This window comes from Bos indicus, chromosome 13, assembly GCF_029378745.1.
Source record: "Bos indicus isolate NIAB-ARS_2022 breed Sahiwal x Tharparkar chromosome 13, NIAB-ARS_B.indTharparkar_mat_pri_1.0, whole genome shotgun sequence".
NCBI classification, from domain to species: Eukaryota; Metazoa; Chordata; class Mammalia; order Artiodactyla; family Bovidae; genus Bos; species Bos indicus.
In genome coordinates, this window is record NC_091772.1 from 78,497,547 (window position 1) to 78,767,135 (window position 269,589).

The following is a 269,589-nucleotide window of genomic DNA, read 5'->3' on the forward strand; positions in this document are numbered from 1 at the left end:
GTTCACAGCCGCGTCGCCCACCCTCATGACTTTTCTTGCTTTTTCTTTGAGAAACAGCTTTACTGAGATATACTTCGTACACCACAGAATCCTTTTAAAGTGTACAAACCAGTGGATTTTGGTATATTCAGAGAGTTGTACAAAAATCACTACTAATTTAGAACATGGTCCTTGCCCCCGGAAGAAACCCTGTCCGCCAGCAGACACTCCCTGTTCACCCCTCCCCAGACTCTGGCGTCAATAACCCACTTTCTGTCTCTATGAACATGCCTCTTCTGGATGTTTCGTATAAATGGAATCGTACGGTCTGTGGGGTTTGGTGCCTGGCTTCTTCCACCTGGCATGTCTCTGTGGTTTCCCCAGGATGCAGCCTGTGTCAGTACTGTGTCCCTCTTCAGGGCTGAACAATACTCCACTGAATGGGTACGGCACACTTCGTTTATCCATGCATCTGCTGACAGACTTCTCTTTCCACTTCTCTTGAGTATATATTTTACGCAGGAGAGGAATGACTGGTGAAACTCCATGTTTAACCTTTTGAGGAAGTGCTTTTCCAAACTGTTTTCCAAAATGTCTGCCTCATGCTAAACTCCGCCCAGCCATGTGTGAGGTTCCAGGTTCCGGATATCCTCCTCAGGCTCTTCTTACAAACTGACTTTGACTCCCCTCCCATTGAGTAGGGAGGTCTCGCCACCTCTCCTGTCCCTTTCCCTTGAATCTCGGATGACCTTTATGACTGCATCAACGGACAAAACACAAATGATCCCTGGTGACGTCTGAGCCCAGATCATTGAAACACCCTGCGCTTCCAGCGTGATCTCCTGGAACGCTTGCTCTGGGAGCCCCACCGCCATCCATGTTATATGGAAGCCCAACCAGCCCAAGTGAAGAGACTCCATGGAGAAGTCATACACAGGGTGTCCTCCCGCCAGCCCTGAAGAGGAACCAGCTGCCAACTGCACAAGTGAAGACTTCCCGTGATACCAGTGCTCTCTAGGCACCAAGTCACCCCCCGTCTTCAAGTCATCCCAGCTGAGACAGCCAACATCATAGAATGGAGAAATACATCTCTCTGTGTCTTGTCTGAATTCCTGACCCACAGGATCTAAGGGATATAAATCCAAAAGAATATAATGGCCGTCTTCTGCCACTAAGTTTGGGGGTGCTCATTACGCAGCAGTAGCAGCCAAACTCCCCAGCTAGCAAGGGGCAAGGTCAGAATTCAAATCCTAGTCTGTCTGGTGACAGTCATTCCATTATGACCCCATGAGTGCTGCTCCACCACACCTCCGGCCGTGACGAGGGGGATCGAGGCTCCGTCCCCGGTCCCATTTGACTCGGTACGTCAGCTGACATCCCTTTTCTCAGCCTGACCAGCAGCATCAACTATGGATGGAAAAGGCTTCCTTTCTGTCTGTCAGATTGTTGCCACTGCCACGGGTATTATCTAACACACAAGACTTCTTATTCTTTCTACACAAATTAGAATAAACAAATAAGGAAAAATAAAATCCACCTGTCATCCCCAGCATGCAGGGAGACTCTCCATGAAACCTTGACTCCAGGGTTGAGTCACATGATACAGGTATTTAAGTTCGCCATGAGCACAGGGCCAAAGTGGGGATAGGAGGGAGAGAGACATGACCTAAATAGCTCAGGTGAGCCCATTGGGCAGATCCTATCTTTTCTTCAGCACATCCTCAAATACAAGGCAAGTCCCTCCATCCAATGGCTATTTCGATTTACAGAGAGTTCATAGTACACTCGGAGAAGGCAATGGCACCCCACTCCAGTACTCTTGCCTGGAAAATCCCATGGATGGAGGAGCCTGGTAGGCTGCAGTCCATGGGGTCGCGAAGAGTCGGACACGACTGAGTGACTTCACTTTCACTTTCACTTTCATGCATTGGAGAAGGAAACGGCAACCCATTCCAGTGTTCTTGCCTGGAGAATCCCAGGGACGGGGGAGCCTGGTGGGCTGCCATCTATGGGGTCGCACAGAGTCGGACACGACTGAAGCGACTTAGCAGCAGCATAGTACACTGTGGCCGAGAGAAAATATAACTTATTTTCTAGAATCATTTTGGCTCCACATAAAAGGAAAACTCTTTCCCCCAGCAAAACAGGGATTGCTTTACACGTATTGTTTTGTCCCTGCCTTTTTCACGGAATGACATGCCTTGAACGGTTTCCCATGTAAGCTCCTTCCTCATGGCCTTTTTTTTGGAGGAGGGAAACTTTTGCGTGCTTCATGTGATATCTTGGTCTGGGCAGTAACACAGTAAAAGTCTACTGAAACACCATGAATCTTCCAGTCGTAATGCTGAGTGAAAGAAACCAGACAAGGAAGAGCCCATGCTGTGTGATTCCGTTTATATAAAGTCCAGAAGCAGTAAAATTAAGCTCTGGGGTTAGAACTCTGCACAGGGGTTCGTTAACCATGGGGGGATTTACTGGGAGGAGACACACAGGGGGCTTTGGGGATGTTCTGTTTCATTCTGGAACATTCATCTGGTTGCTGACTCGATGAGTTTGTCCCTTGGCGAGAAGCCTCTGTAGGATGTGCACACTTTTCTGTGCAAAAGATAACAAAAAACACCAATGTTTTCAGAACATGGGCTGTGCCATATGGAAATACATGCTTCATGTTCTTGCTACATGTAGATGTACACGACTCTTTAAAGGATTGGATGTGAAGCAGGAAACCTGGGCCTGAATCCTGGCTTGGCCACTGATACCTGTGTCTCCTTGGGCAGACTGGGCTTCCCTGGTGGCTCAGATGGTAAAGAATCTGCCTGCAATACAGGAGAGGCAGGTTCAATCCCTGGGTTGGAAAGATCCTGTGGAGAAAGGAATGGCTGCCCGCTCCAGTGTTCTTGCCTGGAGAATTCCATAAACAGGAGCCTGGGAGGCTGTAGTCCATGGGGTCGCAAAGAGTCAGACACAACCGAGTGACTAACACTTTCACTCTCACTTGGGCAAATAACCTTTCTGAGCCTCAGTTTCCTCATCCGGATTCCAAGTTCACAAGGCCCCCAGGATCAGCCCCTGCCACCCTGTCCAGGGTGGGCCTACCAGCCCTCTTTGGCTCTCTGTCTAAGCGCCAGCCATGCTGGCCACTGCTCTGTTTCTCCCGCAAGCAAAGCTTAGCATAGCCACAGGGCCTTTGAACTAGCTACTCCTGCTACTTTCCTCTCCCTGATTTTCCTGTGATCGGTGCTTTTCTCAGTTCAAGTATCACCTCCTGGAGGCCCCTTTGCTGACCACTACCCACACCACCCCACACCACCCATCATCAGTCCTATTCCCTGGTCTCATTCCCCTCCCGGCCCTTCCACCTGCAATGACCATACTTGCTTTTTGCATTGCTGTTGTTTGCTTGTTATTTGTTCAGCACTCCCTCTGGTCCCATGGGCTCCATGAAATCAGGGATATATTTTTTTTAATATTTATTTGTTTGGCTTTGCTGGGTCATAGTCGCAGCAGCGGGAACTTTCATCTTTGCTGCAGCATGCAAGATCTTTAGTTGCAATATATAAGATCTTAGTTCCCTGACCATTGAACCCAGTCCCCCTGCATTGGAAGCACAGAGTCTTGGCCACTGGACCATCAGGGGAAGATCTTGAAATCAGGGATCTTGCCAGTCTTGTTGATTGCTAACCTCACCACCTAAAACAGTAACTATTTGTTGTAGGAATGAATCAATCTACCCAGTGATCTGATCCTACTGTATAGAATATTCAAGAGGTTCAAGGAGATGATGTCTTGAAAGTGCATTTTAAGCATCCAGGTTTATAAAACACAAGAGAACTTTGAAAACCCTGGTCGAATATGGTCAGTTACTAGGAGGACTCTCTAGTTAGGCTTAGGTTTTCCCCTTAAGCTAGACCTTCAATAATCTGACCTGTGCTAAAAGTCACTTTACCTTTTACAGCCATTTGCCTGGAACAAAATCATTGATGTTCTTATTTAGCTTATTTATTTCTAGAATAATACTTTAACATGACATGAAGTCATTTGGAAGGTACCATGAGGATAATGAGAAACCTGTCTGCCCCTGACTCCTGACCCAGAAGCAGCTAACAGTTCCAGACACCAGGCAATGATTCTAGAAAATTTCTACACATCAACAGGCATGTAGGGAGATATACCCCCACCTTTTCTATTTACACAGAAAGGATCTGATTGATTATTCACAAACCAGCTTTGTATTTCTGCTTTTCCTTTTTTCCACTTTATAATCTATTTCCCTATCACTACATGGGAATTGGCTTTGCTCTTTTTAGAGACTGTAGAGCACATCATGACTTATCCATTCCCCAATCGATGGATGTGGGTGAATTCAGTCGTTTGCTACTGAAAACAGTGACTCTCCTCCAACGTACCTCTGCGGGCCCAGAGAGTCACGAGCGTCGTCTCCAGTCTGTTGGAGGAAGCCAAGCACTCTTCCCTCCCCGCCCTCCTCTCCAACCCCCTCCAAATGCCCTCCCTGGTGTTTGTGTTTTGGCCTTTTAAAGACTTTTTCAAAGTTGACTTTGGCTTCTTGGCCTGAACCCTGAAGTGTTTGAGCTGATAAGATAGTGGGCTTGGTGGAGGGGGCGGGAGCAAATAGTTACCTTGGAGGCCCTCGGCCGAGCAGAGGAGGGGGACTCCGTGCTGGGTCCCAGCCAGGCCAGGAAGCGGGGGGATGGGTTCGGGGGCGGCTGCACGCACGCTGCTCCTCACGACTCCTTGCGACCTTCGGATCAGCTCTGAGAGGGCCCCCACCAGGGTCGACCTGTTTACCGGGGCCTCTCGGAAACCAAACAAGACACCACGGGCAAGTGAGAGCAGAGTCCTGGCGAAGCTCCGGCCTCGGGCCCACCTCCAGCGGCCGTGCACCCTGAGGGGCCCGAGGGGCCACGGAGGGGCCCAGTCTCCCCGGCCGTGGCACGGTCCCGACACAGAATCTCCCCAGGCTGGCAGCTGTTACCTCATTCCAGGAGTCTTACCTGCCTGCACCCATCTAGGTGCCAGGCCACAGAAGTGAACGAATCCGTCCAGATCCCACCTTCCAGAACCTTCTTCCATCTAGAATAACAGGGAGGTGGCAAACTGTCCGGGAGCTCCCAGCGGGCCTCAGACGCCCTGTGGGGACCGAGCAGGGGCCCTGCCAGGCCAGGGCAGGGAAAGCCTCCCCAGTCACAACACGTCCCAGCTGGACGACTCTCTGGGGCTCCCCGGGACTCCCCAAGATTCCCAGGACCTACAGCCCCTGCACGATCTGGCCCCACCCGCCTCCCCAACCCCAGCCAGATTCGTTGTCAGCTTGTCAACACCCCACGCTGCTCCTACCTCAGAGCCTCATAAGTGCCGCTCCTCTGTCTGCAGCACTCTCACCTTCCACTTCCTCAGCCAAGAAAATACCTCCTCCTCCAGGAAGCCTTCCATGAGGCCCAGGGTGGGTCTGGAGCTCCCTCAGGGCTGTCACATGTTCCTATATATTCTCTGTCTCAGCTCTAACTCCTCTGGATTCAGGTCACCATTTGTGGGTGGCCATAGGGCTTCCCTGGTAGCTCAGATGGCAAAGAATGCAGGAAACCTGGGTTCAATCCCTGAATTAGGAAGATCCCCTGGAGGAGGGCATGGCAACCCACTCCAGTATTCTTGCCTGGAGAATCCCCATGGACAAAGGAGACTGGCAGGCTGCAGTCCATGGGGTTGCAGAGCCAAACACGACTGAGCAACTAAACATGAAGTACCCAGCACGGCCAGAGTCCAGGCTGTGCCTCTGACCCGCTGGCATTCATGTGCTGGCTCCGCCATTAGCTGTACAACCTTGGGCCTCAGTTTTCTCCTCTAGAAAGTGGGCATTATGATAGCACCACCTCACAGGATGGTTGCGAGGAAGAAGCGGTTTAATTGAAGGGCTAAGAGCAGTGTCTGGCACAGAATGTTGCTCAGCATTATTCCATCATTTCTCTCCTACAGACCATCAGATCAGATCAGATCAGTCGCTCAGTCGTGTCCGACTCTTTGCGACCCTATGAATCGCAGCACACCAGGCCTCCCTGTCCATCACCAACTCCTGGAGTTCACTCAGACTCATGTCCATCGAGTCAGTGATGCCATCCAGCCATCTCAGCCTCTATCGTCCACTTCTCCTCCTGCCCCCAATTCCTCCCAGCATCAGAGGCTTTTCCAATGAGTCAACTCTTCGCATGATGTGGCCAAAGTACTGGAGTTTCAGCTTGAGCATCATTCCTTCCAAAGAAATCCCAGGGCTGATCTCCTTCAGAATGGACTGGTTGGATCTCCTTGCAGTGCAAGGGACTCTCAAGAGTCTTCTCCAACACCACAGTTCAAAAGCATCAATTCTTTGGTGCTCAGCCTTCTTCACAGTCCAACTCTCACATCCATACATGACCACAGGAAAAACCATAGCCTTGACTAGACGAACCTTTGTTGCCAAAGTAATGTCTCTGCTTTTGAACATGCTATCTAGGTTGGTCATAACTTTTCTTCCAAGGAGTAAGCGTCTTTTAATTTCATGGCTGCAGTCACCATCTGCAGTGATTTTGGAGCCCAGAAAAATAAAGTCTGACACTGTTTCCACTGTTTCCCCATCTATTTGCGATGACGTGATGGGACCGGATGCCATGATCTTAGTTTTCTGAATGTTGAGCTTTAAGCCAACTTTTTCACTCTCCTCTTTCAGCTTCATCAAGAGGCTTTTTAGTTCCTCTTCACTTTCTGCCATAAGGGTGGTGTCATCTGCATATCTGAGGTTATTGATATTTCTCCCGGCAATCTGATTCCAGCTTGTGTTTCTTCCAGTCCAGCGTTTCTCATGATGTACTCTGCATATAAGTTAAATAAGCAGGGTGACAATATACAGCCTTGACGTACTCCTTTTCCTATTTGGAACCAGTCTGTTGTTCCATGTCCAGTTCTAACTGTTGCTTCCTGACCTACATACAGATTTCTCAAGAGGCAGGTCAGGTGGTCTGGTATTCCCATCTCTTGAAGAATTTTCCACAGTTTATTGTGATCCACACAGTCAAAGGCTTTGGTAGGTGCTCACTTAACATTTGCTGGATAAATTCATGCAGCCCTTCAAATGTGTTCGTGAAGATGAGCAGTGGGGGAAATGCTTGTGATATAATGGGAAAGCTTTCTAAAGCACAACACTAAATAGTTGAGCAGTATGATTTATAACCCTGCAAACACACAGACACACATGCGCGCGTGCACACACACACACGGACACGGACATACCTTAGGTTAGGAGAAAGAGGAAAAAGAAAAAAGAAAACTAGACTGTTTGGTGTGGTTGCATTAGAAGAATGGGACAAAGAATAATTTTTCTTCTTTCTTGTTTGATGTGTTTTTTTCTAATCTTCTTTAATAAGCATGGTTTCAATTTAAAAGGGAAAAAAATAACAACGAATCTAGCAAAGGGGGAGCCCGCAAGCCCTTTCTGTTCCATAGCGTTTTCCCACAAACTGGGGCAGGGTGGGGCGGGGCGGCGTGGTCAGAGAAAGAACTGCCCTTTAGAAGTGAAGCAAGAGTGGGAACCCCGGCGCACTCTGGGCCGGCGGAAGGTGTCAGCCGACCAGGGGGAAGTTGTGCGGCCAATGACCCAGCACGCCCTCTCCCAGCGTGGGGCCTGCCCCAGAGCCTCCGCAGACCCCAGCCTGGGCTGGCGACCCCGCCTCACACCGCAGCCCCACGTGTCCCTACGGCCTAACGGGGGTCGCCCCACCGTGTCCCTGCCCCTCTTCACATGCGTTACCTAGCTTAACCTGGTCTGGACAGCCTGCCTGTGAGCCAGCTGGGGGCAACTGTGTCAGCCTCACTTCACAGAGAAGGAAACCAAGGCTTGAAAGATGTGGTGATTTGCCCAAGGTTGCCGAGCTGGAAAATGGCGGCGTCTAAATTTATCACCACTTGGTTCCATCCTTGTCTATGAACGGCCTCCTTCTTCTCACTTCTACGAAACCAAATGATGAGTTTCTAGAAGAAAAGGATGGGTTCGCAGGCTTCACTGTGTCCCCAGGGCTTGGCCAGAGTCTAGCACATGAGGTCTAGGACAATAATGATGGTTGGATAAATGAATTAACCTATGGAGGACGAATAGATGGATGGATGGATGAATGGATGGGTGAGTAGGTGGGCGAAACGAATGAATAAAAGGATGGATGATGGATGCATGGATATCGATGGGTGAATGGGTGGGTGGAATGCATGCAGGAATGAATGTATGGCTGAATAGGTAAAAGAATTAATTAAATGATCATGAGAGGCCAAGGGCGCTAAGAGGATGCCTGTTTGTTCCTGGTCCTTGAATGCACCCTTCAGGAAGCTTGAAGACCGGCCGCTCTCAAGCCAAATCAGGCTTCAGACATGTTTTGTTTTGGCCATCTCAGGGTTTTTAATTTTTTAATTAATTGTCATTATTTTAAAATTCTAGTAAAGGGAAAGGCTACCCACTCCAGTATTCTGGCCTGGAGAACTCCATGGACTATAGTCCATGGGGTTGCAAAGAGTCAGCAACGACTGGGTGACTTTCACTTTCACTATTTTAAAATTAGGAAATTTCACATTAGAAATCTGGATCTCTGGTTTCCCTGACAGCTCAGCTGGTAAAGAATCTGCCTGCAATGCAGGAGACCCCTGTTCAATTCCTGGAATAGGAAGATCCCCTGGAGAAGGGACCGGCTACCTACTGCAGTATGCTCGGGCTTCCCTGGTGGCTCAGATGAACACTTGCCTGAGGTGCCGTAATAATGGCAAAGAATCTGCCTGCAAATACAGGAGACCTGGGTTCAATTCCTGAGTTGGGAAGATCCCTTGGAGGAGGGCATGGCAACACACTCCAGTATTCTTGCCTGGAGAATCCCGTGGATAGAGGAGCCTGGAGGGCTATAGTCCATGGAGTTGCCAAGAGTCGGACACACCTGAGCAAGGATACCATCCTTGCAAAATTGGGCCAGCTCATGTGCCAGGAAGCAACGTGCCAGGACTGACAGAGCTGAGCCACCTGGGACCGCAGTCTCCACTGCTCCCCAGCGCATCTCTGGTGTTGAGGGCGGGCGTCGGCTGCCATTTATTACGGCACTTCAGGCTGGTGTTCTTCTCATAGTATAATTGCAATGAAAATGAAAAATCTCGTGTACCCGAGTTGCCATCAAAAGTGGGGAAATGAAAACACATAGAAGGAAAACTGGGAGAGACGTTACTTGTTTGTGGAAGGAGAGAATGTCCCTATGGATCTGAGGCGTACACAGTGCGTGCTTTCCTGAGGGACCGCAGAATACAGTGCTTGAGGGCACAGGTGCTGGGGCCTGAGGACCGGGTCCCGGCCCCGGGGCTGCTGGCTGCGCGGCCTTGGGCAAGTCACCGAGCCTCTCTGTGCCTCAGTCTCCCCGTCTCTAAGGCAGAGATGGAGTCAGTTCCCACCTCCGGGTATTAATGAGTTCCCACATGTGAAACTCTCTGTGTGTGAGCCAGGACTGACTTTGGTTGTTTTGTGTGACCTGTACAACAGGGGTTCTAGACCCGGGCCATTCGGCAATGCCTAACGACTTAGGCTGCCACAGTGCGTCCCTTCCAGGCTGTGGCTAGTTAGACAAGGGTGTGTCCCTAGCGCCTCCCAGTGGCTTCATACCGAAACTGCACGAAGCTCTGCAGCCTGGAGTGGTAGTGGGGAATAGGGACTGACCCCAGGGCCGTCTTCATCCAGACTCAGTGGGAATGTGGAGATTTAAGGTCATGAAAGATGGTAGCAAAGGCTTAGGAGACAAAATGACATGGGTTTGGATCCCAGCTCTCCCACAGAGCAGCAGGGAGACCTTGAACAAATCCTTGACCCCTCTGGACCTCAGTTTCCTCAGCTGTAACATGGGTATGATGTTACGCCAGTGTTGTGGGTAGGATTATATTACGTAACATGCATAGACAGATGGCGCCTACTGGATGCTTCATAATCCTCCTCTCTGACACGGGTGTTCACCTACATCCAGAGCCATGGGGATGAGCTTCCAATGTACCAGAATGATTTTTAAATAATTCTCAAATAGTTTTGCTAGAGGGGTGGGATGTGATGCGGGGTGGGAGCTTCAAGAGGGAAGGGAGACATGTATACTTATGCCGATTCACACTGTCGTTAACAGAAATCAGCTCAACGTTATAAAGGAATTGTCTTCCAATTAAAAATAAATTTAAAAAATAATTTTGCTTCACAGGCACATTTACTATATGGAACGGGATCCACAACATATTGTCAAATAATCTCAGGCCTGAAAAACATGGTGCAGAAGGGGATTTCTGGTGACATACCTGGATTTCAGAATACATACATGTGTAACATCTGTGAGAAACAAAGACCTAATTTTCTTAGTATATAAAGAGCTCTTGCAGATGAAGAGACAATTATCCGATAGAAATATAGGCAAAGGATGGGAATGCTTTACTACCAGAAAAGAGACACAAATGGCCTTTAGATATGTGTTTTAATTCCCAACGTAAAGGAAGACTATGGGGATTACAACCACGGTGAACACACTTTTCCCCTATCGGCAAGGCCAAGATGGAGCGGTCAGATAATAGTTGGTGTTGGCTGGAGTGTGGGGAAACCAGGGCTCACGTCAGTCATTGCCCTGAATGTCAGTTGGTAGGCATGACCTCAGAAAGCATTTAGACAATAAGTGTTAAAATTTAAAAATGCACCTGCCCTATGACTGGGCAGTTCAGGGGCTAAGAATTCATCCCTACGGAAATAGATCCGCATACATGGAAAGACTCCTGTGAAAGGAATACTAATTGCAGCATTGTTTGCCGCAGTCAAACACTGGAATCAGCTACATGGTATCATCGGGGACTGGTTAGAAAAATTATGATATTCAGACAATGGAATGTGTGAAGAATGCTCTCCTAGTGCTGATTGGGAAAGATCTCCAAGGTACATTATTAAGTAAAAAACGAAACCAGTGCAGAGCAGGGTGTGCAGTATGCTTCTCTTTAGAGAAACAGCTACAGGAATCCATGTACATATTTGCTTATCTACACTCTGGATATCTGTGCAATGATCCCCAAGAAACGATAGCCAGGATGACTTCCTGACAGAGAAGCTTGGAGATTTGGAGCTGGAGAGCAGGGCTAAAGGATTGTTGCTGTTTAGTAGCTAAGTTGTGCTCCGACTCTGCGACCCCATGGACTCCACCCCGCCAGGCCCCTCTGTCCGTGGGATTTCCCAGGCAAGAATACTGGAGAGGGTTACCATTTCCTCCTCCAAGGAACTTTCCCAACCCAGGGATCATTGGCAGGTGGATTCTTTACCACTGGGCCACCAGGGAAGACAGGGGTTACAGATTAGACAGGGAATATCCACTGTAAATCTCGTGGTACCTTTTCAACTACTTTTCATGCAAATATGTTTTCTTATGAATATTTTTAAAGTTTTTCATCCTGTAAATTAGAGGGAGAAATACCTGCAAGGATATGCTCCAAAATGCCTGCAGCACTTACCCGTGGGTGACTGATGGGGATTTGGAGTGACTTTTATTATCTCATTTTTACTCAGATGGATTTTCTGATTTTTAAAAAATAATTATCAAAGGATATTTGGTATTAATAACTTCAAAGATTCTTTAAGAGTAGACTCTCCGTGTCCTTTTGGTAGCCAGGGGGAAACTAACCTCTACATTGAAAAGCAGCAACGGAATATGTGCCCGCCCCTAAATAGTCCAGTTATCTCCACTACCAAGAACATCATGGAGTTACATCCCATGAAAAGTGAGGATTAATAGAATCATCCTACTCGTGTGTGTGTGTCGCTCAGTCACGTCCAGCTGTTTGTGACCCCGTGGGCTGTAGCCCACCAGGCTCCTCTGTCCATGGGATTCTCCAGGCAAGAATACGGGAGGCAGTTGCCATTTCCTTCTCCAGGGGATCTTCCCGACCCAGGGATCAAACCCGGGTCTCCTGCATTGCAGGGGGATTCTGTACCATCAAAACTCTTAAGCTTCCAACTCATACTGGGGCTTGAATCAGCTTCAGATCTGTCACTTATTAGCTGTGCACCTCTCCTGGCCTCACTTTGCTCATCCGCAACGTGGGAACACCGCAGCTGCTCGCGGACTTGGCTGAGGTGATGCCGGTGGAGTTCCTCTCCTGGCTCAGGGTGGAAACAGTGAGACCTAGTTTTTATTTCAGAAACACAAAACAGGCAGGAATTATGCACACTCACAGGAAGGACAGGATAAGGGCCCTTTGCCTTCTTCAGGATTAGTTTGTAAATAGCTCTGCCCAGAGTCCCCAGTGCTTGGCCCATCTCTGCTGGGCAGTCTTCCTACAGCTTGGAAAGAGTGACACCAAGTGGCCAAGACTGAAACTACACCTTCGGGACTCAGGCTTATTGCGAACCTGGGAGTGTTTCCTCGTCCCCTCCACCAGTGGTCTTGAGCAAGGTGCTGAACCTCTCCGGATCTCATTTTTCTCAGCTGTAAAGTGGAGATAAATGTGCTTTTGTGGTAGTGCAGAACTGAGGTGTAAATAGGGTAATCCAGGGACATCATCTCCAGGCCGCTCTATTATACGGCAAACACCCGGGAGAACGCAGTTCTCATTATGATCACTCCCTCAAGCTTCTAGTCTCCTACGTCCTCCTCCAGAGTGATTCTAAACCAGAATCTCCCAAAGTATAGACCAAATACCAGTGATGCTTCATGGAAAGATTTTGGAACATACAGGGCTGCTCCATCCAATAACACTCCATTTTCTTTTGAATGTTCTTATTACATCTAGGTAACAGTTTGTTTTAGGTCATACCTGAATGGTCTAGTGGTTTTCCCTACTTTCTTCAATTTAAGTCTGAATTTGGCAATAAGGAGTTCATGATCTGAGCCACAGTCAGCTCCCGGTCTTGTTTTTGCTGACTGTATAGAGCTTCTCCATCTTTGGCTGCAAAGAATATAATCAATCTGATTTCGGTGTTGACCATCTGGTGATGTCCATGTGTAGAGTCTTCTCTTGTGTTGCTGGAAGAGGGCAATGCCAAAGAATGCTGAAACTACCGCACAATTGCACTCATCTCACACGCTAGTAAAGTAATGCTCAAAATTCTCCAAGCCAGGCTTCAGCAATACGCGAACCGTGAACTTTCAGATGTTCAAGCTGATTTTAGAAAAGGCAGAGGAACCAGAGATCAAATTGCCAACATCCACACCATTTCTATCCTTTATCGATGCCACCTTTGCATGAAATGTTCCTTTGGTATCTCTGATTTTCTTGAAGAGATCTCTAGTCTTTCCCATTCTGTTGTTTTCCTCTATTTCTTTGAGAATGCTCAAAATTCTCCAAGCCAGGCTTCAGCAATATGTGAACCATGAACTTCCTGAGGTTCAAGCTGGTTTTAGAAAAGGCAGAGGAACCAGAGATCAAATTGCCAACATCTGCTGGATCATGGAAAAAGCAAGAGAGTTCCAGAAAAACATCTATTTCTGCTTTCTTGACTATGCCTAAGCCATTGACTGTGTGGATCACAATAAACTGTGGAAAATTCTTCAAGAGATGGGAATACCAGAACACCTGATCTGCTTCTTGAGAAATTTGTATGCAGGTCAGGAAGCAACAGTTAGAAATGGCCATGAAACAACAGACTGGTTCTAAATAGGAAAAGGAGTTCGTCAAGGCTGTATGTTGTCACCCTGTTAATTTAACTTCTATGCAGAGTACATCATGAGAAACGCTGGACTGGAAGAAACACAAGCTGGAATCAAGATTGCTGGGAGAAATATCAATAACCTCAGATACGCAGATGATACCACCCTTATGGCAGAAAGTGAAGAGGAACTAGAAAGCCTCTTGATGAAAGTGAAAGAGGAGAGTGAAAAAGTTGGCTTAAAGCTCAACATTCAGAAAACGAAGATCATGGCATCTGGTCCCATCACTTCATGGCAAATAGATGGGGAAACAATGGAAACAGTGTCAGACTTTATTTTTCTGGGCTCCAAAATCACTGCAGATGGTGACTGCAGCCATGAAATTAAAAGAGGCTTACTCCTTGGAAGGAAAGTTATGACCAACCTAGATAGCATATTCAAAAGCAGAGACATTACTTTGCCAACAAAGGTTCGTCTAGTCAGATCAGATCAGATCCAGATCAGTCGCTCAGTCATGTCTGACTCTTTTCGACCCCATGAATCGCAGTACGCCAGGCCTCTCTGTCCATCACCAACTCCTGGAGTTCACTCAGACTCACGTCCATCGAGTCGGTGATGCCATCCAGCCATCTCATCCTCTGTCCTCCCCTTCTCCTCCTGCCCCCAATCCCTCCCAGCATCAGAGTCTTTGCCAATGAGTCAACTCTTGGCATGAGGTGGCCAAAGTACTAGAGTTTCAGCTTTAGTATCATTCCTTCCAAAGAAATCCCAGGGCTGATCTCCTTCAGAATGCACTGGTTGGATCTCCTTGCAGTCCAAGGGACTCTCAAGAGTCTTCTCCAACACCACAGTTCAAAAGCATCAATTCTTCGGCACTCAGCCTTCTTCACAGTCCAACTCTCACATCCATACATGACCACAGGAAAAACCATAGCCTTGACTAGACGAACCTTTGTTGCCAAAGTAATGTCTCTGCTTTTCAGCATGTTATCTAGGTTGGTCATAACTTTCCTTCCAAGGAGTAAGCATCTTTTAATATCATGGCTGCAGTCACCATCTATAGTGATTTTGGAGCCCAGAAAAATAAAGTCTGACACTGTTTCCATTGTTTCCCCATCTATTTGCCATGAAGTGGTGGGACCAGATGCCATGATCTTCGTTTTCTGAATGTTGAGCTTTAAGCCAACTTTTTCACTCTCCGCTTTCACTTTCATCAAGAGGCTTTTTAGTTCCTCTTCACTTTCTGCCATAAGGGTGGTGTCATCTGCATATCTGAGGTTATTGATATTTCTCCCGGCAATCTTGATTCCAGCTTGTGTTTCTTCCAGTCCAGCGTTTCTCATGATGGACTCTGCATAGAAGTTAAATAAACAGGGTGACAATATACAGCCTTCACGTACTCCTTTTCCTATTTGGAACCAGTCTATTGTTCCATGTCCAGTTCTAACTGTTGCTTCCTGACCTGCATACAGATTTCTCAAGAGGCAGATCAGGTGTTCTGGCATTCCCATCTCTTGAAGAATTTTCCACAGTTTATTGTGATCCACACAGTCAACGGCTTTGGCATAGTCAAGAAAGCAGAAATAGATGTTTTTCTGGAACTCTCTTGCTTTTTCCATGATCCAGCAGATGTTGGCAATTTGATCTCTGGTTCCTCTGCCTTTTCTAAAACCAGCTTGAACCTCAGGAAGTTCACGGTTCACATATTGCTGAAGCCTGGCTTGGAGAATTTTGAGCATTACTTTACTAGCGTGTGAGATGAGTGCAATTGTGTGGTAGTTGGAGCATTCTTTGGCATTGCCTTTCTTTGGCATTGGAATGAAAACTGACCTTTTCCAGTCCTGTGGCCACTGCTGAGTTTTCCAAATTTGCTGGCATATTGAGTGCAGCACTTTCACAGCATCATCTTTCAGGATTTGGAATAGCTCCACTGGAATTCCATCACCTCCACTAGCTTTGTTCGTAGTGATGCCCACTTGACTTCACATTCCAGGATGTCTGGCTCTAGGTTTTTCCTGTGGTCACTTATGGATGTGAGAGTTGGACTGTGAAGAAGGCTGAGCGCCGAAGAATTGATGCTTTTGAACTGTGGTGTTGGAGAAGACTCTTGAGAGTCCCTTGGACTGCAAGGAGATCCAACCAGTGCATTCTGAAGGAGATCAGCCCTGGGATTTCTTTGGAGGGAATGATGCTCAAGCTGAAACTCCAGTACTTTGGCCACCTCATGTGAAGAGTTGACTCATTGGCAAAGACTCTGATGCTGGGAGGGATTGGGGGCAGGAGGAGAAGGGGATGTCAGAGGATGAGATGGCTGGATGGCATCACCGACTCGATGGACGTGAGTCTGAGTGAACTCCAGGAGTTGGTGATGGACAGGGAGGCCTGGTGTGCTTCGATTCATTGGGTCCCAAAGAGTCAGACACAACTGGGCAACGGAACAACAACAACAGGTTGATACTGATATGTCTTCAATGCCTTTCTAACGCTCACCCATCTTCCTTTAGAACAAAAAGCAAGTGGGCCTTAGGCTTAGAGCCTTCAAAAGGCAAAGTTATTTGGCCACAATTTAATAAATTTAAATGTTTTCATGTTTACACTTTTGTGATCGCCTTTTGTTGAAGGCAAGTGGTGCTGGTTTTCCATTTACAGTAGATGTATCGGATCGTGTTATTTTCGATGTTCATCAGTCCTTCCCACTGGCAGTTCGCTGGTAACTCTCCCCACTGCTGTCAGTCTTGGCAGTGTGACTTCTTTGACCAATAGCATCTGAGTCAAGCTTCCAAGCAGGAGCTTTAAGAGCCAGCTGGTGGTCCTGCCACTTGCTCTTCTTTCTCTGCTGTGAGTCAGAGGCAGGGGGTGGGCTGCTGCTTCGACCTGCATTCCAGAGTAAAGAGGACACCTGGACCAGAGCTGCAGTCAACCTGCAAACAACATGAAATATGAATGAGAAACAAACCTTTGTAGTCGACAGCCCACTGAGAGTCTTGGGTTGTTCGTTATTGCAGCAGAATCTGGCCTGAGTTGACTGATACAGTAGAAATAACATACTGCCTTAGTAAAATAAATGTGTTTGTTTAAAGACACACACTGAGTAAGGAGGCAGGGACATGTTACAGGTCGACAGACTGTAGGCAGTAGGGGACAGACATAACCAAGGCAGTGGCTGGGTGACTGGAGCTGCGAACACTGGTGCCGAGTTTTAAATGTGGAGACTGTTGCTCTAGGTTGCACACAGCTCATCTCAGAGCCCCCCAAATACTTCTCAGTTCACATTTCCAGTTCTCCAATCTCTGTCCCCCCTCACGCAGCCAGAGTGGGTTTCCTAGCGCATACATTTGACCAGGTTCTCCCCTGCCCTAACCTCTCTGGGGGCCCCCCTGCACCCTCAGGACGAAGGCCGGGGTCTTCATCACGGCCACAGGCCTTCCCAGGCTGTCCCCTCATCCCGTCTCCTCTCCCCGCTGTGTTCTCGGTTCCAGCCACACTGACTTCTTTGTTGTTCTTTGAACAAGGCAAGCACGCTCTTGCTTCAGAGCTTTGCTTCAAATTTGAAATCCTCCCGTCATAACGCTGCTCCCAAAGGTAGGAACATGGCCGTTCCTCACTCCCTGAGGTCTCTGCTTAAATATTACTTTCTTGAAGAGCTCTCCTCAGACCACGCTGTATAAAACAGCAGCCCTCTATTCTCCTGCCCCTTTATCCTGGTTTTTCGTTCCCCATAACCTGTGACGCTCCGACCTCATTAAGTATCTGTTTATAATCTGAATCCTCCATTAGAATGTTAGCTCCCTGAAGGCAAAGTTTTTGTTTGCTCACTACGGTGGCCCCCGTGCTGACGACAGCACCTGGCACACAGTAGGTGCCCAGGAAGCGTTTGCTGAGTGAAGGGATGAGTACAAGATGGCAAAGGTAAACCCCAGAAGCTTTAGGCCCAGGACATAATCGTATCTTTTTCCCCCACTGTTTATTTATGTCTTCTATGTTACTTTTTAAAATTTTATTTATTTTTAATTGAAGGATAGTTGCTTGATGTTTTGGTTTCTGCCATTCATCAACATGAATCAGCCATAGGTATACATATGTCCCCTCCCTCTTGAACCTATTTATTTAATTTTAGATTTCATTTTATTTATTTTTTTATTGAACATCATACTATCTTTAAGTCCAGCTGATAAAGAACTTCTCATTCCCAATGGTTTGGATCACCTGGATCTCACTGGCTTCCTCAGATTACATGTCTCTCTCTGACCCAATCAGGCCGGGGAAATGGAACACTGGTCGGCCAGGCCGAGATCATACGCCCATAGCTAAGGACAGGAGCAGGCTCAGCTCTTGGTAGCTACATGCACTGAGTCAGACAGGGTGTTCTGCAACAAAACTGTGATGCTCTTATCAGAAAAAGAGGAAATAAATGTCAGGTAGGCAAACTCCCAAAAGTAGACTATTCACCTAGCTGAGTGCCTAGGAACTTAGCATGCACTCGATGAAACAGGAGCCTTATTTGGGATCAAGCTGAATAGAGGTGGGAGGTGAAGTAGGGGGAACTCTGCTAACACCAGAGATAGAGCTAGAATAAGGAGCAGGTGATTCAGGCAGAGCCTAGACCCCAATGTATCCATGGCATTAACAATGCTGGAAGAAATCAGAAGTTGGGAAGCAAAAGAAATCTTCAGTTTCTACACGCAACTTCTTACATAATCAGCAAAATATTAACCTCTCTTCTGATGCTGAGGATGACACCCTTGAGAAGAAATTTAAAAATAAATATTGTTGGCTCTAATCTATTACTGTTGATGAGTCTGAGGAGCCACATGTGCTTATTGCATGATACAACCATAAGGCAGCCCACAAATCCCAACGACCAGCCAAGTGGGGCCTCCTAAAATTGGCAGTCACGGTCAGCTGAAATTCTGAAACCATATGGTATGGTGCTGTTATTGGGAATGAGTAACCTATTTTGTTCCAGAATCTAAAGTCTATACTCTTCAGTGGTAAAGTCTGAAAGTTGTCCCCCAATATCAGTCTTCCCCTTCCTATAATGATAGAAGCTCCATAAAAGCTTATGGCTGGTTGGAACAAAGACTACATTTCCCAGAGTCCTTTGCAGTGGGGAGTGGCCATGTGACTGAGGGATGGACAAAGGGGTGTGAACAGGGGAAGCAAATGTGGTGGTCAGCCCCTTGGGTTTCGGGATGGGGACAACATGCTGCTAATGGGACCCGAGCCTCCGACAACTTCATGGTGGAGAGTCACCATCCCAACTCAGGCTTCCGTGCAAAAGGGAAATTTTATCATATTTCCATCTCTTATGTCTCTGAACCCCACAGATGAAGTTATATTCAAAATATTGTTGTTCAGTCATTCAGTCGTGTCTAACTCTTTGCGACCCCATGGACTGCAGCACGCCAGGCTTCTCTGTCCATCACCAACACCCAGAGCTTGCTCAAACGCATGTCCATCAACTCGGTGGTGCTGTCCAACCATCTTGTCCTCTGTCGTCCCCTTCGCCTCCTGCCTTCAATCTTTCCCAGCATCAGGGTCTTTTCCAATGAGTCAGTTCTTCGCATTAGGTGGCCAAAGTATTGGAGCTGCAGCTTCAACATCAGTCCCACATTTCTAAAGAAGTGGGTCTGACTTGGAAAATTGCGTACAGCGTATGCATGGAGTAAATCCTTAAAAAAAAAAAAAAAAAAAAAAACGAAAAGAAGTACACAGTTTTGATGCACTCTTATCAGTTTATTCCTGTTCTACAAATACTGAAGACTATGTCAAGGAAGACACCCTGCCCAGGGTGCCCTGATGTTTTAGCTGCTTTAACAAAACTGAGACAGGCTGGGACCTGGGACACTTTGCTGCAGTGCTGCAATCCTTGAACCTGGACACACCTCTCCTCCAGCAACAGAATTCAAAGAAACTGCATGGGCCTAAAAATAACTGCGTGCCTGCACAGCTGGGGCAAATTCTGGACCCCAAAGATACAAAGAGGCCAAAGAGCCCACCTGCCATTTTTGAGGATCCTGGAGCAAAAACAGAGTGTCAGGAGCAAAAGCAAACCCCTACACACACCACCACCTAGGGGTGGGCAAAACACCTAAGCCACCCCTCCAGCCTGACCCATGGACATGCCCTACCCCTCACCCCTGTAAGAAACAAGCTTGCTGCCCCCTCAGCCGAGGGAGCAAGCAAGGAAGCAAGGAAACCTGTTTGTTCTCACCTCCCCCCGCCCTGCTGCAGGGACCCCAGTAAAGCCTTGCCTGCATTTCTTGTCTGGCCTCGGATCAATTTCTATTGATGTAGGAGGCCAAAAACCCTGGTTGGTAACAAAATCGCTCTGGCACCTTTAACTGAAGTCCCCCAGACTCTGAGTTCCCAAACCTGGCTGACTCAGTAGCATATGTAGAGTCGTTCTAAAATACAGATTCCTGGGCCTTGGCCAGTTCATTCGAAGAAGTAGGAGATGAGGAATTTATAATTTAGACAGTAAATTATAGCTGGTAAGCTCGCCTTACCAGCTGCGTGACCTTGGGCAAGTTACTTCACTTCCCTGTGCTGCCGTTCCCTCTCCCAAATAATGAGGACAGTAATAGCAGGAGCCACGACAGGGCTGCTGCGAGGGTGAGCTGGTTCCACATGTATGTAACGCTAGCACGGTGCCTGGGGCACAGTGAGACCTGTGTTGGTTCTCATCACACCTGTTGGCGGGAGTATAATTTTGTTTTTCCTTTTGGCCACATCGAGCATCATGCAGATTTAGTTCCCCAACCAGGGATCAAACCCACACACCCCACAGTAGAAGCGTGGTTTTAACCACTGGACCACCAGGGAAGTCCTGGGAAGGGTCTGCTGCTGCTGCTGCTAAGTTGCTTCAGTCGTGTCCGACTCTGTGTGACCCCATAGATGGGAGCCCACTAGGCTCCCCCGGCCCTGGGATTCTCCAGGCAAGAACACTGGAGTGGGTTGCCATTTCCTTCTCTAATGCATGAAAGTGAAAAGTGAAAGTGAAGTCGCTCAGTTGTGCTCAACTCTTAGCGACCCCGTGGACTGCAGCCTGCCAGGCTCCTCCGTCCATGGGGTTCTCCAGGCAAGAGTACTAGAGTGTGTTGCCATTATAAATGAATGCAAACTCTCAGGAGAACAACTTGCACTATCCACCAAGATGATGGGTTTCCCTGGTACCTCAGTGGTAAAGAATCCACCTGCCCATGCAGGAGACACTGGTTCAGTCCCTGGGTTGGGAAGATCTCCCATAGAAAGAAATGACAACCCACTCCAGTATTCTTGCTTGGGAAATCCCATGGACAGAGGAGCCTGGCAGGCTACAGTTCACTGGGTTGCAAAGAGTCGGACACAGCTTAGTGACTGAGTGTGAGCACGCACCAAGATGTTCAGTATGTCCACCTTGACCCAGAAACATGGTGGCTGAAAAACTTTGCCTAAGATTGCCCTCATTCATCCAGCTACGTGTGCAATAATGTTCTTTGAAAGTGTTTACTAAGCACCTGGAGAAGGAAATGGCAACCCACTCCAGTACTCTTGCCTGGAGAATCCCATGGATGGAGGAGCCTGGTGGGCTACAGTCCATGGGGTGACAAAGAGTCAGACACGACTGAGCGACTAACACACACACACACACACACACTGAGCACCTACATTTTAGTCAGAATAAGACAGGCTATGCTGCATAACAACCTCCCAAGTGGCAGTGAGTTAAGACAGGAAAGGTTGGTTCCTTACTTTCACATTATGACCCAGAGGGAGAGCCCTTCTGCATCTTGTTGCTATGCCGTCTGGAATAGGTGGTCTTGGAGGTGGACTTGGCAGGCAAAGAGACAGCTAGAAGGTCGCATGGATTTTTTTTTAAGGACTAGGCTGGAAGTGGTTTCCATGATTTTTGCACATCCCATTGGGCAGAAATGAGCATAGTTACAACCTGATTGCAAAAGAAGGTGACGAAGGCAGAAGAGCAAATGGATACTGATTAAGCATTGTCCCTGTGAGATCTGCTATGTTCAAGTGACTGTTCTAGGACCTGGAGCCCTAGAGGTGAGCAAGACCAACAAGGTCTGGCCCTCAGAGCTTCCCTGATAATAAACTTCTACTTGAAACATGATCCCAGGTGTATGTCATTTTACGCCTGAGCAAGACCATCTGAAGGTTTCGTTTGCAGCAGTTAGGGCTGTTGCATCAAAGGGTATATGCATTCGTCACTGTGATAGATGTGGTCAAATTGCTCTCCGAAGGACTGTGCCGGTTTCCACTTCCACCAGCAGGGTACGAGAGTGTGTCTTTTCGTGCAGACTCGAGTGCTATCAGACTTTGGATTTTTGCCAATCTGATAGATGAGAAATGCTCTCTGTGTGGACTTTTAATTTGCTTTTTTTTTTTATTACAAAGAAGGGTGAACATCCTCTCATATATTTATGAGCTGTTTGTATTTCCTTTTCTGAGAACTGTGTGTTCATATCCCTCATCTATTTTTCTACTGACGTTTTTAAATGAAAAATGCAGGGGAAGAACAGGATGCATATTATATTCACTTTTGTAAATTAAAAGCAGAACAATATTTTGGTATATACATATAAATAGTCTTATGTATGTATAAAGGTTTTCTGAAAGCAACCACAAGAAACTGTTAATGGGGAGTAGACTCAGCGCCATTTTTTTGCCTGTGAGCTTTTTAAAAAATGTCCGTTTTTAAACCCCTGAATGTGGGGGTGGTTTATTACACCTGTGTACTACATTTCGAACCTTTCTGAAGGACTTCGCTTTTCTAACCACGTACAAGTATTACTTGTTGTTGTTTTTTTTTTTTTATGTCAGTAAAGGTCTTTTGGCCTTTTTGCTTTTATATTTTATATATTTTATAAACTCTGACATATGTTGTTTTAATTCAAAAATATTTTAGAAGCCCACTGTATCTGAACTGTATCTGAACGCATCACCATTAGGATCTGAGCCCAATCCCAGAATTCAGCTCAAGTCTCACACAGCTTATAAGCGCTCAAGGATTTGTTGGGTTGAAAGAAATGGAAGCGTCTCTTTAATCATCAAAAGACCCCAGATGCAGAATTACAATATTCTTTTTGTTTTCAAGATCAACAAGAGAGAGACCATAGTTGCCTTGTCAGGACTCCTTTTTTATTTATGTTTTCCTTTCATTTTTACGTGAGAAGGCTGGTCCCTCTGTCCCAGAGCCAAGGGCCTCGGAAAATCTGTACCGGGAATGCCCCACCCTCTCTCAGTAACACCTCTCCGGCGGGAAGTCGTATCTCATTGGTTGAGTTTAGGTCATGCGCCCATCTCAGCCAATCACCGTTGACAGGGGTGGGCCACAGATTGGTCACGCCCCACACCTGAAGCCAGTGGGTGGAGTCCACACTATTCAAATTCCTTGGCCCGGCAGCAATGGAGGTGTGGTTTTGTCAAAGGAAAATTGGAATGCAAATACTAGAAGGAAAAACAGATGCCAGAAGGCAGAAGCAACATCACATGTCCTCCACAAACACCTTCTATGTACAAGGCGCTGCGCACGCTGTCGGGTATATGATGGTGAAAAAGAGCTCTCCCAGCCCTCAAGGAACTGGCATAGTGGGAGAGACCAAAAAGAGCAAGCTAACAAACGCTTTTAGAACTACAAATTGCACTAAGTTCTATGAAAGATACAGACAATGGACTGAGATAGGAAATACTTTGAACAGGATAGTCAGAGAGGAGGCAACACTTAAACAGCGTCAACAGCTATTTTTTCCTGTGGTCATGTACGGATGTGAGAGTTGGACTGTGAAGAAAGCTGAGTGCCGAAGAATTGATGCTTTTGAACTGTGGTGTTGGAGAAGACTCTTGAGAGTCCCTTGGATTGCAAGGAGATCCAACCAGTCCATTCTGAAGGAGATCAGCCCTGGGTGTTCTTTGGAAGGACTGACGCTAAAGCTGAAACTCCAGTACTTTGGCCACCTCACACTAAGAGTTGACTCACTGGAAGAGACCCTGATGCTGGGAGGGATTGGGGGCAGGAGGAGAAGGGGACGACAGAGGATGAGATGGCTGGATGGCATCACTGACTCGATGGACGTGAGTCTGAGTGAACTCCGGGAGTTGGTGATGGACAGGGAGGCCTGGTGTGCTGTGATTCATGGGGTCGCAAAGAGGCGGACACGACTGAGCGACTGAACTGAACTGAACATGAGAAGAAACAATTCAGGTAGTCACTGGGAGGGGAAATCTAGTTGGACACCTCCTTCACACCTAAGCCAGGACAAATTCCAAAAAGATCATGGGTTTAAATGTATACAGTGAAATTGTAAATGTAGTAAAATATGATGGGTATAAATCTATTATAACTTCAGACTCTGAAAGACCTTTTGAATAATGAAGCAAAACTGAAATGTCCGAAGTGAAGTCTCTCAGTTGTGTCTGACTCTTTGTGACCCCATGGACTGGGGCTCGCCAGACTTCTGTCCATGGAATTGGATTCCCCAGGCAACAATACTGGAGTGGGTTGCCATTCCCTTCTCCAGGGGATCTTCCCGACCTAGGGATCGAACCCGGGTCTCCTGCGTGGTAAACCATCTAAGCCACCAGAGAAGCCTGAAATATGCTAAAATGAAACATAAATATGTTTGACAACATAAAGATGTTAAAAACACTCTTTATGGTTAAAAAGATTTACCACATTCAATGCCGAGAAGCAAACTGGGCTAATCACAAAAGGCTAACTCACCTGACATACAAAGTGTTTCAACAAATCAGAAGAAAAGTATCAACAATTCAGTGGGAAAACAGGCAAACAGAGGTAGTTCTAAGAGGAGGAAAAGCAAATGGCTTTTAAGTATGTAAAGAAATGATCAACATCATGCATAATAAGAGATATCATTTACCTCCCCATCAAATCAACAGAAATCCCAGTCTGACAATCTACTGAGTTGGTGAGTAGAAACTGATGACCAGAGAATTCCCCAGCAGTCCAGTGGTTAAGACTCCAGGCATTCACCGTACAGGATTCATCCCTGTTTGGAGAACTAAGATCCCACAAGCCCACGGTGTGGCCAATGAATAAATAATAGACAATTATTCTACAGGTTTATTCATACATATGCTAAATGGCATATACAGAGTTATTCATTATCACATTGTTTATAATAGCAAAAAAAAAAATGAAAACAGTATCTGCTGACAAAGGACCGGATGAATAAATGGCAGTCCATCCCTACAGCGGAATAAAATTCAGTGATACGAAACAAGGAGGCAGGGGCTTCCCCAGTGGCTCAGCAGTAAAGAATCCGCCTGCCGATGTAGGAGACATGGGTTCAGTTCCTGATCTGGGAAGATCCCACATGCTGCAGAGCAGCTAAGCCCGTGCACCACAATTATTGAGCCTATGCTCCACAGCCCGGGAGCCACAACTGCTGGAGCCCGTGTGCCCCAGTGCGCCACAGGGGTAGGCACTGCAATCAGAAGCCTGTGCGCTGTAACTGGAGAGCACCCCTGCCCACTGCAACTACAGAAAAACGCCCACACAGCGACAAAGACCCAGCACAGCCCCACGCAAATCAACAAAAATCATTTTTAAAAAGCAAGGAGGCAGGTTTGTGTGAATAGGTAAGTAAAGTTCACGCCAGGACTTCTTAAGCAAAACACACACACAAAAAATGTAACGAACCATGTGTACAGCATATACTCATTTGTGACATTTTCAGGGGGTGGAAAGGAAAAGAATATATTTTCATATTTGCTTATATGCAAAAGATATTTTAAAGGTTATACAAGGGACTAATAACACAATGGTGGAGGGAACAGCAAACTCAAAAGTCCCCAAGGTTAAAAAAAGAAGGGGGGGCGGAGGTGGTAAATCCCAAGGACTAGGAGAGTGCCTGGGAGAGATGACATGTGACAGGTGGTGGCCAGATGCTTGTAAACCGCCCTTTAGGAGTCTGGTCTTGAGTCCAAGTGCAGTGGGAAGACATTCAAAAGAAGAATATGATCTGATTCACATTTTAAGAGCATCTTGCTGCCATTTGGAGAAGCTGTTAGAGGAAAGCAAGATGGAAACAGGGAGGCCCATTAGGAGGCTGGGCAGCTATCTAAGAAAGAGATGAGGTGGTCAGACCCGGAGGAGGCAGTGGAGACAGGGAAGAGAAGATGGATTTGAAAGGGGAGTTTGAACTTGGAATCCACAGGCTGATGTGGCACCAGGAGGAGCAGGGATTCAAATGAAGAGAAGACTGGGGGCTGGCTTCTGGAGGCACTGTGGGGGCGGTGATGGTGTTGACTGAGCCGGGGGGACGGGGGAAAGCAGACTGGGGTTGGCTTGGGATGGGGTGCACTCCAGGGTCAGGCATGGTAAGGTCAAGAGGTCGGTAAAACGTCCAAGTGGCAGCATCAAGTAGACGGCTGGGTGCTCGAGCCTGCAGTGGAGGAGGCCAGTAAGCACTGAGACAGCACACACATAATAACAAGGACAGGTCTCGTGTGGATTCCAAATTAGAGCCCCAGGCCACCCTGGAGAGCTGGGTTCACATGTCCACCAAAAGTCACGTTCAAGAACGTTCATGGCGGCTTTATTCATTACTGGAAATGGCTCAAGTGTTCTTCAACAGCAGGTGGATAAATAAATTGTGATAAATTAGATGACAGACAGATAGATGGATAGAAGGTACAAGCTAAAGTAATGAAAAAGAATGAAGCATGGATACACCCAACAGCCTGAGTGAAGCTCACAGACATTGTCCTTGAATCAAAGACGCCAGACAGGGCCCCGGGCACCTCAGGTCCTCGTCCACCTGGGGGTGGACCCTGGCCTGAAACTGCTGGAGGCCGAGGCCCCCCAGGGGCGTGTCCACCCAGGGCCCCCTTTACCTGTCACCACTGCCGGAAGCCTGGATGGGCCGCAGAGCGAGGGCCTTGCTGGCCGCAGTCCTGGCCGGCTACCCCCGCCCTGAGGCTCCAGCTGAGGTTCCTGCGGAGACAGGAGTTGTCGGGATGCCGGCTGCATGAGGTGGGATGCAGCCCGGCCTCCCCGGAATCTCCACCGGGCCTGCCGTCTCCTGCTTCGGGATCTGGCCTGAGTCCGTGCCACCAGAGGCAGGGCCCGTGTGGCCAGCCTCCCACCTTCCGCACGGTGATTCCCACTGGAGCCTCTGCAGTTTCTGGACACGAGCTCGGTCGCCAGGACAGGAAAGGATGACTGGCTGGTGGCCATGAGGGGTGGCTGCCTGAAATCAGCGGCAATAAACCACTCAGGCCTTTCTCACCGCCAAAAAAACCCCGCAAAAAACCGAAGCCAGACAGCAAAGAATGCATGCTGTATAATTCCATTTATACAGGGTCCTTGATCGGCAGAACTAACCTATAGTGATAAAAGTCACACCAGACTTTATATCAGGTTGGGGAGTAGAAGTCCCAAATTTAAGTAAAATTAAACTTAATTTTATTAACTATTCAATCAGTCACACCTACCATTTTAAAAAATTTCATGGTGGTGCCAGATGCTCCTGAGGGTGAAGGAACAGGAGGGGATGAGCACAGGAACCTCGACTGGAGGCTGGTGGAAGGTTCTCGATCCCCTCTGCCCGCTGATGTAGCCAGGTGACTGCCCCGCCCCCTCGGCAGGGGTCTGGGAGTTACTTTCCGGAGACACTGAGACAGAGAGGCTGGGGATGAAACAAGGAGCCAAAATGGTCAGACCCAGCTCCCTTCCCTGCCTCGGCTTCCAGAACACAGGCAGCCTGACAGGCAGGATTCCTGGGCAGGACTCTGGGAGAGTCCTCCACAGAGAAGCAGAAGTGAACCTCCTTGGCAAAAACACTGATAATAACGATATTTGGGTCCCAGAATGAAAGAGCTGGCTCACTGCCCAGCCACACTGCAGAGAAACACATGGAGCTTCCAAAGAGTTGTTTGTGCCTCCCTCTCCCACATGAATGGAGGTAAAGAGCCCCCGACATCTTAGAAACATTTCTAACATGAAAGACAGAGACTGGAATCGACAAGCAGTAAGAGGCATCTGGGAACAGATGAAGACATTACAGGGAATAGATGGAAAGGCATCCAAGTAGGAGACTGGAGACTAGGCTTTGCTTCGCAATTCTGTCTGTGGCTGGGCTGCCACATACAGTTGTGTGGGTTGTGGACTGCCCAAATCTAGGAGGCACCCTTCATATTGAGGTCCATGTAGATGGTGTCCGGGGGCTGTACAGTGCATCACCGTATTTGGGACCCTGACCCACTATCTGCCCCTGGGAAGTAACAGCAAAAGAACCTCCCAGGGGGGGGACTTCTGGAGGGCAGACAACCATCTTGGTTGTTTTCATAGCCCCAAGTCTAATAAAGCCTATGAGTTGGCTCTCCATAAAGGCTTGTTGACTAAATAAATGAATTAATAAGTGAATGAACAGTGACTATGAATCCAGTGATTTGCAGTATCTGTGTACTTCCACACCCCCCATAAGATCTTGGTAAAGCAGGCAGCAGAATGTAGTGCTGGCTCTGGACACAGACTGCCTGCTTCAAATCCCAGTCACTTAATCCCTCAGAGTCTGTCTCCTTGTGAAATAGAAGTGATAATGATGATGCCTGCTTAAAAGTGCTATTGGGAGGATTAACTGAGGTGCATAGTAAAAGCACTGAACATGGGCCTGGCCAAGTCTTGTCAGTGAGAATTACATTTGGCTTTATAAAACAAAAAACCCAAGTAAGTGATTTAAGATAGAGCTCTTTTCCTTTTTCTCCCATCGCCAACTCCTCCTTTCCCTGTATGGACTTAAGAAATCAAAAGGTGTGACATCCAGGGTTAGAATGACGAATAGATAATCACAGGGGTCCTAGATTTCTATCATTTTGCTCCACCATCCTTGAGGTTGCCTCAAGGATCAAAACAGTTGCCAGAGTGCCAGCCATTGTGTCCACATTCTAGGCCCGAAGAAGGAGGGCATGAAGAGGGGTGAAAGGTGTGTACTTGATAACTATCAGCTCCACCCAGCAACTTCTGCTAGCTTCTCCCCTAGCTGCATGGGAGGCACATTGCTGCCCAGATCAGGGTCTGTTAATAAGGAATAGATATTGGGAGAGCAGCCAGTCATCTCTGCCACATGGGGACTCAATAAATATCAGCTGTTATTATTATTGTTGCTAACCCAGTTTTTGAGAGGGGAAAAAGGAAGCTCAGAGAAACTGGGCAATTTGCCTAAGATTTTGTATTCAGTTCATTGAACAAGTCTTAACTATCTACCTATATACCTACATACCTACCATGCTCTGGCCCCTTAGGATACAAATGCTGAATAAGACATGAGCTCTGCTCTCAAGGACATGAAATCAAGTAATTTCAAAGAGCACTAAGTCTAATGGTCCAAAGGATAGAACACTCAGCCTGGGGTGAGGGCATGAGGCTAGAGGCAGGGAGGGCTTCCTGGAAGAGGTGGAAAAGTCATCATAAGAATAATAGCTGTACCCGCTATACATGAGATATGCTATATATCTCACATATATGAGATATATGTGTCTCTCTATATATCTACTGTACATGAGATATGCTGTATATCTACTATAAAGGAGGTCTGCTAGTGACGAGCTTAGCACAGTGCCTGGCACACAGTGATGCTCAAATTAAAGCAGCTCTTATGCTACTATGATCGTTACATCATCATCATCTCGACCATTTTGCAGAAATTAAAATGGGCACTTCTCAACTTTATAATATTTTTCAACTGAATTCATCTTCAAAGGGTGTTGACCTCTGATACGTATTTAAAAAGCAGAACAACAGGAACCAAAAAATCCTCATTTTCTGTTGACTAGGCCAGAAACTGCCCTTAGGAATGATAAATTTGTACCTTTTCAGGAAGAACTGGATTTAAAGAGCTGGCATCTTAAATTTTAACATCAGGCACTTAACTGGCATTCTCTCTATGTGATAATAGGAAAGAAACAGCAAAAGATTAAGAGAAAAAATTTTAAACATTAAGAGAGTTTAGTTATGAGAAGGCTAGACGCACTGAGGCTGATTCACATTTTACTCCAGCGACCCCAAGAGAAACCAAATTTCCTGGAAGATCAAAAGGCAAGGCAGGTTCTGTTTAAAAGCAAACTCTGAGTGAAATCAGATTCTGGGGGTGGGTGGGGGGGACATGGTAGCCTTTAAAATGCAAATGAAAGTTGCTCAGTTGTATCTGACTCTTTGCGACCACATGGACTATACAGTCTACGGAATTCTCCGGGCCAGAATACTGCAGTGGGCAGCCGTTCCCTTTTCTAGGGGATCTTCCCAACCCAGGGATTGAATCCAGGTCTCCCACACTGCAGGCAGATTCTTTACCAGTTGAGCCACCAGGGAAGCCCAAGAACACTGGAGTGGGTAGCCTATCCGTTCTCCAGTGGATCTCCCCAACCCAGGAATCGAACCCGGGCTCCTGCATTGCAGGCAGATTCTTTACCAGCTGGGCTGCTGAACCTCAAAAATAGCATTTGTCCCCTGGATATTTTGGGAGTGTCCTTGGCAGAGCATGGCAGGAACCAGGGGCCTGTTTGGACATCTCCTCCGAGGACACACCTAAAGAATGCATCACCCGCCCTCCCCTTGACCCCAAGCCCCACCCAGGCCCCAGAGCTGTGTCAGCAGTCGTGTACATGGCACAGAGATAAAGGGAGATATTTAAACACCCAGAAATCATCTTCTAATTTAGGAACCAAGCTGCAAAATATCTTTCTCCCTTAACGGCTTGAGTTGGGAATCTGGATTTTGAACCTTTTCTCTTGCCAGGCTGCCAAAAAGTCTTCATGAACTGATAGAAGGCGAATGGAAGACTTCAGGGACAGAAGGGCCGTGGGTCTTAAACTGTCTGGAATCGGAAGGTTCAGACCATCAGAGCCCTTTCTGGACTTCTTCATTTACTGTCTGTTTCCGCTGGGGCTTCTGATCACCTCATCATTGCTGCTGCGGTGGCAGTAATGATTAAGCACTTTAATACTTGGACAAGGAGGGTGCAATCCTGCAATTACATTCCTCCCTGCCCCCTTGCTGGGGGAGAGTTGGAATTGTTGTCCCTGTTTTGCACAGAGGAAAATGAAGGCCTGGGTGAGGGAACCATCCAGGGTCAAAAACTAGCCAGCATAAGGGAGACGCAGGATGTGGGCGGGGACGGGGCAGGCAGCGGCTCTGTCCCAGTTTGAAAAGCTTGCAGGTCTAAGTTCAGGACGTGTGCTTTATTCTTAAAGAGGTGGCTGCGGAGTTCGTGTGTGCGGAATGTGTCGTGGGTGTCCTGTGAGTTGTGTGTTTGTGTGTCTGTGTGTACTCCAGTGTTGCTGCTTCCACGTGTGTATCTATCTATGTATCTGTCTGTCTGTCTAGGTGTGTAGAAGGAGGGACAGAGGTGAGACCGAGGGTGATCAGGAGACAGGAAGGAGAATCAGTAAAGTTTAGAATGGCAAAGCCAGCTGCCCCCTTAAGAAGCATCTGGTTCCGTCTAAGGTCTCATTGCTAACTTTGGTAGGTATGGTAACAGCGTGGTGACTTAATTTTTAAAGTGGTTATCAAGTATTCACTGGTGAAATGACACGAGGCCAACCAGTTGCTTTTAGAAGAACTCTGGCAAAGAAAGGGTAATTTGAAGGATGATGACCAAATGAGTTTGGCAAAATGTGGATAATTGTTGGAAGATGGTAAAGTAAAAGATAATACCCAAGTATTATCTATTTTTTCTATATGTTTAAAAATAAAAAGTTTTTCAATCTTGTCGGCTACTCACTGCAAACTAGCAACCTATGGGTCAAACACTATTCATAAAAATCTTTATAAAAAGCGAATAGTTGCCAATATTTAGAAATGGCAGATTGCAAATTAAAGGCTTGGTTTCTAGTTTTTCTTGAAAAATCAGAATCTCTCATAACTCCAGTCCCATGATCCTTTTTTTAATTCATAAATTTATGTGGCTGCGCCGAGTCCCAGTTGCTGCATGTGGGATCTTCTTAGATGCAGCATGCAGGATCTTTTCTTCTTCCTTCCTCCCTTCCTCCCTCTCTTTCTTCTTCTCTCTCTCTCTCTCTTTCATTCTAGTTGTGCCATACGAACTCATAGTTGCGGCATATGGGATCTAGCACCCTGATCAGAGATCAAGGCTGGGCCCCCTGCGTTGGGAGCAGGAAGCCTTAGCCACTGGAGCACCAGGGAAGGCCCACATAACCCTTTTGGGTCACAAAGGCTTACCTACCGGGAAGCAGCTGGAAATCACCCCCTCTATGGGGCCTTCGCTTGAAGTTTGCCACAGTCCCCACCGTTCTCTATCTCTCTTGACACTGACAATGTTCATCACTGCCCTGAGGTCTCTGTTTCTCTTTCAGTACAAATAAGAGGAAATTGAATGAGACCTCCTGGAGCAAGGACTGCTGTTTGGCATCCACATATCTAAGCTCTATTTCCCTCGTACTTACACCACTACACTGCTGGGGGTGGTGATATATTCAAAAATCACTTTTTCCAGCTTTTCTTGAATGTGAGAGTGCTCTAATGTTTCCCAATCTAGGAAGTTTCGTCCCCGGAGATGTTTCTGGTTGTCACAGCTACAGGCGGGGAGCACTACTGACATCTAGTGGGCAGAGGAGGCGATGCTGCTGAACATCCTGTGGGCACAGCGCCTGGGACAGATCCCACCACCAAGAATCCTTCAGTCCAAACCTCATTTGTGCTGAGTGGCCCGTGCGTTGCAAGTGAAAGCTGACGGTGGGGCTTCCAAGAATGCTTCTTGGTGCCTTGCCATTCTCCTGCGTTTTCCCTGCAATGCAACCGTGATGGCTGGAGCTTAAGTAGCCATGTTGTGACCTGAGAGAGGTTCTGTACTAAAGATGGAAGGAAACGGAATCTCTGTCCACACCACGGAGCAACCCCATTGGAATGCTGACTTCCAGACTGGCTTTAAGTAAAAGGAAGGAACCTCTAATTGGTTTAAACTGCTACGGTCAAGTATTGATAACAGTTACTGTCAGCCAAGTGTAATTTCTAAATGGCTTCTCTGTGTGCCTGGTTCTCTATGCTAGTGGGGAAGGAAAGATAGACAGGAGGGCCAGATCGTTACAGGAAAGCAAGAGAAAGCGTGTTTCTTTGGCAGTGACGCAGTCCACGACCCTTGTTTATGTCAGATTTCGGCTTCCACAGGCACTGGGACTCGTAACTCTTGGACTAGCCCACTCCTTCACCAAAAACATGAGGAACTGAGGCCCCCAACAAGTTAATGATGACTTGGAGGATAATCCACAACCCTGTCCTTCTTGCCTCATATTTCAAGAAGCTAAGTCCAGTGTAGTGATAAAGAATGCAGTTTCCAGAGCCAGACCGCCCTGGTTCAAACCCTGGTGCCCCCATTTACTAGCCCTGTGACTTTAGGCAGCTGACTTAACCACTCTGTCCCTCCGTTTCTCATCTGTGCCACAGGGATGATAATAAAGGCGTCTGTGGCCTTTGACTGTTAGGAGGATTCCTACCGGTCAGAGACCCAGCAGGAGGGCAGGGCTATGAATGGACTGTCTACCAGGCACTGGGCGGGGTGCAGCCCCCATGGACGCTACAACGCCCCCAGGCTAATAACAGAGAGGGTGTTACCACTAAGCAGTTGGAACGGGGTGGGGTGGGGGTGCATCCCAACCCCTAGGTAGTAACAGCGGAGGCGCAAAGGGCAAAGATGGAAGCGGTTGCCAGATCTGGAGAGAAGACCTCTGAAGAGGGTGTCTGAAGGACCTGTGACCTTCAGTCAAGGGACACGGTGGCCCAGGATCCCAACAGGAGAGCTGGGGGAATAACCAGACCCGTGCTGCTCCTCTCCTCCCGTCTCCTGCCAGTGTCTCTCATCGATCAAACCCAACCAGAAGCCAGAGGGCAAGAGAGCCCTTTGATGCTGCACACAGGGGTCACAGAGCAGAATGGGAAGGACTGGAGGGAAGGAGGAGGAGGCTGGAGACCAGGGCTCACGTCCCCAGCCCTGTGACGACAAGCTTCCGGATTGTGCCCTTGGAGGGAACAGAGGGCCCTCTTCCTCCCTTTCCCTCTTCCCACTGGCAGGAGGAAATATGGTAGGAGCTAAAACAGTCCTCCCAGACCAGGAAGTGGAAGTCACACATTAAGAGTGCCCAGCAACAAGGCAGAGTCTGAACCCCAGACGAGGTGGAGCCACCATGGCGAACTGGACGCTAACCGCTGGGCTATTCCATGAGAGAAGATTCAACTTTCATTTTGTAAGCCAATTATTTCACCTTTTATTTACTGCAGTGGGACTGATATTCTGACCAATACAAGATTTAAATCAGGTATTTGCTCAGATTTTTTGGATCTATTTTAGACTGAGCTTTTTAAAACAAGCAGAAGTGACTAGAAAGTGACAGATGCTGCTCAAAAATACTGGTAAGGAATCTGCTCTCCAGGGAGATTTAACATAATACAATAATGAGCAGTGTTTGGTGAAAAAAAAAATATTTTTTAGCATCTGAAATTCCTCTGGAATTGAGACGTTCAGTAAGCCGAGTTGTTTGTCAGCAACCCAACCACACTAAACTCCCAAGGGACTGCAAGACAGACCTGCTTCCTGGCTGCTACCAAACAAATCCTGAGATGAACTTTGATTGGACCAATCTGCACCACATGTCATGATGGTCCTTGTACTTCAGCTGCTCTGATTGGCTGGTGCTAAGTCACATGTTCTTTGTTGGGAGGAGTGTCACAGGAACCTCCTGGACAGAGAACTTGCATAAGGGGTGGTGCCAACCGAAACACAGAGTGCTTGGCATAGAAGAGGATGCAACTTGGTTTGACCTTCTCTGTTTCCTCCTTCTCTTGAGTTTCTGGGCCAGCCCTGGTGCCCATGGCCATCCTCGTCAGCCCACGCTGGAGGACTGCCTGCAGCGTGGTGGGCAGCTCTGCACATGCCCATGGCAGCTGCATCACCGCCCAGGGCCCGTGTGTTCAGCATGTTCACAGCAGGTCAACAGGGGAAGTGCCTGGGAGTTGACAGCCCCAGGCGGTACCGTCAACCATTGAGAGATGGGCCCCCAATGCAGCAGGGCCCTGAATTAGCAAACACCCTTTGTACTCACCACTATGAAAAGAAAGAAAATAGGGGGGAAAATTTTAAAAAAAATAACAAAGTGTCATGGGAGTGGGGGGACTAGTTGCTGTGGGATTTCCAATCAGCCACTCTGACATTTTTTTGTTTTAAACAAATGAAAGTATTGAGCCAGACTGTTTGCTGCCAACATTCAACATGTGTGCCTATCCCCAGAAAGTAACTAAATAAATAGGAACAGGAGACGCCCCCCCCCCCACTGGAGACCCAAGGGACGTTTCCAGGGCTACCAACAGAGCATCCTCTGTGTTTCAGACGACAAAGGAATCCGTGTGAAATACAGGGGGTGGCTATGTACCCAAGGGTCGGCTGTGAGGCTTGTTAAAGCCACGGGAAAGATGAGGTTCTTCCACTCAGTGAACAGGAGTCATCTGCTTCAGCTCCAGGTGGGATTACTAGAAGAATGCTGCTTCATGGGACAATAGCATGTTCCCTCCTATTCTTCAGAGATTTAAAGAGAAACTACAATTGATCTAACGGATATCTTAGTTTGGAAACCCCCCACAGTAGAGCTTGTATGGTCACTTGGGTTTCCCCAGAGGCAGACCCTGAGACAAAGATTCAAGGACAAGTAATTTAGTTGGAAGGCAAAAGACACACCAATAGGGAAAAGGAAAGTGAGGGAGGGAAGGAGGAACAACCAGGATTAAGCAAGTTATCAAGGCACTTACTACTCTGGGCAACTGGAGCTTAACCCCACGTCCCACCCCTAGGGCAGAACATGTGTCTCAGAGTTATTCTACCTGAAGGACCAGGGAGCTGGGGGCATTTATACACCGCTTCCTTCCACGCACAGGCTGATGGCTGCTGGGCAGAAGGGACAAAGCATTAATTCTTCAGCACTTCTAGCCTGCTTGACTCCTACAGCCAGGAAAAAAGACACCAAACAAACTCATGCAAAAAGATGAAGATGCTAACAGCTAGAAGATGGGCAGACGAAGCTGAGCAAATGATAAAATCTGAGGCCGACAGATAGCGACTGCTACTCCCTGATACAAGTAGTTTATCTGGGAAACAACCTCGGGAAGGATAATGAGGAAGTGGGAGGTGAGACAGGGAAGGGAGAATGGCAGGCGTGTCAATGAGCTGGTTACCTCTGTGGGCACATGGGGCTCAACCTCACGGAGGACCTCTGGGAGATGAGGTAGAGGACACTTCAGAACTGTCCCGGGAAGGAGTCAGGAAGCTGCGACATTTATCCACAACGCCCATCTCCCAGTGGTTGACGGTACCACCTGGGGCTGTCAACTGCCAGGCACTTCCCTTGTTGACCTGCTGTGAACATGACAATCGCACGGGCCCTGGGCAGTGATGGAGCTGTCCACCACGCTGCGGGCAGTCCTCCAGCGCGGGCTGGCGAGGGTGACCGTGGAAGCCAGTGCTGGCCCGGAAACCCAAGAGAAGGAGGAAACAGAGAAGAAGGTCAAAGCCAACATGTACAAAGTGCAGGGTGCTGCCATCCATGAGCACATCTAATCTCCTTTTTATAATTCCCATTTTACAGATGAGGGCATGTGACTTGTTTCTGGCAATGTGGCAGTTAAGTGGCAGTGCTAGAATTTCAGCTCAGATTGAGTCTATGAAGACAATGTCTCTCTCTCTCTCTCTGTCTCACTCATACATTTTTTTTTCCCGAATGATGTTTAGAGAGTCACCAAGACTGAAGTCCAGAGAAGCCTCCTGGCGTCCTCAAAATTTATTCTTCTATTTTTTAACTATTTATTTATTTACTTATTTATTTGGCTGTACTGGGTCTTAGTTGCAGCATGCAAACTCTTACCTGTGGCAGGTGGCATCTAGTTCCCTGATCAGGGATCCATCCCAGGCCCCCTGAATTGGGAGCCTAGAGTCTTAACTACTGGACCACCCGTATCCTCAAATTTTAAAAATGCTTTATGAAATATAGTTTTTGTTTGTACTTTTCATACATTCAACACATTTATTAAGCAACTGGTGAGAACAAGAGACAAAATCCTTGCCCCTTAGAGTTTATATTACAGGCGGGAAAGGAGACATTAAACAAATAAATACACAGATGAGAAGCAACAGAAATATGGATCCCAGAGCGGGGAAGTGAGACAAGGAAGGGAAGGCTGACAGTAAAGGGAAATTCCTTGAAATCACAGCTGTGATGCAGGCTGTCAACCTCAGCCTATTGATACCTTGGGCAGAATTGCTTCAATGTTGGGGATTGTCCTGTGCATTATAGGATGTTTCATCTTGTAGAACTTGACCCTAAATAGGGTAAATCTTACAGTAAATAATGTCTTAATTAAAAAAAAAAGTAAATTATTTAGAAGACTCTACAATAGGACTATCAGGACTTCCCTGGCAGTCCAGTGGTTAAGATGCCATGCTTCCAATGCAGGGGTGAGAGTTCACTCCCTGGTCAGGGAGTTAAGATCCCACATGTTGTGGGTGTGGCCAAAAAAAGCGTGCAGGACTATCAGTTGGATGTTTGGGGGGAAATCAAGCTTGGTGAGAACTCTGAAGCAAATCTTGACCCCAGTGGGGGACTGTGTGAGAGGAAGTAAGAACCCAGGATCATTGGAACCAATCTACATGTAAGAAACTGGGAGATCTTTATGGAAATGCAGACATTTGGTGTTAGATGTGGGGAATGACTGTTTTCCACACATTAAAAAATTTTTAAAAAGCTCATTGCAGCACTATGAACAATAGCCAGGACATGGAAGCAACCTAGATATCTGTTGACAGAGGAATGGATAAAGAGGTTGTGGTATATAAACACAATGGAATATTATGCAGCCAAAAAAAGGAATGGCCGTGAGTCAGTTCTAGTGAAGTGGATGAACCGAGAGCCTGTTATACAGAGTGAAGTTAGTCAGAAAGAGAAAAACAAATATTGTACTGAATCCAGAAAAATGGTACCGATGAACCTATTTGCAGGGCAGGAATAGAGACACAGAGATAGAGAACAGACTTATGGACACAGCAGCAGGAGAGGGTGGGACAAAGTGAGAGAGCAGCACTGAAACATATACATTACCATGTGTAACATAGGGTGTGAACGGGAAATTGCTGTATAGAGCAGGGAGCTCAGCCTGGGGCTCCGTGACAACCTAGAGGGGTGGGACGGGGGGGAGGTGGGAGGGGGCTTCAAGAGGGAGAGGACATGTGCATACTTGTGGCTGGTTTCATGTTGATGTATGGCTAAAACCAACACAACATTGTAAAGTAATTATCCTTCAATTAAAAATAAATTTTAAAAAAGATTGTTCCAAACAGATCAATGCAAAAGCAGTCTGGGGGAACACTACTGGATTTCATGCCATTCTATGTGAACTTAGCTCATGGATTGACCGACCTTGCTGCAAGATGAGGAAACTTCGCTAAGTAGAAAAGAATCTTCTTTGCACAAACTTTTGTCTATGTTCAGATTATAGATACATTCAGGCTCCATTTCAGAGACCCTGCAGAGCTTCTTTAAAGGTCATTAAAACCCAGTCTCAAAAGCAAAAGATTGACACAGTGGTTAAGATTTAAGCAACCTTCAAAATTACATCTGGTCCACCAAACCCCAAAGTGAATTGGGATTTTGTCTTCTCAAATGAGACACTTCAGTGCCAATAACAATAAAAGCCAATGAGTCAATGGCTCATGCAATTTCAAAACTGTGGTTTTCATCTTATGGCTGGTGGGGACTTCCACAGAAGTCACAATGTTAACTTAATACAGGAACAAACAATGAAAAAAAAAGATGGCAATATGACAAAGGCTTAAACCAACATCTGTATGTTTACCCAAGTCCAAATAATCCTATACCAGTGGGTTTTATAAATATAACCATAAATGGTGGGCCAGCTTGGGCTCTGCCATTTAATACTCTGTGGCCTGAGGAAGTCCCTTTGTCCCTCTGAGCACCAGCTTCCTCGTTTCTAAAATGCAGAGATGGTAACAGGACCTGCCTCATAGGCTGTTGTGGGAATTAAATAAGATACTGAGTGTTAAATGATTGATAAGGCGATGTACTGGTTTATGATAGCTGCTGTAACAAATGATCACAAGCTTAGTGGCTTAGTTACTATCTTATAGTTCTGAGGTCAGAAGTCCAAAACAATGGGTCTTATGGAGCTAAAACCAGGTGCTGGCAGAGCTGTGTTCCTTCTACAAACTCCAGGGGAGAGTCTGTTTCCCTGCCTTTTCCAGCTTCTAGACGGCTGCTGAATCCCTCGGCTTGCAGCACATCTTCCATCTTCAAAGCAAACAACTTTGCATATTCTGCTCACTCTCTCGGACCCTGATTCCTGACCCACATTATCTTCTCTGACTTCAACCCACCTGCCTCCCTTTTATCAAGACCCTTGTGGTTACACTGAGTCCATTGAAATAATCCAGGATAATCTTCCCATCTCAACATCCTCAACCTAATCACAGCCGCTGAGTCCCTTTTGCCACATAAAGCAACACATTTACAGGTTCAGGGGATTAGGGCATAGACATCTTTGGGGGTGTGTGTGTGTGCTCAGCTGACTCTTTACAACCACATGGACTGTAGCCCACCAGGCTCCTCTGTCCACAGAATTTTCCAGGCAAGAATACTGGAGTGAAAAAAAAAAAAAAAAAGAATACTGGAGTGGGTTGCCATTTCCTTCTCCAGCGGATCCTCCCGACCCAGGGATCAAATTCACGACTCCTGCATCTCCTGCACTGGGAAGGCGGATTCTTTACGACTGTGCCACCTGGAAAGCCCCTAGACATCTTTAAGGGGACCGTCATTCTATCTACTATGAGTGGCTGTTAATGGCATTATTAATATAGTTTGCTGGCTGCAAGAACTCTGTGGCAACGTAGAATATTGATGATGACATGTTGGTAAAGGGGAAAAAATACGCTCTCAAATTGCCCTATGAAGACCTTCCATAGGAAAGACGACTGGGAGAATGCACACTTAAATGCAAGTAGTGGTTCTGATTGGAGTTAAATCAGAATAACTAGGGGTGGTGTTTCTTTTCTCCATTTTTGGTAACACTTTTATAATAAAATATTTTAATGAAAATATTAGTAAATATTAAAATTGAAAACCTTAACTACATATATATTATTTTTATATATATTGTTCTCATGATCAATTGATGCATGACAAACCACCTCCAAATTTAGAGGCTTAAAAACAACGGTTTATTCTTCTCACTCACAGTTCTGTGGGTTGATGGGTTGACTGGGCTCGGCTGAGTGGTTCTCACTTGGACTCTCTCAGGCCGTTGCAAGCAGATGGCTACAGGGCTTGATGCATCTTGACTTGGGCTGGACGTCCAAGATGGCACCTCAGTGCCCTCCCACTGGACTAGCCTTGACTTCTTCCATGGTTGCTCAGGGCACCATGAGGCAGGAAGCCCAGAACTGGGCCAGGATCACTTTCACCATGGTCTACTGGTCAAAAGAGACACAAAGTCTAGGCCAGTTCAGATTCAAGGGAGTGGAAGGTTAGACCCCATACCTGAAGGGAAAGAATGAATGGCAGCCATCTCTGAAGTCCAGTTAACATGTACTCTTTCCCTCCCCGCTCCTCCCCAACATCATCCCAGGATGTTGCCTGCTTCCCCCACTTCCCTATTTCATTCTGGGATGTCTCCCTCTCCTTCTTTGAGGGGAATGTCACTTCTCTGGGGGGAGATCACAGTTTTGGGAGTTCTCAGTTAAGACCTAAAACTTGTCCCCTCCAGCAGTATCAAGAGCTTAAGCTTCTTAGAGAAGTTGAGGTGGGCTTTTTTTTGCTTTGTTCTGCTAGTTTAACATCCCTTCCCGCTTCCTGTACCAGGAGCTTCCTGTGGGGGAACTACTGGTCAACCACGGTGCCTTACACTCTATAAGCTTATGAGTCGGCAAGTGGTCCAGGCCAAGCCAAACAAAGCCTCCCTGAAACTCGAATCCCTAACACAGTGTCCCTAACAGAGTGACAAAGCCTGAAACAAAAGCTTGCAGTGGACACTGTAGGCGACTCCCCTCCAACCATTACACCCAGTGCAGAGAGGGCCTGACTAGTCTAAGCCAGGGATTTTCAACCTCTGCAGTGATGACGTTTCAGGACAGGTAATTCTCTGTAGTGTGTGAACGGGGGAGGCACCAGCCTGGCACTGAAGGGTACTTAGCTGCATCTCTGATTTCTACAGGCTTCCCTGTTGGCCCAGTGGTAAAAATTCGCCTGCCAATGTAGGAGATGTGGGTTTGGTTCCTGGGTCAGGAAGATCTCCTGGAGAAGGAAACAGCAATCCACGCCAGTATTCTTGCCTGGGAAATCCCATGGACAGAGGAGCCTGTCAGGTTACAGTCTGACGGGTTGCAAAAGACTGGGACATAACTTCGTGACTAAACTTCTGATTTCTACCCGTGAGATGCCACTAATACTTCCAGATGTCTACCAATGTTGCCAAAACATGTCCTCCAAATATGCCTCTTGCCGATGACTGGTTCAGGGGTGAACGGCCCCAACCCACCTTAGCCCACAAGACACCAGGATAGATGTCCTGAGGACTTCGGGCAGCAATGTTTCCTTACTCTTAAGAGAGAGTCCAAGAAAGCCACTCTTTCTTTTCTCCCCATTGGATGCTGACTATTTTTTAGCCTGATTACTACTGGCCACGACTTTGCAGCCACAGAGGGAACCAGCTATGAGCTGAAGCCAGCGTGTGGATGGCAGAGGGAAGAGAGAGCGAGCCTGGGTTCTCTGTTACATTCTTGAGCCCCCAAGTCAAGCGACTTGAGAGCTGCCCTGCCTCCCAGCTCCTGTACTGCTTAAGCCAGTGTGAAGCCCTGCTCTCTGTTGCTTGCGGCCAAAGCACCCTAAGAGACACGTGATCAGAGCTGACTTGCCCTCTTGTGTAACCAAGGCTCCCTCAGGCCATCCTGTTCTCAAGCCTTTTTCGAACTTGCTTCTGGCATTTTCTCCATTTCTATAAAGTGCCTACCTCCTTCTCACAAGTTCCTTTACCATGCCTGCTGGCCTGAACCAATTTCATGATTTGGCAGTAGAAGAATTCTATAACTGCAGTTGACTAATTTCGGCTCCATAGAAACCGACATCCGCAGCCACCGCAGCACGACCGTGAGGCTACCTGAGAACCTGTTTGCTGAGGATGACCGATTCATCCGGTATCTCACAAAGTGCCGCTTACGAGCCCCGCGAGAAACGTGGAGCCTCATGCGAACAGGTCAGTGAGAAAACCAAGACAGAAAACATTTCCGAAAGTCCTAAGGCAGGACCGCCCGGCTGCCGGGGAGCGGGAGGGGGTCAGGCCAAGGGGCAGCCAGGCAGGACCACCCCAGGGCATCCTGAGGGCTGCTAGATCTAGCAGGAGATGAGAAGGAGGTGAAACGGTGAAGAGAAGAACAGGATTCCCTGGTCAGAGAGGCCCCGGCTCCACCACCAACCCCCTCTGTGACCCCGAAGGAGTTGCTTCGTCCTCTGAGCCTCAGTTGCCTCATCTGTTAAACAAGCATGAGCCGTACTAACTTCTCAGGCTTGACGTGCGCTTTACCTGAGACACACACCTAACCGGTCTAGGGATATGTCTCAACTAGTTGAAGTGTTACTATGAAATCATTTTTATAATAATTACTACCAAATATCCTGTGTTGAAACCCCCGTGTTCCCTCTGGGTAATAATAAAAATCTAGAGTAAAGGTAGGATTCATGGCAGAGACAGGAATGGAGGCAGCAGCAGGCTTCCATGGAGCGCCCCTCACAGGCCAGGCCCTGCTCTACACACCTTGTGTGTGAGTCTTGTCCATGGAGTCCCCCAGGCAAGAATACTGGAGCTGGTAGCCATTCCCTTCTCCAGGGGATCTTCCCGATCCGGGGATGGAACCCCGGTCTCCTGCATTGTAGGCAGATTATTTTTTAACGTCTGAGCCACCAGGGAAGCCGCTGCACACCTTGCAGACATTAATTCAGTGAGTCCTCACAAGAACCTTGTGAAGTAGGAACTTATATTAGCCCCATGTTACAGAAATAGAGAAACAAGAAGTTTGATCACTTGCCCCAAGACATGTGGTGTCCTCAACCCACCTCTCTCCAATTCTATAATTTTGGGGACTCTTTTAGTTACCGAAACTATCTCCTTTCAGCTCTTAAAACTCGAAACTCCTCAAATTAAAATGTTGGTCTCAACCAGTGAGCCACAGCTAGACCCAGCACGGATGAATCTCATGGCCACGATGTCGATGGAAAGAAGGCAAGGCAGGCATGAAAGCGCACACTCGGAGTGAGTCCACTGACGCAAAGTTCAAAACAGGCAAAACCAACTCAGAGTGTTCGGTGTCAGGATGGCGGTCGTCCTTGAGGAAGGGATGTGACTGGAAGGGGTACCAGGTGGTTCTCGGGGGGCTGGTCGGGCTCTGTGTCTTGATCTGAATGCTGGCTACATGAGCGTGTTCAGCTGGGAGAAGTTCTTTAAACTGCGTACTTAAGACTGTGTACTTTAAACTGTGTACTTATTCTGTATATATGTTATATTTCTCTAAAAATTTGCTCGGGAAAAAACCTTCAATCTAGAATTTGATTTAAAAACAAAAATTAGCAAAGGGACTTCCCTTGCAGTGCAGTAGTTAGGACTCTGGGCTCCCAGTGCTGAGGGCCCAGGTTCAATCCCCGGTCAGGGAACAAATATCCCACAGGTCACATGGTGCAGTCAAAAGAAGAAAACAAAATTAGAATTCGATGCAAAGTTCTTCTACACCTTCCTCACTTCCATCACCCAGTTCAAGTGAGACTTCTGGCTCTTAGGGGCTTGGAAACGGAGGGGAGGGGAAGTAGGAGAGGAAGTCAGGTGCTTTCCCGCTGAAATGGCCTCACAGGGAGCCCAGAAGAGAAGCGACTGCCCCCACCTGCTAGATGAGCTCTGAATTTAGACTGAGTAACCCAGAGGGCCCCCTCATCATTTTATTGTATATATATGAAGTAGTGGCTGCAAAGTATATGTAATGGGGGGGGCCTAGATGAAACCCAATATATTTGATGTCTCGAGGACTAGCAGTGGGGATGCTCTGCTCTTTTGAAGATGCCAGGAAGCTGTGGATCACACCTGGTTGAAGACGATGCTTCTATTCATGGCCCTTTAGTTAGAAGGAAAGGCCCAAGTCTACCGTCCTGGGCAGAGTTCCTCCAGAAGCCAATGTGGAGGCAAAGCTCTGAATGCAACTGAGTGACCTGAGAGGAGATCTTAGGGAGGACTGGTCCGGGGTTAAGGGAACAAGAAGGGCACTCAGGAGCCAGTCACCAGTGTGGGCAAGGAGGACTTCGCCCCCGTGGGGACTCCCAAGAGTCCAGGAACAACCAGTCCCTGAGAGGCCCTGCTTTGAGGAGCAGGGAGTCAAGGTGTTTGCGCACCAGCTTCCCCTCATCCTTGGCTGAGGGCTCCTCCCAAAGGCACGCGCTCCTTGGCACTCGCGACCAGACCCTGAGGGCCACTGAGCCCACTCCAGTGACTGGAGGAAGCTTGCTGGTGTGAACACAGGGGGCCGAGGGGATGCGCAGGCCAGGAGCCTGACCGGGGGACACCTGTCCCCGGGTTTCTCATCCTGTGGGGAAACGAAGCTCTGACCTGCCTCAGCTGGGGTGTGACTTAGGGCCGAAGCATTCCCCACCGATGCAGGAAGAGCAAGGGAAGCTGGAGAGCAGGCTGAAGTAACCATTGAGAGCGAGAAGAGACAAGCGATAAGCTGAGTTCGAGGAAAAGGTACTCAGACTTCTCAGAAAGTGTTGCGGAGGCCAGGGCACTGAATTTCCTGCTGCCTTACGAGACGGGAATTAGATCAAGCTGAGTTGTTTATTAAGGAGGGCGGAGGACGACCCAGTCTGGAGGGTGAAGAACCTAGAAGTATTTAAACTTGAGAAGGAAAGAAAGCTACTTGGAAGAGAGAGTGAGTGAGTCAAGAGGGGCTGAGGGAAAGAGGGAGATGGAGACAGAGGGGAAGAAACAGGGACAAACCAAAGAAATGTGGAAATGCACATACCAAAACGTTCAGTCACCATCATAAGCGGTCAGACTACAACACTAAGTTTCCTCTCTTTCATATGTGCTTTCCAAGCTTTCTTCACTAAACGTGTATCACTGTTGTAACTAGAAGAGCTGAGGGGGCGGAGAAGGTCCCAAACTGACAACTCTTAGTGGAGAGCATGCCCACCGCGCATCATTTCTGTCTCTAGTTCGTCCATGTTTCTTGAAATGATTTAAATACAAATACAGTTTCCTTTCTTCTCTCTCTCATTCCTTCCTTTTTTTTTTTTTTTTTTTTTTGAGATGCTCTGGGTCAGAGTCAGCTCTGAGCTGAACCAGAGCTAAGGCTGACAGTGGGTGGATTAAAGGTAATTTAAGGAGAGAAGGATTAGAAGCTGCTTTGGAACTGAGAACTGAATTAACTTCTTCCTGTCCCTACCTCTGCAAGAACTGTCTTGTCCCAGAGTAGTGTAGGAGGGCAGTGGGGAGGGAAATTGGCTCTGTTTAGGGAGGTGATAAAATTGGGTTTAGATGATTCATTCTTTCATATAGTCATTCAACAAGCATTCAGGGAGCACCTCCTTTGCCCAGCCCTGAGCTACTCAAAGGTATACCAAGATGAACACTCCTCAGCCCATGCATGAGACAAGCTCCTGGTCAGCTGAGAGAGACACACATCCGGACGGATAAAGCCAATACAAGAGGACTGATCTGTGCCAAAAGAGAGGGTTGCACAAAGGTTGAAGTTCTGCTTTCACCCCACCCCACCCAGATACAGATCTTGGTTTGAAAAGAAGAAGTAAGACATGATGAGGGAGATTCTTATTTAGAAGAAAAGCGGTGACAAGTCGATGCAGGTGGTTTCCAGAAGAGCTTGACTTCCAAAGCAATGAGGGCTCTGCAGAAGGAAAAAGGTTACACTTGAGACCCACAGGGCTGGAGGAAGGTTGAGACAGAAGACAAAGACAGTGTATCAGTTAGCATGCTTCTGGCTGCAAGGAACAAAAAAGCAGCTTCAACAATAAAACAAAAAACCTTGTCATTACAAAGAAGTTCAGAGCCAGGTGGTTCCAGGGACAGCTCAGTAACTCACTGACTTTGTCAAGGACTCAGGGCTCTCTCTCTCTGTGCTCCTCCAGCCTTAGCCTGTCAAGGAAGAAGCATAATTCCTTCCACGTGTCTCTTACAAGAGGGAGAAACCTTTCCCAGGAGCTCCTGGGCGGACTTTGCCTGACATTGAATTAGCTGCATTTGAGTTATATGTCCATGCTCTAACTGCCAAGACGGCTTGGAAAAAGAACAGCTCACTTTTTTTTGCCTCTGTTATATTGGGTGGGCTCAGTCAGCCAAGAAGAAGGGTGGGGGAAGGAATGGTGGGGAGATAGGCAACCAAAAAGTATCTGCCTCAGAAGGGAATTAACATTCTCTGAGCATGGTTTCTAACCCCAGCTGTCCCCGAAATTTCCAGCTTCCCCTTTAATGTCTAACTAACGATCAGACCCCATGACATGAACAAGACTAAACTTTATCAGGTTCTTTCTGCGGATATTACTCAGAATCTCTGGGGGATGTTCACATGTCCCATGGACCATCCCTGTGGTTGCTTGGCAACCACAGTGAGCTGTCTCTCCCAGGACTTCTACAGCCCTTGTCTGCCTTCTCTTAACTGCCTGCCACAGGGTGCCACTCCTGTCCCCAACACCATCTGAATCTGGAGGCACTACCCAGCCCTCTTCCTTATCAGCCCCCTAAAACATGGCTGAGTTAACCAGAAAACAGACTCAATTACTGTAAATGAGACTCCCACAAACAGTGGCTTAAACAAAGCAGAAGTTTATTTTTAACAGTAAGAATGTCTGTAAGCAACCATGATGACTAGACCTGTATGTATCAGCTGAATATCAGCCTCCTTTATGTCTCTCTCATAGAACAATCCATGTATGACCAGTCTAGGGTGATGGGCCGGGCTCTATCTTTTTCTCTTCCACCCCTGTATGTTGCCTTTGTCTGCACAGTTCAAGTTGGAACTCGCTCCTACACTCCAGGCAGAGGGATGAAGTAAAAAAGCAAAAGAAAGAACTTACCTGTCCCCCTGCCCAGAACTGCTTAGGCCTTTGAGGGCACGATTTAGAAGTGGACCACATCACTAACACCCACATCCTATTGGCCAGTATGTAGTCACATGGCATAGTTACCTGCAAGGGAACATGGGAAATGTAGTCTTTAGTTGGGCAGCCATTGCCAAGGTACAATCCTGTTCCTATGAAAGAAAAAGAGAATTGATGTTGGTAACGATTAGCATCTAACCCCCAACATAAGATGAGCTTGTAGCAGTGAACAACATTTTAGTGAAGCCTTGAGTGTAACAGGTGGGAATTATGCGCAGAAAAGGAAAACATAAAATGAAATTGCAAGCACAGAGTTTCTAGAGGCCATGTACCTGCATCCTACTTTCGCTCATGCTGGTCTCCTTCCTCATTTCTCTCCAGCCTGTGACCGTGTTGTGGGAGGCAGTCTACTTGCCACGGAGGGGGCCTTCCTGCCTCTCCCTCTAGACTGTGGACCCTTACTCTCCCTTGCCTACGCCAGATGTGGGCAGTGGGGAGATCCTGGTTCTTCGAAGGAAAGCTCCACCCACTGTTCCCCATGGTTCAGGTGAGGATAGCAAAAGAGTTGTGAACCCATTTCCCCAAGCCTGGGTCCCTCTGCTCAGTCACTCCAAGTGTGGGACCTCTCCACAGGTCTCCCTCCAGCACAAGGAGAGAACGTTCAGGCCAGTCCCTCCCTGTCTGCACAGACAGTTCTCAAATGGAAGCTATTTCCATCTTCAAACACAAAAACTGCTGAAGCAAATACTTAATCAAAAAGACCTAAGCCTGGGGCCCTGTGCAGCTGCACAGATCACAGTGCGTGTGTGCTCAGTCACTCAGTCGTGTCTGACTCTTTGCAACCCTGTGGGCTGTAGCCCACCAGGCTCCTCTGTCCAAGGGATTTCCCAGACAAGAATACCGGAGTGGGTTGCCGTTTCCTCCTCCAGGGGATCTTCTGACCCAGGAGTCGAACCTGCATCTCTTGTGTTTCCTGCATTAGCAGGCAGGTTCTTTACCCCTGAGCCACCAGATGAGAGACACACCCACAAAGCCAGCCCTTCTCACCTCCAGCAGCGTGCCAAAAATTAGAAATGTAAAATAGGAGGTGGCAACATACACCATGAAAACATCTGGAAGCAGGTGGTAGCTTTTTTCACTCAGCAACCTACGCAGTCGCAATAATAACAGCAATATTTATGAAGTCCTGTCCTTGAACCAGAGACAAGGCTCAGACACCAACTCATCCAACCATCACATCCCTGTCTTAACATAAAAGACAGAAAACTGACCATCAGAGAGGGTAAGTAACCTGTCCAAGGGCACATAAGCCCAAGTCAGCCAGACTGCAGAATCTACGCCCAGAACCACTGTAGCGGGGTGGCCTCTGGAAACCTTCCTTTGCTGAAAGCATGGGGCCAGGTCTAGTTTCCATCCTTGAGTCAAACTTCCCTGCTCGAAGGTTCCCTGCTTCAATCACCGCCCCACACCCTCCTTTCTCAGAAGACACGTGATTCCCCTAGTTCCCCTGAGCGCCTGCCCCTCCAGTCCCTGGGAACTCACCCTTGCAAGAGAGGCAGCTCCAGATTAGATTTATGTATTTATTTTTGTTTTTATTTTTAACGGCTTGGAGTCAAGTCTGAAATATTTTGTGGGGGTGGTGGGGCGGGGTGGGAGGGAGGTGGGAGAGTCTTCACAAGGATGGGGAAGGTCCTGGGAGGAGGTGAGGGAGGAGCTTCTGGGCTGCTAACCTTCCTGTGAGTTCTGAAACAGTGCAGAACTCAAATGTAGTCATAGAATTTCAGAATTAGAAACAGCCTCTAGAGCTGAACTGGGTTCAAATCCCGACACCACCATTTCTTAGCCCTGTAACTACAAGCAAGCTGTGAAACTTTCTGTGCTTCAGTTCAAATGTGGGATAATAATAGTAGTAGCTACACCATGCTGTTGGGATAATTATTCTCACGATTATCATGTATCCATGGTTTATTATTAAGGCTTCCCTGATGGCTCAGATGGTAAAGAATCTTCCTGTAATGCAGGAGACCTGGGGTGAAGCCCTAGGTCAGGAAGATCCCCCGGAGAAGGGAATGGTTACGCACTCCATTATTCTTGACTGGAGAATCCCCTGGACGAAGGAGACTGGCGGGCTACAGCCCATGGGGTCAAACATGACTTAGCATGCACACGTGGTTATTATTTGTTAAGAGATCATGGGAGTTCTTGGAGAGACTGTGGCTGAGAGCACAGGTGCTGAAACCAGATTGCCTCTTATCTAAATTCTACTTCCATACTTATAGCTGTGTGACCTTGTAAGAAATTGACCTTTCTGGGCCTCAGTTTACTTATTTGCCAATATTTTCCTTAGACAAAATGATTGGCTTAGAGATGGCATATGAGACTCAAGTGGACCCATGAGATTCAAGGCCAAGACTGGAGCTGGGACCACAGGGGAAGAAAAGCACTATTTCTGCCGGGGTTGCTGAGTCGGCAAGAAGTGAGCCTGGAGCTGCCAGGGCCATCCCGGGTACCTGGCGAGGAGACCGGAGCTAACACGGAGGGAAGCACTGAGACAGCAGGAGTGGAAGAGCGTCACAGCGGCGAGGTTTGAGCCCCTGGATGCGGCTGCGCCTGAAGCCACTTTTGGACTTTCCAGCTTCATGCGCCAGTGAATTCCCCACTTTGTGAAAGCTTACTTTCAGTTGAGCTTTTCTCGCTGGAAAGCATCCAGGCTGCCACTAGAAGGTTAAGCAACTTGCCCAAAGCCTGAAAGGCAGCAAGCAGCAGACCTAGGGTTTAGAAGCTTCTAACCAACTGCAGTCAGACCAACATTCTATATTGGGGTATTCACTGATTTCACCTCTTTTTACTCGTTTTCTCATCACAAAATGGCATCACACCAGACTTTTAGGACTGTTGGAAAATACAAAATGCGAGATCAGGACCCCCCTGGCAGTCAGTGGTTAAGACTCCACACTTCCTCTGCAGGGGGTGCAGGCTCAAACGCTGGTCAGAGAACTAAGATGCTATGTGCCACACAGCCAAAAAAACAATTCTTTTTTTTTTTTTTAAGAAAAAGCCAAAATAAACTATTTTTAAAAAATAAAATGCAACATCACAGCTAGCATGTCTGTAACCCATGCTGAAGCTCTCTCTACACATCCAGTTTCCGTGCTGCGGGCCTGGGTTTTGTCCCGAGTCAGTTATCCCATCTCAGGGATGGAGATAACTCATCTCAGTTATCCCATCTCAGGGATGTGTTTGGCTGTCACCAAATCAGCCAACTGGTCCAGATGCCCAAACCTCTTCAGGAGAGCAGCTGTGAATCTCAGAGGGAAGGGCCGTGTCTCTTCTTGGCTGTGTATCCTCACTGGCAGACAGAAGGAGTTGGGGGCCCGCAAGGATTCTAGGGGTCCGAGTCTATGAGGTAGAAAAAAGCCCTGTTGTCTTGATTTCTGGAACCTTCCAAGGTCTGGTGGGCCCATCTGGGAATGACCTGTAGCTCAAGGAAGACAACACTAAATCAGATCGACTTTGTCTCTTTTCTTCATGCAGTTTACATGCAGTGGTAGACGAGAACACAGAAAAATGTATGAGATAACACCACGTGGTAACAGTAGGGAGAAAATATGTCCTCAAAGGCGGATTCGGGGCACTGTTTACTCAGGGGCATTAGAAGGGGCCTCTCTGAGAAAGCGACATCGCATCGAAACTACTTTGCTCTCCCCCTGAATCCCAAGCTCCTAACACTGGTCTACCTCCGAGAAAAAAAGACTGGGATGGATTTTTACCAGGAAACTTGCTGACACTGCTAAGTCAGGAGTCAATGATCTGCCCGAGGCTTGGTAAATACCCATCCTTCTCTACTGACAAGTCTTTAGGACATTTTTAAAAGTTTAATGGGTCATTGATTTCCTCCATTAGTTAAATCTGTGAAGGAAAGACCTAGGAAATCGCGTGAGACCATCCCTTAGGCAGGCCTGCCAGGAAAAGGTTTTAGCTATCATGACACATGGTTATTTGTTTATTTTCTAACCGGTCATCACTAAAAGATTCCCCAACATCACCATCACATCTCTAGGGGATATCAAGCCTTGGCTAGTTCTAGGCCAGGCTTTGGCAGGGAACTGGCAGAGTGTTATGGACAAGAGCCAAGCCTCAGAGAGCTGCAGAGGATTCCAGCAACTCAAGTCTCTCCTCCCAACCCAATATCAGGGGCTTGGGACACGGACCAAGAGGTCAAGGTCCCTACCCTCATGGAATGCTTTAGTGGGGGGTGGGGGGCAGGAAAAGCAAACAAGCCCATGAATACAGAGGGGGATTTAACACAGCGATGAACTCTGTGATGCAAAAAAAATGAAAAAATACAAGCTCACTGTTAGAGAGTGACTGGGGTCTATTTTAGAGATGGTGGTTAGAGACCTGTGTGCAGAGGACATTTTACCTGGGATTTAAAGGGTGAGAAGAACTGCAAGAAGATCCGGGCAGCAGGAAAAGCCGGTGCAAAGGTCCTGAGGTTGAAACTCATTCAGTGAATTAGAGAATTGGACTAGAGTACAAAAAAAGGAGAGAGCTTGGTGAAGTGCACACCAAGGTTAGGACTTATTTGGGTTTCATTCTAATAAGGATGGGTAACTACCAGAGGATTTTACATATAAGTTTTCATGATCTAAAAGTTAAGAGCACTTTCTGGCTGCTATGTGAAGAATGGATATCATAGTGACTAGCTGAAATCTGAAACGAGGGGTTTCATTCAGGATCAATATTGTGACAAAGTTTTACCCTCGGCCATTGTGGTAGGTTGAGTGGGGGGCCTCAAAAAGATATACCTGAGTCCTATCCCCTAGAACCTAGAATGCAACCTTATTCAGAAAAAGAGTCTTTGCAGATGTAATTAATTCACAGATCTCAACATGAGATCATCTTGGATCACCTGGCCATGCAAAGTCACCCTGCATTAGAGTAGGTCCTAGACCCAATGACCGGAGAAGGCAACGGCACCCCACTCCAGGACTCTTTCACTTTCACTTTCATGCACTGGAGAAGGAAATGGCAACCCACTCCAGTGTTCTTGCCTGGAGAATCCCAGGGACGGGGGAGCCTGGTGGGCTGCCGTCTATGGGGTCGCACAGAGTCGGACACAACTGAAGCAACTTAGCAGCAGCAGCAGCAGACCCAATGACAGATACCCTTCAAAGAGTAAGGCAGAGGGAGATTAGACAGCCAGAAGAGGAGACAGAGAAGAAAACTGAGTAAAGACAAGACAGAGACCGGATTTATGCTGCCACAAGCTGAGGAACAACTGAAGCCACCAGGAGCTGGAAGAAGCCAAGAAAGATTCTCCCCTAGAGATTTCAGAGGGAGTGTGGCCCTGTCAACACGTTGACTTCAGACGTCTGGCCTCCAGTACTGTTCAAAAAATTTATTTCTGTTGCTTTAAGCCAACACATTTCTGGTCATTTGCTAGGGTCACCCTAGGTAACTAATACGTCCACTAGGCACACACAGACCTGCTCCGCACCACACTCCTTCCCCAACACCCTGTGCATAGCACTGGCTCCACTCCAAAGCCGCGCCAGGCACTAGGTGGCACTCCCTGAAGGCAGGAGGGCCACTTGGGCTCCATATGGGCATTTGATTTATTTACTTACTTAGCTCAGCCCATGTGAGAGGAATGAACCAGCCTTGTTCTCTGTCCCCTTCAAGGAGCTCTTCTGTGAGTTCCAGACAAACAAGCACTTAAAGAAACAAGGGCAGGAAGAGTTCATGGACCTGGAGAGTCAAATAGCTAAGACTTAAATCAGGCAACTGCCAAGTGTGGGGTTCCCAAACTTTTCACTTGAAGGGACATCTTTTGTTAATTTCCCCCTCCATGAAAGAGTTTCTGAAGACACTGCCTAGCAAACCAACTGCATTTACCCAATAATAATTTATCTCCCATTTGCTATTATTTGATGGAATACAATAACAGGGGCTCGTATCTATTGATCCACCCACCAGACTAAAAGCACTGTGCTGTGTGTGTTCAGTTTCTTCAGCTGTGTCTGACTTTTCGCGACCCCATGGACCACAGCCTGCCAGGCTCCTGTGTCCATGGGATTCTCCAGGCAAGAATACTGGAGTGGGTTGCCATGCCCTCCTCCAGGGGATCCTCCCCACCCAGGGATCGAACTCCACTCTCCTGTGTCTCCTGCATTGCAGGCAGATTCTTTATCGCTGAGGCACCAGGGAAGACCCCAAAAGACTACACGTATTCTTTCAACCTTCACACCACCCTAGGAGGTGGGTACTTTTATTATCTTCATTTTACAAAGGAGGGAACAGAGGCAGAGAGGCGTTAGGTAATTTGCCCAAGGTTGCACAGCCAGTATTATATTTAATAGAGCTGCAATTTGGACTTAGGCAGCCTGGCTCCAAAGGGTGTTTTCTCCTGGAGACAGGTTAGAATCCTGGCTTCCATACCCATATGCAAAGGTACGTTGGCCAAGTGATTTTGCCTCCCAGCACCTCAGTTTCCTCATCTATAAAATGAGAATAATAAAAGTGCCTATATTGTAGGGTGGTTGTAGAGATTAAATGAGAAAATGTACTTGAAATGCCTGGCACAGTACCCACCGTAAGCACTCAAGGAATGAGCTGGAATTCAACATAACTCTTGGGGAGGCTTGAGATGGGAACAGTGAAGAGAGATGATTCCCTCCTGTAGGGTCTCTGACCCCACGAAGTTCACAAAATCCAAATAAGGTGCTAGAGCCAAAGGTGGATGGCTGAAAGCAGAACCTGCGGGAAGGCAGCTTGACCACCTCTTTTCACGTGCGCTTTAAGGACCACAGGTACAGAATTAGCTGGGTTGGCGGGTGAAAAATACACATTCCCGTTTCCGAATCTTTCGGAGGTCGGCCCGGAAACCTGCCATTATTCAACACTATTGCACCGTGGAATGTGTGCTACATTGAATCCAGTCTGACCAGGACTTCCTTGCTATTTTGGGAAATATTGAAAATCATTTCAAGATCCCAATCCATTCATTTCCGCAGCGCCCAGGAGACTCCAAAACGGAAAATACATTCAGAGAATAGCGGGGCCTTTCCCAACAGTCCCGTAAACCATGAAGCGCCAAGTTTCAAGAAACCAGGGCAGACATCGGGCCAAAGGGAGCCTGGTAGGAGCACGTAACGCTCCCTTGCTCCTCGCGCCTCCTCCAGCTTTGAGCCCTGAGACTTAGGCCCTGGCGCTGCAGGAAAGAAGCATCACTGCTTCAAGGTCACTTGAATCCAACGCACCGCGTCACGGCGGGCACTCAAGACGCGTGGGCGGGGTGGAGGGGAGGCTTGCAAACCCCTGCGCCGTGGGCGGGGCGCCAGGGGTCGCCTAGGCAACGGGCGCGCGCCACGCCCAAGCCTGGAGTCCGGGAAAGGAGGGGGGAACGCGCGCGGCAAGATGTCTGTCCCGGCCCCGCCCCCGGCCCCGCCCCGCGGAAGTGCTCGCCGACACCTACGAGAGCTGATTGGCTCTCCCGGCTGAAGGGCGGAGCTCGCGGCAGCGCGGTGCGTACTTCCGGTTGCCGGGTTGACATGAAGAAGCGGCGGCGGCGGCGGCGGCAGCGGCGGCTGAGGCGGCGGTAGCGACGGAGCCGAGGTTTGCGGCGGGACTCGGGGCGGCGAGCGCGACGCGGCCTAGAGCGGCAGACGGCGCAGCGGGGCCGAGGGAGAGGCGCGGCAGCCGCCCCTGCCCGTCATGGAGATGGAGAAGGAGTTCGAGCAGATCGACAGAGCTGGGAGCTGGGCGGCCATTTACCAGGTGCGGGAGCGCCCCGGAGCGCTGCAGGCCTTTCCTGAGGCCTCGAGAGCCTTCCCCTCACACACACCGCCCCCGGCCCCGGTCTCCTTGTGCGTCCCGCCCTCCGCCTCGGCTCCCGCTGCTTGAGAACCCGGTCGGACGGCGGCCGCGGCTGGCGCCCTGTGTCTTTGTCCCCCGGCGGGCCTGCGTCTCTCCCGGGCCTCGCAGCCCCCCGTTGACCCCCCACTTTCCTCAGGTCCTCCAGCCCCGGCTGACCGACCTCGCGAGCCTGGAAGCCGCCGGCCTCCGCTCTCGGCGTGAAGCCTCCCACCCCGACCCCGCCCCCCTGCCCGGCCACTCTTTGTCCCTTGGGGTGGTGGGCAGAACGCCGCCCGCCCCCCACTTCCCTTCCTAGACCGGACCACCGCGGACTGCCTTCCTTTGTCTCCCCGGGGGGAGAAGGGCTCTTTTATATTTCCTCTCCCCCTAGTCGCCGCCGTGCTGCGTCGAGTCCCAAGGATGACAGTCCTTTCCCCTTTCCTGTTCATTCATTTGATGGATTTGCATCCGCGTGCCTCTTACCGTGCTAGGCACCGCGGAGGCGCTGGAGGTACTGTCTGCTGAACGAGACCCGCGAGATCCTATCCACCCCGGTAGCTTAGAGTCGAACGGGGGCCGTCAAACACGTGAACAGATGATTTCAAATGGTGACAGGGGCTACGAAGAAAACAATATCAGCGGGTCGAGAGTGACTTCAGGGGAGAGGGGCTGTCTCAGAGAAGGGGATCAGGGAAGATCTGTCAGAGGAAGAGGCATTTGCTCCGTGCGCTCAGCCCTGAGAGTATCAAACTCAAGCGCTTTCCAGCCAGGAGGTCTGTAGCACCCACTCCACTGGGGCCAGAGGGTTACCCCGTGTCAGGCAGGCAGCGCGGGGGGAGGTTAGCGTTTTTACCCTCTCGAAAACAGCATCTTTTTCTCCGGCGAGCATCCGACCCTTTGGTCAGGGTAAAGATGATGATGTCTTCCCAGTCCTCATCTCCTTGTGGGCTATGGTGGTTCATGAATAAAAACTTAGGGAGGTGGGGTTTCTCCCATATGTCTGCATCATCAGATAGAAAAGATGAAGAGGTCTGCTTTCAGGAACAGCTAAATCCTGTGAGGAAAATATGTTGCTCCTGATTAAATGTCATTGCGGGGGTTGTGAGGATTAACCAAAACCACACTGGGTATTTTAAATAAGCGATGTACAGAATAGAGAGATGTTGTTACTTGTGTAAAGGGAGAAGGCTGTTTTCGGCTTATAGGCTCAAAAGGCAAATTGTGAGACCCATCAGCTGGTAGTATTAAAATCTATTTTGAGCTCCACTTAAAAAGGAAGAAAGCTTTAAGCAGTTCTTTGGTATGCTCGACTAACAGAAGCCTTTTTTTGGCAGGCTTGGTTTCATGTGGATTTGCATCAAGCTTATTTGACAGGATTCTTTTTACTTGCACTGTAATGTATATTAGCTTCTGATAGACTAATGTTTATAACCACTCTAATTTGTCTAAGTACGGTCGATCAATATATAAAATTGTATTGCATGTCTGGTCTCTGAGCTGAATGAATTCCACGAGTGACTCTGAGAATGTGTAGACAAGTTTTCTGCATCAAATTTAATACACTAAAGTGATTTTAAAAGACAAAACTCTGGGTCTGAAGTGTTGAAGTTGATTATGGCGTACCCCGTCTCAAGTAGGGGTGGCCTCCAGGAGTTTTGGAGGAAAATCTTTTATATGGAAACTGACTCAGTTGGCAACAACAAATTCATACTGTAAAAAGCCTTTGGTTGAATTTGATTTGTTTTAGGGCAGAGTGAGAGACCTGTCACGCAAACATTGTTAAAACTGTGCTAAGCAAGCCACTAGCATGGACATGGTCTTCAATTAAATTTCCCTCATTGTTTTAAGTTTGTCTACCACCTTGAAGTCCCATGAGTTACATGTTGAGATTTCTCTAGACTCATAATGGATTGCCACATTTCTGGAGGTGGTTTCTTTTATCTTAGAGAATTATCCACTCAGGCTTTCTCACCTTTGCAGTACAGATATTTCTCTTTTACAAAATCGAAATTAGAAGCTCTTTTCCTTCTTATCGTTAAAAGTGTTAACAGCCAACTGTGGCATTTTAAAACAATGTAGAATTCAAATGACCTTGAGTTTAAGGTGGCAGATTTTCCAAAGTATGTGTCAATGTACCGAAACCATTATTTTTCAGAAATTCAAAGAAATGTGTTTATGGTTGGTAGAAAATGGAAGTTAAAGATATTTTGTGGCATGTCACAATGAAGGCAACTTTCTACCAAGCCACTTTGAGCTTGCTTAGTCTATTGTGATTTTTAAAATAATACGTAATTTTTGTAAACAAAGCAGTGCAGTTATTTCTCACTATACTAACTTCTAACTAGAACAAAAAGATGTAGAAACTCGGAAACAATGGGAAAAGAACAAAGGATGAAGTAGACTTTTACATGCTGAGGAATGTGGCGGCTTAGGAAACAAATGTTTCAAGCAAAGATTCTGTTTGTCAGTTTGATAAAGTGAGTATAACTGGTTTTAGTCGTTAATGCTAATAAACAGCATAGACATTAATAAGCATTTAGGTCTCTAAAAAGTCAGCTCTGAAAGCATGTGCAGGTGGCTTTAAAAGTTGTTTTCTATCACTTAAACGGTCGTATGTCTGGGTTGAAAAGTGGAAGTAATACATAGCGGGCCCTGAGTGCTCAAGAGAGAAGAGACGGGAAAGGGATTGGTTTTGGAGCCAGAATGAGAAGAGTGGGCTTGAATGAATGAAAATCGGAAAAACTATGCACTTGTAATTTAAAGCTGGGGTCAGGTATTTTCACTATTTCTCTCATCTCTGATTCTTTGATTCTGTGACACTGTTCACAGCTTTTCAGTATGAATGATTTGATTGTCTCAGATAAAAGAGATTGCAACAATAGCTTGTGACTCGAAGGCAAGATTTATTCTGTGTTAGAGGCAGGCTTTGTAAAATGGGCCACTCTTCCAATTGACATTTGTTTTTATAGCTGCTTTCATTGTGAAATACGACTTAATGCCTGACTGTGTTAAAACCATGTTATAGCAGTAGTCCACTAAAATTCCTTACTGCTCTATACTTGTTGTGTCATTATAGTCTAAGGTGAATATTAAAATTTCCTAATAATTTTTTATGTAAATCTATGCTCTTCAGACAAAAACTGTGCTTTGTGCAGAGGAAGACATCTATGTACTATGACTCACTTCAGTTAAAAAAAAAAAAAGACAAACGGAAATAACATGGAGAGCTTGGGAAGCCCTCGTCATCTTGAGTGACCCATTAGATCTAAATGTTCTCTTGTAGCCCTGGTTTGAGTGCACTAAATTTAGGTGTCTGATCCCCACTTTGGAAACATGCAAAGGCGCTTGTAATTGTCTGGACTCCTCTTAGATTAACAGGGGGCACAAGTAGAAATAGTGAAAGGAAGAATGTTTTGCTGTCATTGTTTGTTTGACATCACTGATGTATTTATAGGAATACTTTGGTTCTTTTGGAAGTACATCATAAACCATACCAGATGGTTCTAAAAAGTCAGCTGGCGGATAATGTGTGTGTGCGCACACGCGCACGTATGTGCTTAGTCGTGTCCAACTCTGTGCGACCCCATGGACTGTATCCCGCCAGTAATGCAGGGATTTTCAGTTACCTACCATTGGGCTCCAAGGTCTCTCCAGTGCATTTTGCATTTTAGCACAAATAGCTCTCCCAAATCTATTTTTTTTAATTCTGGTATTAAGTAATGTAATTAATGTATATTGAATTTCATGATAAATCTTTAAATTTCCTGTAGGGTTTTTTCAGTCTCTAAACCGCAAAATAACTGCGTCTGCCCCGTGCCTCCCCCGCCCCGCCTTTTTCCTTTTTCTGAGCTGTCCGTTCTCTGATCCTTTGGATTGCGGAGTCCTTTTGGCAGTTTTCGTCCCATGCTGTGCTCTTAATGGCATGCGTTTTTCATCAGCTTACCTGATGGCGTGTGAGTTTTGCACAAGCTGGCGCCCCTCCCTACAGTGTTTCTGTTAATTCGTTCGTGGTAAGCAGCTGATACTGACTGCAGAGAGGCTGGGCGTGTTTCCTTGTGCTGGGAACAATGGGAAGTCCAGCTGGGTCTTTGTGTCCAAGACAGTGGAGTTTGGTACCAGTCATTGGGTGCACGTTTTGAATATCCAAGAGTGCTGGGAACTTTGCAGTGGTTCTTGATTCCTCTGCCACATCTCATTGACTGATCACCATGACATGCTTCCTACCATCCAGTGGTCTCAGTTCTCAGATTTTGCCTATGCTGCTACCATTTCTGGTTTCACATGACAGAAATTCTAGTGAAACCAGAAACATACTAATAAGGCCCCTCAACCATCTCTCCACATCTTCCCCCGCCCTACCGGATGTAGTCTTCACATTGTCTCTAGAGTAGTTGTGTTAAAAACAGACCTGAGCCTGTCCCTCCTCTGTTTACTTCTACGCTGTCGTTTATCTGTGAGGTCCAGACTCCTTGGCGTGGCAGCCAGGCTCCAGCCTTCCCCTCCCTCCCACACACCTTTTATTCTGGCCACCCTGGAAGGTGCAGTCTTCTCAGACACCCTTCTCTCTCATTAGGAACAGCTAAATCCTGTGAGGAAAATATGTTGACACCCTTCTCTCTGTCCCTTGGCTCAACACTCTGTTTAGGCTGCCAGTCCCACTCTTTCTGGCTCAGACACATGCCCCTCACACTAGATTTTGGCCTTCTCATTTGTCTGCATCCGTACACCTTCACACCCATCTCTTTCAAAGCCCCGTGCTCTCACTGGAGTGGTTTCTTCATATCTGGGCTCATCTCCTGTAGAGTCCAAGCTATGGAAGTCAGCTCTTCCATCTTTCTCATTCATCTTGGTGTGCTTTGCACCGGCCATAGAGTGCCTTAAGAAATGTTGGGGTTGAATGGATTGTCAGCAGTTTGCTCTGGGCCCTGACAATAGACGAGTCATGGTTCCCAACTCACATTCTCAGGGAGGAGGAATGGTAGACACACACATTAATAGATTAGCCTGTGTCGGTACTGATAGCAGAGGCCATGCAGAGAAAACCAGCACGGTGGGAGCCATGGCTTGATGAGGCAGTTTGGTCCTGCCTACTGTGCTGGCTTGGAAGAAAAGCTTGGGTTCTTACCCAGTAGGAGTTCACACCACCAGTGTGTTTCACAGGAACTTTCAGTTTAACAACAGATTTGTCCTTGGCCTGGGGTGAACTTAATAGGAAACTTGGAGGTAGTATATTTGTCTCTCTAAAAATTTTTGAATTACTCTCTTCTCATCACTCTTGACTTATTCTCACATGCCTTCTAGAAGGGCTTCACATGTACCTGGTTTGTAAAATATGTTTTGACTATGGTGGGATTAAAAATATGGTTCTCCGTAAAGTAACCCTTTTAAAATCTGTGATTTTTCTTTTTTTTCCCCAGAGTATTAAAGGCAAACATTTTTGGCCTTTGATCAGACCACACTTCTGGCCAAGAGAGTAGTTGAATCTTTTGGTTTTTCTCTAGTCAGTTCTAACACTTAACTAGGCAGACTGGGTCCCTTCCCTGCTTTGAGCTTCAGTCCCTTCCTTTGTAAAAATAATCCTCGACCTAACTGACCGCTAAGTTCTCATCAAGTAATAAAAGTCTTTAATGTACTCACAAAGAGAGTTTAGTGTTCTTGAAGTAATCTTGTAAACACTGCAGTGGTTACTCAGTTTTGTAAGGTGTGTGGGTGTCAGTGGATACAATTAGGCTCAAAAATGCATGAAAGTTTTGTGAGTATAGTTCAAGAGTCAAAAGAATCGAAGCTTTTTTCCCCAAGAGGTATTGAAACCTTTTTAATAAGTGGGCTTCCTTGGTTCAGTAATGTGGGAAAATGAGTGGCACTGACATGTGAGCTACGCTTGCAGTGTTTCTCGAAGTAGCAATTGGTGGTTTTTCCTGTAAAGATAGAGGAACTGATTCTTGAGAATTTACGAAAGACTCAGCCCCAGCTAGGCACACGAAGAGTCGCTGCCCTGTATGTTGTACTTTTAGAAAGAAACCTACATCTGGTCTAAATTCATTTGAAGAGTATGTTAGTATACACAGCTGCCATGTTTGGGAACAAAGTACCTGAGGCTCCAGCATTTGAGAAAGAATGCTTCACTTTGGGCTTCAGAGTTGCCTAACAGCCGCCCTCCCCTTTCTCAAGGCAGCTTGATGTAATCACAAGTGACTTACTGACAGTCTGTAAATTCTAAATGTCTGAAAGCTAGGAATAAGACCATTTCCCACGTAAGATCTTTTCTTTACCGAAATAAATAGCCAAAGGAAAATCAAGCGCACACACAGACACTCCCCCCGCCCCCATCAATCAGTCTTGAGACTGTGGTGCAAGTCACACTGCAGATAAAAATAACTACTGATACATGATTTTCAGTTTTCTTCTTTTTCAATTTGTGACCTGATTTAATTTGCAGTTCCAAATGCTCATGCTCCTACCGAGGCTGTATGTAAAGTTTTACGGGTGGTTGTTGTGGTTTACTGGCTAAGTCGTGTCTGACTCTTTGTGACTCTGGACCATAGCCCGCCAGGCTCCTCTGTCCATGGGATTCTCCAGGCAAGAGTACTGGAGTGGGTTGCCATTTCTTTCTCCAAAAGTTTTATGGATACCCCATGGTAATTAGATTTGATACTTAAGGAGTTCTGCAGCACAGAATCACACAGTCAGCATGGCTTATTAGCAAAGGGACCCTTAAGGATTGTATTTTTCTCAGAAAAATACACATATTCCCTACTACTCTTAATCTAGTACTGTGCCAGGAAATTGTGAGTCCTTATTGAAGAAGGTTAACCACTTGTTGAAGCAAACCTTTGGGCCCAAGTAACCTTGTGTCCTGGGCTCTTTTACTTGCAGAGCAGGCTTCCCAAAGACTGAGTGAGGCATGCTTGCTTTGACAGATGAAGAAGGAAGAGCCTCGGTTGTGTTTGCGGCTTTTGTGGGCCAGCAGCACGACTTGCAAAGATAAGATGAGCACGGCAAAACTAGGGCTCCAAGACTGCGCTTTTCTGGTTTATTAGTGATTGGAGAGGGAAGACTCTCCCTTATACGCTCTATTACTCTGTTATTAAATGTTCTCCCCCCTGACTTTTTTCTTCCCACCTAATGGCTTTGTTATTGGTACAACTCTTCCTTTTGAAGAATCACATTTAAAAATTGCCACACTGAGTCCCAGGAAACAGCTTAGCTAATTTTTATTCTGATGACTACTGATTACTCAGAAAATTATGCACTGCTGTGAATTGCTTACAGGAAGGTGAACATCAAGTAATCACTCCAAATAGTTGGAGTTCTCTGAAGAACAGGGGGTCACTTAAAAGTGTCTGCACATGAAATCACTTCTGAATATAACTTCACTCAGGAGAACAAATAGGCAAGCTGCATTTGTCATAATAGGGTAAATTAGCTTTAAATTCCCTTGGTGGTTAAACATTTGTCGCTGTTATATTTATCTCTCTTAGACCTTGTATTGCTTCACTGTTCAGAATCAGGCCTGAGTTTGCTTCTGCAGGGATAAAGGTGAAGTATGCTTCGGTGGCTAGTCAATATTTGTGTGGCCTTCGCACAGAGAGAAGAGGCCTCTCAGAAGATATTCAGAGGTGTATTGGAGGGAGTTTTCTGGTTTTTGTTGTTCTTGTTCTGCTTTATTTTTACCCTAATTTGAACTGTTTCTTGACAGCATCTTAGAGTTGAGTGTCGCCAGTGTTCTTCTCTGTCGTGTGGATGTGCTGTGTATGTGTAGTTGCTCAGTCGTGTCCGACTCTTCTCGACCCCATGGACTGTAGCCCACTAGGGTCCTCTGTCCATGGGGATTCTCCAGGCAAGAATACTGGAGTGGGTTGCCATGCCCTCCTCCAGGGGATCTTTCCAACCTAGGGATCAAACCCAGGTCTCCCACATTGCAGACAGCTCCTTCACTGTCTTAGCTACCAGGGAAGCCCAAGAATACTAGAGTGGGTAGACTGTCCCTTCTCCAGGGGAACTTCCCAGCCTGGATGCCACTTCTTGGATCTTCCCCTACTGCCTGGATGCCACTTCCTTATTGCCAGGGTCTTTCAGATCATCATCCTAAGAGGTGGGGTGAAGGGGTGAAGCAGAGTGGTGCAAGATCAGGAAGTTGCATTAAGCCCCATCGGGTTGACAGGCACAAAGCCTGTCTCTGGAGCAACCCTCAGTGCACGGGGTGAGGTGGCCGTGGTGTAGGGCCAGCCAGGCCACATGTCTCTTGACTGTTGGTTGAGAATCCACGTCCCCAGGATGTGTGCTGTGCTCTCAGGGGCCCTTCATGTGCCTGTCATGGTGCTGTTTCTAGGTGTATTTAAATACTCCTTCATGTCCTGCTGGCAGTTTTTCTTAATGCACCCTAGGAATATTTAGTGCCATTAGCAGAGTTTTATCGCATCTGTCCTCATCATAGTATCCAGGTCTGCTCCTGTGCCTTGTTTTCCTACTTACTGGTAAGAATGCTTTTCATAATTTTAGTAGTAGTTTTGAAGAATGCACAGTAGCAGTTGGTAAGTTTTATGCTCATCTTTTCTTAACCACTTGTTTCCATCCTTTTTGAGCTTGAACTTGCCTCAGAAAACTTACCAAAATGTAGTCATCACTCAGAATAACTGTAAAAAAAAATAGTTGAAGTTTAACAAACTGGTACCTCCTCCAGCCAGGAACCCATATTTGTCAACTAAGCTTCCTTTTGCAACATGTTCCACTACTTGTTATTGTTTCCCAACAGACTTTGTTCATTGGAGGACGATGTTCCTTTTGAACGTAAGAAATAAATGGCTGGAGGAGATGGAGGCAAGATTTGGTTTGCAGTAGGAGTCTGGCATGTCCATGGCTCTTTGTGTGAAGTGCAGCTGGAGATGGGTGTGGTCCGTCATCTAAAATTTCCTATCTTCAGTTTGAGGAGGTGGTTACCCTTCTAACCACTGAAGAGCTGCACAGTACATGCTATTTTATTTACAGGGAGAGACTTGGCTCTAGTGGTTTCCCCTGTACTTGCCTTCAAAGTAATACAGTGTCATTCTTTGGTAATGTTTCCATGTCAGGCCCACTTTAGAAGGAAGAAAGGATACAGCTGAAGTTAAAGGATTAAATTGGCATCACTCCTTTAGTTTTGTAAGTGCTTTTAATGTTTGATTTTTGTAGGTTGATCATAAGGAAGTGATAAGTGTGTTAGGTTATTTGTGGTTTGAGCTAATTTTAGTCTCCTGTTCACAGCTTGCTTTGTATCCTCTGACATTAAAACATGCTTTCTTAGAAAGACAAATTTTGAATGTAGGACTCAGTCTATATTCTGCACTTGGCTACATTTCAAAAGCATATTTTTCTCAGTACTTTGGTAGCTGGACACTTTGAAGCATAGCAGCTTTCTTTTAAAATCATCGATTCCTTTGCTGAGTAATGTCTGTCCTTTTCCAGCAGGTAAATTAGATTCTTTCCTCCAGGCGTGGAACTGCTGCTCCAGGACAGCAGCTAAGAGGGTATTTTTTAAAAAGAGTCTGTCTGATCCTGGGATGTAACTGTGCATAGGAAACCTTTCCCACCCTGTCCCCTTCATTAATGGAGCCTGTACTCCTAAAGACTGGGCTTTTGTCTCTTTCCAGTACTGGTTAGGTTCACACAGGAGTTTTGCTTCAAAGCATTAGTTCCAAGCTGCCTTGCTCCCCACCCTTAAGGAACCACCCTGAACCACCCTGATATACCCCCAGGGACTTGTGAGGTGATGGAGGGGAGATCACGGGGTTTGGGTTCTGGGTCTGCCTTCAACTATTGTGGGACCTCAAAGGAGTTAACATTCAGGATCAGAAAAAATGTAGTGATTAGACCAGATAACCTTACAGCATGACTGGAATCTAACAATCTGCACCTCCGTGGTCAGATGAAGAGCCAGGAGAGTGGGACAACTTTGCTGGGAAAAGCGGGGCTTTATGTCCTACGGCTGCTAGATTCAGGAGCCTTCTGTGTTCCGTGCTCCCCCCTTATCTAACAGTGAGACAGAACTTTAAATTTTCATATTAGCTCAAATCAAAACTTCAAAGACCTCATTATGTCTTTAAAAATAAAGAACGCACTCTATGTAGGCATAAATTGATTATTTTATAAAATGACCCACTGCCACGCTGACGAATGCAGTTTCTTCTGAAATTCTTCTCATGTCTAAAGAGGATTATTAGATTTTTGTAATTGGACTAATATCTCCCATTCAAGGGAGAAACACACGGTCTGATCCATGTTCTGTGCTCATTCATAATGAAACCCGGTATAGCTAACATTTACTAAAGTCTGTTGTATGCCCCAGGCACTGGGCAAAGCACTTTACATGCAGTGCCATTTATTACACACCATAAATTGGTCTTTAATAGCAGGAAATGCTTTAGGAGGACAATTAGGTGTCAAAGCTTCTATGTTCTTCCCTGCCTGAGGTCTCCCGTGTCCTAGATCAGCTTTACAACGGCCTGGTGGCCGTGCTCACACCGACTGCAGGCAGGGGATTGTGCTGTGCCTCCTGGGCGATCAGCACCTGGAAAGAGAAGGCCAAGACTGTGACCACTGTCCGCATTTCTGGCCTGTTCCTCGGCCACGAGGTGACCGCCCAGTTATATTGGACTTGGTCCACACAGTGTTTTAAAAACAAGAGGGGCTTGAACTTTTGTCATTGTTGGTAAATCAGGAGGAATCACATACAAATCTGGGTTTCTGACTTCTCTTGAAAATCATCTGCAGGTCATACGGTCTGAACCCAGCGTGATAGTGGTCTGGTGGGCCCAGGGGCACCACTCCCGCTAACTCCACACTAGTAATCTAACGCTAGTAAATGTGTATCCTTCATTTACCACAGCTCTCCAGTGGGTCAGCCTGTCCTCTCTTGTATGAACTACCCAGCCCTTGGACCCTTAGATTTGAGCGTCTACTCCAGGCTGGGTTTTTTCCTTAGAGTTTGCTATCAGCATTAGAATTAAGATGATTTTTAAGATGATGTTTCCACTTGTAAGTAGTACTGTCATTAGATGAAATCAGAGCAAGGGAATACGAGCCTGAGATGTGGTGGCTGGTGTCCCAGTGCCCGAGGGCAGGCCCTTGACACTGAAAGCCGGGATGAGACCCTTAAGCAGGGCTGCTTTCCTCCCTGCCCTTCCCCTCCCTCTCATCCTCTGTCCCCTTCTGCTATTCTGAGGAAGCTGGGAGCTGCCGCCATTTTTCCACCTCGAGCAACTGAGTGTGACTATATTTTTGTCCCATGTTCAATTATTTCCATGAACTATTTTTGATGATCAACTTGGAAATTAAATTGGATAGTCCATGTGGGACTTGATAAGAAGAATGACTTGCCCAAATGTATTGCACTGAGAAATCTAAGAAGTAAGGTTTTTAATGACTTGCTTTGTGACCTGGTTAGGAATGATACCATTTGTTGTGGGTCTCAAGTCATGAAGTTTCTTTCTCTACCTGTATACTCTAGCAAGAGATGAAAAAAATGATAGCCATGATAAGAAAATATATATATATATATATATAACAAAGACTAGATGTGAGAGGTCTCTATACCTGTTAGCAACAGAAGTTCATATTTATTGTAAGAGATGCTGTTTCTTTGATCTCTCTCGAACATCTGTTCTTCCATAGAGCTGTGTTCTATGTAATAAGTCAGAACAAGCAATAGAGGGGAATCCCTGGTGGCCCAGTGGTTAGGACTTGTGCTTTCACCCCCACTGACGTGGGTTCAGTCCCTGGTCAGGGAACTAAGATCTTGCAGGCTGCATGGCGCAGCCAAAAATAAATGCATTGTTTTAAGTACAAGCACTAGGTAGGGCAGATTCTTTACCATTATAAAACAATCCGGATCTTTGTTCTAGGGTTTATACCTTTTCCCTTCCTAAAGCTGAATCCCAGAAGGACAGAACTGACTCAGTGTTTCAGCAGCCCTGAATCTGTGACATGATGGCACTGCTCATTTCATACCCTTTTGTATACATGCAGTTAAAGTCAGTAACTGAAGATCCGTTTCTCCCTGAAGCTTTTAGCTACCCTTCATTTCCTCTTCTGTTCTCTAGTTGCACACTCCTCTCAGGCAGAGCCCATTCACTCATTCAAGTACATGAGCTGGGAGGCAGTGAGGATAAGTGGTGCGCGAGAAAGACACAGTCGGTCCTTGCTCTTAAGAAGCTTAGCAGTGCAGCTAGCATGGGCCGAAGAGAGACAATCCCAGTTCAGTACTGAGCGCGCTCTTGACAAAGGCCTGGGCCCTGGGGCATTCAGGAGAAGGAACAGCAGGCAGAGGCGCTCTCAGGAGAAACAGTTTATATGCGTCACATCTGGGCTTCCCTGGCGCCTCAGTGGCCAAGAATCCACCTGCCAGTGCTGGAGACACGGGTTCGATCCCTGATCCGGGAGGATCCCCCATCCCTGGGAGGATCCCCCATGCCCCGGAGCACCTAAGCCCGTACACCACAACCACTGAGCCTGCGCTGTGGAGCCGGGAACCGCACCTTCCGAAGCCTGAGCACGCTACAGCCTGTGCATCGCAGCAACAGCAGCCACCGCGGCAAGAAGCCCTGCAGATACTCTGCAGTCTGTACAGAAAACAGCGTTACATTTTAACATGTAAAATCGTTTTTAAAAGACTCTTTAAATATAAACTTGACTCACTAAGAGCAAATTGAAAATATGTGGCTATCCCCCTGATTTGCAGATGATACTTTAAGAATAAAGGTCTCATTTATTCATTGTGAACTTTAAAGAATATTTTTAATGGTGTTGGCCAGCTCATGCCACTATGTGGTCTGTGTTAGCGGTTCTCTATAAATAGATGGCTTTGTTTGAGTGATTCTTTCATGTCTAGTACCTTGTAAAATAAGTTTGCCGATAATTTATCCTAGATTCAAATGACTAAGCGATGGGCTTTAATTCTTAGGCATTTTAACATTTTGGATATGATTACAGATTCTGAGGCTTTATGATTACTTAAATTTAAACATACAAATTACCATCTTGAGCAATTCTGAATGAGTTGCTGAATGTTGTCTGTTTTCTATTCACATACTTACTAAACTCATTCCTTGCTGTGTAGGAACAGTCAGAATTAGATATCTGCAAACCATTAAGGTTGTGAAACATCTATTTTTCCCGTTTTCTAATTCTGGCTATGAAGATCATGTATCAAAGTAACACTGGATTTTATTTTTTAAAGAATAATTGTTGATTACTAGTTGTCAGAGATTTGAAAAGGGAAGAGTTTTTCTTACTAATGGGTGATGAAGTAGAGTAAAGGAGGCTTTGACCATTTTTCTTTTAATAGTGAAGGAGGATGTTTACGTGTGCTTTTGGTTTTGTTTGTCCTCCTTCCAGTTGTATTTTGGAGTCACCTACGTGTCACTGAATGGATATACTACAGAACATCCATAGCAGTAGATGTGTGGAGTAGAAAAACACTAGTTCACAGACCTTTCGCAGAATCACTAAGCACAGCAGTTAAACGGGCAGAATATCGCCAGGCGTGGGGTGATGGAGCAGCTATTTTAAGATGGAAGTGAATAGGAAAGCATCATAAAAATAGACCTTCAATAGAAGTCCAAACTCTGGACAAGACTCCAGTTCGTTGATTTTGCTGTGTCTTTAGATTTGCTGAAGACAGTGAGAACAGTTAGGGCTGGAAGGGAGGTGTAGGTGGAGGGTATATCTTAGAGAGGACCCCAGCAGGGATTCATCTCCTAGTCAGTAAATCACCTTTGAGGACTGGTTTAATTACTCGCCTGCATTGTGCTGCTTATGTTTTAAGTAGGCCCCTCTGCATCCCTCCGTCTCCCCTAATTTTCCTGGCTCCTAGCGTGTCCTCTGTCCCACGGCTGTGGTCCGTGCGGACCATGTCAGTATTCGCTAGGGCTGGCCTCCTGCCATCCTCACCTTGTACGGTTCGTGTCTCTGCTTTCGGTCCGACTCCCATAGGCGTGCTGTGGCCCTTAGGGTCATCTCTGTCTTTGCTGTCTTGTTAGACTCAGACCTCCCACTCTCCGGTCATAGCACCCTGTGCCTCCACACCCCCTCCCTCAGTTACTTCCCTCCTCTGGGTTTACTCCTTCAGCCAGATTTTCAGCTGCTTGTTTCCAGCCCAAGCCCCCTTCCCTCCTTAGGCAGTGGTCAGTCCCCTGGAATGCTGCCTCTCTAGTATTCCCACCTCTCCCTTTTGCCCGTCTTCTTGCCCTCAGCACACCTGACCAGCTCCACCGTGGACCAAGCCAGCCACCTGCTTGTCTTTCCCTGGGCCCCCGCTCCTAAGTGCTGCTGGAGAAAATCTTCCACTTGTGCAGATGGACCCCCTAGGAATCTGGTCAGTAACCTCAGATCTGTCTCCCCCAGCTCCTGGCTGTCAGGTCTGAAGTTTGCCAGCCATCCTTCAAACCTTATTTCTCTTGACGGGAAAAAGGAGCTTTGTTCCTAAGACAGCCCTTATATCTGTGCTCTCCATGCCTTCCCGTCCTACCTCTGCAAGGCATCTTGTTCTGACAGCTTTGTGACACTTAGGTGTGTGTCCTTAGCCCTCTGTCTATTTTGCCGTCTTTTTTGAACCACTTAAACATTTGCACACTTTCTCTGGCAGCAATTCCCCCACTATCAGCTCTTTCCAGTTGAAATGTTTGAAATAAATAGGTCACTGTGTCCATTGTTCACCTCCCGGTCACTCCCCGACCCAGGGAAGCTACGCTCCACCCTACCACACCGTGAAAATAATTGTTCACAAGGTCACTGTTCGCTTCCTTGTTGCTAAATCCAACGGATTCTTTGCATCCTTATCATAACAGCACTTAACACGGTTGACCCGTTTGCTTCTTGAATATTCTGTAACCGCGGTCTCCACCGCGCTCCTTTCCTCTCCCTTTCCTTGATGTCTCCTCCCTTTCCAGCTGGTTAGTCCCAGCCGCCCCCCTGCGCTCCTGGGCTCCTCTGCTGGGGGAGCCCCTGTGCATCCCCCACACTGCTGCTTTCATCTGCCTCTCTGTCCTTTGCTGTTTCAGGTGTTCACCCAGAAGTCGTAACAGCCCCTGAATTCAGAGTGGCTCCCAGACGGCCTTGGAGTCGGGCACAGCTTCCAGAATGAGCATCACTCCTGAAATGTCAGCTCGCTGTCCCCCACAGGGCCTTTGTGTCTGCTGTTTGCTCTGCCTGGAACATTCTCCCTCACCAAGTCTTGTTCTGCCTTCCAGTGCCAGCGTGGGCATCTCAGGAGGCTTTCTCAGACTTCCCCGACTCCCCCATCCCTGTACTTCCGCTTCCATAGCACTCTGTGTGGTGACACTGCAGTGACACCCATTGTCCTGTAATTGCCTGTTTGCGTACGTATCGCCAGCTAACCCGTCTTAGAAGTCTTCAAAAGGGCAGGACTGGCGGGATTGCTTTTGTTTGAGTCATTTCTGTCCCTTAGTACCCGGTATAGTGCCGGGCACATAAAAGAACCTAATACGTAGTTCCTGCCTGAGTCGATGAGCTGTGCTCTTTGGGTCCGTGAACTGGAGACTGGTTGATAGGGAGGCACTGACTTGGTAAGTGTTGTGCAGACCATGTGTTACTGACCCACCGTCAGTTTAGCACACACTTTGTTTTCTCTCTGACCTTTGAGAGTGTGTGTGGAGCCACCCCCTGCTCCACTGAGATGAGAAGCCCTTCTGAGCCGGATCCGCGTGGAATTCTTGGTGTCCTTCAGTGCGCTGCATGTAGGGGGGCTTCGTTCCAGTGGTCCTCATCTCAGGTAGATAGACACAGACACACGTAAATACACCCGCCGGAACTGTGTCTCGCCTGTAAACCGCCTTTGTCCTCCTTAGCTGGTCCTGCCTCTGGTGGTGCACAGCCCTCGCCGCTTGGGAGGGGCCTTTGCCCTGTGGCTTCTCAGTCCTCGTGTTCCGCGTGCTGGCCAAGTATGAGCGTTGTCAGCCGGGGGGAGTCTTCCCTCTTTGAAACGCCTTAGGTTTGATAGCTGCAACTGACCAGTGCTGACAGGAAATAGAGGCATTTGTTGAAAGCCAGAGTTGTCCTCTTGCAGGATGCAGAACTCCTGTTAGCATATGATTTTGTGGTTGGTTTGGTGCTCCTCTATAAAAGTAAAGAATTGGGCAAAAATGGGAGGAGCGTGCTTGGGTCTCTAAAGTTAGATCCTTTTTCCTAAGTAATTTGCCTTTAGAGTTTCATTTGTTTGGAATTTCCTGAGATTTTGATCTTGCCAGAATATTTCCAGCAAAACAAAATTCTGGGCAGGTGAAGAATTTGCATGTGAAACGAAATCATTTTTTTTTTTTTTAACTCTTTTCTTAACATATTATCCTTGGTTCAACCCTGAAGGTTATTCTGTTTTTTGTGACTTTCAACTTTTCCCTCATCTTCTGGTTCTTTCGAAAGGAGTGGTATTGTTTGAATGGAGGAGAGGAATAAAAATAAACGTAAAAGCCTTATTCTTGCCTAGGCAGGCTTGGCTTTACGGCTTGGAGCGGAATGACGTGTCGAATCTGGTGAAGAAGGGGTATTTTGGATTGGTTTGGCTTCTTGTTGGATTTGATTTTTTTTTTTTGAAGGTTTGTCTTTTAAACTGGAATTTTTATGTGAATGTAATCACACGTGTATAAACACCCTTAGTTTCACAGTTGGCGTCACACATTTCTGTTACCTGTATTAAACACAAGTCATTGTGGTGAATGGCGTGAGGCAGGGTTGTTTTTTCGAATGAACCGAGGCCTGGCGTGATTAAGTGGTCGTAAAGCAGACTTGTGACCAGAGAGTCCTTTTCTTCCTGGTCCAGCGCCTTTCCTCCAGATGCGCCTCTCCCGGAGCCCGGGGATGCCTTCTGTCGGAGTAGCGGAGTAGAGGGCTCCTGTTGGGGCTGCTGCACTTTCCTGCCTTCAACCTGCTAACCTTGAACCCTCATTGCTCCTTACAGAAGTTGTTTTTCAACATGAAAGTACCTTTAAACAAGTTTGAAGGCCAGAGGTAGACCAGTTGAGAACAAAGTTGAAATAGCATTAAAGCCAGAGCTGTTGGCAGAAGTCTTGTAAAATGTGTTGAAGATGGTTACGGGAAGCAGGAAGCATTTCTATCCCAGTAGGTTGGGTTCAGGCATACTAACACAGTCCTGGGTTGTGGTCTCCGTTACCGAGTCCCCACTCAGCATCACATTCTTTGTCTTGTTTCCCCCTTCCTTGCTTCCCCTCCTCACCACCCTCTTCCCCCAAGGCCACTGCAGCCACCGGTAGCAATTAGCCCCATGTTGGATCTCAAGGCTGCTTCCCTGAGGACACGGGGCCAGTGGCGTTGGCTGTGGGCGTCGGAACCAAGCTCTGCGGGTTCTCGCGCTGTGGCCTTGGGACATTTGACTGGCTGCAAACTAGCAACAAATGATACTTCCACCGTCTACTCTGTAGTTGTTTTCTGCCTCTGTGTTTAAGGCTGGTTGAAGAGGATGGATGATAGAAGCAAGCCTGTGTTAGGCTTGCCTAAGCAAGCCTGCAGCACTCTGGAGAAGGAAATGGCACCCCACTCCAGTGTTCTTGCCTGGAGAATCCCATGGACAGAGGAGCCTGGCGGGCTACAGTCCACGGGGTCACAAAGAGTCAGGCACCACCGAGCGGCTTCACTTTCACTTTCAGCAGATTGGGAGAGGTGTTCATGAACAGCCGGAAAGCTGGGTGCAGCAGCCTGTAACAGAACAGGCTCCGAGGGGCCAAGTTCGGTGTCCACAGGTTTTGTTTTTTGTCTGAGTTTTAATCTCCCTGTTTTGTCTTTTTTAAATTGACAGGCCTCAGATAAAAGGCTGTGGGCGGTCTCATGTGTCGTGGAGTACCTGGGTGTGAGGCTCCAAGTTTATGACTGTCCGGAGCGTCCCTTAAATCTTACTTGGGTCAGTTCACGGGAACAGTGTTCAGATGGACTTTTCCGGCTGGCAGATTCTAGAACGGTAACCAAGCATGAAAGTACAGACAGTCCCTAATACGTAAACGTGTCCAGTACAGAAGGTGGAAAGTTCGTTGTTCGTGACACAGAACGTTGTTTCTATGGAATCAATGCAGTGGTTAAGGTCCAGACTTACCCTGGTACCTATTTAATCTGCAGTATCCCTGAAGTGCGCATATTAATATGTGCTTTTCCCGGACAATTATTACCTATGATGATTACTATATATAATATTTAATATTATGCGTAATAGTGATTTTAATAGAAATCATCCCAGGCTCCATCTGGGAGGTAGCGTGTGCGTGTCTGGGGGAGCGTGGAACGGGTGTGTCAACGTGTCCTGTTCTCATGCGGCCTCGGCACTGGAAGTGGTTTTGTCCTCCCCTCCAGGTGAGGATGGACTCCCATGGAGTTCAGGGGAGAGGCTGGACTCAGGGATGCGGGCGGTAGACTGGAGCTGGAGGAATTGATGAGGCTGGTGCTTCTGGGGCTGGAGAACAGCGGCAGCTCCCGCAGCACTTCTCGGGCCAGCCAGCTCTTCATTGTCTTCTGGGGTCTCCAGACATTGGCCTTTTTTCCTTGGTTACCTTTTTTTTTGCTTGGACCAGGATTTTTGCTTCTGATCTGCACCTGAATTTCCTATCCGAGGCTCCTGTTTTTGAAATAAATATATAGTCTTTTTGAGGTTTTCACAATTAAATGCTGTAGCAGAGTTGTCACCTGTTAATTTTGCTGTGAGAAATTGTAGAGTCCCAGGTGACTAAACTTTATAAACTGTACCTGTATTTCAGTTTCATCTCCCCTGATGCGTATCACATTGCAGAAAATAAGAGCTTTTATAGTTAATACTGAAACATTTCCCTTGATTATATTTCTTTTTTAAGACTTGTTTTCAGGTAAGACCTTTTCATGACAGTACATGAAGCTGTACAATGCACTTCCTACTTAAACCTTTGGAAACTGTCCACAGAGTCCAAGATGAGTCCCGCAGGCACCTGGGTAAACCTCCAGGCAGGTGACCTCTGTGGCCTCCCCACCTGATGCACAGAGATCTTCACGGGCAAGGACGGGCAGCGCGAGCCAGGCCTAGCAGGCGGGGCCTAGAGAGCGTCTGAACGGCTCCACAGGCCTGGCCCTTGCTGCCTTGGAGAAACAGTTTGCCTCCGGGGCTGTCATCTCCCATAAATGTCACATTCCTCTCCCTGAACCCACAAATAGCCAGCTTGCACTTCATCTTCGTGCTCAACCAAGCAGTGCTGAGATGCGGGGGCCTTGGGCTGCAGGCTGACGGCGTAGTCGCCCTGGGTGTTTCCATTTAGCAGCTGGCTGCTTTTGAACTGGCTTGTGGAGAGCTGCAGGGCACAGGTTCCCTGCTAGCTCACGTCCAGCTTATTGTCCCTGACTGGACGGCTGCTGTTTCACTTCTCAGCAGAAAGGGACACTGGGCCTACCCACGCACTCGGAAAGGAAGGTGTGATGTACCACTCCTGAAAGATTGGGTCTACCGTCATCGTAAACAAGAGGGGGGTGGGGTCAGGCGGAGCTGAAGGTGGAATGTGGCTGCTCCCCAGAATTACGCATTGTTCTACAAGTGCGCTGTGGCGTAGTGTGATGGAAGCTTCTGGCATCTTATTCCTCTTAATAATCATAGCACAGAAGGGATGGGGGAGTGGGCTTGTCTGGCTGTGGAAGCTGTCATATTAAACAGCACTTTTTGCTTTTAACAAGTTTTATCCAAATGAGACTTTAGGCTTTCTCTCTCAAATTTACTGGCAGTTTTTCTGAAAACATCTAATTATTTTGCCAGAAAATCACTCAAGGACAGCCCTTTTTTTTAACCTATGCAAATATGTTGCATTCTTTTAAAATAGATCAGACAGAAATGGGTTACCTGTAAGATTTTATATATTTTCTAATGCATTCTTTTTATATTAGATACATTTCTGTAGACTTTCTTATGCTCTTATTTGAAGGATGTATTTTGTAACATAAAGCACTGCTTTATCTTGTCTTAATAAGCTTCATAAATTTTTTAACTACTAAACATTTTTTTGTATGTTGTGAAATCCCCTGAGTAATTATAAAATCAGCAGACATTTGTTTACACGTTAATATATGTATCTATTCCTCCTGCTGCTGCTGCTAAGTCACTCCAGTCGTGTTCCTAGTTGCACTAAAAACCTAAAGTAATCTTCAGTTCTTTAGTTTTCCCTTTCTTCCAGCTGATTGCCAAGTCTTCCGGCTTCCTTCTTGAAGTGTGCGTCTGACCCTCTTCTTTCCTCATCTTCTCCCCTTGCCTCCATTCAGGCCCCCTCCTCTCTGGCCGGTACGGTCCCCTTCAACTGGTTTGGGCCCTTCACTTCCAGCCTGTCTTTCATGGGACGAGAAGGGATATCCTTGTCCTACTTGAAGACTTCCAGTGGCTCCCTGTTGCTGGGTCTGGCGTCTCCAGATTCCTTGGCCTCACCTAACACAGGTGCTTAAAGCCGGTCTGCGGAGGGTGTGGCCTGCTCTGCTGGCTAGCCTCCCCCACCACCCCACCCTCTCAAACCCCTCTCACCCTGTTCCCTTTGCACTTCAGACCGAGTCATCGTGGGTGCTGGATCTCCTGTCTGCTGAGAGCCTCCTTTCAGCTCACAGGCCCCACCTCCGTGGAGCACATGCCTCCTGCTCCCAACGCCGAGCTGACTGTCCTGTTCAGTTCCCTTTTTTAAAAGAACTATGGCAAATATTATGAGTATGCTTTCTCTGTTACCTCTGTGAATGCAGTAATTTTCCCTTATCCACCCGAGGAATCCATCTCCCTGGAGGAAAGTTAGTATTGGGTCCCAGGAAGGAAGCCACTGAGAAAGCATGTATTCTGCCTCTAACATGCCAAATAGCACTTTTTTTTTTTTTTTTTTAACAGCATGTTGCTCCTTTTTAACAATTCCATTTTATGTGAATTAGTATTTTTCTTCTATTGCTTATATATTATTTTCTTCTTAGCTAGAACATGAACCCTCCAAGAATATGGGATCGTGCCTTTCAGACCTTTGTATCCTCAGGACCAAGTGTATCGTGGCGTCTGGCTTACTGTCACCTTGTGGACCTGTGTCGTGCACGCGTTAGTCACACTTAGTTAAACTGTACATAATGCCACAAGCAAAAAGAGAAATCCCTCTGAGTGCCACATTGTCCTGTCTGACCACGCCTGATCCTCTGCAAGGAAGGGGAGACTGCAGGTGAAAGAGAAACAAAAGAAGCTAAGATCTTTAAAATATCTCAGGCTTCAGTGTTGACAATTCAAGATCTTCTCCCCCAGTGTTTTCATCTCAGTTGCATGTAATTTTTGCCTCATCGCAAATTATAGAATTTAGTTGCCATGTAAGATGGATACCTCTGTACACCCTTCAGAAATGTTTATGAAATTAAAGAAACCACATTAAGGACTCAGCACCTAAGGGTAAGCTACCTAACAATTATTCACTAACAGAAGAGTTGTAATTTTCCCTACAGACCATTATGCTGGTCATCTATAAATTCATATAAATTATGTTGACACTTAATTCATTCCAGCTTGATCGGGTGCCCGTGGATACCAGGCAGGACGCTAGGCAGTGACACGTGCACAGGCGCGGGTGATTGGAAGCACGGCCTGTGGTCTCTGTAACAGTCACAGCAGAGCGATGACATGAACAGTCACGCAGACTACGACTTGCGGAGGAAAGTGCCATGAAAGAAAACTAAAAGGTGCAAGGAGAGTCTTGAAGAAAGGGCTTTAAGCTGGTGTGAAGAGGTCAGTGAGTGCCTCGGCGAGGCTTACAGGGTGGGGTGGGACAGCCTTTTGAACAGCAGGGGCTTAGCAGTTTTCAAGAAAGCAGGGAAGACACGCATGGTCTAAGCACTGGTCTCCAGAGTATGTCACCTCCTGAGAGAATGACTCCCGGAAGTTAATTGTTCACTTGCAGAAAGTAGGACCTCCTCTTTGTTTATAGACATTTTAAAATTACGGATTTGTCTTATACTAGAATCCCGTGATTTGTTGAAGAGTACTCACATTGAGATTTTATATAATATTTTGAGAATACTAAAGTATTGATCTTACCCTTTTAACCCTTATTAAGAATTCTTTATTTTTCTAATTTATACTATATTTCATTATACAGTGATATGTTTACTATGGAAAACAAAAAAGAATGAAAGTTTTCTTTATCCCTATCACTGCACAGTGTAGGTACTAGAACCATTTTGTCTATTTTCTGCCAATCATTTTTAATTGAAATTTTTATTGAGATAATTAGATTCATGTGAGAAATAATATATCCCTTGTACTCTTTGCCCAGTTTCCTCCACCTTGATGCTATTATGCAAAAGTGTAAGGCACTGTCGCAACCAGGATACTGACATTGATAGCAGTTCGTCATCTTATCAGGTTTCCTCGGCTTTACTTGTGCTCATTTGTGTGTGTGCTGTTTTCCATAGATTCTTGTATTAGTAATGCTATTTTGTGGTGTGATTTCCTTCCAGTTTTTTTCTTTTTTGCCCTCAAAAAGCATCTCCTCTCCTAATCATATATCCCTCTCATATCCTTATGTGCTTTGTCGCAACTTGTTTTAAAAAGCAACTGCCCATAAGGGAAATAAGTAGATTGAGAGCAGAATTGTCAGTCTGAATGTACTTTACCAGCTTACTGATGGTTTGTAGACAGTTCAGCCAGTTTACAGTGTCTGGCCCTGCTACTCAAAGATCCTCTGGGTGGTTTGTAACGAAGAGAGAACCATTTAGTGCCATTCAAAACAGACCAAAGTATGTCTGAAAAAAAGCCTGACAGGGATGTGTAAATGCCAAGTTGCCTGTAATTTAAGCAGAGCAGAGTAAGTAGAATAAACATATACAGGGAAAGTACAGGTAACAAAGGAGGCTTTGAGAATTTTGCTCTTATTTCTTGAGTGAATAGTCTTCTCATTAAGCCAATAACCACTTGCTTGCTGCATGTGTGGTCAGTTGATTTTTCATTAGTCATATGATTTTCATACGTGGTCTGGTTTTTGGTATTGTTTGAGTTTTCTCAATGGGAATATATTACCTTAATAATCAGAAAATACCCCCAAGTTTTCAATTTTGGAGTAAAAAGAAACAGTAGACATGTGAAAAGTAAGAAGGAAATTGGTTTAAAGTATCTGAGTTCAGGAAGCATGAATAGAGTGGGAGAGAAGCCAAGATGATTGATGCCAGTCATGAAGCTGCACAAGGTCGCTGAAAGCTCGGTGACCAGACAGACCGCTTGGAGAAATTTCGCAGGAGGAGGTAACTGCCAAGGGCATGCACATGGAAAGGACCCCAGAAGGAACACGAGGCGTGAGTGTCAGTTTAGAGTTTGGAGAGTGAGAGAAGAGAGCGCCTTCTTGTCCAGAATAGGATCTCAGTGGACGTTAGGCTCCCACTGATGAAAAAGAACTGTTTGGTTCTGGCTAACCTTGTTCAGCAACTCTTAATAATTAAGATTTAATAACGTAAGAATGTGTGGAAGGTACTTCAACAAGAGAATCTGTCTCTCAAACCTGGTAAAGTGGTGAAGTTTTTTTAACTAATTGTTGCGTCACTAAGTTGTGTCTGACTCTCTTCGAGCCCTGAACTGCAACACGCCAGGCTTCCCTGTCTTTCACTACTTCTGGAGTTTGCTCACAGTCATGTCCCTTGAGTCAGTGATGCCATCCAACCATCTCATCCTCTGTCATCCCCATCTCCTCCCACCTTCAATCTTTCCCAGCATCAGGGTCATTTCCAGTGGGTCAGCTCTTTGCATCAGGTGGCCAAAGTATTGGAGTTTCAGCTTCAGCATCAGTCCTTCCGGTGAATAATATTCAGGGTTGATTTCCTTTAGGATTGACTGGTTTGATCTGCCTGCTGTCCAAGGGACTCTCAAGAGTCTTCTCCAGCACCACAGTTCAAAAGTGGTAATTCTTTGGTGCTCCGCCTTCTTTACATTGGAGAAGGAAATGGCAACCCACTCCAGTGTTCTTGCCTGGAGAATCCCAGGGACGGGGGAGCCTGCTGGGCTGCCGTCTATGGGGTCGCACAGAGTCGGACACGACTGAAGTGACTTAGCAGCCGCCTTCTTTATGGTCCAGCTCTCACATCTGTGCATGGATGTGAGACTACTGAAAAAGCTACTGCTTTGACTAGACGGACCTTTGTCGGCAAAGCAGTATCTCTGCTCTTCAATACGTTGTCTAGGTTTGTCACAGCTTTTCTTCCAAGAAGCAAGCATCTTTTTGCAAGGTGATCTGATATTCCTATCTCTCTAAGAATTTTCCACAGTCTATTGTGATTCCCAAGTCAAAGGCTTTAGCCTAATCAGTGAAGCAGATATTCTTCTAGAATTCTCTTATTTTTTCTGTGAGCCAGTGGATGCTGACAGTTTGATTTCTTCTATTTGCAATGTGATTGATAAACCCAGAAAATGCAGTTTTAGAAAAATTACCTGAGTAAATGAAGGTAGGTTAGATGGCTGGATAAGGAGATTATATTATAGACTAATACATATATTGTGGGCCCGTCTATGTAAAAACAGGTAGTAACAATTCAAAAATAATGAGTTCATTATTTAAGAGTTCATTGTTTTGTGTGTTTGGAGGAGTAGATAGTGCTAGACTGTTAACACTGGTGAAGTTTTCCATTACCTTTATATTGTATACACTGGACATGTTTGTATAATTCCTGGGAGGGATTTTGTAAGTAAGTCTTTGAGTATTTAGGGATGTTTGCATTTTCTGATGACTCCTTCGACACTCATGTCACTGTTCTGTACCCTTGATGCCCTCAGAACTGTTCCTGCGATTCCCTTCTGTGAGCACTGTTGAAGTTATGTAGTAGTCAGCCGTTCTCGCCTTCCCTCTCCCCCAGCATCCGATGGGAAGTATTTCTGGTTGGCGTCTGAGAGACCCTCAGTTAGTATCCGCCGCTAATTGCCCTTCCTGTTCCGCCCTCCCGGCCCCTCTGGAGGTTGTCCCCGCGCTGTATGCACGCTGCCCGCCGCACAGCCGTCCTTTTGTCTTAGGCCTGCTCTGTTGTTGTTCAGTCACTAAGTCGTATCCGACTCTCCTCAGTGCTCACGGTCATTGCTCCTTAAACCTTTCTTGTCATTTCGGTTGCCTGATGCTCCTTCTCTACTAGGTTCCTTGGGAATGGTTTATAGAAATATTCTGTGAATTATCAATGCATATTCCTAACAGTTTGCAGCTTTACTATTTGAAGACCATTTTATCTATATAAAAATCTTTGGATCACATGTTATTTCCTTCAGTAATTTAAATGTTGCCCCACTGTATGTCTCATGGTGTAGAGCGCTGCTGTGGGCGTTTGACGGTCTGGTTTTTTTTTTTGCCTTTTAAGTGATTTGGTCCTTTTGCTAGATGCGCAGAGGAGTTTTTTCTTAACCTTTTGTATCAAAGTGTTATCATTTATTAAACTGTGTCTTGCTCTTGGTCATCTTGGGTCATTCTCCTCCCAAATCTGTGTTCTTTTAATATATAGTTTCAAATCTTCTTTCTTTTAATTTCAGGAGAGTCTTAAATTCAAAGTTGCAGTATTTTCTTTTGTTCCATTGTTTTGATTTCCTTCTCAGGGACTCAGCCTGTTGTGTGTTTGTTTGATTTTCTTGTTCTATCATCTGTTTCTTTCACTTCCTCAAAAAAATTTTAAATCTAATTAGCTTTTAAAGTAAAAAAAAATTGTTAAATATAATTGCATGTTTAAAAAATACAATTTCAAACTTACACAATTAAAACAGTACAAAGAACCTATTTCTCTTTGGTTATATTTTTTGGAAAAAATTTTTTTTTAACTCCACTATATCTGTTTCCTTGAAGGCATTAAACATGTATGTTTGCTCTTGGGTTCTCCTTGTTTTATCTTCATTTCTGAAAATACTTCCTTCTTTTCTTTTTACTTCGTCCCCGCTTTCTTGCACTAACCTTTCGAACCCTTCTGTTTTCCGGTCACTTTGTTTGTGAGTTCTCATCCTCATTCATACTGTTCTTCCTGAGCCTCTACCATGTTCTTAGGGTCTTCTCAACTTGGGTTAGTTTCATCTTTTGTGGGCCTCTTTCTGGCTTGCTCTTCTTTTCCGTAGGGGTATTTTTTTTCCCTTGTTCTCTCGTATAGTAATGTTATGTGGAACTTAGCTGTTCCTTGTCTGTTGGCCATCTTTAAGCACACAGTTTCCTAGCAGTTTTGAGGAGGAAGGGGTGGATCTCGTGGACGGCCTAGCTCAGGGCTCTCGGGCTCCCTCTTCAGCTGCCTTTGTGAAGTGACTTCTGTGTCTCCAGGATCTGCTTCCCCTGTTCCTCCTGTTGTTACCTATTATCTCAACCTTCTCTCTCCCCTGCCCCTTTTGTCCTTACCGTGCTCGATGTGGTCTACTCCCAGAAGCCTCTCGGTACAGGCTTTGTCTAGGAAGGTCTTAGTCGGGAGAGTCTGGAGGGCCTCCGGGTACCTGGGGGAGGGGGAGCCTGCTGATGCCTGTGAATCGGAGCCTGCAGGATCTGCTCCGGGTTTGGCTGCACACACGGTCGGACTGTCACACCTCCCCGTGAGGCCTGATGCTTCGGGGTTCTCCTGACCACAGCCATCAGAATCCCCCATGTCTGGATCCTCCCTCCTCCCATACAGTGCAGTGCCACATGGGTCTTAATCACTGGCTGTCTCCCACTTCCTTGCACTTTCAAAACCCTAAGGGGTTTGTTGGCGTTGTTGTCTGAGGGTTGTCTGTCGGTTTTGCCATCCTGTTTACTTTTATGGGGGAGTTCGGGGGGGAAACCTGTGCTGCTGCCACTGACTTCCCAGAACCGTAAAGCCAGAGTAGTCTCTCAGAAACATGCGTCCGATTGTAGTGTTCCTCCCTGCTTAAAAGAATTGAGTTGCGAGAGCCCTTCATGCAAACTTTCAAACATATAGAAACAGATTAGTGTAACGAACCCCTGTGTATTTGTCACCCAGTTTCAGTCATTATAAGCTCATGGCTCATCTTTTTTCCTCTGTAGTCCCTACCCATTAACCCCTCCCAGCTCTCATTTATTTTGAAGTATGTCCTAGCATCATAATAAATACTTAAAAAAGAAAAATTGAACACTCAGGGATCAGAGGAGCCAGAGCCACATCGCCTTTGGACTTGGGAAGGAAAGGGAAATGTCAGGGAAAGCTGACGTTAATGTCCAGGGTCTGGGCTGAGGCACCGTCAGCCCGGTCATACATGGACAGAAATTCGGAGTGCGGCCTCTAGGGAGCTGGACATCATGGCATGCTCTGCTAGGCAGGGAGCTGGGAAGACAGCACTTGCCCTTCCTGCCTGAATATTGTTTGCTGCAGAGGGCCCCGGGGGTGGGGGGGTGTGCTTTCTACCAGGCTGAGTTCTCAGCCCGGCTCCGGGCTCCAGAAAAGCCTTCTTGATACTCCAACTGCTGACCTGCTCCTCCGCTGGTCTGTAGGGGTGGGGTTCAGGTAGCCTGGATCCCATCTCAGATAGAGGGAAGCCTTCTTCAGGAAGGTAGCACATCAGAGAGCTGTACCGCCTGCAGGAAAAGTGGAGAGGAAGCGACGCATCCTTCCAAGAAATGCTGCTCTCACACCCAGCCGTTCCCTGGGCATCATGGCAGGAAGTTACTCATCACTGGAAAATCACCCCATCCTTTCTGTTGAGGAAGTCCGAGAGCAGAGTGCTCAGAGATAGTGGGGTCACTGGTGCTCGCTTCTTACAGCCACTGTTTGTTTTCCAGCGCCATCCTCACGTTTTCTCGGATTTCTTCACTCCACGTTCCTCCCTCCCGGCTTGGTTTGTCCTGTTTAGCCGACTCAACTCGGGATCCTTGATGAGGGCCATGCGTCTGCAGGAGTCGTGCTCTGCGGGGAAACACACGACCTGGCGTGTCTGCTCCTTGGAGCTGAGGAGGCTCAGATCGCAGTCTCTGGGGAAGCCTGTGGAGCCGAGGCAGGTTTAGGACATGGTAGCTGTGCCCGGTGTGCCTCTGGGGGTTACAGACCCGGGTTGCAGGCCTGGATGAGTTGCGGGCCCACTCTCTCCTCTTTGAAATGGGCCTGGAGAGGCCCAGGTGGCAGGCTGCTGGGGTTGCTCCAGTCAAGGATGGCCATCCTTTCTCCTCCCCAGCCCTCGTTGCTCTAGGCTTCCTTTGAATCAACAGTGTCAGAACAGACTAGGCGAAACAGCTTGGGTATCAGCTGTCTGACTTCTTTTCTGCGCTTAGCGCCAGCCAGCGTGGGCAAGGAGACGCAGCAGGTCAGCAGCGCCAGAAGAGCTCTGCTCTGCATCCATGTGGCTGCTCCCCAGGTGCTCCTGAGTTTGCTGTTCTCACTGTCACTGGCTCTTCTCGATGCCTCTCCCTTCTTCCTGTGAATAGATGTCCCCTCCGAGCAGGACTCCACTCAGTAGTGCTGTGTTTGGCCACAGCTGGTCTTCCCCACTGAGTGGGAACTCAATGAGGACAGGGATCATGACCACCTGCCCTACAACACTGGCGCAGCATGAAATGCAAGGCCAAAAATTGGCTGCAAGTACAATGATATATTGTGCTCTGGGTTCTGAAAGTGATTCTCAAAACTTGACTTTGGCATCATATGTAAGGCTTTGCTTTAAAAAATACACTTGGGTGTTAAGACCAATACTTTTAAGAATGTTACACCTCTGGCTTTTTAACTATCCTGTTCTCTAATGAACATACCTTATTGAAGTTATGCACCGTTTGCTCTGAGTAATCTTGTGAAGATTGCTTTTCAGTGCAGTAAGAAAGCAAACGTTCTAATGCTGAGCTTTTTTTCAAGTTTAGGCATTGCTTGTTCCATGAAAATGTCACTAGACTTAGTGTCTCTAAAGTTCTTTATTTATCCTGGTTTTTGCAAAATATTTGTTTTATTTGGTCCTAGGGATTTATTTTCCTGCTAAACCAGCATAAATGTCTTCATTTTGTGAGCCTTGGGAAGAAGAGTGTTTGGCTATTATTGTAATATCTTAAGGGATATTGCTTCTGCAGTAGCTTCAGTTATTTATGTAATAATAGTGACCCTAGTCTGTATCTAGCAATATGTATATGGATTTTTAGTTCCTATATAGTTTTAGTTATAGCTTTGAGATATTGAGCAAATCCTCTCGAGGAAAGATTTGGCATGCATCAGCTTTCAAAAGCTTCTAAAAATTGATCATATATTATTAGAAGAGGTTTACTGCCTCCTTCCATCCCATAGAAAATGTATTTTTTATGTATCCAGTTCTAAGAAGGCAGATGACCAAAAGATCATGTAGCTGTTGCCATGGCTTATGACTGGAGAAGACGAGGCACAGAGCCCTCTTAAAGCGGTTTGTGGTGGTGGTGGTGGTTTAGCCACTAAGTCGTATTTGACTCTCTGCGACCTCATGGACTGCAGGTCACCAGACCTGTCTGTCCATGGGATTTCCCATGCAACAATACGGGAGTGGGTTGCTATTTCCTTCTCCAGGGCATCTTCCCAACCCAGGGATTGAACCTGTGGCTACTGCATTGACAGGCATCTTCTTTAAAACAATTGCATCTGAATATGTTGAAGGAGGTGGAAAGATGTTCTGATTTAATTTGTTGAGGTACAGCTATTTTTGGAGAAGGAAATGGCAACCCACTGCAGTATTCTTGCCTGGAAAATTCCATGGACAGAGGAGCCTGGCGGGCTACAGTCCACAGGGTCGCAAAGAGTCGGACACGACTGAGCGACCGAGCAACAACAACCAGCTATTTTATGCTGGATCTTGTTTGAAGTAGTTACTCAGAAAGTTGCTTTTTAATTAAATATCCCAAAGAAAGGCAATGCCAAAGAATGCTCAAACTAGCACACAGTTGCACTCATCTCACACGCTGGTAAAGTAATGCTCAAAATTCTCCAAGCCAGGCTTCAGCAATACGTGAACCGTGAACTTGCAGATGTTCAAGCTGGTTTTAGAAAAGGCAGAGGAACCAGAGATCAAATTGCCAACATCCGCTGGATCATCGAAAAAGCAAGAGAGTACCAGAAAAACATCTATTTCTGCTTTCTTGACTATGCCAAAGCCTTTGACTGTGTGGATCGCAATAGACTGTGGGAAGTTCTTCAAGAGATGGGAATACCAGACCACCTGATCTGCCTCTTGAGAAATTTGTATGCAGGTCAGGAAGCAACAGTTAGAACTGGACATGGAACAACAGACTGGTTCCAAATAGGAAAAGGAGTACGTGAAGGCTGTATATTGTCACCCTGCTTATTTAACTTCTATGCAGAGTCCATCATGAGAAACGCTGGACTGGAAGAAACACAAGCTGGAATCAAGATTGCCGGGAGAAATATCAATAACCTCAGATATGCAGATGACACCACCCTTATGGCAGAAAATGAAGAGGAACTAAAAAGCCTCCTGATGAAAGTGAAAGAGGAGGGTGAAAAAGTTGGCTTAAAGCTCAACATTCAGAAAATGAAGCTCATGGCATCCGGTCCCATCACTTCATGGGAAATAGATGGGGAAACAGTGTCAGACTTAATTTTTCTGGGCTCCAAAATCACTGCAGATGGTGACTGCAGCCATGAAATTAAAAGATGCTTACTCCTTGGAAGGAAAGTTATGACCAACCTAGATAGCATATTCAAAAGCAGAGACATTACTTTGCCAACAAAGGTTCGTCTAGTCAAGGCTATGGTTTTTCCTGTGGTCGTGTACGGATGTGAGAGTTGGACTGTGAAGAAAGCTGAGCACCGAAGAATTGATGCTTTTGAACTGTGGTGTTGGAGAAGACTCTTGAGAGTCTCTTGGACTGCAAGGAGATCCAACCAGTCCATTCTGAAGGAGGTCAACCCTGGGATTTCTTTGGAAGGAATGATGCTAAAGCTGAAACTCCAGTACTTCGGCCACCTCATGCCAAGAGTTGACTCATTGGAAAAGACCCTGATGCTGGGAGGGATTGGGGGCAGGAGGAGAAGGGGACGACAGAGGATGAGATGGCTGGATGGCATCACCGACTCGATGGACATGAGTTTGAGTGAACTCCGGGAATTGGTCATGGAGGCCTGGTGTGCTGCAATTCATGGGGTTGCAAAGAGTCGGACACGACTGAGCGACTGAACTGACTGACTCAATAAAGTAAAATTTGCTTTGACAGAAGTTAAAAACTTAGACGTCAGGTAACATGGAGAAGTATGCTTTTTACAAAACAATCTGCTTATTGACATGGCGAACAGAAATAATTTAACGTTTTCATTTTTTCCATGTATTTCACTATAAGTTCAGACACATAATAATACACACCAGATAGACACGGGGGCAGAACTCTGGGCCAGAGCCGTGCTGCCTGCCCTCTCCTCACAGAAGAACAAAGGAGCAGTGTCGTCGTAAGTGCAGGAATATTATTATGGGTTTTTTAAATTTCCTACTATTTTAATCTCCTGTGTTCCTCTTGATCTTTGCTAAATAGTTGCAAAGAATGAGTCGAGCCTTCATTAATCTTTTTTTTTTTAATTCTACCTAGTTTTAATGGTTTTTCTTTCTCTGAAAAATAGTGATTTGTTCTTTCTGAAATCTGAATGATCAGATGCAGCTGCGTTTTTGTTGCTATTTGAGTTTAGGGAGAGGGAGGTCGAGCACTCTGAAGGGACACAGAGATTAGAGTAACTGTTAGGCTGACAGAAGGAGAAGAATCACCTATTCTTTGCCTAGTTTAAGATTTAGAGACAGTAGAGTGGGTATAGGTGAAAATTGTAGAAGGAAAATAAACCAGATGGATTAAGATTTTTTTTTTTTTATTAAAGTGTTACTACATACTGAAGAAGATGACGACGTTCTACCATTAGAAGCAATAAAGGAAATCGCAGAGGAAAAGGTCAATAGGCTTTGACTACTTAAAAATTTAGAACTACTTTAAAACTTTTTATTGCTTAGATAATGCATATGTGCTTAGAAAACCATCGGAAAACAATAGAAAATAAAAATTCCCTCAATCATTCTCCCAATTGGCAGCTCTATTGCTATAATGACATTTTACGATCATCCTCCCACACTTAAAAAAATTTTTATGTAAGGGAAATTAAATGTGCAAACAAATAAATTGGAAAAGTGGTTTCCAGCACAGACAAAGAATTGATGGCTTTAAAATATGTAAAGAGCTTAGGAAAAATGCTTACATTCTCAAGGCAAAGACAGGCATCCGTTCCATTGTACATCATTCAGCAGACGTTGAGTGCCTGCTGGTAAGTTAAAGGAGTGCTTACTGTGCACAAAAACAGCTGTTAGGAGGGACAGACATGGCGTTTTGTCATCTGTTTTATTCCAGCGTTTTGAGTCATAATCAAGATATAAGTGAAACTATATGGGAAACATTTTTCTTTACACTTTCAAAAATAATGTAGGTGAGTGTGTGTATAAACTTGAGATGGAAAACCGTTTCTTAAGCAAGACTCCCCACAAAACTAACTATAGAGGAAGAGATCCATAAATTGAGCTGTGTTGACATGAAGAACTCTTTTTGTCGAAAGACACCGTTAACGTTGGGTTGTCTGCAGAAGTGGCCTGCTCATAGATCAGCTTGTCCTTCATTAACCCGTAACGTGCGGTGCGTGTGCTTCTACGCGTGGTGCCTGGTGTCCCTCATTGTTCTCAGGCGCACTTCAGCGCTCGAGCCCAGGAGGAAGCGAAAGGAATGCATGTGCGGATGGAGGTCGGGGCTTCTGAACTGCTCGTTCTGCTCCTCCAGGAGGGATCAGATCCCTGGTGGTGGGAGGGGGTGTAGGTAGAGTATCCGCTTGCTCGGAGCTCTAATCCTTCTGTTTTACCATCAGTCCCTGATGAATAATCGTGGGCACGTTTGTGTGAGTTCTGTGTGGCAGCGCCTAGCTCAGAACCTCGTGTCTGTCTGTCTGGCCGTCTTCCCCACTGGAGCACAAGGTCCATGGTGGCAGGACTTTGCCTCCCTTGTTCACCCCCCTGTCCTTCTTGGTTTCCACATGGTCAGTGCTAAGTAAATATTTGGATGAATTGAAGAGATTCAAACATTGAATGTAAACCTTGCTTCCTTGATCCGCATGCGCTGAGTTCTTTGCAGAGCCAGGCAGAAGAGCTTGGTCACCGCTTCCTCTCTTCCCCGAATTGTCATTTTACTTTTGTGGCTTCACTAAAGAACTATCACTTTAGAATGCTTTTGAGCAATGGGCATATCTTCCTTCATCATCTCTAATCCCCAAATGGTGTGTAGAAAAGTACATTTATATTGAGAAGGTATTTAGAAAACTCACTTGTTTGGTAACAGTAATACAAAAGCCTTTTCTTTGGTTATGGTAAGAAATCTTGTACTACTCTTGGAGTGTTAAATGCTTAACCAAAGCTGATTTCATTTGACATTCTGTTTCCCTCCCATTCACACTCCCAGATTATCCACAGAATACCATCAGTTTCATAAATATGGTTTTCAGTTATTTCAAAGTAGGCATATTGTGTGGGTTCCTAAGGTCCCTGTAGGGAAATTAAATGTGGAGGGAGGAAGCTGGTGGTTGGCAGTCTGGTTCCTTGTAAAGCAAGCTGTGAACCTTCCGCTCTCAGATGCCTGCCAGCTGCTTGTGTCCTCAGTCAGCTGTGCCGCTGTCCTCGGCAAAGTGGCAGAACCCAGGGCCTGAACACGCCAACTGTCCTTATGGAAAGCAGAAGGTAAACAAAACAGAAGTGAAAGTGGATTCAGTTTTTAGACTGTTCTCTTACAGGAACGGTTTTGTGGTTCTCAGCATTCAAAAAAAAAACTTGTTCCAATATGCTTCACTGACATCAGTTACTGTAAGTCTGATTCATTTGCTGCCTATTGATTTCTGCCCAAGGTGAAATTTATGACATTTAACAGAAAACGTAAGTGATGTTAAAAAGCAACAAAAACAAAAACCAGATACTTCAAGGATTGTAAAAATAAGGTTTAAAGTCAGTGACCCTTGAAAACACAATTTTCATATTTCTTTGTTAACTATTTGACTGTGTAACCATAGAGTTGTTAAAAATAAATGATAATGTTAACGTTATATTAAGCGTCCAAAGGATAATACAATTTACTTTGCAGATTTTTTTTTACCCTAGTATCCTGCAGCTTCACTCTGACGCTAGCACGCGGGCACTGACTTTTGTCTTGGAGGCGCGCTGGGGCCGCTCTGTCCTGTCTCCTGTTGTCCACGCTGTGTCCCTCTGCACTCGCTTCCAAAGTGCCTGTCCTTTGTGTTCAGTGCAGAGTTTATCTTCATCTGTTAAGGTCTGTTGTTTAAATGTCAGTGGTTGTCAATTTCATTTCAAGATTTCTCATTTATTCTTTCCTATCTGCTTATTGTGGCTTCATTTATTCCTTCCTAGATGTATATGTAACATCTTTTTTATACACAATTTCTTTATTTATCCCTGATCTCAAATACATTTATCTTTAAAGCGCCTGACAAGCCAACAGTAAATTTCATGTGAAATAGTTATTTTTCTAGTTGATTATCTTTTTCAGAACGAGTCTTTGGTGGTGGTGTGTGTTTTTCTGTTTTTGGTATTGTGCTTACAGGTGATTTTGAGTGGGGGGCTGTTGTTTTCGTTTGTTCTTGTTTTGTGTCTGAGCCTAGCTGTGCCTTTGTGGTGATGGATGGGGAGGCCTGGCGTGCTGTGATTCATGGGGTCGCAGAGTCGGACACGACTGAGCGACTGAACTGACTGTGCCTTTGTGTTCTTCTCTATGTTTAATCGACCCTCACTTTGTGTTCAGAGCAGAGGGTGTAGTTCAGAGCTGAAATCAGCCCCACCACCTCTACCGGTTGGTTCCCCGGTTCCCCTTGCCCACTTTGTGGAGGGTACTCCACACTTCCCATGCCTGCCCTCATCCTCTGATTTGTGGGGAATTTGTAAAACAATTTGATTCTGCTTTTTTCCATGTCATTTTCCAAATGCACGTAATTGTTCTGGTAGTGATTTGTAACTCCATTATTTTTGAACCTCCCCCCGAACAGTGGACAGGATGACCCAGCGTCTCCATAGGCTCTGGCGAGGCTGATCACTGCAGGTCTGCTGTCTTTTGAACGCAGGCTGGTTGTGCTCATTTCTCCTTCCTCTCTCTCAGCTTACCACATTAGATTCTGAGGCTCTGGGTTTACTTTTCAGCATCTTTTTCTATTCAGTACATAATCATTTTAAACTTTAAACCAAAGCAGGCTTGCTACTCGTTAACTAAATTTTAAACTTTTTATTATCTAAGCATTGTAGATTATCTTACAGTTTAGCAGTATTGACTATGACTTCTGGCATATTGATTATATAAATGGATAAATATAATCGTTTCCTAAGGTTTATTGGAAGAGCTGAATGAAGCTCCAATACTTTGGCCACCTGATATGAAGAGCCAACTCCCTGGGAAAGACCCTTATACTGGGAAAGACTGAAGGCAAAAGGAGAAAGGGGTGGCAAAGGATGCGATGGTTAGGTAGCATCATTGACTCACTGGACATGAATTTGAGCAAACTCTGGGAGATAGTGAAGAACAGGGAAGCCTGGCGTGCTGCAGTCCATGGGGTGGCAAAGAATTGGACGTGACTTAGTGATGACTTAGCAACTAAACCACAACAAAGATCTTTGTAGTCAATTACATTGTTCCATTAACCAGTATAGACAGAGTACAGCATTGCTTTCACCGTGAAAGACGTTGAATTTCTGATTTTGAAAGTTGTGTATTTCTCAGTATGCTTTACTATACCGTAATTTTATATTGTCATTTATAATGAGATTTATGAGTAACAAAGTTGTTCAACACAAATGTCACTTTGAAGATTTGGTTCCTAAAATTCTAGTCTAGCCATCCCCGCCCCCCTCCCCACTTCTATATATATCTTCCTATTCAGTGGTGACTACTTGCAAGAGTTCCAGGAAATGTATGCCCTATATGTTCACTTCTTATTTTAAATTATTGCCTTTACTGTACTTCTGTATTTCCCTTTGATCTAGCTCTATTTCTGAGAGCCAGTAGTTTCCTTAAAGTACTAGGTAGCAGCTAGAACAGTCAAATTAGGCAGCCATTTGTAAAACGAGGTGTGGGGAGTAGAGAAGATGTGAAGATACTGAGGAGCTGCGGTTCTGGCAGATACAGGGTGCCGCTGGAGTGCTTTCTTCCTTCATTTGAAACAGATGGCTGTCTGAACCATCTGAAACAACCGTTTATGCTTTGAATTCGTGTTTCAGTAGCTCTTTTAGTACTATCTTGTTGAGAGGCTGTGTGACTCAATTGCAAAGCAAAATAGTAGTAATAATAATTATTGTTATTATTGGAAAGTAGGAGTGGACCAGACATTGGTTTAAACGCATTCTCTTTCAAGAACATTTCTATTGCATAATATGAATCAGACTGGTACACAGTTAAGGACTCCTTGAGCACCTTTAGAACCATTCCTTAATTCAGTCATTAGAATTAGGTTGAATGCCCACTCTGGGCCCAGGCTGGTGCTAGGAAGGTTGAGAGTCTAGGACCTTCCCAGTAGACTCCCAGCTTTAATGAGACACTGGCTCCACCTCATCACTCTTGGATAGTTTTAAGAGAAATAATGCATTTTACAGTGGAGCCAGAGACATTCGCCCTCTTGTGGGACTGAAGAGAGAAGGATGTTCAAACCAAAATTGCTAGGTTTAACTTAACAAAGTGCTATAAACATTAGAATATTTCTGCAAGCCTGGCTTTTATGCCTATGTGTTTTCAAAAATTAGAGCTCTCACGTAAAGCATTATCAGCTTTACCCCATGTTTGACTTTTGCCTAATTGGATTTGGGAGGTATTTAAATAATGGATAATGAGCTTTCCTGTAAGTAGACAGACTGACTGACTCTGGGCCCTGATTCCTTCTGTTCCCAGAGCCTTATGAGGAGCTCAGTGGGTGCTCGCTGGGAGGTCATCAGTCATCTTCTTAAGTGAGTGTGGAAGGATGGGGAGTCAGAACTAGCCTCAGAAATTTTTCAAGTAATGATGGTTTCTGCCCTACCTTGCCTCTTAAGATCGATTTTCAGTTCAGATGTTTTGTTTAAATTTTATCAGGCATCTTTATCCCAACTTTCTAGCCCAGATCAGTCATAATTTTAAAAGAACTTGTTTTTTTTTTCTCTCCCATGAAAATGATTCACTGTAGAAATGAGGCAGATCATTTTGGGTACCCAGTGCCTATATAAAATGACACGGTGTAATTTAAACCACTCACCAGTAAGCTGTGACTGAACGTGAGCTCTCCCTTGGCCGCACACCGTCAGATGTGTTCTCTAGGAGAGCGTGAACGTTTGATGGCTGTTACACGTGCTGCTTTCTCTGTCACATTTCTGAAGAAACCTGTACCAAGAATAGGAAGTAGACTCCAGAAAAGCCAGTGAAGCACCGTCCGAGGGAAGGAGACGGGCAGCTTATCTGTTTGTTGGTGTGGGCCATTTCACTGTTCCCAGTTCTCATTCAGTGTGATCTCATCCCTGAAAGGGTGAGGTGCACTTTGAATGGTCCTTGAAATGTTGAATGGGGTTTTTTTAGGGGATGCTTCTGAGAATATGTTTCATGGCAAGTTTACTATTTCCTTCTTGGCTTGGCTCCTAAATTTACCCAACAGTCATCTTCTCATCATCAGCTTTAAGACCTTTATCCTGTTTTATTTTCTCTGTGTGGATGTTTTGCACGCCTCAGTAGATTCTTTAATCTTTGGTCAAAGTAGTAAAAGATCTAAGGATGCCATGTGCTTGTGATGGCAGTCCCCTTAAACTTGATCATTAGTCAGTGTCTGCTTTCTTCAGCTGTTGGAAGGTCGGCTCACCTTTGATGCCCTTTTATTTATTTATTTTTATTTATTTATTTTTTTTATTTTATTATTTTTTTCTTCTAATTTTATTTTATTTTTAAACTTTACATAATTGTATTAGTTTTGCCAAATATCAAAATGAATCCAATGCAGAAATCTTGTTTTGCTGTAGTTCTGTCACATTTCGAGGGACAGTGGTTCATCTGCTATTTTTCTAAACCACTATTGGTAGTTAACTTTTAATTTTATAGGTGCTTTTATCACTCCTCAATATTAATACTATAATCCTGGCATTTTGTTTTACTGAGTGAAATGTAAATTCATATTTAGAGCCTGCATGTATTTCTCATGTGCAGTTCTGAAATAGAGAAACACTTAAACCAGGTTTGTTTTATTATTTGTAAATTATACCTCAAAATTGATTAGACAACAGGGACCTATTGTGTAGCGCATGGAACTCTGCTTAATGTTCTGTGGCAGCATGGATGGGAGAGGGGTTTGGGGGAGAATGGAGACAGGTCTGTGTGTGGCTGAGTCCCTTCTCCACTCACCCGAAACGGTCACAACATTGTTAATTGGCTATACCCCAGTACTGAATAAAAAGTATGACATTTGGGGAAAAAATAAATCAGGAAACAAAAAGAAATTGGTTAGAAAAACTGACTGAACTACGTATTTAAGATCTGTGCATTTGACTGTTTGAGGCTACCTTAATTTTAGACTCTTCTTTTAAAAGTATTGTGTGGATAGCTTCTATTTTCCCAATATTTTTATTAGCTGTTTTGGTGTGTTCTCTTCAACCAAAAAAGTACAGATTACTAGATCCTTCGGCTACATAGAATCAGTCGCACACTGTTGTTATTTTGGCCCTTATTTCCTCAGAATGAATATTTTTTCAGTGGTTTATTCATATCAACTGTTTCTTCCATCTTCTTTCAGTCACACCAGCTGGACTGATCAAGATTGTTTCATGTCATAAGGCAGATTTGTACCTGTTGGTGAACACTTCCAAATAACAACTAGAGTAAGAAATTTAAAAATGAGATTTTTTTTTCCCCCTTGAAGTCATTTTTCTGTGCTCTGTAGCATTTCCCCAAAAGCTTAATCTCATCCATAAAAGATGTGATGGATACATTACTACTAGACTAATTTGTTTAATCTCAAGTGAGTTTATATTATCATACTTTTCAGGTGCTATCTATCTTGCTCGTACGAGTCAAAAACCTTGCCGTTTTGTAGGTTTTTCTTTTAAATAGCAGAATGTGGACTTCCTCTTTAAATCCAAGTTGAATATATACATGGTTTAAGAAGTTTTATTGGCTGCCTACATCTCCCCATTCCCAGTCTTTCTCTTTATGAATGGCTTTTGAACTCTGAGCCTGCTTCGAGCTTGCATTTGTTCCCAGATTTTAAGGAAAATGTCTATCCTTTGATTCATGAGTTTAGCTCGTCAGGGAGATACAGGATGTGGCTTTCTTAAGCCCCCGCCTTCTGCTGTCCCTCCTGCTTCCCCGCCCGGTTCCCCCAGCCTGTGATACTTCTAGGTGAAAGCCGTGTTCACTGTTTACATTGTTGCCTCGCACACAGTCACAGGTAGTGCTGTACTGTCATGCTTTCCTTTTTAATAGATTTTCTTGTAGTTAATAATTGCCTTTTCTTCATTTGCATAGTTTCCTTACTGCCTGAGTCACCAGGGAAGCCCCTACCTGTTGTTAACTCTTCTCATACCTTCTGAGAACCTCTCACAGCAATTTTCCACCAGCTCAGTTAGCACCATCCAATAGAAATAAGTACCAGCCATGTATGTAATTCTGCTTTTTCTAGTAGCCGCAGTAAGAAAGGGGCTTCCCAGGTGGCGCTAGTGGTAAAGAACCCACCTGCCAGTGCAAGAGACATAGGAGACCTGGGTTCGATCCCTGGGTCAGGAAGATCCCCTGGAGGAGGGCATGGCAACCCACTCCAGTATTCTTGCCTGGAGAATCCCATGGGCAGAGGAGCCTGGCAGCTACAGTCCATGGGGTCGCAAAGGGTCAGACACGACTGAAATGACTTAGCATGCAGCAAGAAAGGTAAAAGGAAGCAGATGAAAGTAACAACATAGTTTGCTTAATCCAGCATGTTCAAAGTGTCATTTCAACCAATAGTCAATGTTTCAAGTATTTGAGATATTTTAATTTCTTTTCTTAGTACTCAGTTATCAAAACCCGATGTGTGTTTTTCACATTTGCACAGCATCTCTTTGCAGACTCACCACATCTCAGGTGGCCTATGGCTACTGTGTTAGATAGAGCAGCTTCAGGTGACTCAGCAGCCCTGGTCTTGGAGGAGGCATCCCTCCTGGACACCTCCGTCCCTCTGTCTGGGTCACTGGCTCTGAAGACTGCCACACGGCGTCCATCTTGAGACCTTTGCTTTGCTTCTCAGTTGGCATCCCTGTTTTCTGGACTGCAGGTATTCTCGTTTCCCTCTGGTGGTCTTGCTCAGTCACGGTGGGTATGCTGGACAGAGGCATGCTGTTGGCATGTCCATCTCTTGAGTCACTCTGGTCTGGTCTGGGTGCTCGCCTCCTGGGGCTGGTGCGTAGCTGTCATCCTGGGCCTCCCCCACCACAGCCTGCGTGGAAATTTCCTGTGCCTTTGCTCTTGTGGTGGATCCTTTTTTGTTTGTTTTTCCCCTGGGTACCTTACATCTTTCTCTTCCTTGGTTTTTTCCTTCACTCAGGTGGAAACGCCAGTGGATGCTGAGAAACGGAGCAGAGGTGGTGGGGTCTCTGAGGCCCTACAGATCTGAGCGGTTTCTCTCGTTCCTTCTTGCCTGACGATTATTGGGGCTGTGTATAGAATTCTAGGTTGGACATCATTTTTCTTCAGAATTTTGAAGGCATTGCTCTGTTGCCATTCAGCTTTCAGTGTTCTTGCAAAATCTGAAGCCATTCAGATCCCCTTACCTTTTGAAAGTGAACTATTTTTTCTTCCTGGAAACTTACAGAATCTTCTCTTTGTTGGCGAGACCCTCGACCTGCACGGTACTGTGCTCCAGTGTGGGTCTGTTTTTATCATTTTGCTGAGCACCTGATGTATCTGGTAGATTTCCTTGAACTAGTTTTTAATGTTTTCTTTCCTTGCATTTTATTCTGCTTAATTTTCCATTGTTAATTATTTTTGCCTTCTGGAAAAGCAGAATTTCTTCTACCTTTATCTTCTGACTCTTCTGTTAAGCTTATCATTTCTGCCATTTCTTGTTTTCAAGTTCCAAGAGACATTTTTATCCAACATCCTGTTCTTAATCCATGAATGTATGGTTCTTATCTTTCTGAGTATATTAATGATAAATATATTTTTAAGCTTTGGTTTCTCTGCACTCTTTGTTCCGAGGGGCTTGTTTTTCCCATTTTATTTTTCCTTTAGATCTCTTTCGTACTAGAGGCATTCCTTCCTCTGACGTCTCTTAATCAGTGGTCTGCACGTGATGAAGATGGGGGGCTTCTGGGGTCTACTGCAGGTTCCCAGCAGGTGCACGGGGCTGGTCAGCACACGTCTGCCTCGAGGCCTCTGGGTGCAGATGGGCTGTTGTTTGTATACCCTCATGATGGTACCTTTTGGTCTTTCCTCTTGTTTGCTCATATCACCTGGACGGCACTCTGCCCCCTGATTCACATTTTCCAAAAAGTAAACTCCAGATTTCAGCAGAGGTGTGAGGCAGCAGGCACCCAGCAGCGGGAAGGGGGAGGTAGGGGCGGAGATGCAGTTCCTCTGGTCCAGCCCTGCCCCCCTGCGGTGAATCCCACCCCTCGTTCCAGAAGCAGGCTTCCTGCCCTTCTGGAGGGTTCTGTGGTGGAAACCAGGCCGGTGCTCTGCTCTCCCAGCCACCGGCTTGTGACTGAGCCTGCTCCCACCTGCCAGCTGCTCATCAGTCTGATTGCCAGCTTCCAAAGCTGTGCTGCTGTTGTCTGCTCTCCTGTTCTCTCACTGCAGCCTTTCCCTTTTTTTAAAAAGTTCTGTTAAAACATACATAACAAAGATTGACCGTCATAACCATGTTTAGGTGTACAGTTCAGCGGCATTGAGTATATGCACATTGTTGGGCAAGCTTGTCTTTCATGACAGTACTAGTAAAATACAGACGTAAAGGAAGAGATCTCTAAGTGGCGTTATAGTGGTGTTGATGTAGAAGAGCAAAATGAGATGTGTGTGGTCTGTCTGGTAGGACACATGCTGCAGTCTCCTGTGAGCTCAGGCACTCGCTCTCCTTCTGACGGTTGGTTTAATGGGGTTTGTTTGCCATCCCCTGGGAAAGCATTGGGGCTCCCAGCTGGTGCTAGTGGTGGAGAGTCCACCTGTCAGTGCAGGAGACTTCAGAGGTGCAGGTTTGATCCCTGCGTTGGAAAGATCCACTGAAGTAGGAAATGGCAACCCACTCCAATATTTTTGCCTGGAAAGTTCCGTGGACAGAGGAGCCTGGCAGGCTATATAGTTCATGGGGCTACAAAAAGTTGGACATAACTGATGGCATTTGTGTGTGCACACGCGCACACACATGTATGGGAAAGTGTTTAGATAGTTGTTTGGCAGAAAGGGGCCTTTTATCTGCTCTTGATAAACTGTAGCTTTACAGGAGGTTGCAGATGGAATTCCCAGGCCTGACACAGAAGGCTCTCCAAGATCTGATCTCTACCCACCTGTGTACTCCAGCCCTGTCATTCCTCCACCAGCCCACTCAGCGTCCCCACACAAAGTGTGAACCCCAGCCCCTGTGCCTCTGCTGTGCTGGGTGTTCTGAGTACTGCGCCCCGTTCCCATCTCCTTGCCCGCTTCCTCGTCGTTCTAGCTCCCGGCCCCACACCGCCGCCGCCCGCCTGCGGCATGCGGGTATCCTTCTGTCTCCCTCCCGTGACCTTGGACGTGCCTCTTGAATTAGCACTTGCCTTTCCCGCACTCCCCGGCCCCCTTTGCTGTTTGTTTCTGTGCTGCGTCTTCCTCAGTGCTTGGCACATGGCCCGCACGCAGTCAGCTGGGTTCCTGGTGCCAGAGTTTCAAGAGAGAACTCTTTATCTCTTATTTTGTAGGATATCCGACATGAAGCCAGTGACTTCCCATGCAGAGTGGCCAAGCTTCCTAAGAACAAAAACCGAAACAGGTACAGAGACGTCAGTCCCTGTAAGTATTCACACACCACAGTTACCTGCTCCCATCCAGCCAGCCCCTCCGAGGCTGTGGGCCTCTCAGACTCCTTTAGCCCTGGGGTTTGGTAATAAATCAATAGCAGTTGAGGTTTATGACTTGATTGTTTCCTATGATGAAGGTATTAGAGGCTTATAGTAATGGTTCACTTTTCCGCCCATGGAGGAGGGATAAGGTTTCAGTTTATAGAAAATTCAGCAAAGTTCAAAGCGCTTTCCTTAGCTTTGACTGTTTTAATGATGAATCATTTCCTACCAGCTGAGTGTGTGTAATGGCAGGCGTAATATACCCCTTCCGGGTGACTCCGCGACAGTATTGTTGGGCCCAAGGCATTGTACTGACCAGTAGTGATGCCCTGCGCGGGCATGGGCCAGGGTCGGGGAGGCACTCACCTGCCGCCTCAGCTAGAGACGCAGTCGGCTCTGCTCGCTGACCTCACCTCCCCCAGCCCACCCCCTCCGCCATCACTGTTTTTCTGGCTCTTTCCTATCCTTAGTTCTCAGTGTGCCCGCTGGCAGCCTCCTCTGCCTTCCAAGTAATTGGCTTTCAGTCTGCTGATATCTCGAAAGTGAATGAACTGTGTTAGAATCTGTGTAAAGTGAGAAAAACTGGAGAGGAGGGAAGGACAGGAACTTCACCACCTCCTCTGGGTCACAGAGAGCCTTGGGACTCACCTCCACGTGGCATCGCCCAGCAGCGAGGGCCGTGGTTGCAGCAGCTCCATAGCAGTGCCCTCTGCCGGGGACGTGACGATGCCGCCAGGCCCCCGGGCAGGCCCGTCCTACCGAAGCCTGCTGCAGGGGCGGCTCCCGGTGCCCTCCACAGAAGAGTGGCTGTGCCCCCTGCCGGATGGTGCAGTGCCCCAGGCTGTGGGGGGGGCGGAGTGAATCAGACCTGGGCTGGCGCTAAGCAGTCTGCCTCCGACGGCTGCTGCGGCGCTCTGCCCCTCTGAGCTGCTGGCCTCAGGCGGGTTGCCCTCTCCCCTGATCTTCAGTCACACAGGAGTCACAGGGATCTCAGGACTGGGCGCAGACTGAAGTCAGGGCACATCAGTGCTTAGCCCCGAGTCTCACTGTCAGTGTCGGCTGTGGTTGAGACGGCCAGGAACTGAAGTGCCCGCTGGGCACGTCCACCGCGTGGGTCTAGGTCGGGTGACACAGGATTTTGCCCCAGTGTCTGATTCTCTTGATTTAGCACTTCCAGGCTACGGCTGCACATAGATTTTATTTAAAAATAATACTAATGGCCTCTTCTCAGGGAATTCTGCCATGAGGCCCTGGCCAGCTGCCCTGCGCTAGAATCACCGTCGCAGTTCACACCATGCACACGGTGCCCACCAAGCCCTTGGTCTGTAGGCTTTGCTGTACTCGCTCTGAATTAGGCAACAATATTATCTTTCATATTTCTTTTCTATGATTTCGATCAGTATTCATCTAAATAAGGTTGTAAACCAGCTTTACAGAGGGAAAAAAAACAGCATTTGAAATATTCTTCCAGGGATACAATTCCCAAACTTTTTAACCAGTCTTAACTCCTTGCGTTTTTCTCCCCTACCTCCACTCTTCACTAGAGAAGGTAATTTGCTTTTAAAATTATGAAGGAAATGGGGAGAATGTTTCAAGGTAGAAGGTGATCCTATTATCTTCCATTTGGCAGGTGAAAAACTCAGCACTCAGAAGATAAGTTGTCTGTCCAAGGTCACCACCCAGTGCTGTGAGACCGCTTATCTCCATGGCCCATTTCAGTATCACCCGAGTATTTCAGTGTGTAATAACCCTCTATGATGAGAAACGTTATTCCAAACAATGGCTAATTCACTAAAACGTCTCTTTGGAATGCTTTCGAATAGAAGGCCCTAACTGCTTACCCTGTTAGGTTTTCCTTTCTCTCTGGGCGAGGGGAGAACTGTTTACGGGCCGTCTCCTGAGTTTACCGTCCCTTGTGTTGTACCAGAAATAAAACACCCACCTGCGCTTGTTAATGGCCCCGGCAGGATAAGGAGAGTTGCCTTCGGGAAAGTAGGGCTTTTGTGACCGTGGCAGAGAGGAGGAGAAGCGGCTGTGCTTCTTCTGTCCCCTGGGGTGGACCTTTCACATGCGAGTGTATTTCTAAAAGCTATTCTGAAAGTTACTTTAATATACTTTCGGTGTTGTGTTTTGGATTCAGAGTCTGTGTTTTCCTGTTAAACTCTCTTTTAAGTGTCTCTGATTGTGACATATATGTTGTACTTGAGCTTTTCTAAAGACAACCTTGTATCAGGCAGTTCAAGGTGTGAGTTTTCACCCTGTTGTAGACTTCAGCCGTTTAATCTTGGAAGCATTAGGCACAGGTGAGGCTGAGACGTGATCGTAAATCTTACCAACTTGGTTCATTGTACCAACTTGAACTCTGGGGACTGGGTGGAATATTGGTGGATTTTGTTCCCTTTTAAAGATCAAAGCCATTGCATTTTTCACTCATAAAAGTATGTTTTAGGCCTCAGAGAACAGATTCCTTGACATCCCCTCCCCCCCAGTCTTCTGAGGTATGAGGACAGTAATAAATAAGACGATAAAGCCTAAAAACAGATTTCCCAAACAAGAATTAATAATCTATGTTTTAGTGTAATTTGTTTCTGTTGCTATTTTGTATTAAGTTTCAGATACTTTGAGAAACCTTCTGAAAGTACTAGCGGTTCCCATTATTGGAGACACTTAAGTTAATCTCAGAACAGTTTGGACTCAGCCAGTGTGAACACCCTGAGCGCCTCACTCGCTTTCTCTGCTTTCCCCATAGGGCACATCGCGTGTGCAAGCACTTAAGTCCCCCTGGATTAACCTTGCGTTCTGGTTTGCCTTTCAGTTGATCACAGTCGGATTAAACTTCATCAAGAAGATAACGACTATATCAATGCTAGTTTGATAAAAATGGAAGAAGCCCAAAGGAGTTACATTCTCACCCAGGTAAACAGAGTCTGAATTTTTCCCTAGTGGGCTTCGCCTCTCTCGATGTCAGCCTAAGAGTCTGACAGTGCCGTTATCCACGCCTCAGATAAAGTCTGCCACATCTTTTAGAAGATCAGGTTTCTAACCCAAAAAAGCAACATGGAAGGGAAAAGTCTTCCTTCAGAGATTCAGTCTGGTCATGACATGAATCTTTTCTGGGAAGTATGGTGTTGCTGGGTTTGTAGACAACAGCAGTAAAATGCCAGGGTTGTCTTGTTTGTTGACAGAGGCAGTAGCTAGAAAAGACTGTACCTGTGTTGAGTCCCTAAGCATTTGCCTCAGGGCATCAGGGCTGCTTATGGACACGTAAGAGGGTTAGTAATAGACCAGAAATCTTTATCCAGATGGCCTTTCAGAATTCCTCTGCATGGTCCTCATTCCTTGGGGGTGGAGGGGTGAGTTAGGTTATGTGGAGGAGCATACAAACTCACTTGAAACTCCCATTGGTTTTTGGCATCTTTATGGAAAAAGAAATCACAACAGCGGTTTCATAATTGGCCTTTTGTGAAACACTGGTATATGACCCAAAGACCACAGGAGCCCGGGGAAGAGTGAAGGGGTCTCTTTTAACCGATTTTCTCAAGTCTTCATCTGTTACTGGTACATTGATATACACAGTCTAAATCTCTCTATATATAAATCCTGATTTCCTCTTTTCTCTTTGCATGTCAGTTTTTCAGTTTTACATTAGGTTTGGGTCCTAGGGTGACTGAACATCATCACCCTGTCTAATATTTGGAGGCTAAAATGACAGTGAAGCTAGGAAGCACGATGACCAAAGTCTGCTTTGGGGCGGGTGTCTTCCTGGTGGCCCTTCTTGACTGTCCCTTTTGTTCTGTCCGGGTTCCTCTCCGCACATGACCAGAGTCGGCCCAACACCCCCCCAGTCATTGTACAGAACATCAGTCCCCAGGCCCTCAGCCCGTGATCCTCCCAGCCCTTCTGGGGTTGGGGTGAGGGGCAGGGAGACCTTGGTGGCAAGCTGGTGGGAAGAGGTTGTGGCAAAGTGGCTTCTTGGGAACTTCTCTTTTAGAAGTAGTCAAGTTTCTTACTTTCTGATTTCAGCCATTCAACTTTGGTCTGGGGTCAGCAAGCCCAAAGCAAAGATAGGGTATATAAAGTCAAACAGGCATTAGGAAATCACCGTGAAAACTTACCCCGCTGTCCTCACCGCACTCACACCCTCGCGGTTGCTTGGCACATGTGAAGTTCTGTCTGTCTGTCAGATCACACCCCAGATGTACCCAGCTGCTTGCTGACGTGGTCTCCCTCTGCCCTGAGGTTTATGTAAGGGGTTCGAGCAGCCTGGCCCAAAGTCGCACTGCTGGACGGTGGGACTGAGCTCATCTCCATGCCACAAAGCCAAGAACACGGTGCCCATTTTTAAAATGTGTTCATTAAGCAAATAATGCAAGGCTCTCGTCTCACTTTTTAAACCTGTAGGGAGAGTAATGTCACGGATACTGGCCTTCACGCCCACCTTCAAGTATTGGCTGTTTGGTGTGTGCCCTTTCAGATCTTCCATGACTTTAGTCCCTCAGACCCGTTCTGGACTGGAGTGGTGTTTGGGGCCGTGATGAGAACTCCGGCTGTGGGCCAGTGGCACCGCAGCCCTTGCCCACCCTGTCTGTGTGCCCTCATGTTTTAGGTTCCATGCTCCGAGGATGAGGGGAGTCCACGGTCAGGTTAGCCATTAATAGTAATGATGAGAGCTCACACTGTGTTGGGTATTCACTGTGTCCCGGGTCCTGTGGAAAGGCGTAGTAAGTCTGCCTACCTTCACAGCCCTGTGAACTTCAGGCGCTCTAACGGGTAGCGAGCTGGTGGAGAAGCTGCAGGAATAGAGGTGGGTGGCTCGTCCCAGGCCGTGCGGGTGGGGCCCCTCCCCGAGCTGCTGCTCACCTGCAGCCAGCGGTGCTGCTCGCTGGCCCCCCGCCCTGACGTGGAGATCTCTGGCGCCCTTGCTCCGGCCAGCCCAAACCAGAGAGCAGAATCAGTGTTTTCTCTCCTCTGTCATTCGGCTCTGAACCAGCTCTGAAATACGGAAATGACCTTTCGCTACGTGGTAGAAAATAGAACTGTGGTTACTGACCACCAGGCAGGGAGAGGCGGGCCCTGGCCGCAGCCACGGCTTCCACGCTGCCTGAGGGCGCCTCGCGCCGGGCGGGTTTGTACGTAAGATGCACACACTGTGGATTCTGTTTGCAGGGCCCTCTACCCAACACCTGCGGCCACTTCTGGGAGATGGTGTGGGAGCAGAAGAGCAGGGGCGTTGTCATGCTCAACAGAGTGATGGAGAAAGGATCGGTGAGTGAACCTCATGCCGCCTCCCGCGGCGCCAGTCCGTAAGGGCGACGTCTGTCTGTTCCTCTCCTCAGGTTGCTTTAGATTTCTGTTAGAAAAATACAAAGAAGCAGTACATAATAACATGTTTATTGTAAACAAGTCAGATAAACAGGTGAATTTAAAGGAGAGAAAGGTCAGACAGCCCTTGCCCTGGTGTCCACCCCACCCTGTCAGCCGGCCTCCCAGCACTGGTGAGTGAGCCCCACTTTCCTCTCCCCGGTGCCTCTGGTGCTGCTCTGTTGGCCTCGTGGAGTGGTGCGAGCAGAGTTTCACTTTGAAAAGCAAGTTCCTACTGTGCCTTGATCGAGCCTGCTTTCTCTGGTAAAGTGTCCCTTTGCACAGCCAAACGGTGGGAGCAGCTGGACGCAGATTCAGCCCTGTCAGACCCACAGACGCTGGGCCCCTGGCCACTCCTTTCACAGGGACAGTGTCCGCTTGCACTTCCCTTCAGGAGTGTGAGCCTCCCTTCCGAGTACTCGGCAACGTGAGCCTGTTTGTTCAGGCCACTCCTGCCTCTCCTCAGTCTCTTCTGCCTCTACATCCAGCGCTCTTTCTAAACCAGGTCTCCCACACCTCTTGCTAGCTGAAACCTTTCTGGGGCTCCTACTGCCTCCCAGGACATACGCCGTGTGACTGCTGGACCGGGTACAGCTAGGCCCCGCTCTCTCCCTTCATCAGCCAATTCCAGCCAGAACAGACTTGTATTTTATTAAAAAAACTTTTTTTTTTTAGTCTTCTGCCCCTTCTCTGGACTAGTGACCCAAATCGCACTCAGCCCCTCCAGGCGCGCGTGGCTGCCCTCAGCGCCGCGTGGCCTCTGACCTCCCTCACGCCTGAGAGTACAGTGTGGTCTTCACCGCAGGGTGTAGTGTCATGTCCCCCCAGGCTCCTGTCCTCTCCCTGATGCCCACTGCCAGCCGGGGGGCTCCGCAGCCTCCAAGGTGGAGGCCCCAGGGGAAGAGAGCCGAGGAGCGTGGAGGCCAGTGGGAAGAGGGGCCCAGGCAGGGCCGGCACTGGCTCCGTGCTCGGACTCAGCGGGGATGCCGCTGTCCCGGCTTCCAGAAGGACGTGACCGCTCCAGAGAAGCCTGCCTCCAGAGAAAGGACCATCGTGGCCCTCGGGAAAAGTGAAAGTGTGAAGCAGTAATGTGTCAAAGGAAACTTGAGCAGTGAAAACCTGAAGGGGTAACGCACCCGCCTCACGGACTCGTCCATCTCTCCCCAGAAGGGACGGGGCTTGGCGACAGCAAACGGCCCTCTTAGGACATTTCCTGTTTAGAGTCGTCTTTTTGCCTCTGCCTCTTTCTCTGAGAAGAAAGGATTCATTTGTTCTACAGAAACAGATAAAGCACTTACCTGAATATTCAAGTGCTGCAGCAGTGTGTTTTGTCTGAGGAAAAAAAAAAGTCTTCAGTGAAAGTGGTTTTTTAATTTTCTCTGCAGTGGCTTGATTAGTAAAACACAAAGTTGCGAACATGAAGTAAGCCGTCCCCACCACCTTCTTGTCAGCAACTTTGAATAAAGAAACAAAACATCAGGTTCCTGCCACGCACGTGCTCCGCAAGGGAAAGCGAACCGTGGTGGCCGGCGCGGGTGCTGAGCACAGAGGAGCGTCGGGGTCTCCCAGCCCCAATGCTGCTGCCGCTCCGGGTCGCGCTCTGCCGAGGGGCAGGGACACCCAGCCTGTGCCTTGGGGCATCATGGTCTCCACCCACCAGCTGCTGGGAGCACCTTGCCCGCGGCCGAAGCCTGTAAAAGCGTCCCCAGACACTGTCCGGTGTCCCCAGGGAGGCAGACTTGCCCACGGTTGCGACTCACTCTATCGTGGTGCGGAGGGTTGAGAATTTTAAATCAAGACGGACTTACTCAAAACTCATCAGAGAAGGTAGCATTTGCCTTTTGTTTGTTTGTCACTAAAAGTTGAGGTGAAACCTCGTCACTGTTTGCACACGGTTTGCTCCAGCTGCTGTGGTCAGAGGACACCAGGAAGGGGATCCAGGTACTCAGGCCGCGTGCTCCTCAGCAGGCCCTGCCCTCCGTGGCCTCCCACCCAGGCTGAGCATAAGCAGACCACAGATCCACTGTGCCGTCCTTCCCCTTGGACTTCTGTGCTGGCCGTTGAGAGACACCTGTGTGGTTCTTACAGTGGTTACTGTGGTGGTGTGGCGCAGTCCCTGTTTCCCTCTGTAGCTCTCCTTTTTACCCTAGGGCACTTGGACATGCAGATTGGCATGGAAAGCAGTGTATGGTTTATGGTTCTTGAACCTTCCTTGGGATAAACACTTTAAATTCTGCATCTGCGTTCTCAGTTACCACCCCCATCAGAGCTGACCGGGGGAATTATAAGAAGTTGCAGTGTCTTGTTTGCTCAACTAATCTAATTATAATTTCTCCACTACAGCCTGTGGTTAAAAACCAGCTTGCAGAGTGTCTCCGTGTAATGCATGTTTGTTTTCTGGTTTCTTTCACCAAATAGTGTCCAGTGGTCCCCCTCGTATGTTTTGGCAGAACTACCCATTACCCTTTTGGGACCTGATATACTTCCTGCAAGACAGTTGTGCAAAAAATGATTGTGTGTGTTAGACCAGGTTCGTCCAAGTGGCCAAAGTTCTCATTCATTCCATGTAGACATTGCATTTAGACATGATAAGCTAGCGTGCATATGTGTGCAGGGGCCGGGAATGCAAGTTGTCTAGGCAGGGGGAATAAGCCAGGCCATGTTCACCCAGAAGCGTCGCCTGAATCTCTGTCCTGAAGTCCCCACTAGAGATGCTGTTTGATTTCAAGGGCTTTCAGCCTCGGGACCCTGAGTTGTATATCACGGGCGCTTTAGGCTTTGTCCGTCTCTCTCACACTCCACTTTTAGTTCTCTGTGTTCATCATTCTTTCAGCCAGATCACCCACCCATCAGAGGGTCACCTCAGATGACTTTGTGGATTTTTCTCAGCATGCCCTAGCTGTTTTAGAAGAACCCGAGAACTCTCACGCCGCCCTCCTGGTAGTGACAGCATCTCTAACAGGTGCCAGCACTGGCCCTGGCCTGTGGCTGTTTGCTGCCCCCTCAAGACATGCCTCCAGTTTAACTCAGTAAAGGACTGCTTTCCAACAAAATAATCCCCTTTTCCAGCCCCTGTGGATCAGCTTAATAGGGTCGTAGGAAATGGTGATCTTGTGCTGCTTCTGTTTTGTTTTATGTGTTTACAGCAAAAAACTTCTACAGGAAATGACAGCGAGCAGACTGTGGCATGTTGCTGGAGATGCCTAAGAGTTCTTTGAAGAACTCCTATTTTTAAATAAGTATTGGTTGATTGACACTCGGTGTGTGCCAAAATTCCTCAGCGATAAAGTTTCAGAGTCTTGGTCTTTATCCAGATAACAGAGATTTGTGAGGCTTTATATTCACTTTTGAAAGTGAGTGCTTGCTGTGTGGAGATGAGATTTAAAAGACTTGCCTCTCCTGCCCATGAGACATGAAAACACTGGTCTTTTCTCTGAGAGCAGCTGGCCGTTCTGCATTTCTGCTGCTTGGCTTCACTCTTGTCTGCTCACTGCCTTGGGTGCCCACTTCAGCACTCGTGGCTCTGGGCCTACCAAGGTGGTTTCTTTGTTTCTGGTGTCTCAAGGCATTACACAGATCTGATTATTCAAAGTGTAGGAATAAATGCCTCCTTTAAACATCCTCTAAAGTCTTGCTCTCACCTGCCTTGCCCACTGTGGCTAAGCATGCATTCGTGATTGTGCGATGCCACCAATGCTTCTGTGTCCTGAGTGGCAGGATCACTTCGATGCTGATAGTTGGGCTTCCCAGGTGGCGCTAGTTATGAAGAAACTGCCTGCCCGTGCAGGAGACTTAAGAGGCGCAAGTTTGATCCCTAGGTCGGGAAGATCCCTGGAGGAGGGCATGGCAGCCCACTCCAGTGTTCTTGCCTGGAGAACCCCATGGACAGAGGAGCCTGGAGGGCTACAGTCCATAGGATGTCAAAGAGTCAGACACGACTGAAGCGACTTAGCATGCACACGTGCACATCGGTGCAGGGAGATGACATGGGTGAAACTGTCCAAAACTTCCATGTCTGGGCTCTTTAGAAAACCTTACTGGCCTTCTGTTTGGGGATCATAAAGTTGGATGCTTTGGTGGCTTCACAATGTGGTGTTTCTTAATTTGTTTCCCTCCTTTTTTCTGTGGCTTTGGTTTTCATTAAAGCAGGATCAATGGGCATTTGTTGTTCTGTCTTCAGCCTCTTCAAGAGCCTCCTGGCTCCTCTGAGTCAGTGCGTGTTGAATTGTAAGTGTCTTGAACTTGTACTGTTGCCCAAAGAGCTGTTGACATGCACTGATACTTCATTTGATGGAAGTCATACTGCCTCTGAGGGCCCCTGTCTGGGGATGTGTCAGTTCTTCTGGCTTATGGACCCAGCAGCTTCTCCCCATCTACCTGCTGGTTTTGTCCAGAATAGTCATCAGCAACCAGAAATGTCTGGTGTAACAGCTTGGCTCACACAAAGCATTGGCACTGAATTTGACCCAAATTTTCCTTCTTGACCTCTAAATGAAACCCAAGTCTTTGGGAGCTTGCTTGCTTTAAGGAAAATGTTAATGAGCTATATTTAAATCAAGACTATCAAGTAGTTCCTGGGATTTTTAAACTTGAACATCAAAAGGACTTTTCTGAATTGAACCAGACCAGAATAAAAGGGTGGGATGGGGCAGGAGGTGATCCCCAGCCTTGGAGGACCCCTCTCAAGCCTTCTAGATCCTGGTTTGCATTTGATTACAGCCTTCAAGGGGCTCCCTGGTGGCTCAGCAGTAAGGAATCCGCCTGCAGTGCAGGAGCCTCAGGAGGCGTGGGTTCCATCCCTGGTCGGGAAGATCCCCTGGAGGAGGGCATGGCAACCCACTCCAGTATCCTTGCCTGGAGAATCGCATGAACAGAGGAGCTTGGTGGGCTGCAGTCATGGGGTCGCCAAAGTTTGCGGACACCACTGAAGCAAATTAGCATGCACAACCCCTCAAGCTTTTCACAGTCTAGTCTTGTTATCGTCCCCAAGGTAAGGAGTCGGCGCTGTGCCAAGGGCACCAGTCAGGTTCTTGATAATCTTTGAAATGGCTACATGAAGTCATTCCTGAGAGACTGAACCTTGTGTGCAGGCTGGCTCCTCTCCTGGGTGACAGGGAGGGGATGCAACACCTGGAGCACATCTCTGTGCGGATAACCGGGGCGGCTGGGTGTGGAGTGCATGTCCTGTCTGCCCGCCTCGCCCTGGCCCCATCTCCCCAGGAGGCAGGCAGCTTACACTGATGTCAGCTTCCAAGGTCAGAAAACCCTCGGTTTGGTGGTTACCATAAAGCTCATGGACAGTACTCCACACTCCATAGATAGACAGTCCATTGCTCACAGTAACTGGGCGCTGTTTTCTGTCCTAGTTAAAATGTGCACAGTACTGGCCACAGAAAGAAGAGAGAGAAATGGTCTTTGAAGACACAAATTTGAAATTGACATTGATCTCGGAAGACATTAAGTCCTATTACACAGTACGACAGCTGGAATTGGAGAACCTCATGGTGAGTACGACCCACGCCTGAGTGCCCGGCGCGGGCCCGTTGGTGACATCTCCTTGAGGTGTTGTTTCAGTTGCGACTTACTTAGCACCAGTGGTTTTCTGAGCTCTGAGCAAGATGCGGTTTTCACACCATGGTGAGCAGCGCCTACCTGCTTACCTGCCAGGTGACCAGCAGTGTCTGGGGGGCGGACAAGTCTTAGTACCTCCCTTTCCACAGAACGAACTCTCAGTCCCAGCTAACACCAGTTCTTAGGGGAAAGGGTAGGTTTTTACCTCAGACCAACTACAGAAGGTCTAACATGATAGCCTGGGAGTTAACACGAGCAGAGCACGCGGGCCTCTCATCCACAGTCACTAGTCGGCAGTGACAGAAGAAAGGCCCAGTTTGTGGTCAGTGTAAAGTTTCTAGATGAAGTCCTGGGCTTCTGGCGGGGGTGGCGGGGAGTTTATAACACCAGGGGCCGGCTCTCATTAAATGATGGCCTTGGGCCACCTCTTGGGTCTGCTGGAAGCAGCCCCGCTGAGGACCCGTTCACTGGGAGGCTGCAGAGCTCGCCTGCGCCCCCACCGGTGACGGAGACCACGGAGGGGAGCTCCAGGGGGCTCCCTCAGACGTGGGCACCCCAGCCTTGTGCAGTCCCACGGCCCACCTCCTCAAACTGTCGGCCCTGAGCCAAGGGCACCGTGTCTCCCCGCGTGTCAGTCTGCCCGCAGCCCGGGCTTTTGGAAGGCTTCTCGCAGCGGTCTGTGTGTGGTGTGAGCAATGCAGGCCCAGAACACACCGTGAGGGGCTCGCGGGCTCCAGCGGGGCCGAAGGAGCACGGACCCCCAGGGCTGCAGGCGGGCTGATGGGCAGGGTCTGCTCCGGCCTTGTCTTCATTCGCAGCTTAACTTTCGACTTCTGCTCTGTGGTCGCTGTGGCTCCTGGTTGGGTTCATAGTGAGAGTGAGATGGAGAGCTCCGCACAGGTGCCTGGGCGTGGAGGAGAGGTGGAAACCCTGCGGCTCCGGGGAACTGTGCCGGGCCAGGCCCCGCCCTGCTGGGCACTGCAGCTGGGGGGTGGGGGTGGGGAGTGGCGGCAGGGGGAGGGTTGGGGGGCGCACACAGGCTCCCGCGCTGACCGATGGAGGGGCTGAGACGGGCAGTTTTCAGGAGTAATCTTGGCAGAGGGTTGGAATGTGCCTGGAGGATTGTGTGGTAGACTTTTTTTTTTTAATGCTTTTAAGCACTTGCGAGCTTGGCGTTACGAATGACTTCTGATAAACTCTTGAGAAAATTTCTTTCGCTCGTTGAAGAGAATGGAATTCAACCAGAGCAGAAGAGGCTCGCGCTGTCTGGGCGTCAGAGCAGAGAGGTTTGGGGGAGATCTGTTTGCTCTAACAGAATGTGGTTTTCAAAAAAAAATCTGTTCTGAGCCTTGTGGATCTGTTCGCGCGTACGTCTGGAATGAATTCCTTGAGAAAGAAGTGGGCAGGCATGAGGGAGGGAGTAAACAGATGACCCACACCTTTTCAAGAATTTAAGGAAGGAACTTGCTTTGGGCCTGTTTTCTTATTCCATTTTTTTAAAATCTGTTTTTAAGTGCTTTTCTTACCCACCCCCCCCAAAAAAAAGGAAGACACGTTTGTTTTTTAAACCATTAAAGTATGTAAGGAGGTCGTTTTCTAGGGAGGAAGGCGTGGAGCTGTCTGCGTGGTTCTCGAAGTTATCCTGATGTGATCAGCAGATTGGTTCCAGTTCTGCAGGAAGATACCAGCATGTGTCATGGCTGGTGCGGGGTGACCCGTGTGTGTTCTCTGCGGGTGTCAGGTCCTTGCTGTTTGTTGTGGGTCCTTTCCCACGTTTCTGTCACCCTCAGGTCAGGGAGGGTGGTTGTACCGGAGGCATGAGCTCGGGGAAGAGGGCAGGGCCGAGTCGCTCCCTCGTGGCACCTGGCACCCAGGAGGCACATGGTGGACATTTGCCAAATGAGGGGAGGGGCACTGTCGGCCACCAGGTCTCTGGCCCAGTGTTTCTCTATCAGCTGTTCTGCAGGCGACCTGGGTGCCGGCGTGGCCCTTGGCTCCATGCTGCTGGTGGGATTCCTGTCTCAGGCCTTACTTGCCCCGTGACTGGCTCCCATGACTGTGGGCTCTTAGCGTGAGGGCTCTCCTCATTGAGAACCACGGTTTGACCATCGCCCCCTGGCAGCCCGCTATCTGCCCTGGGAGTGGAGTCTCAGAGGAGCAGAGCTGGAATCAGCCCCAGAGGCCGTCCTCACAGTTCCTCTGGGAGCTGATGGGGCCAAGAGGAGAAACACTCGGGGACAAGTGTCAGGGTCCACCTTCAAGGGTCCCTGCAGCAGGCTGTGAACGCGGGGTCTGGAGTCAGGCAACTCAGATTGAAACTCCTGCTCCCTACCTAGTAGGGGGGTGCCTGCCAAGCCTCAGGCTTCTAATCTGGAGCATGGGAGTAACTGGACTAGTGGGGTTGCATGCGAGAGCTCCGGGAGCCCAGGCACCCAGCGCGGGAGCACATAGACTCTCACTGTGGGGCCGGGCCAGCTGGTCTTATGACACCCCTTCCTCACTGACCGTCTGTTCAGAAGGTCACACGTGCAGCCTCCAGTCTTTGGGGACCGAGTCAGTAACCTTTTTCTGTAAAATGACAGTCCTCTGAGACGTCCCGATCGCCTCGTAAAGCCCCAAGTTCCCCAGAGCTGGTGCCCCACACCTGTGGTTACATTTCCACTCTTTGGTGTGAAACCCCGAGGCGCTGATGACAAGACTGCTGTGGGCGGTAGTGCAGCATCACTTTGACTTACAGAGAGAAGTCATTGTGACCTGGAAGACGGCAGAAGGGAGAGGGGCGTCGAGATGAGGGCTCCTGGAGGCAAAAGTGTTGCAGCTGGCAGGAGCAGCCTGGCACCTGCCTGGGTCTCGGATCTTGTCCGCTGAGTCTGTGGTCCCGAGGAGAGAATCTGGGAACAAAGACTCCTCGTGGAGGCAGGCACGTCGAAAGGCGCTTCACGCTTACTTGAAGTCAGTGCTTCTCACTCAGGTGATTCTTTGAGAGTCGTCACGTGTGTATTTCTCTTTCAGTCTCGAGAAACCCGAGAGATCTTACATTTCCACTACACCACGTGGCCTGACTTCGGAGTCCCCGAATCGCCGGCCTCGTTTCTGAACTTTCTCTTCAAAGTCCGAGAGTCGGGCTCGCTCAGCCGTGAGCACGGCCCCATCGTGGTTCACTGCAGTGCTGGCATCGGCAGGTCAGGCACCTTCTGCCTGGCTGACACCTGCCTCTTGCTGGTAAGACGGCCCTCAAGACCACAGGAAGCAGAGGGAGCATGCAGTGACCTCCAGGCTGATCTGGCCGCGGCCCTCTGTCACTGTCTGCAATCAGCCAGCTTTGGTCTTGACTTTCTAGCAGCTTCCCTCCCATCAAGGGAGCTTTACCCTAAACAGCTTCATTTGGAGCAGTGCTTTTAATTTTGATGTGGAAGCCAGAGAATCCCCTTCCCTCACACTTTTCCCGCTCACGCTCCCCTAGGACGTGTACAGTTGTGTTGTACCTGACACCCAGACCTCACTCAGCTGTGTCTCCTCTCTGGCTTTCAGATGGACAAAAGGAAAGACCCTTCTTCTGTTGATATCAAGAAAGTTTTGTTAGAAATGCGGAAATTTCGGATGGGACTGATCCAGACAGCAGACCAGCTCCGCTTCTCCTACCTGGCTGTGATCGAGGGCGCCAAGTTCATCATGGGAGACTCTTCGGTGCAGGTCAGCATTCCTTTTGCTTTAATCCGGGTGTGCTGGTTTTAAACTTTTGTCTCTAAAGGAGGCTGTTCACTGTCAAAGTTGAAATAATGTCACATGTCAGGGGAAATAGCTAGACTTCATGTTTAAGTCTGTTTAGCTAGAAAGTTGTGGAAATTGTCACCATGTTCCAGTTTCTTTGAAGTGCTCACACAGAGAGCATTAATAGGGAGAATAGACTTTATTTTCCAAAGATCTCATCTTCCAAGCACATGGCTGGAGACCCAAGAAGCTGAAAGGCCCCTCATGTAGCCCTCACCTCTCCTCACTTGAAAGGGAGCAGATTTCCTGACAAATTACCAACTGTGAAATCTTCCTCTTGCTGCTTTTTCAAGGAGCAATGGAAAGAGCTCTCCCATGAGGATCTGGAGCCCCCACCTGAGCACGTCCCCCCACCTCCCCGGCCCCCCAAGCGAGTCCTGGAGCCACACAACGGGAAGTGCAAGGAATTCTTCCCCAACCATCAGTGGGTAAAGGATGACACTGAGGAGGAGGATAAAGAAGACGGCCCCGTCCAGGAAGCAACCAGAGCCCCGTTAAATGCCCCCTGCAGCCTGGAGAGGTAAAGGAAGAGGGTCCTGGCTTACTGGAGGGGGCGGGGGCGGGCAGCCTCCTCTTGGCAACTGGTACTTCTGTGTCCTTGGGGAGACGGGCCCTGGACCAGCTCTGCGCCTCCGCCGCCGCTGGTTGGCGGAGCCTCTGGACTGAGTACAGGTTGGCAGGGAGAGGGACTGACTGCAGCGGGGTCTGGCGCCACCTGGTGGTGCCTCTCGGAACCGGGGCTCCGGCGCAACAGGTGGCCCAGTGTTGACGGCGACAGAAAACAGGAGCCGGGCTTTGGGCAGGTCCTGAAACTGATGTCCAGGCTTGACCACGTACCTTCAGCCCCCAGAACTTAACCTTTTCATGCAGCTTTGATTGTCGTTTTGCTTCCTTACAGTTTGAGAAAGATTATTGAGCACCTACTGATGCCTGTGAGAAATGAGATAATTAGACCAGGGCCCCTGCTCTGTGTTCTGGACCACCTTGTTGGGAAGGGAACAGTAGGTTGTGGTGGGGGCCCCATGGACGGGACTGATGGAGGTGCACTCTGAGGTGGTCAGCCTTAGAGAAGAGTCACCCAGCCTTGCCTGGGAGGTCAAGGAGGGCTGCCTGCAGGAGGTGGCGTTGTGCAGGAGCTCGAAGGATGGACAGGGGTCAGCCTGAGCCCGTGAAAGCAGTGCCCTCAGTGCCTGCTGTTTTAGAGGGCAGCTTAAGATTAGCGCCCACTCTGACCTCACGTTTGTCTGCACCTTGAGATTCAGCCTGCAGCAGTTCTCAGCGGGCGTGTGGAGTGCAGAGGTGTGTAGGCAGAGGTGTTCATGCTGGCATCACCTGTAATGGTGAAAAACTAGAGGTGGGTTGATTCTGTATCCAGGGAGTGTATCGGGAGGGCTTTCTCCCTGTGCTGAATGTTCTGCAGCTGTTGAAAGACGGGATCAGAGTGTATTCTTGTGGCTGGGCTTGGGAACATCATGCATGAGAGAGCAGGTTACGCATGGTGTGTGCCCCGCCAGGCCCTCCAGCTAAGCTCGCCACCCAGATCTTCCCTGGTTACTTTGCCAAATGCTGGCTTCCAGACCTGAGTCCCCACCCATGAACCTACTCCCAGGACTTTTCGTGCACCTCTGGTTCTGGGGCTCTAGAGACACTTGTCCGGTGGAGCCTCCCAGAGCAGATCCTGAGTGCGGGAGGCTGTGCCCGGCTTCCCGGGCCTCCACTGACATTCGAGGGTGGACCGGTGTGCTCCACCCGAGGGCTCATCGTGGGCCACGGGTGAGAGAGGTGCCAGCACGCGGCTTGTGTCACGTCAGTGTCACGTGTCCTGTTTCTGTATTCATGAAGACCGTGGGGAGAGGTGCCCTCCACATTCCGTGGGTGAAAGTGAGGAGCAGGGAAGCGTGGATCTGGGCGCTGAAAGCCAGAGGATGCCAGGAGACCATGGAGCGGGCCAAGACCCTGAGCGCCTGCACCGGGGGGAGCCCACATGCACCCAGGCCTCGCCCCAGACCCCTGCCCTGGCCCTACAGTCGGGCCCTGGGAAGGAGGTGGTGACAGGCAGCCTTCCGGCCAGTATCCGCGTCTTCAGGCCGTTTCCAGGGGGCTCCCCTCCCCTACAGCTCTTCCCATGGTAATAGCGTCCTTGCCATTGTTTTCCCGGGTGAGTAACCCTTCTCTGCCCCCTCACTCCTCAGCGCGAGTCAAGACACTGAAGTCAGAAGGCGGGTCGTGGGCGCAGACCCTGCGCAGGGGGAGCCGTCGCTGCCCGCAGAGGAGCGAGACCAGCCGCTGAGCCACTGGAAGCCCTTCCTGGTCAACGTGTGCGTGGCCACGGTCCTCACGGCCGGCGCGTACCTCTGCTACAGGGTCTGTTTCCACTGACGGACGTGCTGGCCGGGCCGCCTACAGAGAGCCTGGCCTTCGCCTGGCGGCGGCGCTTAGTGCAGGGGAGGCGCTGAGCCTGTCCCGGAAGAAGCAGGCCAGAGGGTTCAGAGTCTGGAACTGTGAAGGGCTAACGAGAGAGGACTGGGGATTGATGCACTGGGGTCTGGAGGCGCTGTGGTCCCAGGAGTAGAAGAGTCTAATCTCAGGGCCTTAACCTATTCAGGAGTAAGCAGAGGAAATGCCAAATACGTCTCTCTCTCTCTTTTTTCCTTTTTTTTGCTCATTTGTTTTTGAAAAAAAAAATAATAGAATTACAACACATTGTTGTTTTTAACCTTTATAAAAAGCAGCTTTTTGTTATTTCTGGGGTGGTGGGGAGAAAAGACCAGGCGCACTTAACGAAACTGTCTTGTGCCCTTAGGTGGTGTCACCAGATACAGTTTTTATTTGATTTCCCAGGGAAAGACTCCCACACGTGTACGAATGTAAATTCCTTTGGAGAAGAGGGTTGAGGGTCGGACCCTGTCTGGCTTGGGCGCAGCCCCTGCTGCGGACTTCCCCACTGGGAGAAGGAGAGCGGCGAAGGCCATCTCTAGGAATCAGAACCTGGCTTCTGCTTCTGCTCAGGGTGTCCCGCTGTGTCCCGCCGTCGGTTTCCCCATACAGCCCTCCCCTCTCGGCCGGCCTGCCCGCCCTGCCCGCCTCGCTCCATCCCCACTCAGGGTCCCCTGGGGCCAGAGGTCACCACAGGGCGGCTGCCGGCCCTCCACCCAGGCCTCGAGACCCAGACGGAGCAGGTTCCGCTCGGCCCGGAATAGGAATGCTGTCTCAGCAGAAATCCCCCCGTTGGAACGTGTTGCTGTTCAAGTTAGGGAAGAGGCCAAGGAGGAGCCTCAAATCTCCGGTCACAGAAATCACCTCCCAAGGTGATTCGTTCTTTGTTGGTTTTTCACATTTTACTTCTTTTCTAAGCAACCGTCTTTGCATCCAGCGGTTTAGCAGCATGCAAACAGTTTCTTCTTTGGAGGTGATTTTTGGGAAGGCAGAGCTCCTGTGAAAAATCAAACTCTTCGTGGGAGGTGGGGGTGGCCAGGGTGTGCGTGCGTCTGCAGCTCTGCAGTGCCGGGCTCGTCTGGAAATACTTGGTTTCTTTTCAGTTCCTGTTCAGCAGCAACATACAGCCTGACCCAGTGCCAGCCTCGTCCACCTGGCAGGCAGCCACCGTGAGTGAGGCAGCGGGCAGGGCCGCAGCTGCCCTTGAGCCGCGGGTCTGCACTGAAGCGGCCCTCCTGGGCACTTGGCCTCGGCTCCACTGTCCCCCCTTCCTCCCCCTCCCCTGCTTGGACGACCAGACCCACAGCCCGGTTCTGAGAGGGCACGGGAGGGTGCTGTGCCCGTGGCACGGGGCAGGGCAGCCTGGATGGGCAGCGGGACGAGCCTCACATGGGGGCCTTCGGTGGCTGGCACACAGTCCTTCCCTCCGCCCTCCTGGGAGACTGCCCATAGTGAGCCCCTCTCCACTCCGTATTTATTTCTACATTGTTTCCCCGAGGGCATCCACAGTGCACTAGCGTCTTCTTAAACCAGTAACAGCTTCCAGTTTTTTGATGTCAGCCTTGCACCAAGGGCTTCATCCAGAATTACAGCAGTGAACCCTCAGGTCGGGCTGGGAACGGAGGACTTTGCCGTGAGCCTCTGCATAGACCAGTGCCCAGTAGGAGGATGGCTGGGAGCTGTCGTGTCGTGATGCTGCGGGGAGCTTGAGAGGAAGTCTGCGTGTGTTCATAGAGCAAGGGGATAATGATAATGGACACTTGGCTATTTAAGACACGGTGTGAGGTTCCTTTGTCCTGGTTCCTCACCTCCCCAGTTATCTGCTCAACCTTGATCTCAGCCACCACTCCCTCTGTGTGTATTAGGATGCATGTCCCATCTTCCTGTGTCCCCATCAGATATGACGTGCTTGGAATACTTCGCGCTCTGCTGACTAGCGTGCCCCGTGTACAAGTCCAGTTTCCCTTTGCACGGTCTGATCGTTACGTGGCTGTGGTTCCTAAGACTGTTGCTGAAATAGTCGCCATTCAGCAGTGGAATGACGTTTTCGAGTAACAGATAGTTGCGTAATTCCTGGCACGACAGTCTGGTGACTTTCAAGTGAGGCCCAGCCTGTCCTGCTCCAGCTGGGTCCACTGCAGCTCAGACATTCCAAGGGGATGGGAAGCATAGTCACACCTGCACTCTGGACATGGAGAGAAGCAGGGTCCTCCCTCCCACCCACCCACCCACACACGCACCTTTGGGATCAGCCTCCACTGCGCCCAAGTTCACACTCAGCTTGAGCGGACCGTGATTTGGAACCAAGGCAACTGTCGGAAACTGCCCTTCCTGAAACATCCTGGACGACGGTCCCTTCAAGTCAGCCTGTGGCCCTCTAGGTCCGGGGGCCTTGCTGCACGAGGTGTCTGCCCCCACCTCGAACTCTGGGGACTGATGGTGCTCAGGACTCCGCCTGTGTGGGGGGAACCTATGACCTCCACATTCAGTGGCTTTTTTTACCAAGAAAAAAAAAGGCAGCTGTGGCTCATGAGCTGCTCTTTTGCCAGCATTTTCACATTTTTGCCTTTCACGTGTTAGAAGCTCTGCAAGAAGTTTCCATGGGGGAGCATCTGCGGTGTTGCCCGCAGGCCTTGGTGAGGTGCAGATGAGGCTGGGGGCCAGGCTGTAAGCGTGTGTGAGCTGGGCTTGTGCGTCTGTTCTGTTAAGTCCTGTATGTGTATGTAGTAGTTTGGGTGTGTATATACAGTAGCATTTCAAAGTGGATATACTGGTTTAACCTCCTGTCCTTGGAAAACAGATGGCTCTGCGTCCTGTCGCCCGTATGTTAGAGAAGTAGTGAGCTGCTGTGCTATATGCCTTAAGCCAACATTTACTCATCAGGTCATTATTTTTTACAATGGCCATAGAATAAACCATTTTTACAAAAATAAAAACAAAACAAAAAAGCCAGGTGTTTTGGTATAATACCTTTCCAGGTGTGTGTATATGTGGATGCATGATGGGGGCGGGGGGGCGCGTCTCAGGGTCTTCTGTGACCTCACAGAACTGTCAAACTGTACAGTTTTCCAATTTGCCATATAAATGATGGTTTGCATTTTAGTTGCAACAATAAAAATCTTTTTTTCTAAAGAACATGGATTTGGGGTGCTTCCCATTTCTTCACTTAATGGGCCTAAACCAAGCTGGGCAACTCGTGTCTCTTTCCATGCCTGCTGCTGCGAAGCAGATGCTGTCCTTCAGGAGGGGCTGCAGCTTTTCCACGTCTGAGGGTTACGACAGCCTGCTGGGGTTGTGGGTGTCTTTGGCCTGCGAGAACGTTCCCCGCCTGGTGCGTTTACTTGGAGCTTCGGGGCCTCTTCTTATTCTTATCCCTCAGTAGCGGTAACAGAACTCACCATTTCAGCGTATTAGGGCCCTTGGATAACTTGACGAGTTTATACAAGTTGTTTGAAGAGCTGCTCAGCCTGACGTGTGCCCTCGCTGGGGGACCGCCTCTCAGCCCCTTCCCGAGTCGCATTTGCCGTTGAACTGATGGAGCCGTAACAGGGAATGGGTTCATGTAGTCTGAAGTCAAACGGGACTCTCCCCTAAGGTGGTGTTTTTTCTTTTAACTTCTTATTCTGGAGTAATTTCAGATTTGCGGAATGTTGAGGAAATAGTACAGAGAGTTCCCTTACGTCCTTTAAGGTTTTACGGTTGTTTCAAAGCTGGCTGCTGAGTAAGCTGCGGGTGCTGTGGCCTCCCAGTGAGAGCGTGGAGCCTAGCAGGGCAGACAGCCTGTGGTCACGGGGCCCCCGCGCGCCCAGCAAGGACAGTGGGGACCGTCACCGTCGTCTCAGGTACAAACAAAGGCAGCTGAGCTTTCCTGAGAAGGTGGGATGCCAGTGTGAAAAACAAATTTGTAACCTTGAGCAGAAATTAGACAGGGCCCAGGGCCCAAGAAGGATGGCTTCCTGGTGTCCAAGGAGAGAGGACTCAGGGTGCCTGGGGAGACTCCAAGGGGCGCCCTGCCCCACCACCACCCTCCGCTGCCGCCGCGTGTATGGGAGCAGCCACTTCACAGAAAGTCACGTTGGAAAGGGCCCTGGGGAATGGGGTGGGGGGTGAGGGTGGCTTCTTCCTTCAGGATATTTGAGAAAACCACCACTGCCTTCCTCGTGTCTCAGGTAGAGTGAAACACCAATAAAAAGTTATTTTTATTGAAATTTCAGAAAACAACATATCGGCAAGGCAATAAATACTGAATTAAACCAAAGAGCACAAAATATATACATGAAATGCAAATGAGCATGTTTAAATTATAGAGCTTTCCAATTCCACTGTGGATTCCACATCCAGAACCCAGGGTGCCTCTGTATTAACCCAGAAACATCCCAGGACACTCTGGGGTTTTCTTAAGACTTAAATAGGAAACTAGTTTTTTTCCTTTAAATGTGATGTTCATTGAAATCTTTCTTCAGACCAGCGCGTGGCCTCTGCAGCAGTGTATTTAACAAGCCCTGAGTGGACTTGCTTCAGACCCCATTGTGATTGGTGCTTCATTGCGCTCGGTCGTCACACTTGTGCGACCCCATGGACGGCAGCCCGCCAGGCTCCTCTGTCCATGGAATTCTCCAGGCAAGAACACTGGAGTCGGGTTGCCATCTCCTCCTCCCGGGGATGTTCCCGACCCAGGGATCAAACCCCGAGTCTCCCGCAGTGCAGGCAGATTCATTACCAGTGAGCCATCGGGGAAGCCCCTCTGTTCTGACTGGTGAAGGTCAAGGCAAAGGACACTCAGACTTCTCGGCGGAGGCCACGTCCTTGTTTACTCGTGTCGTAGAACCACAGATCAAGGTCCGTGGTTGGCAGGCCGCCGCCCGGCTCCACGGGCATCTGGGCTGTGTGTCTGGCTGAAGTGAACAGTGGACACCCTGGCTGGGCCCTCCCGCATGCCCCACGACCCACACCGCCTTCTTAGCAGGGTCAGCCAGCCCACTCGCCGCCTCAGTCCCGGGCTTGAGGGAACCAGATGGCGCCGAGCTAGCTGCCCTGCTGACTCCCAGCCTCAGCCTCCCCATAGCAGGACCAGCCGGCACTGACCGGCTCTGCAACCTGCGGAAAGTCAGGCAGATGCTCAAAGCCAAAGGCGGACCGGAGTGCAGCCCTCAAAGTGCCGTGCTTGCTCTGCCCCGGGACGGAAGTCCCACGTATGCCCCGGGGCTTCGTAACTGCCTGGACGGTCAGGAAGCAGCTCGGCCAGTTGATGCTTTTTGGGGGGCGCTCAGCCTGCCCCCCCGCCGCACCCTCCCAAAACCCTCCCTGTGTTGGGGCCAGGCTACAGCACAGACAGGGACGCCGGATGTGAGCCCATCAGCTGAGACTTCTTAAAAGATTGTGATTTCAACATCTGCCTCCTGGCCAAAGGCCGCATCTCTCTGTTCTGAGCAGAGTCTGTCCATCTTCTCAAAAGCCAAGCGACCTTTCTCTCCTGAAATATCAAGGTTGTCTGTCAGGGGACTGTCCCCCCACCTCGCTCTCATCTACTCTGGTGAGCCATGGTGGCCTCAGTGCTTCCAGACATCCGGGCCTCCGGGGCCACTGGAGCCCGAGGGCCTGGCTCACGTGGACCCTATGACCCGCCCCTGTGTCCAGCACGGTCTGCCAAACCTTAGTCCCACCTTACATCTGGCCTTTGTCCCCACGGATCATAAACGGGGCAGGTTGAGACGTTAACAGAGCGCCTCTTGCCTCCTCAACCGTGAAGGAAACCTGCCCCCGCCAGGCACGGTGAAGTGGGTCGCTGGCGGTGCCCGTGCTGTGTGCGGGTTTGCGTCTCTGGGGAGCTGACCGTGGCCTCCCCAGCACAACCTCTCCATGGACCCCGGCACCCCCCAGCCCCTGCCCGCAGTCGGGAGTACGGGACGCTGGACCTCACCAAATGACAGCGTGGTTTCCCGGGCGGCTGCACGCACGGCCTCCACATCAGACTGGCACAGGCTGGCGATCTGATCGATGCTTTCCACGCCCTGTTCGAGGTTGGGGGAAAGCAGACCCCTCAGGGGACATTTTAAGGAACAAGTGTCCGCTTTCATAAACCCCTGCACGACCAGCCCTAGCATGGCTTCTGCGACCTCAGCCCCTTCCTTCTCTGAAGGCTTCCATGCTTCTCATGAGGCCTCGGGTTCACTGAAGTGCCCTTGGCAAACATCATCTTTTCCACCCTGACGCCTTCTGAAAGGCCCATGTTGGAATAAGACCTGCTTTCTTCTGAACCTTTCTACCTCCTCTGCCTCGCCCAACCCCACCCTCCAGGTCAGACCAGGAGAGGAGTGACCAGTGTCCTGGTCCAGGCACGGCTGCCCACCCGCTGACCTCCTGGCCACTCCCTGGTTATTTGATCATAACCAGATGGACCTCATAGAATTTCCTGTTGGTTCCTTCCAGAAATAATTTAGACTGTTCGGAGCATTTTTCATCTAGCAAAATGGCAATGAGTTTTTTAAAATAAGAGTTACAAATAGTAAAACCAGCACCCCCTCGTATCTGTATCTTTGCGCAAATGAGTGTAAAGTGGTGTGTTGTCTCAAGAGTCTCAAAAGCATTTAGGGGCTTCCCTGGTGGTTCACTGGATAAGAATCCACCTGTCAATGCAGAGGACCTGGGTTCAATTCCTGGTCCGGGAGGATCCCACATGCTGCGGAGCAGCTCACCCCGTGGGCCACGGCCACTGAGCCAGCATGCTGCGACAGCCGAAGCCTGTGCGCCTAGAGCCTTTGCTGCACGAGAGGAGAAGCCCACGCTCTGCAACAAAGAGGAGCCCGCACTTGTCACAACTAGAGAAAGCCCGGGCACAGCCACAGAGACCCAGGGCAACCAAACATATGCTATTGTTTTTTATTTATATTTTGTGGCCCTGCGATAACACTGAGCGCTAAGTCTAACGTAAGGAAGTAATTCAGAACTCCATATAAATTTTAAAACTTTATGCACAGAGAGGGATAACTGGGGGAATTCCCTGTGGGTCGGTGGTCAGGGCTCCACACTTCCACTTAAGGGGGCACTGGTTCGAAACCTCGTTGGGGAACTAAGATCCCATGTGCCTCGAGGTGTGACCAAAAAAAAGGATGAGTAACTTGCATTTCTGCGTTTGACACTTTTTTCGTTTATTTTTGGCTGTTCTGGCTCTTCGTTGCCGCACAGGCTTTTCTCCGGTTGCGACGAGCCGGGGCCGCTCTGGCTGTGGTGCTGGGTCTCTCGCTGCAATGACTTGCTGCGGAGTCTGGGCTCTGGAGCACGTGGACGTCTGCAGACGTGGCACGTGGGCTCGCTGGTGGGAGTCCAGGGCTCTAGAGCACAGCCTCGATAGTTACGGCGCACAGAATTGCTTGCTTCGAGGTATGTGGGATCTTCCCGGACCAGGGATCAAACCCCATGTCTCCTGCATTAGCAGGTGGATTCTTTGCTCCTGAGCCACCAGAGAAGCTCTCCGCTGTTTTTCTACAAAACTGAGGTTATTCAACCATATAATCCAAGAGCACAGAAGTGAGTCTCTTGGGGCTACCTGCTTGCTCACACAGAGCCAGAGCGGACGTGCCCCAGGCCACTGCTGAGGGGCCTCTGCCCACAGGGCTGCTGGCAGAGCTGAGGCTGTTTCTCTACAGCCAGCTCTTTCCGGTGCTTTTCCACTGCAGTGATTTTTTTTTGTGTGTGTGTCCCAGTGGAATCATTTTGAAATGCACTAACTTCAGCATTAATCACAACCAGGATTCTCTCCATCACCAGCAAGGGCAGCTTAGACTCACCCGGAGATGTCTTAGCGCCACGCACGCAGCTTGCTGGAGTTTTGCATCCTTTTCGGTCAGGGCGTTGGTGTAGAAGAGCAAGGCCTAGGAAATGAGGTGGCTGTGAACGGGGGGCTGGTGAGAGCATAACCCTTGGTACCACCCACCGCCCGCCTTCCAGTATGCTCACAGCCTGTGTACACAGCATGGAGTTGGAGGCTGTGGTACTCAGTTCATCTGCAAGCACTGGTCTTAGGACTTCCCTGGGGGTCCAGTGGCTACGACTCCACTCACAATGCGGGGAGCCTGGGTTCCATCCCCCATCAGGGAACTGGATGCCACATGCCACAGCTAAGACCCAGTGCAGCCAAATACATATTTTTTTGAAAACTCATCTAATGTTTACAAAATGCATTCTGAAACTACCATCTAGATAAAATGCGACATCAGAGAGACCCGCTGTCCACGGGGGACAGCAGAAGAACTGAACACAGGGAGCTTTGGTGAGGCCACCGGAAGGAAAAGCATCTCATCACTCCTTCCGGTCATAGCTCTGACCCCGCCCCATCGGTCACATGACCATGGCCATGTCCATCCAGCTGGAAAATAAGCTGGTGCTTCCTTTGCAGTATTGCTTTAGGGGCTCATAGGAAGCAGGGGGGATGGGGGATGTGCCTGGCACTTGGGTGCGCCCAAAACTACGGTAAGTATTGCCCAGTATTGTCCTTCTCCGACCCTGGTGGGCTGGTCCCCTAAATCTAGAATAGTCACAGGGCCAGGAACCTAAAAGGCGGAGGGGTCCCGTCTCTTGGTTTTTCTAGTGAACCAAACAACGAGCCAGCCAGCCACATTTGTTAGTCGAAAGTAAAGGAGGGCAACTGTCAGAATTCTGAAGAAGGAACACCCTACACGCAGGTGACATCTCAGAGACCGAATAGACAACGTGGCTGTAGAAACACTGAGCTGAGTGAGCTGGTACGCATGGGACACGCAGTCATGACAGCTTGGCAACCCCGGCCCCGCCCCCGGGACTGGGGCCGCCCGTGATGAGGATGGCCACGCATGAGACTGTGGTCATGTCGGGACCATGGCAACCCCGGCCCCGCCCCCGGGACTGGGGCCGCCCGTGGTGAGGATGGCCACGGATGAGACTGTGGTCTTGTCGGGACCATCTCACCAACGCAGCACCCCCATCACCCGCCTTGCGCTTCTCCGAGATGAAGCCCACCTGCCCCCGGCTCACAGGCCCACAGAGGCCGCCGGCAGCCCCACGCACCTTTTCCCGAAAGCTCTTGTTTCTGGCTGCGCCAGCCAGGCGGGCGCTGGCTGCTCTGCAGGCCCGGGGGGGTCCATCCAGCTGGAGCAGCGCCCAGGCCCTCAGCGTCTGTGGCAAGGGCTGGAGCTGGCCCAGCCGCTTCCCCTGCAGCTTCCTGACTGTCCTGGTCTGGGCCCTGCACTGCAGCTCCTCCGCGAGCATTACTGGAAGAGACAGAAGGGGGCAGCTGGGGTCCCCTCTGACTGCGGCCGGTCCAGGAAGCTGCAGGCTGAACATCAGCTATGGAGGAGCAAATCCCAAGACGGGTCCACCGAGGCCCCGCCCAAACCAGTCCCGAAGGGGCCTCCTGGAATCTCCAGGAAGGCGTTCTAGCTAGGGGTCAAATACACCCTGAAGATGAATCAACGCCAGTCCCTATTTCAGGGACTCGGGCCAGCCCAGCACACCCTCCTGTCCACTTGCGACCTCTGCTGTGCTTCATACAACCTCCTGCCCTTGGAGCTCATTTCTATGTGGAGTCAACAGGCAATGTAATTAAATCTAGTTCTCAAAAGAACAGCTGGAGGGGAAAGGCATTCTGAAAAACGGGCTTCGCAGAGCTGAGACAGAGGGCTCCGCGATGGGCTGTCCCCAACACGGGGCGCCGGCCCGCCGCCCCAGCCCCTACCTTCCTTGGTGAGCTGGGCGAAGTGCTTCTCCAGGTCAGAGACGCTCTGCCTCCGCAGGTAGCTGTGAAACTGGAACCAGGTGATGGTCTGTTCCTCAGGGAGCCCGGCTCCAGGCAGCAGCCCACCGCAGCTGACCACCTGCTCCAGGAGCCTGTGACAGGCTGGTGACACAGAGGGTGAGGGGGAGACGGGGGTCTCAACCCCTGGGCGACACCCCGGGAGCCCAGCCGGGTCGGTCTGGAGGCTCCGTGACGGCTGTGCACGGGATCTCTGGGGCACCCCCCATTCCCACGAGGACACACTCCAGCTGAGGCCCCTCAGTCTGAATCCCAGCGGCAGGGCGGGTGGTTAGAACTGCTTGAGGTCCAGAGCCACTGCCCGGAGTACGCGTGCCACCCTTCAGTGGTCAACACAAAGGTGCCACAGCTCTACGTTCCAGGGAAGAGTCCAGCCAAGATTCATGATGCTGCTGTCGAGCAGATAGGGTCCTGCCTACCTTCCCCGGGGGCCCTTCTCTAAGGTTCTGGTGGAAGCTATGCAATCAACCGGTCCCCAGAAGCACCAGCCCACGGACAGACGCAGGCCGCTCCCGGGGTTCACTGGCTCCGCCCTCCTCCCCTGGGAAGAGGAGGTGCTTTGTGGTCAAGTGAGCGACACCTCCCTTCGATGCCGCGGGGGCATCTGCAGCAGAGGCGGGCACGGAAGGGGCAAGAGGGAGGCCTGTGGTAGTGATGCTCCAGACCCTGGGGCTCCACACAGCGTTGCCCAGGGAGCATGGGGAGGGGAGGGGCTACCTATCTCTAGGGGCTCCACACAGCGTTGCCCAGGGAGCATGGGGAGGGGAGGGGCTACCTGTCTCTAGCTGTCCCGGGTATTTCCCCCTGACTCTGTGCAGGAACGTCTTCTTGAGCTGGTCCAGCAGCGCCGTCCCCGGGCAGGACAGGGTGGCACCGGGCCCCGTGCAGCCCCTCCAGAGCTTCAGGCAGCCCTTCCTCCGCGTGGCCTGTGGGAGGACTGAAAGGCTGGGCTCAGAGAGCCGCCCGGCATGGGGGGAAGAGTGAGCAACGAGGAGGCCCGGGGGTCCCTGCCCCTGGGACCCAAGGGCTTGGGGAGGGGGGCGCGGCCTGGCCTAAGGCAGGCCCCTTCCCCACCCGCAGGCGTCACCTGCAGAGACGAGCAGCTTTGGCCCTGAGCCTCATCTGGTAACCGCCTGCCGGCCCCACGACACCCCCGGGACTGCTGCTCCCAGTCTCCCCTGACGGACAAGGGCAGGTCCCACGGGGCTGGGGTCCCTGCCCCTGTTGGGCAGCATGCCGTGTGTGCCTTGAATGTGTGCTGGGGATTCCTTCATTGACACCTACCCGGGGGCCTCCCCATTATACAGATGGGGAAGCTGAGGCTCGGAGCAGCTACTCGTTTGCTCAGAGCAGTGACCCTCGTCCAGGGTCACCCGGCTGACCGAGGCTAGCTGGCCTCCCTTCCCGCCCCCACGGTGTGGGTCTGGTCCCAGCCCAGACACTCCCCACTCGCGTCCCCTAGGTGCCATTGACTGACAAGTGTCGGGAAGGGAGAGGAGCCCCCCACCCCCCACGGGCTTTCATCCTCATCACTTCCTGCCATTCACACGGCCGGACAGCAGGTACTTACTCTCCTCAATGGACATTGCTTTGCTGACCTTCTCAAAGTCAAGCACGGAAAGCGTCTCCAGAACCTGCTTCTGCTGCGCAGCTTCTTCCAGAAGCCACTCCTGGACCATCCTCGACAGGTTAGGGGAGCCCAGTTTCTGGGAAGCAGCCCACGGTGTGCCAGGTTAGCCCAGAACATGCCCTCTGAGGTCAGCTACCATGCCCGTGACCCCCACCCGCCCTTTCCCCATCTGCCTCTTCCCCGTCCCTCCTATCCCCACGGTAGCGCCCTGTCGTCTGGGGATTCCTCCTCGCCAGAGCAGCTGAGAGGACAGGATGCAGGCTGGAGCTGCCAGGAGCCTGCCAGAGCATGAGGCCAACCAGCACAGGCAAGCAGAGCCAAGAGAGGGTGAGACCCAATCGTGATGTTGTTTGCAACCCTGGATCCAGCTGGACCTGAAGCCCACCTCTGGGCCTTTCAAGTCTGTGAACCAAATCATTTCCTTCTGAACCAGTTTGGATTGGAGCTCCAGCATCTGCCACCTAAAGAGTCACCACCACTGCCTTCGGTTTATGGCCTGGGCTGCCTGAGGACCACAGGACTATTTACCCCTCCCATCTTGAATCTTCCACCCCGCCCCGCCCCCCCAGGTCCTCGCCCACCTGCAGCAGCGCTGTGCAGACCTGGAGATGAACCGTGAGCAGCACGTCGAGCTCTGGGGCACCAGCCGTGAGCTCCCTGGACGGCGCTTTCAGCGGCGGTGTTGGAGGTGGGCTCTTGTCCTTTCTGAGTGGAAGTGAGAACTGGGTGACTGGTCCGTTAGCATTCAGCTGCCTCCGAGGACAGAGGAAACCCTCCCTCCCTGGAGAGCTCTGATCACGGGGGCCGACTCCAGGTCCCAGGAAGATGAAGGTAAACTGGGGAGAAAACTAAGAAACGGAGACGCGGCAAATGGGAGTGACAGCTCTCACAAAGCAGGGCTGGGAAGGCCGCCCCGCCCCGCCCACTTTCCGGGGCGTGCAGAAGCCTGGGGCTCAGATGAATCCCTAGCTCTGGGACTCTGGATGAGTCTGCCTCCCAGAGCCTCAGTTTACTCGTCCGGAAAGTGGGGGCAGGAACCCCAAGCTTGGGCCACCGGGGGATTGAGTAAGACACCAGCGCACCCGGCACCGTGTCTGCTCCATGACGGGCTGAGCCCGAGCCCTGAGGGGGTGGACGTGGCACCCCCTCCCCGGGGGGTCCCGAGAGGTGGGGAGAAATGTAACCCATTCGTGTACTTCTGTGCTGCTGAGCTGTGGGTGCCTGCCATGCTCGTGGGGGCGGGGCTGCGAGATTGCTCCGCAGAGGTCTGAGGTTCTACTGCGTGTGCCGGCGTCGTTTTATAAGATTTAAAAAGAAAGCCCACTGCTCAGAGCAGACGCTCAAGGCTAGCTGAGTGATCCTTGTTTGCTCCGCTGGTCACATGCCAGGCAGGGCCAGGGCCATAATAAAGAAACCAACACAGAGTCGGGGCTGAGGGGCCGGCAGGCCGCTGGGCCCGAGGCTGGACTCCAGGTCAGTGCTGGGAGGGGCGCACTCACCGCAGGCCCTGGGAGCCCCCAAACAGGGCCAGCTCGTGGGGGGCGATGTGGGCGTTGAGGAAGGAGAAGCTCTCCAGGATGCACTCCATCAGGCTCTCAGTGGATGCGTGCTCCCGGCGAGCTCTGCGGGGCTGCGGGCAGACGGACGGACTGACGGCCAGACCTCAGGGGCGCCCGGGCCGGGGGGCATGTCCCCAGGGCCCTCCCCAAGGGGCCCTGCCACCCGGGGTGTGGGGCCTGAGGCGGACCGTTAACGTTTCCAAGAAAAACCAGAAACCTCGACTTTGTGGGGAGCCGCCCAGTTTTCAACTATCGACAACTAATTATAAATTATTTTGTTAAGACAGCGTGGGTCAGGCCCAACAACCCGGGCCAAAGGCCACCAGCCTCTGGATTGCAGATGTCTCCTCTCCCAGGGAAGCGTGGAAGGGGAGGACTTTGGAGGCAGCCCTTGCCTGCGGGACGGGAAGGGTCAAGTCATCAAAGCCTCGCAGGGGCCGCTCCCCTGTGGCTGAGTCCCACAGAGTGCACGGGGCTGGCTCAGACCCCACGAGTCAGAACTGGGCTCCTGAAGGTTGACCCAGGGAGAACATCTTGAGCAACAAGATAAGAATAAGGCTGCTTGCAGATGTTTCCTTGCTTGATGGGGAAAAAACATGTGCACATGTATGTATGCACACACGCACAGGCGCACACACACACACGGCCCCGTTATTCACAGCAATTACGGCGCATAAAGTCACCGTGACCCCTGGGATTTGAAACTGAACCAGTCTGCTTGCACGGGAAATGCAGAGGCCATGAGCCTCGGGTCAACGCTTTTTATCTGCCCGTCAGCACAGAACCTTGTTGTCTGTGTCTGTGTGTGCGCGCGTGTGCTCAGTCGTGTTTGACTCTGTGACCCCAAGGGCTGTGGCCTGCCAGATTCCTCTGTCCATGGAATTTTCCAGGCAAGAATACTCGTGTGGGCTGCCGTTTCCTTCTCCAGGGAATCCTCCCAATCCAGGGATGGAACCCGCGTCTCTTGTGTCTCCTGTGCTGGCAGGCAGATCCTTTCCCACGGTGCCCCCTGGGGTGCCTGTGTCTGCTTAAAGGCGTCTCACTTAATAGACACACCGCTGACTTAACACCGAGCTCAAAGCCTGCTCAGCAAAGGCTGATCACTGACTTAACACCGAGCTCAAAGGCTGCTCAGCCAAGGCTGAACAAGACTTATCCAGCACACAGACTTCCTCCACAAGGTGCATCAGCAACACTGACCAGCATCTCAGCCCAGCCCTCGGGGGCTGTTTCAAACAGCAAAGTCACCAAACCTAAGTACTGTGTGGGCCAAAAGTTTATTTCAGTTTTTCCCTAACATGCCAGGCTCCCTGTCCCACTGCCAGTCAGGGCACCATCAGGGCGTGCCCCCCGCAGAGAGCCCACATACCTTCAGCCGGTCCCTGAAGGCAAGGATCTGGTACTCCAGCTCCCGGAGCTGCGGCGGGGCAGGGTCCACAGACCTCAGTAGGTCCAGCACCTCCTGCAGAGGCCTCTCGAGGGGCAGCCCAGGCCCACTTGCCGTGTCCTTGGGGTCTCCTTCGTTGGGGCCTCCCTGGCTCCCTGGGAGCACGTCGTCGTGGAAGGGGGAGCCCCGTGACAGGTCGGGGGTTCCCACCCCCAAGTCTCTCCAGCCCGGCTGCTCCACGAACGAACCCTCCGCCAGGTGCAGCATGTCCGGCAGGAGGCCCAGGGGCGGGGGTTCCTCTTGGGCCTCCTCTTCGATGGAGGTATTGGGGCCCATGGCCGAGGGTAGGAAGCCCACGTCTGAAGTGGATGCCGATGTGCTGGTCTCCGTGTCTCGGGGGTCCTCGGAGCTGAAGGAGTCCATCTCGGGCAGCTCCTGACTGCGGCTCCGCAGGCCGGGGCCCCGAAGGTCGCCGTCGGACAGGCAGCTGAGGACAGAGGGGGCCCTCGGCCTGTCCAGCAGCAAGGCCTGCTGTGCCCGCGGCTGCAGGACAGACTGGAGACAGACAGACAGACAGGCCGGCCAGCCTCAGCAGCTGCCCTGGGGATCAGAGTCAGACCCCCGAGGGTGGCCCCAGACGTCTGCTCTGTATACCCACAGCCGCAGGATGACCGGGGTCCGCCAAGGCGCCTAGCACCCGGAAGCGCCGGTGACAGCCAGGCCCCCCGTATCCCGCTCACTCACTCCTTTCCAGCCCCAGCTCCCTAGTCAGCTCGAAGTGAACCCTCACCACACCTCCCTGAGGGTGGCACATTTCTGCCCCCGGAGAAGCAAGGTGCGCGCGAGGAAGGATGGACGTGCGGGCATTTTAATCCAGGCCAGCATACACGAACTCTGACCCCCTCTGCTGTGCCCTCCCCCTCATCAACCAGACCAATGGCTGACGTTCCTACAGCACCACCTGTAACTGCCAGGCATTCCAGAGAGCATTCCTCATTTACAAAGTCACTTATTTAACCCTCACAAAGCCCCGAAGGGGCAGAGCTGTTAGTTTCATTTCTCTGATACAGAAACAGAAGTTCAGAGAGGTTGAGTGACTTGCTCAAGGTCACACGGCAGATGAAAGGCAGAGATAGACAGAATTTGGAGCCCAGGCCACCTGGCTTCAGAGTCCATGCTCTTGACCGTAAATGACTTTGTAAGCAAAGTACGCTGGGACCACCCCGGCTGGACAACCAGTTTCCTTTAAATGCACAAGCTGCCTGGCTCATCTAAAGCTGCCTTCCCCACCTAAGGTCCAGAGGAGGGCGACAGGGTGGTCCCGCTCCGCATGCCTGGACCCTCCCTGGGCATCGACACACACAGGGTGACGTGTGTACCAGGTCGTTTACTGCCCGCTTGTTGGTAACAGCAAAAACTGAGCCTCAGTATCTTGTTAAGTGCAGTTTTTAGCCAAGTACGAGATGCTGCATGGCGCCAACATGACAGAGAAGGTCTCCAGGGCGTCACCAGGGCAAGGGCTGCTGAGGGACACAGGCTAGAGAGGCTGCATCTGCTCCCAGATGGCCCAGAGCCTCTCTGGAGGACCACGGAGGAAGCTGAGAAGAGTAGGGGCGCTAAGGAGGGGACCCAGGCCCCTGGAGGTCACAGGAAAGAGGTATCTATCTCACCACAAACGAAGTCAATCTATTACCTACTGGAAACACGTTCCAAGTGCGAAACAAACGAGCCCAAGGCTGTGGCCGGGGTGGCAGAACCATCTGGAGAACCCCACCCAGTCAAGGCCAGAACCAAGTCCAGAGGCCGCAGAACAGAGGGCAGGCAGTGAAAAAGAAAAGGTACCCCAAAACACCCCCAAACAAGGAAGGCTGAGCCCAAAGCTCGCTGCAGCTGGAGGTGCACGTGCTGACCATGTGCTGACCCCTGGGGAGTCACACCCCCCACCCCCAATCCCAGCCCGCCCACCACATCCCCACCCAGGGAGGCTCACTCACCAGGTAGTATCTCTCCCGGAAGCTGGGGGTGTTTGGGGGTGTCCAGTTGTACAAGGAGCCCTTCCTGCTGCCTATGGAGAACTTGCCCGGGGGGCTGGGTGACACCAGGAAGCTCTCGGTATCAAATGGGCTGGAGGAGAGCAGAGGCCAGGGTGTCATCGACGGCCGGAGGACATCGGACCACAGACAGGACCAGGGGACTTGAGACAGAGGCTCGGTGTGGGGGGGGCGTGGACAGGCACAGTGGAGGGACTCCAGGTCCCCCCTCTGAAGCCTCCCAGAAACGTCTCAGATATCCATTGCCCCGAGGGTCCTTAGCCAAATGGGGAGGGGCAGCGATTGGCCCCTTTGGAGGGGCCGATGAATGACCCCCCTTTGGAGGCCCTTTGAGAAGCTCAGCAGAGCAGCAGCAGACACTCAGAGCTGCCATCTTCTGCGTAAACCACATCACAGCCCCCCACAGGTTCCTCCCGGGTCAGGGGGCTCCCGTCACAGTCCCGGGGGAAGATACAGACCTGCGGGGGAAGCACGAGAAGCGACGCTCCAGCCAGGCCCTTGCCTGTCCTTGGAGCTGCCAGGGCTGGGTCAGCCCTCCCTGCCTCGTGGACACCGGCTTGCCTGTCTGCACGCTGGCCCTGCTCACAGCGTCTAGAGCCCAGCTCAGCCACGAGGGCCCACAGCCCAGGGGCCCTGCCTGGATGCCTGTCCTGCCCGCCCAGGGCACTTAGGGGCCAGCCGGACGCCTGGGTCCTTGGACCTTCCCGACCTGGGGTTGCAGGGCGCTGCAGGGCCACCCCCTGCCCTGACCACTTGAGCGGTGTGCTCACCCCCACTAGACAAATGCAGGCACTGAAGCGGGGGTGTCATTCCTCCAAGTCCACCCAGTTCACCCCCAGGGAGAAAAGACAGACTGGCCCCAACTGGTCAGAACGGGCACCAGAGTAGAGGAAGCGTGTGTCTGCCCCTTTGCTCCTGCAGCACCTGCTCTGGGGAGTCAGGAGAAGGGAATTTCCTCGAAACACAAGGTTTCATTTGGTGATTAAAAAAAAAAGATCTCTGCTACCAAAAACTAAAACCTGTGGAAACCACCAGGATGGGATGCTCAGTGGAAAGCCCCACACTAGGCCGGGGTGCTTCCCACGAGCGTCCCCCATCCGTGGCGGTGGCCCAGGGGGACCGCAGGGTGACCGCTCACCCCTGTGCCTGGTGGGCGCTGGGGTCAGCAGGTAAGGAGATGGTGGGTGTAGGAAGGCAGAGGTGGGTTTCTCCTGGGAATCCAGCCCAGGAGGCTGCCATAAAGGGTCCTGGCCGGCCCCGGTCTTTAATAGCCACTAATTCAAAAGTGAAAAAAAAGAGAATTTAAACGCGGGGCGGGGGTCAGGCCGCAGCATGGACAGGGCTGCAGAAAGGGGTCTGGTCTGAGCCCCTGCTTGTCTAGGTGGCAGCCTGAGGGCGGGCCGCCCCGGGCGGATGCTGGGGTGAGGTCAGGCCACCAGGGGGAGCCGGAGAGGTCTCTCCGCGGTCCTGGATGGGGCGGGTTTGGGGCCGTCCCCACTCTCCCTAGGCCCCTGCCCCCACCACCCCCGCCCACCCCCCACCCCTCCGGAGGGGCAGCGGGGAAGCGGCCGCCGGCACTCACTTCCACAGCACCTCCAGCTGCAGCTTGATGGTGCCCAGCTCTGTGATGTCCACCACGATGACCTGCGGCCGGGTGGTGAAGAAGTCGGTAATGTCGCAGGTCACCGCGCCCACCGCCAGCGAGCTCAGGCCGCGCAGCTCCGTCACCTGGGGGAGGGCGAAGCGGTGGGTGTGGGCGCCGCGCCCCGACTCCCTCCCGCTCCGCCCTCCGCCCCCCGGCCCCACCCACCTTGATCTCGAAGTTCTCGTGCAGGGTGGGGATGAAGGCCTTCTCCTCCTCGTCCCAGGTCTGGCTGTCGTCCGACTCGATGCGGCCCCGCAGCTTCCAGCGTTGGCGGCCCAGACGCAGGAGCACCTGTGCGCCAGGGCCGAGAAAGGAGCGGTCAGCCGCGCCCCCTTGCCACCCCCTGGGGGCCCTCCCTGCCAACTGGGGCGGGGGACAGGAACCCAGCGGAGACCCTGGTTCCCAGAAACCCCACTTCCGAAGGCCTGGCGGGGAGCCCTGAGGACGGATCCCAGAGGGCGGGCGTACCTCGTACTGGTCTCCAGGACAAAGACGTGCGTAGCCCACCAAGCCTGGAACACAGAGACGGGCTCGTCTCTCCGCTGTCCACTGTCCTTACCCCGTGGGTCACAGGCCCTCAAGCGGGGAGCCCCCCGCCACACTGGGGGTCATCAGCTTCGGGGGGATGGGCAGTGAGCTAAGCCATCAGGATGACAAGGGGCAGACCAGGGCCCTCACTTTCAACTCAGAGAGCAGGCGGGACTTGCCCGAGGTCACAAGTCACAGGAGTGGAAACCCGGGCTGGGCCTGGAACCCTGGGGTTCTGACCATCACCCCCCACCCTCAGCACAAGCCCCAGGTCCCGGAGAAGGCCCGAGGCTCCACCCAGACTGCCCCCACGCCAGCCCAGCCCTGTCACCTTTCATCCTGACGTGGAACTCGCCCAGGTGAACCTCCAGGGCCCCCTCGATGAGCCACATGTCCTGCAAAGCCCCACAGGAGGCGGCTCACCGCCTGCCCTGGGATGGACCACGGGGCAGGCACGGACCCTGCCAGACAGAGACCCCCCACCCCGGGGGCAGAGGCAGAGGCTGCCTCAGGGCCCCGTGAGCCCCCACACCGGCCCTCCGCCACCCACCTCGGCGCATTCCTGCAGGCTGCGGCCCAGCTCCTGCAGGCTCTCCCTGGAGGCGCGGCTGGGCGGGCGCCGGGAGAAGGCCCGCTGCATGCTGGAGGCGCCCTCACGCAGGCGGCACTGGATGCAGTAGCCCTCATAGAGCTCGTCCACCTGCGGGCGCACGCACCGGGACTGTCTCCCCACCCAGCCCCTCAGCCCCTCTCCCCACCCACACCCCACGTCGTGCTGGCCCCGCCCCCAGCGCACGTGCGCCCTCGCGGGCAGGGACCGCGTCTGTCCCATGCACTCCGCATCCCCAGCACCTGGCAGCGGCTGGCGCACAGCTCAGGCACGATAAAAACTAGTGAGCGGGATGGGTGGATGCGGTTTTCAGCGGTCAAACAGGGAAGCTGGGTGTGTGAAGTTCCGTCCACCCGCGGGGCTCCCAGGGAGCAGAGCGAGTTCATGGAGGGGTTTGCCCACATAAAGCTTGAGGGACTTGCTGTGTGACCTTGAGCCCGTCGCGTCCCTCTCTGGGCCTCTACAGCCCCGTCCGTACAACCGGGTGGTTGGACTCGTCACTCGGCCCTCTAACCCCATCCCCTGATCCCCACCTCTGGGCTCAGCCCCCACGGTCTCTGCACCCCCTTGGCTTTCTGCAGCCACCTGGCACCCAGAGAGCCTTCCTCCACTGACGGCACAGAGGTCCCCCCCTCAAGCAGAGAGGCGCCCCCGAAACCAGGCTGACCTTGCTGATGTGAAACTCCATCTTCCGAATGTGCCTCTCCACTGAGCGTGTTTGCTTCTCCCAGAAGAAGAGAAGGTGCTTTAAAAGGAGCCTGGGCCACCCCCCACCCCAAGCCCACACCACTCTCCTGCAGGTCCTGACACAGAGCTGGGCTCGAAGTCAGGCCAGCCCCTCACAATCCCTAAGGAAGGCTCATCGCCGAGCCTCAGTTTCCCCATCTGTCAAGTGGGGAGGAAACCCAAGTATTCCTCCCATAGGATGGCCGGGGGATGGAAGACCCACGAAGACATTATTCCCATCCAGCCAAGCCTAGCCGCGGCCCGCCTTGCTTACCCCATGCGGAGAGAAGTTTCCCTCACCTTGTCCAGATCGTAATAGAAAGCCTGTTGGAGGGGGAGGTGTCAGGGCTCCAGCGTTCCTCCAAGACCCGTGAGCCTCCATCCCAGGGGCGCCCGAGCTCAGAGGACAAAAAGCCAGCGGCCGCTCCGTCCTCCGAGGCCTGCAGTCAGCAAGCTGCGGTCCAGGCCGGGCAGGAAGAATGAGCGAACACATGGGCTTTGGGGGAGGCAGCTAAGGCCTGACTCTACGTGCCAGCTGTGTGTCCCAGGCAAGCTTCTCTGCCTCTCTGAGCCTCCATCTCCTTTTGAAAGAGGAGACACCATCGCGCCTACCCCACGGCGTTGTTAGGACGGTGCAAACTCAACGAGAGGGGAACCACTGTGATTTGCTTATTTAAGGGGCGACGTTAGCCACGACCAGAGACTCGGAAGAGGCAGCCGGCAGCACCAGGAGTTCAGATGGAAGGAGACTGGGCCATCCTCGCCAGGCGCCATGGTACAGCCAGTGAAAAGAATCTATTGTCAGGGTGAGGGGGTCTCTGTGCAAAGGGCCAGAGAGTAAATAGCGCAGCTTGGGCCTGCCACATGGTTCCTGCCTCTGGAGCGTGAAAAGCAGCCACAAACAGTGTGCCCACGATGGGTGTGCCTGTGATCACGTAAAAGTTATTTCCAAAACAGGCCCTGCCTTGCCCACGTGGGTTAGGGTCACTGTATCTGAGCCTGGACAAATTTCCACAAAGTTGGCGACCACCAACGAAAAGAAGTAAGACGGGAGAGTTTGCAGGTTGTGACTTCACTTTGTAAGGTGACCCTTACAGATCCCTCTATATATACACAGTCTGCGTACTTGCAGTAAGGTGGCGAGGGAGGAAAATATGGAAAGATAAATACTAGATGATCCTCAGGGGTTAAACAGGATGGGACAGAGAAGATCGGGGAGGGGGGTCAGTCAAGCAATAGGGAAAAGATGGTTGACCACCCCCCAGAGGGGCGTCTGCTTTCCTAGGTGTGCATCTGTGACATCGTATATGTGGGATTATGAGATGAAAACCCTATGTAAGAAATTAAGAAATGGGGAAGTTCCCAAGGCTTTGGAAAGAACAGTAACTGTACAGCAATTTCTCAGAGACTGGGAACCTGGCCCCACGTGCTTCATCCCTCTGGGTGGCCCCTTCGCGGCCTCAGTGTACCCACCTATGAAATGGGAGCAGCTAAAACATACAGACCTCTACATAAGCCTCGCCTTCCTCAGAGTTACTTCTAAAAGGGAGAGACAGAGACAGCTGAACAGCCGCAGCTGTTGGAGAGGGAGGTGTGACAAGTGCAGCCAGATAGAGACGAGGGGGCCGAGAGGGACTCCCCAGGACTGGAAAAAACCTGAGTGCTGGAGAGACACAGGTCCCCCGTGGGGGGGTCCTGGAAATGCCAGCAGATAAATGACAAGACAGCCAGTTCCATTTAAATTTCAAATGAACGATGGATAAAGTTTCTTTTTTAGTGTAACTATGTCCTGAAGATGGCAGGGGACATACTTACACTGAAAAATGATTTGTTATTTATCTGAAAATCAAATTTAACGGGGCATCGTTTTTCTTTTGGTTTGTTTTTGGTATTGGGCTTTTCTGGAGTTTTGTTTTTTGTTTTGGGTCCAAGTGAGGTTCATTCATTAAAAATAAAGCCTACTCTGTCAGCCTCTGCGTTCCCAAGACTGAGGTTCACACCCACGAGGCAGGCAAGGGGGTGAACCCGGGCACTCGGCTGGGAGGGGCTGGGGAGGGGTCTCACCAGCCTGGAATTCCTGCGAGTGTCCTTGTGGCGTCCCGTCAGGTAATCCAGCTCGGCCTGCTGGGCGCACAGATGCTCCCTGCGGGGAGGGCGAGGGAGAGGAGTTTGGGAAGGAGAAGAGGAAGGAACGAAATGGGCAGGGGCGCGGTGCTCCATGGAGGAGGCAGCCACGGCTGGGCCTGGGGAGAAGCGGGGTGCTCAGCAGGCTCAAGGGTCAGAGGGCAGAGCCAGACCCCCCACCGAGAACCCGGCCCCCCGCCCGCTCTGCCTACGCATCCCACACACTGTGTGCCCTGCACTGTGCCAAGCGGGAATTCCCCAAACAGCCTTGCCAACAGGAGGGAGCTGCTGTTATTATACCCATTTTAGAGATGGGCAAACTGACTCGGAAGCCACCCAGTACAGGGTCCACAAGGCAGGGAAGAGTCTGAACCCAGATCTGAAAACAGGTGATGGCTTCCAGAGGCCAATATCCTCCCCCAAGCCATGGGAGCTGTGGGGGGCAGGGAGGGGGGAGTACACGCCTTCCTCACAGACAAAGGCTGGCTGTCCTGCTGTCTGGATGGCCGGGACCAGAATGGGTCTTAGCAAACCCCTATTTTGGAAAACACAGAAAAAGCCGTGGGTCCGAGGGAGACTTTTCACATTGTGTTTTGCAGCCAATGAGACTCTTGAGAGTCCCTTGGACTGCAAGGAGACCAAACCAGCCCATCCTAAAGGAAATCAGCCCTGAATATTCACTGGAAGGACTGATGCTGAGGCTGAAGCTCCAATACTTTGGCCACCTGATGCGAAGAACTGACTCATTTGAAAAGACTCTGAGGCTGGGAAAGACTGAAGGCAGGAGGAAAAGGGGTCGACAGAGATGAGATGGTTGGATGGCATCACCGACTCAATGGACATGAGTTTGAGCAAACTCCAGGAGATGGTGATGGACAGGGAGGCCTGGTGTGCTGCAGGCCCTGGGGTCGCAAAGAGTCAGACACGACTGAGCGGCTGAACTGAACTGAACTCTGCGGCTGGCACTTGATAAGCCTCCAATAAAAATATGGGGAATAAGTGACTGACTCCTCTGTCCCAGCCTCTGCTCAGTCAATCAGTCATTCTCTCCTTCACTCAAGCCCAGCCGCCCTGGCCCTGACCTCTGGCTCCTCTGCAAGCTCCTACCACAGGGCCTTTGCACGTGCTTTCCCTCTGCCCGGGATGTTTGTCCCCCAGAGGCCAGCGTCATGGGTCCTTCTCAGAAACAGCCAGGACATCCTCAGGGAGGCCTCCGGACCACCCTGCGTGCAGGCCCTCCAGGTGCTGCCTCTCCACCACACCCACTCCTCACTGCCCTCAGGGTGCGTGGAAGTTACGTGTTGACCACATTACTCCTTTATGGCCATCGGCCCTGCCCGCCGTGGGTGTTCTCCATGGCAACAGGGCCCCTGCCATTATTCCCTCATCCCGGCGCCCAAGGAAGGGGCCGAGCATGTGGCTGCACCCAGGACATGCTTGTTGACTAAACGGATAACCAGGAGCTCACTCTGTGGCCGCGCACAGACAAGACCCACCCCCGACGCCTAGGGAGAGGCAGAGAGGAGCGAGCGGACGAGGCCAAAGGATGCAACGGGCAGCATGCTGCCTCCTTACTTGAGCCCCCTCTTCAGTGCTTCGAAGATCTTCTTCACTTGCTGGGGCTTGGGGTCTGAACAGACGCACCCCTTCCTCAGCGTGCCGTATGTCTTGGAGGATTTCGCAGGCATCCGAGATCTCACTGAGTTCCTGTGGACGGACTTTCTGTGAGAAGGATGGGGGGGATCAGGGTGGGGGTCTGGGCATGGCCCTTCTCGGGGACAAGCCCTTCGGGAATGGTGGCCAGAGCCCCAGGCAGTCAGGAGACCTCGCTGAGTCCTGCCCCCAAGCTGCATGGTCTCAAGAAGGTTGTCAAGACTCCCTGGGACTCAGCTTCCTCATCTGCAAAATGAGCGCTTGAATTTGAAGATGAACCTGATATGAGAAATTAGCCTAGAGTGGGCAATACAATCCAGCAGCCTGAATGCCAATGCTGTCTGTCTGTCTGCGCTCTTCAGCAAGCTCTGTGCAGGCAAAGCAGCATGAAGACCAAACCGTAGTCCAGTGGCGTTCCCAGGCCGGGCACCTGTTGGCTTTGGCGGCCCAGCATCCACCCCCCTCCCTCTGTTAACAGTGCCTCAGTTTTCCTCTGGGGTGTCTCCCCAGCCCTGCTCTTTATTCATGTAGTCTGGCGAGAGCTGGAGTGACAAATCGCCGCACGCATGAACACGCACACACATGCATCCACAGGCATTCTGAGGCATAACGCTTTCCCAAGCCTGGATTAGCCAACACATCCCTCCTCCCGAAAGAGAACTTCTCCCCATTCCTGGGCTTTCTCGGTGTGCTGAGCAGCAGGCTCCAGCCCCGTGCACTGGGACCCACTCAGGGGACCGCTGAGCAACAAGAGCTGGGAGAGGCCGCCCCTGGAGCAGACCATCCACCGGCTCCACGCGCTCAGGAGAAGGAGGGAGGAGCAACTGGTCTCATCTAAGACTCTATATCTTGGGAGGTTTCTGTGTCAAAGCAACTTCACTTCTACACTAATACACTACCCGAGCCTCAGTTTTTTTCATCTGTAAAATGGGGAATACAGCAGAACCTGAATCAGAGGGTAATGCTAAGAATTCTCCCAGATACCAAGTCAAAGGTTTGGCAGGGTGGGGTCAGTTAGTAGGTGCTTAATAAATGTCCATTACTGTTAAAGTAATGGTATCCTATCTGTATCCTTCCCTGTAACACAGCCTGGAAGACAGCAGGGGCTCTGTAAATACTGAACTAAGCTGAACAAGGGAAATGCCACATGTCAAGGGCCCTTGGCTGGACCCTGAAGGAAGAGCAGGAACACAGGTACCTCCACCCCCAAGAAGGGTGTTCCAGGTGAGCGGACAGACTGAGCAAGGGTGGAGAGGAGCCGGCGGAGTCGTGTGTGATGGGGGCAGTGGTCCCGCAGGGCGAGGCTTGACTGAAGCAGAGGCGGGAAGATGCTGGGAGGTGCTGCATCTTGGGCCCTACCTGCCTTGGGGACCCCGGGACGGGTGTGGGGAGGAGAGCGTCAGGTCCTAGCAAAGTTCCAGCTTCAAAGACCTTAACAGTGACAACTAAGATTTCCACAGAGCAGAGAAAATGAAGCCCTAGCCCGCAGCTCCTGGGCCGCTGGATTCACCGACACCATCCCCCCGACAGCCCAGGGAGCCGAGTGATAAGACGCAGCAGAAGGGTACACGCTGAGCATCCGCTGTTGCCCGGCGCTTGCTAAAGGCTTTGAATAAATAGTGACGTGCACAGCCACCCTAAGTGGGGCTTTCTCTGAGCCAGGCACCTTGATGGGAGCCAAGGGGCCAGAGGCCTAATCTTGGAGGCTCAAGGTCCTCAGAGAATGGGTTCGGGACTTGGGGTCCGGAGAGCAGGCAGGAGGCCAGCAGGACAGAGCTCCAGCTCCTTCACCAGGCCTGGGAGCAGGCCACTGGGCCACCAATGAGCCGTGGTCCCCGCAAGGGCTGGCAGGGTGCTGGGCTGCCTTTCCAGTCTAGTCAGGACGCTGCCCGCTCCATGGACGGTCACAGAGACCTGCGGTCGACTCAGGAGCGCTGTCCTGCCCCCCTGCTGACGGGGACCAAGCCCCGAGCCCCGTGCTTCCCCAGCGTGGATGCCACATCACAAACCAGCGTGCCAGAGGTTCAGATCCAAGCCTTGCCCAGGCATGCTGAGAACTCCGTCCCAAGGATGGTGTGGGAAAGAAGGATCTGGAACCCCACCCTGGAAACCTCGGGGCCTCGCCAAGCTAGAAACTCATATCATCTCTTGGGACACAGCTCCTGGTCAGCTGCCCATGTCCAAATCCTAACCCCAGAGATCACGGGTACTTAATCTGCTGGAGCCTCAGTTTTGCCATCTGTAAAAGAGGGATGATGAGAAGGCACGTCCCACAGAGTTGTCATGAGATAGTCATTCACTCAGGAAATATTTACTGAGCTCCTATTACGCACAGATGCCATTCCAGGAGCCGGGACTAGCACAGTGACCAAAACAGTGACAAAACCTCCACCCTGTGAGCTGCCCTGCCATCTGTAAAATGAGGACCAGAGGAAGGGTTGCTGTGAGAGTGAGTAAATGTAAAGAGATTCAAGCAGCTCCCAGGAAAGAGTAAGTGCTGTATATATGCTGGAGTTAATACGGTGATTTTTTAAAGTGCATACATCATTTATATCATACAGCAACTATTTATTTTCGTTGTTTAGTTGCTAGGTCATGTCTTAGCACGACTTAGCCCAGCGGACTCTTTTGCCTCCAGGCTCCTCTGTCCATGGGATTTCCCAGGCAAGAACACTGGAGTGGGTTGCCATTTCCTGCTGCAGAAGGTCCTTCCGACCCAGGGATGGAACCTGCGTCTCCTGCATTGGCAGGGGATTCTTTATCATTGAGCCACCTGGAAAGCCCACAACAACTATACTCCAATTGAAAAGTTATAATCGGATAGTACCTAGAGCCCAGAAAAAACAAAGGCCGGATAATGAATTTCAATAGGTCGACCAGGGAAGGCTCCTCCATTCAGGCCGTGCTTGACCAGGTAACGTGCATGGAGCCCTGGCATAAGCCTGTCACATCAGTAGCGCTCACCCCTGCACCTGCTGTCGCTGTTATCCACACACTGTACGTCCAGTGACACTTTGCACAGCCCAGGAAGGGGCTCTGTGCCTCGCTCTCCCACCCTCCCGGACGCCCTGTCACCCACCTCTTAGCACACAGCCTCCGCAAAGTTGGCATCTCCAGGCCGGCAGGGACAGGCAGGATTGTAGCCTCAAGAGAAGCAGGTTTCAGACAGGCTAGGGCCCCCGGCGGGAGAAGGCAATAGCAACCCACTCCAGTACGCTTGCCTGGAGAATCCCAGGGACAGAGGAGCCTGTTGGGCTGCCGTCTGTGGGGGTCGCGCAGAGTCGGACACGACTGACGAGACTTAGCAGCAGCAGCAGGGCCCCCAGCAGGTGGGCAGGGAGGCAGGTGCAGTGGGCACGCCACTAGGAGGTGGGGCTTCAGGAGCCCCGCTCACCTGCCAGCTCCCGGGGCCCCACGGTCCCCAGCGGGTGCGCACCCTGGCCAGCCCCACTTCCATCTACCTGGAGGCTTCCCTGCCCTTGGTCTCCAGCTGTGCCTGAAAGCATGGTCTCCCGGGGAAGCTCTGTGCCCTGTGCGCCTGTCTGAGGTCCCACGGAGCAGGTGTGGCGGCCACTCGGAGCCGGCGTGGTGGCCACTCCAGGGTCAGCAATGCAGCCTCCGGATGGTGAAATCAGGTTGCATGTCTGGCCCAGTGTCACAACCGCCAGGGCAGGGAGCACCCTCCAGGGGCAGATGTTACACTAGGACTCAGTAAATATTAAACACCCTCGGCATGCCAGACAAGCTTCCAGATGGGCACGTGCGACCCACTGGACCCATCCCTCACAGGAGGCTGCCAAGCCGGTCGGTCTGCCCGGGGTCGTTGAGAAACATTGGCGGCCCCGGGTGCATGACAGCCGCAGGTGCGGGATCCGGAGGCGGGCGGGGCTGGCGATGGGGCAGTAAATAATAGTATCGACCGGACGTGTTTCGGGTGAAGACTCAGAGTTCGCTGCAAGCTCACCTTTCCTCCTGTGTCGGTGGATGAGGACAGACACCCACACACCTGCCACGGTCGGGTCTGCTCTGGGGGCTCCCTGGGTGCCAGCACGTGCCTCCTGACATCTCTGAGCTCTAGCCCCCATCTGTCCTTTCTCTAGTCTCCTCTCCTTGGAAATCAAGGGCTGATGCTTAGTTTTCACACTGACATTTCCCAGGCATGTCAGCGGAGGAATTCCCAAGGCGAAGGGGACATCGCAGCAGATCCTGGCTCGGGAGTGTCCCTGCGCCACAGCCTGGGGGAGGGGAGACCTGGCTGAGGAACGGCAGGAAGGGGTTAAGAGCAGCCCTGCCTGTCAATCAGGGCAGAAAGGGGACAGTGTCAAGACCTGGCCTTCTTCTTCACCTCCCCACCTTAGTATATATGCCTTATGTTATAATATATTATTATGTATCAATATTTATTACACATGGCCTGGTTATATTAATAACAGTCCTTCATGCCTTAGTGGAAAATTTCCAGATTACTTCCCCAAGTAAATTCTTTGATTATGCAATTAAAAAGAAAAAATGTCCAGAGTCAAAGGGTGCCAGAGCAGGAATGTGGGCTGGGGACACCTAAGTGGAGCCCGGCTCTCCTGTTGTCCCGTCTAAGGTTATTTTTGCCTGACCCGCCCCCACTGCCGAGCGCCTTGGCGAGCGGCTCTGTTTCAGCCTGGTTGGATTACCTGGGCCATTAAGCCAGAAGGTGAGGCCTGAAACCCAATCCCCAGAACCAAGGGTCCGGACCCCTGGGCGCGGGACAGGGACAGGAAGTTAAAAATAGACCTGCTGCTTCCTGCGGTTGCGGGCAGCGTCTCCCCCACCCCTGGCGAGGGGACTGCAGAGGGTGAGGCCCGATGGCGGCCACTCAGGAACCTCAGACCTCATCCAGGGTACATCTCCTCTAGAACTCCCTGTGGGGTTGAGAGGGGTTGGACGAGGACCCCCAGGAGGGGCCCGGGACATTTACAGCCACCGAGGCCATCTGTCTCAGACTGGGATACAGACTCTGCAGGCATCTGGTCAAGACAGCCTTGCTGATGACCACTGAGCTCTAGGGTCAACAGGTCAGATCTGCTCAGTTCTCTTTCTGCCCAGAGACCCCAGGAATCCAGGAGAGGCCAGCAAGAGCCCGGGGATCCCCCTTGGCACACTCTTTGTGCAGAGCTCCCAGTGGGGACATTTGCCATGTATACAGGGAGTCCGGAGGCCCCCAGAAGCCTCGCAGGAGGAGAGCTGCCGGCAGGACGGGAGGCAGAATCGGTGATGAGGCAGGGCAAGAGAAAGCGCAGGACCCTTTGGTCAACACTTGCTAAGGATTTTGGGATTGTGACAGCAGAGTGTGGACTGTGAGCACGGGCAGGGTCCACAGACCCCTCCCTGCCGCAGAGCCCAGGGACAGAGCCCGAAGTTCTTCCGTAGAAGTCAGAGGAAGGCGCCCTCCCGGAGGCCCAGCCGCACTCTCGGCTCCACGCACATTCAGCCAGGGCAGGTCCCACGGGCGGGAGGCCCCTGGGGACAGGCACAGCTGTCCTTGGCAGCCCTGTACAGACCCGATGGGGTGGGGGCCCGGTGAAGCCCAAGAAGACGCAGCTCAGAAATGACTGGATGCAGAAACAACGTCGTTCCCTGGCCAGTTTGGACGTAGCCCCTCTCCGCAGCATTTACGGAGCGCCCACTGTGCACCTCCCTCATCGCCCCAGCCCCTCTCCACAGCATTTATGGAGCGCCCACTGTATGCTTTCCTCATCATCCCTAGACCCTCTCTGCAGCATTTACGGAGCGCCCACTGTGTGCCTCCCTCATCGCCCCAGCCCCTCTCCGCAGCATTTATGGAGTGCCCACTGTGTGCCTTCCTCATAGGGGCACCCACATGGTCCCTCCTCAGAGGCTTAGTATCAGGGGTGCTGGTGCTAACTCTGAGGCTTTGGCCAAATTTCTCCCCATCTCGGGGCCTCAGGTTCCTCTGTGCCAGCCTGTCCGTGGCTCCCCTCATGCTGTGCATGTCCCAAGAGCCCCCATCGGGTCCTCTCCCTTCCTGAGCACTCTCTCCCCGGCCGGCCGCACTTTCTGCCCCTCAAAGCTCATTCCCACCCCAGGGCCTTTGCACTGCTGTCCCGCTGCCTGGAAGGCCTCCCCACCCTCACGCCCTCTCTGCAGTACTCGACTCCTCTCCCCTCCAGCTTCACTGAACTGGGTCCCTCCTCCCTGTAGCCCCTGTTGCCTGCTTGCCTGCCCTGCTCTAACTCCGTCATGACGCCTGCCTCCAGCTGCACCCAACCCAAGTGTCATTGGCTTAGAGGGTGCAGCCTGGAACAGGGCCTGACCAGAGTCGGTGTCCAGAAATACGTAGGGAATGAATTACAGGTTCCTTAGGGTTTCACCAGACCTCGGCTGGTAAAAGAATCTGCCTGCAATGTAGGAGACCCCAGTGTGATTCCTGGGTCGGGAAGATCCTCTGGAGAAGGGAATGGCTACCCGCTCCAGCTTTCTGGCCTGGAGAATTCCACGGACAGAGGAGTCGGGCGGGCTACAGTCCACGGGGTCGCAAAGAGTCGGACACTAACTGAACAGCTTTCCCAAGGGTGCTTCCAGGATTTCAAAGCTGGCGCACCTCGGAACTGAGGAGCTGAGCGGGGTGAGGGAGATGGGAGGGCCTGAATGAGGGGCCCAGCCTCATGGCGGCAGGGGCCCCCTTCCCCACCCCAGGATACGGCAGTGAAGCTCAGGCCCCTGAGACTCAGCAGGACCGGGCCGGGTGAAGGAGGGTGGGGAGAGTTCTGGGTGGAGGTGGGCGTGGGGCTGAACAAAGGCCCGGAGCAGGCAGAGACACCAGTGGGGGCTCACAGTGCAGCAGCCGGCCAGGCCTGGGGGGCAGGACTGGACTCTGAGTGGGACGGGAGCCCATGGAGGGTCTCAGGAGGGGAGTGCCGTGGTGAGCTCAGGTCGCTGACGGGGTCACCGGCCCACCAGGCCCTGTGCCCTGCTCAGCTGCTGTCACAGTCGCTTGGCCGGCAGCTGGCGGGCCCCTCAGGATGCCAGGGCCGGCAGGGCCATGGCCCCAGGAGCGGGAACGCAGCTTGCTCCCGGGCACTCCCTGAGGTTAGAGGAGACATCACGGAGCCGTCGTGAACCCAGTTCCGGGCGTGAGTGCCGACCAGGTCTGTCTCTGCAGAGGCCGCTCCGCCTCCCTGGAAACCTCCCACAAGCCCCTACTGTGTGCCAGCATGCCCCAGCAGTCACCACATGTCGCCTCCCTGTACCCACATGGCAAGCCCGCGAGGGAAGGACACTGGGCCTCCCCACTGGGCACATGAGGGAAGCCAGGCTCAGGGAGGTGAAGTCACTTGCCCCAGGTCACAGGTGGCCCTATTTCCTGTTCCATCAACCAGGAAGGACATTCTATCCCAATCCCACCTCCAGGAGACTAAGTTCCAACTCTGAATCTGTCTTGCTGTGTGGCCTTGGGTAAGTGGCTCCACCTCTCTGAGCCTCAGTTTTCTGATCTGCCAAGTGGGCCTGATAAACTCAGGCAGATCAGCTTACAGGATCAACAGCCAGGAATATGTGAGATGACACCTGTTTGGATCCGAAGCAAATTAGAGGTCTCTCCTAGCACTGAGTCTCATGCACGCGCGCATACACACACACACACACACACACACACACACACACACACACACACACACACACTGCCCTGGGCTGCGGGGCTGGCAGGAGTGAGAGCCTCAGGGCCACCGGCAGCAGAGAACGCCCTCACCACCCTCCTCCCCAGTCCTTGGCCTTCAGACAAGCCTCCCCCGCGCGGCGTGGGCAGAACTTACGCGATCCTCCGGCTCTGGGCGCTGCTGAAGCCCGCGAAGGAGGCGCTCCGGCCCATGACCCCCACAGTCCCCGTGTCCCCAGAGGACAGGAACCGCAGCCTCACCGACATGGTGGTCACCTGCGGGGAGAGGGCGGGACAGTCAGCCTCGCAGTGGCACCTGGCAAGTGCTGACTGCAGGCCGACCACCCTCCACCGGGGCGCCCAACGGACCGGGGGGACGGCCATGCTGTGCCCAGCTCACAGATGAGGACACTGAGGCTCGGTGAGGTTGCGGGAGCAGGAGCAAGATGGGAACCGGGTCTCTCTCTGCACTCTGCGCTTGGGTTCTCAGCACCTATGCAACGCTGAGTCCTCGTGCAGGGAGGTCCAGCAAGTCCTGAGCCAGCTCTTCTCACCGCCCCTCTGCCAGGAATCCCGACCCCTCCACAAACTCATATAGAGCATCTCCTGTGAGCCAGACACCGAGCAAGATGGGCCAAGCCCTCGCCCTCTGGGGCTCCTGGTCCAGCTGGAGGCTAAGAGCCACCAGGGACAGGAGGGTGTCCCTAGCAGAGTGATGGGGGTACCAGACCCACCCATGGAAAAGGCAACCAAGAGCTGAGAAGGCAAGGCTGAGGAGGGAAGAAGGACAAAGGGAGGGGGGGAAGGGCATCTGAGGCAGGGGAACAGCACAGGCAGAGGCCTGGAGGCGCAGAGGACCAGGTACAACCCAGGGACGGGCAGCTCAGTGGGTGGGGGTGTGGCCCCAGGTGAGGCTGGAGAGGCCAGCAGAGCACAGGCCAGGGGGGCCTCAGCGGCCCCAGGGAGGGCTCTAGCCTTGCAGTTGGCTGAGGGTAGCTGGGAGCCATGTGAGGTTTTGACCAGGAGGTGACGAAGCCCAGTTCACAGGATGCCGGGCCACTGGCATCGGAGGCTCCCAGAAGCTCCCGGTCCACTGTCTCATCTCTGACCCAGCTGCAGCGAGGCCGGCCTAGAACCCTGACTGTCTTTTCCTTTTTCCAAACCATCTTGAGACTGGAAAAAAATGCCACTACATCCCTTGGGAATAACGCCAACTGTCTTCCAGCAATCGGAAAGTTCTCCTGCATATCTAACCTAAATCTCTGCTGCTACAGTTTCATACCTCACTCCTCGACCAGGGTGGAGTCAGTGCTAGGATTTCAGAGACCCCACTGGCCTGCGGGGGGGTCTGCCCCACCACGTCATCTCCTTCCTGCTCCCCCTCGGTGAGGCCCCTGCTTCCCACAGTCCCCCAACCCAGAGGCTGAGTCCAGACTCCACGCCTCTGCCCACCCTGGGGCCTCTGGCTGGAATAACAGTCTCCTTGGGGCCACGTCTGTCCAGTGTCTAGCCCTGCACTTTGTTTGTAGCCCCTGACAGAGGCTCCAGAGCCCTCACTCTGAACCCCCTGGAAGATCAGTGTAGCCCCACAAGCTTCCTCCTCCTCCAACACCCCTCACACCCCTCAGCCCCACACCCACTGTGCTTAGGTGAGCGCTGGAAACCAAAAAGCCAGACCTGGGCTCAAATCCCAGCTGCAGCTGGGCCACTCCCTGGCTCTGGGCCTCAGTGATCACATCTGTAAAATGGGAATTCAGGAAAGGATCAAGGAGACAACGGACTGAACAGCACATAATGTGAAGTAGACACCGGAAAGAGCTGGTTGCTTGTGCGGCGGTCAGCTGACTGAGACCCCAGCCTGGAGACCCTGATGCTGGGCAGGTGAGCCAAGGAACAACCCCTGGCCCTGACGGGGGAAGCAGCGACGGTTTGCTGAGCACCCACTGCATGGCGAGCCCCAGTGCCCGGGGCTGTCCCACCCTATAGACCCATGACCTGCAGCCAGGTGTACGGACGGGGAGGTGGATGCAATCTGGAGGCGGAGGCAATTTATTGAGTGCTCATAAGTGCACTGAAGTGCCTAAGTGAATTATCTTATTAGCTCCACACAACCCCCTTTGCATAGGAGCTACCTAGCTCAGTAGATGAGGAAACTGAGGCTCAGAAAGACAACAAGGGAGCCCAGGGACCCAGCTAGGAAGCAGCAGAGCCAGGCTGAGGACCCAAGAGTTCTCAGACACGGACGCGGATGCCAGCGCCTCTCAGGCACGCGGTCAGGCATCCCCTACTCTGGGGGCTCACCCCAGCCCCACGGGGGGACCCCCGTGACCCCCACAGTCCCTACCTGGACTGCACGGCTGCCAGCCTGGACCAGCTCACAAGAGTCGAAGGTTAAATTGTCAAGAATGTTGGTAGCTTGAAATCAGCCGCGATAGAATTAAGTGCAGCGTGGAACTGGGCAAGTGCTACAAATTAGGTTTTGAGGGTTTTTTTTTCCCCTTGCTAGTTGTTAAACTTTTATCTTCACGCCGCTGCCCCCACCCCTATCAGCACAGGCTCTGGGTGGCACTGGAACCTCCTCAAACTGCCAAACACCCCCTCCCTCCACCTCAACCAAGCTGGGTGAGGGAACAGGAGGGAGCAGGCAAGGGGACCCCCAAGGTCAGCAGCTGGGGCATGCCCACCCCGAGGGTTGGGACCGGAACGCCTTCCTGCCACCCTTCCCTTCCGCCTCCCACCACCCTCCCTCCCTGGCCTTCTGGGGCCTTCCTCCAGCCTCACTCTAGTCCTCCGCTTCAGGATAAAAGAGAAAGACAATTGCTCAACCGCTCAACAGTTCCTCTGCATGCAGTTCGCTAGAACAAACCCACCATCTTCCTGCCCAGAGCTAGGAAAGGAGGGCCAAGGAGGAGGAGATCTAAGGTTCGGTGCAGACGCACACGAGGTATCAGCCCCTGGCTGTGGACTAACAGTTCACGGCAGGGCCGTGAGGGCCAATGACCCCACTTTTCGTATGAGGAAAGAGGCTCTAAGAGGTGAAGAGGCTGGCTCAGATTTCTGTGTTTTCCATGTGAGGACAGAGGATGAGATGGTTGGATGGCATCACCGACTCAATGGACATGAGTTTGAGCAAGCTCCGGAAGATGGTGATGGACAGGGGAGCCTGGCATGCTGCAGTCCACGGGGTCGAAAGAGTCGGACACGACTGAGTGACTGAACAACGATTTGAGGTCTGGCTGCTACGTGGGGGCTGATCCCCTGACTGATACCTCCGCCCTCTGCCTCCAGCCCAGATGCCACCTGCCCCAGGAAGCCTTCCTGGACCTCCCCTAGTCCCCAACTCCAATTACGGTGAACTGTGAAAGGTGAGTTTTTTTGTCTCCTCCACTAGACAGTTGCCAGCAAGCAGGGCCAGGGATGTTCTCTGGGGCCTGGAGGATTCATGGCACATCTTTCTGGGACCAGAGGCCACGTGCTTCCCCGACTTCACCGGGCTGTGCAGCTCAAGATGGAGGCCATGGAAGAACAGGATAAAGATAAGAACTTCGACTGTGTGCTGGACTCCAGGGAGTGGGGGACAAGCGTCTGCTGTCAGGGCCAGATAGTGAAAGTTCTTGGCTCTGCAGGCAGGCCTTGTAGTCTTTGTCACAGCTACGCAGCTCTATCGTTTTAGAAAAAAGCAGTCACCGACAATATGCAAATAAATGAGCCTGGCTAAATTCCGCCTAAACTTTACTTACAAATGCAGCAGCTTTTGACAGATGACCCCTGGCCAGCTCTGTGCCTGCTACCTGCTCCAAAAGCTTAAAATCTCATTTCACTCTTTCATTGCTATAGGAGTCAAGTATCATTATTATCGTTCCCATTTTGCATATAAAGAAACCGAGGAAAAATAAGTCATCCAAGGTCACACAGGGCGGAACCTTTAGAGCTGGGTTGAACGTGAACCTGACAGGCTTCAAAGCCTGGCTACTTCATGCTAGGCTGCACCTGCTTCTATGGGGTCTGCGCTGACATAACACAACCACCCCCCACACCCAACATGAGCCTGAAGCGGGGACCGGGGGCCCAGAAGGGAAGCAAGCTCATGATCGAGACCTGCCAGGCTAGAATGCGGCACTGGAGGTGGCTGAGAAACCCAGCGCCATCCCCGATAGGCTTCAGGGGGATGTGGAGCCCAGGTCCCTTCGGACCAGCGCCTGGTCTCAGCAGCGCCCCCTCCTGACCGGCCCCTGGTAGGGCCGATCCTTGGTCGCGGACCCTTGGGATCGCACCTAGCGGACTGCAGGACCGCCCCCATCTGGTGGACTGGCCGTGAGCTGGCCGAGCTGAGACCCCTGGGTTCCCAGGAGCCCCCAGTGGGCTCCCGACGGGCCCCAACGGATGTCTGTCACCTTTAACCAAGGGTCATCCTCGTAACGATGCTCCACGGTCGACACAACAGCAGAACTGACCACTCAGAGCAGAGACCAGGCACCCTGGAGCCCCCTCTCTTCCCCGCAAGACCGTCCCCCTCCTCCGCCCTCTTCCCCCGCCAGCGTGATCCTTTAGCGGCTGGGCTGTGGGCAGGTCGGCTGCCGCTGGCACTCTGCAGGGCTTGAGAAACTGGCCAGGGATCTCGTGGGGGCCCCTGGGCAGAGGAGAGAGACACAGAAGTCATGCAGACACCAAACCTCCGTTGGCAGACAGGACGTGTCCCTCGCTGCCTCTCTGCCGCCCGGGCGCCAGAGGCTTGGGGAGCGCGGGGCCGGCGGGGCGGCTGAAGGGGCTCCTCACCCAGCAGCAGCTCCCCAGACACTGAAGGGACCGTCCTGGGCCTTCCCCGCCAGGTGCAGCCGGGGGGCCGGCCCCTGCCCCCGCTAAATCTGTCCCGTTCAGTGCTGCCCAAAGCTGCCCGCCGGCCGCGGGAACCTGCAATTTCACCTCATTTGGAGGTGATGCTTCTAAATTTAACGGCGTGGGCTCTCTGGGCTGGGCAGCGTTTATGCCTGTGTCCCTCACTTAGGGCTCTTTTAGATCCACTCAAATGCCAGCCAGGGATTAGTTTGCTTATAGGAGTTTCCAAAATAGCCCTTGGTTTAGCAGGAAAGGAAATGGCAAAATAGCCCAGGATGAGGGGTGTGAGTTTATACCAAAGAGGGAAGGGCTGCCTGGGAACCAGACCGTCTGTGCCAGACACAGTCCAGCTCCCTCGTCTTCTCGATGGCCAGACCCAGCCCAGAGGGGTCAGACGACCTGCCCAGATCACCCTCAGGGGAATGGAGGGGCCAGAAGAGCCAAAACTCCCCCTCCCTGCCCAAACCCACCCCCAACTTCGCGCCTCCCCCCACCCCGTAAAGTCCAGTTGCTGACCCCTGCCCAGGATCGGAGCCGCCAGCTCGGGCTCCCCCAGTCTCCGCCGAGCCCCTCCCAAGCCAGGTTGCCTGGGACTGGGGAGACGTGGCCAGGGAAACAGGAGAAGGTGGTTCCAGCTGCACGCGATCTTGAACAAGTTCGCTGCCCTCTAAACCTCTGTCTCACGGTCTGTAAACAGGGAGGACTGGGCTAGAACGCAGGCACACTCTGGGCCAATGAGGGACGCACCGCGGCCCGGGCCTCTCCACTGAAGGGTTATCTCAGTCTTCAGTCCCCTTTTCATCCCGGCTCCCTGACTCCCTGATACTTGTCACCCTTCCCGTTCAACAGAGCACAGAGCTGGCCCCGGGACAGAGCCAGGGGCAGCAGAGGAGGAGCTGGAATGCAGTCAGTTGTTTTGTTTTTGCTGAATTTCATTTAAGGTAACCGTCCATTTAGAGCCGACGTCTTCTGTATGATTTAAAGTGGGTTTTTTTTTTTTTTTTTTTAATGCTGTGTTTAAATGAAGAGAGTATGGACTTGAAGGACACCTGGTTTAAAGACAGCAAGTAGAAACCCCCCTGCCCAGCAGGTCACATTCCTGAGTCCCCACCAGCTCTCAAGGGCCATCGTGGAAGGGGCACCCGGAGCCAGGAGGGGACACCCTGGGTGTGTCTCTGCAGACAGACAGCCTCACGGGGACAGATCAGCTGACAATTCCGGCTTCTGCTGTAAGACAAGAGCAAGTAGCTCTTGGGGAGCCCAGCTGGACCTCATAGTTCACTGTCCCACAGCTGCAGGGCAAACAGAAACTTCCTGACGGTTCACGACCAGACGCTGGTGTCAGGATCCCTGCTGCAAGAGGGCCCCTTGCCACCGTGTATCACGTGGTCCATGCCCTCCTGTGTCCTTCCTGCCCAGGGCAGGCCTGGAGGAGTTCCTGTCCTGCTCCAACTCCAGCCTGTAGCCTGTCAAGGACTCATCACAGGACAGAGCAGGCAGGCCCTCTCATTGGACTTCACAGCACACCCGTGCCCATTTCACAGATGGGAACACTGGGGTACGGCTACAAATGGCCAAGTGCAAGACCCAGGGTCAATAACCCATTTGTGTGGCTGTTAGGAATATGATTTTGAGGAAGAATGACATGAGAAATTTTAAAAATAAGATGTAAGTAAATTTTCCTAAAGGCAATCAACCCTGAATATTCATTGGAAGGACTGAAGCTAAAACTCTAATACTTTGGCCGCCTGAATTGAAGAGCCAACTCATTGGAAAAGACCCTGATGCTGGGGAAGATTGAAGGCAAGAGGAGAAGGGGGCATCAGAGGACAAGACGGTTGAAAGGCATCATTGACTCAATGGACATGAGTTTGAGCAAACTCTGGGGGATAGTGGAGGACAGAGGAGCCTGGCGTGCTGCAGTCCATGGGGTTGCAAAGAGTTGGACTCGACTGAAGCTATTGAACAAAAAAATCAGAGCAAGATGTAAACTATATACAGCACGTTTTACTTGTGAAACAATGAAGTGAAGTGAAGTCACTCAGTCGTGTCCAACTCTTTGTGACCCCATGGGCTGTAGCCTACCACGCTCCTCTGTCTATGGGATTTTCCAGGCAAGAGCACTGGAGTGGGTTGCCATTTCCTTAACGTAATTGGAAAAAAGTATTAATTTGAAGAAAATCAAGAGGTTGATTAAGCTGCCCTTGGTCAGGCAGTAATCAAGCGGCCAAGCTGACTGTATGTCCGCCAACCTAGAGAACCCTGCTTTTCAGGGTGAATCTGGGGTCTAAGCAGAGACTTCCCTCTTTAAAAAACAATTTTTTTTCCAAAGGTCCACAGATATCATCTACATGCCCAGCTAACTCCACTGGGGTTTTACGAGGCAAAGATGATTCATGAATTTCTGTGAAATATTCAGAGGGTGTTTTAATTTAAATGGGCCCCGATCACCACTGACACACTCCATCGGCAGGTCAACCAGGGGTCTTCCGGAAGAGCCAGCAAGTCTTAGCGGAAGCAGCCTCCTGAGGTCCGTGGAGGGGAGTGTGTGTGGCTGCGGAGGTGCGCAGGGCAGGGGGCTCGGGTACCCGGGGAGGTAGGGGTGATGAAGCTGGGCCTCTGGGAACATCACCACCACCCTGGTCCGCTTAGGACCAGGAATAAACATGGCGCCAGGCAAAAGGAACGGGGCATCTCGCCACAGCACCCGTCTGAGCTGGGTACTGTGACCACCCCCATTTTGCAGAAACTGAGGCTGGTAGAACGGAAATGGCCTGAACTAACACGTGGCAGCGGTAGGTCTTCAATAGTTCACCTTCAGGCACTTCCCTGGTGGTCCAGTGGCTAAGACTCCATGTTTCCAATCCCGGAGCGAGGGTTCAATCCCTGGTCAGGGAACTAAGATCCTACATGCCCCTTGGCACGACCAAATTAAAAAAAAAAATTCACTGTAAAATGCTTGCAGGTGGGTGGGCATGGCCCAGCTGTGCGTAGACCTAACCCTCATCCTAGGGGTGAATAGGTATCCCCTGGGTGTCAGGTGCTAATTAGGGTACCATCTGGAAGCAGCCATGGGAGGGTCTCTAGCTCAGCACGGCTGCCATCTGGGGCAGGCTCATCTTCACCATGAGCATTGTCCTCTGTATTTACAGTATCCCACACACACACACCAGGAGCTCTCCACCCTCCGGTTGCGATAACCAAGATTGTCTGCAGGCACTGCACTGTTCCTTGGGGCGAGTGGGGGGCAGAATGGTGACCATGGTGCCTGAGGGGAACAGCCAGGGTAGAGGCTGCCGGCCAGATCTGCACGGCGAGGCCGGGATTGGCGTGCTGGGGGTCAGGAATGAGTTCTCACGGGCGAGAGGAGTGGTGGAGGAGATGCAGTGTTCTGTGGGCGACACGTGTTGTTCAGGCTTCTTCTCCTGACCTGAAAAGGGAGGGGGACGCAGGGGGTCCTTGCATCCTGACGTCTTCAGGGGCCCTGGGCCTACGGCCCCCACTGGGCCTGGGCCACCGCCACCCTTCACACTCACATGCACACGTGTACACACACCCGGGCATGGATGAGAACCTCCTCGGGGGTGCTGGCTGTGGTATCCGAGCTCTGCAGGAGGTCTCCCTTCACTGTAAACCCCCACCTGGAGCCAGGAGAGACCCAGAGGCTACGCAGCTTTTTAATCCCGAGGAACCTGACTGCTGACGAACGCACAGCCTGGTCTGGGCAGCCCAACCCAGGCCAGGTTTGGATTCAAAGCCAGGTGGGCAGAGCTCTGACGGCCTCATGGGCCAACCACTCTGCCCTGGATGAAACCGACCGGAATTCTTGGTATCCTGGAGACACAGAGCATCCCCTCACCAGACAGCCGGACATCAGCGCCCAGGAGTCTCTCTCCAAACCAGCCCAAAGGTCTGGGAAAGAATTCTGTTCCTGGCTGCGGTCTGTGAAGAACATTTAGGGCCAATTTCTCCACCAGGGATGGGGTCACAGGGCAGAGGCTCCACAAAAATGAGAGGATTATTTTTACAATCAGAAGACTGAAAATGAACTTTCAGGTCAAAGGGAATGCTTTACTATAAAATTATAAAATTACATTACTTACTAATAGGATGTATTTTATCACATAATACATTCCTCTTTATACCAGTCGTAAAATACTGTACTATTTAATATTTTTTGCGGTGGGGGGGGGGGGGGATGAAAGCCTCCACGTGGCCATGTCCTTGGCCCCCTCCTAGTCCCTACTCCAATCTGTCAGCCTGCAGACCAACCCTTCCTCCTCCAGCCCAGGGCCCCCTCTCCAGCTCCCTCCCACCAAGCCTTTATTATGCAAATCAGATTCATCCTTCCTGCTAAGTTTTATCTCCCTCCTCCCTCCTCCCAGTTCCTCTAGGCCTGGACCCCCAAGATGCAAGAGCTAAGACAGCCACATCAGACCTTGCACTTGACCCAAATCAGCTCATTTGAAAGCGTGTCGGACTCTCTCGCGACTCCATGGACTGTCCCATGGAGGTCCATGGGATTCTCCAGGCAAGAATATCGGAATGGGTTGCCACGCACTCCTCCAGGGATCTTCCCGACCTAGGGGTCAAACCCGAGTTTCCTGTGTCTTCTGCATTGATGGGTGGATGCTTTACCACTGAGCCACCTGGGAATTTCAGCAAAACCTGGAGGTGGGTGTTTCATCTCATCCGATTCTGGCTTTTGAGTTTGAGGAAGGCAAGCACAGGCTTCCAGCCTTCTCTCAACCGAGGTCTTACCTGCCAGGTCTCTAAAATGGGCTGGTGTGCCCTTCGACAAAAGTCACGCATGGACCTGATTCCTAGTGAGAACATGTGTATTTCCATTCGTGCCTTGTCCTTAGAGTCTCTTCTTCTGGGACTCACAGATTCATCCTCCCTTGCACAGTTATCTAGCTTGATCTCCTTGATTTCCAGGGGCTGTTTATAAATCCTGGATGGTGATCTTTTCTTGATTTTCTTCCAGCCCCTCACTTACTTTCTACGTAACGGGGTGTGCGTGCATGTGTGTGCGTGTGTAACAGAAGCTTCAAATATTTATGTGACTGGCTCTGTGAACATTCCTTCTGTGTTTCCGAGTTAAGAACCTACTTTTCCACCTCTGAAATTGTTTCAGAACTGTTGACCACCGAAGTCTAGGTCCCTGGGAGAGAGTTTTGTCTTCCTGGCAGCCAGGCTGGAAGACCCCCGGGGCATCTCTTTCCTCCTTCTTGGTCACCGCACGCCCCGCTTCTCAGAAACACCCTCAGTCTGTCCCCTCTTCCCACCCTGGACCCCACGGACAAGCCCCCATCCCCTCGCTGGTCTCCACTGGTTTCTCCGCCTCCACTTGCCCTCTGCCCCCACCTGAAAACCAGAGCAAGCCTTTAAAAATGTCTATCAGCTTCTTATACCCCACCGCAAGTTTGGGGCTTCTGGAAACTCTAAGGATTAAAAATGTCACCCCTTACTGCACCCACAAAGCCCCAAAGGAGGCGGTGCCTAAGGATGGAACCCAGGCAGGGGTGGCAGAGAGCTCCCTGCTGACCACCCAGGAGTTCAAGAGCCCCCTTGGTGCTCAGCCACTCAGTCATGTCTGACTCTTGCAGCCCCATAGACTGTAGCCTACTAGGCTCCGCTGTCCATGGGATTTCCCAGGCCAGAATCCTGGAGTGGCTTGCCATTTCTTCTCCAGGGGATCTTCCCGACCCTGGGATTGAACCCAGGTCGCCTGCATTGCAGGCAGATTCTTTACCTTCTGAGGGACCAGGGAAACCCCAAGAGTCTCCTTCCTACCTACCTACCCTTCAAACATTAATCACAACCGGGTGTTCTCATGGTAAAGGCGGGGGCGGGGTGGGGGTGAAGGGGGAGGGGCTGGGAGGGGGCAGGGACTGCAGTCTTTACATCACCCATTCTGTTCCCACACTGTGAGGCAGCCCCTCACCCCGCTTAGAGCCCAAGTGCCTGGACCCTGCGCCCCATGAAGCTCCTTAGCCCACGGGTGCTGAGTCAGCCTCCTTGGAATACCAGAGGCTTCCCCAGCCCGCAGGCCTGGGACTCCTGCACGTGGGCTGGTGGAGAAGGACTGTTTGCTAATAGACTCTGTTAACAGCACGAGAAATGGTCAAGGGGTCAGCAAGAGAGGAGCCATCTGGTTGTCCCGAGGTAAACAATTTACAAGAGAAAAGTCAAACCAGCCTGTTCTTCTGGTTTTTCTTTCGACAGTGTGAGTAGACAGAGAATGTTCCAGGCACCCTGGCTTCAGCTCCAGTGCCCCCTGGGGGTGGGGGGTGGGGGTAGGCAAGAAGGCAGGAAAAGTCAGATTTTGTTCACACTTTTTCTTGCCCAGTTCTCAGGACTGGGTGACTTCATGCCAGCTGGTTAACTCACATTGCGAGGATTTGCTCCCGAAGGAACAGCCTTATTTTCTAGCACCCAAAGCCTTGACGGGCAAGAATCTTCAGCCCTAAATTTACTTCCTGTTGGAGGAAAAGCCCTACTGGTCTCCCCAGGGATTGCAGCCCTGCTCTACTAACCACTACAAATGCCCTTGGGAAGTGAGAGAGGGTCTCCATTCTTGCCATTCAGCGTGTGGCCAGTGGATTCCCAAGCATGAAGAATATGCGTGTGGTTTAATAGCCTGAAATAAACAAATTGTGCTGAAATCAGAATCCGAAAGTGTTGCAAAACATTCCAGGCAGACACTGGAGTTGGGATACTACAAGCTGTTTACTAATTAATTCCTTCTTTGCCAAACATTCTTACTTGGGTCTATTGGGAGATGATTTTGGTGGGAATGCATCTCCCGTTTTGTAATGAAAATCACCCGGGAAAGAGGGCTCGATCTGCAGAGGCTCGGATTCCCGAAAATGTGGTCGGAACAGGTAGTTCCCTTAAGGACAAAGCTAGCACCAAGTTTCGCAATAAAGAAAAAGGACATCTGGGAACTAGGATCTGGGGACTCTGCAATGACCCGTGAGAGCAATGTCCACACATTCTCAGGGAGGGTGGTGAGTACAAGCCTTGGGGTCAAAAAAACTTGTGTTCAAGTCCAGCCTCTGCCTCCTTCTAACTACATGACTTGGACAAGTCACACACTCTGAGCCTCAGTTTCCTCATCTGTAAAACAGAAACTGTTAAAATTAGTTCCTTTTCTGTACAGTTTCCAGGAGGTGCTTTTCTTTTTTTTTTTAATCTCCTCATTAAAAGGAAAAACCAAACCATCATTTATGGCTTTTCCTACTGCTTTGTGCTGCTGAGGTCAGAGACCTGAGGTAGTATCTTAGTTTTCTGTGGCTGCTGTTAACACAGTACCATTAACACAACAGAAATGTGGGACTTGCCGGGTGGCCCAGTGGCCAGGACTCCATGCTTCCAGTGCAGGGGGCTCAGGTTCGATCCCTGGTTGGGGAACTAACATCCCACATGCCTTGCAGTTGGGCCAAAAAAACCCAAAACATGAAGTGGCTCTTCCTATTATTAAACAACAGGGTAGAATGTATCGTCTCACAGTTCTGGAGGCCGTAGTCCAGTCAAGGCGTCAGCAGGGCCCTGTCCCCTCTAAAGCCTCTAGGAAAGAGTCCTTGCTTGCCGAGTCCAGCTTCTGTTGGTGGCCACCAGTCCCCCACCTTCCTTGGTTTTCAGCCGCACCCTTCAGTCCTGCCTCGAGGGCGACATGGCCTCTTCTCCTGTGTTCTGTCTTCACAAGCATTTCCCTCTAGTTATAAGCAAGCATGCCATCACTAGGCCGAGGCCCGCCCCAAAGGCCTCACCTGAACTTGCTTCATCCACAAAGACCCCACTTCTTTTTTTCGATTTATTCATTTTTGGCTGCACTAGGTCTTCGTTGCTACACGCCAGCTTCCTCTAGTTGTGGTGAGCGGGGGCTTCTCATTGCAGCGGCTTCTCCTGCTGTGGAGCGCCGGCTCTAGGGCTCATGGGCTCAGTTGCTCCGTGGCACGTGGGATCTTCCGGGACCAGGAATCAAACCCCTGTCGCCTGCATTGGCAGGAGGATTCCCAACTGGACCACCAGGGAAGTCTTGCCAAGACCCTATTTCTGAACAAGGTCATGTTCGCAGGTATGAGGGGGTAGGAATTTGGCATATATTTTGCAGGGAGAATGCACATTCAATCCATAACAGGTCAAAAATACATTGTTTAGCCGGGGGGTGTATTCAGGTTTGGAACACGCTAAGCTGGGCTCTGAGCATTGCGGGGGCGGTGGGAGGAGAGATGCTGATCTTTCCCAGTAAGAAAGCGCAGGCCTGCGAGTGTTGATGATTGACAGCTGGAGCTGGGGGGGCTGTGGGGGAGGGGAGGGCAGCGCGCAGGATCCCCCCGGGTTCCCATCACCCCCGATTCTGTGGACTTCCGCTCTTCCCTACGGCACACCGGTTTCCATCGGTCTGCTTTTCCAGCCTCACCACCCCTCACTAAGGAGAGAAGCACAGGCTAAGCAGACACGGCTTCCCCGGGGAAGGAAACTCAAGTAGAGGGACCGGAGACAACACGCAGGAGTCGTTCACTCGGGCTGCGGAGAGCCCCCAACTGCGAGGTCTGTCACGAGCTCACCTCGGGTTCCTGAGCCTGTGGTTCAGGCCATTTCCAGGCCTGCTTTTCTGGATCCATTCAGGGAGCCCCCCGCCCCACCCCACCCCATATGGCCTTCCAGGAGACCCCCCTCAGCTTAAATTAACCAGATTCTTTTGCACCAGCTCATAACAGAGATGGCCAAAGTCTGCTCTCCCAGCAGACTTGTGTCAGCAAAACTGGGAAAAAGGAAAGAACTGGAGCAGTATCCAGCATGGGATGAAAGGGGACAAGACAGCAATTTTAGGAGAAGAACGGAAATTTTAAAAAACTTGATCTATCAGCACAAATGTGTCTAGAAGAAATGTTAAGACCCTTGAGAATCCTTGGGGATAGTGCATGGGGGTGGGGAGCAGGGATTGCTCGCTGGGGTCTCAGGCTCTGGTTAGTATTAAGGGGTGGAGCACCTGGAGGATGTGGGCACCCAGGGCATCCACGAGTCCTGGGCGTGGTGTGTGCAGATGAGGGTCAGTGACGACCGCTCCTTGACACAGAGCCCTCTGGACTGCATGGCCCCCTCTTTCAGCCAGAGCATCGCGGCCTGGGCGGACGCCCACCCCCGCCTCGGGTCCCTTCCTGCACACATGCTGTTTTGATTCTGCGCCCCCTCAGTCTTGCCTAGCTTTCCTGCCTAATGAGGTGAGCTTCACCCAGCCCAGGGGCAGTTCCTGTAAACGCAGCTTCGATGACCCAACGGGGTGAGTGTGCAGGGAAGCGCTCCCCGAGGGCTGGGCTGGCTGGAAACAGATGCTTCATCCTTTCCAAGGACAGTAATGAGGTCTGAGGGTTCTGATGGCAGGCGGGGGAGCTGTGGGTGCCAAGGGCCCCCAGCTGGCTTGGGGTCAGAAGATCTGGGCTCCAGCCCCAGACACGCTAACGAGGCATCCATCTCTCTCCTGGATAAAACGGAGATAATGCATGCACCTCACAGCATCACTGTCAGGCTCCAACCGGATCACAGATGTAGTCAGTCTGAAAACCACGACGCTCTGAGTGAGTAACAGGAAGTACCACTGTTCCTGTGGCTATAATTTGGTTATTATTAGAACCTAAGGGGACTTCCCTGGTGGTCCAGTGGTTCAGACCTTGCCTTCCACTGCAGTGGATGTGGGTTCGACCCCCGGTCAAGAAACTAGATCCTACATGCCTTGCGGCCAAAAAACCAAAACATAAAACCAAAGCGATGCTGTAACCAATTTAGCAAAGATTTTAAAAATGGTCCACACCAAAAAATCTTAAAAAAAACACCCCCAAACCTAAGATCGTCCATGACGGACGATCCCAGGGGACCTTGAGCTTGAATGAAATCCTCTGCCCTTTGAGCATGGGCAGAACCTGGGAATACCAGGAGACACTACTCCTGTGAGTGTGTCACTGTCTGTGACAAAGAGGGGGTTATCCTGGGCAGGCCTGGCCTTCTCAGGGGAGCCCTGAGGCAGGACTGGCCCTTCCAGCCAGAAGAGGTTTAAAGCGAGAGAGGGATTCGGTGTGAGAGAGTCTCTATTGATGGGTTTGAAGACGTGGCAAGGACACCAGAGGCCTCCGGAAGCTGCCGGCTGACAGCTGGGAGGAAGCAGAACCTTAGTCCTCCATGAGTGTGCGTGCCTGCTCAGTCGCTCAGTCGTGTCCGACTCTTTGTGACCCGGTGGACTGTAGCCCACCAGGCTCCTCTGTCTGTGGGATTCTCCAGGCAAGAGTACTAGAGTGGGTTGCCATTCCCTTTTCCAGGGGATTTTCCCTACCCAGGGATCGAATCTGGGTCTCCTGCATTGCAGGCGGATTCTTTACCGCTGATCCACTGGGGAAGCCCATAGTCCTATGACCACATGGAATTGCATGATGTCAACAAAAACAGTCTTGGAAGCAAATTTGTCCTTAGACCGTCCAAACAAGAACTCGGTCTACCCACTATCTCCAATACCAACTTCTGTTCTCCAGAGCTGGGAGCCCGTCACGGGGACTGCGTTGCGCTGCTGGGTTTCTGGCAATTCATTCCATGGCAATAGAAACCCGTCTGCCCCCCGTGAAAGTGAGTGTTAGTTGCTCAGTCACGTCCATCTCTTTGCGACCCCATGGACTGAGGCCCCCTTCCCTTGCAAAGGAGGCCTTAAAGCGGAAGGCTCCTACACCATCTCCCTCCTAGTGTGGCCTAGTCGGTAGAGACGAGGTTGGACTCCCGACTAGACTTCTCATCAGCTGTGTAGGGTGGGCTGCAAGACCTCCCTCAGGGCTCGGGACCTCAGTTGGCTCATCTCTGGAATGGGGATGGAAATTAAATGCAAGTAAAACATCAGAGCTCCCCTGGTGGCTCAGTGGGTAAAGAATCCACCTGCGATGCAGGAGACACAGGAGATGCAGGTTCCATCCCTGGGTTGGGAAGATCCCCTGGAGGAAGAAATGGCAACCCACTCCAGTGTTCGTGCCTGGGAAGATCCCATGGACAGAGGCCCTAGTGGGCTACAGTCCAGGGGGTCACAGAGAGTGGGACATGACGGAGCAGGAGCGTGTAGGGAATGGAAAGCATCAGAGCAGAGCAGGTCATGAGGACACATAGCAGATGCCCAAGAAACACGAACACTGTACATGTTAGACATCAGCCAGTGGGGACACGCTGTCCTGAAAGCCTTGGCCTACTGTGGCCCATTTTGGCAAAGCAATAAAGGTATTATTTTCTACTCTACCCGCCCCCCCAAAAGAAATCAGCCGGCCGCTGACAAAGAGCGTTGAGTCTGGGGTCGTGAGAGCCCTGCCCCCACCCCACGGGCACAGGAATGAGCCCCAGCCAGGTCCTGGGGGCAGGACTGAAGGCCACAACCTTGGAGACAGAGGGTGGTAGGTGCCCAGTGTTCTTACTGGGCTGCAGGCCAGGCCTGGAGCTCTGAGCCCTGCTCAGAGCATGGCGCACACCGGGGCTGCTGCCCGCCTCAAGACCCCCTTGGCTCCAGCTTCCCCGAGTGGAGTCTGTGGCCTCACTCTGGCCCCCTCGGTCTCAGGGAAGCTGAAGTCCAAGGCCCGTGCTTGTGAGGATGAAGCTCACCCTGGGCCCCGGAGGAGAGGTGGGTGCCGTCTCCCAGCTCTGTTCCTGGCACGAGTCCTCGCCAGCCCCATCACACCCTCCAATTCTCCAGCCTCCAGACCCCAGGGACCCTCTGACGGCCCTTCCAGCTCCCTGCGGTCCTCAGAGTGGCCATGAAGCCCAGCCATCCCCACCCCAGCCTCCATCAGCCCTCCCTCTTCTGTGCCCACTGACCCCAGTTCCAGCCACACCAGGTTGAGTCTTGGGCTGTGGAGACGGTAAGTTTCCAATTAATCACAGCTGCGGACTTCCTTGGTGGTCCAATGGTTAAGAATTTGTCTGCCAAGGCAGGGGACAGCGGTTCGATTCCTGGTCCGGGAAGATCCCACGGGGCCTCGGGGCAACGAAGCCCGAGGGCCACGATATGCCCAGAGCCTGTACCCCACAACGAGAGAAGCCACGGCAGCTGAGAGCAGCCCCGACTCGCCGCAACTAGGGAAGGCTGCGAGCGGCAACGGCGACCCAGCACAGCCAATAAATGAACAAATAAAATTTGAAAAAAAGAAGGCAGTCAAGGAGAAGGACTGCTAACTTAGCCCCTCCTTCCCATCATGGCTTTAGATGAAAAATAAACAATCATCATTTGCCTGCTATGGATGCCAGTGGATCATAGTGAGGCACCATCTGACATCCACTAAGATGGCCATAACCCAAGAGATGGAAAACAGCAAGAGTGGAGACCCCGGAACCCTCGGACACTGCTAGTGAGCAGGCAGGATGGCGCAGCCGCCTAGGAAGACCGCCTGGCAGTTCCCCCCAAAGAGTTAAACACAGACTTAACACATGACCCAGCAATCCCACTCCCAGATATATTCCCAAAGGAACGAAAACATATGTCCTCACAAAGCCTGTACGCAAATGTTCGCAGTGGCGTTATTCCTAAGAGCCAAGAAGTAAAACCTATCCAAATGTTCATCAACTGATGAAAGATAAACAGAGTGTGGTACGTTGACACAATGGGATATTTTCCAGCCATCTAAAGGAATGCAGCACAGATATATGTTACAACACAGATGAATCCAGAAGACATTATGGTGACAAAAAGAAGCCAGACACAAAAGGCAACGTATTATACGATTCCATTTATATGAAGAGTCCAGAACAGGCAAATCCAGGGAGACAGAAACTATAAACTAGTGGTTGCTACAGTCGGAACCAGAGGAGAGTGGGCATGACTGCTCACTTGTCCAGGGTGTCTTCTGGGGACGTTGAAACTATCCTGCGGACTTCCTTGCCAGTCCAGTGGTTAAGACTTCACCTTTCCAATGCAGGGAGTGTGGGTTAGATCCCTGGTCAACTCACATGCCTCTTGGGCAAAAAACCAAAACATTTTGCAGAAGTAGTAACAAATTCAATAAAGACTTTAAAAATGGTCCACACCGGGGAAAAACAAAGAATCTTTGATTTAAAAAAAAAAATAAACACTGTTCTGGAGTTGGATGGTGGCAATGTTTGGGAAGATCCCCCAGTTCAGTTCAGTTCAGTCGCTCAGTCGTGTCTGACTCTTTGCAACCCCATGAATTGCAGCACGCCAGGCCTCCCTGTCCATCACCAACTCCCGGAGTTCACTCAGACTCACGTCCATCGAGTCAGTGATGCCATCCAGCCATCTCATCCTCTGTCGTCCCCTTCTCCTCCTGCCCCCAATCCCTCCCAGCATCAGAGTCTTTTCCAATGAGTCAACTCTTCGCATGAGGTGGCCAAAGTACTGGAGTTTCAGCTTGAGCATCATTCCCTCCAAAGAAATCCCAGGGCTGATCTCCTTCAGAATGGACTGGTTGGATCTCCTTGCAGTCCAAGGAACTCTCAGGAGTCTTCTCCAACACCACAGTTCAAAAGCATCAATTCTTCGGCGCTCAGCCTTCTTCACAGTCCAACTCTCACATCCATACATGACCACAGGAAAAACCACAGCCTTGACTAGACGGACCTTTGTGATGTCTCTGCTTTTGAATATGCTATCTAGGTTGGACTTAACTTTCCTTCCAAGGAGTAAGCGTCTTTTAATTTCATGGCTGCAGTCACCATCTGCAGTGATTTTGGAGCCCAAAAAAATAAAGTCTGACACTTTTCCACTGTTTCCCCATCTATTTGCCATGAAGTGATGGGACCGGATGCCATGATCTTCATTTTCTGAATGTTGAGCTTTAAGCCAACTTTTTCACTCTCCACTTTCACTTTCATCAAAAGGCTTTTTAGTTCCTCTTCACTTTCTGCTATAAGGGTGGTGTCATCTGCATATCTGAGGTTATTGATACTTCTCCCGGCAATCTTGATTCCAGCTTGTGTTTCTTCCAGCCCAGCGTTTCTCATGATGTACTCTGCATATAAGTTAAATAAGCAGGGTGATAATATACAGCCTTGACGTACTCCTTTTCCTATTTGGAACCAGTCTGTTGTTCCATGTTCAGTTCTAACTTGCTTGTTGACCTGCATACAGATTTCTCAAGAGGCAGGTCAGGAGGTCTGGTATTCCCATCTCTTTCAGAATTTTCCAAACTTTATTGTGATCCACACAGTCAAAGGCTTTGGCATAGTCAAGAAAGTAGAAATAGATGTTTTTCTGGAACTCTCTTGCTTTTTCCATGATCCAGCGGATGTTGGCAATTTGATCTCTGGTTCCTCTGCCTTTTCTAAAACTAGCTTGAACATCAGGAAGTTCACGGTTCACATATTGCTGAAGCCTGGCTTGGAGAATTTTGAGCATTACTTTACTAGCATGTGAGATGAGTGCAATTGTGTGGTAGTTTGAGCATTCTTTGGCATTGCCTTTCTTTGGGATCAGAATGAAAACTGACCTTTTCCAGTCCTGTAGCCACTGTTGAGTTTTCCAAATTTGCTGGCATATTGAGTGCAGCACTTTCACAGCATCATCTTTCAGGATTTGAAATAGCTCAACTGGAAGATCCCCCAGGGGTAGGAAATGGCAACCCACACCAGTATTCTTGCCTGGGGAATCCCCTGGACAGGGGAGCCTGTTGGGTTACAGTCTAGGGAGTCACAAAGAGTGGACACGACTGAGCAACACATCTGCGCAATGGTTGGAGGACTTCGTGAAAAGGCTAAAAGCCCCTGAATGTACACTTTAAACAGTGCGCTTTATGGTATGTGAATTATGACTTTTTTTAACAGAGGTTTTTTTTAACAGAGGTTTTTTTTAAGGTCCTGAGAGCAGCCTACCATGCGTCACCTTGCCTGGGTGACCTGGCCAAGCCTGCAAGTCCCCATCTGTGAAACGGGACTAACCACAGCGCAGCCTTGTGGGTCCACTGACATCCCAGAAGAAAAGGCCGGCAGGCTGTGCTCAAGATGAATGGAACTCGTGTTAGGATGAGTCCTGGGACAAGCGCACACTTGGGGTGGTCTCCCAAGGGGCCGCCTCCCCCAGCAACGCAGCCCCTGACACACGTGCTGCCTGGTGGCCGTCCCCGCCTTTCCACCCCCGCTGCCCGGCTCCCTGTTCCCGCTGCCCGGAATGTCCTGCTTGGCCACGCTCGGCAGGTCCAGACTCGCCCCTGCCGTCAGTGGTGCCCTGACCAGCAGCCTCCCCTCCGACCAGATCCCCCTGACCCATCAGAGCCTCGGAAAACGGTGCCCCCTTCCGGAAGCCCTTAAAGGGAACGGATGAGCGCAGACTGAGTCACACGGATGAGCTTTCATCTCCCGAGTCAGGCTCTGGGCAACTCTAGGTGAAGGGTCATGTCTGATTTTCGCATATCCCAAATTTCATTCATTGATCACCTTTACAATTTCCCCCATGTTTGAGGACCGCCTGTATTTCAAGTTCCTTAATACTTTTTCAAATCAACTCCCTTTTCAAAAACTAGAAAAAATTATAAAGATGCTTTTCATAACTGTAAATGAAGAGTTAGTATCCTTTGCCATCAATAGTAATATTAAACAGGAACTGCAAAACAGTCATACTAAACACAATGTCAAGTTCAAGCACTGATAGGCACGCTTGCCTACCAAGCCTCTGAGCTTTCAAGGGGAAGCAGGGAAGATTTCAGGGTTTAGGGAGGCATCAAAGACATATTGACATTAAGTAGAGACTTTCTGATTGGCATTATCAGAACTGAAAGATAACTGAAAGGGGACTTAGGCATGATCCATGAGTCACTGTTACTGAATTTCTGTGCCTCTTGAACCATCTCCACTCATCTCCTGCAAGCTGTTACTTAACATCTCCTTTCCTGGCCCCTCATCTAAGTGGGACCACCCCTGCCCCCCTTTTCCCAACCACCCATACCAGCTTTACTTCATCTGCTTAGCATTTAACACCATCTGATATTCCTACATGCTTCATCTTCCTTCTCTGTCACCCCAGCTAGAATCCAGGCCCTAAGAAGCAGTTTCCTGCTAACAGCCCAGCCTCCCCAGAAGGTGCCTGGCTCCTAGGAGGCTTTAGTAAGAATCTGCCAGATAGATGGATCTGGTATCCCTAGTGGCTTTCTACTATCTTAACACTAGCTTTGTATCAAATCTTACACACAGGAGATGGCCCAGTAAACAATTGTTGAGTGAGCCAGTGAATGAATGAATTCATCAATTGACACATTTTTGCCTGGAGAGTGAAGCTCTCAGTTTTTGAGATAATCCAGACTTCTTTGTGTGTATATGTTTTCAAAGTCCCTGATTCTAAATTCTTCCTGCAGATTGTCTCCAGGACTCAAGGAATGGGGCGGCTTTGCCAAGAACAGAATTTGAATTCTCAGGCCTCCAGTTTAGATTAAATAGAGATGGTTTACTGGGAAAAGAAAGTTGGGGACCCCAAGAAGTTGTGGGGAGATCTGGAGAGCCTTCCCCAGAGCCAAAGCCCTCCATGCCCCTCTGCCCAGTGCCCCTGGCACCCTGCCGAGCTGGAGAAGCCAGCCAGACATTCAGGCACGCTGCAGTTACTAAGTGATCCTAAGTACATCAAGATGGGTGCATTGATGCGAGCCACTTGGAGAGGATCTGGAATGAATTGGGGGGTTGTTAAGATCACCGATTTAAGCCTCTCCTCACAGGAAAAATATTTATTTCACTGAGCTCTGCTTTTTGGAAGCTGCGCCTGTAACAGTCTGCATCGATCTAGCAGAGTCTTGGCTACTGCTGGCTTTTGTCTTCTCTTCTGTTGTATGTGTGTGCGTGTGTCCATGATTATTAAGCAATCAGCCAGAACGCACAGCTAGGACACTCTGCTCTACTTTAACCAGAGAAAAAAAATGAACACAAACTGAGTTCGTGGCAGGAGACACAAGACCTGGAGGTTTTATCTTCAAAGATGCCTGCTTGCAACAGGCAACTGCCTGTTTCTTTTCCTGTTTATCTGATATGCGCTCTCCCCACCCCCGGCTTTGGAGGGAAAAATACAGACAAGCATAGGGAAGAAAATAAAATTAACTCCCTCTTGCTCTTCCAAGGAGCATGGTTATTTTCTAGTGCACCCTGTTCTTTCCATTCCTTTTCTACTCTTTGGAGCCCAGGGGCCTGGGTTAGAATCTCAGATCTGCCACTTTGTGGCTGTGTGACACTGAAAGTCACCACTTGGATCCTGTTTCCTCATCTGTAAAATGAAGTAATAATAGTACCCACCTCTTCAGGTTGTTGGGAGGAGTAAGTAAGAAAGAACTTAGCAGAGTTTCTGGCACAGACTAAACGCGCAATAAATGTTACATATTTTTATAGGATCAATATAGTCAAAATTTATACCTTCTTTTGCATGAAAGGGTGGAGCACATACAGTTTCTCATTTCACTATTCTCATCAGCATTTTTACTGACGACAAAATGATCCATTACAGGACTTGTTGTTCAGTCGTGTCTGACTCCTTTGCAACCCCTATGAAGTGTATCCTGCCAGGCTCCTCAGTCCATGGGATTTCCTAGGCAAGAATAACTGGAGTGGGTTGCCATTTCTTCCTCCAGGCCATGACAGGACTACACCAGCCTTATTTTTTTCACTGTCCCCAATGGATAGAAATAGAGGACGCACCCACAATATTACAAAGATAGCTGTGACAGACTTCTCCAGAGTCAAATATCAGTCTGCAATTGATGTTCTTTAGGATGAGTTCTCAGAAGTGGAATTATTGAGTCAAATGGTATGAACACTTCCAAGAACCTCGACACATCATATTTAGCACTGCAAGTCATTTCCAGAAAGATTACCCACGGATGTCTATGAGAGAATCCATCTCACCATGTCGCAACTGCATTATTTTTTCACTGTTGCTAAGATGGCAGGGGAAAATGTCATCTCATTCTTTCATTTGCATTTTTTAAAATTTTACCCACTACTTTTCTAATACTGATTTTTTAAAATCAGCTACAATATGTTGAGTGCTTACTATACACCAAACATGGGCTAAGGGCTCTTTTTAAATTATCTCAATCACACTCTGGGTAAGAAGTGGAAACTGGGGCTTGATCAGATGTTTATACACCTGTGTTCACAGCAGCATTTATTCACAATTCCCAAAAGGTAGAAGCAACTCCAGTGTCTATTGACAGATGAATGGATAAACAAAATGCTGTCTATCCAAACAATAGAATATTCTTCAGCTTTAAAAATGTAAGAAATTCTGACACATGCTACAGGATGGGTGAACGCTGAAGACATTGTGCTGAGTGAAATAAACCAGTCAAAAAGGACAAGTCTGGTTTGATTCCACTTATACGAGGTTCCTAAAGTAATCGGATTCACAGAGACAGAAATGAGAATGGTGGTTACCAAGGGCTGGGGGAGAGGGGATGAGGACCTATTGTTTAATGGATGCAGGGTTTCAGGGGGCGAAGATGAAATGATTCTGAAGATGAACGGCCGTGATGACTACACACAACAGTGTGAATGTACGTGATCCCACAGAACTGTGCACTTAAATATGATCAAAACGGTAAATTTTGTGTGATATATATTTTAGCACACAGAAATGGCTTAATCAATTCTCATAACAACCAATGCGCTGTGCTGAGCTGCTCAGTCGTGTCTGACTCTGTGACCCCATGAAGTCGTGTCTGACTCTGTGACCCCATGAACTGTAACCCACCAGGCTCCTCTGTCCACGGGGATTCTCCAAGCAAGAATACTGGCATGCGTTGCCATACCCTCCTCCAGGGGATCTTCCTGACCCAGGAATCAAACCCGGGTCTTCTGCATTGCAGGCAGATTCTTTACCAGCTGAGCTACCAGGGAAGCCCCACACCCGATGAGGTAGATGCTATTATTACCCTCCCCTCTTCTTTAAAAATGACGAGGGCTTTCCCTGGCGGTCTAGTAATTAAGATTCACCTTCCAATGCAGGGGATGTGGATTTGATTCCTGGTCAGGGAGCTGAGATCTCACATGCCTTGTGGTCAAAAACAAACAAACAAACAAACATAAAACAGAAGCCATATTGTAACAAATTCAATAAAGAGTAAAAAAAAAAAAAAAAACCCATATGATGAAACTAAGGCCCAGATGATGATGCACATTCCCAGAGTCACACAGCCTATGAAGTAGTAGAGACAGGCATTTTAGACGCCAGGTCATGCTCTTAAAGACCACGTTATCCTGCGAGAATAGATGCAGAGTCAGAGGTGAAAAGTCAACCAAACTCAAGGCAGCAGGTGGAGTTAGCAGGCAGCCAGGGCCAGACAGAACTGCTGGTCCTCAGGGATCAGAGGTCAGTTCTAAATTTATTCTCTGACCTTCTTGTGGCTTCTAAATTTGACCAAACAAGTTCTTCCAGTCTAATTGATGATGTCTGTGCTTTGTTTTGAAGATCAAACCTTTTTCCTGGTATGAAAGTAAGAAAATAAGGCAGAGTGTGTTTGACGAGGCAGCCAGGCTGCCTGTCAAAAGCCACCTGAGGATAACCCTGGGCTTGTTCACGGTGGACACACGCAGTTACTGATCAGTTTCTCAGGAACGGTGATCAACACCATCTCCTGAACTATGTCTGAATTTCTTCTCCTGAATGAACCAGAAACAGAGCCTAGAGAAATAGCTATGCAGGGTGGGGGAAGTAACCAGAACCAATCTTAAAATTTCCCTAAAATTACTAATTAGAACAAATGAGGACTCTTCAGATAGTCTTCAGGCCAGGGAGGACTTGCAGAGTCCCTGGGGACTCGTGGCCCCCCAGCCTGTGGATCCCCACTTCTCTGGGAAGGTATCAGGGTGACTGACTGGTCCGTGACCACTTCTCAGACATCCTGCCTCCTCAGCAACCACGTGAACTTTGTGGTCTGGCCATTCGTGACCGAACCCAGGAGAGACCATCCACTCACTGGCCTGAAACACACAACTTCCGGTGCTTGGCCTGAGAGAATGAGTCTAAACATCTGATTCCCTCCCTCAGGAATATAAATGAAGAGACGCAGAAGGACACTGTGGTTGTTTTAGGTCCTTGAACTGAAGGGTCATGCATGTTTGAAGTTGGAACAGCCATTCTGGGAACACATGCAAACAGATACATATGGAAGAGGGACAGGGGCTGTGGCAGTCTGAATCCCCACAATGTTGCTGAGTGGCTGGATCAAACCTCACCTGAAACCCACCCTACCGCTGGAAATTTCCATTACCTGAATCAACAAAGCTTTCTTCAAATTGGTTTTACTGGGTTTTCTAGGATTTGGTGTTTGTTTGTTAGTTTTGTATAATCAAAAAGAACATCTCTGTAATCTTTCAAGGCACCCTCCTTTTACCTGCAATTGTTAGAGCAGATTTATGACCCCCTGAACCCTAACACACCACGCCAAAGTGGGGAGAAGCCCTTTGAGAGAGTAGGATTCAAAGCCCTGTCCTTGCATGTCCCTAAGGACAAGCTCCCTTGCTCTGTGCTGAAGCACTTGGAGGAGGCAGCAGGAGGTTGGGGCTTTGCTGCAGGAACACGCTGTCCTCACGGCGACCCCTTCTCAGCCTCAGCACTGCTGTTATCAGCGTTGCTCTGGAGGTCCTGGACAAAGGGTGAAGCCAGGACCTCCTGAGGCCAAAGGGCAGGTCAGGGGCCTGGGAGAGAAGGGACAGAAATAGGCCTTCCGTTTCGCTAGGGCCCCCGCAGCACAGCTGCTGTGCACGGGGAGTCTAGTGGACCACAGGGACGATCGCAGGGACGATCGCAGGCACTCCGCGGGCCGCGCCCCAGCACTCGGCGGGCACTCCTGGGGGTGAACCCAGTCTCATCAGCGGTCCGTGTGGTTCTGGGACGCGAACCTGCATCTCGTGGGCTCCAGGAGTGGAGTCTTTTCCAAAAAAGCTGCAGCGAAGCCCTGCTGACCGTGGGCCTTTGGCTGTAGCCACATCTGCCCTCGCACTTCCCTTCCGGCTGCTTCCGCCATCAGCAGCCCCTCCAGAGGCTCCGAGGGGCTGACTGCGCATGAGCAGAGGATCAGCTGCAAACTCTGCTCTCCCTCCGGCGGCTGCCAGACCCACCGGAGGCGCGGGCGTATCCAGCCTACCTGGGAGCCTCTGCTTTTGTCATCAGTCAGGCTGCCTTGATTAGGGCCAGGCCCCCCTGAGGACGGGGAGAGCCAAAACGTATTAGAAGTGAATTTCCAAAGGAAATCAAGAAGCAGAAATAATTGGCCACATCTGTGAAATCGGCTGCTTGTTAAGTGCCAGGTCCCGGGCCTGGGTTTGAGCCCAGGCGGTGGACGTCACGGGCGCTGCCGACGTCACGGGCGCTGCCGTCGTCATGGGCGCTGCCGTCGTCACGGCCGTCCCACGCCCGCCGCGCACAGCACCCTTGGGTGTTTCTCCGTCTGGGGCACCCCCAGTACCCTCCACTTGGATGCTCCAGCACTGCCCCGCCACGGTTTGGTCCCTATCATTTCTCATGGGTCTCCAACAGAGTCAGCTGAACTGGGACCCCGATACGGATTCGAGTCCTGGCCCCACGGCTCGCCGCTGTGCAACTTGGGGGAAGTCAGTTCGCCTTCTTGAACCTCAGTTTTCTCACCTGTACAATGGGCGGGGAGGGGGACTTGTTCTAGACCAGAAGCTTTCAAACTGATTGTGTCTCTCTGTGGGCCACGAGCTTAAATGTCACAGAGGGCACTTATTACATTATTAGCGTCCCCAGAGATGTTCGTCCCAAAGGCACACCCTGTGCTTTCTGGGACCGACCATGTGTTTCTCTGAGCCCAGCAGCAGCTTGCAACCTGCTGCGGGGGGTGACGGACTGAATGGCTCTCCAGGGGCTCACACGTTCCCTTCTGCCCCTCTTCACCATGTCTGCCAGCCCATGGCTTGGCGCTCGGTCAGGACCAGGGTCGGGCAGGTCCGACTGGGAGCCCAGCTCTGCCCTCTCTCACGGGTGGCCAGGGGCAGTGTGGCTTCTTCTCTCTAAGCCTCCAGTTCAGCCTCTGTTCATAGGGGCAAACTCCACCTCCTCTTTAGGGTTGTGTGAATTTGATTTAAGATAATGCAGGGCTTCCCTGCTAGCTCAGATGGGGAGGAATCTGCCTGCAATGCGGGAGCCCCAGATTCGATCCCTGCCTGAGTCAGGAAGATCCCCCCGGAGAAGCAACTGGCAACCCACTCTAGTATTCTTGCCTGCAGGATCCCAGGGATTCACAATGCAGGCAAAGGGCTTCTCAGGTGGCCCTAGTGGTAAAGAACACACCTGCCTGCTAACGCAGGAGGTGTAAGAGACGCAGGTTCAATCCCTGCATTGAGAAAATCCCTGGAGGAGGGCATGGCAACCCACTCCAGTATACTTGCCTGGAGAATCCCATGGACAGAGGAGCCTGGTGGGCTACAGTCCATAGGGTTGCAAAGAGCCGGATGTGATTTAGCAAGCAGTGCAAGCAAAGCCCCCACACTTCCTTTTTTTTTTTTTAAGATTTTGTTTTTGTCCATGGGGACCATTTTAAAAGTCTTTATTGAATTTGTTACAATGTTGCTTCTGTTCTATATTTTTTGATTTTTTGGCCATACAGCATGTGGGATCTTAGCCCCCTAGCTGGGGATTAAACCCGCATCCCAGATATTGGAAGGCATAGTCTTAAACACTGAGCCACCAGGGAAGTCCCCTAAGGTGATACAGACAAACCTCTTGCCTTTGTGAGGGCACATGGTGAGCCCGATGTCAGTCCTCCAAAGTTATTAGTAAATTCATGTCGCATACTTGACGTAGGCTCCGTAAGGTCAGGATCCCCTCCGGTACCTTCCTATGGCCAGATAACCAGCTGGTCGTTCGGCACGCACTTTCTTCCTCAGACTGGGTGAGGCTGAGCTGGGATAAAGGCTAACATAAAGGCTATGTTCGGACTCAGTCTCTGCTTTCTGGCTTCCCAGCCCTTTCTCCTTCCCTCTAAGACAACTCTGACCCCAGTCCCCAGGAGGAAGTAAATTCAGTATCATCTCCCGTGAATAGAGTGTGTCTAGTAGAGCACGTCTTATTATATTTGAGGTAGAGCAGCTGGGTTTTATTATATTTAAGGTAGGGCACGCAAATGCCCATTGAGAGCTCTGTGGGTGCGCGAATGGTTTGACTGGTGGTTCCCACATGAGTTGCCCTGCCCGCCGAATCACACTCAGCCCCAGGGAATGCTCTCAGCCTGAGCTGGCTTTCTGGCTTTCCTCTGACCCCAAGTCTGTTTCTTTACCTCGCGCAGCAGTTGTCCGGAGTGGAAATCTCCACTGAGGGACAGACCTCCTCTCAAGGCTCAAATCAGGCAGAATCCCACAGGAAAGGCAGCCAGCCAGAGTCATGCGGGTTCAGTCCGAGTTCCTGCGTGAACTCGGCAAATCACGTAACTCTCAGAACTTTGGTTTCCTTTACTCCACCGGCTTAGAACAGAAATTGCATATCGTTTCGGCCCCTGTTCTAACACCAACTGATGGATACGGGGTGCTTCCAAGTCAGTACTGAGTTGGAGTCTGCAGCTCACTGCGAAAGGGAGCTGTGATCCATTAACATTCATGCCTGCCATGAACTGAAGGAGGGGAAAGAGGGGTATTTACGTGGCGCATGCTTGCCATGCCAATCCAGCTGCTCTATAAGGTCCTCAGAGCTTGGAATGGCTCAGAGACTTAAGATTTCATTTGACCACACAGGAACTTAAGAAGATCTCTCTGTCGATGTGACTTTTCTTCCAACGGCACCAAAGGTTTCTCCCAACCAGTGGCCTCGTCACCGCTTCCCAGTGCACACCACTGACACCCATTCAGACCATCGCACTCTCACCTCGTCACCGCTTCCCAGTGCACACCACTGACACCCATTCAGACCATCGCACTCTCACCTCGTCACCGCTTCCCAGTGCACACCACTGACACCCATTCAGACCATCGCACTCTCACCTCGTCACCACTTCCCAGTGCACACCAGTGACGCCCATTCAGACCATCGCACTCTCACCTCGTCACCGCTTCCCAGTGCACAGCACTGACACCCATTCAGACCATCGCACTCTCACCTCGTCACCACTTCCCAGTGCACACCACTGACACCCATTCAGACCATCGCACTCTCACCTCGTCACCACTTCCCAGTGCACACCACTGACACCCATTCAGACCATCGCACTCTCACCTCGTCACCACTTCCCAGTGCACACCACTGACGCCCATTCAGACCATCACATTCTCACAGCTGCCATGATTGGTTCAGCCAAAGAAATCGCTTCTGGTCTAGGCCACTGAAAATCCACCTTAAGATCCTCCACCCCTAACTGCTCCACTGGATCCAGCCACACCTGAAGCTGTACCTAATCCTAGACTTAAATGTGAGCCAATACATTCTCTTTTTATTTTTTAAAAAAAAACGTTCATCAACGGATTTATTTTTAAATGTATTTATTTGTTTACTTAAGCTCTTAGTTTCGGCACATAGGATCTAGTTCCCTGACCAGGGACTGAACCCAGGCCCCCTGCTTTGGGAGCACAGAATCTTGGCCACGGGGCCACCAGAGAAATCCCCACTCTCTTTTCAGCTTGAGCCAGTATGACTTGGGGTTTCATCACATGTAACTCAGACTCCTAACGCAGAGGTTATTTTTCCCAGGAAGGCCTCAGAATGGGGACCAAAGCAGGTTTAGCGAATATGTCTAGGGGGTTGTTTTTGTTTTTACTCTTCGATCCAGCCAAGACAAAAGGCATGCAGACAGGGGACACCACTTTCTTCGGCTGTTGGTGCCTGGAAGGTGCCTCCCGAGGGGTCTCAGTGATAAGGGGGGGGCCTCTGCTTTGGATGGGTAGAGTCAGAAAGGAGGCAAATTGTCTGGTATATCCTTTTATTCCCCCACCCTGAACAGTTTCCAGGACGGCTATCTCCTTAGCTTCCTGGGGCACTGAGTCTAGCTTGGTTGAATTTTGTTTCAAAACACCGGCATAAATCATGCATATCCTTGGGAGGGAACATTAACCATCAACCAGCAAAATCAGTGTCCCCCCACCGCGCCCCCATCCCGTCTCCTCCAGTGACATGGACTGGAACCTCCACCCCTTCCCCAGAAGACCCTTCCCTGCCTCGTCCTAGAACATTTCAGAACTGGGTTTCTGCTCAAAGTTCCTGACATCTGCTCCCACAGCTCGGCTCTTCACAGTGAGGGGAAGGCATGCCACAACACAGCTCACAGCTCTGGGCATTTCTGGAGTCTGGCACTTGAAGTTTTTTTTTTCCCCCTGGGCAAATTCTCTCCTCCACTCTGTCCCCCATCCAGGGACCTGAATGGCCCCGCAGGCATGGGAGGACAGTGAAGGGTGTGGAGTCAGACAGCCCTGGGGGACAAATCCCAGCCTGCCACGTTCTCGAAAGGCGAGTTGCTCGAGCTGGCTGAGTCTCAGTTTTCCTTCACATAAAATGGGGATGATGACACTACTCTCTGCACAGGGTTGTCTCTGAGAATTCGTGGTTATAACGCTTGCCCAGTGGTTGACACAGGGGCCTTCTCATTTAGATTGGCCTAGGTGGGGGCAGGGAGGACAGAAGATGGAGGCAACTGAGAGAGGGGAGGGTCTGGGATGCCCACGGGACTCCTGTATCCTTCTGCCCTGGGCGGTCCCGACCTGCTCTCCCTGGTCACCCTGGTTTCAGCATCCCAGGCCACTCCCAGGAAAGCTGCTCCACCTTTTCAGGGTGACGGGCTGACCTCCTTGTTCCCAGGTGGGGAGACTGAAGCTGGGCCTCTGCTGGGTCCCAGAACTGAAGCTGAGATGGCGGCTCTGACCGCCGGGTCTCTGGTGCTTTGCCCCCGTGGCCTAAATGGGCTCAGACGATTGCAGCACAGCCGCCTTGCTCTGTGTGTTTCTCCTTCAGCACATTCGTCACGACTGTGACTGATGAAGTGTATGGCCACTTCTGTAACAGGTTGGAAAAGTATTGCGCACTTTCCTCTCTGCTTTGTGGGGAACCGCCCTCCCCTCCTGAACTCAATCCTCGACTTGCCCGGGTAGAGGGAGATTCCTACAAAGGCAGAAAGAGCAGGACCATGGCCAGGCTCAGTTCCCGACAATCCAAATAGATTCTGCCGCGAGACAGGAGACTTAAAAGCCTCTTAAAAGCCTCCACTGTGAGAAAACATTCTTTGAAAGGCCCTTAGCTCTCCATGAACATAGCAATTCCCAAATTACCAAGAAAGTAAGGCCTCCCTTCAGCCATGACCCCGGGCTGGCCAACTACCCGCAAAGGAACATATGCAGAGGAAGTGAGGACCCTGCTGCCCCCCTCTGCCTCAGCCCAGAGAGGACACAGATGGAGAATGCCAGTGGTGAAGAGCGTGGACTCTGGGGCACCTGGGCCCACATCCCAGCTCCACCACTTACTGGCTCTGTGACCACAAGCAAGCCATTTCCCTCCTCTGTGCCTCAGTGTCCCCATCTGTAAAATGGGACTAACAGTACTTCTTCACAGAGTTGCTGTATTAAGTGAGCTCATGCGTGAAGTGCTGAGAAGAGACCCCGGTGGATAACAGGCACCCTGTGTGTCAGCTACTTCTATTTATTGGTGTTTTCATACACTCAGGGTCAGCTCCAAAGGCAACTTCATCTTCCGGAGGCTCAAGGAATTAGCTGCCTTGAAACCACTGCCCACCACTTGGGGTTGGGGAACCCAGACATGCAGCAGGTTGAAGAGAAAGAAGCCCCACGGTCCACTCTCCCCGGCTACACAGGGTCCCCCCATGACCAAGATGGGGCTCAACACATCCCTTCTGGGGTTGGGGGGGGACACATTTTCGGGGCAGGGACCAAGTGACTGCAGCAGAGGCTGGCGGTGGACAGCTGAGGCAGGGGGCCAAATGCAGGCGTGATGGAGGGGGGTGTGAGCCAAGGTAGAGACAAACCAGCCAGGCAGGGCTCCGGGCCCAGAGCGTGAGTTCTTCCAGCCGCCAGCTGCAGCCACAAGTGCCAGAGAGGCGAGCGGTGATCCAGGCATCAGACGTGGCTGCAGACCCGCCTCCTCCCCTCAGCGGGGAGCCTGGCCCGCGGCATCCCTGCCCGGTGCGCAGACTCAGACGCGCTTAGAGAGAGGCTCAGGGGGGGGCGGGAGCCTTACCTCAGGCCTCCGTCAGATTACGCTTGCCAGCTTAGACTAAGTCGAGCGCTTTCCCATGTTGCCCTATGACCGGGGCTTCTGAGAAATCTCAGATGAGTCACAGGACACGTTTCTCGCCACACACACGTGACAGTGGGAGGGGATGTGCAGCTAGCTACCCAAGGTCAGTCCCTGGGATGGACATTCCCGTGGGTGTGAACCACAGCTGTCCTGTGCAGGGCCTGAAACATAGTGGGTGCTCAGTAAATGCTCCCTGAGCACGTGAATGGGCGGCCCAACTCTGACCTGGCGGGTAGCAGACAGGTGGCCAGTCTCTAGGACTGGGGAGGAAAGAACTCTTTGCTCAGCTTTCTTTGGCAGGGCAGGGGGTTGGGGGAGCAGGCTGTGGAGTCAGACCCAACTGGGTTAACATTCTGAGGCTGGGCAGCTTCCAAAGTGGCCCGCAACGACCCACCCCTGCGGGCGCCCACCCTCTGCTCTCAAGTATGAGTTGGCCCAGTGACTTGCTTCTAATGAATGGAATATGGCAAAAGTGAAAGGGATGGATGTCATCTCCAAGATTAGGTTATAAAAGACAGTGACTCAAGTACACACACACACACACACACACACACACACACACACACACACACACCCCTTCCTGGCTTGCCCACTTTGACAGAGCAAGCTGCTGTGCTGGAGAGGGCCATGGGGCCAGGAAACCAAGGGCTTCCCACCAACAGCTGTGGAGGAACTGCACCCTGCCGGCACTGCCGCGAGAATATGGGAAAGGATCCTGCCCCCGTCAGACCCTGAAGTGACTGGAGCCTCTCACCCCTTGACTGTCGCCTGTGAGAGACCCTGAAGCAGAGGACCTAGCTGAGCCAGGCCTGGACCTCCAGTCCGCAGAAGCGATGAGATTATAAACACGCAGCGTTCTAAGCCGCTAAACTTTGGAGTCGTGTGTCACGGAGCTACACACAACTAATCCAGCCCCTCCTTAGCTCTGTGCCCAGGACTAGTCACTTAAGCTCTACGTGCGTCCCCCCATCTAAAAATGCGCGTAAAATAATAGCACCTCCCTGCCTTATGGGTTCGTTGTGAAGACTAAGAAAATGAATGAATGGGACCTCTGGCTGGAGCAGTGAAATGAAGAATCAGGAATTAGAATCAGGAAATAAAGTACATCGGAATGGAGCCGTGGGACTTCCCTGGTGGTACAGTGGATGAGAATCTACGGGGGACACGGGTTGGACCCCTGGTCCGGGAAGATTCCTCATGGCATAGAGCAGCTAAGCCCATGAGCCACAACTACTGAGCCGTGTGCACTAGGGCCCACGCGCGGCCGTGTGCCCCGCGACGGGAGAAACCACCAAACCACCACAGCAGGAAGCCTGAGCATTGCAACAGGAAGTGTCTCCCACTTGCCACAACTAGGGAAAGCCCATGCATAGCGATCAAGACCCAGGGCAACCCCCAAATGAAGTTAAATACATATGTAAATAGGAATGAAGCCAGGAAGGTCCCTCACTGAGCAGCTGTCACAAGGTCAGGGTCCAGCGGCCCTCCAGGGATGGTCCCCCGCCCTGGAGTAGCCTCCCCTCCATCCTCACTTTGCTGGCCTCCTGGGCTCCAAAGGACCATGCTCAGAGCTGCCTGCAGCCGGGGCACCCAGCATCCTGTGCCTCCCCCCCGGCTACCCCCATGGTGGGCTCTACGGTCCCTTCTTCACAGACTTTGGGGCTCCTGTTGCCCAAAAGCTGGCCGGGCTTGGAGCCGTGGAGATAAACAAGCCAAGAGCCACACATCTGAGAGCTCCAGAAACTGGCCTTCATGGGAGAGTTGTAGCTGGCTGGCACGGCCTAGCCATGACCCCCAGGCAGTCAGACCTGGAGGTGATGGGGACGTCAGGGAAGGGTCAGGCCTCAGCCTTCACATGCTGACAGATACCTGACTCCAGGTCTGGAGAACAGACTTGTAGCCCAGATGCAGCTCACAGGACCTGGGCACCTTGATGACTCTGATGTCAGGCGCTCCCCGCCCCAGGTCTGTGTGATCCCCACCCCTGAGCTGACCTGCCATGCGGCCCACCCCCCACCCCAGGCTGGCTGCCCATAAAGACATGGTCCTTCCCCGCCTCTCCTCTGGGGTTGGAGCCACCTGAGGAGGACCGCAGGGACCACGTGGCCGCCGTCTGCCCTCCCACTGGCCCTAAGCTGGGAATGTGAATCAGACCCTTGACATCCGCAGGCCTGGCTTCTTAGATGCTGAGCACACGGACCACCCAGGCCGGGTGAGACCACCTCGACACTCGTCTCCCAGTTACCCTGAGGGAGGAAGCTCCTGCCCGGCTTCGACGGGCGGCTTAGGGGTCTGGCCCTGGAGCCACAGCGAGAAGTCCGCGGCCTCGGCTCCTCTGCGTCTGCAGGCAGCCCCGCACTGGACCCGGGTCCTGAGGACACTGGCTGGGGTTAGTGAGAACTCGACCTATGCTGTTAGCTCAGGGCTTCCCGCAGCCCCCGGGGGAGGCTCTGCGATAATCCCTGTCCAACAGCGGGCTGACCAGGGTGTTCGGAAGGAGGCAGGACCTGGACCCAGACAGCCTGCTGAGCTCTCTGTCCTGTGCCCCACCAAGTGCTGCAGGCCAGCTGGGACCTTTGGGGACCCCGATCTCCCAGGGATGTCCAATCCATTCACTTTCTCCGGGCGGACAGAGCCAATATTTCCTGGCCCCAAAGCCCCAGTTGTTGGAAATGACAATTTTTCTTTCCCGACTCCTAATTGCCCACACCTCCCATCAGCCAAAGCATGTTCTTTCCTCGGCAAGCATGATGAAAGCTGACCTGCAGGGCACCATCTGGCTGGCGCTCATTTGTCTCCGTCAGGCCCATCCCGGCCCCCGGGCCCTACTCTCCCCTCTCTGCTGACATCAAAAAACCAGCCCCACTGTTGCTGCCAGGCCATGGCCGGGCCCGGCCTGAGAAGTCAGGGCCGTGGGCCCAACAGAGTGAATGGACTCTGCGCGAGCATTTAACAGCACGGTCTCGATGATGAATAAATCACACCTTAAAGGACCCCTTTGCAATTTGTAGCCCCCAGTCAAGACTCCGAAAACGTTCCCAGATGTGAGGGATGACGTGAGCGCCTCTGGTACACTCTCACACACACGGGGGGCACGCCAGCTTCCTGCCCACAGGAGACCCGGGCACCAGCGACCCGCGGCAGAGCACAACCTCATGTTTCCCGAATAAAGAATCCTACCCCCTGCCCTTTTATAGCCTCTCTGGGGGAGATGTTTCTGGAGAGACATGTGGGCCAGGAGCGAGCCTGTCTCAGACGGCGGGATCCTGGGAGGAAAAGTACGGTGGCCCCAAGCTCTTGGGGTGGGATCTGAGAGGCTCGAAACCTTGTCAGCTTTGCAGTTAGAGAGAAAAGGGTCCGAAAGCCAGGTTTGTTGTTTACCAGCTGTGTGAGCTGGGGCAAGTCAGTCCACCCCTCTGAGTCTCATAGATAACCATGAAACCACTTTGCACAGCTTCGGAGGGGGCCAGAGGAACAAAGAGAGAAGGAATGCAAGAAGCTCAGGGGGGAAGGGATAGTTAGGGAGTTTGGGATGGACATGGACACACTGCTGTATTTAAAATGGACCTACGTATAGCACAGGGAACTCTGCTCAGTGTCGCGTGGCGGCATGGATGGAAGGGGGCTTCGGGGGAAGAATGGATACATGTACATGTATGACTGAGGCCCTTTGCTGTCCACCTGGAACTATCAGCATTGTTAATCTTTACGCGTGCTAAGTCACTTCAGTCGTGTCCAACTGTGCAATCCTATGGACTGTAACCCACAAGGCTCCTCTGTCCATGGGATTCTCCAGGAAAGAATACTGGAGTGGGTTGCCATGTCCTTCTCCAGGGGAATCTTCCCGACCCAGAGATCAAACCCGTGTTTCTTATGTCTCCTGCACTGGCAGGCGGATTCTTTACCATGGGTGCCACCTGGGAAGCCCTAATTGGCTATACTCCTTTACAAAATAAAAACCTTTTTTAAAAATGAAAAAAAAAAGGCGCTCAGAGAAGCGCCGACACTTGTGTGTCCTGCTTCGGTGGGCAGTGGAGGAAGTGATAACAATGGTGACTATCAGCTGCTGTCGTGAGTTGGACGGTGTCCCCCCAAAAGTCGTGTCTACACAGGGACACAGGACACAACCTGACTTAGAAATGGTGTATCACAGATGTAATTAGTTCCACTGAGGTCACACTGGATCAGGGGGGCCCTGAATCCCGTGGCTGGTGTCCTCACGAGAGGAGAGGGCACACGGATGCGGGCCAGGGGAGGGCAGTGACCCCCTGCTCCTTCCTGGGCTCTCTCGTTCAAGGAAGGTCCCACAGCAGGTTGGGTGGGACTGGGGCCTCCAGCATCCACAGTTCAGGGGCCTCCTGCCCTTCAGATACCCTGGAACAGCTCCTGAGGTTTTCAGCACATTCGCCCTCTCTGGATCTTCTGCAGTCGGGTGCAGGGGAGAAGGGAAAAACCCAGATAAAACCATGCTTCTGACGGACCCAGTCCAGCAACAAACATCCCTCACCCCGGGTCAGCAGTGTTTGTCCACCAGGAAACCAGAACGGTTCATCTGAGTTTCTTCACCCCGTGTCCCCAGATGCAAAAATGACAGAAATGTGCAAGGGCCATGCTCAACGAGGGACTCTATATCTCACCCCCGAGGTCCATTTCCTGTGCGAGGCGGGGTGAGGACCACTGCTCTGAGGGTCAGGAAAAGTGGGTCGGCCCCTGCTGCGCTGTGAGCTGGCTGTGGAACATGGTGAGAGGCTCTCCCGTCTTGAGCCCCTTTTCCTCATCTGTAAAACGGGGGTGCTGACGCCGGCTCCAGCATCCCACAGAGCTAGGCACTGGCAGATGGCATGAACCACAGGTCAGGTCGTCTTCTCTCTAAGGGGATCAACCACAGGAGAAATGGAGCCTTCTATCAATGCCTCCCGCAGACCCTACCTTATAACCAGCGCACTTGGCCCTGACAGTCAGTGCGTTTGATTCGCAAAGTACCCAGGGCATGTACAAAGCTGTGCCAGGTTCTGGGAGGATGTTTTACAATTAGTAACACAACATGCATGATACCAGCAATAGCCAGCGTTTATTGAGCATCTGCCAGGTCCAAAGCATTATTTGCTCTGGCCTCACTGAATTCCCCAAACAAACCCGTTAGATAGGTATCATCAGGACCCCCATTTTCGAGAGAAAACTCAGTCCAGAAAGAGAACGACTAGCCCAAGGCCACACCGTTAGGTTGGGCTCCGTTTATATTCGATTCCAGACGGGACACCGCTGCCTGCAAGTGCCCACAGCCCAGCGGGCAGGCAGCTGGACCCTCCCACAGGCGACATTCCTAGTCCAAGCTTGTGTTTCTCAGGACCAACGCAGGGTCAAACATTCCACCAATGTTATATTGCTGAGACCTCCCAAGACCTTTCTGAGGAGTTGCTATCATTATTGTTATTATCTGGTTCACACAGAAGAGGACATGGAGGCCCCGGGGGTTACGTGGGTGGAGGACTAAGAAGTCAGGCCTTCCTGACTCCTCATCTTAAGGCCTTGCCCTCCTCAAAAGGGAGCAGGACACCACGGTACTAAATCCATGCAGAGACAGTCACGAGTGTCAGAACACAGATCCCAGGAGGCTTCCTGGAGGAAAAGGATCGCAAAAGATGGGCAGAGCTGCATGGCACAGCTTTCTTCTCTCCAGGCCACCTTGGGCATTGGCCAGGATCACGGGGGCTGGATGGCTCAGAAGGGCCTGACCCTGCCCTGTCCCACAGGCCTGTCTGCATGCCAGGCCGGGGCTGGCCCTTCGTCCACACACCTCTCCTCGTTCTACAGGCCCTGGGAAGGAAAGTGCGGAGACAAGGTTATCGTGGGGTTCACATATCTTAGGGGAGCGGTAGATTCAATACAGGTGATTCGATGCCGCATGATTTGAAATCACAAAAGACTGGAACCGATCACAGGTCTATCAACAGGGGGCTGGGTTAAGATGCAGTGGCACAACCACACACGCCTCTAGTGTCAGCGGAGTAGGAGTAGGAGGGTCCTGAGTCAGTAATAAAAACTGACGTTTAGGGACTTCCCTGGCGGTCCAGTGGTTAAGCATCCACCTGCCAATACAGGGGCTGCTGGATTGATCCCTGGTCCAGGGACTAAGATCCCACGTGCCTCGAGGCAGCTGAACCTGTGCACGGCACCCACGAAGCCCTCGCTCCCTAGAGCTCGAGCTCCACAAATAGAGAAGCCACCACCATGAGAAGTCCACACACTGCAGCTAGAGCGCAACTTGAGAAAGCCCGTGTGCAGCAACAAAGAGCCCCGTGCGCCACAGCAAAGGCCCCGTGCGGCCTCAGGTAAATACAGTTTAAACTTTAAAGCTGACGTTTAGGACGGACTTTACGTGCAGTCAGGGGCTCCTCCAAGTGGATCCACTCCCGTGGTCCTGACAGCAATCTCAGGAGGAAGGACCACGACCATCACTTTAAAGAGGAAACTGAGGCCACAGGACCTCAGTCCACGGCTCGTGGCTACAGCAGAGCTGGGCTCTGATGTGGGCAGGGGGCGTCAGAGGCCCTCAGGGGACCAGCCTACTGCACGGCCTCCCAGCTGCTCCATCTTGCCAAGAGCCCTGCAGCTCTTGGGAGCCGGGAAGGAAGACAGACAGACAAACTCCCTTCAGCAGCCCCCGCCCTGCGCCGGCCTGGGGCCCGGGTGCAAGGAGAAGAGACTTGACTGAAGCATCTTCGTCTCAACCGGCTTCTGATAACTCGGCCGCTGGGGTAGCTAACTTCCATTCCAGCCAGTTACGGCCAGTGGGGCCCGCTGATGGTTTTTATAGCCTTTCCTGGAGTCAGCATGACAAGGAAAACTAAGTGAGCTACACTTTCAACACTAGCAGCCGGGTATCACGGTTGGGGGGTGCAAGAAGGAAAGAAAAGTCACTTCCCCCCCCCCACTTTGAGCTCATCCACAGAACACGAGCCTGGGCGGCCAACATGCTGGTGTTGAGAAAAGCTGTTCTCAAGCGGAACTGATTGGCAACAGAAATGGAATTTTTCCCCCAAGAAAAGTATAAACACACTTTCTCCCTGGGAATTACCCTTCGGAATAGGTATTCCAGACGTGTGTGTGCAACGGCCCAAGCACAGCCGTCAGCCTCACGTGGATGAGGCCAGAGACCAGTGCTGGTCACCACTCGTCCCGGACAGTCTCTCTGGCCGTAAGATGGTCACCAAGGTCAATGGCCAAACCAGCCCAGCCTGGAGTGGACACCTGCCCTCCTGTGGCCCAGCCCCTGCTTGCTCCCCCAAGAGTTGCCACTGGCTTTGGGGCCCCTCAGGGCTTCCCCGGTGGCTCAGCTGGTAAAGAATCTGCCTGCAATGCGGGAGACCTGGGTTCGATCCCTGGGTTGGGAAGATCCCCTGGAGAAGGGAAAGGCTACCCACTCCAGTATTCTGGCCTGGAGAATTCCATGGACTATATAGTCCATGGGGTCACAAAGAGCAGGACACGACTGAGTGACTTCCATTTGGGGGGCCACCTCATGTCCAGATTCACCGACACTGGTTTGGGTGGAATTGATTCCCACTCAGCTCCAAGGATGAGCCTTGTCGGTTCCTTACACCAATGAGAGGATTCCAGGGATGCTTCAGGAATGAGCACACAACCCAACAGGAAACACCACGGCAGGAGAAGAACCATGGAAGGCTTCACGCGGCTTCTGGAAGAGAGCGCTCTTGCATTCTAGAGGTGCAGAGAGGTGGAGTAATTTGCCCAGAGTCACACAGCACATTGACAAGGGATTCAGGATTTGAACCCAAATCTGGAGGACTGAGGCCTTCCCTGGGGGCTCAGTGGTAAAGACTCTGCTGGTCAACGCAGAAGCAAGCAAATATTTCCATAAGACTTAACCGAGTGCGTGCTATGGGATAGATACAGCACTGAACAAAACAGGAACAAAAAGAGAGAGAGAATCCTGCCCTCAGGAAACTCACATTTTTATTTTAAAAAATAATCGTGTCTGTTTGGCGGTGCTGGGTCTTTGTTGCTGCGCTCCAGCTTTCTCCAGTTGCAGCGAGCAGGGGTTACCCTCTAGTTGCGGCGTGCGGCCTTCTCGTTGCTGCGGCTTCTCTTGTTGCTGAGCTTTGGTAGTCGAGGCTGCCCGGCTCGAGGGCACAGGCTCAGGAGTCATGGCGCACGGGCTTAGTTGCTCCGCGGCACGTGGGATCTTCCCGGATCAGGGAGCAAACCTGTGTCTCCTGCATTGGCAGGTGAATTCTTTACTGCGGAGCCACCAGGGAAGCCCCTCCAGCAGAAGATATTTTGAAAAAGAAAAATAATGTATCATGTGTTAGATGATGGCAAGAGGTACGGAGGGAGCCATGTGGCGATCTGGAGAATGAGTGTCCCAGGCAGAGGGGGCAGCAAGGGCAAAGGGCAAAGGTCCTGAGGCCACACTGTGCTCAGGACTGTACTCGGCAGCGAGTTCAGTGACAGGGCGGGCAGGGGAGATGAGGTCCAGGTTCTGTGGGGCCTGGCGGCTGTGGTTAGGACTGCCAGGCCGCGGGGAGGAGGTGCCCTGAGCAGAGGAGGGGCGGGATCCGATCTCCTTTGAACAAGACCCCGCTGGCTGCAGGTGCAGAACAGACCGTCAGAGAGGCAGGTGGAGCGGCAGAGACATCAGGGAGGAGGTGACCGTGGCCGCGGGGGCAGAGGGGAACGGTCAGCTTCCAGAGACAGGCAGACGGTGGGGCCAAGAATGTCCTTAAACTGAGAAATGGAAGCGGCTGGGCTCTATTTGTGTGTTCAGCGGTCAAGAAAGTTCCAGGGGCTTCCCTGGTGGTCCAGTGCTTAAGAACGCGTCTTGCGGGGCAGGGGACACAGGTTCAGTGCCTGGTTGGGGAGCTAAGATCCCACATGCAGTGCCCACGAGCCACAACAAAAGCAGCCAAGACCCAACGCAGCCAAATTAACTAGTTTAAAAAAGAGTTCTGCATGCCCCGGCAAAGACTGAAGATCCTGCAAGCTGTAGGCTGCAGCTGAGACCCACACAACCAGATAAATAATAAAAATATATAAAAAAAATTTTAATAGAAAATCTGAGACCTGATGTGAAAACAGAGATATGGTTGTCACCATAGCTCCCCTCTCACAGTCCTCCTGGGGGCAGGCGTGGAAAGCTTTAGGTCTTCCTGTGCTCACAGGGAAAAACACCCAAGGTGTATCATCAAGTGAAAAAAGAACGATGCAGAATAAAATGTAAGAATGATCTCATTTTTGAAAATTAAAATTACATATGTGAGTGAATATAGGCTTCCCAGGAGGTGCAGTGGTAAAGAATCCACCTGCAATGCAGGGAACTCGGGTTCAATCCCTGGGTCAGGAAGGTCCCTGGGAGGAGGAAATGGCAAACCCACTCCAGTATTCTTGCCTGGAGAATCCCCATGGACAGAGGAGCCTGGGGGCTACAATCCATGGGGGTCACAAAGAGTCGGACACGACTGAGCAACTAACACACACACACACGCATGTGAGTAAATGAACGGTCTGGAAAAGGTTGCCTGGAGTGGGACCCACTGAGATTTAAACTCAGGATTGCTGTTCCTACATGCAAAATTAAAATTAAAAAAAAAACAAACAAACTGGTTTTAGCTCTTTTTAAAATTGCTGCGGGCAGGGCTCACTTCCTGCCATCCGAGCCTCGCTTCTCTGAGGCGGCCAGTGTCCCCACCTGGGCCTCCTCCTTGGCCGGGACTCTAAGAAGGCGGAGCAGGGGAATGAGAAATATTTTCCTCTCGTGCTTGCTGGCCTGGGAGACTGGAAAGAGCCCACCTGGCTCCGAGGCTTTCTAAAAATAGAAGGTGGTCTGAACTTCCCTACAGGTTTGGCTTAGCTGTTCCTCCTCCGCGATCCAAGACGCCGTTTTGATTAGAGAATCGTGTATTGTGCATTAACAACAAGGATGGAAGGAGTGAGACCTGAAATGGGTGGGATTTCCACGGAGCTGCCCCCGAGGCGACCTGGAAACACCCCACAGACGTGGGAGGGCATGAATGAGGGAACCAAGGGACACGGGGAGCGGGGCCTTCCTGCTGCCGGAGCTGGGCCCCTGGAGGCAGCTGGTGCCAGCGACACCCTCTGCCCCTCCCAGTCTCTGCATCCATTCCAGCGCTTAGGGCAGGAGAGAGGAGTTTGGCTGGTGGTTTGCTTGAGGCCAGAGGAAGAAGCAGAGGAACTGTATCCAAGGCCCGCTGCCTGGAGTTTGAATCCCTCTGGGTGAGAGCTGAGCACAGTCTCTCAGGACGGTCCATAAGATTTCTAAGACCCTGGGCACAAGCTGTGGTGGGGCCAGCAGTGTGTGGGTAAAGGTTTTAACAACCAGTTTTCCGGGGGAAAGTGTATGTGTGTAAGCACATGCACACGTGTGTAAAATCTATGCATTTACACACACTCTCGAATACATATATACCCAGGTTTGCTGTAGATTGTATTGACACAAAGGCTGTGTAACAGACAACTTACAGATAAACATAAAATGTACGATGACCCCCTTTCCGTAAATTTCATTTCCTCAAGTGATTCACACAGGATGTTGTTATCGATTTTTGCCCCTCAACTCTTGTATCTATTGTCAACCTATGGTTATAACTGACGAGCGACTGTAGTTCCTTCCAGAACGCAGGCTGATATCTGCTTTCACGCTAAGGAGTGAGAAAAAAGGATACAGCAGAGAGCAGGTCGGCGCTTTCCTGGCTTGTCCACAAAGTGAGCAACTTCCTCGGTTTTGGGTGCTATTCCCACTGCACCAAGCAGAGAGACAACACACGTCTGTGTTCAATCTGCATCAACCTTTTCTCCTTTCCTTTGTCTAGGTCACTTTGTCTGTTGAGCTAGATAATCAACAAAACAATAAATCAAGCCCTGAGTTGTACTGTTTGCGATTTCTCTTGGTGTCATTCCTCCCACCCATGGCTGACTTCAGGCTACCAACCTGAAGTCGCAAAAAAATTGGAATCAGGAAGAGATCTGCAATAGTGCACTGGATATTTCCACCAGACAGACACACAGGATGTAAATATCCCCAGGAACACCAGTATCAGTAACCAGGTAGCTTTTTTAAAAATGGAAAGTGATGAGTTTTGAGTACCTACGCCCTTTGTTTTTAATATCATGTATTTAATTATAAATCTACATAGTTTAATTTTTAATAATGGTTCTGTTTACCAATGAGTTCACCAAGTTCCTAAAAATCTGACAACTGGTTTTCACGAGTAGGTCCAAGCTGGCTCCAGCACACCACGTGCAAGGGCCACACAGCTGAGAACGTCCCTGGCGGGGCAGGAACCCACAGCAGGTCAGGCACTAAGCAGTGGAGTCTGGCCCCACCAGATGGGTGTTGGCAACAGAGTTGCCCAGGTGGTGTTACTGGTAAAGACTCTGCCTGCAGGAGATGCAAGAGTTGAGGGTTCAATCTCTGGGTCTGAAAGATTCCCATACTCCTGGGAATGGCAGGAAATTGCAACCCACTGGTATTCTTGCCTCAAGAGTCCCATGGACAGAGAAGCCTGGCGGGCTACACTCCATGGGGTTGCAAAAAGTCAGACACGATTGAGCAACTGAACGCACACCTTTCTGAAGCTTGTGGATACCCAGGGCTGTTCTCACTGACAGCATTCACTTCTTCAAGCTCATCCGAATTCCAGCCTCCTCCAGCGCATTCCCTGATGCGCTGGGGGATTCACAGGGAGGTTTTCCTCCTCTTTAAGCTTGTGTCTCACCCGCATTTAGAACTTGAGTGCTCTGACTCTCTCCAGCCAGAGTCACAGCATTTTAGAGTTGCAAAGAGATTGTAAAGATTTCCTAAAATAATCCTTTTGTTTTACAGATGGGAGAAAGCGAGTCACTAGCTCAAAGTTGCAAAGGAAAAAAAAAGAAGAAATCAAGGGCAGAACTGCATAGGGTGGCCAACCATCTGGGTTTGCCCAGGACTGAGGGGAATCTCCTGGGACAAGCTGGTCACTCTTGAGCAAGGACCGCCAGTCAGGTCTCCAGTCAAGCCCAGGGCAGAGGGCTTGGGCCAGACCCAGAAAGAAAGGAGTGAGTACACAGCTGCGATGGGGTGGAATTTTCCAAGAGAAGAAGAAAGAGGAGGCCACAACTGGGTGCTGGGACTTCCAGCTCTGCCCAGATGCCGGACACCCAAGGGACTTCCCACCTGCCACGGCCTGGCCGTGGATTTCCCAGCCCTCGTTGATGTAATATGCTTCCTCCTTGTAGGTGCCAGAGAGACACTCGCTGGCTTTATCTGCATCTTATCTCTTGGCTGCTGCTATCACAGCTGCAGGGATGCATATGCAAATAGCCTCGATGATGTGAATACGTGATTCCCCCAAGGGAGGCATGTGGAAAGCACTGTATGTGTTTCACAATTCTGTTTGGGCCAGAGGAGCAGTGGGAGCCCAGAATGATTCGAAACAGATTTTTGAAAAGGCAAAACAAAATTGGAACACAACCTCATACAGACATGTGCCACCGTCCCCACCCCCAGCTCTCTCCACCCCTGCCTGACATTAACCCTCTTCTCTCACGGCCCCAGGAGCCTCCTGTAATAGGACAGCAAATATCGCAAGGGGCATCAGGCCCTCTGCATTCAAGCCAGGAGTCCCTGCCCATCCCCGGGCTGACAGACCCTCCCAAGAGTCAAAGGCTGCTCGGCCTATGGCTTCGCCTGTCCAGTCCCTCTGCCTGCCTCCTATACACAACACTTCCTCTCCTCCTTCACTTCTGCTTTCTGGGATCATCACAGACTCAGAGAATACAGAGGACACAAGTCCCAACTACTCCTGGAAGTGCAGAGCTTAGCAAGAGGCAAGTTAGAAAGATCGAGATCTGATTCCCATCTCTGCTGCCAACCAGCTGCGTGACCTCGGGCAAGTCACTTCATTTCTCTGAGTCTCCCTTTGTCAGTGTACGATGAGGCTAATAGTAATAAGAATCTCTATCCCGCCCCGGGGCTGGAGGGGATTGTCCAAGCTGAAGCTTCATCAATGCTTGGCGCAGCGCCTGGCGCAGCAGACCCACAAAACATAGAAGTCATAGGGAATTCCCTGGCATCCAGCGGTTAGGACTCTGTACTTCCACTGAAAGGGCCCAGGGTTCAATCTCTGGACGGGGAACTAAGATCCTGCAAGCCTGCCGCACAGTCAAAAACAAGAATAATAAAAATAGTAGTCATAGTAAGACCCCCTTAAAGACGACTTCCTTCAACCACCCATTCTAGGGATGGACAAAGGGAGGCCCGGAGTGGGGGAAAGAACTTGCCCAAGGCCACACAGCGAGGTCCTCCTACGATCCCATCTCAGTCTCAGGGCTCGCGGAGCTCCAGGTGGGATGTACTGGACACGCCGCTCTCCCACCCCAGAGTCTGGTCCACACTCACCACCCGGCAGGTCCGAACATTCTCTGCCAGAGTCGCCCCGTCCCCCTGGAGGAAGCTCGACTTTCTTTATCGCTGAGACGAGCGGCGGCTCCCACCGGCGCGGGGCTCAGGAGAGGAGGCAGTGCGCTCGGAACATGGCCTTGGAGGACCCCTCGGCCCGGCCTCCCTCGCGGGGCCGGCGCTCCCCGGGCTCGGATAGAGCGACCGGGCTCTTATCGGGCCCGGTCAGGGTGCAGGCGGCCGCGGAGCGGGGTTCCAGGAAGCCCGCCTGGGGCCCCCCGGCCGGCCCGGTCCCCCCCCGGATGCCGCCTGCGGCTCTGGCCGCGGCCGATCGCCCGTCGGTGTCACTCTGAGCTCCGCCGGGGAGAGTCCCATGCTGGCCCCCAGCAGGCGGGGCCCCCACCCCTCACGGCCCGGCCCTCACTCCCATCTTGGCAAGGGGGCCGGGGGAAGGCAGCTAATTTCAAGTCTGCACGGCGTTTGTGGTCGTGTCCTGAACTCTCCACGATTAATCACCGGAGCATCTGATTTCTGCTTGGCCTCGGAGGGGGGTGTGGGGATGCCTGGAAGTTTCTGCTTACTCATTCGGCACCAGCTTCGGTGCTAATCGCAAACAGACCCGACGCAGGCTCCCCCTCCCGCTCTCTCCTCGTCCCCCTCACCTTGCCACTTTCGGTCCCCCCACCCAGTCTCTCTCCTTTCTCCCCTCTTTCCCGTCAGTCCCCCTCCCCCGCCTCTGTCCTGGATCCGACCCTGCGCACTCCCCATCCCCGGGTCCAGCTTCCCGCCTCAAGCCTCATCCCCCTTCACACCTCCCACTTCCCCCGGGGTGGGAATTAGCTTGGCCTTTTCCCTTCACGTCTTTGCACTTAGTGGTCAGCCTCTTTTCCTTCCTCTTTTCCTTATTTACAACCTAATGATTTCAGGGTTTGCCACCCCCCCCCCCCCACCGTTACATGTATGTGGAATTCCTATGAACTTGGCAGTGTCTGACAGTCAAGAGTGGGGTCCAGACACGATCCACGGCTGGTTTGGTCACCTGGGTGCCTCGGTTTGGGATCCTGCTCAGGGATGGACCTGGGAACAAAGCCCCCACTGACGCTACCACGGAGACCGCCCCCTCACACCGTCCCCACCCCTGTGGTGCCTCCCAGCCTGTAACACCTAGAGATGAATTTCTCTCTGCACCCCTTTGCTCCCTGCAACCCTGCAGCCACTGCAGACAAGATACCGGGAATAAACAACCTCAAAGAAGAGAAACTGACACCCCTCTCCACACACAGATAGTCTGACGGGTAATTTGGCGATAACTTCGAAAACCAGAAATAAGCATAGACTGCCAGCCAGAACATCACTTAATGCACATCCATAAGGAGGCGTGCACATTGACGTCTGCTTAAAAAAGAAAAAAAAACGTTTATCATAAGAAACATCAGAAATATCCATCCAAAAAAAAAGACTGATTAAATGGAATGTGCAAGAATCCAAGGCAGGGATTTAAAGGGTGAGCTGCATCTGTATGTTACAATGGAGATAGGTCTTCAAGACGTATTAGTGAGTGAAAAGGGGATCAGAATGGTACAGTCAATAAATATAATCTTGGTTGTGCAACCCTCCGCCCTTACACACACATAAAATGAAACGCTATGGAAACACATATAAAGCCAGGAAAATAGTCTGGAAGAATATACACTTCACTGAGTCATTACCTCTGGGAAAGGGGAGAGGCAAATTTTAAGGGTGGTGCTCATACCTGTAGTAGCTTCATTTCAAAAAGTGAGATGGATTTATCAATTATCTCTGTCCCAACCAGAGATATGGGGTGCCCAGCAACACGGCACCCCATACTCGGAGAAAATTTCATCCATCCATTGGCTTCCTTGGACTAACTCAAAGAATTCTGCAATCTGTCAGCCAAGAACTAAATGTCAGCCCTGAGGAGTGAACCCAGAGATTCTGCAAACGGTCTGCTTTGATCACCTCTCCCAGGTGGCACTAGTGGTAAAGAATCCGCCTGCCAACGCGGGAGATGTAAGAGATGCGGGTTCAATCCCTGGGTCAGGTAGACCCCCTGGAGGAGGGCATGGCAACCCACTCCAGTATGCTTGCCTGGAGAATCCCGCGGAGAGGAGCCTGGTGGGCCACAGTCCACGTGGTCACAGAGTCAGACACGACTGCGGCAACTTAGCATACACTCACGCAGTCAGGTGTTGGGACCCAGAGCTGAAAGTGACTTTCCACCGAGTAAAATTCCTTAAGAGCCAGGGAGCTGTCCGAATTACTCCGGAGCGGGCTTTGGTCTCCCAGAAAGGAGGCCAGCAGATCTCTATCTGAAAGCAAAGTGCTGGATTGGAAAGTGATGACTTGGGTTCAGGAAACAATGTCACCTACTCTAAGTCATGAAACACTAAAACCAGTGTGAAGCCTTCTAAAGGAATGAGCGTGAATGAGTTCAGACGTTTCACCGAGACAAGGGCTGCTGAGAAGCCCAGTTTCGGTTCAGCCCTCCAGCTCACCGTCCACTCACACCAGCCGTCTCACACACGACGGGCAAGCAGGCCTGAGGCCACGCAAGGGGTTTCCTTCCCATGGGCTGTGACACGATGGAATCCTCCAGAAAGCTCTCTATGCCCCCCTTGTCCAGGGCCTGCAGGCTTTGGGGATTCAGCTGGGGCATTACTATGAAGAAGACAGATGATGTCCCCACAGCCCTGGGCCAGTGGAGGCTCCAGCCCCTCCGCCTTGTCCTCCAGGGTAGAAAGGAGCCCCCAGGTTGGGAAGCCTGCAGCCTCAGACTTGGAGTTTCTAACCACGTGAGGGTGGCAGTTCCCAAGGGGAGGCTCACACGGGGCAGTGACCGAGATGACTCCGGGCGGCACCCAGAGTGGGCATGGAGCAGTCCCACTGACTCTACAGTGCCGATGTCATTTCACTTCCGAGGCAATTCTCTTGGCGTCCCATTTGGCCTGGGAGAGTCTCCGCTTCGTGCTCACCCATCTTTAACACCTCTGCCCTCTGCTAACATCCCCTTTTGGACCAAGAGAAAGCTGCCTCGAGCGTAAGCCAGTCACGAGCCAACAGCGTCCAGCTAGAATCCTGTTTGCCAACTGAGCGTGGTTTTCCACTGTCTTTCATTTTCCTATTTTTAACTTTTTTAAGTTTAAAAGGGAGTCCATCAGATAAGGGAAAAGCTAACAAAACCTTAATAAGACACAGATGTCAGTTAACAATGCTGCATCAACACTGGCTCGTTAGTTATGACAAATGAACCACAGCAGTGTAAGACAGCAACAAGGGGGACAGCTAGAAATTGGGTGCAAACTATGTAAGTCTCTGTACCATCTTCGCAACTTTTCTGAGAATTTCAAACTAGCCTACGATTGAGAGTTGAGTGGTGATCATACTGTAATGTGTAGAAATACCGAAGCATTGTGTCGTATAACAGGAACTAACATGACGTTGTAAGTCAATTACACTTCAAGAAACGGACAAAGTCATAGAAAAAAGGTCCGGTTTGTGGATACCAGAGGTAGGGGTTTGGGGGAGGGAGGAATTGGATGAAGGTGGTCAAGAGGTACAAGCTTCCAGTTGTAAGATAAATAAGGGGGCTCCCCTGGTGGCTCAGTGGTAAAGAATCCATCTGTCAAGGCAGAAGACACAGGTTCGATCTCTGATCCCGGAAGATCCCCCATGCTGTGCAGCACCTAAGTTCACGTGTCCTCCAGAGCGCAGGCTCTGGAGCCCGGGAGACGCGACTATAGACGCCCACGAGCCCTAGAGCCGGTGCTCCTCAACTAGAGACCCTTAAAAAAAAAAAGATAAATAAGTCCTAGGGATGTGACGTAGAACACAATTAATATAATCACCACTGCTGTACGTTCCTGGGAAGGTTGTTAAGAGAGTGAATCCTCGGAGTTCTCATCACAAGCAAAAAAGTATTTTTTTTAAATTTTTCTTTATTTTGTATTTATATGAGGTGGTGAATGCTCACTGGAGTTATTGCGTCATTATTTAATGATGTATGTAGGTCAAATCTTATGCTGTGTACCTTAAACTTAGACGATGCTATGTGTAAATTACATCTCAATAAAACTGAAAGACAAACAAGTAAATAAAATTGAAAGTTCATTTAAATATGTTTTATGAACCCAAGGGCTTCCCTGGTGGCTTAGCTGGTAAAGAATCTGCCTGCAAGGCAGGAGACCCGGGTTCGATCGTTGGGTCAGGAAGAGCCCCTGGAGAAGGAAATGGTCACCCGCTCCAGTATTCTTGCCAGGAGCATTCTATGGACAGAGGAGCCTGGTGGGCTACAGTCCATGGGCTACAGTCCATGGGGTTGCAAAGAGTTGGACCTGACTGAGTGACTAACACTATGAACTCAGAAAAAAAGTGTTAGGTGATAAAGTAAACCGATGGAAAGGAAAATATTTAGTACACAAGGGCCCAGGTGGCAAATGGATATGACCAGGTTGCCAAGGTGGTGCTGAGTTACTGGCATTTAGGAGACCCTGGGCTCAGAGGTAGTCTGGCAGGGAGACCTATGATGACTCTAAAGGACCCTCCCAAGTCACTGAGTGACCACACTCCTCCCCGTTGCCCCAGAATCCCCTCTGCATCCCCCCACAGGCACCCACCTTCCAGGGTGTCAAACCATTTCTCCAAAGTCCCAACCCCTCTGAGTCAGCAGGGCAGGTGCTCTCACCCCACATGCCAGGCTGAGGCTTTCAGGGACAGAGATGAAGAAGGAGGAAACGTTCCAGTGGGAGACAGACATGCAAATGGAAACCTATACTGCCAAGTGCTAATTTCAGCCCGGGTAGCAAGTACCAGGTGGGCAGGGCATCGAGGCAGGGCCCTTCCTAGCCCGCCGCCCTCCTTGAGAATGAAGGGGACGCCCAGGGAAGTGTCACCAGGGCAGGATGAGTCAACGGAAAGGTTACCGATCCTTCTAGAGAACCTGTTTTCCAGCCCTGGGGGAACGTCAGAGCCGTGCCCTGGAGGCCCCGCAGCGCCTGGGACTCTACCCCTCTCCTCCTCAGCAACCCCGCCCCGTCCCTCTCCTGTGGTTCCCCCAGCAGAACTCTCACCCCTGGGCCATCTCCCCCTGCCCTCCTGGATTTTACCTGGTTGATACCTTAACCGTTAACCTGCTGGAACCCCCTAAGGAGCCACATTCTCCAAAACGTTCTCTGAAGCCCTAGTCTGTCGGGGAGTCCCTCTGCCCGGCAGCCCCGCTGCCTCATCACGGCAGAGCCGGGTGAGCACACAGGCCCCGGTGTCCGGTCCTGGCTCCTCTCCTTCGCACGTGAGTGACCTCGGGCAAGTCACCTGACGTCTCCGTTTCCTCATCTGTAAAATGGGAATAACTCTACAGAGCCTCATGGGTTGTTGTAGGATTAGACGAGACAAAATCTTGTTGCTCAGTCTTATGGGCCAGAGGATGGGGCATCACCTGGGAGCCTGTTAGTACAGAGCCCCAGGCCTCACCCCCAACCCTCTGAACCAGAGTCACAGGATCCCAAAGTGATTCACACGCACTTTAATACTGAGACGCACTGAAACATTATCTGTAAAGTGTGTAGGCCCTGCCGGGCGTGCAGCCGGCTCCTGTTGCATAGACGTGGTTGTCGTTGTCAATAGCATCTCCTTCTTCCCTGGCTGCCTCGCACACCATTGCACACTCAGAGGCCAGAGCAGAGAAGGGACTTTATGAATGATGGCTGGATCAAGTTCTTTTGTCTAATTTTCATGGAAAAGCCCGCCTGGAACCCAGGAGCCTCACTCCTAGCTGAGCTTTTTTGAACTCACCCCTTTCCTTTGCAGACACAGGGAACGGAGTCTGGGATGGTGAAAGGGTCTCCCGTTCGGAAGGGCATGGGGGTGAGCTGGACGGGAGGAAATTCGTCCCACTTGGTAAAACCCGTCATTTTCCTGCAGGTCGTAGGATCACAGCTCTCCTCTTTTATCAAGCCTTTGGCACCAAAGAGAACATCCAATTGCTGATTCTTCCTGGAGGTAAATATTCCGATCTGTCATTGTGCAAGTGTCTTCTCCTCTCCCATCTTGACTCAGAGTCCAGGTCCTGGCACCTCCGGACCACAGTGACAGGCTCAATGGATTCATCAGCTAGAGGCTGGCTCTCTAGAGCTGGGCAAGGCTCTGAAATGACAGGTTCCCCCTCTGGCCTTGGCCAGGCCATAAAGCTTGCTTCAGCGGAGGAATGAATCCACCCTAAAAATCCGGGCGCCTTATCAGTTGGGGGGATTAGCAAAGGCCTTGTCCTGACCTGAAGGAAAATCCCGGACACCCTCCACACTCCCTGAGGGACCCTCCGGAGTCAAATATTTTCCGAACCAACTCCAGTTAAGTAAATACTTCTCCGCACGTGAGTGCCCACGGGGCTTCTCGGAGGACCTGACATTCTCCACTTGGTGACTGTCATTTCCTTACAAACACAACCTTGGAAGCAGCCTTCGCATTCCCCGAATGACTTCCCCAGCTGCGGAATTCTGCGTTTCTCCTGGAGTTCAGGGTTGTGGCTTTAGTTTGCACTTTTATGACAACATCCTGTAAATGCGTCTTGTATAATTTGATAAGAAAACCTTCCCCACCGCACCCCCCACCCCAATGCGTGTCTTTCTTTGCCACAGATTTCTAGTAAACTCTTCACAAGAAACACGCAGCCTAAATTGAACCCTGATGCTTGGGGGACTAAGGGGGTGCCTTCTTCAAAGCAATTCTTTACAGCCCAGCAGTTTACATGGTGCTGGAAACAATGGGCTTAAGCGCACAATTTATTTGGATTGGCTGGTTTCGTGCTGGTTGGAATCTGCTTTGGGGGGAAAACAAACCCTGCATGTGTTTAGATTTATAATTTATACTGAAAGCACAAATACCTCGTAATAGGGCCGCAGTGAGAGGCGGTTATGAACAAAAGTAACCACACAAGGAGGCTTTGCTGTCTCACAGATACATTAAGAGAGATCGCACGCTGCTTTTTAGTGAAGCCACCTCTCCTTTTCCATCCCCATCCCCTCCCCCTCCCCCACCCCGAGACACATCTTTAGTAGGAGCCGTAGAACATCTGCCTGACCTGGCTCCTCCCCAGCTGTCTGGGGTGGTGACTGTCCCATGCCCACTCTGAGTGCTTTGCAATGCTTTCCTTACTCCATCCTCACCACACTCTTCCGGGCATCACGATCCCCATGTTAAGAAGTGGAAACTGAGGCACAGGAAGGTGAAGTCGCTTCCCGAGGTCACATAGCAGGCAAGTGACAAAGCCAGGATTCTAACTCACGGAGTCTTGGTCCAGAATCAGTGCTCTCCACCCTGAGGTCCTTTTGCAGTACAATCTGCAGAACTAGCCAGAATGCTCCATTAACTTGACTTTTTATTGCAGTTGAGTTGGAAGAGAAACAAGGCAAATGGCAGGAAAATAAAATGAGATCATGACTTCACCAAAGCAAAATTGAGATCCTGCTCCCCAGATGAAACCAAAAAAAGTCTGGAAAAGAACAGATTCAACATAATCTCCTCCATCTTTTCCAACTCTGTCTCCAGGACCAGACAGGGAGATGCCACATTTGGAGGGGAGACTCAGGGTCCCTGAGGACCCTCCATCAACAAGAAAGACCCAGAGCTGCCCTGTAGATTCCAGAACAAGGAACTGGAAGAGTTTTCCTCCAGAGAGATTGCCGTGGTGGATTGCTACATTATGCGTCCCGGTGAACGTGCCCCCTGGATCCAGAGCCCCTGTGATGAACTGCTGTAGCCACATGAATCCGTGACCTGCTTTGACCAACAGATCACGGCAGAGGTGATGGCTGCGCAGCTTGGGAAGCAGCCTTCGCCTCGCACCTTCTGTCTTTGCCTTCACCTTCTTGGACCCTCGAATGGTGAAGAGGCCGGGGTTAGCCTCCTAGAAGATGGATGTCCATGTGAACGAGAACCACGGCACCCAAGCTAACACCAGATCACTACCGGGTGCCTGAGTGTGGCCACCTGGACCCTCAAGTCCTCATCAAACTGTCAGATGACTGTGGTCACGAGAGGCCAGTACAGCCACCAGATTGCCAACCCACAGAATCATAAGACACAACCAGCTCTCCATTACACGCAGCCACGAAGGTTTGGGGTGGTTTGTTATACAACCGCTAGAGCTCAAATAATTATTAACACAGTTAAAACGAAGGTTCCCTATTGAAACCACAGCTATAAAGAGGACTTCAGCATGACCCGGGATGACGGCACTTTCTGGAGGATTTACCAAAACACCTTGTACTGTGTCCTCAGCTCATTCATTAGGACGTTGGAAGCCCAATTGTGCTTTTGCTTTTATTTGCTCATTAAATATTTGACCACTGTTTTCCACATAAAAGGAAGAACTATCTTTAGCACTGAGGACACAGATAAATTTGGCACAATAATGTCTTCTAAGAAGTCCCAGGACAACAAAGGAGGCAGACAGGAGCACTATTGTATTCGTGCAGCAAATATTTGCATACCAGGCACGAGTTAAGGGCTGGGGATACAATGATAGGAAAGTCTCAAGTCCAGACCTCATGGAGTTCGAGTCCAGCTGAGAGGCGGACATGAACAGAAAGAGAACGGATAAATGTACACTTGCAAATGGTCTTAAATATGTTAAATACAGTGAAGAAGTAGCAGAAGCTAGAAAGGTTCTCTTGAGGAAGCACCTTCCAAGTTGGACTTGAGGGACTTCCCTGGTGGTCTGGTGGTTAAGAATTTGCTTTGCAATGTGGGGGACTCAGGTTCAGTCCCTGGTCAGGGAACTAGGATCCCACGTGCTACAGAGCAGCTAAGCCCACGTGCCACAGCTAGCGAGTCCGTGCACCGCAACAAAAGATCCAGCAGGTTGCAGCGAAGATCTTGTGTGCCTCAGCTAAGACCTAACACAGCCAAATACATAAATAAATATTTTTTAAAACAAGAATAGGTGAAGCACGTGGTCAAAGGGTGGAGGAAGAACGTTTCAGCCCGAGGCAAGAGTATATCCTGGTGGTTCTTCCCAGGAACAGTTCGGTCAACCTAGAAAACAACTCTATTTTACATTTAAACACAGACTGGTTTTTGCTTGGTTTAAACACACACTGTACTTTCCTGAAACGCAGCGACCGTGTAAACTGAGAGAAGACTGAGCTGGACTCTGCGTGGGCGCTCCCATTGGTCATTCTTCTGGAGCATCAGTACTGGCAGCATCTCCACTCACCGTGCTGGTGGCACACGAGGGGTCAACACCCCACACCTCGCTCTACCTGCGTGTGCAGCCGTCACCTTCAAAGAGCGTCCACCTGTTCAGTTCAAGCCCCTGGCTACTTCACTGGGACTTCCAGCACTATAATACATATAACTTTCTTATAAATTACTTTTCACTTATTCTCCTCTGTTTTAGAGTTTGAGAATTACCTCTATGTGTTTTCACTCTATAAGCAGGTTATACTATTTGTGAATTTCATTTCAGGATAGACAATGAGACACTGGGTCTGATTAAGGTTAGAATCACAGGCACCTTTAAGATCTTCCATTTGGTGGTCTTGGTGGCTCACTGGTAAGGAATCTGCCTGTCAATGCAGGGGACATGGGTTTGATCCCTGGTCCGGGAAAATCCTACAGGCGTCAGAGGTTAGAGCCTGGAGACCCAGGAGCAGAGTGGTACCAGATGAGACTAGGGTAGGATGTGGGGAGATAAGAATCCTCAGACACCGCTGGGAGGATGGGAGATGGTAGAGTCCAGCAGTCCCTCGAAGGTGAAATTTGGAAAGTCATCCGAATGAGCATTCTACTCCCAGGCATATGCTCTACAAAATATAAGGTCAGCCAAACACCTGAAATATTGATGCAAATATTCTGGAATTAAATAGTGGTGACAATTGTACAACTCTGTTAATATAATAAAAACAAAAAAATATACTGAATTGTATACTTTAAAGGGGTGAGTTTTATGGTGTTTGAATTACATCTCAAATAAAACAAAAGGACAAGCTTCAGAGATAGACAGGGTTGCCCCATTCAAGGCACCACAGTCTGTCACTGAGGGTTTTAGGCAGCACTAACTACTACATGGATCACGGCCTCGTTGTGGCGAAGGGGCTTGTGTAAATCGCTGAAGCTATGAGCCATGTCATGCAGGGCCACCCAAGACAGATGGGTCATCGCGAAGAGTTCTGACAAAACGTGGTCCCCTGGAGAAGGAAATGGCAACCCACTCCTGTACTCTTGGCTTCCCAAGTGGCTCAGTGGTAAAGAACCTGCCTGCCAATGCAGGATCTCCTGCAAGAGATGCGGGTTCAATCCCTGGGTCGGGAAGATCCCCTGGAGAAGGAAATGGCAACCCACTCCAGTATTCCTGCCTGAGAAATCCCATGGACAGAGGAGCCTGGTAGGGCTACAGTTCATGGGGTCGCAAAGGAGTCGGGCACGACGGACTGACTAACACTTTCCTGTATTCTTGCCTGGAGAACCCCGTGGACGTGTGAAAAGCAGAAAGATATGATGCCCAAGGATGAGCACCCCTCCCCAGGTCATAGGATGTCCAATATGCTCCTGGGGAGGAGAAGGGCAATTACTAGGAGCTCCAGGAAGAAGGAGGTGGCCGGGCCAAAGTGGAAACAACGTCAGCTCAGTTGATGTGTCTGATGGTGAAAGTCAAGTCCGATAAGATGGTTAGACGGCATCACCAGTTCAATGGACAGGAATTGGAGCAAACTCTGGGAGACAGTAGAGGACAGAGGAGCCTGGCAAGCTACAGTCCACGGGGTCACAAAGAGTTGGACGTGACTTAGCGAACGAGCAACGAAAAAATGACAGTATAGGTGTGCATTTGAGAACGATATCTGGTGAAGAGTGGACGGGAGATGGGCAAAGGTGGATGGCCTTTCTTTTTCAAGATTTATTTATTTGGTTTACTTTTGGCTATGTGGGGTCTTTGTGGCGCGTGTGGGCTTTCTCTAGTTGTGAGAACAGGGGCTACCCTCTAGTTGCAGCTCGTGAGCATCTCGTCGAGGTGGCTTCTCCTGTTGGGACGCATGGGCTCTAGGGGCGTGGGCTCGGTAGTTGCGATGCAGGGGCTTAGTTGTTCTGAGGCACACGGGATCCTCCCGGACCAGGGATCAGAGCTGTGCTCCCTGCATTGGCAGGCAGATTCTTCACCAGTAGACCACCAGGGATGTTCAAAGACGAATGGTTTTGGAGCTGAGGAGGAGTCGGGTATCTGGAGTCACACCTGGCTTGGGACCTGAGCAAACTGAGGAGTCAGAACCCCTCTTGGGGGTGCTGGAATCTGCCATGTTGACAGCTGTTTTCTAGAATGGCCATCACAGAGGCAAAATCATGCTTGAGGAGACAAGAGCTAGGAGAAATTGCGTCTGACTGGTGGCATCTGGGAAGGTGTTTTGGAAGAGGTGGTCTTTGAGCAGAACATTGCAGTTGGTTTAGGGCAGGCTAAGCCATGAAATTAAAAGACGCTTACTTCTTGGAAGGAAAGTTATGACCAACCTAGAGAGCATATTCAAAAGCAGAGACACTACTTTGCCAACAAAGGTCCGTCTAGTCAAGGCTATGGTTTTCCCCGTGGTCATGTATGGATGTGAGAGTTGGACTGTGAAGAAAGCTGAGTGCCGAAGAATTGATGCTTTTGAACTGTGGTGTTGGAGAAGACTCTTGAAGTCCCTTGGACTGCAAGGAGATCCAACCAGTCCATTCTGAAGGAGATCAGTCCTGGGATTTCTTTCGAAGGAATGATGCTAAAGCTGAAACTCCAGTACTTTGGCCACCTCATGCGAAGAGTTGACTCATTGGAAAAGAGTCTGATGCTGGGAGGGATTGGGGGCAGGAGGAGAAGGGGACAACAGAGGAGGAGAAGGGGATGACAGAGGATGAGATGGCTGGATAGCATCACTGACTCGATGGACGTGATTCTGAGTGAACTCCGGGAGTTGGTGATGGACAGGGAGGCCTGGTGTGCTGCAATTCATGGGGTCGCAAAGAGTCAGACACGACTGAGCGACTGAACTGAACTGAAGGTTCTAAGAGTCTTCTAGGAAGAAGGGCTCATATAACCAAAGGTATGGATCCCAGCAGTGCCCAGGTTTGACAGAGCTCTGTTTAGCTCAATCAGAAGAACAAAAATTATGGTAATGTATTAGTCAGGGGTCTCCAGAGAAATAGAACCAGTAGGAGATAGATAGATAGATGATAGATATACAAGAGGAGATTTATGGCAGAAATTGGTTTATGTGACTATGGAGACCAGGAAGTCCCTTGATCTGTCCTCTATAAGCTGGAGAACCAGGAAAGCTGGTGATATAATTCTGCCTGAGTCCAAAGACTGGGGGCTTCCCAAGGGGCTCAGTGGTAAAGAATCTGCCTGCAGTGCAGGAGACCCTGGTTCAATCCCTGGGTTAGAAAGATCCCCTGGACAAGGAAATGGCAACCCACTCCGTATTCTTGCCTGGAGAATCCCATGGACAGAGGAGCCTGGCGGGCTACAATCCATGGGGTCACAAAGAGTCAGACATGAGTGAGACTAACATGTACATTTACATACCAAAGGCCTGAGGACAGGCGAGCTGGCGGGGCTCATCTCAACCTGAGTCTGAAGGCCAGAGGACCAGGAGCACCTGTGACCAAGGACAAAGGAAGATGGGTGTTCCAGCTCAAACCAGGGGGACAAATTCACCCTTCCTTCGCCATATTGTTCTATTCAGGCCTCAAAAGATTGGATGATGCCCATTAGCATTGGTGAGGGTGATCATCTTTATCTTTACTCAGAGGACTGATTCAGATGGTAATCTCTTCCAGAAATATCCCCTAGATAATGTTTGGCCAGTTATCTGGGAATCCATTAGTCCATCACATTGATTCACCAGGAGTCCACTCCTTTGTCAGCCTGTATCTCCCATCGCCCACATGCATCTCCCCAGAACCATTCTTCATGTCCTCATGGAGACGACAACTAGGTTTTTAACTCTGTCCAACACAATACAACTCTCCTGCCTCTAACCCGGAGTACACTGATAGGGGCCAGCAGAGTGTGTCCCCCTGTTTCTCAGAACTTCCCTGGGAGGCATTAACCCCTCTTCATAGGAGACTGAGATTGAAAGAGCTCGAAGGGGCTTCTCCCTAAAGTCCTCCAGCTAAGAAAGGGTTTTCTAACCTCAGGTTGATTTGGAGAAAAAAAAAAAAAGATGCACCAGGTGGGTCAGGCCAACTTGTAGCACGTGGACTTTATTTTATAGGCAGTAAAGTCAGTCCTTCTCTTCCTGCGCCATGAAACTCACTCTTCTCTGTGTGTCTGCTTTGTATTACACATTCCAATCCCTCGCATCTTTCGATAACGTTTCCTTAAGGGAGAGATTGTGGTTGTTGTTTGGAAAATGTAATCCACCATAGCATAGGAGATGACTGAAGACTCCTGACACCTCTGTGCAGGGAGGTAGGGTGTGTATATTTCAGTGCCAGACGAACCATAACCTGTGAACGCTGTATCGGGAGTGATGACAGCTGTCTAATATCAAATAGCAGACGTGTGTTCTTTCTGCCACTTAAACTCCCTGGCTTTGCTCTGAGCAAAAAGTAACAAAAATAAATGCATATTTGCTGAATTTTTGTTGAATTCTATTTGGATTCCGACTGTTGAGATATAATCAGTTCTTTTATGTAATGGATTTTTAAAGTATATACTTGAATCTTTACCTTATGGTTTTTAGCAGCCATGGAAAAAGCCTTAAAATATTTTTAAAGAGAAAGAGGTGGGGCAGGAGGGAGGGATGTAAGATACAATTGTCAGAATTTAAGACCCAGTGCAAACAAACCTAGCTGGTGACAGATAGGAATTCTGAAAAGGTGGAAAATAAAAGGGGGATGGTGCAGCCACCAGCTTGCTTTCCACCTGAGTGTGTATGCAACCTGTGATAAGCAGAGGACGCTTGTCTGAAGGGCAAGGGTGTACCTCGGACTTCTGAGATCCTTCTGATGTGGTATGGAAAACAGATTGCATAGGTGCAAGGGCAGAAGCAGAGAAATCAGACTGGAGGCTACTGCAATAGTCCAAGCGAGAGATGATGGTGACGTGGTCCAGGGTAGGAGGTGTGCAGGTGATGAGAAGCGGTTGGTAACTGGATATACTTTGGAGACCAAGCCAGTAGGACTGGATGTGGGGTATGAGAGAAGCAGAGCAGTCAAGGATAATACCAATGGCCGTTTGGAAAACACAAGATCAAGGATGGGGTTGCATCTGCTGAGATGGAAGAAACTGTTTGATGAGAAGGGGATGGAGACATCAAGGGCTCAGTTTGGACCATGTCAATCTGAGATGCCTGCCTGCGTGCGTGCTCGGTCGCTCAGTTGTTTCTGGCTCTTTGAGACCTCATAGACTGTAACCCGCCAGGCTTCACTGTCCATGGAATTTTCCAGGGAAGAATACTGGAGCAGGTTGCCATTTCCTCCTCCCAGGGGCTCTAACCATTCAGGGATCCAACCTGAGTCTCTTGCATCGGCAGGTGGACTCTTTACCACTGCGCCCCTTGGGATGCCTGTGCTGTGCTGTGCTTAGTTGCTGAGTTGTGTCCAACTCTTTGCAACCCCACGGACTGTAGCCCACCAGCTCCTCTGTCCATGGGATTCTCCAGGCAAGAATACTGAAGTGGGTTGCCATGCCCTCCTCCACGGGATCTTCTCAACCCAGAGATTGAACCTGCGTCTCTTATGTCTCCTGCATTAGCTCTTGGGTTTTCCAGGTGGTCCTAGTGGTAAAGATCTCACTTGTTAACGCAGGAGATGTTAGCGATCACCTGGGGAAAAGTCATAGAAAAGAGAGGTCCAAGAACAGATCAGACACGAATGACCATCGAAACTTCCTTTCTGGGACTTCCCTCGTGGTCCAGTGGTGAAGAATCCACCTTCCAATGCAGAGGACTGGGTTCAATCCCTGGTCAGAGAACTAGTCCCGCATACCATAGGCAACCAAGCCCGCAAGCCACAACTAGAGAGAAGCCCGCAAGTAAGACCTGATGCAGCCAAAAATAAACAAACAAATATTAAAAAGAAGATGGTCAAGGATTAATAGGAATATAGGCTGCAAATTACATTTAAAAAAGAACTTCCACTCTAAAAATGAGAAATATAGACCTTGATTAATTTAGTCACCCATCTCTGGTCTCCTTCAGCCCAGTTAGGGTGGGAGGACAGTGGAAAGAGAACCGAATTTAGATTCAAAAGACCTGGTCCCTCTTCCTTACCGTGGACCTCGAACTCAGCACGTCACTTCTCCTAACCACTTCTGAAAACATGGAAACACTGCTGCACAGGCGACTGTAAGGATCAGATGAGACGATGACGAGAGCGCCACAAACTGTAAAGTGCAGAAAACCCCGGTCACTCTTCAGTTCTCCCTAAATGGCCCAAGTGCGGAAATTCTCATTTCGTCCTGGGCTGGCGCAAGCATATCATGGCTGTTCATTCACTCAACAAACAGTCCCTGACAGTCTCCTATGTGCCAGGAATTGGTCACCCAGCAACAAAAGACACAGTCCCTGACTTCACAAAGCTTCTTTTCTGGTCAAAGGGCATGATCATAACAGCCACCTGTTGTTGAATCTTACTTCTCTTGGAATCCTTGCATTTTTGTGTTCTGAAAAGTTTATTATTGTTTTTTAATTTTTGTATTTGTTTCTAAGAGGTGAGGAGAGATCATTTCAGATTTTAATTAACACTGCCTTCCCTAAGAAAGTACAGGTGTGTATAGAATCATTGCTATGTAATTTTTCTTTTTTTCCCCTTAATCATGTAACTTTATTCATAAATACACACAATGCAGACACAATATACTTATACATATACCCAAATAGCTATTTTGTATGTATTTTTCTTTTTAATGTTGATTTTTCAGTAATATGGGCTTTTCGTTAATTTATCAGATGAAAACAGCAGCGAGCGTTCCACTAGGGTATAAATGACAAAATGTAGTCTAAGAATTAAAGCAATTTACTACCAAGTGACTGAACGGTCCTCAAGGAGTGTCACTAAAACCGAGCAAGTGACTGAGCCTCAGGCTTATTCCTTTTTTTTGCAGGGGGGTGGGGTGGGGAACAGAGTCCTATACTGCCTGGTGTTTTAAGAGAAATTTAAAAATAATGACTCCACTCATCTTTTTAAAGTTGGACGTTAGCCAGGCACCACTGCCGTTCTTGACATTTCAAGGGACCCTCTTGACACACCCCTGGGGTATGAGGACCACCGTTGGGAAGCACAGTTAAGACACAAAGGGCTTGAAAGATTGGCATCACCACTTTCCGGCTATGTGACCTTAAGCAAGTCTCTATACTCCGCCGACTCCAACTTTCCCTGTCCCAAACAGGATAATGTGGGACTTCTCTGGCAGTCCAGTGGCTAATACTCTGCTCTTCTAATGTATGGGACGTGGGTTTGATCCCTGGTCAAGGAACTAAGATCCCACATGTGACACAGCCAAAAAAAAAAAAACCAGGGGGCAATAGTATTTCCTATCTCCTGAGGGTAAATGACACCAGGCCCATAAAGGCCTTAGCTTTACACAGTCAGCTCTCCGGATATGGCAGCCAAAGGGGAGGGCTGGGGCCACCAGGCCCTGCTGAGCCCTGAGCGCTTTGCTAACAGAGGGGAGAGGGGTCACCTACCCACTGGGCTCCAGAGACACAGGTCAGATGGCTCTGGCTGTGACGCTCTGATTGGGGTTTCCCAGACCTGTCTGGATGCGGAGACTAGTCCTGGCAGGAGGTCGTGAGGGTCTGCCCCCAGGCGCTGCTGTGCGGCAACAGGGAAGGACCAATGTGTTAGATATTCTGAATCAGGCAACTACCTGGAAGCAGGGAGTGAGAGAGACAGAGGGTCTAAAATGAGGTTACGGTCCTAGATGGCCCGAGAGCTTGTGATGCCATTAACAGAGACGGATTACACGGAAGATGGGGAAGTGAAGACAGACGATGATACTCAGGAGGCTGAAGGTTCAGAGAGGGATTAGATGGAAGGGAGTGTCCGTGGAATTTGGGGATGTGGCCGCTTCCCGTCCTTAAATAACCTCTTCAGAGCAGCTCTGCACTGGTGGAAAGTGAAAATGACTCTGACCTTAATGAAATCTAAACTCCAGGAGTAAATTAGCACCACGGGAGCATCTCACTAAGCTCCTCTCTGTGCTGAGAAGACTCCCACTCCAGCTCAGACAGTGCCCTCTGTTGGACGCAAATCCTGATCCTTTTATTAAATTCCTCAAGAGAAGGATAAGAGGAGGAAACCAACATTTCCTGGGAGCATCCCAAGCGTTTCCCATACATTATTCTGACTTTGTCATCATCATTACTCTGCAAGAGGGTTACCTCTTCCAAGGTGGGGAAACGGGTACAGAGAGGCCGGGAGAGGCTGGTACCGTGCCCCAAATCACAAAGTCAGAGCACAGCTGAGTTTGGAGGCCAGGTTCAGTCCCTCGCCCACTCTACTCAGCTGTCCCTGTACACAGTAAGGGTGATTTGGTGCAACAGAAATCAGATATTCCTCCGAGAGAGGCTGCAAAGGTACCTCAAGTCACAATCCCTTTCTTAAGGGTCTTAAGACTCAGTCTTAAGGATCGAGGTTCAAATTTGACATGAACTTAAGTATTCAAAGCTTTTATTCCTGGTTCTGTGCAGGACACACCTCCAGTGAAGGTAAATGGCCATCGGGGGTGGTCAAAGGTTGATGAAAACTCTGCAGCCTCCCTGGAAAGAGAAGCAGGAGGCTGTCTTCAGTCACATGTGACCTCGACCAGGCTCTGCCCATCGTTTCAGCCCCTTGATCCGCATAAAGAGGGATGAGTCCAGCCGCACTTCTTTCAACTCTAAAATCTGTTGATGACGCGTACTATCTTTCAGGAGGATGAACTTGGCAGTACCTACAACATTTCAAGTGTGCACACCCACTGATAGACCTGCTGGAATCTATCCTAGAGGAGCACACGCCTCAGTGCACAGGACACAAGCACAGAAAGTTCACTGCAACTGAGTAAGCATGACCTAAGGGTCGGCCATCACAAGACTCCCTAAATAAGGCATGACGTACCCACACGGAGCTAAAGCACAGTCAGGGGAAAAGAATGGGGAAGGCACGAAAGTGGTAAGTGGAAGTATCAACAACGAGATATGTTGTTGAGTGAAACAAGCAAGACTTGTAAAAATATGTATAATGTGTGTGTATATATATATATATATATATAATCCCTGATGGCTCAGGAGTAAAGAATCAGCCTGCCAATGCAGGAGCCCTGGGTTTGATACCTGGGTTAGGAGATCCCCTGGAGAAGGAAATGGCAACTCACTCCAGCACTCTTGCCTGGGAAATCCCATGGACAGAGGAGCCTGGCGGGCTACAGCCCATGGGGTCACAGAGAATCAGATACGACTTAGTGACTAAACAACAGCAACTGGGCCCATTCTTAAATGTATGTGTGAACAATGAAAGAGCGAAAAGGCAAGGTAAAAGGGAGACATTTTCCCCCTCCAAAAGGCTTGACTATAAAAAAATTATTATTTTTTTTTTTTTGCAACGGTCTCCTGGGGGAGGGGCTGGCGAAGCTCACACCCGCGTAGAGAGGCGGTCGCTACCGAAGCCGTGGCGCATCTCAAAAAAATTATTTTTATACGATTTTTAAAGGTGACTCTCCATTTACAGTGATTACAAAATACTGGCTCTATTTCCCGTGTTGCACGGCACGTGCTTGAGCCTCCCTGACACCCGTAGCTGGTGCCCCCACTCTCCCCCACACTGCCCGCTCCACTGCACCCGCTGCTTTGTCGTCTACATCCTGAGTCGGCTTGTTATGCTATGGCCACCGGTTTGTTGCACTTTTTTTTTCGTCCACTATTCCTAAGACGTGGCTGCATCTAGCACTTTGTGCTCCAGCTCCACCCCACAATCTGAAGCCGCAGACAACGGGACGCGTGGGGACATTCAAGCTGGAGATCCCGATTCTCAAGACTGCTTCTGTTAGTCGTATGATTGAACCCTCTGGGTTCCTGCAAAATGATTTATGTCCCTCTCTTCGGGGAATCGCAGACCCATGAAGACATTTGTCACCCCGGATTGTGAGTCTGCCCTCAAGCACAAGTCTACTGAAAACGTGGGCTATTGAATCTTACCCTAAAAAACTGGGCTGTAGGGACTTCCCTGGTGGTTCAGTGGCTAAGACTTTGCGCTCATCATGCCGGGGGCCTGGGTTCAATCCCTGGTGAGGGAACTAGATCCTACAACTCAAGAAGTCATGTGCCACATACTAAGATCTGGCACAGCCAGATAAATAAATATAAAAATAAATTAATTAAATAAAAAAACCAGGGCTTAAAAAACTGGGGCTTGTTCTTCACATGTCGCTGGTATTTTTAGAGTTCATTTATTTTCACGTAGATCATTCTTACCCTATTTTTACAAAAGGGCCCATCCGTGACAATGGGGAAATCTTTGAAAAACAGACCCTTCGGCACTCCTGTTTGAAAAGCACGGGGTCCCCGGAGAGAAGGCAGTTGTCTAAAGGACAGCAGGCTCTTCCAGTTCGCTGTATGAATGAGCGCATCATCGAGTGACGGATGGTAGGAGGGACGAAGAGGAAGCCACAGGAAGTGCCCGGGATGCAGGTTCCTCATTTAGGGCGGGTGCTTAGGACTTCCAAGTTCCTGGCCACTAGATCTGATAGAGTGCCTGATGAACTATGGAATGAGGTTTGTGACATTGTACAGGAGATGGATCAAGACCATCCCCATGGAAAAGAAATGCAAAAAAGCAAAATGGCTGTCTGGGGAGGCCTTACAAATAGCTGTGAAAAGAAGAGAAGTGAAAAGCAAAGGAGAAAAGGAAAGGTATAAGCATCTGAATGCAGAGTTCCAAAGAATAGCAAGAAGAGATAAGAAAGCCTTCCTCAGCAATCAATGCAAAGAAATAGAGGAAAACAACAGAATGGGAAAGACTAGAGATGTCTTCAAGAAAATTAGAGATACAAAGGGAACATTTCATGCAAAGATGGGCTCGATAAAGGACAGAAATGGTATGGACCTAACAGAAGCAGAAGATATTAAGAAGAGGTGGCAAGAATACACAGAAGAACTGTACAAAAAAGATCTTCGTGACCCAGACAATCATGATGGTGTGATCACTCATCTAGAGCCAGACATCCTGGAATGTGAAGTCAAGTGGGCCTTAGAAAGCATCACTATGAACAAAGCTAGTGGAGGTGATGGAATTCCAGATGAGCTATTCCAAATCCTGAAAGATGATGCTGTGAAAGTGTTGCACTCAATATGCCAGCAAATTTGGAAAACTCAGCAGTGGCCACAGGACTGGAAAAGGTCAGTTTTCATTCCAATCCCAAAGAAAGGCAATGCCGAAGAATGCTCAAACTACTGCACAATTGCACTCATCTCACATGCTAGTAAAGTAATGCTCAAAATTCTCCAAGCCAGGCTTCAGCAATATGTGAACCGTGAACTTCCTGATGTTCAAGCTAGTTTTAGAAAAGGCATAGGAACCAGAGATCAAATTGCCAACATCCACTGGATCATGGAAAAAGCAAGAGAGTTCCAGAAAAACATCTATTTCTGCTTTATTGACTATGCCAAAGCCTTTGACTGTGTGGATCACAATAAACTGTGGAAAATTCTGAAAGAGATGGGAATACCAGACCACCTGACCTGCCTGTTGAGAAATCTGTATGCAGGTCAGGAAGCAACAGTTAGAACTGGACATGGAACAATAGACTGGTTCCAAATAGGAAAAGGAGTATGTCAAGGCTGTATATTGTCACCCTGCTTATTTAACTTCTATGCAGAGTCCATCATGAGAAACACTGGGCTGGAAGAAACACAAGCTGGAATCAAGATTGCCGGGAGAAATATCAATAACCTCAGATATGCAGATGACACCACCCTTATGGCAGAAAGTGAAGAGGAACTAAAAAGCCTCTTGATGAAAGTGAAAGTGGAGAGTGAAAAAGTTGGCTTAAAGCTCAATATTCAGAAAACGAAGATCATGGCATCTGGTCCCATCACTTCATGGGAAATAGATGGGGAAACAGTGTCAGACTTTATTTTTTTGGGCTCCAAAATCACTGCAGATGGTGACTACAGCCATGAAATTCAAAGACGCTTACTCCTTGGAAGGAAAGTTATGACCAACCTAGATAGCATATTCAAAAGCAGAGACATTACTTTGCCAGCAAAGGTCCGTCTAGTCAAGGCTATGGTTTTTCCTGTGGTCATGTATGGATGTGAGAGTTGGACTGTGAAGAAGGCTGACGGCCGAAGAATTGATGCTTTTGAACTGTGGTGTTGGAGAAGACTCCTGAGAGTCCCTTGGACTGCAAGGAGATCCAACCAGTCCATTCTGAAGGAGATCAGCCCTGGGAGTTCTTTGGAAGGAATGATGCTGAAGCTGAAACTCCAGTACTTTGGCCACCTCATGTGAAGAGTTGACTCATTGGAAAAGACTCTGATGCTGGGAGGGATTGGGGGCAGGAGGAGAAGGAGACAACAGAGGATGAGATGGCTGGATGGCATCACTGACTCGATGGACGTGAGTCTGAGTGAACTCTGGGAGTTGGTGATGGACAGGGAGGCCTGGTGTACTGTGATTCATGGGGTTGCAAAGAGTAGGACACGACTGAGCGACTGAACTGAAGCGTTCATCCTCTTGACTTTAAAGATGGAGCTGGGAGACCTTTCCTCCCAGGTCATGGGACTGACTCACCAATGAGGCTCATATACAAATAAGAAGTAACATTTACTGTTCGTAACTACAAAAGTCAGAGGTTAGTAACCCAGATAACCACCTCCTCATCATCCTGAACCCAGTAATAGGAAACGCAGGCCGGGCGCACAGGATTCTATTTTAAGGATCTGAGTAGACGCTTTAGGGCACATTCACCTCCGGGGTGATGAATTGCATGGTAGGCAGGGATCTGCCCTGGAGCATGGGGTTAAGTCTGCCTGGAGCTCTTCAACTGTGAGGGAAACACCCAGAGCCTGAAAATTTCACCTCTGAACATAAGCAAACCCCACCCCCAATCTGGAAGGCTGCAGGGTATACCTTGTTCCATTTAAAAATGCCCCACTGGCACTTTCCTGAAATACTTAGATCTTCTTTATACTTAAGAAGACCTGGAACTTGAAAAATGGTATCTACTTTTTTTTTTTTTTGGTACGTTTCCCTGTAGAGTTATAGCAGACAGCAGAGTCAGAAGAGACCTGGGTCCTAATGCCTGCCTCTCTGTGTAAAGCTTACAGGCAAACCATTTCTCCTCCCCACCTCCACCTATCTCCCATCTGCAAAGAGAATAATAACAACAGTCCCTAAGTCAGGTGCTGGTGGCTTAGTCGCTCAGTGTGACTCTTGCGACCCCAGCCAGGCTCCTCGGTCCGTGGGATTTTCCAGGCAAGGATACTGCCATGGGTTGCCATTTCCTCCTCCAGGGGGTCTTCCCAACCCAGGGATCGAACCCCTCCTGCCTGAGGTCTTCTGCAGTGGCAGGCGGATTCTTTACCAATAGTGCCGCCTGAGAAGCCCCGTACCTGAGTTAAGGTGAGGGTTAAGTATCACAGGATGGAGACTACCTAGAGGTCCACGTTCAGACCCCTGGTTGGGGAACCAACATCCCACATGCTACAACCAAAGATCTCATGTGCTGCAAGTAAGAGATGGCACAGCCAAACAAACACATAAAATAAAACCAAATATTTAAATAACTAAATGCCACCACGTGTGCAGCGCACTCAGCTCAGGCTTGACCCAGCCTGAGCCTTCAAACCCTAGCTTGGGGGTTCTTGCTCACAAACCAAAAGGACAACCCCAAAGGGTCTTGGAACAGTGACTGGTACTATGGATTCAATACTTGACACATGCCGGAAAGAGTGTTCAGAGACATATTTGTCATCTGGTGGAATTCTTAACCGTCTGAGGCAGCTACTCTGGATCACCTTTGAAAAGATGAGGCTCGGGGGGTGAGGTGCCAGCTCGGGCGCGGCAGCTGCCCGTCGCACTGGGCTCCCCAGCCGTCCCCCGGCTCGCTCTGTTCTCACGCTCCCAGTTTCCTTGTTCTGGTTTGCCTCTGTGTTTCCTAAGAGCCTAAGACGTGGGCACGACTCTGGCTGGCCTTGTTGTTGTTGTTCTCTAGCCTCTTTCATCATTGGTATAATTTTACATAAACTTGGCATGCCTTAAAAATTTTTTTTTAAAATACATTCAGTTCTTAAATATCTCCTGAGGGAGAAGAGGGTTTCTATAAACGATTTCGTTCTCTTTTCCTTAACACTGAACTTAATAAGGCTAAGTCACTGGATCTCCGGTAACAATTTGGGTTGTTTGCTGGTTTATTTTCATTTTGGAAACTCCTCTCCATAATGAACCACACTCTCCCTCCCCCTGAAAAAAAATCTCATGGGGAATTCTGATCAGATGCTGGGGCCGTGGGGCCGATCCCCTGGAGGCTATTGGGTTTCTAGAAGGCTCCTAGGAGGCAACAAGTCTCGCAACCTGACTCTTAGCTGACTTTTCACCCGTAGGATTGTCTCGGGGAAGGGGTAAAGGACACAGGCAGGACTTTCTGTTTCCAGATAAAATGATGTATTTCATCAAGGAAGAAAGACGTTTAAACCCATCTCTGAAACTCACTCGACCCTATGAAGGGCAACCTAGAAGCCTCTGGAATCCAACAGTTGGGATTTGAGCCCCAGCTCTGATGCTTATCTGTGTGACACCGGGTGAATTACTTAACTTTTCTGTTCCTCGGTTTCCTCATCTGCAAAATTAAAGTGATAACAGTACCTAAATCCATATATGTTTGTGAAGATGAATGAGGGCTTGCCGGGGACTGAGGGGTTTTCTGGAATTCTCAAGGTTCAGAGACATCTTTTCAAAGGACCTGGGAAAGGAGCCTGGCAGGCTTCGGTTCGCAGAGTCTCAAAGAGTCAGACATGACTGAAGTGACTTAGCATACACACACAGAAGAAAACCTGAAGTCATCACAGGACCGGCACGACCTGCCCTGCCCTCCTTTCCCCGCCGTTCTCCTTCGCTCCTCAAGCTCCAGGCACGGCTTCCTTTGAGCTCCTCGAACACATCAAGCTTTTCCCCTGCATCCTCGGCACAGGCTCTCCCCTCTCACCCCAGAAGTGCCACCTCCTCAGAGCTCTTCTCACAACCCATCCTAAGCAGAATTCGTGCACACCACCCACCCACCCACACACACACACACTCCTCTTACCTTCAGTCACTCCATTCTTTCTGATCAGTTGCCAATAATTACTGGAATCAGGAATCTCACATGAAAATGCCCAGCCTCTCTTGAACTGAGCCTTTTGCAAATGTGGACAGACCTAGAGATTGTCCTATAGAGTGAAGTAAGTCAGAGAGAGAAAAACAGTTGTGTACTACTATTAACTCATTTATGTGGCACCTAGAAAAATGGTATAGATGAATTTAGTTGCAAAGTAGAAACAGAGACATGGATGCAGAGAACAAATATATGGACATCGAGCGGGGAAGGGAGGGCGGGACGGATTGGAGACTGGAGTTGCGATATACACGCCGCTCTGTATAAAATACATAAGTGATGAGAACCCACTGTCCAGCACAGGGACACCTACTCAGTGCCCAGTGGGGACCTAAATGGGAAGGAAACTCAGGGACGAGGGGATATATGTATATGTGTGGCTGATTCACTTGGCTGTACAGCAGAAACTAACACCACGCCGTAAAGGAAGGACTGTTACTGCTGTTTTAGTCACTAAGTCCTATCCAACTCTTTGCGACCCCAGGGACTGAAGTCTGCCAGGCTCCTCTGTCCACCAGATTTCCCAGGCAAGAATACTAGAGTGGGCTGCCATTTCCTTCTCCAGGGGATCTTCCCCACCCCGGGACTGAACCCGCATCTCCTGCATTGGCAGGTGGGTTCTTTACCACTGAACCACCAGGGAAATTAAAACAACAAAAAAAATGTTCAGCCTCTCTTAAAGAACCAGGAGACCTGCTCCTACGCAGCCCACCTTCATACAGACCCAGGGGCTGGGTGAGCCCTTGATTTGGGGGCGGCTCCCTCTTCTGCAAGCCCTGCCCTCCCCGCCTCCTGCCTGGGCTATAAAGCAATCCTGTTTGTGCCCCCACCCCCAAATCGCGTTCATTGCTCCTCATCTGTCTCTCTCGGGAAGAGATGGTCTTATTCCCCAGCCCCCACCCCTGCCGCAGTCGTAACATCCAGGCGGGCGGTGCCTGGCACGTAGCGGGGCCTCAATAAAAATGTGCTGAATGAATGAGTAACTGACGGCTGGACGGCCTGCCTCCTCCCGAAGTCCCACAGGCTGCGCCACTCGCTTTGCCATTTAATTACACTGGTCCCTGTAAGACTCATTAACTCGCTGCCCCAGTGCCTGCCTCCTCCGGAGAGCTTATTAAAACACAAATCTGTTCCTTCCAGTGCCCAGTTTTAAAGATGTTAGGAGTCTCCCGGCAGCAACTGGAGATAGCAGACACTCCCCACCACGGCCTTTGAGACCCATTGCATCTGCTCGCCACCTACTCCGCCAGCCCCCGTCGCCAAGCTCCCTCGGGCTGGAATGCCTCCTCCCCCGCCGGCCCCACTCCGCCCCCCCCGCCCCCCCCGCCCCCCCCCCCACCCTAGCAAACTCCTACTCATTCCTCTGCCCTGACTGCAAGCGAAGCCTCTTCATCCGTGAAACACTCCAGACCCCCCACCCCCGAGGCTGACTTAGTCATTCTCACTTCTCTGCTCCCACCTCCTCTTTCCTACCCTGGCCTTTGCGCTGAGTAATGGCTCAAAATAGCAGCTGGTGTCTTCTGAGCCGTAGCTGTGTGCCAGGCACCGAGAGCTTTATCTCCTCGGATCATCAGGCCCACGCTGAGCCCCCGCCTGGAAGGCTTCCCCCATCCTCAACCTGCCACCCTGCCCCCACCAGCCCAGAAGCTCCCAGGATGGCTTTCTCCTCTGCAGTTTCCCAGACGGGGCCCCCTTGCCACCCTATTTGGAATTTTCTCTTCCCTTCTAGCCCTCCCCCCACCCCCAAGCTCCCCAGGCCTCCCCATCCTCTTTCCCCGCTTTTTCCCTCCATAGCTTTCATCACTTAACATGATATCTTCTAAGTATTTAATTTGCCTATCTATCTGCGTCTCTCCTCCCTTGGAATGTCAGCCCCAGGAGGGCAGGGATTGCGTCCTGTCTTTTCTACTCCTGTATCCTTAACCATCTAGAAAAGTGCCTGCCACATCATAGACGCTCAATAAATATTTACTAGTTCAAAGAAGGTAGATATTATCACTCTCTTCATTTCACTCCAGAGACAGGTGGTCTTTAGGGAGACCCAGCTGTGTGCCGACTGTTCCACAGCTGGTGAGTGATGGAGCCAGATGTGAGCTCCAGGATGTCAACTCCAACAAACCTCCCTGCCTTAACTACTCCACACATCACTTCCAGAAGATATCTCTCCGAGGGTGTGACATCTCAGCTAGACACATGTTCCTTGGAGACAAGAATTCGATCGATTCATACTACTGTCTTCGTGCCTGATCCTCAGTAGGCATCCAAGGATATTTGCTGAGCCAATGTATATGTGAACTGTGAAGTTCTAGATGGTAGAAATCACGTGCTTAGTTGCTCAGTCATGTCCGACTCTTTGCGACCCTACAGATGGTCGCCCACCAGGCTCCTCTCTGTCCATGGGGATTGTCCAGGCAAGAATACTGGAGTGGGTTGCCACGCCCTCCTTCAGGGGATCTTCTAGACCCAGGGATCGAACCCAGGTCCCCTGAATTGCAGGCAGATTCTTTACTGTCTGAGCCACCAGGGAAGCCCCTGCTAGAAATCATATCTTCATCCTTTTTATTCTTCTTCTTCTTTATCTCATGTCAAGGACCATATTGTATACACAGTTGAGACTTAATACTTAATTACATCAATGAATTCTATTATGACAGTAGGTAACAATAATTCGACAGCAATAAAGACAATAATCGATAACACTTCAGGAGTCCTTACTCTGTGCTGGGTTGTAGCCTAAATGCTCTGTAGTGAAGGCAAATAACACTCCTCTTATCCTCACTTCATGGGGATAGATGGAGAAACAGTGGAAACAGTGTCAGACTTTATTTTTGGGGGCTCCAAAATCACTGCAGATGGTGACTGCAGCCATGAAATTAAAAGACGCTTACTCCTTGGAAGGAAAGTTATGACCAACCTAGATAGCATATTCAAAAGCAGAGACACTACTTTGCCAACAAAGGTCTGTCTGGTCAAGGCTATGGTTTTTCCTGTGGTCATGTATGGATGTGAGAGTTGGACTGTGAAGAAGGCTGAGGGCCGAAGAATTGATGCTTTTGAACTGTGGTGTTGGAGAAAACTCTTGAGAGTCCCTTGGACTGCAAGGAGATCCAACCAGTCCATTCTGAAGATCAGCCCTGGGATTTCTTTGGAAGGAATGATGCTGAAGCTGAAACTCCAGTACTTTGGCCACCTCATGTGAAGAGTTGACTCATTGGAAAAGACTCTGATGCTGGGAGGGACTGGGGGCAGGAGGAGAAGGGGACGACAGAGGATGAGATGGCTGGATGGCATCACTGACTCGATGGACGTGAGTCTGAGTGAACTCCGGGAGTTGGTGATGAACAGAGAGGCCTGGTGTGGTGCGATTCATGGGATCGCAAAGAGTCGGACACGACTGAGCGACTGAACTATCCTCATTTTACAGGTGAGGATACCGAGGTTCAGAGAGCTCAAGAACTCGACCGGGGTCGCACAGTAGGAAACGGCTGAGGCAGCACAGAACGCAGGCGTCTGGGAGTCACATCCTTAATGACTACTCCAGGCTGCCTCTCGGCCTCTCTAGGAGATGGCCACTAAAACTTCTTGTTTTCTTGTTTCTTTCTTCTTGTGTTTAAACAAGAAGAATGGTTTATTACATATTTATATTTTATTTCTAAGAATTTCTTGAAATTCTAGCAAAGGCTTTGGTAGGTAATATTATGTGTTAAATAATAACCACTAGAGTTCTCACCAAACCTGAGGTCTGCAGAGCAGTTTCCCATTTAGTTTCTCATCTGAGGAGAGACTCTGAGGCTCTGAGTAAGTTGGATGGACAGGATCAAGGTCACCCAGCCAGCAAGGGGCAGAGCAAGGGCTCAAGTTAACAGCTACCACTTATGGAAAGTTAAGATCTCAGTGCCTCCAAGTATAAAGCTCTTCCTGTACCTTCAGAGTAAATGAGATAGGGACTTGCCTGGTGGCTCAGTGCCTAAGACTCCACCCTCCCAACGCGGGGGGCCCAGGTTCTATCCCTGGTCAGGGATCGAGATCCCACATGACACAACTACGAATCTGCATGCCACCGTGAAGCCTGAAGGTCTCACGTGTCACAGCCAAGACCAAGCGCAGTCAAATACATGCATGTTTTTTTTAAAAAGTAAGATAATTCATAGGGAAGGCACTTAGCACTGTTCCTGGCACCAGAGTGGAAGTGTTAGTTGCTCAGTCATGTCCAGCTCTTTGGGATCCCATGGACTGTAGCCCACCAGGCTTCTTCTGCCGTGGGATTCTCCAGGCAAGAATACTGGAGTGGGTAGCCAGTCCCTTCTCCAGGGGATCTTCCTGACCCAGGGATCAAACCCAGGCCTCCTGCATTGCAGGCAGATTCTTTACCGTCGAAGCCACCAGGGAAGCCCCTAGAGTGGACCCTCATAAATGTTAGTTATCATCATCTTCATCAACACCTCCCAGGAAGTGGAATAGTTTAGCTGATGACTGCTGCCTGCCTGTTGACCCTGATGGAAAGTTTGCTCTTTTCATTCCTAGTTCATCCCTGGTGATGTTGAAATAATGATGAGTCTCCATTATCCTCTAGGTACCACAGAATGTTGAGAGCTGGAAGGGACTGTGAAGATGATCTCATCTGATGCCTGCATTTGCAGATAAAGAAACTGAGTCCCACCGAGGGAAAGGGTCAGAAAGCAAGCTCCTCGAGGGCGGGGACCATGCACTGTGCCTGGCACAGCCTGCCTCCCACGAAGACGGGTTTTTACCTAAGACAGTAATGTTTCTTACATTACAGGAAAATAATTAATTCGTTTCTGAGAGTTATAAGCTATTAACCAGAAAATAGATCACGTGACTTAATTCCACCTCTGCTAAAGGGCTTAAAATGCTTTGGTGAGTCGTCTGAGACTCATAAGTGTACACTTCACCTCTCTCTCAAAGAATTATTAACCAGCTCCATCAAAACTGGCACTTGAGCAATCAAGGAGAAAAAGAACTGGCAAGAGAAACTGCTTGAAAAGAAATCTCACCACCCTTATATGTGACTTCTTGTCACCTCTTTAAAAAAAATTTTTTTTTCCTAAGAGGAGGAAGGAAACAAAAAAGCCCCGTTATGCAAGATGTAAATCAATAAAATGAATTGTGGAAAATTACAAACTCTTCCCACCTCACAAGGTACATTTAAACAGACAGCAGTCGTGTGAAGTTGTAGAATTTAATTCCAACACAGACAGTGTTGGAAAGAGGGCTGAAGCAGAAATGGAGGCCTCACAAGCTTCTTCCAGGCGGCGGAGGTGGGCTGGAGAGATGACAGCACACGGGTGTGGTCGCCATTCCTGAATAACGCCTTTGTGAACCTGTAATTTAAAGAGTTCGTGCCATCCACTCACCTTGCTTATCTCCCCAGCTCACTGAGTAGTAATTCTCCCAGGTGTGGGACTAGCTTTTCATTCCCCACGTAGGTCTTGATCAGCTTTAGCTTGAGGATTTGGGGGTGGGGAGGGAGGGATGGCGGGAAATGAGATTAGAGTTCAGTTCTTCAAACCAAAGGAACAGGAATATAAACCCTTCTCCATTTCTGCTGTTTCTCTGGGCTTCATGCTTCTGGAGATAAGCTGAATTTCAGGCCCTGCAAACAAACTTGTGCCCGGAACAGCGCTCTCGGAATGAGAGGGCTCCCCTCCTCCATGACACCTTTATCAAAATCAAACTCTTTTCCACATTCCTTCCTTACACAGCCCGGGCGTGTGTGTGACGCAGGCCTCAGAGCAAATTCCGCTTAGGAGATCCAGAAATCTCGGGCCCGATGCTTCCTTCTAGAAAGGAAAGTCCAACAGGGATGCCACACCCGGGGGAGGGCAGAGAGGACGTGCGACACCTCCAGGAATGCAGGGCCCGCGCAGGTGTGTTGGCACCCACGAACTTCCTTTTTAAAAGGGCTTGATAAATCACTACCGATAACAGTGATAAAGCTCAGCCACCCAGCACTCCCTCCCACAGCAACAGGCCCAGCACCTGGCCCTGGGAGCTGGGGAGAGGGGGTAACAGCCGAGTACAGACATCCCAGTGGTCCCTTCGAGTCCCTGAGAACTTTTCAGGGGATTCTCAAAGCCAAAACTATTTTCACAACACTAAGATGTCACTTGCTCTTCTCACTCGCCTTGTCACACAGGTATATGATGGAATTTTCCAGAAGGGACGGGACCTGTGACCATGTCATCTCCCTGATGACTACTGGAATGTGTGCTTGTGTATTTTTCTTAGTATTTCTTTTTATTTACTTATTTGGCTGCACCAGGGTCTTAATTGCAGCACGTGGAATCTAGTTCCCTGACCAGAGGTTGAACCCAGAGCCCCCGCACTGGGAACCCGGAGTCTTAGCCACTGGACCACCAGGGACGTCCCCGTGCTTGTGCGCCCTTGTGTTTTAAACATTTCTCAGTTTAACTTAACTTTGTTTTCTAAATGTAACTGTATTTTTTTTGGACGCTCGTGCAGCATATGGGATCTTATTAAACAGTTTCCCAACCAAGGATTGAACCCACATTCCCTGTGTTGGAAGCCAGGCGTCTTAACCACTTAACTGCCAGAGAAGTCCCAACAGTTTTCATTTTAATACAATGACTGTTGAAAGACAAATCTACGCATAAACACAATACCTGGAGGCCCTGCATAATTTTTAAGAGTATTAAGAGGCCTTGAGACCAAACTGCCATGCTGCCCCATCACAGCACCACACTTCATGTCCAGTGTAGCCTGAGTCACACAGCAGGTGCTTTTGAACAGGAGGCAGAAAAGGCAGATTTTACAATGATTCGGCGTGGGATGGTGCCCCTTCCCTCTGGACTTCCACCAAAAATGGCCAGAACAACTTTGAATTCCCCCACGAATACTTGGTGAACTGAACCCTTCAGAGGGGGAAGATGAGAAGCCCACCTTTGAACTCAGGTGAGGCTATGTAAATATGGAGAAACTATCCTCCCCAGGTCCAGCACCCGGCAGAGACAGATCTGAGTACCTGCGGGCACTCAGGCAGATGCTACTACTCGGAGTCATAGTGAGCAAAGCAGAGGGGTCGCTGCCTTTCACAGCCGTCCTTCTCCGGAATACATGGGGAACCTGGATCTAGACAAAAGTGCTGGGAAGGAGGGGTGCCCGCGTGAGGACGGATGAAGGTAGAGACAGGGTGAGGAAGGCCCAGGGCACTCCGGCGGAATGCGGCACCCTAGCCAGCTGTTCTTGGCCATTTCAGGTTAGAACTGCCCCCCGCAGGCCCAGGTCCAGCTCACAGGAGAGTTCCACAGCTCTGTGATGAGCCCCTCTGCAGGTGGGTGGGGGGTCCTGGGGGTCTCCTCCTCACCACCCCAGCACTGGCAGTGCTGCAAAGGATCCCTTGAGAGGAGAAACCCGGCTCTGGGCATTTAAAGAGAAGGATTCAGTCTTGTTATCAAGAACATAGCTTGGTCATTCGACTGGAGGGACAGAGACAAACACAATCTGGCGGCTGTCACTGGTAGACACAGCGAATAGCACAGAAATGGCTGGAGGGAGGGAAAGATCCTCAAAGGTTAAAAGTAAATTTAAAAGACAAAGGGGGCGGGGAATCCCTGGAGGGCCGATCTAGAAGTACAGACCTTCGAGGAGCCATTCCTGGCCTTTGCCCACTTCCCCTCCCTCCCAGCGCCCACTCGACCCCACGGGACCTGACTGGACTGCAGAAAGTCTCTACCAACGACAGTAAGCCGGTAGAGCCCTGAGATTTTTCTCCAGTTACTGTTGCAGAGGAGCGAAAACTGGAATTTTGCAACCGAGTTGAAGCCAGACGACTAAAGGACGCAAATGGATGATGGAGGGGCGTTGTTGGAGGCTGCAGCATCCCAAAGTGGAAGGGGCGGAAGAGGGTGCAGAAAGCCGGCAGCTCCGCGGCGCTCGGCAACCAACTGGGAAGCGTGCTCCACGCCCCGGCGGAGCGCGAGCTCAGGCCGGGTCCAGAGCAACCAGGCGCGCACCCGCGCGCGCGCAAAAGGCCCACCCATCCCAGCGCGTCTCCAGGTGCGCTCGCGCTTCCGGCCGGCCTTCGCTGGGCGGAAACTACAGGGCCTGCGCATGCGCTTTGGAGCTCGCCTGCGGGGTCCGGAGGGCCCCTCTCGGCTTCAGGTGATCCCACCCCTCCCTCGCCGCGCGGGACCAATCGAACGGCGGCAGGCGGGCTTTTCGAGCAGGAGGCCCCGCCCCCGCGCGGCGCGAGGCGGGTACCGATTGGTTGGCTCCGCGGGCGCAGGTGCGCGCTTCCCATTGGGTGGGGGCGGAGCGCGGGCCGCCGAAGCTTCGGCGGAGGCTGCAGGTGAGCGCGCGCACGCGCCGCGGCGGCGGCCCGGCCCGAGGTGAGGGAGCGCGCGCGCGCGGGGCCGGCGGCCGAGAGCGAGGCTGCGGCGCGTGTCCCCGCCGCTCCGCCCCCTTCGCCGCCTCCGCCGTCGCGGCCGCCGCTGAGGCCGGGAGGGCGGGCTCCGCGTCCCCGCCCGCCGCGCCGCCAGTCCGACCCTCGGTCCCGCTGCGTGAGGAGCCAGCCGAGCGGGGCCCGGCGCGGAGACGCGAGCCGCGGCCGCGCCTCTGCAGGTGCCTGTGAGGAGGAGCCCGGGCCGCCGCCGCCGCCGCGCCCCGAGCCCGCCGGCCGCGCACTCGCCCCGCGCGCCCCCGAGGGGCGGCCCGGCTGGAGGAGGCCGCCGCGGGCCCGGCCTCAGGATGAACCGCGGCCACCGGCACGGGGCGGGCAGCGGCTGCCTGGGCACCATGGAGGTGAAGAGCAAGGTGCGCGGGCCCGGGCAAGCTGGGGGAGCCCGGGGGCGGGGGGCCGCAGTGACTGCGCCTGGGGCCCCCAGGGGCTGGCCGGGTGTCTGGGACCGCCGGGGCCGCTCTGGGGGGACTTGGGGGCTGGAGACGGTGGGGAATGAACTTGCCGAGGATGGGGGGCCTTGTGTCCGCTCCCGCCCCCAGGTAAGGCAGGAGCCCCGCCGAGCGATTAATCCCCTTCCGTAAGAAATCATTCCCCTTCAAGGATGAGAGTCAGGCCCAAGGCATACCCGAGGATGGGGGGGCATTTGAGCGAGCGCAGCGTGGTACGAAAGGTTTGGAGGAATTCTGCCTTCTGGCATGTGAGGGAAGAGTGTTTGAAACACCCGTACTCACCCAAATGTAAAAGTTAGCTTTTGCTTCCTGTAGGGATTTTTCTAGCGCGAACTTTGGTATGCATTGAATCTTGTAAAATGAACGCTGTCACCTTTCGTGTGAGTGGCACTTCACAGTTTTGAGTTTGGATACCCTTCTCATTCCATCCTGCTACTCTTTCAAGTCAAGTGTTTTCCCTCTTGACCAACGGTATGCCCATCTGCTGATGACAACGTGTGGGTATCCTCTGAATTCCTAAATTGCAAGGCTCCCTGAACAGGACAGTGTATCTGGATTAGTGAGGGAATGCTTTCTAAAGGAGGTTTTAAGCTGGAATTTGAAGATGATCGGCAGCCCCAAGAACATTCTCAAGCAAGCATTTCATGAATTGAAGAGCCAGAAGGGACTTAGATAATCTAGTCTGATTCTCGGAGAAGACAGGGGCTCAGAAAGGTTTTGACTTCAACAAGCTCTGCTTTTTGTGACAAAACCTTAAAGCCCTTTTTACAAGATAAGTTTTAGGCCTTCTGGAATACCAAAGAGAGCACATGGAGCTGAGCCCGTGAACATTTAAAATAAGAGTTGGGAAGATCAAAACACAGGGAAGAATAGGAAAAAAGGAAAAGCGTATCAACTTCAAAAATAAATCTTACCGAGTATAAGATTACGGGGATGGGGTAGAAGGGAGAATGCAAAATCAAGGAGTGATTTTCAGTGAAGTAGAGTAAGGAAGGCTCTCTGGGGTAAAAGGGTTTTTATTATCTGAAGTTGATAAGCGAAGTCCTGTAAGTTGCCATAACTGAGATCTGCATTCATTTTTAACATTTTAAAACATTATTTTCAACTTAACTCATATCACAGTACGTACTAATCTTAAAAGCCCTTCTGCTTAATAAGAACAGAAATATAGCAGGTTCAGGAATACACTGTCTCCTGTGTCCTCCATGGAATTGCCATAGCGAATTGAAGTGACGTGCTTGAACTAAGAGTTAAGATAACAAAATAGAGAGAGTTTTTCCTCTAGCATATAGTGGCAGTAGTGGTTCCGTGCCCAATGGTTGAACCTTCTCACAGCATTTCTGTTATAAATCTAGTTTGGGTTTGTGGGAGTTGAGGTTAAGAAAAGAAAAACACGATATTGCGTAATCTTAAAATTCAGTTCATGGTCCTAATCTTGGTAGCAGGTCTTTTACTTTTTATCATAGGAAAAAAATGAGTAGGGATTCTAGGTGCTCTGATGAATACAGTCAAATGGTAATTTATCTTTCAGATTAGGAAACCTCAAGCGTGTAGGGACTAGAATTTCAGGCTTTCCGTGCGTCTCTTCTGTCAACTGGCTTGTGAATCTTTCCCACACTGCCCATTATATGTTTGGCCTGCTCTACTGCGCTTCTGGTGAACCGTATCTCTTAAACAGAGTCAAGGGTCCCACTCGTGTTCTAGCCGCTGATCAACAGGCCCAGGGGAGGTGCGGTTTCTAGTGTGTCTCTGACACCTTGTGTTTTAACTGCACACTTATTTTTAAGGGGCTAAAGAAAAGCACTTGACACCTTCACCATTTAAACAGTATTTGGACAGATGGGTGAAACAATACATCCGTTTTCACTGCTTTGGTGGTGATATTACAGCTTTTTACAAAGTTGATAATGACAAGGTTGTGACCCCAACTCTGTGGTATGCAGATCCACATTTCAGGATTTCTTTTTCTTCTGCATTAAAAGCAAGTTGTCAATGTCATATCTTTGCTCCTGGAAAGGGGAAAATGGTACAAATAAAGTAATGGATCGTGCAAATATAAGTATAGTTAAGTTGTGATACCAGTTACCATGTGACTTTTCTTTATGGTAACATTTTGGTAACATTTATCTTCCTGTATCTGTAGAGTTGAGAGAGCTCTTAATCAAGGTGATGTCCTTCAACAGTCTTAGATATCAAAGACCTGGAATAGTCATGGAGCTGTACATTTCCTGGTTATTATTCATGGGGAACCAGTCCTAAAATCAAGTTTACATTTCTAGAGTGTTGTACCAAAAGATGCTGGGTGGCTGGTGTCCATCCCCATGACCAGGCCAAACTAGACCAGGCTAAAAAAAGTTTTAATAGTTGTTGATTGGGTCTTAATTTTATCTCTATTTTTGTATTTTTCTTCATGTAGTAAAAAGTTCTCTTAATCCTGTTGTTCTGCTGCAAGAAGCATAACAATTTCTCTTTTTTTTTTCTGCTAACTTTGCAAAAGGGCACATCTACTGTGAAGCCTTACAATTTCCCATTGTTTTTATCATAACATTTAAGCAAGAGAAAAAGTCGAGCAAAGAATTTTTATTCACAAGCTTTAGCAAAAGCATTGCAGCCCTAAAATACCCAATTATCAGCTGTTACCCCCGTTCACCAGGGGAAGTGGGAAACCTGGGGATGAGTCAGAAGCACTGGGATGTTGCGATACCAGGATAAAGAAAACGGAGGAGAAACTATGACTTTTGATAACATCATAAGACTGACTCTGATATGAAGGGTGTTCCCCAGTTTTTATTTACTTTGAAACGTGAAGGTGTGACTAAACTTTTTGAGCGCTTTAGGTGTGAGTCACCTTATTTTCTTGACAAATGTTAGTGTTTACGTTTGAGGAATGTGTTTTGGAAACTTTTAATGTATTAGAAGTAAGAGGTGGTTTTACTGAGTTTTCATTTTAATTGAAAACGAGCAAATAGAATGGGTATAAGCAAGGCGGATAAACTTCTTTGCCGCAACAGGAGTGGTGAATCCAGGGAGCCCATGGGATCCTTGGGGAAGGGAATGGACACATTTGTAACCACATGATTCCAGTAGGACTTGCTCTGCATGATGTTTAAGGCCCTGTTGGTAGTACAACTAGTGTTACTATCCAATAATAGATACTTAGAGGAAAAAGGAATTCAGTGGTCAAACACATTTGGCAAACAGTTTAAAATTTTTTTTCTGTTTTCATCAACCCCAGGGCTTCACCTCGTCTTTAATAACTGGTCTGCCCAGTGATTCCCAAGAGCGTGATTATAGTTACATAGCATTTCCCAAACTTGTGTGACTGGGGCACTTTTTGAGGAAGGCTGATGAATCTTTCTTAGGTTTCCACATTAGTTTCAGAGTAAGTCACAGATCCTGTTCATTATGGACTGGATGAAGCCAGTCCTTCATGTCAGATAAGAACCACTGAAATCACGTGGCATTTGGATTCTAGAGTAGGGAAGCAGACGTGAGTATCAGAATTGTGAAGATAAATACTGGGTATGATGGAAGTGCCGGCCTCCCTGTTTGTGTGGTTCCTTAATACCGCTCATGTAATTATTCTCTTTACCCACTAATTGCTGAGCTCGGGTGCAGGCCCGAGCCTTTCATTCTCTAGGGCCTAGCACTGTGCCAAGCACTAAACACTTCTGCACTAATTGGATAGTTGTATGACATATATTTAATGTATTAATAAAACTGCCTTTTTTTTAAGATTAACATAGGGAAGACACTTCTTATCTTTAGATTTATTTCTTCTATATAATATGCCTCCATTCATATGGTACCTTAATGCCAAGAAGTTCAAAGTCCTACTTGGGTATGCTGCAGTTAATTCCTGCCACTTCCTGTGAAGTTGTTACTCCTTTTATGGAGGAGGAAACCTAGATGCTTTTTGCTGACAGTCAGAATAGAGACTTAGGCACATCCTTGTTACCCTGTGGCCTGAGTGAGGAGGGAAGACTGTTGTCAGCATCTGGACTCCAGACAGGACTTGTTTGAGCTGACTCACTCTGCAGGACAGTCCCCAGTGAGGCCTGGGTACCCCGGGGATTCAGTTGAGCCTGTGTCTCTTGAAGGGAATGCCCTTCAGAGATGCAGCAGTGAGGAGGCACATTTCTGTGTCTTCCCTAGGCTGTTTTATCTCCAGATAATGAGGTTTCTAGGGGCTTCCCTGGTGGCTCAGCTGGTAACGAATCCGCCTGCAATGCTGGAGACCTGGTTCGATCCCTGGGTTGGGAAGATCCCCTGGAAAAGAGAAAGGCTACCCACTCCAGTATTCTGGCCTGGAGAGTATAGTCCTTGGACTATACTCTGGACTGTATAGTCCATGGGGTCGCAAAGAGTCAGACACGACTGAGACCTCCACTTTCAGTGAGGTTTCTGACTATGAACTGTGGCTGTCTTCTTTATTAAAGGAAACTTGCATCTGTGAATTTTTCTATGTCATGCATTATAAGATTGGATCCTGTTACCTTTTTTAAAATTAATATGTTTGTTTGTAGTTTGGAGCTGAATTTCGTCGGTTTTCGCTGGAAAGGTCAAAACCTGGAAAGTTTGAGGAGTTTTATGGATTACTGCAACATGTTCATAAAATACCCAATGTTGACGTTTTAGTAGGCTATGCAGACATCCATGGCGATTTACTACCTATAAATAATGACGACAATTATCACAAAGCTGTTTCAACGGCCAACCCACTGCTTAGGATCTTTATACAGAAAAAGGGTAAGTACCAACATCCAGAGACATTGTTTGAGAATTAGAAGTTGTTAATTCCTCATTGATAGGATATACAGAGTTTGCCACAAATTTAAGGAATTAGACATTTTGTGTGAATCTTGTTACCAAATTAACGAGTTAAGACATCTGTGGTATTATTGGTTTATTAACATCTTTACACTTAATTAAGTGCACTTTAGAAAGTTTTGATTACTTTGTAAACCCTTAGATTCTTTTTCTTAATGGAAATTAGGAGCATATTGAATCTTTACATTGAATGTGATTTTGTCCATTCAGAAAGATGTGGTAGGAAGAGTGTGGCTTTGGAGTCAGAGAAACATTCTCCCTTTTTGGTGGCAACTAAGGTGACTCTGGTGGTAAAGAACCCACCTGCCGATGCAACAGACATGAATTGGATCCCTGGGTTGGGAAGATCCCCTGGAGGAGGAAATGGCAACCCACTCCAGTATTCTTGCCTGGAAAATCCCGTGGACAGAGGAGCCTGGAGGGCTGCAATTCATGGGCCACAGGGAGTCGGTCTCGACTTTGAAATGCTGTGTTTAGTACTTGAAAATGAAAGTGAAAGGGAAGTCGCTCAGTCGTGTCCGACTCTTTACGACCCCATGGACTGCAGCCTACCAGGCTCCTCTGTCCATGGGATTTTCCAGGCAAGAGGACTGGCCTTACTAGGTACTTGAAGGAAAGCTGTTTACTCTTCTGGGTTGCAATGTCTTTATCTGTAGAATGAACATACCATCTCATAGCATTGCTCGGGGGTTTAATAGAGCTCAGTGCAGTGCCATGGCATGCACTAGGCCTCCACTAAATGTTCACTTTCCTCTAAGGTGTTTCTCACAGAAAATACAATCAGTTAATTATCTGGAAAATTAGTAAGTCATTATTTTGGAGGAATGTAAACATTGATAATTGGTCTTGCAGAAGAACGTTTTAAATAACCACTGTAAAAAAAAAAAAAAATAACCACTGTATATGGCAAGCACTGCAGTGTATTTTGACTTTAAAAAGTCCTAAAAATTTTTTTTAACTTTGTGGCCTCTTGCATGTGTGAGTGTCTGTGTCTGCCTGTAGCTGGGCGCCATGCATGCTGCTGCTGCTTTTGTCTTGGGAAAATGAGGAGGTTTGGAAAGGCAGCTTGACAGCCTCCAGCCCAGTCCTGGTGGGTGATTCAGGCCTGGCTGTGCTTGGAAACCGACCCAGCCCGCAGTGTGAGAGAGTGGGCCGAGATGACCCTTGAAGGCGAAACTTTATTGCAAACCAGCTGATAAGCGGTGGACCACTCCCAGGGCTCTGAAATTCCACTGATTGTGTATCTTTGCTTCTGGGTTTGGAGGAACTCAAGTCCACCAACAGAATAAACCTCCGAGGGTAGGTAGGGTAACTTATGTCTGTACCACTTGACTGTTTACCAAATAGAATCACACAAATTCGTTTTCCCAGAGACACCTGAGATACGTTTCCTCAGTAAGTGACAGGAGCCTGGTACAGTTAGGATGTTACTTCTGGAAGACTCTGAATGAATCTGAGTGAGGAGCAGGCAGCTGAGAGATGCTGCCTGCTTCCACCCCAGCGGGAGACGAGGTGAGATAGATAAAGGGGAGGACTTGAGAGGCACCACGCTCCTCACCAGATGTCAGAGAGTTGAGGAGGAGTCCAGCAGAAGATAGCTTCCTGGACTGGAGCCTGATCGCTGGGACAGGGCCATAAAACAGGCATAGTTTGGAAGAGAGATTGACTTGGAAAGAAAACTGGTTTCCTCTTAGGCCAGAAAAAAAGCTTATCTGGCCAGTGAGTTTCAGCCTTGTCAACGCGCAAAATCAGAAATGGTGGGCAAAGAGTTGAAAGTCTGCAGAAAGCGATAGTTGAAAGTTTTGGGAGTAGACAGAAAAGCTAGCAGAGACGAAGACCAGGGCTGGTTATTAGACAGCTATGCGTAGAATGTTGGAGAAGGAAAGACGGCACATGTGGGTGGAACTCGTCATTTTAAACAGAATGATTTAAATCATTATTGTTGAATAAAAGGCCTTCCTTGTTAGCGGTTGTAATTTTCATTAAAATTTACTTGCTATTTGGAAGTGTATTTAAATGTAGAATGACTATTTTTAAACTACTGCCATCTGACAAACTTGTTGGATTATCCCCTTTGTTAGAAAGATTATAGGCTGTGGATTATACGATCACATGTTTATGTTACTGGCATTGTAACACTCATAGGATTAATCCTAACCTCTTTTAAGGGTGGTTATCTTCTGCTCGTCCCTTCTTCAAAAAGGGACTTTTGAAGTAAACACAGTCAACAGAAGTTTTCTGTGCAGTAGAGGCAAATGTCAGTAGGATTCATAGCCCTTAGAGTTGGATTTAGAAAAATGCGGTGTGTTCAGCAGAAGAGTTTTGTTTTTAAAAGTGTTACGTTTAATACAGATATGACTTAAGCAAAAAATGAGAAGTCAGTCAGTCAATTCATTCCCACTTAAAACCCTCCAGTAGCTCCCATCGCACGCAGAGCAAGAACCTTCCTGATCTGGGCCCACAGCCTCCCCTTCCTCCGTCCTCCTCTCCAGAACCACGACAGCCCCGCCCCACTGCCTCCTCTTCCCCCTTCCTCCTCTCCAGAACCACGACAGCCCCCTTGATTTCCAACCCCACCGGCCGGGTGAGCTTGCCTCGGCCTCCGTGCTTCTGCGCGTGCTGTTCCTTCTGTAAGGAACGCTTTCCTGCAGCTCCGCCGGAGGCTGCCTCCTTGCCCTCAGGCCTCGGTGCGGGCGACTGTCTCAGAGGGGCCTCTTCCGGCCACCCCAACTAGGGCCCCCACCGCCCACGTTTACCAGATTGCCCCCCGGAGACCTGGGATCACCTTACTTAGGCAGCGTTAAGGTATTTGTGGTCTTACAGAGTTAAGCAGTGCCCTATAGTTCGTGGCGATACTTTTTTTCTTCTAAACAAAGCTGGACAGATGCTTAAGTAGAACGCTGATTCTGCATAATCTTTAATGAACATTAAATTTAGGAAGCTAATATAAAACATGATATTAAGTATGGTTACATTTTATTGCTTAATGATAACATGTTTTCTGTTTTTCTGGTCTGTGGCCTCCAGTTTAGGAATCAGCAGGGCAGTGGGTTGCACTTGATATGGCACCAAAAAGACAGACAGAAACACAATTTTAAAATTTGAAACCATGTGACCTGTTAAAATTTGGTACACTCTATCAAATAAGGTTTCTTTGAAGTGAAAGCTCACAATTGAAGGCATAAACCACTTCATAGCATGATTTTGGAGGTCACATTGTTGCATATCTTGAAAAGTTTTATGTTTTACAGTAGTTTATCATTAGAGGCGAAAAACCCTAGGCACTGTTTCTAGGGCTGTTATCGTGGAAGCAAGAATCAAAACAGAAAAACCTGATATCTTAAAAGTTATTTTCAGAGAGGATTCCCAGGTCTTTTGCCAGCCCCCTTTGCCCTGTTGGAGTTTAGAATTTCCTCATTTATTTGAGGGAAAAAGAGTTTTCCTTCTTTTGTACAGGTGGTTGTATGGAAAACAATCTTAGACAATATTTAAAGGTTACACCTTTAAAAGAAAAACAACTGTATTCCAATTTAAAAAAAAATACAGTAAAAGTACTCAGGTCATCCCTGTAGGTTTGGAGGACGGCCAGGGAAATGTGTATTTTTTCAAAAGCCTCCCATCCCGTCCTGATGATGATCAGCCAGGTCTGAGCCCCACTGACAGGCGTGGACTCCTCGCCAGATCCGATCAGGATACCTACATCACAGCTCCTTGCCGCACTGCTGCCGACTGTTTTTGTATGCCATCAGACAAACATGGGTGTACTGCAGGTTTCATCAGAGGAGCATGCTGGGGACACTGCCGGTCTTGCTTTAAGCCTCATCTGCCTCAGGACATGGCCTTATGGCCCAGATACCTGGAACCGGGTGGCCCTTCAGCCATCTCTTAGAACTGTGCCGTGCAGTAGATGTGACTTGGGAGATGTGTTTTAAGGTTATCTTTTAATGAGTTGGGTTTAATTCAGAAATGGCCTAAGGAAAATAATTTTAATAGTTGTAAAAAAAAATAACAAAAGAAATAAAATTAAGTAAAATAAAAAGAAACTGTAGAGAAACATCTCACAGTATGACACCAGTTGCTTATGTCAGAAACCTGGCTGTCACCTTTGACACATACTTTTTTTTTCTTTCAATCAGTTTGTCACCAAGCCTATTGAAACTGTGCTCTAATTATTTTTCAGGCTTATCTCCCATCCCCATTGCCTCTGCTCCAGGCCAGGTGCCATCCTGAATCACCCGCAGTAACCTCCTACCTTGCCCCGCAGGTCCCTTCTCCAGCTTGCAGCCAGAAAATCCTTGGGGTTTCTTCCCTTTGGCCTTAGGCTGAAGTCTGGAACCCTCCCCTCTTCCCCGGGGGGCCGGTGTCTGCAGGGCCCTGTCTGCTGACTTGGTTCTAGCTCCTCCCCGCTCCCCTCCCAGCCTACCTTCTCCGGAGGCTGGCTGCGCCTGCAGGTTCTTCCCTCCCTCCCACCCGGTGAGCTGCTGTTTCTTTTCCAGTCTCAGCGTAAGCCTCACTTCCTTGAGCAAGGTGGGCGTTGCCCTTGTACACCCACTGACAGGCTCCCTCAACCCAGGGTACTTCACAGCTCCTGGCATCTCTGTAATCATGGTGGTTTCCGGTTCTCGGTTAATTGCCGGCTCCTCTGTTAGTCTGTAAACGCCTGGAAAGCAAAGGGCCTCCGCACAGCTTGTGTCGGATCTGTGGCACAGAGCGCAAGGCTTGGCCACGAGGCAGTAGGTGCTTCTTAAGTAGCTGGTGGTTGATTTTCCTTGTATTAGAAACTGAAGGGATCTGCAGAACGTGAATACTGCTTTGAGTGACGTTTAATCCTTTTAAAAAGCTGCCACATGTATTTCATTTTAATCATTTTGGATGAGAACAAACGCTGGCAAACTCGGGCTTGCTGGCTGTCTTGTAACAGTTTTCATGGAAACACCCATGCTCAGTCCCCTCTGTATTGCCTGCAGCTGCTTTTACACCAGAGATCATGTGACTTACAGGACCCTGAAATATTTATGGTACAACTCTTTGTAGAAAAAGGTTGGCCACCCCTTAACTAGAACAGTTCCCCAAACTATTTCATTCTTCCTTGTCTTCCAGCAGAACTTGAAACGGATCATAGTCTTAAACTTTCTTGATGACTCTCCCAGGAATGGTCGCTGTTTTGCTAACTGTGCAGGGACGTTTCTGGGATTTATAGAAATACTTTGTTCGTTTTGAGGTTTGCTTTATATTCGCTGTAGGCTTCTGTTTTTTATCTGTGCCTGCCACTCACTAGTGGACCCTCAGTCCTGACTCATGACTCAGCTGAGGAATGACATAGCCAGGGGTTTGGGGATTAATGCTTAAATAATAAGAGGCTCAGAGGGAGGGCCCACAGGGCTCCCTCTCGGTGACTGAAGCACAGGAGCTTTCTGTGTGTAAGAAGTGAGACATCCAGCCCGGCTGTTCGGCGGCATTCCAGGTGGAGGCCCTCATCCATCTCGGTGAGCTGAGCTTGTTGGGCTCGGGATAGGTGAGGTGTTGCTGCACGAGCCTGTATCACGCGCTGTTGCGTCAGCCTGGGTTTATGCAAGTGAAAGGTTGCCATGAGCCAGGTTTCCAACCCCCGGTCCCGTTCCCAGTTTTGTACTTTGACAGACGTGCTCAGGTGGAGCGTCAGCCCTGGTCCCTGTACATGTTCACCTTTACACTTTAAACCGACACCCTGCACCCTGGCTTTCCGCCAAAATATTTCTTTTCCCAGTGGCTGGAAACTGATTAGCTAGATGGGGGAACAAAGGTGCCTTTGTACTGGGGCATATTGCTTTTGAGAATTTAGCAGAGAGCATTCAAACAGAGTCTGGAGGCGATGCCAAATTATGCAGATTGGGGGGGGCTTTTGGTCAGGTTTCCCATGAGTAGGTATGTAGGCAACTTGGTTTTGTTCTCTGTATCGTCTGAAATTTCCCACATAAAAATTGTGTGAGCTTTCTTAACTGATTATAAAATGACACATCCAGTTCTGAATGAACACAGTCAGGAGAAGATTGTTGATAGATTTTTGGCCACATTTTGCCCAAAAGATTGTTTTGTCAGTGGATTTATTTCCCAAGCCAAATTATAAGTAAATTTCTGTCTTTGTAAGAACACAGTGTAAGTACTTTCTCCATAAATGAAGCACAATTATCCCCGGTGGTAAAAGTGCCCCCAAATTAAGTTCCCCTGGTCTTGTACATTTCTCTGAAACTAGCTTTTGAGGCGTGTTCCGGCGCCCCGAGAAAATGTCGCTGAAGTTCTCAGTGTGCACTGAGCATTCACTGTATGACGTGAATGTGCACACTGCCGTCTAGTCAGAAAACTGGGCCCATCTTCTGCCTGTAACGTACTTTGTACCCTTCAGTTCAGTTCACTCAAGTCGTGTCCGACTCTTTGCGACCCCATGGACTGCAGCACGCCAGGCCTCCCTGTCCATCATCAAGTCCCAGAGTTTACTCAAACTCATGTCCATCGAGTTGGTGATGCCATCCAGCCATCTCATCCTCTGTCATCCCCTTCTCCTCCTGCCTTCAGTCTTTCCCAGCATCAGGGTCTTTTCAAATGAATCAGCTCTTCGCATCAGGTGGCCAGAGTATTGGAGCTTCAGCTTCAGCATCAGTCCTTCCAATGAATATTCAGGACTGATTTCCTTTAGGATTGACTGGTTTGATCTCCTTGCAGTCCAAGGGACTCTCAAGAGTCTTCTCCAACTTGTACTCCTATTTGTACCCTTAATTTCCTATGAAGTAAAGGTAATAATAGTCATCAAGAAGGAGGCTGAGAGTCAGGGGACAAGAAACTGGAGATGGAAGCCGTGTTGCAGACACAGGCTGGTGATGTTCCTGTCATTCTGTAGCGTTGGTGGAGACTAGGACTTTAGTTCTTGGGATCTTGGGGGTACTTTTGTCTTTTTAAATTCGTATTAATTTTTTTAATCCTTGGAGATTCTTTTTAGTTTACCCTCACTCTAGTAATTTTTGAAGCATGGTTTCCCCTTCTGTGCCTGCTGTTAGTTCTGTTTCCTCGTCCTCTGACGAGGCGTGTGGTTTGTAGGCTGTCTGCCTCCAGCTGCGCGATTTAAGAAGATCGCGTTTTAGTGCCCCGTTCTCCCTGTTTGACCTCAGAAATAATCAATGGCTGACTTGAAGAGTAAGTCACTCCCCACTCCCAGGTGTTACTTAGCTTAAACAGGTTATTGTTGTTATTTAATTGGGTGCAGCATTTTAAAATGGGAAGATTTTTTTAAACGTAAAAATACAAGACTCTCTGACAAGCTGGACTGGCCACACAGATTCCTACAGTCCTTGAAGAGAAGCTGCCTGGAGCAAGAGAAGCCACACCCGTTATCGGGTCAGGCGCGCTCAGCTTTGCCAGAGCCCCCTACCTGTTGTGTCTGTCTCGGCTCAGCCTCTTTGAAAAGTGGGAAAATGAAAGATTAAGAACTTGCCCAGAAAACTGAGGGAGAGTGTACTTGCAGAAGACCAGAATTCTGTGTTTGATACACGTTCATTTAATTTCATTATGATTTTATGTGTATTATCCATTACACTTAATTACAGGCGGACCTTGGATATATTGTGGGTTCAATAAAGCGATTATCTCAATGGAGTGAGTCACATGAATGTTGGCTCAAATAAGTGCATTATGTCTAAAAAAACCCTTCATTTTAAAATACCTTTTTGCTTAAAAAAAAAACGTAACCTGAGCCTTCAGTGAGTCATCATCTTTTTGTGGTAGTGACATCAACGATCACAAGTTTGAAATACCGAGAGAGTTAACAAACTGTGACCCAGAGACACGAAATGAACAAATGCTGTTGAAAAAAAATGGCATTGATAGACTTGCTTGATGCAGGGTTGCCACAGACCTTGTTTGTTTAAAAAAAAAATTATCTGTGAGGCACCATAGAAGAGATCTGCCTGTACAGTCTGCCCAACCTCTAAAACAGGTACTTGAGCTTCAGAAGTGTCCAATTTCATGTCATTAAGTCAAATATAAACATGCAAATTGGAGGGTTTTGAACAAATGTAGGGAAAATACAGTGTAAGTAACTTGTTATAAATGGTGTCGAGAATGTGTGTGTGAGGCTTATCAGAGATTCATTTGCCGTATTTAATGTTTCAGTCCTTGAGCTTCATAAAACCTAACGTCAACTTCTGGTAATTTCACGGGGACTATTTGAGAGGGCCCCCTAGTGGTTTTTCCTGGCACAGCGTGTCTTCCTACTGCACTCCGTTTTTTATCAGATCAGATCAGGTCAGATCAGTCGCTCAGTCGTGTCGGACTCTCTGCGACCCCGTGAATTGCAGCCCGCCAGGCCTCCCGTCCATCACCAACTCCGGAGTTCACTCAACGGGCTAATATTTAACGAGTTTTGTTTCTGTACCAAATATGTTTTGAGTTGCCCTTTCTGTACAGATTCCACCATAGATAAACGTGTACTTTCACAGCATTCCTATAATTATTTTATTTTATTTGTTTGAACAGAAGAAGCAGACTACAGTGCCTTTGGTACAGACACACTAATCAAGAAGAAGAATGTTCTAACCAACGTGTTGCGGCCCGACAACCACAGAAAAAAGCCGCACATCGTCATTAGCCTGCCGCAGGACTTCCGACCTGTGTCTTCCATCATCGACGTGGACATTCTCCCGGAAACGCACCGCCGGGTGCGTCTCTACAAGTACGGCACAGAGAAACCGCTGGGCTTCTACATCCGGGACGGGGCCAGCGTCCGGGTGACCCCGCACGGCCTGGAGAAGGTCCCGGGCATCTTCATCTCCAGACTCGTGCCGGGGGGCCTGGCTCAGAGCACGGGGCTGCTGGCTGTCAATGACGAAGTCCTGGAGGTGAACGGCATCGAAGTCTCCGGGAAGAGCCTCGACCAGGTCACCGACATGATGATCGCCAACAGCCGCAACCTCATCATCACCGTGCGGCCGGCCAACCAGAGGAACAACGTCGTCCGGAACAGTCGGACTTCGGGCAGCTCTGGCCAGTCGACCGACACCAGCCTCCCCAGCTGCGCGCCGCCGCCGGAGCCCAGCCTGGAGCCGGGGGAGGATGACAGCGACGACGACGAGGACATCGTCATCGAGGACAGCGGGGAGCCGCGGCAGATCCCCAGGGCAGCGCCCAGCGCCGAGAGCCTGCAGTCGCTCACGCAGGTAGAGCTCAGTTTCGAATCTGGGCAGAACGGTTTCATCCCTGCCAACGAAGTGAGCTTACCACCAGTAGCGAGTGGCGCCGGCACCGAGTTCGAAACGCGTGCTCCAGATCAGAAACTCTTAGAGGAAGATGGAACGGTCATCACACTATGAGACCATCACGGCTTGAATGTCTTCTGAACGAGGATGCCACGGAGGCTCTCTGTAAATTTGGCTAGTTGCAAGCATTATATACCTCTGAACAAGTGATCTGGGATAGGCATGAAAAAAAAATAAATATATATATCTCGCAAGCTTAAAATGTTATTGAAATAGTAGTTTGATAATTCATATAAACTTTGGTGGGTTAGAGGTAAATTCAAGTCTAAAACAAAGGGGCCTTTGCTACTGAAATGATGTGCTTTTGCTATTTTGTCTATAGAGAACTGGATGTTAGCACATTTCCCAGAACTAAACACCCTAAGGACTAGATCATTTCCGTTTGAAGTGGTTGCATATTTAACCTGCTGTGCAGAGCCTGGTTAATTTTTCCCTTAACTATATTTTTTAATTTCTAATGTGAAGAAGTCTGTCAATTCGGTAGTTTGGGGACCTTGGCTCCTATATGCCCATATTTTATTTTGACTTTTTAAATGTTGTTCCTCTGTTGCTAATTGTAACAGTTTTTCCAAATGCTTCCCCCCCTCGCCTCATTTTCTAAGAAATCAAACCAACTGTTTTTTAGGGGCTGCTTCAACTTACAAAGCGCTGAAGCAATGTTCCTGAATTAAGAAACTGTTAACAATCGATCAGATCTGCGTTTGTCCCTCCTGTGACTTCCACATTTACAAACTCATTCCATTCAGGCATCCCTTAGATGTCATGAAAGGCAGTTCCATCGCCCCTGCTGATGTGGGAGACTCTCTCCCATGTCTTCTTGTCCTCATTCCGAATCTCATTGGAAATCATTCCTTTCTTGTTTGTGTATTTTGTTGGTCTGCTTTTATACCCTTTTAATGTGTTTGAGTAGTGTGAATGATTTTCATTAAAAAAAAAAAAACACCCAAACTAAGAGATTTTTATACACAGGACAGCCTTGTGCACTTTTTATATGAAAGTTTTGGGTTTTCCTTAGTGGGGTTTGTAGGAACACTGCCTACACTTTATGGAAAGCATGTAGTATTCACCTTTGACAGGTAGAGTGTATCTCGATTAATGTTAAGAGGCTATTTATTACTTTGTGATGCATCCACTTAGAACAAGGTAAGAGTAAGGCTGCTAACTTTTCGTTCCTTGCCTGGTTTCGTTGTATGAGGTGCACAGGCACTACGTAGCTTGTATATAAAGACTGAGAATAGTATGAACTACGCGAGTTCCCTGGCTTACGGATGTTGCGCTCAGAGTTATTTATTGATTAATTTTATGGTAGGGCTAGAATGGATACCTTATAACAATTGTGTGCTAGTAAAACAATGAAGAATCGAATGACTCCGTTTTGAAGGATGTTTTCTATGGTAAAAGTATACGAAGTAAAGTTGATTAAATGAAGATCACTGGACTCAGAATACTTCAACGTATTTTGTTCACATCGTACCACTAAACATTATCACTAAACCATTAACTGCACAATGTTAGGTAACACCGTGTACTTTTTGTTGAATTCATAGAAATTCTTCCACTTACTTAACCACTATTTTTTAATGGCATTCCAGGTTTAACATTCTGTTGAGTTTTACAAACTTAACTCTTGAATGGCAAAATGTTAGTAAGTAGAAGGTTACATTTCATTTATATTATGAGCGGTGCAGGGGTTCAACATTTTAAGTAAAAATACTTTCACATACTACCTCTCTTTCTCTCTCTCTCTCTTTTTTTTAACAAAGTTTTAACATCAGAACTGTTCTCTTAGGGGAAGAAATACTTCAGGGCTTGACTTTTTGAACAACTTTTAACTGTAAAAATATAGATCTGTCTTGTATGTATTCATGAAAATGGAAATCAAAGCTGCTAGTGCTTCTTATTTTAACTGTCCCCCCAGAAGTATATGTCAGTGGTCTTTTCAACTGGATCTCTCATTGAAATTATTGGTGAAGTGATTGATTACTAGACATATTGTAAAACCAACAGATCTTGGTTATACAATAAAACGTCAATTCATTGGTAGTCTGAATTGTTTCAAGTGTACCTTATTAACAAAAATATCCGTGGATTCACCTTAAAATTTTATAGTACTAAATGTCAAGCTAACTGTGAATTTTGTTCTGTATCTTAAGTAAGTTTATGATAATGTCCTCATGAGCTATCAACAAAATATATGTACTTTTGTGAACTATGAATTTTCTAATTAAATTTTACATGCAACATGATTTTTACATGAATGATACTTTGTTTAAACTATCAAATGTCAGTATTTTACTACAATTTTATTATAAAATGTACATTATCACTAAATGAACTTTGATTTTAAAAATCAAATTAGCTTTAGTTGTATATTATTTTTTACAAATAAAGATAGACTTGTATAAAGGCTGCTTTCTTGTTTGCAAAAATACATGAAAAGTCACCCAACGAGTATTTAGCAAGCACCTGAAATAGAAAATGAAAAGGGAGAAAATTGCTACGTTATAACAAGATCCTAGCTTTCTTAACTTTTAAAAGCTCAACACCTAGAATTTCACTGGTTAGGACTCCTCACTGTAATTGCCGATGCCCAGCTTAGGGTTAGGGCATTTAAAGTGTGGTTAAATTCAGAGAATGTAAGAGGTTATACATGATACCCATCCCAGAATTATCACTTAGATGTTTGATTGTTTGAAATTAGACAAAAGTTGTTTCTAAAGTGACAGTTTCTCTTTCAAATTCAAATTCACTTAGTTACACTTTTTATCACCACCCTAGGTATAGGTATTGCCTATATGGATTGGATTCAACTTATACTAAACATCATAAAAGGCCCGAAATAAAACACACCCTCTTCCTGAGCCATTTCTAATTCCGAATTAGTCACCCTGTAATTGGCTAGCTTGATCTCTGCACTAACTTCTCTGCCAGGCAGCATGCAGGATGACAACCAATTCCTTCCCCCAGTTTAAAAACAGCAAATCCGCTAGGTAAAAATTCAACATCATGTACGTAGACCCCACACATCATCCATTGGTGGGGACCAGGAAGAAAAACGTGCAAGGAAAAGCCAACCCATTTCTGGTCATGTGCCGTAACATGCTTGAATTAACGGTCAGCAGCAGCTAGTGATGGCATTTGCTCTGGTTTTCCCATCTTTTAGACTGATGAAAGGTTTAATTATGGGTGACCAAACTTTAAGAGTTATGTGTGTGTGTCAGTGACTTTGGTGGCTGAGGTCTCAACAGTTTGGGGAGCACCTTAGAAGACGTGGAAAGTCTTGACGTTTAAAAGCTAATGTCTTCATCTAGCTGCTTTACAACATTTGATGTGTATTTTATAAATTCATGTTACGAGTTTGTATTTTATTTACAAGCTGTATTTAGGTGCCTTTCCGTTTTAAAAAGCTCTCAGTTCTCCGTGTAATAGGAAATCTTTTTTTCTAGTTCATTATAATTATCTAGTTTGCTGTAATCCCCAGGGATGGATAGCAAAGTTATTTAAGATATTATTAGTAAAGGTAACATTTTTTCCATTATACAAATAATACGTAAATTCATTTTTTAAAAAATGCTAAAGTTCTTTTTTTCCATGAAGCATACTGACTCATACGACACTTCGTTACAAAAAAGAAAGTGGCTGAAAGTAAGAGTGACTATAATTGACATTGGGACATTTTTGAGAGTGAACGGATTTGCTATTAATTATGCCAGAAGAGCAGACACAAACTATGTTAAGTGTGATGTGAGTCTCTGTATTAAGGATGCTGTAGTATAATGGCTTTGACAAGCACTTGTGAAGCACTTTGTTCTCCAGTTGAGAAATTTGCCATGGAAAATACTAGGCTATTTTTTTCCAGGTGGGGAAAAAAGCACTGCATTGATGGCTTGCTTGCTTTCCTATTTTGAAATAATTTCAAACGTAGAACAGAGCTGCATGAAAAGTACAGCCTATACCCTCCACCCAGATCATACCACACTTGTTTTATCTCTGTTTTTCCTGAAACATCTGAGAACTGGTTGCAGAGATCAGAGCCCCTGAGCCCCTGAAGACAAGCATGAGAGAACAAGGATGTTCTCCCACGCATTCCTTTATACAATTGCAGTTTGGTTATCAAATTCAAAAGATCTAACTGAGACAGTCATATGGATTACACAAAAGCCGTACTAGAGTCTCAACGGTTGCCCCCATAACGTCCTCTACAGAGAACTCCTCCCTCCATCCAGCATCTAACCCGAACCAGGCGTTGCATTCACATGTCACATCTCTGGTCTCCTTTAGTCTGAAATAGTTGCTCAGCTTTCTGACCTTTTTCAAAAAGTAGAGACAAATTGTTTTGTAGACTGTCCCTCAATTCGAGTTTGTCTGTTTCCTCATAATTAGATTCAAGTATCTGGCAAGAACACTACGAATGCGATGTTATATCCTCATATTACCATGCCAGGAGGCACATCGTGTCATTTTATTTCAATATTATTGACGTTAAAACACTTAAAAAACTTCTATTCTTGTGTGTTTCCATTATTCTAATTACTCTTAGGCTGATAAACACCCACGGGACTTAGGAAAGGCATCTGTTTTCAGATCCATTCAATCCACGTTCTTAATTGTTTTCTAATTGGGGAAACAATAGAAAAATGATGAAATGGCATGGATGTTCTTCAGTGCCATTTGTTTAAGCACTTTTGTGGACCCAGTGATTATTTTTTCTGGCACTGACCTGAGTGGAAAGAAACCACCCCAGTGAAACTGAAATCCTGTGGTCATGTTCTCCAGAGAGCTAACGGGAGACTCCCACGTTTGGAGTCTTCTGATTATGAATACCGTAAACCCAGCTCCAATTGCTTCACTAAAAAAAAGATTTATTGGTTCACAGAGCTGAACAGTCAGGGCTAGAACTTAAGCACAGATATGTTAACAGTGCGTCTGGGAGAACCTAATACAGTGAGGGGAACGGCCTGTATTTGCTTGATCCAAACGGGAGCCTCGAAGCCACAGGTGTCCGAGCTGTGGCTGGTGCAACCGAGAAACTAAATGTTTAACGATGCGCACATGTGTTAGCCGCTCAGTCGTGTCCAGCTCTGCTTGAGGACTGCAGCCCGCCAGGCTCCTCTGTCCACGGGGCTCTCCAGGCAAGAATCCTGGAGTGGGTTCCTGACCCAGGGATCGAACCCACGTCTCAAAGTCTCCGGGTCTTTGCAGCCCGGGTCTTCACCACTAGTGCAACCTGGGAAGCCCTTAACTCTGTGTAGTTTTAATTAATTTACTTAAAGTAGCCACATGGAGCGAGTGGCTGCTATATGTGACAACACAGGCTAGAATCTCCATTTTTTTTCTTTTTAAATTAATTTTTATTGGCATATAGATGCCTTATTAGAATCTCTGTTTCTGGTTTTGCTATCCTGTTTGCTACTTTTCTCAGGCAAATGACCCCTTTGTGGTGACAAAAATGTTCTGCAGCAACTCTAGCATACCTTCTGCCATTAACTACCCACCCGGAAGGGAGCCTCCCCTTCCCACGAATGGCAGTCGAGGCCTCAAAGCCCACTCTCCGTGGTCCCGTCCAGTTCCAGACCCACGTCTGGGCGGGCTCGGTGAGCGGCGGTACCTCCAGTAGTCAGGGAGTCAGGGTTCTGTCACCTCACGGAAGAATACTGTTGGTCACGCGGTCGTGTCCGGCTCACGGAAGAATACTGTTAGGCACGCAGTCGTGTCTGGCTTTTGCAACCCCATTCACTGAAGCCCATTCCCTTCTCCAGGGGATCTTACGACCCAGGGATCGAGCTGGGTCTCCTGCGTTGCGGGCGGATTCTTTCCCGTCTGAGCCACCAGGGAAGTCTCGACAGAAGGAGCCTGTGAAAGGACAGCGAGCGCGGTGCGTCACTTGCAGCTTTGTTCACGAGTGTTTGGGCGCACCTTTCTCATAAAGGGGAGAGTTAAAAGCATAAGCTGCTGTGCAAAAGGTGCATGGGGACAGACAGCAGCCCTCACCAAGGAACATGGTAAAAGCAGAAACGAAGTTTGGGGGTCCAGTGGGGTGTTCTGAATTTGAAAGGAAGGTTTAAATCTCATAATAGTGACAACATTTGGGGGGGGGGGTTTCAGGTATTATTGTTTATTTGGCCTGCATTTACCATAACGAAATCGGATACAAATCTAGTGTATAAAGAGGACATGAACCCAATAGAAGCTTCAGTCTGACGTGGCAGAGGGACTTCAGGGCCCGTGGAAGTCCAGGGTTTAGGAATCAGTGCTCTCACTGTTGGGACCCTGGGTTCCAGTCTTGCTCAGGGAACTAAGATCATGCAAGGCCCATGGCACAGCAGGAGAAAAGAAAGAAACGGCAGAAAGTTCAAAGTTTACTACTTTTGAAATATAACACCAGGACAGAATCGTGGTCTTAGTTCAGTTCAGTCACTCAGTCGTGTCTTAACTCTTTGCGACCCCATGAATCGAAGCACACCAGGCCTCCATTACCAACTCCTGGAGTTCACCCAGACTCACGTCCATCGAGTCAGTGATGCCATCCAGCCATCTCATCCTCTGTCGTCCCCTTCTCCTCCTGCCCCCAGTCCCTCCCAGCATCAGAGTCTTTTCCAATGAGTTAACTCTTCGCATGAGGTGGCCAAAGTACTGGAGTTTCAGCTTGAGCATCATTCCCTCCAAAGAAATCCCAGGGCTGATCTCCTTCAGAATGGACTGGTTGGATCTCCTTGCAGTCCAAGGGACTCTAAAGAGTCTTCTCCAACACCACAGTTCAAAAGCATCAGTTCTTCGGCACTCAGCCTTCTTCACAGTCCAACTCTCACATCCATACATGACCACAGGAAAAACCATAGCCTTGACCAGACAGACCTTTGTTGGCAAAGTAATGTCTCTGCTTTTGAATATGCTATCTAGGTTGGTCATAACTTTCCTTCCAAGGAGTAAGTGTCTTTTAATTTCATGGCTGCAGTCACCATTTGCAGTGATTTTGGAGCCCAGAAAAATAAAGTCTGACACTGTTTCCACTGTTTCCCCATCTATTTCCCATGAAGTGATGGGACCAGATGCCATGATCTTCATTTTCTGAATGTTGAGCTTTAAGCCAACTTTTTCACTCTCCACTTTTACTTTCATCGAGAGGCTTTTGAGTTCCTCTTCACTTTCTGCCATAAGGGTGGTGTCATCTGCATATCTGAGGTTATTGATATTTCTCCCAGCAATCTTGATTCCAGCTTGTGTTTCTTCCAGTCCAGCGTTTCTCATGATGGACTCTGCATAGAAGTTAAATAAGCAGGGTGACAATATACAGCCTTGACGAACTCCTCTTCCTATTTGGAATCAGTCTGTTGTTCCATGTCCAGTTCTAACTGTTGCTTCCTGACCTGCATACAGATTTCTCAAGAGGCAGATCAGGTGGTCTGGTATTCCCGTCTCTTTCAGAATTTTCCACAGTTTATTGTGATCCACACAGTCAAAGGCTTTGGCATAGTCAATAAAGCAGAAATAGATGTTTTTCTGGAACTCTCTTGCTTTTTCCATGATTCAGCGGATGTTGGCAATTTGATCTCTGGTTCCTCTGCCTTTTCTAAAACCAGCTTGAACATCAGGAAGTTCACAGTTCACGTATTGCTGAAGCCTGGCTTGGAGAATTTTGAGCATTAGTTTACTAGCGTGTGAGATGGGTGCAATTGTGTGGTAGTTTGAGCATTCTTTGGCATTGCCTTTCTTTGGGATTGGAATGAAAACTGACCTTTTCCAGTCCTGTGGCCACTGCTGAGTTTTCCAAATTTGCTGGCATATTGAGTGTAGCAATGGGTAAATGGAATGCCCAAGGGGCTGGTGTGGGGTAGGGTGGGTGGGGCTGGTAAACCAGAGTCTCCCTTTAGACACAGACACACAGCCACGCCGTGGCATTGTTACCATGTTACCACTCGGGCACATATACACCCACTGTTGCCAGCTCTTCAAACTTTTAAGGAGATACCAGAGGACTTCCCTGGTGGTCCAGTGGCCAAGACTGCACGCTCCCAGTGCAGGGGACCCAGGTTTGATCCCTGGTCAGGGACCTAGATCTCACATGCAGCAACTGAAGATCCTGCATGCTGCAACTAAGACCCGGCACAACCGGATAAACAAAAATAGATATTTTTAAAAAGACGATATCAGAAATCCAGAATGTCCCATGAGACATCCTGATTTTTAAAACAACTCATGAGAGAGACCACACGGACCAGCCGGCCCCAGATGCCTGCAGGCTGCCCGTGGCCAGTGCCGTCTCAGAGGCTCGGAACCGTAGACCATCGACGGCTCTCATTCCTTCACCGTGAAACCGTCTCCTGAGGACTGAGTGAGGTAGTGTGTGCAGAGGGTTGAGGACAGTGCCCAGGGATTAATAAGCTGCCACTGGATGTCAGCGGTTCCGTCCGTTCTCAGGGAGATGGCTGAGGCCCAGAGGGATTCGGTGACCAGCCCAGAGCGGTCCTCCAGCCATGTGACTCCAGCGTGGCCCCCAGACAGCAGCTCCAGCTTCACTAGGATGCAAGTTAGAGCTGCCCACGCTCAGGCCCCACCTCTGTTCTGCAGAACAGACTCTCTGCTGGTGGGGCCCGGAGTCTACATTTTAACAAGCTCTCCCCCGGTGCTTCCTGTGTACACGACAGTCTGAAAAGTTCTGAAATCCATCTGTATCAGTCTTGGCAGAACTGCATTAAGGAACACGGCTTATAAACGCCTCTAAAATTCATAAAGATGTACAGAAATCTTCGTTTTCTCATTGGGCGTATACCGTGATGTTAACTTGGCAAAAGCAAGCTTCGGTCTCCGGCCCCTTGTGCAAGGGATCCCACTTCCTTAAATTAGTATAATCTGACTTTCCAGAATTGCAGTGTTGATCAAGTATAGTAACTCCCCATAGAAATCATTAGAGGCGTGCAGAAACAAGCCTTGGAAAACTCCGGGCTGGATTTTTGTGTCGGGCTATCCAGCAAAAGGGAAGACAAAAAAGGCTAGAATCTGATGAACAGTCCCACCCACAGATGGTATCAGTATAGCATTCCTTTCCCGTCCCATCCCCCAGCAATGCCTGAGACGACAGTTGAATAGCATTCACGGCATTGTTCCACGCCGACCTGGAGCAGGTTCCACTCGATGAAAGAACAAGGAGCTGTTCTTATGGAACATAAGAGTCCTGTTCCCAGGCTCTCTGTCCTGTGCTAGCTTTAAATCTGTGCTGGGTAGTCAGTTGCAAATCAGGTTTTCCCCAACATTCCCAGAAGCCTGCAGCTGCTGTCTCAGGTATGTGCCCCGGGTGACTCAGGTAAAACTCTGTATGCTTAGTGACTCAGAAACGAAATCATTAACTTGGTGAAATGTTACCTGCCGAGCCTGGGTAAAGGGACCTTGAAAAAGAGGGCTTTAGAATGTGGGCCTTCCAATAATGCCGTGATGGTGACAGCATGGGAACAGCAGTCCTGGTCAGTGTTGCTTCCCGGGCGGACCGGTGACTCACCCCAGAATCATCTGGAATCAGAAAGAAGCTCCAGTCAGTCACTCTCAGGAGGAACAATCCGCACCAGGTATCTTACCAAGAATGCAGATTTCATCTGTGTGAATCTCTATCTGGTAAAGCAGGAAAGCGTGGGAAAGGATTCCTGGTTTAGAAACACACACACAGGTAACTTTTGCTGGGTGGAGGCAAGTCTACTGTTTTATTAGCATTTAAAACCCTCACCAGGAATTCAAGTGGATGCTAGGCTTATTATTCAGATATTTGAAATGAAGATAAAATGGACTAACAGCTTTAACGGTGCGATATGTTGAACACTGCACAACATGTATTAACCAACTGGACAATCGTGGGGTGACATAACCATACACTTAGGAGCACAGGTACAGGGAAGAGCCCTGGCATTAAATGGAAAACCCACCATTCAGGCCTGAACAGAAGTCCTTGGCTGCTGACAGAATCTCCCCTTGACTTCAGACTTGAGACATACCGAGCGAGTCTGTCAGACACACACAGACAGCTTTTAACTAGTTGATTTTTAACCTGAGTACATGCATTTACACACACACACACATCTAGTCTGCTGGCACGTGGAATTAACATTAACGTACTGAAAAAAAAAGATTAAAAGGGACTTCCTGGGAGTCCAGTAGATAAGACTCTGCATTTCCACTGCAAGGGGCACAGTTTCAATCCCTGGTTGGGTTGGGGAACTAGGATCTTGCAGCCCACCTGGTGTGGCCCTAAATAAAAAAAATTTAAAAGTCTATAACATTAACATAATGTACACTTCTGGCACAAAATGCCATACAAAATGCCAGGAGTAGAAATGTTAGTTGCTCAGTTATGTCCGACTCTGTGACCCCATGGACTGTAGCCCCCAGTCTCCTCTGTCCACAGAATTCTGCAGGCAAGCATGCTGGAGTGGGTTGCCATTCCCTTCTCCGGGGGATCTTCCCAAGCCAGGGATCAAACCCGGGTCTCCTGCATTGGCAGGGTAATTCTTTACCATCTGAGCCACCGGGGAAGCCCACAAAATGCTACGCAATACTTGAAAAGTAACTTCAAACAAATCTCACCCCGAAATGGCCATTGTAATAATTTTCCAGTCCCCTGTGGAAAACAAGAGTAAAACCTTTGCAATAAAATCGTCACAGTTTCGTTGCTGCCCATGAAGGTTCTTCTAGCGAGCTGGCCTCCACGGCCTCCCTCCGCCCCCGTAGGGCCTGGCTGGTGCTCCCAGGGCCCGTGCCCAGTGGGGCTGGCGTGTGCCTCCATCAGCCAAGCCGACAGGGGAGGGAGAGGAAGTAAACAGGGAAGGGAAAGAGCCAGGAGAGGAGGCCGAGTGGCCGGGAAGCTGGCCAAATGGCAGAGGGCTGAATGGGCTACATCAGCTTCTGACAGCGCCTCAGATATCCCCGATGTCCTGTCCCGCTGCTGCCTGAATGCCAGGGGAACACAAAACCCCTCTGCCTGGTCGTCACCGAGAATTCATAAATGTTGCTTTTTAAAACAGCACGTTTAGCAGAGCAAAATGTTCATGATTTTGAAGGACGAAAAGCTAGAGACAGAAGGTGAGGTCACCTTGACGTCTCTTAATCAAGTTGTGAAGTTCAAGTTCAGCCTGCCAACTTCTTGTTTTAATCATGGTTAGCGTTTTTCCTCTTTTGCAGGATTTACGCTTGAATGTCGAAGACTTTAGGAGGGAGGCAAGATACAAGACTGATGATGCTTAAGATCGGACTGGGGGGTTTTCTTTCCCTCTCCTCTTTTAGCCTTGCAAAGACAAATAATGGTTAAGGATGGATAAAATATTTAACAGTGACCATGCATAATTTATTCCTGAGTTGTTGCTTATTTCCAGCTGAATAGTTCGCTCTCAATTAGGACTTCTCAGAACCGCCGTGTCTCCTTGACAAACTGACATTAGGCTTATTTTCACTCTTTTCTTCCTAAAGCTAATTGTTTTTAATCTGTGTTGTGGTTGTTGAAGTACTCATTCCTAGATGTTCTTTTTATCAATAACAAAAATCAAAACTGGAGGCAAAGTTTTTTTGTTTTTTTTTTTTTAATATTTATTCCTGGGTCTTACTCAGCTTACTCAGAGCTTCAGAGACAATCTGGCAAAGACAAAAGTATACTTGCATATATAACTGCCTCTTCTGTGTGCTTAGCAGCTCAGCTGTGTCCGACTCTGAGACCCAGTGGACTGTAGCCCACCAGGCTCCTCTGACTCTGGGATTCTCCAGGCAAGAATACCGGAGTGGGTAGCCATTCCCTGCTCCAGGGGATCTTCCCAACCCAGGGATCGAACCCAGGTCTCCTGCATTGCAGATGGATTCTTTACTGTCTGAGCTATCAGGGAATGAAATTATGTACGCAAGACCGGCTAAGGAAGCTGTGTGTCCAGTGAAGTAATATATGACTTCAGAAGAAATTTTAGGGAAAAAGGCATATAAAAAAAAAATCTGTCCCCTCTCCCTAAAAAAAGCACTATTCAGAAATAACCACTTAAGTTTTTTGGCACGTATGCACATCAATATATGCTTATTACCTAATGTGTGTTTCAATGGAAATAGGATGTTGCACACATATAAATTATCTGCAGTTTGCTTTCTTCAGAGGACAATGTATTTGAATGTCTTTGTTCTGTCAGTACAGCTCTGCATCACTTATAATGGCTTCCTCGTTCTTTGTTATATAGATGAACTTTCATTTTATAAAACCCAATTCCCTATCATTTGCTGCTTCTATTTTTTTCACAATTATAAACAGTGTTGTGGTAAACAGCTTTGTAAATACATCTTTTTATTCTACGTTCAATTAGTTCCTTAGGATAGATTTCTAGAAGAGGAATCATTAGATCAATACGTATGTATTTTTTGTTTTTGGAGGTGGGGGCCATTGGTTCCTGAATATATCCAATTCCCTTCTGGGAAGGTTGTTCTAATTTACATCCTCACCAGAGATATGCGTGAGTTGTTTTCCCACTCCAAAACACCTGATTTATTACTTTTATGCTTTTCCTAACTTCACTTCAGTTCAGTTTAGTTGCTCAGTCGTGTCCAACTCTTTGCGACCCCGTGAATCACAGCACACCAGGCCTCCCTGTCCATCACAAACTCCTGGAGTTCACTCAGACTCACGTCCATCGAGTCAGTGATGCCATCCAGCCATCTCATCCTCTGTCATCCCCTTCTCCTCCTGCCCCTAATCCCTCCCAGAATCAGAGACTTTTCCAATGAGTCAACTCTTCACATGAGGTGGCCAAAGTACTGGAGTTTCAGCTTGAGCATCATTCCCTCCAAAGAAATCCCAGGGCTGATCTCCTTCAGAATGGACTGGTTGGATCTCCTTGCAGTCCAAGGGACTCTCAAGAGTCTTTTCCAACACCACAGTTCAAAAGCATCAATTCTTCGGTGCTCAGCCTTCTTCACAGTCCAACTCTCACATCCATACATGACCACAGGAAAAACCATAGCCTTGACTAGATGAACCTTTGTTGGCAAAGTAGTGTCTCTGCTTTTGAATATGCTATCTAGGTTGGTCATAACTTTCCTTCCAAGGAGTAAGCATCTTTTAATTTCATGGCTGCAGTCACCATCTGCAGTGATTTTGGAGCCCCCAAAAATAAAGCCTGACACTGTTTCCACTGTTTCCCCATCTATTTCCCATGAAGTGATGGGACCGGATGCCATGATCTTCATTTTCTGAATGTTGAGGTTTAAGCCAACTTTTTCACTCTCCACTTTCACTTTCATCAAGAGGCTTTTGAGTTCCTCTTCACTTTCTGCCATAAGGGTGGTGTCATCTGCATATCTGAGGTTATTGATATTTTTCCCGGCAATCTTGATTCCAGCTTGTGTTTCTTCTAGTCCAGCGTTTCTCATGATGTACTCTGCATAGAAGTTAAATAAGCAGGGTGACAATATACAGCCTTGACGTATTCTTTTTCCTATTTGGAACCAGTCTGTTGTTCCATGTCCAGTTCTAACTGTTGCTTCCTGACCTGCATACAGATTTCTCAAGAGGCAGGTCAAGTGGTCTGGTATTCCATCTTTTGAAGAATTTTCCACAGTTTATTGTGATCCACACAGTCAAAGGCTTTGGCATAGTCAATAAAGCAGAAATAGATGTTTTTCTGGAACTCTCTTGCTTTTTCCATGATCCAGCGGATGTTGGCAATTTGATCTCTGGTTCCTCTGCCTTTTCTAAAACCAACTTGAACCTCAGGAAGTTCACGGTTCACGTATTGCTGAAACCTGGCTTGGAGAATTTTGAGCATTACTTTACTAGCATGTGAGATGAATGCAATTGTGTGGTAGTTTGAGCATTCTTTGGCATTGCCTTTCTTTCCTAACTTAGTAGGGGGGAAAATCATGTCTTTATTTTACTTTAAATATCTTTGGCTATTAATCTGAAGGACTTTTAAAAAATTGTTTATTGGTATTTCTTCTTTTATTAGCTTCTCTATTTGGGTCATTTACAAAACATTTTAAAAACTGAGATATCAGGGAATTTTTTTGGTAGTCTAGGTAAGGTAGGATAAGACTCCATGCTCCCAATGCAGGGGACCTAGGTTTGATCCCTGGTTGGGGAAATAAGAACCCACATGCCACAAATAAGAGCTGCCACTAAAGATCCTGCATGCCATGACTAAGACGCAGTGCAACCAAATAAATAAATAAAATATTTTTTTTAATTAAAAATGAGTTATTGGTCTTTCCTTAACATGTTTTATAGATTAAGGAAGTAAACCTTTTGGTCATCATTTTTTCCTAACTAGTCATTTGCTCCTTACTATGTTTATCATAGTAAGAATCGCCTGCCAAGCAGGAGATGGAGGTTCTGTCCCTGGGTCAGGAAGAATCCCTGGAGGAAGGCGTGACAGCCCACTCCAGTAATCTTGCCTGGAGAAATCCGTGGACAGAGGAGCCTGGTGGGCTGCAGTCCACGGGGTCGCAAAGAGATGGACATGACTTAGGACTAAACAGTAGCGGCATGTTTATCATTGGTTTTTGTATTTATCCTGTAGGAATTTATTATTTTCCATGGTAAAATCCTTTATTCGTTTCTCTAGTAGTTTCCCTCACAAATTATATAAATGTTTACCCAACTTTTATCCTAAGTTCTATCCTTCTATGACTGTTCTTACCTTTAAATATTTAATCCATCTGATAATTATCTGGCCATCAGGCAAAAGTAAGGATCTGAGTTTTTTTTTTTTAATGCTCCATTGATTATTCTCACATAATGTGCTGAATGAGACGCTGCTTTTCACTGAACTGTAATTCCACTTTAATCATTTGCTGATTTCTTAGATGTCCTTGGGTTTGTTTTAGCCAAATCACTGACTTGTTTCTCTGTCTTCTTTGGGGCTGTTTCATGCTGTTTTGATTACTGAAGCTTCAAAATACATTTTAGTGTCTACAGAGCAAATCCTCTTCTTCCTCCTCAAGAATTTACTTTTTACAAAATCAGTTATTCGGATGAAAAATAAATGTACATGACTCAAACAACCAAAAAAGTTTTTAAAAGTATATGGTCTAAAGAAAACAGCAGCCTCCAAAGGGCTCCCACCAGCGAGAACTGCCCAGAGCTGCTGCTGCCCGCATCTGTCCACGCGGCGAGCCCCAGCTGCGCCTCCCCACCCAGCCTCTGCAGGAGACCCCCCGGTATCAGGGGGTGATACAGCCGTGATTCCACTGAACGGGGAGTTAGAGCTGCCACTCAAGCGCTTCAGATTCGGGGCTTTCCTGGTGGCTCAGTGAGTAAGAATCCACCTGCCGATGCAGGGGGCACAAGCTCCAGCCCGATCCGAGAAGATCCCACACGCCACACAGCAACTGCACCCCTGTACCAGCCACCGCAGCTGCAATCTAGGCCCCGGGAGCCGAAACCATGGAGCCCGCCCGCTCTAGAGCCTGTGCTGTGCTGTAAGAGACACCGCCGCAGTGAGAGGCCCGTGTACCCCAGCTAGAGAGTAGCCCTGCTCACCCAGCTAGAGAAAGCCGGCTCGCAGCAGGGAGGACCCAGTACGGCCAAAAATAAACGAATAAATATTAAATTATTTAAAAAATCAGATTCCTTATGCCTCTGGAACAACAGGCAAAGGAAGGAATTGCGGTGTGAGCTGGCATAGTTGATCCTCATTACCAAGTGGACACTAGTCTACTATTCCAAAATGGGGGGGGATTACCTGGCATAGAAACACTTCTGCTACTTGAAATGAGTCACCCATGAAGTGAATGGAAGGACACCCAGTTCAGTCAGTCGCTCAGTTGTGTCTGACTCTTTGCGACCCCATGAACCGCAGCACGCCAGGCCTCCCTGTCCATCACCAACTCCCAGAGTCCCCCCAAACCCATGTCCATCGAGTCAGGGATGCCATCCAACCATCTCATCCTCTGTTGTCCCCTTCTCCTCCTGCCTTCAATCTTTCCCAGCATCAGGGTCTTTTCCAATGAGTCAGCTCTTCACATCAGGTGGTCAAGCTATTGGAGCTTCAGCTTCAGCATCAGTCCTTCCAGTGAATATTCAGGACTGATCTCCTTTAAGAGGGACTGGCTGGATCTCCCTGCAGTCCAAGGGACTCTCAAGAGTCTTCTGCAACACCACAGTTCACTACTGCCCAATAAAAACAATTGAAAGCTAAATAGAGGATGTCTTCTCTCTCCTCCTCCCTGGCTGTGGGGATGTTTTAAGTTTAGCCAACTGGTGCCCCCACCTGCCACCTGAAGGTGACCGAAAGAACCTGCAACATTTGGAGATGTTTATGGCGGCAGCAGCAGAACCAGGAGGTTTCCCATTCATGCCGCTCCTGCAGCCTGACCCTGGGCTATGCTCTCAGCTGCCTGACCTCTTCACTCTTGCACATCTTTCATGCCTGGTGCTTCAGCTTTCTTCTCAGTTCTGTGAGGTCCCAGAAATCCTTCCAGTAAATTTCTTTTTTGCTTAAAAAAAAAAAAAAAGTACACGGTGAAAACACTTGCACCTCCTTTGGTTCCCAGTTTACCCAACAGTGTCCATTCCCTCAGGTAACACTTATGATTTGTTTCTTGCTTATCTCTCCATAGACGTTTTTAAGATAAACCACACAGTACGGAAATGCATTATGTTTCCTCTTCTTATTATATAAAAATAGCATTTTCCACCCTTTGCTTCTCTCATTTAATGTATTTTGGTAATCTTCCCACATCACTAGATAAAAATCTTCCCCATTCATTTTATCTCTATTCTTTTTTCTAAAGACAAACTTTAAATTGTGGCGTTATCTTAGAGTCACAGGAAGGTTTCACAGCATCACCCAGCTCCCTCTGATGCAAACATGTTACACCACCACGGTACATTTGTCAAAACTAGAAATTAACCTTGGTACGTGTCTTCATCTGCTGAGGTTGCCATAACAAAATACCACAGGCTGGGTGGCTTGAACAATAGAAGTGTACTGCCTCACAGTTGTGGAGTTTGGAAGTCCAAGATCAAGGTGCTGGCGTGGCTTATTTCAGGAGGGCTGCTTCTCTCTGTGCCCTCACGTGGCCTCTCCTCTGTGCAAGAGAGAGGGGGCTCGAGCTCGAGTGCATGTCTTCTCATAAAGACCTAAAGGCACAGATCTTATAGGATCAGGGCCACACCCTTATGATCTTAGTTCAGTTCAGTTCAGTTCAGCCGCTCAGTCGTGTGTCTGAGTTCAAAAGCATCAATTCTTCGGCGCTCAGCCTTCTTCACCGTCTAACTCTCACATCCATACATGACCACAGGAAAAACCATCGCCTTGACTAGACGGACCTTTGTTGGCAAAGTAATGTCTCTGCTTTTGAATATGCTATCTAGGTTGGTCATAAGTTTCCTTCCAAGGAGTAAGCATCGTTTAATTTCATGGCGGTTATTTCCTTAGAGGCCCCGTCTCCAGATATACCCACACTAGGGGTTAGAGCTTCCATACATGAACTTGAGAAAGGGGAAGAGGATCAACTATTCAGTCTATACCAGGACATTCCTACTCACTGAAGTTTAGACTTTATTTGAATTTCACCATTTTCCCAATAATATCTCCTTTCTGTTCCAGGATCTAGTCCAGGATACCATACTGCATTTAATCTCCATTCATGTTTTGAACCCTGGTTTGGGGAACTAAGATCCCACATGCTGCGTGGTGTGGCCAAAAACATTTTTTAAAAAATAAAAAAGAAAGAGATTCTTCTGGCTTCTAATTCACATTTCTTGAGGAATAGTGGTTCCAAGTCATTGGACAGATTGGCTGAACCAGAATCTGCATTTCACCAAAATCCCCAGGAGATGCATCATTCACCTGATACACTGAAGTTTAGGAAGCAGTGATCTAGAGGTTCAGCAGCCTCTAGTGATCTAGAGGTGAGCTTCAGCCAGAGCAGAAACCCCATCTGTACTGTCCCTGAGTACTGGGGTACAGTCTGGGAGGTGGTGCCCAGCTCTGCTTGAAGTGCCCCCAGGGGGTGGGGTTCACCACTCCTGGAGCCTATCTGCTGATTCACATGCAGCTCAACTTGAGACGCGTCCCCCACTTTGAGATGAAACTCCCCCCCTTAGTAACACCTTTGTGCGTGTTTCCCCCCCTTAGTAACACCTTTGTGCGCCTCTCCCCCATTAGTAACACCTTTGTGCGCGCTTCCCCCCCTTAGTAACACCTTTGTGCGCGCTTCCCCCCTTAGTAACAGCTTTGTGCGCGCTTCCCCCCTTAGTAACACCTTTGTGCGCGCTTCCCCCCTTAGTAACACCTTTGTGCGCGCTTCCCCCCCTTAGTAACAGCTTTGTGCGCGCTTCCCCCCCTTAGTAACACCTTTGTGCGCCTCTCCCCCATTAGTAACACCTTTGTGCGCCTCTCCCCCCATTAGTAACACCTTTGTGCGCGCTTCCCCCCCTTAGTAACAGCTTTGTGCGCGCTTCCCCCCTTAGTAACACCTTTGTGCGCCTCTCCCCCATTAGTAACACCTTTGTGCGCCTCTCCCCCCATTAGTAACACCTTTGTGCGCGCTTCCCCCCCTTAGTAACAGCTTTGTGCGCCTCTCCCCCATTAGTAACACCTTTGTGCGCCTCTCCCCCCATTAGTAACACCTTTGTGCGCGCTTCCCCCCCTTAGTAACAGCTTTGTGCGCGCTTCCCCCCTTAGTAACACCTTTGTGCGCGCTTCCCTCCCCTTAGTAACACCTTTGTGCGCGCTTCCCCCCTTAGTAACACCTTTGTGCGCGTTTCCCTCCCCTTAGTAACACCTTTGTGCGCGCTTCCCCCCTTAGTAACACCTTTGTGCGCGTTTCCCTCCCCTTAGTAACACCTTTGTGCGCGCTTCCCCCCTTAGTAACACCTTTGTGCGCGCTTCCCCCCCTTAGTAACACCTTTGTGCGCGCTTCCCCCCTTAGTAACACCTTTGTGCGCGTTTCCCTCCCCTTAGTAACACCTTTGTGCGCGCTTCCCCCCTTAGTAACACCTTTGTGCGCGCTTCCCCCCCTTAGTAACACCTTTGTGCGCGCTTCCCCCCCTTAGTAACACCTTTGTGCGCGTTTCCCTCCCCTAGTAACACCTTTGTGCGCGCTTCCCCCCTTAGTAACACCTTTGTGCGCGTTTCCCTCCCCTAGTAACACCTTTGTGCGCGCTTCCCCCCTTAGTAACACCTTTGTGCGCGTTTCCCTCCCCTAGTAACACCTTTGTGCGCGCTTCCCCCCTTAGTAACACCTTTGTGCGCGCTTCCCCCCCTTAGTAACACCTTTGTGCGCCTCTCCCCCATTAGTAACACCTTTGTGCGCCTCTCCCCCCATTAGTAACACCTTTGTGCGCGCTTCCCCCCCTTAGTAACAGCTTTGTGCGCCTCTCCCCCATTAGTAACACCTTTGTGCGCCTCTCCCCCCATTAGTAACACCTTTGTGCGCGCTTCCCCCCCTTAGTAACACCTTTGTGCGCCTCTCCCCCATTAGTAACACCTTTGTGCGCCTCTCCCCCCATTAGTAACACCTTTGTGCGCGCTTCCCCCCCTTAGTAACAGCTTTGTGCGCGCTTCCCCCCTTAGTAACACCTTTGTGCGCGCTTCCCCCCTTAGTAACACCTTTGTGCGCGTTTCCCTCCCCTAGTAACAGCTTTGTGCGCGCTTCCCCCCTAGTAACACCTTTGTGCGCGCTTCCCCCCTTAGTAACACCTTTGTGCGCGTTTCCCTCCCCTAGTAACAGCTTTGTGCGCGCTTCCCCCCTAGTAACACCTTTGTGCGCGTTTCCCCCCCTTAGTAACACCTTTGTGCGCCTCTCCCCCCTCAGTAACACCTTTGTGCGCCTTCCCCCCATTAGTAACACCTTTGTGCGCGCTTCCCCCCCTTAGTAACACCTTTGTGCGCGCTTCCCCCCATTAGTAACACCTTTGTGCGCGCTTCCCCCCCTTAGTAACACCTTTGTGCGCGCTTCCCCCCCTTAGTAACACCTTTGTGCGCGCTTCCCCCCCTTAGTAACACCTTTGTGCGCCTTCCCCCCCTTAGTAACACCTTTGTGCGCGCTTCCCCCCCTTAGTAACACCTTTGTGCGCGCTTCCCCCCCGCTGTGTAAAACATTCCCACGAGCTCAGAGGCCTTCAGTCCACACACACGTGTCACCTGAGTTTCGGGGGGTCAGAAGTCTAGGTACAGTTACACATCCAGGTCACTTGTGGGTAGAATATTCATTTTCTGCATCTGTAGGACTGAGGCCCTGGACTCTGGAGGCACCAGCCTTTCCTGCCCGTGGCCCCCAGGGCATGGAGCACAACATGGCCGCTCACCTTCCTCCAGGCCAGCGGGAGAATGCCTCCCTGAGTCGTTCCAGCTCTGACCTCTAAAGCCGCTTTAAGGGCGCCTCTGATTAGGTGAGGTCCACCCAAGATAAGTTCCTTTTTGATTAACTACCAAGACACCTTAAAGAACAGGGCTTCCCTGGTGGCTCAGATGGCAAAGAATCTGCCTGCAATGCCAGAGACCCAGGTCCATTCGCCTGGAGTAGGAAAGGGCAGCCCACTCCAGTATTCTTGTCTGGGAAATCCCATGGACAGAGGAGCCTGGAAGGCTACAGTCCGTGCAGTCACAAAGAGTGGGACATGACTGAATGACTTTCACCTACTTCTTTAGCAAGTCAACTAACCAGTAACCTCATCACGGGAAGGCTAGCCCACTATCTCCTCTGGTTCCACCCATACGTGGGGATGAGGTGCGGTCCACCGGTGGGCTGGAATTCCACACAACTCCAGAGCGTGCCATGCACGCTATCGTCTGTGAGTGGCGTCCTGGAGTTTTGCAATGACCAGCCTGCACAGCCAGGCAGGTGGGAGTGCTCTGAATTTTCGTGTTCCTGGCTCAGTTGTTCTTTTCTCAGAAGCCCCACAGAACTCCTTGATGCCTTCCTGGCAATATTCCTTTAGATAATCCAAACTTTCTCCCGGCAAAACAGCTCCAGCCCCTTCAAACTGTCATCACATGTCATAAAGTCACATGACCATCACATGATATCAGTTCAGTTCAGTTGCTCAGTCGTGTCCGACTCTCTGCGACCTCATGGACTGCAGCACGCTAGGCTTCCCTGTCCATTACCTACTCCTGGAGCTTGCTCAAACTCATGTCCATCGAGTCAGTGATGCCATCCAACCATCTCATCCTCTGTTGCCCCCTTCTCTTCCTGCCTTCAATCTTTCCCAACATCAGGGTCTTTTTTAATGAGTCAGTTCTGCACATTAGGTGGCCAAAGTATTGAGCTTCAGCATCAGTCCTTCCAATGAATATTCAGGACTGATTTCCTTTAGGATGGACTGGTTGGATCTCCTTGCAGTCCAAGGGACTCTCAAGAGTCTTCTCAAACACCACAGTTCAAAAGCATCAATTTTTTTGGTGCTCAGCTTTCTTTACGGTGCAAGTCTCATATCCATGCATGACTACTGGAAAAACCATAGCTTTGACTAGACAGACCTTTGTCGCAAAGTAATGTCTCTGCTTTTCAATATGCTGTCTAGGCTTGTCATAGCTTTTCTTCCAAAGAGCAAGTGTCTTTTAATTTCATGGCTGCAGTCACCATCTGCACTGATTTTAGAGCCCAAGAAAATAAAGTCTGTCACTGTTTCCACTGTTTCCCCATCTATTTGCCGTGAAGTGATGACCCGATGGGACTTCCCTGGTGGCTCAGACGGTAAAGTGTCTGTCTACAATGCGAGAGACCTGGACTCAATCCCTGGGTTGGAAAGATTCCCTGGAGAAGGAAATGGCAACCCACTCCAGTACTCTGGTCTTGAAAATGACCTGATAAACAGTAGGCCACAGGTTCCTCTGTCTATGGGATTCTCTGGGCAAGAATACTGGAGTAGGTTGCCATTTCCTCCTCCAGGGCATCTTTCCGACCCAGGGATTGAGCCCACATCTCTTACATCTCCTGCATTGGCAGGCGGGTTCTTTACTACTAGTGCCAGCTGAGAAGTCCCATGAACATCACATCGGTCATAAACTGACTTTATGTTCAGTTTGTCTCAACAGTTGTTGTTTAGTCGCTAAGTTGTGTCTGACTCTTTTGCGACCCCATGGACTGTAGCCCGCCAGGCTCCTCTGTCCATGGGATTTTCCAGGCAAGAATACTGGAGTGGGTTGCCATTTCCTTCTGCGGGATCTTCCTGACCAGGGATCGAACCTGGGTCTCCTGCACTGCAGGTACGTTCGTTACCACTGACCTACCGGGAAGCCCTGGCCTGGACAGACATTTATTAAATGCGTTCTTGGTGACCAAATCCTTGTCACCATCAGCTATGTTACCTATCTGGCCATTTTCTCTGTCCTCCCTGGAAAACACTCTAGTTTGTCAATATTCCACTTATAATGTAGGATTTATTGAGCAATTACTCTACGCCAGCCAGTGCTTAAAGCAGTTGACGTAGATTGTCTCATTGAATCATGTCAGCAGCACCATGAAGTTGTATCATGTCACTTTATTGATGAGGAAATTCAGGCACAGAGAAGTTACGTAACTCCACCGAGATCACACAGCTTTTGGAGGCTGGCACGCAGACAGCCTGACTCTAGAGGCTGTGCTGTTAGTCACTGTCCCAGAGGTTCACTGTGAACCTGGCAGGGGCCCTTCAGGAGCCAGAAGACTGTCCACGTCTCACTCTTTGTCCTGCATTCTGTATGTTTTAATTAAAGCCTCCTCATTCTCATTGCCTTTATAGCAACTGTGTTATTTCACTGTGTTTAAGTTATATTTAAAATCAATTAAAAAATTCTGTCGGGCTTCCCTGGTGGCACAGTGGTAAAGAATCTGCCTGCCAATACAGGAGACAAGGGTTTGATCCCTGATCAAGAGAGATTAAAAACCTATCTTTTGGGCTTCCCTGGTGGTCCAGTGGTTAAGAATCCACCTTGCAATGCAAGGGACACCGGTTCGATCCCTGGTCTGGGAAGATCCCACATGCTTCGGAGCAGCTGAGCCCGTGTGCCACAACTGCTCAGTCTGTGCTCTAGAGCCCGGGAACCGCAACTTCTGGGGCCCACACACCTCGAGCCGCTGCTCCGCTACAAGAGAAGCCGCCGAATGAGAACCCCTTGCACCAGGAGAGTGGCGCCTCCTCACTGCAACCAGAGAAAAGCCCTCGCCGTGAAGACCCAGCAGAGCCAAAAGTAAACAAACAAAATTATTATTTTTTAAGAAGTCTAAAAAAAATTCTCTCTGTCACGCTATAGATGAGGTTTCTCATGTCCTCAATAATCTTCAAAAAAGTAAATGCTTCTTCTTCATTCTTTGCTAAACTTCATTGTTACAGCCAGAGGCCCCTCTTGGCTCATTGTCCACTGCTGGTATGCCTGCAGGCTTCACATAGAGCAGAATCTCATTTACCGAGAGCCTACTGTGTAGACAATGCTGTACCATGTAATGCCAAGGACAGTAAAGGGCCTCTGAACCCTAGTGAAAAGAGACACAGGCTCCTAAAGCAGAAAAACAAATATACTCCCACGTCCCAAATAGTCTGACGAATATTGTTTTACCAGGGCACTTCATTTTCTAACTTCAGATCTATCTCAATGTGATACAAGAGAAAGAGCCATGGGCTTGAAACCCAACCCCACTTAGTTATATGCATGGGCCTGGGCCACAGTTTCCTGAGCCTCAGTTTTCCCAGCTGCAAAACAGAAAATCAAGTCCACAATTCTTTTTTTTTTTTTTTGATACTTTTAAAGTCCAGGGACGGAGAAGACAATGGCACCCTACTCCAGTACTCTTGCCTGGAAAATCCCATGGATGTAGGAGCCTGGTAGGCTGCAGTCCATGGGGTTGCTAAGAGTCGGACACGACTGAGCGACTTCACTTTCTCTTTTCACTTTCATGCATTGGAGAAGGAAATGGCAACCCACTCCAGTGTTCTTGCCTGGAGAATCCCAGGGACGGGGAAGCCTGGTGGGCTGCCGTCTATGGGGTCACACAGAGTCGGACACGACTGAAGTGACTTAGCATAGCATAGCAAAATCCAGGGAACAAAACCATTTGCTTTTTTCTCCATCGGGCCAGCAGAAATGCGATGACCAGCAAAACCTAAGCCGAACTGGCATGAGACTTATTTAAGACCTCCAATTAGCTCATGGAAGGTGAATGTTGACACATTCTGCTGAGAAATACAGCAAATAACAGGGTGATAACAGGGTGTTGACCCCTCCAAAACCTGGGAGCCCTGATGCTGAAACCCGCTGGCCCCAAGGGTTTTGCATTAGGAATGGTGGGCCTGTAATACCCAGTTCGGCCTCTGGCCAGCAGGAGAATTTGCAGAAGACCCTAAGCTCATGCCTGGGTCACCTGAGTCCTGCCCCTTCACACTTTCCTGGGCAGCATCTTCCCTCCAGCGTCTGTTTAAATGGAGGCAGAACAAACAGCCTGGGACCCACATTTCAGTAACTTGTTCAGTTGTTAAATCATGTCTGACTCTTTGTGACTCCACAGACTATAACGACCAGGCTCTTCCGTGCATGGGATTTCCCAGGCAAGAATACTGGAGTGGGCTGCCATTTCCTTCTCCAGAGGATCTTCATGACCCAGGGATCGAACCCTGGTCTCCTGCATTGGCAGGCAGATTTTTTTTTTTTTTAACCACTGAGCCACCAGAGAAGCCTCATATTTCAGTAGCTAGAGGGGTAAAATCTCCTCTTTCCTCTAAACCCATGATTCTCCTCTCACTTCCCAGGACACATGCAGCGCTAGCCAGAAAGCCAAACTACGCTTAGGGAGCACTTTGAACCTTGACCCTTGGCCTCTTGCCTCCAAAGCTACAAGACCCTTTGTGTAGCTCTGTTGCGGAAAGAAAAGCCACAGTGAAAAACGGATCAAATTCCTGGGGAGAATTAGAAGCCTTCTTTCACAGAGAAAGAATGGGATGTGCTGTCTTCCATTACTATAGAGAGATCATTTCAAAACTGTGTTCGAAAAAATGCTTTTAAAGCCTGGCTTTTCACTGTGCTTCTCTCAAGAGGGGTTGTGTTCTAAATCGTTTTGCTGGTGGGGAGGCAGAGATGCTGAGCAGGAGGGCGACTTCAAATTTTAGAGAAACGTGCTTATTGAGGACAGACTTGTATGTGCAAAGGCAGTCACTAGATTCCTATGGTAAGCCCCCCAAACGGCCGACGTGGGCTCTGCCTCGGGAACTTCCTGTCTGACGGTGGCCTTACAACTTAGCAGAAGGTACAAGGTAGCAGAAGGTAAGCTTAAAAGGCCCATCTGTTTGGGGGTCAGAAAACAGGCCATGGGAGAACGGCCTCGAAGACTAGGCGGAAACGCAGGGAGGATAGTCGGCCCCGAGCTGAGACCTCCAACATAGACACATGGTACTCTGATGTGGAGCCCGGCAGACGTGGGGCGTGTTCAGGGGACCCCGGGGGCAGAACCCAGAACCTTCACGGACGGAGAAGTCAGAGAGAGACTGAGGCCAAGTGAGGAAGAATGTGCCAACGAGGGCATCTCATTAACTGCCATGTCACAGTGCAGGCCCATGGCTTCCTAAGCTTTCCTTTCGTATCGAGAGAAGCCGCAGCTGAATGTCTGTGCAGACTGTCAAAGGGCACCATATTGAAAGATACAGACATTTAAGCATAGTTCAGTTCAGTAGCTCAGTCGCGTCCGACTCTGCGACCCCATGGACTGCAGCACGCCAGGCTTCCCTGTTCATCACCAACTCCCAGAGCTTGCTCAAACTCATGTCCATCGAGTTGGTGATGCCATCCAACCATCTCATCCTCTGTCGTCCCCTTCTCCTCCCGCCTTCAATCTTCCCCAGCATCAGGGTCTTTTCTAATGAGTCATTTCTTCACATCAGGTGGCCAGAGTACTGAGCTTCAGCATTAGTCATTCCAATGAATATTTAGGACTGGTTTCCTTTAGGATGGACTGGCCGGATCTCCTTGCAGTCCGTCCAAGGGACTCTCAAGAGTCTTTTCCAGCACCACAGTTCAAAACCATCAGTTCTTCAGTGCTTAACTTTCTTTGTAGTCCAACTCTCACATCCATACATGACTACTGAAAGAACCATAGCTTTCACTAGATGGATCTTTATTGGCAAAGTAATGTCTCTGCTTTTTAGTACGCTGTCGAGGTTGGTCATAGCTTTTCTTCCAAGGAACAAGCGTCTTTTAATTTCATGGCTGCAGTCACCATCTGCAGTGATTTTGGAGCCCAAAAAATAAAGTCTGTCACTGTTTCCATTGTTCCCCCATCTATTTGCCATGAAGTAATGGGACCGGATGCCATGATCTTAGTTTTCTGAATGTTGAGTTTCATTCTTTCACTTTCATCAAGAGGCTCTTTAGTTCCCCTTCGCTTTCTGCCATAAGGGTGGTGTCACCTGCATATCTGAAGTTATTAATGTTTCTTCCAGCAATTTGGTTCCAGCTTATGCTTCCTCCAGCCCAGCGTTTCTCATGATGTCCTCTGCATAGAAGTTAAATGAGCGGGCTGACGGTATACAGCCTTGACGAACTCCTTTCCCAATTCGGAACCCGTCCATTGTTCCGTGTCCAGTTCACTGTTGCTTCCTGACCTGCGTACAGATTTCTCAGGAGGCAGGTCAGGTGGTCTGGTAGTCCCATCTCTTCAAGAATTTTCCACAGTTTGCTGAGCATTTAAGCATGGTGATGTGCAATCTAACACATCTGTGAATGTCTTCTTTTGGGCCAGGCTATAACAAAACACCTTCGGAGAAGGCGATGGCACCCCACTCCAGTACTCTTGCCTGGAAAATCCCATGGACAGAGGAGCCTGGTGGGCTGCAGTCCATGGGGTCGCGAAGAGTTGGACACGACTGAGCGACTTCACTTTCACTTTTCACTTTCATGCATTGGAGAAGGAAATGGCAACCCACTCCAGTGTTCTTTCCTGGAGAATCCCAGGGACTGGGGAGCCTGGTGGGCTGCCATCTATGGGGTCGCACAGAGTCGGATGTGACTTAGCAACTTAGCAATAACAAAACACCTTCGCCTGCATGGCTTATAAACAACAGCCATTTATTTCTTACAGATCAGGAGACTATAAGCTCAGAATCAGGGAGCCAACAGGGTCAGGTTCTGGTGAGGGCCTGCTTCCAGGGTTCAGGCTGCTGACTCCTCCACGTGTCCTCAAACGGCAGAAAGGGCAGGGAGCGCTCTCGGGGTCTCTTTTTCTTTTTTTCTTATTGTGTGCGTGTACACACACATATGCGTGTGTGTGTATATATATACTTATATACACACACACATGCTTATGTGAGGCTTTCCTAGTGGCTCAGAGGGTGAAGAGTCTACCTGCAATGTGGGAGTCACAGGAGCAATCCCTGGTTCGGTCCCCAGGAAGATGCCCTGGAGAAGAGAATGGCTATGCGTTCCAGTATTCTTGCCTGGAGAATTCCATGGACAAAGGAACCCGGTGGGGTATACAGTCCATGGGGTCACAAAAAGTCGGACAGGACTGAGCAACTAACACTTTCACTTTTCACACGTACGTGTGTGTGTGTGTGTGTGTGTGTGTGTGTGTATCTCCCTCCGGAGCTCCTGCGTCTTGGTGGCAACCGTGTGGAGGTGATGCGGTGCAGATCTCCCTGTGCACTAGACGCCCCAGCCTGGGCTTCCTGGCTCACCTCTGTGAGCGCGCTACAGCAGGGAAGGGCTCCACCCTCATGATCTAACCACCTCCCAAAGTCCCCACCTCCAGAGACCATCACCTTGGGGTTAGGATTTCAACGTATGAACTCGGGACACACACATTCAGCCCATAGGGTCAAGCTCCATGGCAGGGCCAGCACTCAGGTGAGGCAGGAGGGATGCCCAGGACACACCCACCACCAAAGGGAGACCCTCGCTCCCGGGGGCTGCTCCTGAGCAGGAGGCCCCTTAAACAGACTGTCTTCCAGGGGTCTCTCTTGCCTCCTGCAGGTCCGAGCTCTGCTCTGTGGGTCCCCATTGGCATCTTAGGGTTCAGAGAGGACACACTAGCAAGGGAGGGCTGGGCGCGGGGTCTGAACTGCACTGTTGAATCTGAAGTTCACTTGGGAAACTGAGAGCAGGAGATTGCTGGCTGCTCCTTTGGGAGGGCAGTGAAAAGGGGAGGGGGGCTCTGCACAGGGGCAGGGCAGCCACCCACCTACCCAGCAGGCCAGGCTGGGCTGAGGCGGCTGCCCCAGGACCAATGGCAGGGCCATCCTGTAGGAGGCAGGATGGGAGTAGCAGTTAATCACCTGGGTTCTTCCATTTGCTAATCATCAATATGTTGTGTTGTTCAATCACTAAATCGTGTCCAACTCTCTGTGACCCCATGGGCTGCAGAGTGCCTGGCTTCCCTGTCCCTCATTATCTCCTAGCGGTTGCTCAAATTCATGTCCACTGAGTCAGTGATGCTATCTAACCATCTCATCCTCTCCTTGGCAGCCTCCTTCTCCTTTTGCCTTCAATGTTTCCCGCATCAGAGTCTTTTCCAGGGAAAAGACTGGCTCGCGTTGCCTCTTTGCAACAGGAGCCCAAAGTATTGGCGCTTCAGCTTTAGTCCTTCCAATGCATATTCAGGGTTGATATTCTTTACGATTGACTGGTTTAACCTGCTTGCTATCCAAGGGACTCTCAAGAGTCTTCTCCAGCCCAATTGGAAAGCAGTCAATTCTTGGAGCTAATTATAATCCCTGGCAAGTGATTTAACCTCTCCGGGTCTCAGTTTCTTCATCTCGAAAATGGGTATCAGCAGAGTGGCCCCGTCTCCCAGGGTGCGGTGGAGATTCAAGGCAAGCATCTATGTGAAGAGTTTAGAACACAGTCTGGCCCCCAGGAAGTTTTCGCATTCTCAGTGAGGACAGTGGACCTTAGAAACGGGTAGCTGCAGACTCACAGGCCCACAGAGATAACCAGCGCTGGAGCCGCACAGATAGAATCACCTGGGGAATCCTTCCAACCTCCCCAACCCAGGCCACGGTCCCCAGCCCGATTAAATCCCAGTCTCTGGGGAGCGGTCTGGGCATCGGTATTTTTCTGGAAGTCTCCAGGAGTTTTCAACGCGCAGCTGAGTCTGGCAACCACGCTCATCTAGAACTTCGGGTGCCTGAGGCCTGAGTGGACAGAGGTGACCTTGAAAAGACACACACAGGCAACCATTTTGCAGCTGGAGGTGAAGCCAGACGGGGTGGGGGTGGGAGGCTGGGGGGCCTCGGGGCCCAGCTCGGGGGCGGCTGCGGCGCTCCCTCGGGGGTCGCGGGGCCCGGCGGCCAGGGCGCCCTCAGTCCCGGCGGGGAGGGAGCCGGCGGGCAGGAGGCCGGAGCGGCTCGGAGCGCGGCTCGGGCGCCAGGGGGAGCTCGCGGGCGCGCCGCGCCCCCGTCCCCGCAGCTGGTTCAGACTGGTTCGGGCAGGGTGCGGCCCGGCGGGCTGCATTCCAGGCCGCGGGCGCGCCGCCGGCTCCGGGGTCGCCCCGAGCGCCTCCGGGGGGCCGGGGAGACTTGTTTGTAATTGTCTTCTTTGTTTCAAATCATTCATTTGGCCCCCCACGGGGGCTCCTGAGCCCGCCGACACACCCTGGGCTATCCTGGGTATCCTGCGTGCATCACAGGCAACCGCAGAGCTTTCCAGAGTGCCCCCGCCCAGCGCCCCTTCTCCCCAAAGACTCCGACTCCGAAAGCTGGGGTGGGGCTCCGGGCAGCTGCATTTTAAGCAAAATGTTTCTAAGGCATCATTACATTGTGGGGGGGCGGGGGGAAGACTGGAAGCAAAAGTGCCTGTTGGCAAGCCAACTTGGCCCAGGGTAGGAATCCCCATGACGCTTGTGCAGAGCGCGGATCTCTTCCCCCGACACCCCATCTCCAGGAAAAGGGGGTCGGGGTAGGCAGCATTTTTAGCTAACATCCTAGGGTTTTGGTTTTTCTATTTTTTTTTCCCTCTCCAATGAGTCATATTGGGCATCTTTAAAGTTTAAATACTGTAACAAGCATCAGCGGAAAAAATAGAACACTAGGAATACATAATTGAAACCCCTCTCGTACCCTCCCGTTTCCTGCCACCCCAAAGTAACCAGTTTCCTGAATGTGGCGCCGCACCCCCGTGCACAGCTTTATACTTTGACTCCATATGTCTGTATCCATAAACAATATATAGTGCGGTTTCGCGTGTTTTAAAAACTTTATGTTAATGGCAGCGTGCCCTACAGAGCCTTCTGCGACTTGCTTCCCGCCCCCCGCCCCTTTTCCTTCTCTTTTTCTTAACATTATGTTTTTGAGATTCCTCCATCAGGGGAGGTTTGCTGCTCTTAGCCTGTTTGGCTAATCTGAAGCCGGTTCCGTGCGCAGGGGTGAGGGTCAGAGCTGGGCTCCTGGCTGTCTTGTGTGATGCAGAAGAGCTCTGGGCATCAGACGCCTCAGGACAGCAATGAATGTCCAAGTACAGGTTCAGTGAGTTTCTATTAAATCCTTTTCCTTAGCACCTGAGGCCCAAGTCTTGGCCAAGAATTTTCCAGAATATTCCTCTGGCCCGAAAGCCTGGATATTTGGGGCGGCGGTGTAAAGCAATTAGCAGTGGACAGCTGTGGAAGGGGGAAGATGGATTACCCAAAAGACACACCAAGCCTACGCTCACGGCCCCCCTACCTAAGCTTGTCGGATAAAATACAAATTCAGATTTAACAGGATGGAGATAAGGGGAATCCTGTATACTTATTTTAGCCCTAAGCCAAGCCCGATTAAAA

General features: G+C 49.8%; 3 protein-coding genes and 1 long non-coding RNA gene across 11 annotated transcripts; 2 read left to right on the forward strand and 2 right to left on the reverse strand.

Annotated features, from left to right (window-relative positions):
- Positions 1-2,356: 2,356 nt before the first annotated feature.
- On the reverse strand, positions 2,357-5,691 carry LOC109567774 (uncharacterized). 4 transcript variants are annotated; one of them, XR_011569960.1, is made up of 5 exons: positions 5,335-5,691; positions 4,992-5,070; positions 4,617-4,791; positions 2,739-2,795; positions 2,357-2,574 (listed from the first exon to the last, which is right to left on the reverse strand). It is a non-coding gene; the product is annotated as an uncharacterized lncRNA (long non-coding RNA). The 4 variants fall into 4 exon arrangements; XR_002182100.2 differs by lacking the exon at positions 2,739-2,795; XR_011569959.1 differs by lacking the exon at positions 5,335-5,691 and having other exon boundaries at positions 4,992-5,280.
- Positions 5,692-54,371: 48,680 nt separating this feature from the next.
- On the forward strand, positions 54,372-117,909 carry PTPN1 (protein tyrosine phosphatase non-receptor type 1). 2 transcript variants are annotated; one of them, XM_019972575.2, is made up of 9 exons: positions 54,372-54,590; positions 97,495-97,585; positions 100,451-100,551; positions 102,802-102,900; positions 108,363-108,500; positions 111,580-111,789; positions 112,099-112,260; positions 112,632-112,858; positions 114,531-117,909. In XM_019972575.2, exons 1-9 carry the CDS (start codon positions 54,528-54,530, stop codon positions 114,715-114,717), a joined length of 1,278 nt encoding a protein of 425 aa, XP_019828134.1. In that variant the 5' UTR covers positions 54,372-54,527; the 3' UTR covers positions 114,718-117,909. The 2 variants fall into 2 exon arrangements, with proteins under 2 accessions (XP_019828134.1, XP_019828135.1); XM_019972576.2 differs by having other exon boundaries at positions 54,373-54,590; positions 97,495-97,565.
- A 1,051-nt stretch (positions 117,910-118,960) lies between these two features.
- Positions 118,961-192,196, reverse strand: RIPOR3 (RIPOR family member 3). Of its 4 annotated transcripts, none has more exons than XM_070801876.1 (22): positions 191,572-192,190; positions 146,280-146,398; positions 138,397-138,528; positions 136,762-136,840; positions 134,998-135,021; positions 134,639-134,692; positions 133,912-134,061; positions 133,693-133,756; positions 133,302-133,345; positions 132,999-133,124; positions 132,771-132,916; positions 131,132-131,261; positions 129,120-129,692; positions 127,691-127,821; positions 126,773-126,896; positions 126,132-126,267; positions 125,337-125,498; positions 124,484-124,645; positions 123,817-124,019; positions 122,562-122,645; positions 120,695-120,785; positions 118,961-120,247 (listed from the first exon to the last, which is right to left on the reverse strand). In XM_070801876.1, the coding sequence occupies exons 2-22, from the start codon at positions 146,387-146,389 to the stop codon at positions 120,144-120,146; spliced, it is 2,829 nt and encodes a 942-aa protein (XP_070657977.1). In that variant the 5' UTR covers positions 146,390-146,398; positions 191,572-192,190; the 3' UTR covers positions 118,961-120,143. The 4 variants fall into 4 exon arrangements, with proteins under 4 accessions (XP_070657977.1, XP_070657976.1, XP_070657978.1 ...); XM_070801875.1 differs by having other exon boundaries at positions 138,397-138,543; XM_070801877.1 differs by lacking the exon at positions 146,280-146,398 and having other exon boundaries at positions 138,397-138,543; positions 191,572-192,189.
- Positions 192,197-224,323: 32,127 nt separating this feature from the next.
- Positions 224,324-241,160, forward strand: PARD6B (par-6 family cell polarity regulator beta). The gene is made up of 3 exons (XM_070801879.1): positions 224,324-224,704; positions 229,327-229,549; positions 238,136-241,160. Exons 1-3 carry the CDS (start codon positions 224,639-224,641, stop codon positions 238,966-238,968), a joined length of 1,122 nt encoding a protein of 373 aa, XP_070657980.1. The 5' UTR covers positions 224,324-224,638; the 3' UTR covers positions 238,969-241,160.
- Positions 241,161-269,589: the final 28,429 nt, after the last annotated feature.

Excerpts from the sequence above, each read along its gene's own strand:
- PARD6B (XM_070801879.1), top strand. The coding sequence starts at position 224,639 with ATGAACCGCGGCCACCGGCACGGGGCGGGCAGCGGCTGCCTGGGCACC. Across the intron at positions 224,705-229,326 it reads CCATGGAGGTGAAGAGCAAG|TTTGGAGCTGAATTTCGTCG; the intron begins GTGCGCGGGCCC and ends GTTTGTTTGTAG. Across the intron at positions 229,550-238,135 it reads GATCTTTATACAGAAAAAGG|AAGAAGCAGACTACAGTGCC; the intron begins GTAAGTACCAAC and ends TTGTTTGAACAG.
- PTPN1 (XM_019972575.2), top strand. The coding sequence starts at position 54,528 with ATGGAGATGGAGAAGGAGTTCGAGCAGATCGACAGAGCTGGGAGCTGG. Across the intron at positions 111,790-112,098 it reads CTGACACCTGCCTCTTGCTG|ATGGACAAAAGGAAAGACCC; the intron begins GTAAGACGGCCC and ends TCTGGCTTTCAG. Across the intron at positions 112,859-114,530 it reads GCCCCCTGCAGCCTGGAGAG|CGCGAGTCAAGACACTGAAG; the intron begins GTAAAGGAAGAG and ends CTCACTCCTCAG.
- RIPOR3 (XM_070801875.1), bottom strand. The coding sequence starts at position 146,389 with ATGTCGGTGAGGCTGCGGTTCCTGTCCTCTGGGGACACGGGGACTGTG. Across the intron at positions 134,062-134,638 it reads TGGAGTTTCACATCAGCAAG|GTGGACGAGCTCTATGAGGG; the intron begins GTCAGCCTGGTT and ends GTGCGCCCGCAG. Across the intron at positions 132,917-132,998 it reads ACGAGAACTTCGAGATCAAG|GTGACGGAGCTGCGCGGCCT; the intron begins GTGGGTGGGGCC and ends GCCCTCCCCCAG.